General features: G+C 39.3%; 1 protein-coding gene across 2 annotated transcripts; it reads right to left on the reverse strand.

The window, feature by feature from the left end:
* Nucleotides 1-14063: 14063 nt before the first annotated feature.
* SH3GL2 (SH3 domain containing GRB2 like 2, endophilin A1) lies at nt 14064-228193 on the reverse strand. 2 transcript variants are annotated; one of them, XM_520501.8, is made up of 9 exons: nt 227972-228193; nt 62289-62357; nt 47930-48002; nt 24653-24796; nt 23665-23798; nt 21629-21787; nt 19841-19944; nt 17682-17812; nt 14064-15650 (listed from the first exon to the last, which is right to left on the reverse strand). In XM_520501.8, the coding sequence occupies exons 1-9, from the start codon at nt 228014-228016 to the stop codon at nt 15451-15453; spliced, it is 1059 nt and encodes a 352-aa protein (XP_520501.3). In that variant the 5' UTR covers nt 228017-228193; the 3' UTR covers nt 14064-15450. The 2 variants fall into 2 exon arrangements, with proteins under 2 accessions (XP_520501.3, XP_009454633.1); XM_009456358.5 differs by lacking the exons at nt 47930-48002; nt 227972-228193 and having other exon boundaries at nt 62289-62332.
* Nucleotides 228194-288334: the final 60141 nt, after the last annotated feature.

Here is a 288334-nt window from a genome sequence, read left to right on the forward strand (position 1 = left end):
AGGGCATTCTAGTCAAAGGTCACAGCGCCCTCTACTGGCCATCGATAGCTAACAAACCATGGGGAAAAAATTCACAGAGGAAGCCGCTTTATATTCAAATCCATTCACAGGATTATTAAAAAATATTTTAGTCCTTGCAAAGAAAATGAGCTGTGGCTATAAAAGAGAGAAAGAGTCAGTCCCTGTTTTCAAGGGGGTTGAAGACTAGTATGAGGAAGAAAAATTTGGAATTACAGTAGAGTAGGATAAATGATGCCATCTAGAACACCAGGTGGGCATTTCGTCCAGCATGCAGGGGTGTGGAGCAGTGCCTGAGCTGAGGATTGAAAAAGGGTAGGAGTGAGCCATGTGAACGGAGGGGTGTGTAGATGGGCAGTGACGTTCCAGGCAATGGGGCCACAGATGGAGAGGCATGGAAGTGAGAAAGAACCTCAGGAATTGAAAGTTGTGACAATTACTTTTGGTTGCCTACTCACCAACCGTCCCCTGACTTCTTTTTCCCTCTGGTCTGCCTTCCTGTTGGTGGCTGAATGTGCCAGGTACTGACTTTCCTGACTGTTTTCATGGCTAGAAATAGCCCTGTGAACAAATTCTGGACAATGAGATATAAGGGAACATTTGCCAGAGGGATGGCTGAGATAGAATTTCTTTGATGATAAAAGAGGAGACACCCATGAACACGACACATCATGTCAATCTGCCTGTCAAAGTTGTCGTGAAAAGAGGTGATCCTTGTTGCTGTTGCAGCCTTCTGGTGAACATGAATGGCAGCATCACTAACACTGTGAGGCCAGCAGTCCTTGGTGACATTACAGAGCTGCTGAACCACCCACCTCTGGGACCACCTATTTCTGTCCTTGTTGTTATGAAAGAAAAAATAACCCTTATGGCTTAAATCACTCCCAGTTATGTATTCTGTTATTTTTAGCTAAAGCATACTCATTGATATGCTCACATTCTCTGATGTGAGGAACGAGTGCAAGGTTTAAGCAAGGATGTAACACAATGAAATTTGCATTTCTGAAAGATCAGGCTGAAAACAAGCAGAGAATGAATTGAAAGAGAGCAAGACAAGAGGCAAGAAGACCAAGTAGGATATCTATAATGGTATAAGCGAGGATGGGGGAGAAAGGCAGAGATTAGGGTCTGACCTAAGAATAAAACAAAAGGGAGAGATCTAAAAAATAATTAGAAAGTTGAATGGACAGAGTTTGGTCATTCGTGTGAGAACTAGAAGATGAGATGAAGGGAGGAGTCAAGAATGAATCCAAAGTTTGGGGCTTAAATAATGAGGTAGGTAGATGGGTCACTTCTTGATATTCAGAATTGAGGAGGAGAATTAGATTTAGGACAGACTGGAAATGATGAATTCTGTTTACACACTGAATTTAAAGAAGCTGAATTTCATATATGAAAATCAGAGAATCTGGACTTAAGAGAAAGATTTTCAACATATTAATGTGTACGTGGTAATTGAAGTTATGGAAGTCGACCTGGTCACTCTTTGGGGAACATATATACAGAGAAGGAGACAAGAAAAGGGTGTGGAGAGAGGCCCTCACAATGACCAACACCCACAGACAGACAGAAAGGAAAGCTACACAGAGACAAGAGACTACAAAACAGCAGAGGGAGAAAGCAAAGAATGAAGCATCTCCAATGGCAAAGTAACAAAGTTTCCAGATGGAAACTTCCCACTTCAGTGAAACAGGGTCAGGAAACCACACTTTGGTGCCTTTAACCAGGACAGTTCTGTGGAGTGCTGAGTACAGAAGCCGAAGCCAGTTAAGTTGGAGAGATGAAATGGATATGAGCAGTAGATGCTTCGTTCAAGAAGATGGCTATGCAAGGGAAGAGAAAGATTGAGGGACAGTTAGGGAACGCATGGTGAAGGTATCATTTCAAGATGTGGGACATTTGAATGTATTTACATATTGAAGAGGAAAACCAGCAGAGGAAGTGGGTCAGAGAGAGGGGAGACAGGTGATAATTGATGACATAAGATCCCTGAGGTTTCAGGAGGGAGTTGTAGGCACAAGCCTTGCAAACAAATTCAGATCACAGTTGTTTCCAAAGCCACTTAATTCCAACTCTTGGGTGGAAAATTCGATCCCACTCAATACTGGGGTTCTCCTACGAAGGGTCATAGCATACCATCAAAACAACTGGACGAGCACTCCAGTTGTTAACCACAGTGATTACCACAGAGATGCTCACTCTTTCAGTCTACAGGGCCCATCTGCTTTGGAGATACTGGGAGCCCATAGGCCTGGGAGCAAGTATCACAGGATTTATCATGTACACAACCCAGCATCTCCCAGGGTAATGCCACTGAGTCCACAATACAGGTTAGAATTCCCCTTCCCCCTCCACCTCCAGCCTCCTCCTCATATGCAGAAAATCGTTATATTCATACTTATGGCGGCCTATCTGTGTCATTTTTTGGACCCAAATATGCTCCCTCTCCCCCATAAAAGAAAAGGTAAAAGAAGAAGGTGAGGTGAAGGTGAAAGAAAGTTTTGTGTTCCCCCAGAGATAAAATCTTATAACCAAACTCCTTAATAAAAACATCATATGGATATATTTTCTCAGGCTTGTACTAGTTAGAGGGACTTTGAAACATGGTATTGTCACCACTTAAGATTTGCATTGAACATGAGCCAGAAAATGATACATCATACTATCTCAGTTTCTGACTATCAGCTGGATTTGGTGGCTCCATATTCATAAGACCCAAATATGCAACTGTAATTTGATGTTCTCACCCGAAAGCCAATCATCTCTGTGTGTCAGATGTTCTTTCTGGAGATGCCACTGCTTATCTTCAGGTGGGAAGAATAAAGTGAATCAATTTTGGAAAGCAAAGTCAGCAAACTTCTTCAGGTGTGTGGACAAGGGCCACTCATGTCTTCATGCATTTAAACAAATGCTGGGTACAAGGCAAGCAAAAATTCCCCCAGCTAAAGACCCAGACCGTCTAGCAGACCTGCATCATAAAATGCATAAAATGCCATATTTTTAAGAGAAAAGGGGGAGGTGGTGGAGTTAAGTCATTTATAAAGAGGAGTCTTGCTCTTTATACAACTTGAACAGCCTCCAGCAATGTCCAGGGAAGGGGGAGTTTGACTAGTGGAAAGGTGCATTCCAGACCTCCTGGTAGGAATGGCCCCATGGCAGAAAACATCGCATCTGGCTATCAGCGCATGGTGAAACTGAACATTACAATTAACAACTGGCTGTAAGTACACAGACTCAAATTTAGCTTTCTGCAGAGTTCACCTGCACAAAGAACACACAGATTGGATGATACAGCCTTTCAGCCTCTGTGATAGCTTCCCCACCAGCTGGCATCTCACACTGCTTGGGTGAATGTTTAACCTTCGTTAAATAAATAGATCCTTGCTGCTAGCCCTCCTGAGGCCTATTACATAGGGCTGCCCATGTGAGAAACAGCTTGCTCACACAAATCAGTGCCTCAAATTTGAAGCATCTGGCCCAGTGATTCCAATTTTAGGCTTATATTTGAAAGCACAGTTTGATTTCTCTGTTCACTTAGCATATCTCATGTGATCAGCAGTTTCACAGGCCCATCAGTAGACCTCAGTGTCAGCTCCTCTGAAGAGGAACAGCCTATGTGTTTGAGAAGCCCCCAAGGACCTTCCAAAGATAATAGTGGAGGGGGCACGTCATAAAACTATTTAAACACACCTTGCAATTTTTCTGAAAATCTGTAGGGCCTTTTCATGGAATTAGTACCAGTCATCACTTACATATTACTTATGTTAATTGTAGTTGAATAACTTCTCGTTCTTGCTCATTCCGAAAATAAAATAACACCCTAAGGCTGTGGTCTTCAAATTCTACCTCCTACTCAACAGAAACAAGACTCCTTGAAGAAATGGCCAATTCCAGTTCTGGGGTAAGAAATCTACCAGAGGAGCCTGGTATTTCTCACCTCACCAGAAAGCAAGGAAGTTTGGACTGACACCTAGGGTTGTATTCAAAGTACTTGGAATTCAACTTGAATGGATTCACACTGGCCAAAGTAGGGACAATTTGAGTATCAAAGGATAACTCCAATGGATTAAAAGCATAGTAGATATGTTTAGATCCACGAATTCATAATACTTTAAAAATATTTATTGGTCACCACTGGAGATGGTAGTCAGTTAACTATTTTGAAAACAAAACCAGAATAAAAAAATCAAGATTTTATTCTATCTTTCCTCTATAGACTATAATGCCGAAAAAAAGTAGATGATGAAAGTTTCTTTATAAAAGTATTCTAGCAAATAAAGAAATGATAGAATGTCACAACTTTGCAACTTCTAATGAATTAATGCATCTAAGGAATGACCATCCCCAGCTGCCAAAATCACAAAAAGATAAATTATCAAAGATTAAATACCTCCTGATGGAAGCACACCCTAGTTAAGAGGTAGTCTTGGTAAAAACTCAAGGCACTTCCCTAGATCTACGTACCAAATCACTGGGAACGAAAACGATATTAGGAACAAGTAAAATAACACCACAGGGATACAATAAGCAAAATCCAGACTGCAGGAAACTCTATGGAATGAATGATCTTGTATATTCAACAAATTGCAAGGAAAGGAAACCAATGAATGGAGTCTTAAAAGTCATATCAACCCTCTCCCAAATAAAAGGAAGTCACTGATTCCCAAGGTTTCTCATTGACCACGGAGTGATCTATTCCCCTTTAACCTCAAAGCCCCACAGTTTTCCCAAGATGTGACTACACCAATGCTCTCATTATGATACATTGTTAGTCCTCAGGTCCTACCTCCTACCTTAATATTTCTCCTTCTACCTCCATGTTCTTGAAATCCCACCCCTCATTCCTGCCAATGCATTTATGTTAACTGAAGACTTACTACTTGCTATCAGCCACATGAACCCTAAATCCACTACAACTCTGATGTCACACGAGATCTCTGGTTCTGAGGATCTCGAGGGGATTGGAAAGGTGAAACTTGTGCTAAAAGCTAGGTCTTTAGAGCTGGCCACAGAAAGAAATCCTACTCAAGGTAGTTGTCGAAAGCAGAAATAGTACAGCACATCTGAGCCACAATCCTTGAGGTTCAGCAAGGGAATCAAATATAAACATTAAGTATAAGGGTAGATGAGATTATAAAACATAAATAAAACCAAGAGCCAGGAACCAGTTGGGACCTAGACTGGAGGGGAAAGGGAAAGAGATCAATTAAGACAGCCTAAGAATGGATATAAGCAACAGGGTGGACATCAATTGATTTGTGTTTGTCCAGTATTTCACTTTGATTTGAGAGCCGCTTTGACTCCATCCTAAAGCCTTGGCCCTTCTCCTCCACAAGGAGGGGCGATGACCAACACTGGGACTACTATGGGGCCCTATCCACCTCACCACAGTGCTTGGACCATTGTGACTTGTCCAAGGTTGGACACAGATCCAAGCAGGGCTAATCAGGCTTCTTCCATGCAATTTTCCTATTTAGATATTAAAAAGAAAGGGTACCTTCTACCTTTATGTATGAAGACTCACATCTATCAGCAATCATCTTCCCCATGATGTGCAAACAGTTGTCTATGGCAGGAGAGAATTAAACCAACACATCAAGAGGAATGGGAATAAGCACAGCTGAGATATAAAAACAGAAGAAAAAAAAGAGGGAGGCAAGCTCTAAGGACATTGCTTGAGGCCCTAGATCCAGTCTTGCCCAAAGTGAATTCCATTCTTGAGTTTACCTATTACATGAACCAACTCATTCCTTTTTTGTCCTTGTTTTAGTGTGTGTTAGGTTATTGTCAATTACAACCAAGATTTTCACTACTGTAATATATAGGACAGGTAAGCTCTATACCCATTCCTAAGCCTCACAGGGTATGGTGCAATCACGGCTCACTGTAGCCTCAAGCTCCTGGGCTCAGGTGATCCTCCCATCTCAGCTCCCCAAGTAGCTGGGACTATAGGCATGCACCACCATGCCCATCTAATTTTGTTTTTTTGTTTGGTTGGTTTATTTTGGTAGAAGTGGGGTTTCACCATGATGCCCAGGCTGGTCTTGAACTCCTGGCCTCAAGTGATCCGGCTGCCTCAACCTCCCAAAGTGTTTGGATTACAGGTGTGAGCCACGACACCCAGCCACTACTTTCATTCATTAAAGCTCCAGTGGCTCCAACCTTATGAGCTTCTGCTCTTTCCCTAGTGTCCTGGTGAATGAATTTGAATTATTCTATACTGGATGCAGCCTCCAAATTTTAAAAAAGCCATACATTGTCACGGTTCAATGTTACGTTTTCTGAAAAGAGGTGCACAGCGAGTATTTTGGAAAATGCAACTAATTTTCCACTGACTTAAACTACCATTACAGAAATGTTTCATAGAGGAAGACTTTATAGCTGGAGTCAGAAGAACTGATTCTAGTCCCAGAATCTGTGAACCTTGGACTGCTTTTGCTTCATTAAATCACATGGCATGCCTATTCTATGTCTTGTATTATTTTAAACACTTCACCTCAACAACCTACCGTAACACTTAAGTAGGTACTATTATATCCCCACTTTACAATTAAAGAAACTGAGGCACAGAGAGTTTAAATAATCTACCCAACATAACAGAGCTAGTAAATGGCAGGTAGTGGAAGTGATGTGTTTTGAATCTGGGGACTTGAATGCCTCATCCACAAAATGTTAGTTATTTGAAATCCTGTGTGCTAAGGTGCATGGAGAGCATGGGCTTTGGAGTCAGAAAAACTTGGCTAGAATTCTGAGCCTTAGGTTTTTTTCCTATGTAAAATTGACCACACCTTTCTCTTGGGTTTGTTGCGTAGATTAAATGAGATAAAACAGGTCTAGCAGCTATGAAAACACTTGGAAAATCCCTCCTACTGTGAAACAAATGGGCTTTGCAGATTATTGCCTGCAGCTACAGAGCAGACTATATTAGAAATCAAACTCAGAACTTGTTACAGAGGTAAAACTAGACAGAAAATGGAGGCCAGGCACGGTGGCTCTTGCTGGTAATCCCAGCACCTTAGCAGGCCAAGGAAGGAGGATCACTTGAGCCCAGGAGTTTGAGACCTGTCTGGGTAATATAGTAAGACTGCATCTCTACAAAAATTAGCTAAGCATGGTAGTGCATGCCTGTAGTCTCAGCGACTCTGGAGGCTGAGGTGGAAGGATCACTTGAACCTGGGAGTCAGAGGTTGCAGTCAGCCAAGATCGTGGCACTGCAATCCAGCCTGGATGACACAGTAAGACGCCTGTCTCAAAAAAAAAAAAAAAAAAAAAAAAAGAAGAAGAAGAAGGAAAAGAAAATAGAATGTACAATCTCAACAGTTCTCTTATGTCAGAGCAAGGAACAGTGGGACCCACAAACTGTCATGGACCTGTCTAGGTGGACAAGGCTCAGAATCTTCAACTCTTGGATTCTCCTGAATCATCCCATCTGACACAGGCAAATCCTTCCTCCACTTTGCTAGAGGACAGCAGCCTCCCCTTGCTTGAAGACCTTGCAAAGACTTCACCTAAGGGTCCTGCTTCCCAAGGTCAGCCCCTGCCGCCTCTGGGCTGATAAAGCGACATAGCTTAGTACATCCAGAGCAGAAAAACACAGTGCCTGCTCTGGGGGAAACAGTCTATGCACTGTAGGAAGAGCAGGCTCATAAGTACTGGCAGAGACTAGGGGCAGACTCGTGGGAGTGAATCTCAAGAGTGTTGAAATGGGGATGGATGAGAGAAATTTAAGGCTGAATTGGAGAATTTATTGGCATGGGAGAACTCTCCTGTGACTCAGTATTCAACACCTGGAGCTAGTCCTAATGCGTTGCTGGGACAGCCCCTTGAAACTTGGATATGGTGAGAGCCCGAAGTGAACAAAGTACAGATGCTGGAGCTACCTTATCAGAGTGGTAAGGACGTGGAGAGAGGTTTCATGGAGGTGAGCACGTTAGTTGGGATATTTTTCAAGACGGATGGCTAATGATGCCAGTGCTATTTATCAATGAAACTATAATGATTTCCACTTAACTAAAATATCTCAATTTTTGTGATTTAAAACATTACTCACAAATTAGTGGCTGCCTGAAGATGGGGGTAGAAGCAGGGTCGACTGCAAATGCGCACAACTCTTAGGGTGTGATGGAGATGTTCTAAAACTGGAGTTTGGTGCTATTTGCATGTTTCTATACACTTACCGAAAACCATTAACCTGTACATTTCAAATGGGTGAATGTTATGGTAGGTAAATTGTACCTAATAAAGCTGCTCTAAGCATTACTCATAAGAGTACTGTTGTTTATACTGTATAACTTTTACTATTGTCTTTAGATATGGCATTTTTCTAGGGCTGATGTCCAAGGTGAAATACTGTGACCTACACCTTTTCAGCTGTTTCAGAAAGCTGAGGTGAGACTGCAGATCATCAAGCAGTTCAAGGAGTTTGGGTAATTCCTATAGGGCAAACATGCAGCCCTAGTAAAACTGACAGTCACTGGGTAACTATGCCAGCTGATCCACAAGCACGCTTTTTATTAGAAGAACAAGAATTTGGTTCTTTTCCCAAAGATCACATACTATTTACTGGATATCACTTTGACACCAATACTTGCTAAAAATGACTAACTTATTAAAGGAGCAATAGTTTAAGCAGCATGCTATGTGAGAAAGAAAGATCTTAAAGGCAGCTTATGTATATGATGACTATATAACCACCAGGAAAACTGGTCAGATTGGCAACTGATTAATTTTGGGGCAGGCCAGTAGAGGGCAATCTAGGTCCCACGAAAATACTTTGGGAAAAATAAAAGAACAACAATTTAAAAAGAACATAAAAGACAATACATAATTAGATGGCACCAAAATTTTGATGATTGGGTATGTGAAGTCAGTAAGTCTATGTTTCCTCAGACTCGAACCACCTTCCTTCTTCATCCCTATTTCATACATAATTCAGATCTTTTTTCATTCCAGAAAAGAAAAATCAAGAGAAAAGTCTGTGTTACTGTTAATGTCAGGGATTAACCTGTGCATTCTGCAATACTGTTAACTTTCTCTTTTCATGGGAAGCACTTGTATTGCAATGTGAGAGGAAGCTGGTTCCTCATATCCCCTTCTTGGTTGCCAACCCATCTCTTAAATGATCTTCTTCCATTGCACTCACAAATCAAAGAATTCCCAAATTTGAAGGCGGGTTCTTCAGAGTGTGGCTTTGAACGCTGCCTCTGTAAGAACCATGGGGTGGGGCAGGATGCCTGTCACCCATGTGGATCCTGGCCCTGTTCTAGAAAATGGAATCAGAATGTCTGGTGTCAGCACCCAGAAATCTGCATTTTAGCATGTATCCCTCAGGGTTCTGGTATGAACTGCAGGGTGTCACCCACCGATCTAAATAAGAAAAGCAAGAGCTCTAAGAGTAGCCCATCTGAGGAACATGGGGCTAACTGCAGACATATCTCTCTGATTCCCTCGCAAGATGGGAAGCGGAAAGCAAAGCGTAAACGAATGACCAGGAAAAAAGTGGGAATTCCAAGTCAGCACAGACTCAAATCTAGCGCATCTTTAATGTCGTCAGCAAAGTTGGAAAAACACAGGATGTCCTGAATTTGCAAGATCACTCTGAGTGGAAACATGCATTGAAGTTACTGGATCAATCAATAAATGCAAATATCTCAGAGCAAAACCAGTAGATAAGAAAGTCAGTGAGCAGTTGGCTGCTTATTTAAAAAGGTTTTATACACACAAGTGTTCCCCAAACTTGCATGAATGGGAGAGTTGCTTGGGAAGCTTGCTAAAAAACCTGATGCTGACCCTCAAGGGCATGTTTAAGAGGCTACCGGGGCACAACTCAAGTGGGACTTCTGGGGTCTGCAAAAAATGCCTGGATTTCCCTAAGCCATCATTCTCCACAAAAGTTTTATTCAGTGTGTGAGCTCAAAGAACACTTCAGTTGAGGAAAATGACTGAATATGTCTGTTTTCTGATCATTCTCAACACCAAAGGCAGGGCCAAGAGCTGGCTCTTCCTAAGTTTATTTGGTAGAGCAGCACTACTTCAAGTGTGGTCCAGGGACTGGCAACATCTCTATGGAGCTTGTTAGAAATGCACATTCTTGGGCCCCACTCCAGACATTCTGAACGAGAACATCTGGAGATGGAGGCCAGGCATGTTTTAACAAGACCCAGATGATAAAGTGCATATCAGTTTTAGATGCCCTGTAGAGTTTTTCCTAAATCTTTCAATGGTAAATACCACTTGCTAGGGGCCCCTCTATGGGCAGTTCTGATTCTGAGCAGCTGTAATGAGAACCTGGAAATCCAATTTGTAGTTATCTCCAGGTGACTCTTATTATCAGGTAAGCTTAAGAAACTCTAGGTTCTTGATTTCTTAACTCCATGTGTCCTGGAGGCAGACGTTTTGATAAGGGATGCACATAAAAATCACTGACAGAGCTTTTTAAAAATGGATTCTTTGGCCTTTCCCCAAACTAGCAAATCATCATATTCAGTTTCCTTTTCAAGAAAGTGGTAGTGAGATGCTGTGCTCCATTCTTTTGCTCCCGAAGCTGACAGCCTGCTCCCCTGCTGTCAAGAATCACAGTTGTCTCCTGCCCTTAAGTGGAAGGCTGCCGTCACTTAGGCATACATGATAGCAGAGTAACATTGAACTGCCTGACTGTAAGCAGTTAGCATTCAATGGGTCCTTAAAAAATAGCTTTGTTCTTTTCCTTGACAGCCCCTTTAACCAAGGGGCTCATAACTAGTCCCCAAAAGCTGGGCCTAGAAATTGCTGGTATGGCCTTGCAGCACTCTAAGTCTCTTCCACGAACCACCACCCAGAGTTCTAATGGCAGCTGTCTGCCTCCTTCTTCAGTATAACGTCCCTCCTTCATCACTTCCCCATCTCCGTGGGATGGAAGGCAGTCTGCATGTTTAGCAGTAGTTCTTAACCTGGCTAATGAAACACAGGCTTTAAAAGTGCCCACATACTGTTTCCTGGGATCTCAGTGAAAGAAAATAAAAGTGCCCACATATTAACGGTTTCATCCAGAACACTAGAAGCTATCTTGAAAATGGAGTGTTGGGCTAATCTCAATTTCCTAAATAATGTATGCAGAACAGGACTTGGCACGTTCCAGAATGTATGTTGTGTACTATACACAGCCCCAGGGAAACTTCCATTCTAGGTCATATCATTCTTATTGTCTACTGATTTATGGCAAAGAGAAACTACGTGAAAATAACTATACTCCTTGAGTTTTCTCTTTAAGACCTATTAAACCTAGTAGACCTATTAGAAAAAGAAACGAAACCACTGCCCCACTGAATTTATTAATCATTTTAGTTCAGTTTAATTCTGCTTCTGTTTCCACTTTAGGGAGTTTGTTTCAATGATTTGACTTGGAAGAACAAGTGTTTTCTGGCAAGTTCAACTTCTAGTGGTGGTCCACTGAGTAATTTCCATACGTAAGGTTTTGTACTAAGGTATTAACTATACCTCAATAAAAATAAAGAATTCAAACAGTCCTGTATCTGGTGAGTGCATTAGTAATGGTCTCCAAAACTCTTCCTTAAATCAAGAGTAAGTTCTTCATGGAATCTGTGGTCATGACACTTGTTTCATGTGACATTGACTCATAGTGAGATTACTGTATTTGGCACAAAGTCTTGCTGTTTTCACCTTGGGGTTATGGAACTGATATTAAAAAGGTTCAGTTGATATGAGTGCATCACATTAAACATAATGGAATGCTTTTCCTTCAAATATGGTCGAATGCATCTATGTCTCTTTCTGGACAGGCTATTCTGTATAGACAATCTATTCTGCTATCTTTGTATCAAAACCATACTACCTTAATTACTGTAACTTTTTAATGTTTTATATCTAGAAAGAGTCCTCCAACTTTGTTCTTCTTTGAGAAAAAACATCTTTTTGCTTTTCCACAAAAATTTTATGACAGGCTTAAAAGTTGAACTTGTCAGTTTTCGAACACATGGAAACAAACTTCCTAAGATTTCTGGTTGAAATCGCACTTAATAAACAGCTAGATTTGGAGGAAAATGATACCTTTACAAGACCGAGTTTTCCAATCTAAAAACACAGAATATCTTTCAATTGCTTTCTCAAATATGTTCCATAATTTTCTATGCAGAGATCATGTACAATCTTGCTAGATTTGTATCTATGGTTTTGATTTTTTTTTTTTTTTTTTGAGACGGAGTCTCGCTCTGTCACCCAGGCTGGAGTGTAGTGGCGTGATCTTGGCTCATTGCAAGCTCCGCCTCCTGGGTTCAGGCCATTCTCCTACCTCAGCCTCCTGAGTAGCTGCAACTGCAGGCACTCGCCACCACACCCGGCTAATTTTTTGTATTTTTAGTACAGATAGGGTTTCACTGTGTTAGCGAGGATGATCTCGATCTCCTGACCTCGTGATCCACCCGCCTCGGCCTCCCAAAGTGCTGGGATTACAGGCGTGAGCCACCGGGCCCAGCTGGTTTTGATTTCTGATGCCTTTGTGAATGATATTTTTTTAAATTACATTTTTTCTGACTGCTATTGATATATAGAAATAGATTTTTGTATATTCCTCATATCTAGTGATCCTATTAAATTCACTGATTTTTCTAATAGTTTATCTTTGGATTCTTTATGATTTTCTATAGTCACAATATCATTGGTATTTCTTAAAATTGCTTTTGAGAATTGATCTGTAATACTTTAGAACTCATACAGCTAGAAAAAAATATTTTCACGTTAGACTAGTTCACATATAGAACTTTGATATCGTTTGGCTGTGTCTCCACACAAATCTCATCTTCAATTGTAGTTCCCATAATCCCCACATGTTGTGGGAGGGACCAGGTGGGAGGTAACTGGTAATTGAATCATGGGGGTGGGTTTTCCCATGCTGTTCTCGTGATAGTGAGTAAGTCTCATGAGATCTGATGGTTTCATAAAAGGCAATTTCCCTGCACATGCTCTCTTGCCTGTCACCATATAAGACGTACATTTGTTCCTCCTTCACCTTCCACCATGATTGTGAGGCCTCCCCAGCCAAGTGGAACTGCGAGTCCATTAAACCTCTTCCTTTATAAATTACCCAGTCTCGGGTATTTCTTCATAGCAGTATGAAAATGGACTAACAGAAACTTAGTATATTTAATTACAACTATTCATGTTAGATTAGAAAATCTGGACTATTGGCCTCAGCACAAAATAATAGAAATGGCCCCTAATACACAAAGAACATGTTTATTTTCCTGGGAACTCAGAAAATACACATTCTGTGTGCCTTGCTGCTCCCCTATTCCCACCCACACCCCAAACATATACATCAAGAGAAAATAATACTGGCCTTTTTTTTTTTTTTTTTTTTGGAGGCAGCGTCTTACTCTGTCACCCTAGGCTGGAGTGCTGTGGCGTGATCTCGGCTTACTGCAACCTCTGCCTCCCACGTTCAAGTGATTCTCGTGCCTCAGTCTTCTGAGTAGCTGAGACTACAGGCATGCACCACCACGCCCAGCTGATTTTTGTATTTTTAGCAGAGACGAGATTTTTCCATGTTGGCCAGGCTGGTCTCGAACTCCTGACCTCAGCTGATCCACCTGCACTGGCCTCTCAAAGTGCTGGGATTACAGGTGTGAGCCACTGCACCTGGCCTAATAGTGACTTTCGATCAAACTATTTTTCCATGTCTATTTCTTTATCATCAATTACGAAAGAAAATAAGAGGCTACTTGAAGGGATATATTTTATTTCCCCTTCCTAACATTATATTCTTCATATGATACCACTTTTAACAATATATCATTTAACATCTATGAGACCTAATTCTCCTTACTTTCTTCTCTTCCAAATTCTCCTCCTTCCTGGGGTTACCAGGAAGGTCCCAATGTCCAGGCTAGCTACTTCCTTGCTGCTGAAACTTTTCCTACGTGTAAAGAGGTAGATATGAAGTTGGAGCCAGGTCTTGTTTGGCTGCATGAGAAAGCAATGGAGACTGAAACCAGCCCCCATCCACCCATTGTTAGACCCAAAGAACTGACACAAAATGAAGGAGCAGAGCCTTTGGTTCTGTCTTCAGCAATATTTATTGGAAACAGCGATGCTTCCTGTGGTGAGAGTTTATACATTAAGCAGTAAGATTTGCCTTTCACTCCACATGATCCACTACTGCAGGTGGCACATCGGAAGCAGCACGTTAAACCTTTGAAAGAGTCTGTACAGCTAGATAAACAGAACTCTGGATACCTAACAGGACTTTCATGACTGATACAAATTAAAAAAACACACTGATAAGCTTACACACAGCACTGTACACACAAAATGAAGACGATGGATAGAAGGGGCAGAAGTAAAAGTAGCGACTGAATTGGGAAAGAGTTTTGCATATGCAGCCATATACCTTAAACTGCTAAGCACAAAAAATCATCTTTATTTGGTCCTCATTGAGGGCAGAATCTGCACAAATGATGTTCAAAGAACACAGGGTAAAAGTGGAAAGGAAAGGTATTTACTGTTTCTCAGTCTATGAACTAGTGGAAAGATGGTTACTAGTGTTTTCTTCCTTGTGTCTCTGTGCCAAATGGATTCATGAAACATGTAATTCACAAATAAAACTGAAGTGAAGATATTTGTTCCCCCTTCCCTGTGCCCTTCAGAAATAGCCTAAATACATACACAGTTTCTGTATAGCAAGAAATTTAAGCTTGGATACCAGATTTCTTCCCAATTCCTCATAATGGAGAATTTCTTTTCAGTCCCTCTCACAATAATGCTGATTAACTGTCTTACTGAAAAATAATTTGGAATTACCGCTCTGGCTTTAATAGCAAGGAGGGAAGAAAACTGGCTATACGTCAGAAATAGCCATAAGTGTGAGGAGCTGAGATGCCTATTTGCAGAGAATGCTTTGAACCCACAATTAACACTTTTCTATGGATGCATTAAGAGACAAATTCATTCAGATCAGGAGACAATTTGCTGGTGAGGGAAGGCTTACTTGACAATTCCATGACTCACATATTTGGGAAGGGACAGTGTGAAAGCAAAAGCTTTCTCCTCTTTGCATGGAGAAATGCAAAGAGACCTTCAGATGGCCCCTGGGGTGATAGACAATATCTTCGGTGGGATGGTTTTTCTGTGAAATGGCTCATGGTCATATTCTAAGAAACCACAGCCTCCTGAGAACTGTGTAAGCAGCAGTTCTGTGACTACTGGCTGGTCTCAGATGATGTTTTAAAAAGCACATGCCATGCCCACCAGGCTAAGAGGATATCATCCATCACCATGACTCCTGTGAGAGCCCACAAGTCAACCAAAGTCACTTGGTGGGGCTGGATGACGTGGACCACTGCGGCCTGCACTTGGGATGTGTTATAAGCAGCATTGCCAAAGCAGTGGTTAACCGTAACTATCTGGGTCAAGAGGAGGCGAGCCAGCCAGCATAACATCCTAATGGGGCAGGGCAACCAGAATTTCCACATAATTGATGGGGAAGAAGCCTGAATGGCCATGCAGCATCCCCTCATACCAGTTCTCATCAATTTGGTTAGTGAGTGTGATGATATCGCCCTCTTTAAATCCCAACTCCCCTTCATTTTCAGGTTCAAAGTCGTACAGAGCTCGGCAGCAGGGCTGATCCATTTGGACACCTGGGAGTAAGAGCAGGAGAGAAGAGAAGAACACAAAAGGATAAGGGGTATTTAACTCACAGAATCTGCTGCCTGCTGTACCCACCTGGCTTGCTGCTCCCCGTCTTTCCTCCCTCATTCCTCTTCCTGTTGAAGCTTCTTCTTGCTACTGGACCTTAGTGTCCACTGCACTGGGCATCTTGCCCTCTACCAATCCTCAGAAGCTTTCTCGGACCTTTGGAAGTTGCTGCATATTCCTGTTTCTGTTTCCAGTATGAAAAACAGTCACATCTATTCTTGTGATACATACAACACAGTTCATTATAGTTTGCCTTTGTGATAATGCCCAGAAATAGGAGGGACAATGACTTAAGAAGAATATAATGATGTAGGTTAATAACACAGCATGGCAAGAATTCTCTCATCTGAGCACTTTAAAACCTTTGCATATCTGAAAAAGTATGGTGAATTACATGGAGAATGCTTTTAAGTAACAGTTCGGTTATCACTCTTTAAAATGATAACCCCAGCCTCTGGAAAACTGCTGTAATGTGGTGAAAACAGAATAATATAAAACACTGAGTTCAAGTTTTTACTTTCTGTGACCTTGCACATGGTACTTCGCTCTCAGTTTCACTGTCTGAAATTGGATGTAACAGTAGGACTTACTTCACATTACTACTGTGGCTACTAAATGAGATTATGTAAAAAATTTTGTAATTTATACTTGGTAAGGTAAACTGTTGCATACATAAATATATGCAGTGCACTGGAGCTATGGCATACAAAAATAATGTACTCCACCCTGAGTAAAATAACGAAGGATGAAATCATATCTTAAGACGGATCTATTCCAAATGACCCACTGTATTAATACTACATACATACACATGTAGATACAGACTCAGACAAGTGCACACAGTTCCCATGCCATCTAGGTGGCTGGAAAGGAAACAATGTAATTTATTTTTTTATTTAGAGAAAGAAGCAAATTACTGAGTCTCCAGATGAAAAGCGAAATATATGGTTGGTTTTCAGACAGGGAGAAGCACAGCTATACACAATTTCTGTGACTAGTCCTGGTGGCCAGCTCCAGGAGCCACAGCTGCTTACGTCATGCCCTGAAGTGCTGAGCGCAAAGGACAGAGAGCACCACCTGCCGGCTCAAACCTCACTTTTTTTCTTAATAAGTCTCCTGAGAGCATCTTATAAAAAGTTTTCTACAGTAGAACATCAAGCACTGGGGATACAGGAAAAATAAAAGAAAGCTACCTATCTCTAACATCCACATCCAGTATAAGACAGTTCCCACTTCAAACAAGCAAATGTGGAGGTTGAAAATGTCTCCAGCACAGGCTGTTGTGTAATCTGCGTGTAGGAGTGGAGAGCAAGTGTGACAAGGTAAAGAATGCTCTATTTGGTATGCATCGATATTCCTGAGATAAAATGTCACCTAGCTTTTATTATATCAACCCCAGTGCCACAGCATGATAAAGTGATCAGAGGTGAGGCATGGGAAAGAAAACCCAGCAAGGGTCGAGTTTCAAAATATCTTCTTCTGCAAGTAGATTTAACCATATGCTTCTGTGACTCAAGAAATCCAGCTCATCAGCACATTTCTGGAGCCGCTTGCTGTCTGTGCATATGGGGACACACTGTCCAGGGGCATTCACTGTCATACAGGCTGGATTCAGAGCAAACAGGCAGGAGAAAAGATGACAGTCGCAGACCAAACTGACAAGGAAAGGCGATTTACGACCACAAAGGAGGGTCAAAACAAAATGTGTTCATGTGTGCTGATGATTGACAGAGAAAATGGGATATACAAAGAAAGTTTTATAGAGAAGAATGAGAAGGAAGGAAAGAAAAGGTAAATGAAAAAAAGACAAAAGGATTCCTTTAACAGAGTTTCTACCTGACAACTGACTCCATAAGAAATGTATTACTGCATATTTCCTATGCAGCCAGATTGGACTATTCCTAAAATTTCTGGAAGAGTGCCAATGGACATGCCAAGGGCTATGCAATAGGATCTGCAGTCTCAGCTCTTACCTGAAGGTTTGGGAGTGCCTGTGTGGGAGAGACCCCCATTGGGCTGAGTACTGTCTCCAGTTGGAAACTCCAGGCTCATTCGTGGTTTAGGTTGATATTCCCTTCTAGGCTGAGATGAAGCCTGTCTTATTCTGCAGTAAAAAGAAAAGTGGTGGAAAGGTTATGTAACCAGTTAAGAAGTAAAATGAAAAGCAAATATAAAGATTCAGGAAATGCTTGGGTCACCCACCATGCTACCATGATGAAGTGTGGGAAATCAAAAAAGGACCCTTAGTTTTCTTGTATGTGTATGTCTGAGATTTTGGTGATGTCCCTTTATGGGGCCATGTCCTCACTGTCTTCATTCTCTCTCTCAATCCCTCACTTCCTCTCTCATTTATTCAGAGTCCTTTATCCAAATACGCCCTGTGCTAGGTACCAGGAACACAAAAATGAATTAAAACACAGTTCTTGTACACAAAGGATAAATGCTTGAGGGGATGCATACCCCATTCTCCATGATATGATTATTATGCATTGCATGCCTCTATCAAAACACCTCATGTATCTCATAAATATATACACCTATGTACCCACAATTTTTTCAATTTTAAAAAAGACACAAACAGATTATGGTCTGTAAGGGAGACAGAACACAAACAACTGATTACCATAAATTTTAGTAAGCACTGTCAGAGATATCTACAAAGTGCCACAGGAACACAGGGGTGCGGTTGTGGGTGAAGGTGGGAAGGAGTCTATCTCTCCATAAGGAAGCTGGAGGAGGTTTAAGGAGAGAACTAAAAGATACACAGGAGTTGTTTCCAGATGAAAATGTGAAAGGGAGCTATTCTATTCAGAACATGAGGTTTGGACAGAGGGAAGGAGGAAATGTACTGTGTGCTCTTAGAAGAATGAGCAGTTTGAGATATAGGGAGGAGGAAAGGAAAGAGGGAAGACAGAAGGAAATTGGAAAGGTATGGCTAATAACTGTCTTCTACATACCCCTAAATATTTTCCACAGTTTCAGTTATTCAATAAACAAAGTATGTAAGAGATTTGCAAGGGAGGGCGAGGGTTTAGGGTATGGTAACTGTAGAACGATACTGACTTTGAACATATTTCAGAGGAAAAAAAAGAAAGGGCTCCCTTCATGCTCAAGAGACATTACAAAGACACATAGTATTTCTTTAGAATCTTTGAAGTATATGGTTTTAAAACCTTTCTGGAGGCTTCAGCATTACATAAATTTCCACAAGGCTGCGCCGAAGGAAAATGCTCAATTAAACCATGAATCAAAGAAAATACTGAGATGAGATCAGCCTGAGGGAAAACAACGAAAACAGGTGTGGAATCGTATGATTGGTGTCTTCTTCATGCCGGCAGCCATGTGATCAGCTGTGAGAGTCTAATCTGGCCATGTGGCCTAAGAAAAAAGCCTGCTGAGGTGACCCTTTGAGGTATACATGTTCAGCAAAATCATCCTGTTTAATCTGGCTAAATTAAAATAACACATATTATAACATAGGGCCACTGGTATATAGCCAAACAGGCTGTGCCCCACAACTCCACGGAGCCACATTCACACGGTAGTTTCCTACTACTACAGCCCTGCTGTGAGGTACCTCTAACGAGGTGAAAGTAGCTCTCTCTGATGGCATAGGACTTGACCACCATTCAGAGAAACACAAGATGTGAAAAGAAACAGCCTTTCAAACAGGTTATGGGGGCTGTGAACTCCACTTGTACCACTGAGTGACCCTGGGCTAGTTACTTCACCTCTCTTAGCCTCAGTTTACTCATCTGTTAGTCGAGGCTAAAAACACTTAGGTTACAGGGCTGTTATAAGATTGATGATGATATGTATCCAGTACCCACATGGAATAACTGCTCAGCAAATGGCATCCATTATCAGCAGTAGCATCCTGGTGTTCCACCTGTGGCAGCCAAAATATAATCCAAGTATCGATCTCTCATAAGCAGAAAATTAGATTCAACAGAACAACGTAAAACAAAGCACAAGAAAAAACAAAATCAAAACAATCCACAAGGCGCCTGTGTAGGATAAGCGGAATTTTGGCAGACGTTTGTCTCCAAATGTATTCTATGATTTCCATTTCTTTACACATCATTTTATAGCAATAAAATGCAAATGTGAAATGCAGGGAACTGTAGAATACCTTTCTTCCAGTCTGACCGTGACTTGCTGCAGGATCTGGACTGCCTGCTTGTGGTACTCCAGCTGAGCTTGCACAAGTGCAGAGAGCTGGCTCACTTGTTCAATCTGCAGATTGATGGGAAAATCATGCCTTAGTTTACACGTTACCATCCCTAAACAGCCACTACTGTTTCATACATACACCAGGGCTGCCCTCAACACACAGCCCCTGGTTGGTGGTGCTGATGACTGTGTGATAAGCCAACTAAGATAGATAGTTCTGTAGGTTTCAAATCCATCAAGGATAAAAGAAAGCATCCTTATGCTTAGAATCATGCGTATCAGTACCATGAGGAGAAGCAACATGGGTAACCCTCAGGAAGACCATATAGCTCTAAAGAGTCTCATGCTTAGCTACAATCTTGTATCTGGGATTTGACTTCTTTTATTCTATAGAAAAGAAGGTACACTGGCCAAAGGACTCTTTGTTCCTTATACTTTTCATGCTGTTAATATTGGTACTGTTAATAAAAATGTGACAATATCTCACATAATGTACCCGGAGAGGCGACATGGTATGACAGAAAATCTTCTGTCCTCTCTGAGCCTCATCTGTAATGTAAAAGGGTTAAATCAAGTGACATCTTGAGTTCATTCTTGCTCTAATATTCTAAGCTTGATTTCTCTTGATTTTATGTTTCACATTATGATCCAGCTGGGTAGCAGCCTCCAAGTCAACAGAAGCAGTGTTGTCCCATGAATTTGGGGATGGGGAGGGGTGCTGTGTTGCAGGGAAGGAGCACTGTGATTTGGAGCACCCCTCATGCCCACAGTATTCCTCTCGAGGAGTTAGGTGGACACAAGTTGTTTTACATAAACAAAAACCTACACTGTCTCCAGGTGGTAGGAAACTCTGGATATGTTCAACATGCTTCCCCTGCCACAGTCAGGAGTAAGGCAAGTAGGCAATGTGATGGTTAATTTTAGGTGACAACTTGACTAGATTAAGGGATCCCCAGATAGCTGGTAAAGCATTATTTCTGGGTGTGTCTGTTAGGGTTTTTCCAGAGGAGACTGGCATTCACTTAGTAGACTAAATAAAGGAAGAGCTGCCCTTCCCTATGGGGGTGGAGACCACCCACTCAGCTCAGGACCCAGATAGAATAAAAAGCAGAGGAAAGGCAAGTTTGTTCTCTCTCTCTTCTAGCGAAGGGACACCCATACGCTCCTGTCTTTGGATGTCACAGCTCCAGGCTTTCTGGCCTTTGGACTCTGGGACTTGCACCAGTACTACTGATGTCCCCTGCTCCACAACTGAGTTCTCAGGCCTCTATTGAGTTATACATAGATCCTCAGAAATATCCTTTATTTTCCCACTATTGATAAGTGAGATGGTCCCTGACTTTACGATTTGTAGGCTTTATGATGGTGCAAAATTGATATGTGCTCAGTAGAAACCATACTTCAAGTACCCTTACAACCATTCTGTTTTTTAATTTTAATGCATTATTCAATAAATTACATGATATATTCAAGACTTTAACTCCATCATAAGTTAAGGAGCATCTGTACTTTAAGATTCATTAGCAGACGAGAATCTAGTTAAATCAAACTACAGGAATGCAGAAAAAACTTTTCTATTTCTCAGTCTACTTTATGACTGACAATTATTTAAAATAAATAACTATCTACTGAAGTTCTTATCACATAGTGTAATCAGATATTAATGCTTTTAAGGGTTATGGCCTTTAACATATTAATGTTGTGCCTCGATGATAAGATTAAATTGAAAACCACAGGAGCCACTTACATCCATCTCCAAGAGATTGAACATGCTTGACTCAGCAATTTCCTTAGACTCATCAAATTTCTCTAGAGCTTGACGAAGCTCTTCATCCGGAATCTTGCCTTGTCGTTTCTTCTTATAATCAAAATCCAGGCGTCGACCCTCCAACTTCTTTAGATGATGCTGCAAAAGTCAAGGGCAGGAATAGGCTTTGAAAGGGCTTATGGAAAAGGCTTATTTGAGCTCACTTCTCCATCACGTCCATTAACTTCCAAATTAAGATAGGCTAAGTTTTAAAATACAACGCCACCAGAGAAATAAAGAAACATGCATCAATGGGGCCAATGCTTTCAAAGGCTAAATATGGGGGAATGTCTTTAAAAATAATTAAGAATAAAAGATAAATTACAGGAAATATCAGTGCCCTTTATTTTCTGGCCTTGTCAGGCCAAAGCCAAGCTGGACTAAGCCTTTGCAGCCCATGACAGAAACAGAGAAGGAATGCACATGCCCTACACACAATGAAAGGACACACTCACAGGCCCCACAGGCCCTGTCTTCAAGAGAAATGGTATCTCATGAGAAGCCAGAGGAAAAACACTTTCCTTGAAATTAAGTGAGATAGAAATGGCAGTCTTGCTTTTCAAATCATCCAGTCTGTTAGAATCACGTAAGTTGCTCATCACAATATGGATTCCTGAGCTCTTGAATCGATATCTAGGGTGGGGGCCTAGGAATCTACATCTTAACACTTGCCCCAGCTGACTGATGCAGCTGTCACCAGAGAAACTAAATCCAGTGATTTAGTTTAAGCCTCCCACTTGACATATAATTGAACTCAAGAACAAAATCTCACTTGGAAGGGACCTTCCAAGGGATTATATCTAATGCTACATGCTGAGCTTCAATCCCCTCCTTGCACCATACCTGGTAGATGGCTGCCCAGGCTCCACCCATCATCTGTAGTGACCAGGTAGCAAAGTAGTTTTCCAAAGCTAAAAAGTATTTTTTTTCCCCGATAGCTAGTCTTTCACTACTAATGGATGAAGGAAAATCCTGGATTTTCCCTTGTTACTAGTATGTATGGAGCAGAATGAAAGGAAATGAAAACAAAGTAGGGAGTAGTTAAAAAAATGAAAAGGAAAGGAGGAAGAATAATATTCTAAACCTTCCCTCACACTGCATCCCCCGCCCCTCAGTCCATGCCCTGATCCAAAAACTAAATGCTCATTTGGAAGGAACTTTCTTTTTTAAACATTTGAGCTATAGGGTACAGCATTGGAGTCAGAGTTCTATTTTGGATTTAGGGTCAGTCTGTCACTTACTAACTCTATAATCTTGAGCAAATGGTACTGCTAAAGGAGATTTAAGCTAGAATAAGGAGGAGGAGGCCCTAGTTCAAGTTATAGCAATCCATTTTACACCCAACAAAGTTACAAAAAAGCTCAACAAATATTTGTTAGATAAAAAAAAGTGAGCAAACATTCCACACTCAAAGACATATGAACTTTATTATAAATAGCTCAACTGCTCTACATGTTTTAGGAAGTGGCTAGTTGGTATTCTTCCTCAATCCTAACAACCATTATGAAAATATTAATATAAAAACACATACATGCATCTAATTTCTAGACTTGGAAAAAAATAAAAATATGTGCTTATGCAGTGATAGAATAACTATTTATTTAAGCTAACAACCAGTACAACTAACATTTTAGTGGGTGAAATCAGCCCAGCAAACCATAGAATAATTAACAAAACTGTGTATTCTCAGGAAAAGAATATTATCCTCTGGAGAAAAAGTCTGAAAAAAACTATTCAATATGAAAATCAAACATAGAGAAGCCAGAGACACCCCTCATGAGTGGCACAGTCATAACAGGCTGAAAAGTATCACATTTCTGGTTTCTCTCATTTTGTCTTACTGGGTTGTCTTGTAATTAACGTGCCCAGAGCTGACAACACACAGGGTAAGCTAAAAAAATGTTTTCTAAAGAAAAAAGGCATCTGCATCTGTATGATTTCAACTGCCCACTTTCCAGAAGACTCATTGTACATACTTGAATTTCCCTAAGATCTTTGTCATGAAGATTCTGAAGAGGGTCAATGAAGTTCTGCTTCACTTCTATGTCCAAAGAGTCTTTGACCTCCGACAGTTCCCGCATGGCCTCCCCGACCTCACCAAGTGCTGGGCCTAGGAGAGAATAAAGCTCTTTCATGTTACAGAATAAAGATGAAATGCACTCGCAATAACAGGGCCCTTCACAGATGAAAACCCAAAGGATTACCACTTGTCTTCTAAAGACAACAGACAAGAGAGAATAGGTATCTTCAGTTCACTCCAGGCAACAGACTCAATGCCCCCTAAGAGGGTAAATACCTCTCATCAAGAATGGAACAGTTACTTTTTCCTTTAAGAAGCAATTTAGGAAGCTCCCTGCCCTCTCTTGTAAGTACCAGCTTTCCCTAATGTCGGACTAGCTTAAGGCAAATCTATTAGCAGAAGCAAGTACCAGAAATAGCAGGGTTCAACCAGGAAGGAGATCCCACATCACAAGGGGGTGAAAATAGAAGATGTTGGGTGTGGTAGCTGAGTTTTGGGGGAGACAGGGTGAAGGAATAAATCATGTCTCACCTTGGGCAGTAGAACTAGGTACCATATACAAGTGAGCAAAGATCTATGAAAAAGGCCATGAGGCAGGGAGGGCTTTGAATCATGCTGACTGTGTCTGCTCACTCTGCTTCAATACTCAATGACTGCCAGAAACACCCAATAGAAAGTGCCAAGGAGGCATCTGGATATGTCAACCAAAGCTGTTGTAAAGACTGAGGTCTTATAGTGGGGGGGTGGGAAGAAAACTTGTAAGATAAATCACATTAGAGCGGATGAAATAATTCTGAAAACAAATTTTTGGCCCATGTGTATAAGATCTAAAATTGAAAACCAAAATATAAAATGATTTGACCGATTCCCTACAGAATTTCTTACCAGCACCAAAATCCCCATGGACAAATGAAAGAATTACAATGTGAGGAAGCACTTGTTACCAAAGTTGCAATCATCTCCAAGCTCTCTTCCAAATTTGAGCATGGCCTCCGCCAGCAGCGCCTCTGCCTGAGGATAGCCTGGCCCCTTCTCCTGGCCACGGATTTTTGACATGGTGTTGATCATGCTGAGCTTAGCTCTGGAAGCTGAAGGTGAAGAGAGAACAAGCTTTCAGAGTAGGCAATGTGACACTGCGGAAATAGGGCTGGATGGAGGATCAGGTCTCAGAGCAGCCTACAAAGTAGCTCAGCTACTGATAAGTGTACCTTCAGTACGCTCCAGTGTTCTCTCCGTCAGTCAGTCTAATCAACCACTGTTTTAAAGCACTAAACTCTCCCTTTCCCTTAAGATCTTATAATGAATTACAGCAACACTGTTCTGGATGAAGCAGGATTACACGCTCAAATTCTATCACTGTGTGCCCTTCCCCATCCTCCCTTCACTGTGGTGGCCCCTGCCGTGACTCTGTGGAGCTGGGTGCTTCCATGGAGAGCTTTTTACAAACTCTTGAATTATGTGATGATCTGTAAATTTTATTCTAGTTTTATAGTTCAATTCTAGGAGTCTAAGGATTAAAGTAAGGGACCAATGGTAAATTCCTGCAGAGTGGGCCTTATGCCTTGTTTCACTTATACCATGTATGAAATAGAACTATTTTCAAAATCATTTCTCAACTAAGATTCTGATGGTAAACAGACCCATGAAGAGCAAAAATACTGTGTTCATTTAAAAGACTTAATCGCTTCTCTAGCACATAACTAGAGAAAATTAGTTTTGTGCCTCAAAGAGAACATTTCAATTTCTCTTTCTTTGTTTTTGTTTTTATAAAAGAAGTTGCCTAGAAACCAATTCCAGTGTTAGCGGCAAAAACAGCTTTATTAAAAAAATTGTTAAAGCCTATGACTTAATTGATGCTAGGATACCTAGGTTCCTCAGGTTCAAAATTAGAGTTGGGATTACACATTAACCTAGGACTATACCCCAAATCCCATCTTCAATGGAAACCCCAGATAGAATCACAGCTTAAGGTACTTCCAGCATTCAGTGGCTCACAATCTTGACATTTATTTCACAAGGCTTTTATTTAAACTTTGAGTCTTAGAGGCATTGAATAGAGATGAGAAAAGTTATCAGAAGAGGACATCCTGCAACCCTGTCCCAGGGATATTACAGTGAGCACGACAATTATGGTCCCTGCTTTCACAAAGTTTATAATGAACTGAGGGTAGAGTCTATTTTAAAATTAATTAGAGTGAAGTAAATATGCCAAGTGCCTTGACGGGGGATTGAGGAGAGTCCCAGATATGCGGCACTGTCCTCGTCTGTTGGGGAGGGGCATCACAAAGGATTCCTGGAGGGAAGTATCCTTAAGTTTAGATCCAAACAGTATGTAGCAGTTAGGCTAACAGCACATGTAAAGGCTGGTGGTGACTGGAAAAAATATAAAATTCACTTCTTATTTGCTTTTTCATATAAAAGGGATCATATGTTAAGTTTGAAAAATAGAAAATGCAGGCTAAGTGTGGTGGCTTATGCCTATAATCCCAGCACCTTTGGTGCCCAAAGCAGGAGGATCATTTGAGGCCAGGAGTTTGAGACTAGCAAGGCAACATAGCAAGACCCCATTTCTACAAAAAAATTTAAAAGTTAGCAGGGTATGGTGGTGCCCACCTGTAGTCTCAATTACTAGGGAAGCTGACGTGGAAAGATTGCTCAAGGCCAGGAGTTTGAGGCGGTAGTGAGCTATGATGGTGCCACTCCACTCTGGGTGACACAGCAAGAGCCTGTCTCTTTTTTAAAAAGAGAAAATGCCACAGAATCATTTTTAAGGGAACAATATCATTATTTTCTGCAGTGAGTCATATCTGAGATCCAGGAAGGACACAGTCCCAGCCCTCAAGGTGCTCACAATATAGTGAGGAGTAAGATAAACAGTGGCAACAAGTATGATAAATATTATCATGGCTGATATCATGGTACTAGGGGGACACTGAAGAATGACAGCACGAATAAAATGAAAACAGTGCAAATAAAATAAGCAACACCTAAAACACACAGAATGAATAGAAGGAAAGGAGAAACAGAGTAATGAAACCACACACGAGTTAATCCCTACAAATCCTATTCGGGCCATTTTACATTTAAGGATGCATTCCTTTTATAAAAGCTGGATGTGGTAAGTGCTTATATCTTGGCTCTATTAAGGGCTGTCTCCAGGTGAGTAATTCTAAACAGTTTAATACATTGTGGCTGATTTTCAAATACATCATTTTGAATGTTGTTCAATTATGAAGAGCTTTATTCTTTTACTAAGAGTATCTTGGATATGTTCTATATTTTCATAAGAAGGAGGAAGAAAGCCATTTTCTACTAGCTTATCTACTTCAAATGATTTTTAAAAAGCCTATTAATTCATATATCTGAAGAGACTAGCTTTTAAGTTCATTCACAAATTTATTACATATTAAGAATCTTGGGTTAATGAAACTTCTGTGTTATTAAAAATATCATCAGACCTCCAAATTAACCATCTTTAAATGTTAACGTAATTATCTTTAAATGATTGTTTAAAGCAGTACTTTAAGAAACTGAGAGTGAGCCTGGAAAATACAAATTTAAAGCACTCAAATTCCTATTATATACTCTCAACCTGGATTGCTTTACCAAGTTGTACGTGCCCTTAGAGATCTGTGTCCCTTCTCTTCTAAACATACCTAACTCCTCTCCTTCAAACTCATGAATCTACTTCTAGGTGATTCCCAGAAGGAAATGTATTGGGTGAATTAAAACAGCAGGAAGCAAAATTAGGATGACCATAAAAGGCTGACCTATTCCCAAAAGGGCCCCACTGTTTTGTCCTCTGCTAAAATGAGTAGTCTCTTTTTTGACCTTAAAATTTATGCTGTCTTTTAAGGAAGACAAATGGGGGCAGTTGAGGCTCAGTCTTAACTCCCAACTCTAAAGCATAATCTGTAGCATCCCTGACGAGCTTTCTAATTCTGGGAACAGCCAAAGGGAGATCTAAGCTCTGCTGAGAATAAAATGGAAGCTCTGCTAGCCCTGCCTGAGTTATTTTCCTCTGACCTAAAAGCAGTGTCCATGTGAGTCACTGCCTGGTCTGTCCTACAGCTACTTATCTAGTGTGGCGACTAGCTGAGGATGCTGTAAACTCAGTACTTCTGCTAAATCTTAGTTTTTATTTCCTAATCCAAACAAACAAACAGGAAAACCACTAGGTCTTGCTTTCCATGGAAAACAGCAGAGTCCATTAAAATGAACATTAGCTTTGAGCACATACAGACATAGCTAAAAATCCAGGCTATAAATCTTGCTAGTTAGCTGTGAATCCCTGAGAAATCTCTCATTTGTAAGACTGTTATCAGTGTTCAATGATAAACAGCAAAAACCAGCACAGACAACACAACAGGCACTGGATACTGGGGAAAATATTCTTTCTTTCCCCCTTCCAGGCTCCCCTGTCTGAGTGTGTGTTCTGGAATGCTCTACTGACAACTTGGTTGCACAGAGAACTGCACTGCCTAGAGTCCCTTCCTTGGACAAAAATCAGAATTGGTCCAAAGTGAGGTTGCGCAAGATTTGGGAGGTGAAGTTGAAGCAGCAGCCCTAATACTATGAAGGCTGGCATTAGTTAGAGAGGGTGACAGAAAGATGCAGAGGTGCCTGTGGCTTCCAGTTTTTCCTTGCTCTTCCCCACTGTGTGCTGAACTACTTCATTTAAACATTTTAATTTTTTATAAAATGCTTCTGTATACATCATTTTGTCAAACCCTTAGGTAAAGCTTTCCTGTTCAGAAGTACCATGACCGCCCACTGTGCTTTGGAATGGCACTAGAGGCTGCTGATACAATCTGATCACACCACTCACTCTGTGGTCTCATAGGATGGTTTGAGAGCAGGTCTCCTTGGCACCAGGCCTGCATTTCCCTCACACTAATTAAATGTTAAGGATTCCGAGGCTACCACTGAGTCTTTTCATTTCTCCTGACTCCATTTCGTAAAGTACAGAAGAGTACAGTTCCACTTCTCAGGTAGGCTAAAAAGCTATATGGTTTGCCATCATTCACTCCAATCTTCCCTTAGGAATGTGGCTCTTTGGAAGCACTTCCTTCTTAAATTATGCCATGAAAATCTGCTCTATGTGAGGATGACAAAAAGTGATCACGTGCTCTCCCAGAATCAGAAAAAAGGCTCTTATTTTCCCCGAAAAAGAGAGTTCCCAAGCTAAATCATGAGTCCTACACCAAATCATGAGTCCCACACCAAGGAGTTTAAAAAAGATTAAATTGATTAAAATCAATAAGTAGGTTACACTGGAAACAATTATGCATTCCCTATACAGAAGAAATGTGAAGTTTCACTGCCTGGTTGAATAGTCATTTACCAAAAATCTATTTTTAAAAGATTTTCTCTGTGATAAAGTAAGCAAAAGAAATATTCATGAAGCACCTATAATGTGCAAGTGCTATGTCTAGGGAGACTCTGAAAGAAGTGAGGTGCAGCCTCTGCTCTTAAAAAGCTTATTATCCAGGTGGAGAGTCAGAGTGCTCACTCACTGCTGTGAGGCAGAGTGTGGGTGAGGCTGTAATGTATTAATATTTACACTGCAGAAGACACAGTAACAAATTCCACCTGAAAGAGTAAGGCTTGGAAGGCTAATGAACAGATGATGCTCCAGCTGGGCTTTCTGAAAGAGTGAACCGTAAAGGGAGAGACCTGGGAAAGGCCATTCTAGGTACCTGGAGAATCTGAGTAAAGTATACAAAACAGAGATAGATCAAGTGTTCAGAGTTTGGAACAACCAGAACTCTCAAATACTGCTGGTAGGAGGATAAATTGGTAGAAAATTCTGGACAACAATTTGGTAGTGTTTACTAAAGCTGAATAGACACATACCCTGCAACCCAGTAACTCCACTTCTAGGTGTATATCCATCAGAAATGTGTACATGCATAACAGACATGTACAAAACTGTGCTATTCAAAATATCTAGAAAATGCAAACACCTAAATGCTCATCAGTGGAGAAAATGGACAAGTAAACTGTGCTAAGTTCTCACAAGGGAATTCTACAGAGCAATGAGAATGAAAGAAGTAGGACAAATAGAAAGATGAACAAAATAAGCCAGATCAAAAGAATACATGTTCTATGATCATATTTCAGTTACAAGACAGATAAAAATGTATAGTATTAAAGGTAAGGGCAGCTAGCATCTGTGGAAGGAGCTTTTGGGATGTTGACAATGTTCAGTTTCTTGAACCATGTACCTTTAAACAGAAGTTTATAATAGTTCATTGAGCAATATACTTATGATATATGTGTTGTACTTTTTGTATGTTACAGATCAATAACAAATTCAGAAATTTCACTCCTAAACATTCTGATGTAATTGGTTTGGCATGTGGTCTGGACACGGCAGTTTTTAAAATCCCAAAGGCGATTCTAATGTGCAGCCAAGGTTGAGAACCACTGTGTTAGTCTCTAGACTGAAAACGTGGGAGGTGATGATACAAATGTGAGATAAAGAATGCAGGACAAAGAGAAGATTTTAGAGTGGAAGTGTGTAAGTACTTCAACTGCAGAAACACAAAGTCTAACAATATCCATGTGGTTGTATAGCAGACAACCAAGCAAATTGGTCTTGGGCTCAAAGGATGGTGGTGGGGGGTAAAGAAAACCAACTTATCTGACAACATCTGAAATCTTGAAGGCTAGGCCATTAGATAACAGAAAGAAGCAGAAGAAAACTGCCCCCAAATGAAGATGAAACAAAATTCAAGAACAGTTTTCTTCCAGTGGTTTTATATGTGGCAGGTGAGATTAGCTTTTAATTGGTGTCTACTCTAAGCCAGGAGCTTTATACAAACAATTTACCTTAATCTTCACAACTCTGTGGGTTTGGTTCAATTACTCCTATTTGCAGAAAGAGGGATGGGCTGCATCTATAAAGAAAGGATATGGAACCTCAGAGAGCCTGGAAAGCCTATCCAAGTTCTCATAGTTACTAACAGGAAAAGATTGGATTCAGGCTCAGGTCTGAGCCACTCCCAAACCCATTCTCTTTCCCATTCCGTCAAATTTCCTGTGGGACTCAAAGTTTCAGATGGAAACCCCTAAGTCTCCAAAAAACAAAATCCTTGTCTAAAGGCTTTTACTAGTGGTGGTCAACCTGATGCATATCAGAATTACTCAGAAAACATTTTAAAACCATAGATTTAAGGACCCCATCTCTATCTTGATGATTTGGACTATCCAGTGGGTTAGGCCACCAAGCATGTGTCCAAGGGGCCTTGGGGATATAAACAAGCAAGCCTGGGCCCTGAAGTCCCACCTCTTATCAGGTCTGGCCAATTGTATCACCTCCTTGAGTTGGCAAGCTGATGATTCTCATGTATCTCTGCAGGCTAGCCTTTTACACTGTATTACAGACTCAGGCATTCTAATACCTACTTGACTGCACTAGGATGTGTAGACCTCTCAAACTTAACATATTCAAACTAAACTCCAGATTTTCCATCATCATCCCAAACCTGCTCCTCCTATAGTACTCTCAATATTAATGAATACAACTCCATTCATTCTTCCACTTGCTCAGGCACTAGACTTCATAGTTATCTTTGATGTCTCTCTTGCCTAATATCCAATTAGTCAGCAAATTCGGTCAGCTCTACATTCAAAACACATCTAGGATCAGACTGTTTCTCACTCTGGTCTAAGCTACTACCATCTATAGCCTGGATTATTAAAATAAGCTCCTGCTGGCCTCCCTGCTTCCACGCTTGCCCCCTATAATCTACTCTCAATAGAAGAGTAAGGACAGTCCTATTTAGTGTAATTCAGATCACATCACTCTTCTCCCCAAAGCACTTTAATGTGTTCCCACGTCATTCAGGGTAGGAATCAAAGTCCCAACAATGGTGACAAGGTCCTATCTGCTCTTGCCTCTCTGACCTCCCCCAGCCAACATGGCACTTTATTGTTCTCATATACATGAGAACTTCCCGGACCCGGTCACACTCTCCCCCTCTTACTCTTCATTTTAATTCACTGCACTGATCACATCTGACATTAGGTATTATTCTCTATCAGTCTCATCCTTCCAGAGTATAGGCTCCATGAAGGCAGGGGCTTTGCCTGCCTCATTCACTCATACATGCCCAGGGCTCAGAACTGCCTTAGAGTAAACGTGGAAGATAACTGAAAAAAATGAACGGATTTCTTCATCTAGAGAATGGAGAAAATCAAAGCTACCTTGCTGGGTTTATTGTGAGGATTAGAAATGATGTTTTAGAGTATCCAGCACCGTGCCTGGCACTTATGGAACTATTCAATAAAATGGAGGCTATGACCAGTATGGTAAATTGTGTTATGGAAGTAGGTTAACCAAGAGGTATACTGAAATGTATAAATATGGCACTCCCAGATTGTCATGGACAAGAGGAAAGTTCTTAGAGTTGGTGGGTTTGGCTATAAATATCTAGTCTGCCTCCAGTATAAAACTAAAGATAGGGATGAGAGCCCAACCTACGCTAAAGGAATAGACTTGGTAAGTGATGAATGTAAAAAAGGTAAGAAGACTGCTATTTGTCCTCCCCAAATTCATATGCTGAAGCCCCAATACCCAATGTAATTGTATTTGGAGATAGTGCTTTTAGGAAGTAATTAAAGGAAGTCAGGAGGTCAAAGTCCTAATCCAATAGGATTGGTGACCTTATAAGAGAGGAAGAGAGAGAACAATCTCTCTCCCTCCACACACATGCACCACGAAAAGGTTACATGAGGACATAGTGAGAAGGCGTCTATCTACCAGCCAGGAAGAGAGCCCTCATCAGAAATTAAAACATGGTCAAGCAACTTGATCTTGGACTATATAACCTCCAGAACTGCAAGAAAATAAATTTCTATTATTTATGATATTTTGTTATGGCAGCCTGAGCTGACGTAGATCAAATTCTGAGGTTCCGGGGGAAAATGAAATGAATTTGGGAGGGATATCACTCAACCCATATACTTTCTTTTTAAACTTGATTATTTTAACAAACTTTAAATCAAAGTAATTTTTTAAAACTATCTGAATTACTATATTTGTGAGCAAACCAATTATTACATAATTTTCATTTCACATGGATTTCTGAAGCTTTTATCTTTATAAATATTCCACCTGGGTTTACTCTTTTTGAATAAAGTCATCTTAAAAAGTTATGTTTGAAAGAAGCCTCTAAAAATATATACAGTTTATTGACTGCATGGTTATTGAGTCCTTGGGTAACAATATTTTACTGACTAAATGCTTTATTTCCATAAGCACACAAGCATGAGATCAACCAATGAATATGTAATCTAAGATTTTCCGAAATAAAGAAGAGGCAGGTCCCTAACACTCTCCATTCTACAAAGGTCTCCCTGCCTCTGTCTACAGGTATTTACAGAGCATTTGCTTCCTCCCTATCCGTGGGAGCTACTCTTTCTTGGCAGTTCAATCCAGTGTGCTGGAGTTAGGCCAGCACTGCTCAGGGGAGCCAAGTGTGAGCCTATTTTTCCAAGTCAGAGTTCAGTGATGTCACACTGGTAGCTTGCAAATGGCCATGTGAGACAGAGAAACTGGCTCATGCTACAAATCAAGGTTTTTCTTCCAGAAAGATGGTTGTTAAGCCTGTAGCAGCACACTGCTGGTTCCTCCCAGCTTGTGGCAAGTTTTATTGCACTTCAATTCTCATCTGTGGTGGCCAGGTAGGTATTATCATACTTCTTGGCTTAAAAAAAAAAGATGGGACATTTTGAAAATGCAAAGTACAAAGAATAACATAACACACTCATATACACATTATTCAGATTTCTCACTGTTAAGTACAATGTTCCTGATAATCTCTCTAAACAAGTATTAATGCTTCCTTTATAGCATTTTTGTGTGTGTGTCTCTAAAATAGGACAGACTTGAGGTTGTGAGGTTGTTGAGGTTGTGACAGACATTTGTAGGAAAGCCCCTGAGATTCTTTTTCTGGAAAAGTGTAAAATGTCAGGGGACCAAGCCTCTGAGGGCCAGGCAAAAGCGGTGTTTTCTAAGGGGGTTTAGTCCCAAGGACAGTGATGCCAGAAGATGGAATGCTCCTTTTCCTAGGGAAAAAAACAGGGAGTTTTAATGTCTGCTTTTTTAAAAGTTTCATTTACTACAATTCAAAATCAAGGTTTATCACAAATGAGATTTCTGTCACACTGGAAACCAGCAGTCTCTGTGGAACGTACATGCCCAGCACAAACCTCAACAAAGGGTGGGGCTGCAGAGGCACAGGGGTGTGAAAATGAGTGTTCCCTGCTGGAAGAGCAAGGATAAGGGGTGATTCTGCCCTCCGCACCCTATTTTTCTCCCCACCCTAGATGATTATGATGGCAGTATTTTGGGAAAGACCTTTTGTAAATCACTTTTTAAAAATTACAACCTGATTTAAATTGCTGTATTCTCAAGAGTGGCTTCCTTCTTTCACTGTGAAATTTCACATAAAAACATAATGACAGGGCATCTGTCTATCACAACAGGGAAGAAGAGAATCCAACCCCCACCCTTGGTGTGAGTTGATGAACACAGCTGATGCACTTGGGCAGAACAGGTGGCCACAGTACTCCAAGTCACATCTTCGTGTTCTGACTGTTGGGGGAAATCTAATGGCTTTAGCATCCATCAGGGAAGACCAAAGACATGAAACATGGTTTCTGAAATCTTTCACTGCTTTTAGTGACCTAATTCCTTTGTCATCCCTATCTGTCTTATAGAAACCAAGCCTCATTACCCAAAGGAGCAGAGATCTTGAGCAGGACAAATGCCGAATAATTGGTAGTAGTATTCATTAATTGCTACTATCTGGTCCAGAAACTTAGAAAGAGCCCTGAAATACCTGAAAAACTGAAGACCATAACCAGATTTCATCCTATAACTATAATTTCAGAAGTTATCTACTACATATATAATGCGTACACATCATCCAGCCTTGCAAAACACAACAGATGGGTTTTGTTTCTCCATTTTACAGATGGAAAATGAAGTACAGAAAAATGTTAGTTTTTTTCTCTATTTTCCCACTTTTGGAGAAAATTACAGTTGACGTCTATTTCGTTGAAATGGCAACCAACAGCTAAAAATACACTTGCCCCTTCATCACCTATCAAGAGCCAAGGATGTCTTTAACTGATGGAAAAAATTAAAAGTTTGCTCTTGGAAAAGATCAACAAAATTGACAAACATTTAGCTAGCTGAACTAGAAAAAAACAGAGAGAAAAGACACAAATTACTAAAATCAGAAATAAAAAGTGGGGATATTCATTCTGATCTACACAAGTAAACAAGATTATTAAGAGAGTACTATGAACAACTGCACAACAATGAACTGTATAACCTAAATGAAATGGACAAACTCTTAGAAACACAAAACCTACCAATACTAACTCACAAAGAAATAGAAAATCTGAACAGACCTATCATTAGTAAGAAGATTGAATCAGTAATCAAAAATCTCCCAACAAAAACAAGCCTAGGATCTGATGGCTTCACCAGTGACTTCTACCAAATATTTGAAGAACTAACACCAACTCTCTTCAAACTTTTCCAAAAAATTGAAGAAGGAAAATTTCCTGCTCATTCTATGAGGACAGCATTATCTTGATAGCAAAGCCAGACAAAGACACTACAAGACAACTACAGACCAATATCTCTTATAATCATTGTTGTGAAAATTCTCAACAAAATGCTAGCAAAGCAAATTCAACAGCATATATTAAAAATTATACCCCACGACCAAGTGGTATTTGTTCCTGAAATACAAGCATACAGTTCAATATACAAAAATGGGTCCATCTAATACTTCAAATTAACAAAATAGAGTAAAAAAAAAAACACACACACGATCATCTCAATTGATGCAGGAATAAGTGTTGACTAAGTTCAACACCTTTTCATGATAAAAACAATAAGCTAGGAATAGGAAGAAATTACCTCAACATGGTAAAAGTCATATATGAAAACCTCACAATGAACATCATACTAAATGGTGAAAGACTGAAGGCTTTTACTCTAAGATCAGTAACAAGACAATGATGCCCACTGTGACCACATCTATTCAACACAGTACTGAAAGTTCTGGCCAGGGCAATTTGGTAAGAAAAAGGAATCCAAATTGGATGTAAACAAGTAAAATTATCTATTTTCAGATGACATGATCTTACATATAGAAATCTCTAAAGACTTCCCACAAAAAGCTGTCAGAACTAATAAATGAATTCAACAAAGTAGCAGGACACAAAGTCAACACACAAAAATCAGTTGCATTTCTATACACTGACAACGAACAATCTGAAAAGGAAATTAAAAGGTTAATTCCATTTACAATAGTATCAAAAAGAATAAAATACTCAGGAATTAATTTAACCAAGGAGGTAAAAGACTTCAACAATGAAAACTACCAAACACTGCTGAAAGAAATTTTAAAAGACATATATAAATGGAAATACATCCCATGTTCATGAACTCAAAGACTTAATATTATTAAGATGTCAACATTATTCAAAGCAATCTAAAGATTCAATGCAATCCCTATCAAAGTCTCAGTAACATTTTTTGTAGAAATGGAAATCCCACCCTAAAATTCATATGGAATCTCAAGGGACTCCAAATAGCAAAAAGAATCTTAAAAAAACCAAGCTAGAAGACTCACACCTCCTGATTTGAAAACTCACTACAAAGCTATGGTAATACAGTGTGGTACTGTCATAAAGACAGACATGTAGGCCAAGGGAACAGAGCAGAGGGCCCAGAAATAAACTCTTGCATACACGGTCAAATGATTTTTGACAAAGGTACCAAGACCACTCACAAGAAATAATAGTCTTTTCAACCAATGGTGCTGGGAAAAATGGATCTATATGCAAAAAAATGAATTTGGACCTTTTTCTAATACTATATACAAAAATTAACTCCAAATACATTAAAGAGCTAGCTGTAAGATCTAAAACTCTAGAACTCTTAGAAGAAAACACAGGCAAAAGCTTCATGACATTGGATGTGGCAATGAATTCCTGGATATGATACCAAAGGCATACGCAACAACAAAAAAAATTACACAATTGGACTTCACGAAAGTTAAGAAATTGTGTGCATCAAAAGACACTATAAACTGAGTAAAAAGGCAACCCACAGAATGGGGGAAAATATTTGTAAATCATATCTGATATGTACAGAACTCCTAAAACGCAACAAAAAACCCAAACAACTGGATTAATAAATGAGCGAAGGCTTGAATTGACATTTCCCCAAAGAAGACATACAAATGGCTAAAAAGCACATAAAAAGGTGGTTAACTTCACTAATCATTAGGTCATTACAAATCAAAACTATAATGAGATACCACCTCACACTCATAAGGATGGTAAACATCAAAAAACCAGAAAATAACAAGTGTTAGCAAGGATGTAGAGTAACTCGAACCCTTGTGCACTGTTGGTGAGAAAGTAAAATGCTGTGGAAGAGAGCACAGTGGTACCTCAGAAATAAAAAATAGAATTCCCTTAAGTTCCAGCAATTCCATTTCTGGATATTTACACAAAATAATTGAAAGCAGAGTTTCAGAGAGATATTTGTATACTCATGGTCATAGAAGCATTATTCACAATAGCTAAAATGTGAAAGCAACTCAGTTGTCTATCAACAGGTGAATCTATATAAAAATTGCATTATTTACACACAACGGAATATTATTCAGCCTTAAAAAGGAAGGCAATTCTTATATACACTATTACATAAGTAAACCTTGGGACATTATGCCAAGTGAAATAAAGCCGTCACAAAAAAGACAAATGCTATGTGATTCCACTTACATGAAGTAATTAGAATAATTAAAATCATAGAGCCAGAAAGTAGAATGGTGGTAGCCAGCGGCTGAAGTAGGAAAGGGGGAGTTATTACTTAATGGGGACAGAGTTTTACTTTTACAAGACAAAAAGAGTTATGGAGATGGATGGTGGTGGTGATTATGCAACATTATGAATGTATTTAATACCAGTGAAATGTATACTTAAAAATAGTTAAGATAATTTCATGTTATGCATGTTTTACTATGAAAAATAAGAAAAATTAATTCTAAATTATTTTAACTAAATTTGTGAAGTCTAATATAGAGATTACAATTGTAATATGAGTATAAATCCTCAAATCACACTAAATAAGATTTGGGGCTTAATACTTCCAAAAAATTTATGTAATAAATAGCATCTTAGCATGCATTTCATTTTGGCAACATGTGATTATTGCATATTATGGCCTAGTTTTCTTAGGTGAAGTCTCAGAGCATCTACAAGTCTGAAACGTGGCCCTCTGATGCTCCCTGCACTGATACCAATGTGCTCTGCTGTTTTGCACACTAACAATTACGAAATGACAGAAAGAGTTATATTGTAATGAGAACTTAGGTAAATATACTCACATCTATGTTGTTTCTTTTGTAGTTAACTATTAGAAGACACTGAGAAAAGGGAAGAGGAAGATTTGCCTACTGACTTACACAAATAGACAACCCTAGCACTGGATCGTGCTACTCTCAACCCAAATAATGGTATTTATATAACACCTCTCTCCAAGGTGACAAAGCTCTTTTATGCCTCAAGTAGGAACCAGCGGGGAGGGATATTAAGACCCTGTGCTGTAGTACACAGTCAGCAGCCCTAAGAACTTGTGACATGGGGCAGCAAACATCTCCCACCTCAAGATGGGGTGCTGCAAGGTGCCAACACAGGTCTCACAGAGTGCCCTGGCAAAGCAGGCAACTGTCCCCCTCAGGGGCATAAAACAGTTTGTGAAATCTGAAAAATACACAACCCTCAGTGTCCTATCATCATCAGCCTTTGCTTTCTCAGGTTTTCAGAGCAAATAGAGGGTGGTGGTAAATAATATATCCTTATTGTAAGAAGGGTCCTGCAGTGGGATTTCTAAAGACCTTGCCCAGGGAGGAACTGCTGGGTTAGCATCTGAGATGCCCTAGGTTGAGCTGCAGTACCCCAGGAAAGGAAGGTGCATAATATTTCTTGAGTCCCTACTAAGTGTCAGGCACTGTGCCAAGTGTTCTTTGCTATCATGTTTCAAAACACAAAGATATCTTCAGTCTTTGGTGGAACTGGACTGACCTATACTCCCTGGGGGGTTCAGGAGACCTCATCTTAAGCTGAAAAGACAGTGACAGGTGTTCCCAATCTACCTCCTACTTCAATGTAAGGTATCCAAGGAGCCTAAAGCCACCGGGCAAATAGCCTGATGGCCCCAGCAGACAGTTGTATGCTTGAAATAGGAGCTCTGGCTGGGAACAGCCACACTGTATTAGTTTTCTACATAGAATAACAAAGTACCACAAACTCAGTGGCTTCAAACAACACACATTACCTCACAGTTTCCGCAAGTAAGTCTGGGCATGCCTAAATTGAGTCCTATGCTCAGGGTCTCGCCAGGCTGCAAACAATGTAGAGTCAGACTGCTTTGCCATCTGGAGGCCAGAGAGGGGAGAAGTCTGCATCCAGGCTCACGTGGGTTGCTGTCTTCCTGAGTCCGGGCTGTTCACTTCTCTGTGGCAGTGTGATCGAGAGCTCTGGCTTCCCACTGGCTGCTGGCCAGGGGCCACCCTTAGGTTCTAGAGACCACCCCCAGTTCCTTGACATGTGGTCCTCTCCTTGGGCTGTCATAACATGGCAGTGTGCTTCTTCTAGACAAGGAAGGGAATGTCTCTCGTATTAGTCTGCTAAGACTGTCTCACATAATGTGACTTGATCATGGGAGTGATGCACCATCGATTTTGCCATATAATGTAATCACTATCAAGGGAGTGGTGAGTAGTTGATTCCATTACCTTTGCCATATTTATCGGTTAGCAGCAAGTCACAGGTTCCATCTACACCCAACGGGAAGGGATTATATAAGGGTGTGAATCTGTACGAGTCACCCTAGAGTATACCTGCCACACATACCAAGCCTGGAGGTATCTTTGTAGTTTAAGACTTTGTAGCATAAGACATTTTGTTTTGAAAACAGAATGTGCCTTGGAGATAGTAATATCTGAATAAAGATTCTGGCTGTTCTGTTGTATACTTCGGGCAAATTGCTAATCACCTTGCAGCTTCAGTTTTCTCATCCAAAAATAGATACAACGATTATCTATGTATATAAACATAAATGTCTATTAATAGCTTCAGCCCAGTGATTTTATACATGACAGTATGCACATCCACACTTTTCCCAAAGCAATTGTGAAATATACTAATTGTACATGACACCAAATAGATATTACACAGAGAACAGCTCTGATACTGATCCGTAAAAGTCTGCAGACCAAGACACTTACCTGAAAAGTTAGCTACTCCTGTAAGATGGAGCTTATATATGCTTCACATGATTTGATTCATTCATTAAGCAAATTAATCAATCGCTAGCACCAAACTCTGTGCTAGGAACTGGGTATACATAAAGGAGTAAAAGAGACATAGTCCTTGTCTTCAATGACTATGTTTACAATATACTGGAAGAGATGAACAGCATTTATTTACTGAGGGCACTACTTCCATTATTACGAATAGTAAATAAGACAGACAAGACTCTACCCTTCTGGAGATTACGTTCTATATGAGAAATGGGAGTGATGTGAAAACAATAAACAAAAAGATAAATTAGAAGATAATTCCAAATGTTGATAGGAAATAATATAAGGAGGTATGAGAGGGATGAGGAGAAACTATTTTCAATAGGGGTGGGGGCAGGAAAGGACTGTACAGGGAGACGGCATCTGACTGAAGGTGGAGTGATGAGGAGCAGCGGACATTAACAGGAGCTGGAGAAGAGCGTTCCAGGCAGAAGAAACACCTGTGCAAAGACCCCGAGGCAGGAACAAGGCTGAGGATAATTCTCAGTGCAATGGAAGCCAGTGGAGAGTTACAAGCAGAGGAGTGACAAGATGTGAATTACATCTTTAATGGATGGAACTGGCTGCTATGTGAAGAATGTAAAATAGGAGAGTAATAATGGAAAAAGGCAGTATACTGAACAAATCATAAGTTGCACAAAGTAAATATTATGAAAAGTGCAATAAAAGAATAGAATTGGGCTCTTAGCAGTGTACAAACAATCCTGTGCTCAAGTCACTGCGTCACTGCATTTCGGTAGCAGTGACAAGCAACACTTTAACAAGTAAATGTACATCTGAAGTGGTGCTAAATGCTCTGAAGAAAAGTAAAACAAGAAAAGGCTTAGGAAGTTAGAAGGGCTGATGTTTTAAACAAGATGGTCAGGAAAGCTGCACAAATTAGGTGACATTTGAGCAGAGACCCCAGCGAAGGTTTTGAGAAGACATGGAGAGGAAGTGATTGAGGCAAAGGGGCTGGCCAGGCCCCACGAACAACAGTGCCTGTGTGTTTGAGGAAGGCTAGCTCAGAAGGAGCGAGATGGAGACGGCCAGGAACATAAGGAATGAGCTCAGATCCTCAGGACTTTGTAACCCACATAAGTGCGTTCAATTTTATTCTAAGTGAGGAACTTCTCAAGAGATTTGTTGAGGGGAACTCATGTGATATAAAGGTAGCATGAGAATATAAAACTGGAGTAGAAATGATTTTGACTTGGCCCTCAGAAGACACCACTCAGAGTCGAGATACATAGGCTGAGACAGGAGGGATGGTGAGAAGACAGTTGTCGAAGAAGGGGCAGATAAGGGCCCATATTCTACCAGGAGAAGGGGAAACAGCCGCTACAAACTCCTGATACAGCAAAGAACTTGAGGAATTGAAGAAACTATAGGCCACAGAGTGAACAAGAGGGAGAAGGAACTAGGAGAGACAGAAAGCACAGGGGCCACCACATGCTGGATCTTAAAGGCCATGCTGAGGATGATTTAGGTATGGTATTTATTTATAGTATTTAGGGACTATTCACGTGAGGTGCCATTAACTTAATTCTCAATATACATGTACACATGCATTTTAAATGTATTTTAAATGTATACTATATTTGTTATGATTAAGAATCTGGTTGTTTTTTTTTTTTTTTTTTTTTTAGAGACAGAATCCCGCTCTGTCGCCCAGGCTGCAGTGCAGTGGCATGATCCTGGCTCACTGCAAGCTCCGCCTCCCGGGTTCACGCCATTCTCCTGCCTCAGCCTCCCAAGTAGCTGGGATTACAGGTGCCCACCACCAAGAGCAGCTAATTTTTTGTATTTTTAGTAGAGACAGAGTTTCACTGTGTTAGCCAGGATGGTCTCTATCCCCTGACCTCGTGATCCGCCCACCTCAGCCTCCCAAAGTGCTGGGATTATAGACGTGAGCTACTGTGCCCAGCCCTGATTAAGAATCTTTTAAGTAAGATCTGGCTTTAGCATTCATTGTTTAGACACACAAGTAAAGAATATCATTATTCCACCAGTTCTAGCTGACTTAAAAGTCTGACTCACTTACAGTGTCTCACATATTTCAGGAACCTATTTTCAATATTTTCCCCAAAGATGTAGAAGTAGAAACCCTCCAGTCTTTCAATACGTTAGTATATGAATTATATCACCCACCACCTGACTTAAGTTTTCTTTCTTAATATATTTATCCTTGAAATACCCTATTCCTTTGAAGCTTAACAACATTTTCCTCACAACTGCTTTTGTAATCTGTCCTTTATGCATTTTGATTATTTTTCATTGCCAGGATGTGGAAATGGAAAAGCTCTGGCTACTTGACTCAGCACACATCCCTTATTCTTTAAGTGAAGGATGGATATATTCATTCATACACCTATTCACCAGACATACTGCGAGCAAACAATGTACCAGGCATAATGCTAAGGACTCTAAAAGATGCAAAGATGAATACAAGTTATCCTGTCCTCCAGGAAAAAACAGCAAATTCAGTGTGTTGTGAGACCAAGGATTTGGCTACATGAATGCCAAGTAATACATGTATTCATTTTCAGTTCCACAGTCACCAAATATAATCACTGTATTTATTCATCTTTGGAAGGACATGATTAAGAGCACAGCCTGTGGGAAAAGAAGTACACTAATTTTAATAGAGTATCTTTCCAGGGACTAATGGTACATTTTAAACTAATACAGCTAGCTTTTATTTCCACAGGCAATATTTCACAAATGAGATTTGAAATTATTAAAAAATTCTAAATAGACATCGAATGACCCCAATTTGATACCCAAATCTCAGAAATGCTGGAAATATCTAGACCATATAGGCATTCAAGGGAAAAGCATTTCCATAGAGAAACAAACCCCTACTGTGTACAACATTTTTCACATTCAAGCTGCTTTTTATGTAAGCAGTTTGGAAATTTGTATTAGATTATCACATCAGGGTAAGAGTAACTTCTCAGTGCAAACTGAAAAGGCCTCTCTCATAACAAGGATGCTAAGTCTGGAAAGGGTCCACAGTCCAACTGTCTACAATTCCATTCAAGTGTCATGAAACAGACTTTCGAATTTTTTTTTAAAAAATCCAGAGCCTAAAGATATCCTAATTCTAAACCAAGAATCCATTTCTCTGTTGAAAAAAAACCCACTGATAAAACATAAAACCAAGGAGGTAAACATGAAACATATATCAAACAGAAAGGCAAACTATCTAGTGCTGTACTGTCTATTATGGGCACCACTGGCCACAGCGGGCTGCTGAGCACCTGAAATGTGGCTAGTCCAAATTGAAATGTGCTGTAAGTATAAGATACAGACCGAAATTCAGAGTATGAAAAAAAACAAAAAATATCTCAATAATTTTTAATAGTGGTTAATATTTTGGCTATAATGGGTTAAATAAAATATATTATTAAAGACAATTTCATCTTTCTTTTTACTTGTATAATGTGGTTTCTAGAAAATTCAAAATTACATATGTGGCTTGCATCCTATTTCTATTGGACAACATTGATTTAGTTTTTGCTCCCCCGTAAGGCATCAGAATATCTAAAGAAAACTGAGTTGTATATTCTTCAGTGATTTTTGCTCACATATATCGTAAGAATAGGCACTTACAACCAGTAGAATGGAATTTGTGCACAGTACTTTCTATATTCAAATTATTTCTTATTTAAGCAGTTTAGGAATGTGTACTGGTTTATGCTATTCCAGTTCAAGCTTGGATGACTTTACAGCTGTCTGTCCTGCGTTCTCGAAAGCCCACCCTCACAGGGCAGACCTTTAAGCCTGTGATCCCGCTCACACTTCCACATCTCATCAGTTAGCTGGATTTTCCAGGAGGAATTAGCTGTGAAGCCTTCTGGGCTCCTCTCCTCAGACTGTGTGTAACTTACACTAAGACTGTGAGGTTCCAGAGGACAAGCCTCCAGTCTTGGTCTCATTTCTGCCCCACAGCATCTAGAATTGCTCTTTGCATAAAAGTAAATGCATGTGACGAATGTTGGTTACATATGAGTATCTGATGATTTAGGGAAAAGGAAGAATTTTTCCTCCTACTTTTTGTATTAGAGAAGTTTTAGTACGTTAGACACTGACAGTCAACTGTGCTTCATAATTCATTTATTCCAATATCCAAGTGCCTGTTGGCTGCCTGGAACTGAGCTGGGGGCTGGGGATGTGGTGGTGAATAAGACAGGCACAGTGCTGAACTCACGGGGGATGAAAAACAAAACCACAAGTATGGCATGTGCCCCACTGAAAAGCAGCTGGGATTACAAGAGGGACAGTGACAGGGGAACCTAATGTGGTTGGAGCCAAGGAAGGCTAATAAGTGACCTTCACGCTGGACCCGAGGGAGCTGTTAGCCTAGCAAGGTGTTGGGGAAAGGGCAGGCTGACCATGCAGGGAGGGCCCCTTAAGCCATGTTAAAAATGAAAGTTAATCCTAAAGGCATGAAAAGCCATGGAAGGGTTTTACATAATATGACCAAATTTGCTTTTTAAAATATCATTCTGGAGATGGGTAAGAGTGGATGTAGGACTTTCACAGAGCATAGCCATGTATTCTTAAAAGCTAAACAAAATCACTTTGGTCATCACTTCAATAGGAACTGAGTTTTAGGAATAGAAAACATGTGTAAGCTCCACACCCCCAAGACGTGAAAGCCAGCAAGCACCCTGGAGCAGTAATCTAATACAGATGTACTCCCAAAGTAACCTCAAAGCATCAAATCCTACTGATTCCCCTGGCCTGTCCATGTAAATTTGTTACTTGGCATCAGGCCCTGTCCTAACCCAAGCCATATCTTGCTTATTCAGAACCAGCATTCAGTATCCACACTGGTTGGCCCAGCTCTAGGGTTCACTGAAAGGCTGAGTGGGCAAAGTATTTAGCAAACTGCACGAGTTTGGGAATATTCTTTCTGCTCTCCTGTGCCCAAGGACTGTCTCTCTGGGTGTTTGCCTAACTCTCAACTTTACCAGTTACCTGGTCTGGGCTCTATGGCCAGTGTCTACTCTCAGGGCAAGAAGCTGGTGGAGGGATGAAATTGTACCTGTTGTAAACAATTAAATGCAGGTTGTTTAAATTCTGTGGAATGATTACACAAAATTTTGTTTTGTTCTGGACTCTTCTGGGTAGTACTTACTCATATATGTATGTGGCCTGCCCATACATAACTGTTTTTCTGAAACCAACCTCGAATTGCCTGTAATGGCCTTCATTGTTCTTAGTGGCAGATGTCCATTCAACTCTCAAATAGTCACAAAACCATTATATTGGCAGCCAATTAGCACATGCAATATTGTATTAAAAATGTCATTTCTAAACATTCAGATCTTCTCAATTACCTCCTCCTTTGATGTTTTTTTATTAAAATAAAAATAAGCCTTAATCCCACAATTTCCTTTCTGAATTTCTCTGGTACTCACTCTGAAAGGGAAGGACCCTTCACACCTAAATGAAATGGAGCCTACCCTTCTCAGAGGCAGGATCGTGCAACGTGAAGTGCAGAGACTTAGGAGGTAGTCAGACCTGAGTTCCAATCTTGTCTTCATCCCTTCCTAGGTGTATGAATGGGAAAGTTCCTTAAATTCTCTGACCCTTGTTTTTTCCTGAATAAAATGAGGCTAGCGTACTGGATTAGTTTTCTAGAGCTGTCATTTCAAATGACCACAAACTGGGCAGCCTGAAAGAAAAGAACTGATTCCCTCACAGTTCAGCATACCGGAAGTCTGAAATCAAGGTGTCAGCAAAGTTGGTTCCCTCTGGAGGCTCTGAGAGAATCCTTCCTTATGTCTTCCAGCTTGTGGTGGTGGCTACTGCCATTCCTTTGCTCGTGACGTGTAACTTCAACCTCTTCTCATTCTTCACGTGGCCTTCTTTTCTGTGTTTCTCTGTGTCCTCTCCTCTTCTCATAAGGACACCCATCATTGGTTCTAGGGGCCACCCTAAATCTAGGAAGAGTTCATCTCAAGATCCTACATCACTACTTACATCTGCAAGGATTATTTCCAAATAAGGTCACATTCCTTATAAGTTTAGTTCTGGATGGACCTGAATTTGGGGAGACACACTATTCAACCCACCACACCTACCTACAACAGAGCACAGTTCCATTATACTCAGGAAAACTGATGCGCTCCCACTGATTATTTGTGTTACAATGAATTTTTAGTCTATTTTCATACTAGAAATTCTTCAACTGTTTTTACTTTATATGGAGAAAAATGGTTACTTTTAAAGATGAGACAGTGCCTCATATACCTAGCACTGCACTGAAAATGCATCAGTGCTCCATAAATACTATATTCCTCCTCCCATTGCCTTTCTCTTAGCCCTACAAACATGAGTTACAAGTACAACTCATGTGAAAATCCCAGGAAATCATGGAGTACTTCAAGGTTCTAGGCAAAGATAAAGACCAAAACTTCTTGCCCCTATATAATAATTTCTTGCGGGGAAGCAGGACGAGCAGTTCTCTTTCAGAACTTGACCTATGACAGTGGTTTAAACACTAAGGAATAAATGTGCATCCAAGAGATCTTTGCATCTCTGTGAAAAACACTGGTTACCAAGAAGGTTCTGGGTAAAAATAAGAAACCTGATTTTTGCAGTTCTTTGACAAATTTGCTAAGCATTTGAAAATGTATCTAGACCACTGTCAGTTAAATTCCTGGTTCCTATAGCTTACCACATTTTCTTCCATATTTTCCTCCCTCACATAAGCTCATTTCTAATGTGTTTTATGAACAAAAACAACAGCAACAAAAATCCAGAAAGTTATTCCTACATAGTCTGCTCATCCACAGAATAGCAGCTGGGCTGGTCATAGGTGAATAAGGATGGAAGGAAGCTGCAGCCAGCAGCAGGCGGCATAGAAAAGGAGCCAGCACTTAGTACAGCACACACCTGCTTCCTCTCATCCCATACCCGCCCTTTTTTTTTTTTAATCACTTGTTCACTATTGCTCAGTATCCAAACTCATTGGGGCTGAAGCAGTTGTCTGCACCATCCTCTCTAGGACCATAAAATACATGGAACCCCAACCTGAAACTTGCAAAGAAACTAGCCTCAAGATTAAGGGGTCTTCCAAATATTCACACATCTCACTTAAATACAACCAGCCTCGCTTCCCGTTTCCATGCCCTGTGGTTAGAAACTGACACACAGGAATGGTAATGAGGAGGTCTATCAGGTAGGCTGCTTTGCTTTGCTTTGCTTTGCTTTGCTATACCTAGTGCCTACCGAAACTGCCCCAACTCTGCCTGGTCCTCTTATCAACATATAGCTCCGTTATCTCTATTACCACTTCTTTTTCTTAGAGTATAACAAGTTAGCAGGAACCAATGCTGATCTGTGATGTGCTTGGAGAAGAATCAGAATCAAGATCAACGCTCTGAAGACTTTGGTGATGCCCTATGAAGAAACCCTCTGTGTTTCATGAAAACGATTCACCTCCCTACTTTTTCACATCTTCTGGGAATCATTATATCTTACCTTAAACTATCCCAATTTTCCTTCTTACCATCTCTTGAAAGTTCAAACTGCTAACAGTTTATAGCTACTCTGATATTATGTGTCACCTGAACTGTTTGCATACATTGTTAAATATACCACAGTCAGATAAAATACCACAGATCTTCCAGTTACTTCAATGTGAGCTTTAAAAAGCCCTTCTCCCCAGTTAAAATGTGCTATGCATGAAGTCGCTAACCTCTCAGAAAAGTGGATCGAGGAAGCAACACCAAAAGAAGAAACACACCAAACTTAAAATGTCTATCAAAGAGAAACTAAAAGTTACCTCGAGGGATCCTTTAAACATATAAGATGATGCCTTACCTGGATTGGGTTGAAGGTATTCAATTGTTTTAGTCATTATTTCCATCACAGCCCTGCTGGTGACATCCACTTTCTGAAATGAGAAAATAAGTGCTCTAAACGACAAAAATGATGAGCTTTAGAATATCGGTTTTTGGTTGAGTCTGTATACAATGGCGGGGTATGCAACAGAGCCCCGGACAAGTCCCGCAGTGGGTGAGGGAGGCTGAGACGCGGCTGGAAGTCATGCTGACACTGTACTCAGCAGTGGTCTGCCAAGATGTGGAAAGCCCGTTTATCCAAAGAAGAAGCTCGTAGTTTCCTAAAATTTGTTTCAAAATATAATTCATTACCTTCTGGTAAAAATAAGGTGAATAAAATGAAACATATTTTGTCCCAGAGGCATTTATTGGATGCCTACAGTGGGTCAGGCATGGAGGCAGATTTTGCTGCCCTCAAGAAAGAATCATGCAGCATCAACTCTGCTTATTCAAGAAGTGGGGAGCTTTTTATTTAACTTCTAAGAACATCCTAAAAATATAAAATCTTGAGCAAAGACTTCTAGTCTGTCCTTGAACTTTTGGTTAATGCTAAACAAAAATCTTGATGCTAGAGTCTATCCTCCGAATTTGTTCTATCCTCTAAATTTCTAAATTTGGAATGGTCAGTGTTTGCCTTCAGCATCTCACCGTCTTCTCTTTGTCAGGCCCCTCTCCCCACTTGAAAGAGGTCATGGAAGGTGCTCACTGCAGTGCTCTCTGTCTTTCTCCAAGAAATCCTTTTCTTACCAGCATGTATGGGCCTCCTATTAGCCCTACATGGTAAATGACTAATGAGAATAAATGCATCCTCCTATTCAAGGTACGTACATGTAATATATGACATAGGTATAAATGAAAGTGATTAAATTTTAATGTAGAAATTTAGGTATCAATTAAGTCCACTGGAGAAATTTTCTGTTTGTTAAAAGGCTCCCCCTTCAACTATGAGAAACTTTTCCATAACCTGCTGTACCTAGTGGTATATAATATATACCAGTATATAATATCAGTATATACCAGTATAGTATCAGTATATACCAATATATACCAGTATATAATATATACCGGTATATAATATCAGCCTTGCATAAAGTAAGCCTCCTCCTTTTCCATAATCCACACATTAAAAGATTTTATCTTTCAGTTCAGTTTTTCAATAATTAATAATTTTTCATTCCATGGCAGTCATATTACTGTGTGTGTTTGCTATTACTAGGATTAACAGAGGAAAACAAATTTTTTCTTGTGAGGTTATAATGATATAAAATTATCTTTAGAAGGATGCAATTTCAAATGTGCCTGTCTACATATAACTCTTGTATAAATAGCCTTTTGATTGATTCAAATTTCAAAGATCTTTAAGATTGAGTGTGTACCAGGTAATGATTAGCTTTAAAATGCTCAGTAGCCCCCTGGAGTTGTGCAGTACACAACTTGTGAAGCCATATGTGAAGGTCCTAGTATTAGCAAAATTCCAAACAACCACTATGTACTCAAGTCATAGAATGTCTTATGCCAGGGAAATGGATCAAAGGTGTGTATGGAACAAATATGCTGAAACTCCATGGTACGTGTGTGATAGGAGTACAAATGTAGATCTCCTGCTGCCTATGTGATGGGAATTAAGGAATTAGATGACAAATGTGTCTAAATATCCTGTAGTTATGATGAGAAGGAAAATCACTCAAAAAGCCAAGGTTTCTAAAAAAGAGTGCCATAAGAATTAAATTTTCCAATGGCTGTTTGATATCCTGATGTCATCTGCTGTTAAGGGGGTGACCAATTTCTAAGGTTCCCCCATCTCTGTCCTTAATAATTATAACAATCATCACCATAAGCTGTCTTCTGTTTGTCAGAAACTGTTCTAAGGACTATAAATATCTTTACACACTCAATGTTCACAAACTCTGTAATGTATATGAGAAAACAGATACAGAGGGGTTAAGAAACTTCCCCAGTTCTAGTTCCAGGGTGTGTGTTCTTAATGACCATCCTATACTTCTTGAAAGCAAAAGCTCTTCCTAAAAAGACAGGCAACAGAGGCATCTCCCAATCTGAAAGAGAGGCCAAGTCAGAGCTGGAATATGCTTTGTTCCCTCCCCAAGATGGGGCTGGGGACCTGGCAGTAGCTGGCGAAACAGGATCACAGCAGGAAGGTACCTGCCAATCCCATATTCTGTTTTTATTTTAAAACTTCTCAAAGTCTGTGGAAGCTTCATCCACAAGGCTATTCCATCCTGGGCCTCTCTGGAAGGGAAGCTCTGCAATGCTGATCTGCTAAACCACAGACCCTCAGTTTCACGGGTTTCCCTACAGAGACTGGTACCTGCAGTATCTATCCCACCTGGCCCACAGGGAGGTGAGCAAGGAAGGCTGTGAAAGCTAGTTTCTCATTTTGGCTACAGAACCCCCTTCCCTTTTAAGCTCTGTGTAGGGAGCCCAACCACTCATGTAGTGTAAACAGACGCCACTAGCTTGGCTGAAGCCAGTGGTCTCAGGGAAGACCCAGAGACCCTGGGGATACCAATATTAGATTATTACATTTGGTCCCCAGGGCAGGATTCCATCTTAAAAGAGAAGTAGGAATAAAAACTATTCCAGTGTCCCTTGTGACTTGTCTAAAGAAAGAGCTCATCCCACCCAGATGTTTACTGACTTTGTGCCCATTGAGGCGGACTCCTTCAACACTTTTGGTTACCTAGTCCAGGCATCATTACAGAGCAAGTTCTACCTAAACCCTTTTGACTACAACATAAAATAACCTTCGCTTGAAATCCACCACCTCTGAAAACAACTTTATTCAATACAGTTACATTTGTATTTAATTATCAGGAATTATACTAAAGAGGGACCCACTTTTGGCAAATCCATTCCTAGGCCCTTGCAACTGACTGCAATTTTTTTTTTTTTTTTTTTTGAGACAGGGTCTTACTCTCTCCCCCAGGCTGCAGTGCAGTAGAGCAATCTCAGCTCACTGCAACCTCCGCCTCCCAGGTTCAAGCGATTCTCCCTCCTCAGCTTCCCAAGAAGCTGGGACTAGAGGCACGCACCACCATGCCTGGCTAATTTTTGTATTTTTTGGTAGAGATGGGGTTTTGCCATGTTGGTCAGGCTGGTCTCGAACTCCTGGCCTCAAGTGATCCATTCACCTTGGCCTTCCAAAGTGCTGGGATTACAGGCATGAGTCACTGCACCAGGCATGGCTGCATTCTTACAGATAATTACTTGATAGACTTCATGGACATAAGAGGAAGAGACCAGGGGAGCATTCTGTTTAATGCTTTAATTTATTAAATTTCCACACCTGTGGCCTAGAGAAGGGAAAGGAGCTCTTTAAGTGTGTTATGAGGAGAAAAGTACTTCCCAAGGCCATTAATCAGAGGCTTTCTTTAAAAAAGCACCAGAAGAACTGAATGGTCCAATGATTAGTCACATTCTGAAGTCATCTGCCAGTAGGAGGCTGACTAATTTCTAACTTCTCTCCACCTCTGTCCTCCATAATAATGCCCAGGACTCTTTTGCTAAACGACACTGTGTCAGCCAGAGACAAGCTGAGGGCCATAACCCCATGAGACCACTGAATGTGCCTTGTTATGCACTTCCCAGAAGAGTTATTTATATACCTAAGCTGGTAATATCCAAGTACATTTTCTCTTAGTAACAGGCCTGATTAACTTAGCATAAAGAAGATTTCCACTTAAGTAATTTATTATAACTAGCAATTCCCATAAGCTCCCAGAATTGAGCTTATTGCCATTTGAGAACAGTACAGTTTAACTTTGAACTTATGACATGTAACTGTTATTTTTCTCAATGTCCAAAATTTCCAATTACTATTTGAAAGTAAGTTTTGATGCATCCTAAATTACAAGAATTTCTCATCTTATAAGCTCCTGAGCCTCCATCTTCAACTAACCTTGCCTGGGATTGGTGTGAGAAGCCATTAGGGAAGGCTGTTTAAAGAAAGTGAAACTGTTCATATCCTTCGCCCACTTTTTGATGGGGTTGTTTTTTTCTTGTAAATTTGTTTGAGTTCTTTGTAGATTCTGGATATTAGCTCTTTGTCAGATGAATAGATTGCAAAAATTTTCTCCCATTCTGTAGGTTGCCTGTTCACTCCGATGGTAGTTTCTTTTGCTGTGCAGAAGCTCTTTAGTTTAATTAGATCCCATATGTCAATTTTGGCTTTTGTTGCCATTGCTTTTGGTGTTTTAGACATGAAGTCTAATGCCTTGCCCATGCCTGTGTCCTGAATGGTATTGTCTAGGTTTTCTTCTAGGGTTTTTATGCTCTTAGGTCTAACATTTAAGTCTTCAAAAAGGGGGCAAAGGATATGAACAGACACTTCTCAAAAGAAGACATTTATGCAGCCAACAGACATATGGAAAAATGCTCATCATCACTGGCCATCAGAGAAATGCAAATTAAAACCACAATGAGATACCATCTCACACCAGTTAGAATGGCAATCATTAAGTCAGGAAACAACAGGTGCTGGAGAGGATGTGGAGAAATAGGAACACTTTTACACTGTTGGTGGGACTGTAAACTGGTTCAACCATTGTGGAAGACACTGTGGCGATTCCTCAGGGATCTAGAACTAGAAATACCATTTGACCCAGCCATCCCATTACTGGGTATATACCCAAAGGATTATAAATCATGCTGCTATAAAGACACATGCACACATATGTTTATTGCGGCACTATTCACAACAGCAAAGACTTGGAACCAACCCAAATGTCCATCAATGACAGACTGGATTAAGAAACTGTGGCACATATACACCATGGAATACTATAAAGCCATAAAAAATGATGAGTTCATGTCCTTTGTAGGGACGTGGATGAAGCTGGAAACCATCATTCTCAGCAAACTATTGCAAGGACAAAAAAACAAACACCGCAAGTTCTCACTCATAGGTGGGAATTGAACAATGAGAACACTTGAACACAGGAAGGGGAACATCACACATGGGGGCCTGTCGTGGGGTGGGGGGAGGGGGGAGGGATAGCATTAGGAGATATACCTAATGTAAATGACGAGTTAACGGGTGCAGCACACCAACACGGCACATGTATACATATGTAACAAACCTGCAAGCTGTGCACATGTACACATACTCTAGAACTTAAAGTATAATAAAAAATAAAAATAAAAAAAAGAAAGTGAAACTGTAAATATATACAGATACAGGCATATTTTTTAGGTAATAAAAACTTCCATTTCTACTTCTTTAAATGGTTGAAAAAATTTGAAAAGAGACTATTTTACTGCACAAAATAATTATTCAAATTTCAAATTCACATTTCAGCATCCTTAGATAAAGTTTTGTTGGAAAACACCCATACTCTTTCATTTAAACGCTGTCAATGGATGCTTCTGTGTTTCGACAGCATTGGCAAGGAGTTGTAACAGACCACAGAGACGTTCTGGCCCCAAAAACCTAAAGCACTTACAAAAAAAAATCTTGATCCCTGTGCTAGGTGCTAGCTTCACTAATAATAATGCCATGCTGAATCTATAGATGATACTGATTATTTCACCAGCTGTCTCAGTCTTTAGAGACAAGATACTAAAGAATAGAAGGCATGGAAATGACTAGAATGGGCTTACTCTTCCAGAGACATGGGAATATTACCTTTCTTCCCTGAAGAAAAGAAAAGTTGGTGTTTCCTGAACTTAGGTGTAAGGACTCGTGAACAGCGTGGTGTTGTTTGTGCAGCAACAAAAGGACTGAAAGATATGATTTCATACTATTAGATACCACATTATACCAGATGCTGTAGCAGAGCAAAAGTTTAAGAAAAACATAGACACCTTAAAGGGAGCACCAACACTTTGTGAGTTTAGTGATCATTAATATAAAAATAAATTCAGTCAGTCATGGTGGCCCATGTCTGTTACCCCAGTGCTTTGGGAGGCCAAGATAGGAGGATTGCTTAAGGCCAGCAGTTCAAGACTAGCCTGGGAAAAAGTGAGACCCCATCTATACAAAAGATTTTAAAATTAGCCACAAAGATACAACAAAAAAGAAAACTTCAGGCCAAGGTCCTTGATGAACACTGATGCAAATCCTCAATACAATGCTGGCAAACCAAATCCAGAGGCATGTCAAAAAGCTTATCCACCATTATCAAGTAGGCTTTATCACTGGGATGCAAGGTTGGTTCAACATATGCAAATCAATAAATATGATTCACCACATAAACAGAACTAAAGAAAAAAAACACATGATTATCTCAATAGATGCACAAAAGGTTTTCAATAAAATTCAACATTCATTCATGTTAAAAAGTCCCAATGAGCTAGGTATTAAAGGAATGCACCTCAAAATAATAAGTGCCATATATGACAAACCCATATCCAACATCATACTGAATGGGCAAAAGCTGGAAGCATTTCCCTTGAAAACCGGCACAAGACAAGGATGCCCTCTCTCACCACTCCTATTTAACGTAGTATTGGAAGTCCTGACCAGACCAATTAGGCAAGAGAAAGAAATAAAGCGCATCCAAGTAGGAAAAGAGGAAGTCAAACTATCCATGTTTGCAGACGCCATGATCCTATGTCCAGAAAACCCCACAGTCTCAGCCAAAAAGATTCTTAAGCTGATAAAGAACGTCAGCAAAGTCTCAGGATACAAAATCAATGTTCAAAAACCACTAGCATTCCTATACACCAAGAACAGTAAAGCCAAGAGCCAACTCTGGAACAATCTCCTTCACAATTGCCACAAAAATAAAAAAATACCTAGGAATACAGCTAACCAGGGAGGTGAAAGTTATTTATTTATTTTATTTTTTTGAGACAGAGTCTCACTCTGCCGCCCAGGCTGGAGTGAAGTGGCGTGATCTCGGCTCACTGCAAGCTCCACCTCCTGGGTTCAAGCCATTCTCCTGCCTCAGCCTCCCGAGTAGCTGGGACTACAGGTGCCTGCCACCATACCAGGCTAGTTTTTTGTATATTTAGTAGAGTCGGGGTTTCACCATGTTAGCCAGGATGGTCTCGATCTCCTGACCTCATGATCTGCCCACCTCAGCCTCCCAAAGTGCTGGGATTACAGGCGTGAGTCACTGCACCCAGCCAAAAGTTCTTTACAAGAAGAACTACAAACACTGCTGAAAGAAATCAGAGATGATACAAACAAATGGAAAAACATTCCATGCTCATGGATAGGAAGACTCAATATCATTAAAATGGCCATATTGCTCAAAGCAGTTTATGAATTCAATGCTATTCCTATTAGACTACCATTAAGATTCTTAGCAGAACTAGGCAAAAGTACTTTAAAATTCATATGGAAACAGAAAAGAGCCTGAATAGCCAAGGCAATCCTATGCAAAAAGAACAAAGCTGGAGTCATCATGCTATCCAACTTCAAACTATACTACAGGGCTACAATAATCAAAACAGCATGGTACTGGTACAAAAACAGACACATAAACCAACAGAATAGAATAGAGATCTCAGAAATAAAACTGCACACCTACAGTTATCTGGTCTTTGACAAATCTGACAAAATTCAAACAATGGGGAAAAGATTCCCTATTCAATAAATGGTGCTAGGATAACTGGCTAGCCATATGCAGAAGATTGAAACTGGACCCCTTCCTTACACCATATGCAAAAATTAACTCAAGATGGATTAAAGACTTAAATGTATAAACTCCAAATCATAAAAACCCTGAAAGACAACCTAGGCAAAATACCATTCAGGACATAGGCATGGGCAAAAATTTCATGAGGAAGACACCAAAAGCAATTGCAACCAAAGCGAAAATTAACAAATGGGATCTAATTATACCAAAGAGCTTTTGCACAGCAAAAGAAACTACCAACAGAGTAAACAGACCATCTATAGAATGAGAGAAAATTTTTGCAAGCTATGTATCCAACAAAGGTCTAATATCCAGCATCTATAAGGAACTTAAACAAATTTACAAGCAAAAAAGCAAACAACCCCATTAAAAAGTGGACAAAGGACAGGAATACTTTTCAAAAGAAGACATTTATGTGGTCAAGAAACATAAGAGAAAACATTCAACATCACTGATCATTACAGAAACACAAATCAAAACCACAATGAGATAAAAAGTCAAAAAACAACAGATGCTGACAAGGTTGTGGAGAAAATGGAATGCTTATACACTGTTGGTAGGAGTGTAAATTAGTTCAACCATTGTGGAAGATAGTGTGGTGATTCCTCAAAATCCTAAAGACAGAAATACCATTTGACCCAGCAATCCCATTAGTGGATATACACCCAAAGGAATATAAATTGTTCTATTATAAAGACACATGCACACATGTGTTCACTGCAGCACTATTCATAATAGCAAAGACATGGAATCAACCCAAATGCCCATCAATGAGAGACTGGATAAAGAAAATGTGCTACGTATACACCATGGAATACTATACAGCCATAAAAAAGAGAGAGCAGGTTCTTTGCAGGGACATGGATGAACCTGGAGGCCATTACCTTTAGCAAACTAATGCAGGAAGAGACAACCAAATACCACATGTTCTCACTTATAAGTGGGACAAAAATGATGAGAACACAAGGACACACAGAGGGGAACAACACACACTGGGACCCATTGGAGGGTGGAGGGTGGGAGGAGGGAGACAATCAGGAAAAATAACTAATGAGTACTAGGCTTAATACCTGGGTGATAAAATCATCTGTACAATAAACTCCCATGACATGTGTCTACCTATGTAACAAACCTGCACGTGTACCCCGGAAGTTAAGATAAAAGTTTAAAAAAAGAAATAAATTGGACCTCAAATAACAAATAATAAAAATTAGGCAGGCATGGTGGTGTGTGCTGGTAGTCCTAGCTACTTGAGAGGCTGAGGCAGGGGAATCACTTGAGCGCAGAAGTTTGAGGTGATAGTGAGCTATGACTGAGCTACTACACTCCAGCCTGGACAATAGAGTGAGACCTCAATCTCCAAATAAGTAAGTAAATAAATAAATTAGATAAATAAGTAGATGAATTACACACCCACCTGAAAATGGGTAACTCACAGTGGTAACATAAAAGAAATATTAAAAAGGCATATGAAAAACTAAAATATTTTCAAATTCTTAACTTTTCTGTCACTGAAGTTAAGAAACTACAACTATTAATAATGCATACACACCCACTTAAAGTACTGAGACTCCTGAACAAGAACAGCTAAATAAACAATCACAGAGACATGATGAAAACCGTGTCCTGGGAAGGTCTGTCCTTCCCAGGAAGCGAGATGCAGGCAGGTCCAAGAGTGATGTTTTTAATAGTCCCCTGCTGACTCAGAAGAGTTAATGCATCTGTCCCCAAGCTGCTTTGATTTAAAGCATTATCTTATGCATTCAGAAAGCCCAACTGACAAACAACGTGTTAAAAAACAAAAGTAAACAAGGTTATTAGAATGCTGTGATTGCTCCCATGTATTTTTTTTTTTTTTTTTTTTTTTTTTGCTGTTAATCTTCTTGGTCATTACCTTTAATGAATATAAGCTTGGAACTATATATAGCAAACATGTAACTCAGAGGAAGCTTGTCATCACTGAATTTCAGACTAAGGAAAAAGATGTCTTTAAAGCTCATCTTGTCTGGAGCTCTGGCCCTTCTTACATCCCCACACCGGGGGGGTGTGTCTCAGCACAATGCTCCACGCCTCCTCCTTTCCCATCACACCATGAAGGAGACATTATGGGTGCACTAGGGGATATGTGTTGCTCACAGCATTCCAGCTGAAACTCTACTCCTTTCTCTCCCCACTTGAGAGAGATCACTGGAATCCAAGTAAAAGTGACATCATTAAAAAGTGACATTATTAGTAACAAATTACCAACCACAAAACTCGCAAGAGATGACTGGTGTGCCTCACATGATGGGAGGGAACTAGCAGGTCAGTGTGTGTTCCAACATGGGCAGTGGGAACGAGGGGGTCAAACATGGGCAGTGATAGGGAATTCAGTCATTGCTGAGGCAACACACACACACACACACACACACACACACACACAAAAACACACCAAAAACCCAGCTTTGATAGCCAAAAGTTTTTCTTATATTGAGCCAGAATCTATCTCCCCATGGTTTCTACTCATTAATTCTAGCTCTACCACTTGGGCTGGATAGAAAAATTGAACCCCTCTCCACCCAATGACTCAGTGTATGAAGATAATGACCATGTACATTTTCCTATTGGACTTTCTCCACACCTGAATCTGCCAATAATCCTCTCTTACTCTCATATGAGGTGGCATTCTTTCTCAACAACTTGCTCTTCTTAAAACTCAAGGTTGCTCCTTAAAAAGAATCCCATTTTTATTAAAGGGCCTATAGACATGTTTCTATCCCTAGGACATCTTCTGGGTTCAACAGAAGGGATTTCCCAGAATAATTTTCAGGCTGCAAAACAGATACTATATTCCTCAGCTTAGAATTCTGAATTAACCATATAATCAGGGACAAGAGACATGTTCAGGATTTAGCTCAGACGCCCTCTCTCTTCTAGGAAGCCTGATATACCCAGCCTGAAGATTCCATGGGAATCCTCCCCAGGACACCAAGCACTATGTTCTGTAAGGTACTGATTTACGCACAATTTTTTAAAAATCAAAACTGGAAGCCCCTTGAAGGCAGGGATACTGCCTTAACATGGAGGCACTTTCCAAGTAAATTAATGAATGTAACTGTACACACAACAAAAAACTACACAATCATTGCAGCAACTGAGGAAAATTTGAGAAGGAACCAGAGGTTCTTCAAATTTCAGAACTTCCTCTTAACAAAAAAACCTATAGCTTTTCAAAGAACAAATCCTCCAATGTTGCACCAGAGTAAGACATTTAGCCTGTGTTTAACAAAGCTTGTAAGCAACAGTCAGCATTTAAAATGAAAACAAAAAGAATTCCATGCAAGGCACTTAGGAGAGAAATAATGATGGGCAGGGATCCTACAGAGACAGCACAGCTGCAGGATTCTATCCAATCAGCTCAGGGAGAGGAGGGCTGCAGAGCTAAGGGACACACATGATGATTTTACTGCATCTCAGCCACAGAGTGGCTGGGGCGGCTCATTAGAGAAACACCCCTAGGAAAACCCACTTCTCTCTCCCAGTAATGCTGCTTGAAGCAAACCTCTAATTTATTTCATTTTGTTATCTAATTGCACCTCCGAGAATACAGACGAGCAAAGGTCTCTCTACCCCAAATGCCTGACGAGCAGAAAACAAACTATGGAAAGGCAATTCTTCTGTCTGCTTGGGAACACTGAGCTCAAACATTTGTGTGAATAATCAATTAACAGGCGAGAAAAGATTTGAGAGTCTAAATCCAAAGCAAGTGCTTTTCAATTACCACAGAAATCTTATACTATTCATGTAAATTTAGCATGGGTGGAGGGTACAAAATTTGCAATAGAGACACAGAAACAAAAGATATACAGAATTAAAAAGAGTAAAACAATTGCCACATTGCACTGAAACCTAAATCTCTCAATTTATTCAGGTATAAACCCACGTAAAGAGCCATGAGTGTGTTCTTCAGTCAATCAGATGTTTACTTTGCTGCAGGAGTATCTATATTTTGAAATAAAAGTTTCAGAAACATTTCTATAAATTAGGAGAAATAATCCTTATACCTTCCTTTCATACTCAGAGGAAGGTCTGTTGGTATTTGCCTAAAGTAAAATGCTTGGAGGATTCTCTTTTATTTCAATTAGTCTGCAAAACTGGCATATATTTCTCACCAAAATAAATCTCCAAAGGTCTAATTAGTTGCTCAGTGATAAATTCTACTCAGTTCTCCAAATTTCCTGTTCTTTTTAGTCTCATTTAAGAAACAGAAAGTTAGTTTGTCTCAGTTTAGACAGTGAGCTGCCTAGCTTATTCCCTTTAGTCCTGGCAGATGCTAAAAGGAAGTGTCAAATTCTGATTCCTGGTACTTAGTTCCAAATTCCTAAATACCTGCCTAATCTTTCATTAATTACATGACATTGGCCACGTGGCATACTATAAATGCTCTCCAGGGGTGCTGGGAAGGAGGAGCATCAAAGCACAAGGAGGGATCAAGCAAGATTGGGTGAAGACAGAGGCGGATTAACCCATGGGCTGCTCAAATGAAGCGTGAGGAACTCCAATTTTATGGGCAGTAGAAGAGTCAAAGACAAGACATTTCTGGAAATGTGTGTCAGTTCCTGGAGTCTCAGATGCTGTAGAAGATTGATGGGTAAAATATTATTTCCAGAACTATGGATATTAGTGGCTACCAGCTTTGGTTGAGGATCAGGTGGTATTTAGAACCATCCAGAGATGAGAAATAGGAACCAATGCAGACTTTGGTCCAGTTGGAGGAAGTAGGTGCCAGGCCTCAGCTGTAAGAGTCTGGTTTTCCAGACTTCTGAAGGCTGGGACTCAGAATTCCAGTATAAAATCTCCTCACCACTGGGTATCCATCAGTGAGGTCTATCTCAAGAACTTAGCCAGAATGACCAGCTGGGTCAATACTATGCAGTCTGATTTCACAAGACCCTGCCTCTTGGCAACTTATCCTTTTTTTTTCAGGAACTCAACCATTCCCTCTTGCCTGCTTGCATGCTGTTTCCTTTACCAGGCTCTGCTAACTCTTTCCCATCTTCACTTAACTATCTGGAAGGTTCTCCTTGACAATGCAGTATGGGTGAGTTTCCTCTGTGCTGGGCTTCTGTAGCTCCATGAGTTTTCCTCCTTGCCACGCTGGTCATTACTTGCCCCAAGTTTGCCCCCGCCACTAGACTACGAACTTCATGCACTCAGGAACCTTGTCTATATCCTACCTCCTGGTTCATGGAAGACACAAAGAAAATATTTATTGAATTCATCAATAAACTCACCAAGAGAAAAACTAAAAAGACAAGGTAGAAACTACCTAAGATTTTTTTTTTTAATTTCTCACACTACACTAACGCATACCTAGGAATTTTTTGTTTGACTCTTCATGCAAACATAGCAAAAAAAGCAAAACTGAGGCAGCCTGTTGGATCTGATGTAGACTAAAACAATATCCAGTCCCTAAAAAACTTCTGGTAGAATCAAAATCAGAATATTAAAAAATTGCTTTGTTACAACAAAGTACAAAAGCAATATTCTTAACAATGTTTAAATGCGGTTTCTAGGTACCATAGTTTGCAACATCCTCTTCTGTTCAAGTACAGGATTGCTACTCTCAGATCCATTACCCACAACCCACTTAAGACCGAAAATGTTTCTGTGCACAATGTAACACACACTTTTAATCATAAGCCTAAATATCACCTGCTCTGAAGAGTGTTAAAGTAAAAGTAAAAGCGAAAATATGGCTCATGTCCCAAGAAAAATAAAATGCGATGTTTTGTTCATCACTTCTACCCTCACTTGCTGAGAACCTACCTTTTAAGCAGAAAGCTAAATAATCTACATTATTTTTAAGCCTTAACTAAAATCCCCCAAATGAGTATTAGTCTTCTCATTTTACATTCACTTAAAAAGGGGCTCTGCTGGGTGCAGTGGCTCGCGCCTGTAATCTCAGCACTTTGGGAGGCTGAGGCAGGCGGATCACCTGAGGTTAGGAGTTTGAGACCAGCCTGGCCAGCATGGTAAAACCCTATCTCTACAAAAAATACAATAATTAGCCAGACGTGGTGGTGCGTGCCTGTAATCCCAGATACTCAGGGAGCTGAGGTAGGAGACCGCTTGAACCCAGGAAACGGAGGTTGCAGTGAGCCAAGATCATGCCTCTGCACTCCAGCTTGGGCAACAGAGCAAGACTCCATCTCAAAAGAATAATAACAATAACAATAATAAAATTTTAAAAAGAGGCTCTGATCAATAGATGGACTTTGCGACACATGGTAGGAAGGGGAGTTTGGGCCAAGGTTGGACAAGCTCTAAAACTGTATTCTCTCCACTATACATGGCTGCCTCTGGCCAATCATCCAGTAAGGAAGGTCCTTAAAGCCAGAAAGTGACCTAAACTCTCCCAAAAACATTTGGGATGTCATTCTGCAGCTTCTTTTCTACGCATCTTACCCTAATTCAAACATCAGCTCAACACTGTCCTTATTTTTTTTTAAATGATGATGAAACCCACCAGAAAAACTCACCTTCACTGAGGTTTTGTCCTCAGGACAGTACAAAGGGAAGACAGAATATTTTACATTTTATGTTTTAAAATATACACGAAAAGTAGTTTTAAATAACAAAATGTAGTATTCTCAGAGACCAGTGGAAAACAGTTGCCCTCTCCCGTTCTTTCTTCTCCTCTAATTATGGTAGACATTTTTATGTCAAAGGGAACACTAGGCAGTAGTGAAGGCTTACCCTTTCCATCTCTTTGAAGTCATCATCTAGCTTGGTTCCTTCAGCTCCTCCAACCTTCTCACTCACTTTCTGTAGAAAATAACCACAAAGGAGAATTATTATAAACAGTTTCTTTAAAAAATGTGTTAGAAATTTTAAGCACTTTCACAAATGTCATCTAATGTAATCTCACAACCATTCCTTGACTTAGGTGGAGAGTCTCATTTTTATAGCAGCAAACTGTGGCTCTGAGGGTCTGAAAAACTTACTAAAGGCTATGCATCTGGTGGGTATAGAAGCAAGCATTCAAATTTGTATCTTCTGATTTCAACCTCAGTGCTCCTTCTATCAAACAAATCATTATATAACTACCTAATCCTAACATTTTCCTCTTGAAAGTTCTAAGGGACAACAGCATCATACAATAATCATTTCCCTCTGATAATGGATCTCAAATGCTACCTATGCAGAAAACTGCTGCTTCTTCAACCTAGTCCTAAATGGGCTATTGAAAAGATAATCACAAACATCTATCAAACTGTTATGAAAAGAAAAAAAGTCTCAGCCCAGCTAATCTTCAGACAAAAGTACTTGTATAGTATAGTCTGTCTCATAAAGCTGTCTACATCCTTATGTACATAAGACAAAACATATAGAAAGCTGTTGAAGGCACTTCTTTGCTACTTGATCATTTTCCATTATGATACATTTTATATTTGTCAAATAACAAATGCAAACAGTCACTAACCACATGTAAAATTCATGTTCAGAAAAAATTAGGGCCGGGCGCAGTGACTCACACCTGTAATCCCAGCACTTTGGGAGGCCGAGGCGGGCGGATCACGAGGTCAGGAGATCGAGACCATCCTGGCTAACACGGTGAAACCCCGTCTCTACCAAAAATACAAAAAAATTAGCTGGGTGTGGTGGCGGGCACCTGTAGTCCCAGCTACTAAGGAGGCTGAGGCAGGAGAATGGTGTGAACCCGGGAGGGCGGAGCCTGCAGTGAGCGGAGATCCCACCACTGCACTCCAGCCTGGGCGACAGCGAGACTCTGTCTCAAAAAATAAAAATAAAAAAATTAGATACACTTTTATATTCTGAAATAATGATTCAAATTAAATACAAACGGATCACACAAAAGATACTCTGGTTTTATCAAAGACACAAATACTAAATGTTAATGGCACGAAGACCTTTTCATTCCCTTTAAAATACCCTAATTGTAAAGATAGATGCTTTTCCCTAAGTTGTCACTGTATTACATAAAGTTATCGCACACAGATATCAAAGTATGGTTTTTCATTTCCTTCAATAGCAGCTAGGTTGAGGGTCTTTGAGAAGATTCCTACCATGACCAACCCACAGTAAGCTCAGCAACAACCTGGTTTACCTCATTCCAAAGGGCCCCTGGATATCCTGCTCCATCTCCTGGCCAGGAATGCTCTGATATCTCCTTGTTGGGGGACCTGAGCTGTGTTGCTTACCCCCTCTATCTGTCCTTCACTCCCACTTCCTGCCATCAGGAAAACACTCAGAAGAGACCACTCTTAGGACAGCCACAAGTTGGAATTCTATCATCACTCTGACCCTGCATACCAGATGTCACCCATTCCATCCCATCAGTAGAAATAGGAGAAATATGGCACAGTGGAAGAGCATGACATGGACTGACCCCTCCATTCCTTGATAGGTACACAGAGTGGTTATGAAAATTAAATGGCATAAGAATTATAAGAGCATATGTCTGAACCTACATGGTATACAATAAATCCTAGTTCCTATCTCTCACCAATAAAATGTATATCTGTTTACCATATCACAGTTTCTCCCATCAGTTCATTTAACTGTTATTTCATAATTTAAGAAGAAGCTGGCAATTTTCCTTGACATAATACAATCTTAGGTAGATAAAGGGCAATGATTCAAAGTGAAAGGTTATTAAATTTGTATCACTGACACATACTTTCAATTTATCATTTAATATGTGTACCCAGAGAACTATATAGAACATTTATTATTACTACATTGAAGATGAGGAAAGACAGGGTTGCATAAAGTCCGATACTTGTGTATAGTAGACATCTTTAGCTAGGAAGAAGTAGAAGCAGTTTTTCCAGGAAAAACCCCTAGGAGTTTTTACATCCACCCAACAGCTCTGAAGAGCTGTCCGTGGTGCTGGATGTCTCCGTCAGAAGTTCCATTAGACTCACAAGGCTAGAGGTGTACCCACTGCCTTAACTCTTAATCCTTGATATCAGCCCTCTCACTTAACTTGTGCCCTGAGTGATGCTGACTGATGATCCCCTATTTCAGCAGTCTTCACAGATTTAGGATTTTTCTGACATCAATACCACCTAACCTGAAGCCTGTACCAACTGTGATCTTGTTTGGCAAGCCAGCTTCTTGGCCTGCATTCTTAAGGGTTTTTAGCAAACTAGAAATTGGGTGCGGGGGTTAGAATTCAGTTAAGAACCTACTAGGCCAGGCACAGTGGCTCACACCTGTAATCCTAGCATTTTGGGAGCCTGAGGCAGGAGGATCGCTTGAGCCCAGGATTTCCGAGACCAGCCTGGGCAACATAGTAAGACTCTGTCTCTACGAAAATAAAAATAAATTAGTTGAACATGGTAGTGTGCACCTGTGGTCCCAGATACTCTGGAGGCTGAGGTGAAAGAATTGCTTGAGCTCAGGAGGTTGAGGCCACAGTGAGCCGTGATCGTGCCACTGCACTCCAGCCTGGGTGACAGGTGAGACTCAGACTCAAAAAAAAAAATTTTTTTTCAAGTGCCAGTGAGTTGACCAGCATATTCAGGTTTAAGTTACAGAAACTCATGAATAGAGGGGGTCTTAAAGGTTATTAATATTGTCCCTATCACCAAACCAATTTTTACTGTCACACTGATTCCCTATCTCTCATTTTGCTCAGTGACAACAGTTTTAGCTCACATGTCAGTCCCCTCTTGTCTTATTTTTCAAGTACATGGTTTACCACTAAGTTTGGGCTAGGAAACTCTAATCTAGCTGAATTCCCACACAATAAAAAATATTTTCTACAAAACCCCAAATCAATTGTTGTCTCCATTCTACATGGCTGTCTCCAATGTCAGGAAACTCACTATATTCCAAAATTCCATTTGTTGTCAAAGAGAATCATTATAGATAGACCCCTCATGTGACCTGTGACCTGTGATATTTAATTTCATTTAAAAAACAGACACACAAGGAATATATAGCTGAGAGATGCTTTCATTAATAGAGAATCCTGGTAACCCTGTGTTAATCACATTTTGACAACTCTAGTGAATAAACCATTTCCCTTATCAAAAGCACAAGGGCTTACATCACACTTTCAATCCTATACTGTTAAATATAGAGTGATTTTAATTTCCCCTCTTCTTGCATCCATCAACAGCATAGCACCACAGTAGCTGCATCACTCTATCAAATGAGATACTTGGATCCCACTGGCCATTAGTAATTCAGAACTAGTCTTGATAACACAATGGGGTCAAGTCATCAATCCATTGGCTTTAACTATTTGGGGTGCGTGTGTGTGTGTGTTCAAAAAAGAGAGAGGGAAGAAGAGAGGGAAAGGAAGAAGGAGGGAGGAGTGCCTCAATGAGAATGCGAACAAGAGAGAGCTTTTCTCTTCTCTATAAAAACTGACATTTGAGCTGCTGAGAGAGACAGTTCACCAAATATAGAGAATGATGTTAGCAGTTAGGTACTGATACACTTATACTGGCCTGAATGGTTGGTTGATATAAAAAATTTCTTACGTAATTAGATTCCTGGGGGAAAAAGTAATATTAAAAATAACATCTATATTGTTCTCTGGGCTATTTTTCCAAGTCACAAAGGAGCTAAATATATCAAGGCCCTGAATTTAACAGCGGACTATGTAACAACTGACTCATTCCTTAGGAGTATGGCAAACATTTTTTCTTCCTTTTCTTTAAATAATGTTATTAAAACTTCCTTTTGTTTTATGCAAAAGGATCAAGGTGAGGAACACAGGCTTGCTGAGTCCATCTGGCCAATAATGAAGAGCTCTGTTTCTCCTTACCTGGTACTGTTTATTTGATGCTACTATTTTTCCACTGAGGTGATATCTAAAATTGACACTTCACAGTACTGAATGTTATCTGATGCCACTAAGTATACTTTGACTAACATATTTGCCATTTGAGAAACTGTTCACCTATTTAAAAGTAAAAATATGCGAATCAAACAGAACAAGTGAACCAATATGTCCCCCTATATCATCCAAAAAACTAAAAACAACTCCTAAAAACAACTCTCCTGTACCATTTAAAAACCTAAAAACATTGATGGTTCAAAACCTTCAATGGTGCCCATTTAGTACAACATTGAGACTTTATACTTCTAATCTATTATACTTCCCATACACTCTGTATTCCAAACAAACTAAAAATCTCTTTTTCCTCTTATTCTTTATCGTCTTCCTCATAAGAGGTATTCAGTAAAGATTTGTTGAATTTCACTGCAATGTAGTTTTGTGAATACTAATGTTAAGATGACTTAGAGGTAGCACAAATCAAGGCAAATAAGACTGCTCACCTCATTCTGGGATGGCATTTCAAACAGCTCAAATTTCAAAAAAGAAAATAAATAATACAATCAACTCATGTTTTAAATTAAAAGTCTTATTTTTAAGCCTGCAGTAGTGGATGTCTTATGCTATATTTTTTCCATATACCAAATAAGAAAAATGTCAAAGAGAACCACCAGCCAGCGACAGCTTAAATAAATGGCCACTGTTCTCAGCCCAAAGGATGTTGTCCTGCTTTCCAATAATGACTCATCCTCCCCCAGTTAGCTGTCACCTCTACGCAGGAGACATTCCATCCTCTAGGGGTGGCTCTCATTCTTCCCAGCATTGCATTTCGTTTACTAAATGCTTAAGAGCCAACCACTGTGCCTCCAAACTGCCATTTAAAAAGGTCTCCTTGAAAACCGCATCATCAGTGAAATTCAATAGACTTAAGACCAAATTTATTCATACCTCCCACACTGCCAGTTTATTTACCTCTTAATTTCCCTGATTTTGTTCAGCCACTATTCATGATGCAAAGCCAGGTTTCCTTACCATCCACCAAATGTGCTGTTTGTTCCCTTTGCTTTGTACCTGAAACTATTTCCTTTTCTACTCTTCGAATTCTACCAATTGCCAAAAACGCCCACCCAGATGACACCTTCTCCATCATCTGTGACTCCCCATCTGAGCTGGAAGTTATCAGACTTCCTCTGTACTCTTAATGAGACATCATCTGTTGGATTACCTGGAACAAACTACTCGTTGAGTAAAACTGCTAAGCATATTTGCTCATATGAATTGTAAGCTGTTAATGGAAGAGATCATATATCACAGGTTCTTTTATTTGAAAATGTCTGAGACTTCAGTAATTAACATAGCGCTTGAAGAGCAGAGCAGAAAATATATATCTCAATGAATTATTCTAAAACCAAAAATTGCATGTAAATTAAATAAGGACCCTTAACTATGAGTCGGCATTGGTCTGTATCTCTTAGGAGTTTAATCTCCCCTCCAAAGTATATCTTTTACTCTATCAAAAACAGGGAAAGAGTAAGAAAATTCAACAAACTGTGATGTATTACATTTTACTTACAGCCAAGGCTAAAGAAAATTCTATCTTCATTTTAACTATTCTGCATTCATCCACTATACAACTTTCATTACAACTGCAATTAGTATTAATGACCTAATTATTTTCTTAATCTTGCTGCCATCTAAATACATGTATTTTAGTTTATATGCATATGCACATATTTGCATATATAAACACACACATATGTAGGCAAATGTGTTTTTGTGTGTATACCCACATACATTTGATAGAAAATAAACATAATACTTTTCCAAAATACTTTTTTGAAAAATCACCATAATTTTACTCATATTAAAACAGAATTACTTTAATTAACATTCTATAAATTAAGTATGCATAGGTTTTAAGAGTAGAAATCAGAATTCATAAATTATCCTGCCTAATCTGCATTATGGGGCAATCCATAAAATAATTTATTTATATGTACAAAGAAATACCGTTGACAATTCAGTAAATGAGAGCCACTTTAGGCAAGGGTTTTTAAAGATTGGATTTAGAGTCAAGACACATGAATTCCAGTCTTGGAAATGTCACCTAATAGTTGCGTGAAAAAGAAAATGCCTAAACTCTTGCTGCCTCAATTTCTTCACCTCAGGAATGAAAACCAACATCATCTAACACTAGATCTGTTTTTAGAATTAGATGACAAAATATGTGTAAAAGCACTTTGTCAACTGTCAAAAATCATAATTTAAATAAGGAATTATTATTCCTTAATAAGCAGTCTTAAATGAAAGATGGAATTTTAAACTGATTTCACACATTTAGCAAAAAAATCTAAATGTAATTTAAGTGCACTATTAAAGAACAACATTACTTAATGCACAAGCTCTTTAGAAAGACGAAATAGCTATCCCTGTAGGACACTACTGTATTCTCAATATTTATAGAAAGGCATCACCTCTGATAATAAATAAAAGACCATCCTCTGACTCTGTGCAAAAGCTCTTTGTTATTTAGTAAAGTACCAAAACATTTAAAAAATACAATACAATACTTGATGACATATCAAATACTTAGAGGGAAACAGGAGAGTAAAATTTCAGCAGTATTCTTTTGGTATTTGGCTAAATATACATAGATCTTGTTTTTCCAGATGGTGGTATCCCCATGTATAATAGACAGGGTGGATTCACTTTATGCAGTATATGTCTCACACCAGTCTTTCTCAGCTGTCATTAAGTTGGAATGCTTAAATGCCATGATGTTTTGAAAATGGATTTCAAAAAATATATATTTATTTTCCTATCCGGAAATTTAAGATTTTCTTAGAAAATGAGTAAAGGCATTTTGTCTATCTAAATTGAGATAATTTTATTTCTATCAAAAAATTGTATATTTAAGAAAATTGGAAAGTTTCCTTTTATATAATATAAAAAACAGTGATGTTCCCATGAATTCAACAGGATGAACACTGATTTTCTTTGAATATCTAGAGCTAAAAACTTTAAAATGAGTTTGAGTGAGTTAAGTACTTGGCCTTTTTCCCAGCTTCCAGCCTATTTTGTTCCTTGCCAAACAGTTTATGGAAAATGCAGAAATTGATTTGTATGATGCTGTAATTGTTTCTGGTGTGGTTCACTGGGGTTAAAAGTAATAACTTTCTCAGCCCCATTTCCCCAAGGTGAAAAATTCCCATAGACTATGGGGCAAATTACCTAACATCCTTCAAAAGGAGTTGGAAAAATTTATAATAGAGGGATCATGCAGAGCTTTCAGCTCCTTCCTGGAAAGATGGTTTATAACTACATATTACCCACAGTTTCATTTGCAAGGTTTCCTGTTTTTGCCTTACAGAAAATGTTTTGAGTATATACAATGTGCTGAATAAAAAATAACTGGCATTTCTCTATTTTTCAACTCCCCCAAATAATTTAGTTCATCATCAGATAAGGGGCAATTTAAGAGGGCAGTTCAGCAAGCAGGGATGACATTTCCATAGTTTCCCATCCCTGGCAATAGGAAAAAATTTTATACATTTTCATAGTCCACTGCAATAAGCCATTGAAGTTACAGAAAATATAAAAAGACAGTATCTGCTAATAACAGACTCTAAGACTTGAGGTCAGATTTATGACATGTAGTAGTTTTTCGAATTCTATTTAAAGCTAGTCATAAATCCCCTTGAGAAAAAAAAAAGCAACTCATAAAGAAAAGAAAAAAGTGCTAATAATTACTCTGGGATTTCTGAGCTGGTTAATAAGTGGTCTAGAACCTAATGCTTGATGACTCTGTTGATAAGGCCAAAGCAAGTCAATCAGGATTTCTCATTTGTTAAGAGAAAATTTCTGGCTAGCCCCTTTCTACTAACCAGTTTTGTGAATTGAAACTACAAACTACCCTGGGCCTGTTTCCTCATCCACAAAATGGAGCCACAACAGGGTGGACCTGGGTAATCAGAAGAGTTCTAAGATACGTTACAACTACAAATTTCATGCTTATTTCTGTGATGGTGAGTTGCATGCATCAACTTCGCAAGTCTACAGTATCCACTTATTCAATCAAACTAATGCAACAGCTGTGAAGCTGTTTTGTGAAAATGGTTAACATCTACAATCTGTTGACTTCAAGTAAAGAAGATTATCCTTCATAATGTGGGTGGGCCTCATCCAATCAATGGAAAAGCCCTAAGAACAAAGCTGAGCTGACTCTGAGGAAGAAGGAATTCTGCCTCTAGACTGAAGCATCAGCTTCTGAGCAAGAGTTTCCAAGCCTGCTGACCTGACCTGCGAAGTTCTGACTTGTCAAACATAATCACATGAGGCAATTCCTTGAAATAAAATTCTCTCTCTCTCTGTCTCTCTCTCTCTCTCTCTCTCTCTCTCTCTCTCTATATATATATATATATATATATATAAAATCACGTGAGGCAATTCCTTGAAATAAAATTCTCTCTCTCTCTGTCTCTCTCTCTCTCTATATATATATACATATAAAATCACGTGAGGCAATTCCTTGAAATAAAATTCTCTCTCTCTCTATATATATATATGTATGTATATACACACACACACGTATATATGTATGTATATGTGTGTGTGTATATATAAGTATGTATGTATGTATATCCATGTCTCACCATTCTGTTTCTCTGGAGAACCCTAACTGCTACAATTTCTACCTGCTGCAGTACTATGTATAGTACAACACAGGCAGACCATATATTAGGAAAGGGAGGTAAAGAGAAAGTACTATGCAAGGTGCTTGAAAAGAAAATGCCATGACACATTCTTTTTTTCAGATTAGGGTTATTTTGGTGCAAGTTCCATTCTTCAGAAAAAAAGAGACAAAAACATCTTAAGATTAAATCCACCAAATGGAATGAATATAGCAGCACTCAAATTGAATGCCTACTATATACCTAGGACTTTGCAAGCACTGAAGGTTTTAAATGCAAATAAAACAGGCACATGCTGTCTGGGAACCTGCAGTTTTGTTTAGATGACTGTATATATAAACAAATCATTTCAATACAATGGTGTACATACATTAACAAAAGTACAGAATACCCTCATGGACAATTAGAACATAGTTGAGAGAGAAGAGTAGGCTGGGAAAAGCTTCCTGTAGGCTGGGCTGATTCTGAAAGGAGTAAGTAAGCCAGATGAACAGACATGGGATTAGGGAAGAAGCTTTATTACACAGAAGTTCCTACAAGACAAAAAGCAAACAAGCAAAAAATGTGGCATATGCACAGGAGAGTGCATATATTTCAGAGCTGCCAGAGCTCAAAGGTGACTGCTCAGGGAGAACATGCATCTCCAGAGTACAGCTATGAGTCAAGGAAGGAACCCTGAGCATCACCAACAATTAAAGATGAGGCAGGGAAAGAACCAACGAAAACAACCAAAACCAAAAAACAGAAAGTGAAGGGATAATCAGGAAAGAAAGAGGTCATAACAGTCAAAGAAGTTTCCCTAATGAGTATAAGCAAGCTCAGAGGATGGGCAAGGAGGTAGCAGTAGGGTGCGGCTGAAACAATCATTTCAGAGTCAATATTACAGAGCCTAATAGCTTCCAGCAGTGCAAACTGCGTATATGTGATGTAGGTTAATACAATGGGCTTAGAGACAAAATAAGCATGATCCAAAGGACACTAGGAATCAGATAATAGGAACTACATCCTCATATTTTTTTCTCAGATAAATTCTATTTATTTATTCATTTACTTTTTTTCTTATTTTTTAAAATTATATTTTAAGTTCTGGGATACATGTGCAGAACATGCAGGTTTGTTACATAGGTATACATGTGCCATGGTGGTTTGCTGCACCCATCAACCTGTCATCTACATTAGGTATTTCTCCTAATGCTATCCCTCCCCTAGCCCCCCACCCCCTGACAGGCGCCAGTGTGGGATGTTCCCCTCTCTGTGTCCATGTGTTCTCATTGTTCAACTCCCACTTATGAGTGAGAACATGTGGTGTTTTGTTTTCTGTTCCTGTGTTAGTTTGCTGAGAATGATGGTTTCCAGCTTCAGCTATGTCCCCGCAAAGGACATGAACTCATCCTTTTTTATGGCTGCATAGTATTCTATGGTGTATATGTGCCACATTTTCTTTATCCAGTCTATCATTGATGGGCATTTGGGTTGGTTCCAAGTCTTTGCTGTTGTGAACAGTCCTGCTCTGTTCACATCCTCATATTTTTGTGTACAATACTGCCCTCTTCCATCTCACTTTCTGCCTATAGAAATATCATTTGGAACCACAGGCAATGCTCATGAAAAGCACAGTAACTGATGGCTACAGGGCACAAAGACTTGGACAGTTTTTTTCCATCCATTCAAGGTAGGCACTTCGGCTTCACAGAAAGCCAACATCAGGGACAAACTGCAAGCCGATGGATATCTGAATGTATTTGAGAGACTTCCTACATGTATTTCACACCTCAGTATAGTCAGTTCTCCATATAGCATTTTATGTCACCAAATGTGGCAGTGAAGCTCTATCCTGAGATAAATGTTCTTCCTTCCTAAGCCGAAGGAAGCTACTGGCACCATGCTCACAGATACAATAATAAATCATAAACTTTACCTTAGGTAACAATAAGAAAGAGATATGAAGAGACTGCAGAGGTAGTCATGAAAGTGGATGGACAACCAGGGGGCATGCAAGAAGAGACCCCAGACAGAAAAATCACTGACTTCTCTATGGAGGAAATAAAAGTCCTGTTTACTGACAAATTAGGACCAAAAATATAACTACACAAAACTCAGGAAGATGGATTCCTGTCTGAGGTATAAAATTTGAAAATTAATATCTCTAGAAATTCTATGATCTAAATCAAAAAATTTAAAAAGCCTTCCAGTGACAGGGCAGACATACATATCCATACATACATACACACACATATAAACACACAAACACATTTCATTTATAATATTGGGCTGAATGTCCTGAATGCTAAGCAGCTCATCACTGCTTAAGAAGGCTATGCACTGACAGATGCTCCACTTTGCTTCCACCCTAAGCCGTGAGGTCTGCTGCCTGTACTGCTGCTGACTTCCTGGAGATACCCCAACAATGCAGGCTTATGCTGAATCAAACGAGAAACTGTGGAGGCTCCCCTATCACACAAATTCCTGGCTTGCTTTCTTCGCACAGTCCCAGGTATCAGAACTGTACTTGTCCGCTGCCCCCACAGGGTATAAGTATGTAACAGGAAAGGCTGCTGCAATAGATGAAACATATACGCAGAGTAATGTCCCTGAATCCCACACCACCTACCTGCTAACTTACGCCCTTCTTTCCTATTATGCTTTCCATGTGTGGAAAGAGCTGCCAGCTTTATCTTCCCATTTCCTACTGCCTCAATCAACTCTGTGCCAATAGAGTTGTCCCTCAGTGTATGCAGGGCATTGGTTCTAGAACCTAGAACCCCTGTGTCTACCAAAATCTTATATGCTCAAGTCCCTCAGTTGGCCCTGTAGAACCCACATATACAAAAAGTTGGTCCTCTGCATAGGCAGGGCTCACATCCCATGAATATTCTATATTCCATCCACGTTTGGTTGAAAAAAAAAATTCATGTATAAGTGGACCCCACAGTTCAAATAAGTATTGTTCAAGGGTCAACTGTAGCTATATGTCATACTCTTACATAAATACAAATCTCACACATGCACAAACACAAATATATAGGGAGCATTTTATAAATAATGGACATTTCTGGATTTTCTATAGATTCAGGGTGCTTATACTCATACATTAAACTGAGGACAGGTGCTAAGTCCTATTGCAGGATTCCAACCTGGCACTAATGGCTTCCTTTTCTCTTAATTCTGCTTAGGCTTAGTAATGTGCTAATGTCAACATCTGCCAGTGAGTGGTAGGTAGTGAATACCAGGATTCTAGGAGGCTGCCCCTTTAGTTGTTCAAGTGAGACCTGAGAGGAAGAGATAGAGGAATATTTAGAAAGAAAAGACTTAAGAGACTGGGTACCCCTTCTCATGATGTGGCAAAAGTGAAGCAGAATAGGTACCAGGAAGGGAGCCCGGAGGCAGCACTTTTGAAGTTACTTGTCCTTTAGCTCTGGAATGTAGGGGAAAGAAGAATGCATTACTTTGTAAAGATATCATTTATATCCCATAAAGTTCACCCATTTAAAGTACACAATCCAGTGATTTTTAGTGTATTTACAGAGTTATGTAATCATCACCATACTCTAATATTACACTGCTTTCATCATACCAAAAAGAATTTTTTTACAGCCTTCACTGCCCAGGCTCCTTCCCCCAACTCCATTCCACCCTTGGTAACCACATATACACTTCTGTCTCTATGGATTTACCTACTATGGACATTTTATATAAATGAAATCATATAATTATGTGGTGTTTTGTCTCTGGCTTGTTTCACATAGCATTATGTTTTCAAGGTTCCTCATGTTGTGACATGTATCACTGCTTCATTCCTTTTATGGCTGAATAATATTTCATTGTATGGATAATCCATATTTTGTTTATTCATTCTGCTGTTAATGGACATTGTGTGCTACTTACTAGGTTGAAAACTGTGGGCAAAATGTCTTACCTCTTAACTTTTCTAATATGTGGATAACTAAAAGCTACCTCACAAGACAGTTATACATGAAATTATGTGAAGACTGTACAGTATAATTGAGTAAGTGCTTTGTCAATTGTAAAGTACTTCACCAATGCAAGAGATTAGTGTCAATCTATGAGCATCAATATTTGTCCTGTTACCTAAGAACAAGGTGACATCATATGAAAACTCATGGATGTGGTGACTGTAAACTTCCAAAATGCTTCTACCTCAGACAAACATGTGGCTGAATGAGGAAACAAAGATACTTTCCAAAAATCCAGGTAAATTAAAAGTTTGAGGGCAATTAGTCTAAATGGCATCATTCCAGATGATCTTGAAAAGCAAAATAATGTGCCTGTGGGCACCTGTTATGGAGTGATGAACTGGAGTGATGAACTTGAGATTTATATTTCAAAATGCAATTCTCTTCTGAGAGTGCATTTTCTAGAAGGGACCTATATTAAGTTTTCTTATCAAATCAACTCATGTTACCAGAGTTCTTTAGTACACTAGTTCACTAAGCTGGCAAGCAGAGGTTAAGTAAGAGAATGTGAGAGGCCATGTGTTCTCATTGTTCAATTCCCACCTAAGAGTGAGAATATGCAGTGTTTGGTTTTTTGTTCTTGCAATAGTTTACTGAGAATGATGATTTCCAATTTCATCCATGTTCCTACAAAGGACATGAACTCATCATTTTTTATAGCTGCATAGTATTCCATGGTGTATATGTGCCGCATTTTCTTAATCCAGTCTATCCTTGTTGGACATTTGGGTTGGTTCCAAGTCTTTGCTATTGTGAATAGTGCCGCAATAAACATGTGTGCATGTGTCTTTATAGCAGCACGATTTATAGTCCTTTGGGTATATACCCAGTAATGGGATGGCTGGGTCAAATGGTATTTCTAGTTCTAGATCCCTGAGGAATCGCCACACTGACTTCCACAATGGTTGAACTAGTTTACAGTCCCACCAACAGTGTAAAAGTGTTCCTATTTCTCCACATCCTCTCCAGCACCTGTTGTTTCCTGACTTTTTAATGATTGCCATTCTAACTGGTGTGAGATGGGGAGGGATAGCATTGGGACATATACCTAATGCTAGATGACAAGTTAGTGGGTGCAGCGCACCAGCATGTCACATGTATACATATGTAACTAACCTGCACATTGTGCACACATACCCTAAAACTTAAAGTATAATAATAAAAAAAATGAAAAAAATAAAAAAAATTTAAAAAAAGAGAATGTGAGAGGGAAATAAACACATTCATTAGCCTATGCAGTCTAACTTCATTTTGTTTTGGCAAAATGAAGGATGATATTTCTGACATGGGGTGAGGGTTGTAGGAAAGAGGAGGTCTGACCAACCATCAAAAAAGAATCACTGTAGAATTAAACTTATGATTTGATGGTAAGATATCATCCCACGGGTACACACTTGTGCTGAAGAGTGGGGAAGGCAGCAGCAGTAAGAACTGCCAAGGACGTGGGGAGTGAAGTGACCAGGTATGCTATGGTCAGACAGCCAGGTGTTACAGAGAGAGGACTGAAACCCAGGTCCCCTGATTCCAAACCCAGTCAAACTTCTGTTCCCAGGAAAGGATCTATTTGGGTTGGCTATAATCAATATGCAACTTCAGTGTGCAAAAATCTTTTAAATTTTTTAAAATTTGCTTTTCACAACTGTTTATATTGCTAAAAGCTGTTGGTGAACATTTTCTTGGAAATGAACAAGAACTGATTAAAATCAATTAGGTTTTACTGTCCTTCAATAATAAATCCATAATCTCCTTCCTTTGCCTATAGGCCTGTTGAATCATATTATCACTAGGCCAATTATACCATTCCCCATGAAGACTTCCAAACCCCTCTGTGCTCCCATGGCCCTTGTGCCTAACTATTCAGCACTTGTTAGACAGTATTTTAAACTATCGTTGTTTATATGAATGCCTCTACAAACTTTCTGAGTTCCTGCAAGGCAGTGATTTTGATCTTGTTCATCCCTCTTTCCCAGTGCCTAATGTAGGCCTGATATATGCTCCAGAATACATTAACAGACAAGGAGGCAGTGGAACAGTTTACCAACCTCTATACTAATTTGATCTGCTTATACTTCCTTTAACTTCCAATTTCTAATTAATTCTCTTTGATATCATTCCCCTGAACCACCGTGCATTTGTCTTTTCCTCTTTCCCACCAGATATGCCTCTTCCAGTGGCAAACCTTGAGGGCAAAAGGCAGTTACAGAAAAAAGAGTAATTAGCAACAACTCCGGTCACCATCTCCAACAGTACTATCTTAAACAGGTTATTTTTTAAAGGGTAATATTAATGTGCTGTTATGATTGTTGTTGAGAATATGATGAAGTCCAAAAAAAGAGTGAAAGTGAGTTGGCCTACTCCACACTCATGTCATTTAAAACAGTCATGATCAGACACAACAGTCAAATGTGTTGCCTTTTTTATATGCTTGTTTCCCTATCACAGTATCTCCTCCTCTGCCATCACAGGTCAGAACCTGACTACCTTCTAATTTCTACCACTTGTTCATTTAAAAATAGTCACTGAATGTCTTTTGTATGTCCGGCACTGAGGATACTGTGAGGAGGATGTCCAAAAGCCCAGGGGGTAAATAGGGAAAGCATAGCTCCTCCAAGAGACCAGCACCGATGAAAATCAGAGAGGGAGGGAGAGAGCACTTGAGATGAAGCTGAAGACATTGGCAAAAGCCAGAACCTGCAAGCCCCTTTGGACTAAACTAAGGCTTCCATCCTAACAGCGATGAGGGAGTCTATCAGTCAGCTTGGGCTGTCATAACAAAATACCAGAGACCGGGTAAGCTTAAACAACAGAATTTTACCTTCTTGTGGTTCTAGAACTAGAAGCCCAAGATAAGAGTGCCAACATGGTTGGTTTTTGGTGAACGCTCAATTCCTGGCTTGCATGTGGCTGCCTTCGCCTTCTCACTGTGTCCTCACATAAACCTTCCTCTGTGGTTGTGTGGAGAGAGAAAGATGCTCTCTCTCTCTCTCTGTCTGTCTCTCTCTCTCTCTTTCTCTCTCTCTCTCTCTTCCCTACCTCCCCCCACCTCCCTCCCTTTTCCTCTTCCTCTTCTTATAAGGGCACAAATTCCATCAGCAGGGTCCTACCCTCACGAACTCATATAACCTTAAACACCTCCCAAGGGTCCCATCTCCAAATACCATCACATTAGGGGTTAGGGCTTCAACGTATATTTGGGGGAACACAAACATTCAGTCCATAGCAGGGAGAAACATAAGATTTATAATTTTACAACATCGCTCTAGATATATTTAGTGCAAAGCCACTCAGCCAAATAACAGCTTAGCATAACCAAAGGACGCTGCTTTAGGAAAAGGTATCATTCCTGCCACAAGGACTATACAACGTTTTGCTTTCATCTGCAGAACCACAGAATCGTGACTGTCGCAAGGCTGGCATGCATAAGAACATATGGCTCTCTCTGAAAGTTTTGCATGCCTCAAGTCCCAAATCTGCTAATAAAAACATCCTGTTCTCTAAGTAAGCCTAAGTGTGCACTTATTTAAAACACTGTTTTTGTCCTTTTGTTTTGGTTCCTCTCCTTACACAGCATATTGAAATCTTCAGTGAGATTTAATTTTCTGAAGTCTAAGTGAAATTTCCCAAAGAATTATAGTTTCCTGAAAATTTTGCCACTTTGTTGAATTACCATCAATTCACGTCATATTTAGAGCAACTTAGAACATGTTTGACCTGTTATTTAAAATTTAGGAGAGTATCTTCAATAGATGCAGAAAAGGCCTTTGTAAAATTCAACACTCCTTCATGCTAAAACACTTAATAAACCAGGTATTGATTGAACGTATCTCAAAATAATAAGAGCTATTTATGACAAACCCACAGCCAATATCATATTGAATGGGCAAAAAGCTGGCAGCATTCACTTTGAAAACCGGCACAAGATAAGGATGCCCTCTCTCACCACTCCTATTCAACATAGTATTGGAAGTGCTGGCCAAGACAATCAGGCAAGAGAAAGAAATGAAGTGTATTCAAACAGGAAGAGACGAAGTCAAACTGTCTCTGCCTGCAAATGACATGACTGGATATTTAGAAAACCCCATCATCTCAGCCCAAAAACTCCTTAAGCTGATAAGCAACTTCAGCAGTCTCAGGATTAAAAAAATCAATGAGCAAAAAATCAAAAACATTCCCATACACCAATAATAGACAGAGAGCCCAATCATGAGTAAACTCCCATTCACAATTGCTACAAAGAGAATAAAAAGCCTAGGAATCCAACTTACAAGGGATGTGAAGGACCTCTTCAAAGAGAAGTACATGACACTGCTCAAGGAAATAAGAGAGGACACAAACAAATGGGAAAACATTCCATGCTCATGGATAGGAAGAATCAGTATCATGAAAAGGGCCATATTGCCCAAAGTAATTTACAGATTCAGTGCTATTCCCATCAAGCTGCCATGGACTTTCTTCACAGAATTAGAAAAAACTACTTTAAATGTCATATGGAACCAAAAAAAGAGCCCGTATAGCCAAGACAATCCTAAGCAAAAACAACAAAGCTGGAGGCATCATGCCACATGACTTCAAACTATACTACAAGGCTACCGTAACCAAAACAGCATGGTACTCATACCAAAACAGATATATAGACCAATGAACAGAACAGAGACCTCAGAAATAACACTATACATCTACAACAATCTGATCTTTGACAAACCTGACAAAAACAAGCAATGGGGAAAGAATTACCTATTTAGTCAATGGTGTTGGGAAAACTGGCTACCCATATGCAGACAACTGAAACTGGACCCCTTCCTTACACCTTATACAAAAATTAATTCAAGATGGATTAAAGATTTAAACGTCAGACCTAAAACCATAAAAATCCTAGAAGAAAACCTAGGCAATACCATTCAGGACATAGGCATGGGCAAAGACTTCATGACTAAAACACCAAAAGCAATGGCAACAAAAGCCAAAATTGACAAATGGGATCTAATTAAACTGAAGAGCTTCTGTAGAGCAAAAGAAACTATCAGAGTGAACAGGCAACCTACAGAATGGGGGAAAATTTTTGCAATCTATCCATCTGACAAAGGGCTAATATCCAGAATCTACAAGGAACTTAAACAAATTTACAAGAAAAAAAATATCCCCATCAAAAAGTGGCGAAGGATTTAAACAGACACTTTTCAAAAGATGACATTTATGCAGCCAACAAACATATGAAAAAAGCTCATCATCACCTGTCATTAGAGAAATGCAAATCAAAACCACAGTGAGATACCAGCTCATGCCAGTTACAATGATGATCATTAAAAGTCAGGAAACAACAGATGCTGGAGAGGATATGGAGAAACAAGAACACTTTTACACTGTTAGTGGGAGTATAAATTTGTCATTGTGGAAAGTGTGACAAGTGCCCAAGGATCTAGAAGAAAAAATACTATTTGACCCAGCAATCCCATTACGGAGTATATACCAAAAGTATTATAAATCATTCTACTATAAAGACACATGCACATGTATATTTATTGCCACACTATTCACAGTAACAAAGACTTGGAACCAACCCAAATGCCCATCAATGATAGACTGGATAAAGAAAATGTGGCACATATACACCATGGAATACTATGCAGCCATAAAAAATAATGAGTTCATGTCATTTGCAGAGACATGGATGAGGATGGAAACCATCATTCTCAGCAAACCAACACTAGAACAGAAAACCAAACACTGCATGTTCTCACTAATAAGTGGGAGCTGAACAGTGAGAACATGTGGGCACAGGAAGGGGAACATCACACACTGGGGCTTGTCTGGGGTCGGGAGCAAGGGGAGGGATAGCATTAGGAGAAATACCTAATGTAGATGACAGGTTGATGGGTGCAGCAGACCACCATGGCACATGTATACCTATGTAACAAACCTGCACGTTCTGCACATGTATCCCAGAACTTAAAGTATAATAAAAATAAATACATACATAAATAATTTTAAAAATTTAAAAATAAAATTCAGAAGAGTATCTGTAAGTAGAAGGTTTTAGATACCACCACCATTCTGCTGGAAGAGTAAGTTATATTATGAAGCACAAAATAATGGAGGAAAAGCCACTTTTGATTTAATTGCTGTGGTACTTCATCTTTTCTAGTAGTTAAATACATACACACCCTTCCTTTATTCTCATAGTGAATCAATTTTCCTCAGGATATGATGAATGTGCCAAGGTAGAAACCAGATTTTAAGCACCACGAGAGTCAGGTTCCTAAAGAATGAAAAGTCAAGGAGGAAGACTAGTTTCACATAGAAATCTGTTACATTATTTCAAACTCAAAAATGTAAATACCCAGCTTTTAAAAAGCAAACATTTTGCCATATTTATTGCAGATATTTTCAAATAAAGAAATAACATGTAACAAATACAATGAAAGCCCCTTTTATGCTTCCTGTCTTCCCTGAGATAACCAGTCTCCTTCCCAATGGCAGTTTTATTCTTTTACTGCCCACATGTCTGTCTTAGTCTGGAGTCCTCCAAAGCAGAGCCTAGAATGAGGATGAAGGGACAGCAGATTATCTGGGTGATGGTTCCAGCAAACAGAGGGAAGGAGCCAGAAGAGAGGGGTGGGGCAGGGAAAGGGAAGGTCAGTAAAGGGCATGTTCTGGAGCCGGTCACCAAGTTAGGCAAAATGGCTCAATTCTGCTGGGTCCCTGTGAGGGACCATGAAGAACATGCCTCAGCACTGCTCCTTGGTTGAAGAGGAAGATATGGAAATCGTCATCCACTGATTCACATTCCCAGTGGCTGTGGTTGCCTCCAGTGTGTTAATCCCTGATGTTTCAGACTGCCCCCAGGAAGAACTGAAGTTCCAAGGCATAGGAATAACTCCTGGGGCAGGAAAGTCAGAGGTGGCCTTCAGGGAGCTGTCTACCAAGCTTGGGCTGGAGGGCATGGCCCTGGGCACACAGATCATCTGTACTGCAGAAACCAGAAAACTTTTTTAGTAAAGGAGCAAATAGAAATATTTTAAAACTTGAGGGTCAGGTGGAGTCTATGTAACATGTTTTGGTTGTTTTTACACTTTTAAAAGTAAACGTCATTCTTAGCTTGTGAGCTGTTCAAAAACAGCCTACACACTTTACATAGTTGACACCTGTGCTATGGTATCCATAAACAACAAAAACTTATTTGCTGTATTTTAACTTACATAAACAGTATAAAATACCATACCGCATACAACCTTATACAACCTTCTGTAACTTGTTACCCATCAAACTTATATATGTTGCTCTCTGTAGTGGCAGACTATTCATCTTAACTGCTGCATCGTGTTCCACTGTAAGTCTATATTAACATTTACGTCTCCATTTCCCCACTGATATATATTTGGGTTGTTTTATGATTTTCACTATTACAAAAAGTGCAGCAACAAGCATCTCTATTAATGTCTCCTGCTGCTCACGAGTGACAGTTTTCCCTGGAATCTATGCCTTGTAGTATAATCACTGTGTCTAGTGTGTGACTATATAACATTCAACCTATTTTGTTACTGCTACATTCCTCCCCGAAGGAGTTATACCAACTTATAGTCCTACCTGCAGTTTACCAAAATTTGTTTCTCCACATCTTCCCCAATATTTTGTCAGACTTTTTAATTTTTGCAAATCTGATGATTATAAGTTTATGTTACATCATTGTTTTAAATGTCATATTCCTGACAGGTGGAATATCTTAAATGCTAATTGATCTTCTCTGCTTCCTATTTTATAGCCTGCCTAGGCATATCACGCATCTATTTTTTGTTGTTGCTGCTACTGTTGTTTGTTCTGCTATTGGGTTGTCTCTTCTTATTCTTGTGTTGTGTAGTAGTTCTTCATACCCCTTCTATTTTTAAATATTCGAGCTCACTATGATTATGCTGGGTCAGCAGAGTCAAAACCTACTTCCACAGCCAGCAAAGCCCTACAGTGCCCAAAGTCCACACTGTTTGCATCACTCCTTTTGAATAAAAATCAACACATCACTTTAAAAATGTAGTATCTATTCATTCATTCAGACGTTTATTGAGTACTTACTATGAAGTAGCATTCATAATACTGGAGACAGGGAACACAAAGATATAAGAGGTCACAGCCTGATGAACACATTCAATGACAATGAAGGATTAGCCCACCAGATAAGCTAAATGTCACTCTGCTGGAGAAAAGCCTTAAAAAACCACGCCAAGAAGGGGAGCCTTCTGGAACAGCAGTGTGAGATTAGCGGATCCTCTCTTGGTGCAACCACCATTTATTTAACTGGTGAAAATTACTTAAAACAAACTAAAGAAACATTTAAAGTTTCTGGAAATTCTCCTAAGGGCATAAAGCAAGTGAAGAAACATCTCTTCAAGAAAATATACTAAATCTTGGTAAGAATGGCAAGAATCTGTGGCACTGGAGCAATGACTTGCTCCCATACCCTCCCTACACGCCTAATGCCAGCTCTGTGATGGAAACTTTGCTATGGGAAGATATGGCCAAGAACACGGGGGTTCCCACTCTCCCCAGCTCCTAGTCTAGGGCTAGAGTTTCACCTGAAAGGGGCAGGCTGCCAGTGCCTCTCGCTGCCTATTCAACCCCCAGCCATGTGTTGTGGAAGCACAATTCTTGGCAGGTGCTGCTAAGAGGACTCTGTCTCCTTTCCCCATTCAGTTCCCACTTGTGCAGCAAGGCTGTGTGCCAAGAGCAAAGTCTGAGAATACTGGGGCCCTTAAAACCCCAACCCCAGCTCACTCATAGGGTAGACATTCCACACCAAGAGAGGCAGGCTACAAAGACCAGAGCCACCATCACCACAACTCTGACTCAGTGCCACAGAGATTCTGCGCAGGAGAAATGGCATGCCCTGAGGACAGAGGGAGCTCCCCTCTGCCTTGCTGACTGAGGAGACCGACTTTATTTGGAACAAAGAGGGGAGAAGTTCACGCCTAAGAGCACTGTCAAAAACAATGGAGATTTTGGTGGCACGCAGTTATGCAGGGCCTGGTAGCTTCAGGATAACAGTAACAATAAGTGAAACGGTGGACCAAGGAAACTGTGAGACACCAAAGAAGAGTGTTCTTGGAATCACACTCACCCCTAGAGGCACAGAAGGCTAAGCACATGCCCTGGAATGCACACCTCTTCTATTTCTACTCATGAGTAAATCGAGTGGAATGTGGAACAGACTTGAAAAAATTTCCCAAGTCGTACACAGATCCATCAGCAAAATGCAAAAGCCTTACTAACTTGAGGGGCTTAAGCACAACCTTAGACCAAATACTTGCTGAACATTAAGCTACTCTATCCCAGGGGTGACTCCTAGGAAGGGAGTTAAAATAAAATAAAATCTCATTCACCTATCATGGTCTGGAAGACTGTATGGATGTCCATGCTGCACCCTCTCAGGAGAGAACGGAGAAAGAACCACTTATCTACTAGAGCCTTGTGGAACTCAGGACAAAAGTATAAATTCCCTGAACCATGAAAGCCACGCATACATCCAACTGGCTAAGCCAGCTTAAGCACAAATATTGATCAATAAATGATTTAGGCAGACCCAGGGGTGACTCCTACGAACCCACACTAACAGATAAACACAAAGAAACAAATTTGAGCAGGGACATCAGGGGCCACATAGAGTGAGAAAAATATTCTTCAAATAATTAGTAAAGCCAAGTCACTAAACAAATAAACAAATGAGCAAACAACAACTTCAAGAAACTTTCCCTAGAAGAGGGAGAGGATCAATATCCAGAGTTACCATAGTATCTAAAATGTACAGGTTTCAACAAGGAATTATGAGACATTCAAACACAGACACACACATGCATGTGCATGCACACACACATCCACACACACCCCCCCAGGAAAATGTGACACATACACGGGGGGGAGGGGGGATGTGCAAAACAGGCAACAGACACTTCCTTTTCAGGGCCCAGATGTTGGAATTAGCAGATATGGCTCGGCAGTAGTCATTTTAAATATGTCCAAAGAACTAAGGGAAAACCATGCCTACGGAAGTAAAGTAAGGCATGATGACAATGTCTTATCAAATAGAGGATATAAATAAAAACACAAATTATTTTCTAAAAGAGTCAAATGGGACTCTTGAAGAGTATAAAAATTTGCATGAAAAATTCACAAGAAGGGCTAAGCACTTCATTTGCATGGGCAAAAGAATGAATCAGCAAACCTGATGATACATGAAGGCAGATGAGATGATCCAAAGAACAGAGGAAATAAAGAAGAAAAAGTAAACAGGGCTTCAGAAATGGGGGATAGCGGTTAGCAAACCAACACATAATCAAAATACAAGAAGGAGATGAGAGACAGAAAGAAGTACAAAGAATATTCAAAGAAATCATAGCTAAAAATTTTCCAAACTCATGAAAAATCCTAATCTACACTTCAAAGAAGCTCAATGAACTACAAGTACGAAAAACTCAAAGAGAACCACACCAGACACTTCAAAACGTTGAAACATAAACTCTTGAAATCAATGAGAAAAATTATGAATTTCATTATGTAATGATGGCATCACAATAAGATGAACAGATGACTTCTTATCTGTAACAGTGGAGGCCAGATGACACTAGGATGACACATTCAAAGTGCTGAAAGAAATCAGAAAAGGCATGTACCTTTTCATTTTGGGAGAGAGAAAAAAACCACAAAAATCAATGGAGGCAAGTCTTCATAGGTAGCAGAAATCCTCAGGCAAATAGACGAAGAAGATGAAAGTGGTAGCAAGGAAATTCTGAGACAGAGTCATGAAGAAAAGATGTTGTTTGTCAAAAGACTTTATCTGAAACCGACCTTTCCATTAAAGGTTAAATAGAGGCAATCCCTCCTGTTACACAGTTTGAAAGTTTAGGAGAAGTTAACAGATTTCATCTCAACAAATTATAGAGATACATTTCTCAACCACACCTGGCAGTGAACTGCTCTGTATTTAGGTTCATATATGAAAGATGTATAAAATCATTTGTTTAGAAAGAAGTTGCTAAATTATTAATAACAGCTCATAAACATGTCCATGATACTGAAGGCAAAAATAATGTGATATTAATTACATAAAACAACCAGAGAACTTATTCATTCTAATTTTTTAATTGAAAATATAATATATTGAAGTTTGGTAAAAACAGTGAACATAGAAGAAATGTTAGAAGGCTCCATGAACACTAATTTAAAAAACATAAAAAATACTTAAGGTGAGAATGTGACAGTACATTACAAAAGCTTTGTACAAATATGAAGCAAATAAAATCCACAAAGACCATTTATCTATCTACACCAATGCAATAAGCTTGCATGGCATCTGGAAAACATTTTTCTGTTTTGTTTTCTGTCACAGAAAACAAACTGTGAGTGTGTTTTAAATGTGCTTTGACTGTATAGTGCTAGTCATCTTTTACAATTTAAGTAAAATTACTAAGCAGGCACTGTGATTTAGATTCAAGGCATCTGTGAGAAAAAGGATCAGCAGTGAACCTGAGATAATGAGCTGACACAAAGAACCAGCTAATTCCATTTAGGGTGCCCTGGATACGCATCTCTCACCTGTATCTGCCACATCCTACTGGAATCCTAGTTGTTATAGTCAGATATGGACATAAATTACTGACAGAAGAAAATGGCTAATTTATGAAGAAAATAAGTGACAATGTATGCATAAGCCTTATCAGATGCTGAAGGGAAGTGATCCAGAGGTATGTAAACTCCGATGAGCTACTTGGTAAATAGAGGAATTCTTTTTTTAAAAAAATTTTACTGCAGCATGATTTTAATAGGTGCGGCACACCAGCATGGCACATGTATACATATGTAACTAACCTGCACATTGTGCACATGCACCCTAAAACTTAAAGTATAATAATAATAAAATAAAATAAATAAGAAAAAAAAATTTTACTGCACACTCATTGCCACACTCAATCACGAAAGGTTTAGAGTGCAAACATGCAGTGACTATTTCCAACAGTAAATGAATGTTCACGATTGCATGGAGAAAATATTTTCTCTTGAGTATTGAGACATTAACTACATGTCAGTATATGCAAGTTTTCTGTATGTGCAATATATTGGTACTGCATATACAGACAACTGACGTTTTGTCTAAAAGTAGAGACCAGTAAAGCTTACTAAACAGAAGATTTTCATAATCATATTTACCTTCTCTTGGCAGGCAAAGAACAGATCTGAGGTTAACTTAAAGACAGGAAGCCCAAAAAGCCACACTTCCTGGGTATCAATCCTGCCACTTTCTGGGTATGTCACTTTGGGCAGGTCTTTCACTTCCTCACCACCTTCAGATTCCTCCAAAGTAGAGTTTACAAATTGTACTTACAAGTGGATATAGCAACGTAGAGAGAGTGAATCCTTAGCTACTGTGATGAAAATCATACATGTGTCTCAGGCACCAGCGTTAACTATCAACCTCACCTCACCTCACTGCGGACACCTCCACTGAGTTCTCTCCAGAACTAACCCCCATCTCATTGTCCTAATTTTCCTATTAGTGGTTATATTAGGGTTCTCAAGAGAAACAGAACCAATAGGAGATATACACATGCAGATAAATGAGAGGGTATTTATTAGGGGAATTGGCTCATGTGTTATGGAGGCTGGGAAGGCCTCTCTTCAAGCTGGAGAACTAGAAAAGCCAGTAGTATGGCTCAGTCCAACTCTTAAGGCCTGAGAACCAGGGATTCAAAGCTACAAATATATAGTGAGGAACATGTATGGTAAGTGCATGCATAGATAGCTGCCCATAAAAATATACTTTTTTTTCTTTAGCTGGAATGGTAATGGGAAATTAAAGAGAAATATTCCAAAAAAATTACCAGAAAAACTATACTGGTTAAGTAAAATATGGTATGGTACATTCATTTAATGGAACACACAGCAACCATTTAGAATGATGGAAAATATATTTATTATATGTAGTAAAGTTAAAAGAAATCAGGCTTACATTAGTATGATCCTGTTAAAATATACATATAAAAAAGATTAACAGAAAACTAAGTCCTTATATATCAAAACTATCTCTGGTGAGAGAATATAGATTGTTTAAATTTCCTTTTGTTTGTTTATACTTTTCCCAATAAATACATATTACTTTTGTAATCCTGAAATAAACCCTGAAATGGTCAAGTTCCATAGAAACCCCTGGATGTGGCCATTTCGATGTTAATTTTCTCAATCACATTGGAGTGGGTGGGTCCACTTCTAGGAGCCAAAAACGAAATCAAAAGCCAAGCAGTCAGTTTAGCCAAGCTGCCAATCTAGAGGGCCACAAAGAGACTCAGGACCAAGCAGGCAGGAACTAGCCAGAGGAGAGTGCGAGAGTTCAGAAAGCAGAGCAGATGTGGCCTGAAACACCGACCTCGTTTTGTTAACCAGTCTATAAGGCTCCCCATGTCTTATGTGCCACAAGCCGTACCCTGCTCCACAACACACTACCACTCAATCCAATCAAAATGTTTCCTCTGGAAAGCCACTGTAGTGACCACTGCAGCAAACGCTGATTGTCCACATTCATCAAATTTTGGTGGCTCACCTATGAAGAGGTCCTGGGAAAAAAAGCACATCATGGCTCATAAGTCAAGAACCACCAGTTTAGATAGGTATGCATCTTCAATACCAAGACCATTAGGCTTTTTGAAAAGTTAAATTTAGAAAACTGCGTGGTAAGTCCTTCATTTTTCTTACGTTTCCTTGTATCTTATTTCACCTTGTTAAATTGAGCTTAGCCTAAAACTGCCTCCTTATATAATTTAGGTTCAGCCTAAAGGTTTCTTAGCAGGTAGTGAACTGTAACCTAACTAGATGTGCAAACAGACTGTAACCAACTCTTGGGCCAATCACCAGGGTTCAGCCAATAAGCGCTGCCAACTGTTCAAACCATGTCCAAATAAGGCAGATGCTGAGTTGTAACCAATCCAGCTGTCTCGGTACCTCATTTCTGTTTTCTGTACTTCACTTTCCCTTTTCTGTTCATAAATCTTCCTCAACCACAAGGCAGGCCAAAGCTCTTTCAATGTATTTTGGTTCGGGGGCTGCCTGATTCACGAATCATTCTTTGCTCAATTAAACTCTGTTAAATTTAATTTGTCTAAGGTTTTTCTTTTAACAATCTAAGTATCGAAAGCATGTTAGAAAGTAACTTTCTTCTTTTGTCCCCTCCTGTCTGTAAAGAGGCATAAGATGATGCAGTTAATTCTCTTTTGGGACAACTTCTTTGACGCATCATGTCTCCGGTACTAAATTTCTTTGGGAGAGGGGATGCTGCTAAAATTAAAATTTGAGAATCAAGCAAAATAAAGTAAACATCTTTCTTTCTATTGATAAAATTTAATACTACTTTGTCACTGATGATTTTGTGTATTTGTTTTGGTCAACTACAACTTTATAAACAGGATATTCAACACATCAAAAATAAAGAGGAGTTTTTTTAATTAGTAAACAGAAATAAAAAGAAATTCTACTTATCAAAAATAATATATAATTTATAGTTTATTATTATACATACACAGGTGATACATGAAATCAAGTGTGGAAATGATTCTTCACACAGTATTATATTTTAAATACCAATAGCACAAGGGCATTACAACTTTTTTTTTTTTTCAAGACAGGGTCTCACTTCGTTACCCAGACTAGAGTACAGTGATGCAATCATAGCTCACTGCAGCTTCTAACTTCTGGGCTCAAGGGATCCTCCCACCTCAGCCTCCCAAATAGCCAGGACCACAGGTGCATGCCACCATGCCAAGCTAAATTTTTTTTATTTTTTGGTAGAGACAGGGTCTTGTTATGTTGCCCAGGCTGGGATCAAACTGCTGGGCTCAATCAAGCTATCCTCCCACGTTGGCCTCCCAAAGTGTTGGGATTACAGGCATGAGCCATTGTGCCCAGCCAAAAACTTTCAAATGTACTGAGAAGGACATGATGTACCTGACTCCAATAGCTTAACTTTATACTCTAGACAAGATTCTGTTCCTTCTTCATATTTATAAGCTGCTCTGAATTTGGCAGATCATGAAAACATTGACTGGAATTAGGCCTGGCAGTTCCTAGAAACAGTCTATAAATAGTTAACTCACATGTATCACTTTACAATGTTTGAAGTGTTAGAGTTCAGAATCTTATTTAGATACCTGAACCGCTTTGGAAAGAAGTAATATTGGCACAATTAATGCTAAGAGAGGACTAAGTAGTATTTGCTATGACTACTGCAAGGCACTTGACATTCAATTGGTTTTCACAACAACCCTCCTGAAGATTAGGTAGACCATATTATTCCAATTATATGCAGTGAGCTTAAAAGTAACCCATTCAAGATCAGGCAGCTACCCTGACTAAACCAGACAGGTCACACTGAAGATACTTCAAGAACAGAACCATTTTAACTCATCTTTATGACACCTTAGGATTTAAATTTCTGATAAAAAGTAAACCCTCAGAAGTTATAGTGGATGGCAGAATAAATACAAGGTCACACGCAGAAGAAGAAGGAAAATTGATTCTCCTTATATCACATGGTCACTCCCTCCACCAGTGTTCCTCAAAGCAGGACCCACCTGAACCAGAATCATCCAGAAACTAATTAAAAGTACAATGCAGCCCCCACTTTCTTGAACTGCTAAATAAGAATATTTGGAGGTGGGGCCTGGGAGTTAGCATTTTCTTTTCAGACAGGGTCTCACTCTGTCACCCAGGCTGGAGTGCAGTGGCATGATCACAACTAACTTCAGCCTTGATCTCCCCCAGGCTCAGGTGAGCCTTCCATCTCAGCCCTCTGAGTCAGTGGGACTACAAGTGTGTGCCACCATGCCCAGCTAATTTTTGTGGGGTTGTTTTGGTAGAGATGGGATTTCACCATGTTGCCCAGGCTGATCTCAAACTCCTGGGCTCAAGCAATCCACCCGCCTTGGCCTCCCAAAGTGCGGCAATTACAGGAGTGAGCCACTGCACCTGGCCAGAATCTGCATTTTTAACATGGTCTCCAGGCCTTTAAGAAATGCTGCCACATTGTGTACTCTCCCAAAGCCTGACTTCAGCACCATGCCACACCAGTATACAGCAGTTCTTAATTTTGTTTTTCATATTGTTGGCAATGTAATGAAATGCTTGATAAACCACGATAAGAAGTTCTAACACTCTGTGAGGGAGGATGGCATGAACTAGTGCTACAAAACCATGATATTGGAATTTTGTCACTGCTTTCTTCAGAAAATTGTTTTCTATTTCTCTGTATGCTAAATGCTAAAGTATTACAACTGCCATCTGGAGTTGTAAAGTCCTACTCAGTAAAGCATCCGTAGAGATTTACAGTATCCCTAGCTTACAAGATTTGAATTCATGTGAGAATTCACTGGGTACAAGTTGTCTTTTACAAGAGCCAAGCCCGAATAACCTGCAACAGCAGGAAGAAAATGAACTTACTGTCATGTTTCCACCCCCTGTTGGCACACACTAAAACTTATTAATTATGTGGAACCCAGAGGATTCACACAGAACCTTAACACTGAAAAGGTCAAAGCATAACAGACTCCAGAAAAAAATAATGGGTACGGAGCAGCTGCTAGTACATCTTTGACTACTACTAATAATATCAAACATAATCAAACATACAGTCCTTTACAGCACAGAGTACATTTCACATACTTCCATTAATTTCATCTATAAAATCCTATGAATTGCCCAGCATGCCTGGCATACTTCTATTAGCAATTTTATCTGTGCGCTGTATCATTTAACTTCTCTTCCCCCGGTTTGTCTGAGTCCCTGGAAGGCAGAGAGAGCATATTCTCTTCTGCATCCTGAGCATCTGGCATGGTATCTGACTCAGTAAAGGAGGCACTCACAGATACAGGAATCCTTTTTAAAATAAATAGCACATTTTATAGATGAGACAACTGAAGCTCACAGAGATCAAAAGGTTTTTACTCTGGGAGATGACTTGGGAAGGAAGAAGGCAAAAGCCCTCAAATAAGAGTGGGGCTACTGTGTGGGAAAGAAGATTAGACTAATTTCATATGACTTTGCTAGATAAATTTGGATGGAGGTTAGTAAAAGACCGATTTCAGCTAATATGAAAAAGATGTTTCGAATGATGAGAAATACCCAAAATAGGAAATGTGTTCTTCAAAAGGGAGAGCTGCCCAACATGTGACAGCATAAAAGAGAGAATGTACAGAAAGTGATTTATGCAGCACTGGATGATCAGCCACATGACCTTCCGAATAGGAGACTCCACAAGTCTGTCCCTTGAGACAGCTGGTAATTGGTAGAAATAGGATGAGACCTTCAGCTTTATATTGCTGTTCCCACTGGACCATAATGAACGCCTTTAAAGATATAGTTGCTACCAGGTTCTGACGAAATAAAAAGCAGGCCATCAGTTCTGGGCAAAATGGAGTGAGAGGGACTAGGTTTAACCTCCCGCCTGAAACCAACCAACCAATCAACCATATGTATGTATGAATCTATCTATATAAGAAACAACCATTTTTAAGAATGAGTATCAAGAAATGAAAGACAGAGATCCCTGACTGAGAGGAAACAAATGAGGTGAGCCTACAACTGTCCCAGTTTACTGCTTTGAGAGATTTTCCAGGTCACAATGCAAAGAGAGAGAACATAGGCGAATGGAGTGAAGAGAGATCAGAATCTGAGACCACCAAGGTGACTAGCATTTTCAGGACAGCGTACCAGAGTGAATAGAGCTGCACTGAGAGAGAACCCAAGATATCTATAAAATGTTTCCCTTATTCAGTAGAGTTCTGATCAACACATGCACGTGAGGAAACTAACCAAGACTGAGAAAAGAACCATCCAAAAACAGTAGAGGGAACAGTACTCAGCACACTGCCATGGGGCCAGGAAGAGTGCCTATTCCCACTGCACATACTGGAAAACCTTATAATTGACCTGGAATTGAGTAGAGAATTCAGAGAGGTCTCATCTCAGTAGTGCAAAGCAAGGCGCTTTAGCTATAAACCAAATGATGCTCTGGTCCCTCCTAGCAAATATTAAAAGCAAGACCCAAAAGAATAAAACTGTTTCCATGTAATTTAGCTGTGTCCCAGAACAAAGACCAAGAACTGTTATAGAAAAATTAAAACATCCAGCCCCCCAAGTCAAGTAAAATTCACAATACTGTACAACTAAAGATTATTAGGCATTGCAAAGAAGCAAAAAATAAAAGATCCAAATGACAAAAAACAACCAATTAAGTCCAACTCAGAATGCCACAGATGATACAGTTGTTTGACAAGGATATTAAAATAATTATAATTACTTTCCATTTTTTCAAAACGTTAAATAGAGATGCAGAATGTATACATACACACATACAAACATAGACAGTCCCCAATTTATGATAGTTCAACTTAAGATTTTTCAAATTTACAACAGTGCAAAGGTGATACACATTCAGTACAAATAATACTTTGAACACCCACACAACCAATCTTCTTTTCACTTTCAGTACAGTATTCAATAAACTGCATGAGATATTCATCACTTTCTTATAAAATAGGCTTTGTGTTAGATGATCTTGCTCATCTACAGGCTAACGTAAGGGTTCTGAGCATGTTTAAGGTAGGCTAGGCTAAGCTATAATGTTTGGTATATTAGGTGTATGAAATGCATTATCAATTTACGATATTTTCAACTTATGATAGGTTTATCTGGACATAATGTGACGCCCATTATGAGTTGAGGAACAGCTGCTTATATATACACATAAATATGAGGTATAATTCCCAGACATAAAAAAATACAATGTCTGAGATAAATAATACGCTGGATGGTATTAACCATGGGAGGTCTTGCAGGAAAAATGATTAGTGAAATTTAAAGCCTAGCAATAAAATCAATCCAAAAATGAAACACATGGAGAAAATGAATCAAAAAAAGAAAGAAAATAATCATTGAGATATGGGACAATATCAAGTGAGTTAACAGAAGAGTAAGTGAAGTTCATGAGGGAGAGAAGAATTGGAAAGAGATAAAAAAAATTTTGAAAAATTAATGGCTGAAAATGTCCAAACTTCAGTAAAACAACAAACTGATGAATCCAAGAAGCTCAATGAATCCTAAACACAAGAAACACTGGGCAAATTACATCAAAGGAAATCATATTCATAACCAGCCTAGACAACAAAGCAAATTTGTGACCAGCCTGAGCAACAAACTGAGAACCCATCTAAAAAAAAAAAAAAAAAGAAAGAAAAGAAAGAAATCATAATCAAACACTCAAAACCAGTGATAAGGAAAAAAATCTTAAATACCAGCTAGAGGAAAAAAGACATATTATATACAAAGGATGAGAGATATGAATACTGCATATGCAATACAAAACAAAAAGACTGTTGATAACATCTTTAAAGCACTAAAAGAACAAAACATGTCTACCAAGAATTCTATATCCTGTGAAAACACCTTCCAAAAACACAGGCAACATAAAGACTTACTTTCAGACATATAAAAGCTGGAATAATTCATCACTCAACAACCACTGAGAAAGAAATATTAAAGAAAGTCCTTCAAGCAAAAAGCAAATGATACCAGATGAAAATCTGGATCTACATGAGAAATTAAAAGCATAGAAAATGTTACAGGTTACATATGTGAGTTTTTTTGTTGTTAAAATTTATTAAAAGATAACTGACTATTCAAACAAAAACAACAACTATGTACTCAGGGATTTATAATATAGCTAAAAGTAAAATATATATACGACAACAGTAACATAAAGGCCAAGAGAGACAGAAATGAAGTATACTGATCTAAGGTTTGTATGCAATAAGTGAAGTACTAAATATCACTTAAACTGTGATAAGTTAAAGATGAATGTTATAGACCATCTAGGCACTACCAACCACTAAAGTAGCAGGACAAATAGCTATGAACAATATAAGATTAAGGAAGATAAATCAGAATCATTAAAATACTCAATCTAAAAAAAGGCAGGGAAAAACAAAGGAAATGAATAAATAACAGATTAAACAAATAGAAAGCAAATAACAAGGAGATATGAATAATCATATTAAAATGTAAATATTCTAAACATCCACAAAAAAGGCAGAGATTTTCAGATTGGATAAAAGATAAAGACCCAACGATATTTGCTTACTACAAACCTACAAACACTTTAAACACAAAGACACTAATAGGTTAGGAAAAAAGGTAATAGAATGGAAAAAGACACACACAGTAACACAAGTCAACACAAGTAAAAAATACACCATAGTAAGGACTATTTCTAGGGATCAAAACCATCATTTCATACTAATAAAGGGCTCAATTAATCAAGATGATTTAACAATCCTTAGTATGTATGTCCCAATATTATTTCTTCCAATACATGAAGCAAAAACACAGAAATACAAGTAAAACAGACAAAATCCTAAATTAAAGTTGAGGATTTCAGTACCCTTTTCTCAATAATTAAAACAAATGGACAGAAAATTGTCAGATACATAGTAGACTAGAACTATCCTATCAACCACACTGACTTTATTAACATTTATAAAAGACTCCATCCAACGATGACAAAATATAAATTATTCTGAAGTGTACATGAAACGTATACAAGACAGGCAATATTCTTGACCATAAAATAATTCTCAATACATTTAAAAGGATTCAAGTTCTATAACGTATTTTCTCTAACCACAATGGAATTACATCAGAAATAAAAAAGCAGATCTCTGGAAAATACCCAGTTTCAGGCATACATTGGGGATTTTGGAACACACCCCTTGCAGATAAGAGGAGAGAGCTGTACTATTATTATCACACTTCAAAGATGAGGATTGGCTTATTTCACTTGGTATAATGTCTATAAGGTTTATCCCTATTGTAGGATATGTCAAAATTTTATCCCTTGTTAAGGTTTTAATGATATGCCATTGCACATATATATACCACATTTTGTTTATCCACATTTGGGTTTTTCCACCTTTTGACTATTATGAATAATGTTGCTGTGAACATGGATGTACAAATATCTGCTCAAGTCTGTGCTGTCAGTTCTTTTGAGTCTACATCTAGAAGTAGAATTCCTGCATCACATAGTAATTCATTGTTTTAATTTGTTGAAAAATTCCTCTAGCCTTTCATTCCTAAATTGCAGTCCACAGTATCAACTTTCTAGAAGGAATACCTGACCATATCACTCCAAGGCTTAAAATTCCTTAATGGTCCCTGTATTAGTCCGTTCTCGTGCTGTTATAAGGACATACCCAAGACTGGATAATTTATAAAGGAAAGAGGTTTAATTGACTCAGTTCTGCAGGGCTGGGGAGGCCTCAGGAAACTTACAATCATGACAGAAAGGGATGCAAACACATCCTTCTTCACATGGCAGCAGCAAGAAGAAATGCAGAGCAAAAGGGAGGAAAGCCTCTTTTTAAACCATGAGACCTTGTGAGAACTCACTCACAACTGAATGGTAACTACAATTCAAGATGAGATTTGGGTGGGGACACAGCCAACCATATCAGTTCCCTAACTGATTTTAGGGTGAAACTCAGACTCTTCAACATAGCAAGTCCTTCCCAGACAATTCCACTCCAATCATAAGGACCACTCCTTCCTCTAAGGATTCAAAGCACTTTGTACTTATAGGGCCTCTAGGAGTACTGCCCTCACTCTATTGTTAATGGTATATATTTCTATCTCCCTCACTAGGCTTCCAACTATTTAAGAAAAGGATACATATTTTTACTCCTCTTTGTGTCTTCAGCACCCTTCCACAGTGCCTGCAACATACTAGGAACTCAATATATTGAATAAATGTCAGTTCGGCTGTCCAAAATATTAAAATATTGCCATATTCTAAAATAAGCAAAGTAACAGGGGAGACAGAATACAGCTTAAACGTGTGTGTGTGTTTGTGTGTGTGTGTGTGTAATACAAATAGGTTAAACTACATATACACACACATATATAATATTTATGTTAATATAATGAGAAACGTTTTCTTTATATGTAACACGTAATTATTCACATGCTAGTTTCCATCTTCAGTTGTAAGCTCCTTTAGGATGCTCTACTAGGCACATTGGAGGAAAAGAGGCCAATGATACACAGCCCACTTGCATGTTAGAGACAGCACCAAAAACAGCCTAATATCTGGAGCATCTCTCTCTGCTGAGGGGTATCACACATATATGTATGGATCAGCCCTTTCGTTTCACGGACTTGCCACACAAGAAATATGCTCTTACATCTGCGATTAGGAATTTGGTAGGATTTCTTGATTAAAGGCTTTAATACACTCTGTTTTCTATTCATGAGTGGTCTATTCCATCCATGACAGGATATTGTAAAGGACTGACTTATCTTACAAGTAGTATACAAATAAACCAAGCTTTTTTCAGGCCAAATGGATTCTTCATGGTCCCCAAATAAGCAAGCCCTGGGAAACACTTCAACCTGCAGAATCTAGAGAATCACAGATCAGCAGAACCTCTGGCCTAAACATTTTACCCACATTAGAAACAAAAACGAATGTCTTGATAGGAGTAAGAATCATGGCAGCAGGAAATAAACTGATAAATAAAAGTATATCAAGGCAACAAAATCAATTGCTGAACAGGGAGAAAAATAACAGCTTGGTCACTTAGGTCTCAGAATGAAAGGTAATAACATTGGTGCTGGAAATGGAATTCTTAAGTGAAACCTAACAAGCCTGAAACTCAGTGGTTTCATTCCAGTAAAATCTAAGATCGATGGTAACAAAGAATCTCAAATGCACTTCAAATTTCTTTAAACCTGAATCTCATAATCAGGTTGGATTTGCATAGCCTAATTTCTTAAATGGGGCCATGCAAACAGCCTTTAAATAGAACATTTTAAACTAATCTCAGAAGTGGACTGCTTTCACATAACAAACCTGAAGCACAACAAGAGGCATTATCTTAGGCATGTGAGGGTAAATGAAGTGGTCTTTACTTAAAGCCACTAGAGAGACCTGACCAGGTGTTCATGGTTAAAGAACATTTAATTTATAAATAAAATATAACGCAATCGTATACATTTGTTAAATATATACTTGACAAATTTCTAAGAAAGTCAAGCTCTAATGGTTTCATCCTCACACTTTACATGTTTTTAAAAGCCAAAATTAGAATATTTTCAAACTGGAATTGCTCTACTCTGGGGTCCCTAAATAACGCAAAGTAGAGTTTCTCTAGAAACATTTGACATGAAAGAATGCTAAGAGTCAAAATCAAAAAATGAAACATATAAAGTGTGATAATCATTTAAGCTGAAACAAAATTCAGTCTCACTATCAAAACCAAACACAAATACGAGTGAGACTGTAGAAAAATGAAGGGAAAAATGAAAGGAGTGGGGACAGTGATGAGGATGTCCAGAAGCAGGCACAGAACCTGGGAACAGCAATGACCACGATGGGAAGAAAGAAGCCAAGACCTTGGGAACAGTCCAGAATCTGGAGACAGACGGTTTCTCTACCCACCTCAGAGGCCCTCAGGGCAACACTGAATCAAAAACTATTCATAATTGAGACACTGAGAGATAAGGACTTGCTGAATTATCTTTGTACACTCCATTTACAATAATGGGGACATCATGCATAAAATCTACATGCTTCTAAGAGGACAAGTGTGAACATGTGTCTCTCTAGGTCTCACCTTTTATTTGGATTTGGGAGACACGTGAAGAGTAAACACACAAGATGAGTGGGAAACAGAATATGCATATGAGGTTACTTTTTCACTTGTCTATGTTAGGACAGGATTTTTATTATCGGTAGCAAATGAAACAGGCTTATGTAAAGGACCGTGCTTTAAATCTTAGACGTAAGGATTTAGGTGTAAGGTCTAATAGCTGTAAAGTGTCTGGTATCAATATCAACTTTCACTCTCCTTTGCCAAACATATGTATAGTTTCATCCAGAAAAGGAAGAGTTCTTCACATCAGTTAATGACTGAAACGGAATATTTAATTTGAGCTCCTGTTCACAAATACCACAAGTTCACAAAGTGACTGTTGCATAGCACAAAGTTAGTACAGCACAGTAAAATACAGGTAGATCACAGAGAATGCTAGAAGGTGACATTGGCTTACCAATGTTCTGTCTCCATTGTCCTTTGATTGCACAGCTTTCAAACACATAAAAGATAATGGACAGCCCTAGAGAGAGTTGAGACTTGAAATTAAACACACCTAGAAGACAGCTAGTGAGATTACAACCGTGTTCTGTATGACCCCAAGAGGAAGATTTAGAAGAAAGACATGAGAGCTAGTGGAAGATATTTCAGCTCAGATGTGATAGATGAGAATAATGGTAGTTGATATGTCATTTAATTCTCTAATGAGACCACAATACGGAAATGGAGAATCAGAGAGTCAAGCGTCTTGCCCAAGGTCACAACATGTGTGTGTTGCAGTCAGGATACAGAAATTTGCCTGATTAAAAGCACAAGTTCCCCCTATTACTGTAGGCTGCTCTCCTGATTTTCTGGTCTTCAGCATGGGTTAAGCAAGGATTGGCTGACCACTGGTTAGCAGTGTAAGGGCTTTACATGTCAAGTGCATATATATATACAAATTGCCTAAAAATCCCTTTTACTCTGAAATGCTACATTTCTCTGGCCAAAGCACACTGCTTGAATTTCCTTTCAAATGCTTACTATTTTGTTGAGGCAAAACCCTACAGCAACTTTTTCTAGCCTCTCCTGACTCTCCTATGTGAGAAGAGGATTCCATTTTTTTAAGGGTCATTATTCATTTTAAAGGTATAAGATTAGTCTTAGATATCAGGAATAGAGGGACCTGCAAGGAAGATCCAAAACTCTAAGAGACTCACCTATAAGATGTCTAAAGCCAGGAGGAAAAAAATAAGATACAAATCTTTCTTCATAAACCAAAATGCCCATTTACATAAAAGAAACTAGAACAAAGACATGAACAGTATATGTCATATAATTTAAGACAGGAAAGATTACACGTACAACATTCATTTTATGACAGAGATAAATGACCATAAAAGTTTACCATGGTAAGAAAAGATAAGAGGAAAATAAAGCCAACTATGGATTTCTTTAGGAAGAGCAATTGCTCTCCCGCTGCATCTGGCAGAATCAAAAGCCTGGTACAACTGAGAGGACAGGAAAGTTCATGAAGAGGTGCTAGCATCACAGGCAATGTGGAGAAAAACAGCTTAAATTAAGAAAGCATAAAAATACATTCATGTCTATTATGCTTTATTCAAAACTTCAACACACATTCTAAGGAAGGAAGATAATCGACTTAAAGGTATGAAAGGAAGTATGATCACATGGAAAGGAAAAAGGCACTGGGATCATGACATGGGATGCAGGCCCTACTTAGTGGCCTTGGGCATGTCCCTTTGCCACTCCAGAATAAAAGGGGTAAACTCTCAAATGACACAAATCTGAGTTTTATTTAGAATATATTACTTTGATCTCTTACATTAGATATATCGACATTACTTTGATATCATCGACTAATACTTTCTATATATTACTTTGATCAGTTTTTAGCCCTATGTCTCCAAAATTTTTTTTATTAAACATTTTTTAAAACAAATTGGATGGAACTACCAAGTTCTTCATTTTTATTTTAGCACTATGGGGTACACATGCAGGTTTGTTACACGGGTAAATTGCATGTCATGAGCATTTGGTGTATTTTGTCACCCAGGTGATAGGCACAGTACATAACAGGTAGTTTTACGACCCTCACCCTCCTCCCACTCTCCACCCTCGAGTAGGCCCCAATGTCTATGGTTCCCTTCTTTGTGTCCATGTGTACTGAATGTTTAGCTCCCACTTATACCTGAACATACTGTATTTTGTTTTCTGTTCCTGTGTTAGTTCACTCAGAATAACGGCCTCCAGCTCCATGCATGTTGCTGCAAAGGACATGATTTCATTCTTTTTCACAGCTGCGTAGTACTCTGTGGTGTATATAAACCACATTTTCTTTATCCAGTCCACTTAGGTTGAATCTACATCAACTTAAGTGGCCTGAATATGGTACATATGATACATATTTTCTATATCAAGTCCATTTAGGTTGATTCTATGTCTTTACTACTGTGAATACTGCTGTGCTGAACATATGCATACATGTGCCTTTATGGTAGAATGATTTATATTCCTTTAGGAATATACCCAACATGGGATTGCTGGGTTGAGTGGTAATTCCGTTTGAAGTTCTTTAAGAAATTGCCACACTGCTTTCCACAATGGCTAAACTAATTTACATTTCCAGCAGCAGTGCATAAGCATTCTCTTTTCTCTGCAATCTCGCCAACATCTGTTATTGTTTGACTTTTTGATAACAGTCATTCTGACTGGTGTGAGACAGTAACTCATTGTCATTTTGATCTGCATTTTTCTAATGATCAGTGATGCTGAGCATGTTTTTATATGCTTGTTGGCCACATGTATGCCTTCTTTTGAAAAGTGTCTGCTTATGTCTTTTGTGCATTTTTTAATGGGGTTGTTTTTTTTGTTTGTAAATTTAAGTTCCTTATAAATTCTGGATATTAGACCTTTGTTGCATGCATAGTTTGCAAATATTTTCTCCCATTCTGTAGATTGTCTGTTTGCTGTGCAGAAGATCTCTATTTTGTCAATTTTTGTTTTTGTTGCAATTACTTTTGGCATTTTCATCATGAAATCTTTGCCAAGTCCTATGTCCACAGCAGCATGTCCTAGGTTATCCTTCCAGGATTTTTACAGTTTTAGGTTTTACATTTAAGTCTTTAATCCATCTGGTGTTAATTTTTTAGATGACGTAAGGAAGGGGTATAGTTTCAATCTTCTGCATATTGGCTAGCCAGTTATCCCAGCAACATTTATTGAATAAGGAGTACTTTCCCCCATTGCTTCTTTTTGTCAACTTCATCAAAAATCAGATGGTTGTTAAGTGTGTGGCTTTATTTCTAGGCTCTTTATTCTGTTCCATTGGTATGTGTGTCTGTTTTCTACCAGTACCATACTGTTTTGGTTACCATAGCCTGTAGCATAACTTGAAGTCAGGTAATGCGATGCCTCCAGCTTTGTCTTTTTAGCTTAGCCTTGTCTATTCAGGCTTTTTGATTCCATAGGAGTTTTAATATTTTTTTTTCTAATTCTGTGAAGAATGTCATTGGTAATTTGATAGGAATGGCATTAAATCTGTAAATTGCTTTGGAGAGTATAACTGTTTTAACAATATTGATTCCTCCTATCTGTGAGCATAAAATATTTTCCATTTCTTTGTGTTATCTCTGATTTCTTTGAGCAGTGTTTTGTAATTCTCATTGTAGATATCTTTCACCTCCCTGGTTAGCTGTTTTCCTAGTTGTTTTATTCTTTTTGTGGCTATTGTGAATGGGAGTGTGTTCTTGGTTTGGCTCTCAGCTTGGATGATGTTGGTGTACAGAAATGCCACTAATTTTTGTACATTAATTTTGTATCCTGAAATTTCACTGAAGTTATTTATCAGATCAAGGAGCTTTCTGGCAGAGACTATGGGATTTTCTAGGTATAGAACCATATGGTCTACAAAGACAGATAGTTTGACTTCCTCTCTGCCTATCTGAATGCTTTTTATATCTCTTGCTGACTGCTCTGGCTAGGACTTCCAATACTATGTAGAATAGGAGTGGTGAAAGAGGGCATCCTTGTCTTCTTCCAGTTTTCCAGGGGAATGCTTTCATCATTCAGTATGATGCTGGCTGTGGGCTTGTCATAAATGGCTCTTATTATTTTGAGGTATATTCCTTTGATGTCTAGTTTGTCAAGGGTTTTTAACATGAACGGATGCTGAATTGTATTAAAAGCCTTTTCTGCATCTATTGAGATGATCATGTGGTTTTTGTCTTTAATTCTGTTTATGTGACGAATCACATATATTGATTTGCATATGTTGAACCAACCTTGCATCCCAGGGATAACGTCTACTTGATCATAGTGGATTAGCTTTTTGATGTGCTACTGGATTTGGTTTGCTAGTATTTTCCTGAGGATTTTTGCATCTATGTTCATCATCAAGGATACTGGACTGATGTTTTTCTTTTTTCATTGTGACTCTGCCAGGTTTTGGCATCAGGATGATGCTGACCTCACAGAATGAGTTAAGGAGGAGTCCCTCCTCCTCAACTTTTGGAAATGAAACTGCCATGTTATTCTAAACACACTAATTTTAATATTCAAACTTGTGATTATTACATCAAAATTCAACATCACTCATTATTGATGTCACATGCATCTTAAATATTTTTATGAAAAGAGATTCACTCAAGCTAGTTATTTATAAAATATTTTTATTGTTTTTTTTTCCCCGAGCCATACAATCCTTAAAATCATTCCCTACCCAAATAATGCAGCTCATTTTCATTTGATAAAGGGTGGGAAATTCTGGCAACACCCAGGCTACTACTACCTCCACATTTCATCTCTGTTGAATCCTCCTTCAAGAGCTTGAGGGTCCTGACAATGTCTGATGTGTCCCCATCTTGAGGGATTTATTAGAGACTGCTGGGCCATCATCTGTCGCAGTCCTAAGCGATTTTTAAGGCAGGATAAAGTAATGGGCTTCAGTCAGGTCAGAGCAAGATCCAGGATTAACAAAAGCGTAATCAAGTGGCATAACCAGCTGACAGCAAGGCATTAACAGATTCAGGGCATTTGGAACACTGAAAGGGGGAAGCATGTCTAAATTTAGTTTAATAGAAATTTCTGCAGTATATTAATCTCCTTAAAAAAAACCATTTCTGAAATCACAGATTGTGCCTTTTAGATATTTCGGTGGACATTATTTACTTACTGGAAGACTCATTTTTCCTATGCCTTAAAAATCATCATGAATATTAGGGAATCACTAATTTCCTAATTGTAATAATGGCATTTTAATGTGTTGAGGGAAAAAAGGACTCTTTTATATTCACATGCAGATTGTTTTAGATGCAATGATATGATAAGCAAGGATTACCTTCAAAATAAAGAAATTGAGTCATGAGTTTGAAATGGTTGAAATTGGGAGATAGAAACAAGAGGGTTCACTATGTTTTGCTCCTTGCTTTTCCAACGGTTTAAATTTTTTCGTGACCCAGCGCATGGGTGTTTTTTTTTTTTTTTTGCTGTGCAACATTTCTCCTCTTTATACAGGTACATATATCCTGATTCTTTCCTTTATAGTTTCTGGGTTTGGGATCATAATTAGAAAAGCTTCCATCAGATCAAAACTACTTTCGAATTTCTTCAATGGTTTCTTCAAGTGATTTTTATGATTTCATTCATTAACATTTAAATCTTTATTTATTCCACTGGAAACTTTTCCTGGTCCTGCCAATGTGAATTATGGATCCAAGATGTGAATTATGGATCCAACCTTTTTTCCAAGCAGACTATCCATCTTTCCCAAAACCATTTATTATCTATTTTGTTTTAGTGATTTGAAATATACTTGTATCTTATGTTAAACTATTAATGTTTCTTCATGAACCAGTAATACACTATTTTAAATATCAAAGATTTTTTAATGTTTTTAAATATATATTAGGGCTAGTTTTCCTTATTATCCTTCCTTATATTTTCCTGGGCTATACTTTACTATTTTTCCATAAATTTATAATAGGCTTATCTTACTAAAAATATTATCTTTTGTATAAGTATCACATTACATTTACAGTTTAACTTAGAGAAAGCTGACTCCTTTATGATGCTAAGTCTTTTCAATCATAAAAAGAACATGGTATGCTTTTCTGTTTATTATGTCTTTTTCTAGGAAAAATTATACATGTGTTATATTTATTTTTTAAATAGAAAAATTATATCATTTATAGCTAGGAATTTTATCTTTGTTTAATGCTACTGCAAATGAGATCTTTCCTTCCACGATATCTTCTAATTGGTGGCTGTTCGCATCTATGTAGGCTATTCCCATATGCTAATATTTCTGTATGTTAAAATGAACATGCTTATTGTTCGTCATGTTGTTTCAATTGCGCCCATAAAGTTTTCTAGGTATACAATCATATTATCGAATAACGGTAATTATTTTACTACCTGTTCCCCAATTTCTATACTCATGCTTGTGAGTCACTTCCAGTCTCTCCCCACAAAGAAGCCCCAAATGATACACGATATACTCAAGTCCTACTCTCACCCCCTACCCGCTACCACCTCTCCCCTCACTACTCCTCCTGAAGCAGCTCAGGTCTTCAGTTTCCCTCTTCATTTTAGGCTCCTGATAACACTTTCTGGTTACTTTTGCTATGAATGAAAACATATTTTTGTTTTGTTTTATCCATCATTTCTAAGTATTTTGTAGCAAGAGCTTTTCAACTTTTGTAGTCAGTCTGATTCCTCTGGGAAGGTTCTGCGTATTGATTTCTTCTGTGTATACAATGTTTATTCAGAAACCAGAGGGAGGATTCTCTGCTGGGTTTGTGACTCCATTTTCACACTCTACCCTCTCTTCTTCTGTGGGCCCACTTTAAGCTGAATCTATGGAATGATGAAAGGTTATAGTTCATTTTACCAATTGGGATTAAGGTCCAATATGAAATGAGTTGCCCAAAGGCAGGCACATTCCATATTAGCATGATGAAACACAGTGCACAGGTCCATCCACCTCTCTAAGACAGGCTTTGAGATGAGTTCTTCTGCTACTCTGATATGGTTCTATTTAGGTTGGTGCAAACATAATTGCAGTTTTTGCCATTAAAATAACACAAAAAGCTATTAACTAGCATTCTTTATACCATATGTTTAAGTCCTCAGAGTTTGATTAAAATATCAGAATAAGTGTTTTCTTTAGTGTGCAGAACATCTAGGAAACCATATGGCATTATTGCTGACAGGATTTTAGCCCAGGCCCTTTGTAACTTCTAGGAGACCTTAGAAATCAATCACAAGCACAGAATAGAGAAATATTTCTAAAGAATAAGGGTAAAATACAGAAAAATCATGAAAAAGTCAGAAAGACAAATGAATCTGGCTAAAGAACAAAAGATAAGACAATAACTGGTTAACTTCAGAAAGAAACAAATATTCAGCAATTAGTTCCAGCTAACCTAACCACAGGAATCCAGGGAACCAAGAGGCCAAGGGGGAGATCTTCCTCTCCTCTAGAGTCCCATAGATTTTTCAGTTCACAACTGAGTCTTAGGGTATTGCTTTAGGAAGTTTTAGCTTGAAGACCCTGAATTTATAGTTTTGCTACTGGGTAAATCCTACATACACGATAAAACACAGTGAAAGGGTTGGAAGGCTGAGAAAAATCTGGCCATTCCTTCAAATATGGTAAGAGAACATGAGATAAATAAAATAGCTCATCCTCTGAATTTAAGTGGGTCAACATGACCAATTCAACACCAACTTAGAGAGGGGAAACAAGAAAAATAATAAATCCCTAGCAGATGGATCCTGAATACCAGAGGAACCCAAGTTCTCTAGAGATAATGTTGCCATGTGTATGACCATATGTTCTTCTTCTTGAGATTGTGGTAGCCAGAACTATTTTCTTCTTGCACAGAGATCAGCAAGCGTGACAAGGAAGTGCACTCCAATGCACTCTCAGGAATGTAAACTGGTGCATCTATTCCAGAATGCAAACTTGCAACAGGGGCCAAAACTTAACAGGTAAACCTTTTGATACAGCAACATGACTCCTGAGTGTTAGCTCTAAAAACACAGATAGGTGGCCAAAGATACATGTAAAGTGTTCATCGTGACACTTTATAAATAATGCTGATCTATGCATTCACCATGAGATGACTGGCTGAATAAATGATGGCACATGCCATCAATGATATATTATGTAACTCAGAAAATGGATGATGCACTGAACTAATAGAGCTGCCCTTGTTCAAAGAGGCACGTGGTCTTTGCTGGGAGCTCAAGCTCATGATATTTCACAGTATCAAAAGCAAGCACTACTGGACAGCCAAGAGGGGCTAGTGCTCAATAGTGGTGCCACATGGTAGTAAGGCTGAGGGCAGGCCAGGGATGGCAGCAGGAGATCGGTGGATGGTAAGGCTCCTCTCTGCTTGAAAGCAGATTTCAGCGAAATTCCTTTATAGACTGTACACACTTGTGGGGATTGGGGTTAGGGGGCTGACAAACTAGGCACAGGGGAGAATATCCCTGGAGGGTGATATTGAAATTCCTGTCAGTCTGGCAAGTATACATTTCAGTTGGATTTAATTTAGTTTGGAAAAATATAAGCTGTGACTGCTTGTTTCCTTCACCTTGAATGTTATGCAACAGTTCATGCTGCTTGCACAGAAGTCTAATAGTATCTTTACCAAATGACTGACAGTGACTCAATCATGGTTTTATATAGAGAGGAATATTTCACCGAATTTTGGCTTTTCCTCCCCCATGTCTTTCTGTATTTGATTTTTTTTTTTTTTTTTTTTTTTTTTTTTTTTGAGACGGAGTCTCACTCTGTCACCTAGCTGGAGCGCAGTGGCATGATCTCGGCTCACTGCAACCTCTGCCTCTGAGGTTCAAGTGATTCCCCTGCCTCAGCCTCCCAAGTAGCTGAGACTGCAGGCACGCACCACCATGCCTGGCTGGTTTTTTGTATTTTAGTAGAGACGGGGTTTCACCATGTTGGCCAGGATGGTCTCCGTCTCCTGACTTCATGAGCCACCCGCCCTGGCCTCCCAAAGAGCTGGGATTACAGGCGTGAGCCATCGCGCCTGGCCTGTATTTGATTTTTTAATAATTTGCATATTCTCTATCTTTAGGGAAAGAACAAAAACTAAAAGAAAAAAATGAATAAACATCTTACTTCCCTTCAAGGTTAGAAACATCTGTACTTGTGAACTTCACAGAACAGAGGAGTTCAGGTATAATTTAGTCCAACTCTTCTGCATAAGCAGAAACAAAGTCAGAGAATTTATTAAATGGCCTGCCCAACATTATTTTTCTCTATCTCATTTAATCTCTTATTTCCTTTTCTCCTCTCTTAGTTGTATATTACTCATCAACTTCAGCTCATGGAATTTTATCTCTTGATATTACATCCAATTTTCTTAGTTTATCTAAAGTCTAGAATTCAGAACTATCCCAATATAAACATATTCACACAGATTTTAAAAAATACTTTCCAAGGATTTTCTTCTGGCTGTCTCCCACTCACCATAACATGCCAGATATCGAGATATCCATCCATCAGGCACTCTATCTCTGTTATGTAATCCAAAAGTTAGAGCAGCCTGGAAAGCTACCTCTGTATGAAGCTGATATTAAAAGCACTCATCACTGACAATATGGCTTGGACCATTTTATGAGTCAGAAATTCAGAGGCAGAAGGTGCCTTGTTTTAGACAAGATAACTGAAGCCTGGAGGCCTTAAGATGTTGACCAAAGTGACAGGTGACTGCCTGCATCTGGACTTGAAGCCAGGACTGCAAAGTCTTCCTATCCAGGACTCCTACTACCATATGTAATATTCCCTTTCAGTTCTTCTAAAATCAGCAGGATCACCTCAGGAAGTACCCAGGCAATTATATGTAAGGTTGACACCAAAATCCTAAAAGACTAGCTACAGGAAAAAATTAGGAATGAATAAGAACAAGCACACAGACAAACGGAATGCAGAAAGTGAATATGCCATCTAAATCTTAGCCCATTTTCTAGTTCCCAGAGATTCAATGCCAGTCTGATTTACTAATTCCCTTCAACCAATATCATGACAATAGAGCAAACGAGAAGACAAGAAGAATTTAGTAGGCGCAACACAGGCCAAGTCATCAGGGAGAACTTGGTTACAATCCTAGCATTTTCTGCTTCTGCAAAACTATGAGACAGTTTAAATAGTCCTTGGTGCATTCCAAGGTTAGGAGTCTAGAAGGGTATTCGGGAGGCAATGATATGGTTTCAGTGACAAAGTTATGTACTAGGGGATGTCTAATGAAGTTGCTAATAGAGGAATTATTAAGACAAAAGACTAAACATGTTGCTTTGCATTCCTCAGGTTATATTTTGAACACATGAGTGGGACTGGCCACTACTCTGATTGGACCTGTATAGAAATGCATTTGAGGCCAGGCACGGTGGCTCACACCTGTAATACCAGCACTTTGGGAGGCAAAGGTGGGCGGATCATGAGGTCAGGAGTTGGAGATCAGCCTGACCAACATGGTGAAACCCTGTCTCTACTAAAAATACAAAAATTAGCCAGGCATGGTGGTGTGCACCTGTAATCCCAGCTACTCAGGTGGCTGAGGCAGAAGAATCCCTTGAACCCGGGAGGCGGAGTTTGCAGTGAGCCGAGATCATGTCACTGCACTCCAGCCTGGGTGAAAAAGTGAGACTCCACCTTAAAAAAATAAAATAAAAAAAGAAATGCATTTGAGCTCATGCTCAAGTTGAAGGTGCAAAGCCAGCTACTAATTCTGAAGAAAGCAGACTATCTATATGTTTGTTAGCAATCAATCTATCCAGCCCTGAGTGCCCGGTTTTCACAGCCCATGTGGCCTCTCTAATACCCTGTGGTGTGAGGGAGCTGATTCTTAAAGAGGAAATGTCAGCCCATGACAGTATCAAGGTTCCAACACTGGACTTAGTACATCCCCCCAGAAGTGCATCCTTTATCTGTAAGAGGCAATGAGGCTTCTGCATGTTCAGTCTTTAAAAGTCACTCTAAAATAAGAACAAGTCCCAGAAAGTGATGGAAGGTAAGAGGGTTATGGATATGCTATGCATGTGGAGAGCAATTTTGGTTTTAGCATCCACAAAAAATGGGCTATGAAAAATCAAAAAAAATAAGGGATAATCCAAAGCTATGTGATATGGTTTGGCTGTGTCCCCACCCAAATCTCATCTTGAATTGTAGTTCCCATAATCCCCATGTGTCATGGGAGGGACCCAGTAGGAGGTAATGGAATCATGTGGGCAGTTCCCCCATGCTGTTTTCATTATAGTGAGTGAGTTTTCATGAGATCTGATGGTTTTTTAAGGGGCTTTTCCCCCTTTGCTCGGCACTTCTCCTTCCTACCGCCCTGTGAAGAAGGTGCCTTTCTTCCCCTTCACCTTTTGCCAGGCCTGTAAGTTTCCTGAGACCTCCCCAGCCATGTGGAACTGTGAGTCAATTAAACCTCTTCTATTCATAAATTACTCCATCTCAGGTATTTCTTCATAGAAGTGTGAGAATGGACTAATATACCATAATAGTAAAGTGATTATTTGTCTGCTGTAATACATCCAGGAATACTTTATCTTTGGCTTTGTTTACAAAACCGTTTTCTTCACAGTCAATTAGCTTCAAGGCACAAACATAAATCTGAAATATTCATTACAAAATACAAATGTAATAGTTATCTGTATTTAAAATATCCTTGAGTTATAAAGCCAGATTTTAAAAATGTTCTCTTTAAAAAAGGAAAAAAAAAGTCCTCTTTAGTGTGGACCTCCCTGAGTCCTCCAGCTGCCCCCACTTTGAACAGACTTCAGAACTGGAAAGGACTTGGGTATGACAGAGGGCCTTCACTGAGGGGATGAGAAAAGAGAGGCTCGGGGAAGTTGTGATTTGTATCAGCTTGCAGGACAACTCAGACAACAACACAGCCTGAACTAGAACTATCAGGTCTGCCTTCTTTTGGTCTACTGTTTTTCTCCCATCATGTCAAGATGCCTTTTAAAAATGCAACATCAGTATAAAAAGGCCTCTATGACTTACTAAGGTCAGAGCTAAGAAATGACCCCAACATTCCCTACCCATGTTCCTCAGATAAAATACCATCCTCCAATTTCAGAGACATCAAGATTTTTTTCACAATGTTTCCATTTTTTAAAAAATCTGGATAGATTTTTCTGTGCTTATTCCTGCCAAGAGGTAATCCACTCCTAGCTCTCTGCATAATAGCTACCCTGACTGAAAAAAAGAGGTTGTGATTATGTAATGGCCATCCAACCCACTACCACCCAGGAGCATCGATACAGAAAGGGCTTTTTACAGAGAAAGTCAGAAGGCCCCAGGTGAGCACAGAGGGAGTGCAGATACCTCCTGGTTACCTCCTCAAAGTTGCCATCTGAGGAGTATATTGAGATCTAAGCAATTGCATTTGTTCCCCTGAGATTATGTGACACCGAAAACCTTACTGACTCAGGGAAAATAATCCAATTACTCCTTATGTGTGCAGAGCAGAGAAGCTACGTGAAGTTTCTAACCCCCTGGAAATAAAAATCTTCAATATTTGCTGACACCTCAGGCATCTACTCCACTGTGTATGAAGCAGAGGCTAGCTCGTGGGATCCCAAGTTCCTCTCTGATGCTTCCACATGTACCTGTCATCCTAAGAAGTTAAAGCGATCGCATTTCACTTTGAGAAAATGAAAATATCTTGATAAGATATTTCATCTTATGCTACAAGACACCAATAAACACTCCAGAATTTTCACCCACTGAACAAAGCCACAAAAAGCAGCCAGGGGAGAGAATGGGATGACATTTCTTACTGACTGTTTTCTAATTATTTTCTTCTCTTGTATTCCCTCCAGTAACTTTTGCAGTGCCTCTTTCCCCTCTAGTGATCTCTGGCTATTTTTTTATTCTTTCCTAATGATTTATTCATGTCTAGTGAAAATTTTATAATTTTCACTAGATTTCTTCAAATTTCAACATTGTGACTGCTGTGCAAGGTATCACCTAAGTGTGCTACTGCCTCCCCTACTCCATTCCCTACAGAAAAAATAAAAATAAAAATAAAACTCTAGTCTGTAAGCCCCCACTTGTGAAGGTTTTAGTAGGCTCTATAAATGTGAAGTTTGACATTTAACTCAATTATTTAAATTCTCCAGAGCAATACCTTAAGGAAATCACCATTCCCATTTTACTGGCACATGGAAAATTTAGAAAGAATAGTGGTTTCTCTCACTTTATTTAGAGGTGAATATGTTCATTTCCAACATTCACACCCTCAACTTCTACCATTCACACTCTCAAATATTTGCTTGCTTTTCCCTGCCTGTCTTCAGCTCTAGTATTGCAGTGGAAGGGGAAAAATAATGACATTTTATAAATTGAATTCTGAAAGCTAAATGACAGTCAATCCTGTTAGCAGCTTCAGGTACATCAAGTCTAGTATATAGCAAATCCAGCGATCTGGGTATTATCAAAGGCAATTATAGTAGTTGCTTTTACAATAGAACAGTTAAGAAATCCCCCAGAGAAAAAGAACTAACACTTACTTATTAGCATTAAAAAATAGGCAATCAACACCAGACTCTTGGTATATTCCAAGCTTTGCTCTCTCTTTCCCTCTCTCCTGCTCCGCCATTGTGAAGATGTGCTTGCTTCCGGTTCACCTTCCGCCATGGTTTTAAGTTTCCTAAGGCCCCCCCAGACAAGCTTCCTGGACAGCCTGTGGAACCGTGAGTCAATTAAGCCTCTTTTCTTCATAAATTACCAGTCTCAGGTACTTCTTCATAGCAGTATAAGAACAGACTAATACAGAAAATTGGTCTCCAATTTCCTTATCAGGATTTTTTCTTTCTGAATAATATGAAAGTTTCCAACTAGCAAAACAAGAGAAGCACTGCCACTAAAAATCTTGAAAAATATTATTAGGCATGGAAGAAAGTAGGAAAATAAAATATAGCGTACACTTCACATAAATTCAGATCATTAATAAGCTTCCTCTTCTCCACTATACATTCAGTAATAAATTCTTTTATCAGTAGAAATTAAATTATTACCATGAAAGCTCTAACCAAGACAGGGGTGGTTACCAGGATTACAAATGTACTGATGTTCAGTGTCTATCCTGAAAGCAAAATGAGACTCCTCTCCCATCAAAAGCCTTGCCAGGCATTTCGTTCACTGCTCGCTTGATTCATCCAGCAGAGAACTGGAGTTCTCAGCAACTTTGGTTCTTGAAAAATATCATCTAGGAAAAGAATTACAAATTTTCAGGTAGCAATTTTGCTGTCCAGTTTTATGTGTAGAAAGATTCTTGTATAAAATGACAGAATAAAGGCAGCCTTTCTTTTTATATGTGTGTGTGTGTGTGTGTCCATATTTGAAGAAGCTTTACACCATTCACATTTCTGCAAACAAAATAAAACAAAAACATTCTATCCCTATTTTACACAGAAGTAAACAAAATAAAACAAAAACTTGCTATCCCTATTTTACACAGAAGTAATGGCAACTCCTAGAAAGTAGAAGTTAGATATTTAGTTCATCTTTGTTTCTTCATCCATCTAATGCAACCAAAAGAGCATCCATTAAGCCTCCTAATGGTAGGGTTTCCGTTGCAGAAGAAATGCTCAAGTACTTGCCAATGGGGAAAAAATCACCAGCAACCAAAAGTCTCAAAAGGAGGACCCTGATCCATGTGTCCAAACATAACGTTTTCTGCTCAGAAACAGACACTCAGTAAATTTCCAAAACCCACTATCAATATTAGTATACATGCAAGTTCCCAATACTTAAAAAAAAAGTCTTATTTTCAATGGACAATACAGTGGCATGGCTCAAAAAACCAAAACACTATTTGATATGGTTTGGCTGTGTCCCCATCCAAATCTCAACTTGAATTTATCTCTCAGAATTCCCATGTGTTGTAGGAGGGACCCAGCGGGAGGTAACTGAATAGCTGGTCTCTCCCCTTGCTATTCTCATGATGGTGAATAAGTCTCATGAGATCTGGTGGGTTTATCAGGGGTTTCCACTTTTGCTTCTTCCTCATCTTTCTCTTGCCACCACCATGTTAGAAGTGCCTTTTACCTCCCACCATGATTCTGGGGCCTCCCCAGCCAAGTGGAACCATAAGTCCAATTAAACCTCTTTTTGTTCCTAGTTTCAAGCATGTCTTTATCAGCAGTGTGAAAACGAACTAATACAGTAATAAAAAGTATACAGTGAAAAATATTTCTTTTCCACCTCTGCCCCTCCTAGCTGCCCTACTTTCTCCAAGTAATTTTTTTTTTTTGAGATGGAGTCTCCTCTGTTGCCCAGGCTAGAGGTCGGTGGCACAATCTCAGCTCACTGTAACCTCCGTCTCTTGTCTTTAAGCTATTCTCCTGCCTCAGCCTCCCAGTAGCTGGGACTACAAGCATGCACCACCAGACCCAGCTAATTTTTGTATTTTTAGTAGAGATGGGGTTTTACCATATTGGCCAGGATGGTCTCGAACTCTTGACCTCAAATGATCCACCCACCTTGGCCTCTCAAAAGTGCTGAAATTACAGGTGTGAGTCACCACACCTGGCTTCTCCAAGTAATATTTACAAGCAAGCACATTTAATAGTTTCTTGAATATGTTTATAGGGTTTCTTTAGGCAAAAAAAAAGCAAATAAGAATACCATTATATACCACTCCTTCTTACTCAAAAGCTCAGATAAGCATATTCTGCACCTTGCTGTCCCCCATATCCATACATAGCAAGCACCCTCTACTTTTTTAACATCTGCATATTCCACTATATAGATGGACCATCGCTTAGTCTATCTTCTATTAATATATACTTATTTGGTCTCTTTCCAACACTTTACGATTTCAAAAATGTTGTATTTAATAAATGTGCACATAGGTCATGTCACACATAAGAAAGAATACTTCAGAAATGAATTCTGAGAAACAGATTGCATTTGTAATTTTTATAGATATTGTCAAATTAGGTCCTCCTCTTCCATTTCTTCTGTTGGCTGAAAAAAACTTTTCAGTATGTACTCTCAAAGAACATCAGGCAGTTTATGTGAAATATATAGTACTTTGTAATAACTGTCAAAAGTGTACAAAACCACTAATTTTAAAGTCCAAATCAAATACTGACAAGATGAAGAGCAAAGTTCCAGGAAAAATAAGGAAATCTATAATCTATATTGTTACTGAATAGTACAAATTTGCTTTTAATAAAATACCAACTATGTTAGTGTAAAATCTTCTCTAACTGCAAATCCCATCAATTTTTTGAGAGCTAGAAGAAAGCAACTCAATTTGCAGATTTTTAAAAATCCAGTCTTATTTCATATGTTCAATAAACTGAGTGTTTTGGTTTCAACATATGGGAGTCATATGCAAATCAACTGAAAATCAGGCTTAGAACGTTATAAACCCTGCCAAAAATCAATTAGATAGGGATTTGTTCGTAGGCCGCCCAAAAAATTAAGCTTAGCAAGAAATGTCCTAAGTACATTTTTCTAAGCAATATATTACTATCTAATTTTCTATTATCTGTCCAACAAATTTAAAAAGAGACAAACAAAACACACCTTTCCAATGTTTTTATTGATCACTGTGGCAATATTTTCTGATAGGTAAAATAAAAGTAGAATTAGGGTCAGTAGGAATTAAAAGACCAATTTATGTCTCAAAGAGAAAGAAGAAAACTGGAAAAAGCTATAAAGCAACAACTGGAACAGGAAATAAACAATGAAAAATATTTAGTCACCCCTTGGCAAGTGAGAAACACAAAAATTAAATGGCAGAAAATCTAGCCTGTGGCACCTGCCGAGACCAATTCATCATTAACTTTACCCTAGCATGCTAAGGCTCTTATTGGTAATAAGAGGTTTCAGAAGTCTCTGTTTCACAAAGCATGCCCTTTTCTCCACTGGAAGAAATTATTTAAAAGTATAATATTTGCCACCACTTCGGTAGTAAGGTTTTTGAAGGCTAGGTTGCAGAAGTCTGTTTACTTCCAGCTAATCACTATGTCTGTAACCCATTCTGGCAAGATCTTCTAAGGACTCTGGGTTAAGCTTCATGAACAAATTCCCTGGCTTTCTAGAGGATAAATAATGATTCTCATGATATGGGGACCATGTGTTTCCATTATGAGTTCTTCAGCCTTTGTATTTTATTCACATAGGTGCCCCTAGTACCCGGCACTTTTCATGTTATTCTTAATAAATGTGAGGGGCTAGGAAAGAATGGAGAGAGAGTAATTCTCCCATTAGGCAGATTGCCACATGAAAGCCACAGTGTACATTTCCACCACTGGGCTTCCACCCACAGGTCCTAACACCTGTCTTGGGCTTAGCTGGCCAAAGGAGCTTGGTGGGCCTCATCAACATATTTTTTGAGCAGAATGAGGCGAGATCCTATGGGATTTCTAGGTCAGGGCCTTGTTTTTAAAAATGGGAGTGATGTTGTCAAGTCTAAAGAGGACATGTGATGTGGGGGAAACCAAGACCAAAGCCAAAGAGATCAAAATCAAGGGAGCTGCAGCACAAAGTTCAGATAGTGGATAGGGAGGTAAAGCTTGGAGGAGTCCATAAAAACAAAGTCAGACATATTCAACTTTTTATGCAGTGCCTGAGGCCTCGCCCGGGGGAATGCTGAATGCAGTAAAAGGACAGGTCCAAAGCAGAAACACATGTTTATCCCATAAACGCTACTGAGCAGTCACTTCTTTTTGCCAGGCACCCAGCTAGATACTGTGGGGGTGTAGACATAAATCAGAGGTATACAACTGCTGCAGTTTTGGCAATCCAGAAGGGAAACAAAGTCTCATACATGCACAAAAAGATAACACACAGCAGAGAACAATCTTTCCAAGAGTCACACAGAATGTGCGGTTAAGCATTCAGAGGAAACTAAGGGGCAGAATTTGAGAATTCTTTCATTCCCATGATATTTACTCAGTGCTACCTACCACTTGCCTGGAGTTGTTCTAGTTGCTACAGACAGAGGAACAAACAGAATTAACAAAGTCCCCGAATTCATGTGCCTAATTCTAGTGGGATAAGAAGTTAAAATAAATAAATAATTTCAGTAACTAAGTATTATGAAGACAAAGAACACAAGTTTTGTGGTTATAGACTGCAGGAGATACTATTATAATCAGGAAGGTCAGAGGAGGCTTTTCTAATGAGGTGGTATTTGCCCAAAGACCTAAATGAAATAAACAATATACATGAAGATTCAGGCAGAGGAAATGGCAAATGAAAGGCAGGAATAACCTTGCATATTCAAGGGACAGCAACCAGGCCAGAGTAGCAGGGACAGTGCTAAGGAGGAGGGGCTAAGACATGCAATTAAAGAGAGATGAAGGCGCCAAATCACATGGGGCCTTGTAGGCTATGGTGAGGACACTCAAAAGGAGGGGTCATGTGCCCTGGGCTTTAAAATGTGTATGTCCCCTCTTATTAGCACTGTACATGAATATGGCATATTTGTTACAATCGACGAGTCAATATTGATATATTATTATGTACTAAAGTGCATAGTTTATTCAGATTTGCTTCTTTATTACCTAGTGGCCTTTTTTTTTCTGTTACAGGAACTCATTCAGGGTGCCACATATTTAGTTTTCGTATCTCATTAGACTCCTCTTGGTTTGACAGTTTCTCAGACTTTTCTTTGTTTTTGATGACCCTGAAAGTTTTGAGGAGTACTGATCAGGTATATTATAGGATGACCCTCTATTGGGGGTTTTCTGGTGTTTCTTTCTCATGATGAGACTAGAGGTGGGAGTTTAAGGGAGGAAGACCACAGAGGTGAAGTGCCATTTTCATCACATCATGTTAAGGGAACACACTATCAACATGATTTATCACTGTTGATGACGTGCACCTTGATCACCTGGCTGGGGTAGTGTGTGTGGGTTTCTCCACTGTAAAGTGACTCTCCCACTGCACCCCCTCTCCATTCTGTATGCTTCAAGAGGAAGTCTCTATGAGCATGTCACACTTAAAGAGTGGGCAGGTATGCTAGAACAGAGTGCATAATTTGCAATTCCTCTGCACAGGAAATATGTGTCTTCTCCCCCATTTATTAATTTATCCTATCATTTACTTCCATCAGTATGAACTCATAGATATTTATTTGATACGTCAGGTTATGATCCAATACTACGTTATTTTTCTGTTCAAATTTTTCTATCTTTGGCCATTAGGAGCTCTTTGAGCTGGCTTCTGTATCCCTTTGACACACTCCCATCAACATGTTCTCTGGAGTTTTTATTCTTTAGCACCTCTTTCCTTTCTCACACTACAAAATGCTCCAGGCTCATCTTGCATGCTTCCTGCCCCCATACTAGAATCAGCCATTTCTCCGAGGTGCCCTGGTTCCTTTTACTGAAGGATGGTATTGGAAACCAGAGCTGAGCACTAGGTGTGCTCACGATCTCTGTTATTTTTTTCACACTGGGTCTTATTTTCCTTTGTCTTCTCTTGCTTATAAATAATGTATCCAGAGTTTCACCTGTTAAACAGTATGTTACTTCTCTTATATCTAATATTCTCCTTTCACCCATTTTCCATCCCAAACTACATTTTTTTTCACTGTTGATCAAAGCAAGCTACAGAAAATACTACGTAAACAGAAAATGACTCCCCAAAAGGCAATTCTACTGGTTGAAAATCTGGCCAAAAAGGCTGCCACATTGTGATGCTGAGTCTCCCATAAAATTGAACTCAATGGTTAGAACCAGATAATCTTGGTACACCTCGACATGAGGCACCCACTGCTAAGTAGCATAACAAATTCAAAACAAGTTCAGAGGTATTTTAATTTTATAAGTAGACAGAGACTGTAAAAGATGAACTTAGGTGAAAGCAGGGAGCAGAAGGCTAAATTGTATACTAGAAAAAGAGCTACTATCATACTAAACTATGCAACACAATCTTTGCCCTTACTTTTTAAATACTACAGCATTACAGAAACATACTGTGAGGCATCTCTTAAATGAATTTTGTTACATAACAGAACTGGCTGTAGGCAGCAATCCTTGCCATGGTAACAAATATGAAAATTACTTTCTTTTTTTTTTTTTTTTTAATTACACTTTAAGTTTTAGGGTACATGTGCACATTGTGCAGGTTAGTTACATATGTATACCTGTGCCATGCTGGTGCGCTGCACCCACTAACTCGTCATCTAGCATTAGGTATATCTCCCAATGCTATCCCTCCCCCCTCCCCCCTCCCCACCACAGTCCCCAGAGTATGATATTCCCCTTCCTGTGTCCATGTGATCTCATTGTTCAATTCCCACCTATGAGTGAGAATATGCGGTGTTTGGTTTTTTGTTCTTGCGATAGTTTACTGAGAATGATGATTTCCAATTTCATCCATGTCCCTACAAAGGATATGAACTCATCATTTTTTATGGCTGCATAGTATTCCATGGTATATATGTGCCACGTTTTCTTAATCCAGTCTATCATTGTTGGACATTTGGGTTGGTTCCAAGTCTTTGCTATTGTAAATAATGCCGCAATAAACATACGTGTGCATGTGTCTTTATAGCAGCATGATTTATAGTCATTTGGGTATATACCCAGTAATGGGATGGCTGGGTCAAATGGTATTTCTAGTTCTAGATCCCTGAGGAATCGCCACACTGACTTCCACAATGGTTGAACTAGTTTACAGTCCCACCAACAGTGTAAAAGTGTTCCTATTTCTCCACATCCTCTCCAGCACCTGTTGTTTCCTGACTTTTGAAATTATATGCCTCAGATAATAAGTGGTCTTTGAGACCCTTTCCCCATACTGTCTTGAGAGTCACATCCATCATTGTTTCTCTCTGGTTTAACAAGTATGATTATTAGAGTTAGCAAAATAATGTTTTCGGGGGGCAAAGACAAATCCTTGATTTAAACTTTATCACCAGGACAAAGAAATACCATTATTTTCTATAGGGAACATGATTTTCAATTCAACTATATGTATGTTACAGTTTGTTTTTAACATTCTGATTTTTATCATTAGAACTTCAGGACTATACTATGAAGAACATGCTTTTTAACTCCACTATGCTGTATGTCTACAATTGTATTTACAATTGAAATTTTTTTTGCTGCACTTAAAAAAGTTTGTATTGAACCTATGTACCCTGTTACAGAGTCAAAAACAGTCTCAGTGTTACCATTCAGCATACTCCTCCTCCAATATCTGCAACAATACTGTACTTCAATGACTTTTAAGGCTCTCCTGTTCTCACAAAATCCCAAAATAATACTTGTTCACTTGCAGATGAAGTCACAGTGAACTGTAAACTTTCAACACCTTGTACCAATTCTGTTAATCCAATGACTTCAATGAAAAGGTAACCGCTTAAGTGAAATTGGATTGAAAAAAACTCAAAATAAATTTAAATGGTTCTAGATGATGAAATGATTATAAGAAAAATCAAAGCATATACTTAATGTGAGAGAGCATATTTAAAGGCTTAGAATTTTTTAATGCTAGTTTACATCTTAAATTCTTACTATTACCAGCTTATTTAATGTGCATCTTCAGTCTGGGATCATTCTTATCACCCTGCTAAAAATACAAACAATCAAAATGTAGTTCACAGTTGCAATTCCATTGTTTTGCAAAGATTCCACTGTCGATCTTCCCACAATTCTAATAATGGATCCTGTGATGGTTAGTTTTATATGTCAACCTGGCTAGGCAATAGTATCAAGTTATTCAATTAAGCATTAATCTGGGTACTGTTGTGAAGGTATTTTGTAGATATGCTTAAAATCTACATTTAGCAACTTTAAGAAGATTATTGTCAGTAATGTGGGGGGACCTCATCCAATCAACCGAAAGTCCTCAAAAGCAAGAATTAATATTTTCCCTGAAGAAGTAGAAACTGCCTCAAGAATGCAGCACCAATTCCTGCCTGAGGGGTTTTCATGCAAACATGTCCTATGAATTTTGCACTTGTCAGTTCCCAAGATCACAGGATCCAATTCCTTGAAATAAATCTCTTGATTCCATCCACTCATAAATATACATATACCCACAGACATAAACACACACAAACACCTGTCCATTCCACTGGTTCTGTTTCTCTAGAAAACCTTGGCTGATATAAGTACCAAGTACACCACCCTTAAAAACCATCAAAGCTACACCATGTACTAGGATTAAACAAAACTCAAACATCACAGACAAATTCATAAATCAAGACACACCACTTATTTATCGCAGTTGTCAGTTCAGATCAATGTGGTTGAGACCAGAGCCTTATCTTCATTTCCACTGATATTTAAATGTTGGCAGTGAAATGAAGAGTAATAAAATCACTTATATTTGCTTTCTTTCATTTTGAAGGCTATTTTGCAGGACATAGGAATCTGGGTTGACAGTTTATTCTGTTAACACTATAACCTTACCTAATTCAACCTTACCTAATTCTGATGAGAAGTCTGCTTTGACTCATCTTTCTTCTTCTGTATATAATGTGTCTTTTTCTCTGGTTGACTTTGAAATTTTGTTTTTTCTCAGTGTGAATACAATATGTCTGACTGTATGTGTGTTGGAGGGTATTCATTGTGCTTATTGAGCTTCTTGGATTTCTTATGTGGTATGTGTCATTAGTTTGGGAAAACTGTACTATCATCTCTTCAAATATTTTTTGTATTGCACTATTTTATACCACACTATTCACTCACTTCTCATTCTGGGATTCTAATTACATATACACTGGAACTTTTGATATTGTACTAAAGCTCTTAGGGGCTCTAATATTTTTGGGTCTTTTGTCACACCCTCTTTTTTCTTTGTGTTTCAGATTTCCCTAAATCTCTTCTGACCAATCTTCAAATATACTGATTATTTCTTCAACTGCATCAATTCTACCAAGGAGGTATCAAAAGCATCGTTCATCTCTGTTACTAAGTTTTTCATTTCTAGCATTTTCATTTCATTCTTTTTTGTAATCTCACCTTTTCTACTGAAATTCCCCATCTGTACATGCATATTACCCACTTCTCCCACTTAGAACCTTTAATATATTGATTGTAGTTATTTAAAATTCTCTGATAGTTCTAACAACTGGTTCATATCTGAGTCTGGTTCTATTGATTGCTTTGTTTCTTTTATGTGTGTTGTTTTACCTCACTTTTTGTGCATCTCAGTAATTTTTGGTTAAAAGCCAGCCATCTTGTGCAGAACTACAGAGACTGAGGTATGTAGTATTTATGCCTGGAAATGAACATGTCTCGCATCCTGCTAATCTTAAGTGTGGGGAGTTGATTCAATTTAGTCAGGAGTCAGGAGTTGAGAGCTGAATTTAGGCTTATTAGCCTCTGCACATCACAGGTTTCATGTGTCCTTGGCGTCACCCTATTCTTCAGTTGGGGCTGGTTTGCCACAGTGTTTTTCTCAATGCCTGCTTCACCCTCAGCTTTAGGTCTTCCCTTTGTGCCTGTACCTTAGGGAGGTCTTTCTCCATGTTCTCCCCACTCCCCTAGCAGTAGACCATCAGCATTTCTTACTCTGAGCTTAGCATCCTGGTTTGTGTAGAGAGGAAGTATTCTCTTGTTCTGGTTCAACCTCAGTCTTAGGCAGGATCCGTTTGACTGGGTATAGGGGTAGGATGTTCCAAGTGATCTACCTCCTCCCACAATGTTAGGAGATCTCTAGTAGTCCCAGTGGATAATATTTCTTTGACCCTCCTCCAAACATAGAGCAATTTTCCTGTTCCTTTCCCCTAGCTGAAATAGGTCTCCACCTGTCCCCTGAGCCTAGAGTTTGCCACCCTTCCCCCAGGAGCTTAAGGCTTTTGTTCCATAAGAGAAACAGGGTTAGAGAAGGATCCAGAGGGCTTCATGCCTTTCTTGCAGTGGTTGCTGCTTGCCTCCATAAGAATGCCATTCTTCCATCACTTGCCTTGCCCCCAGTCTTCCCCATGAGCACAAGGTGAGGTCTGCAGAGAACTGCCTGCATGTAACTGAACTCTCCTTGCAGCTGCAGGTCCCATGCTGAGATACATTCAGCTTTTAGTACTTAAAACATAACTCAGTTTTTTTCTTACTAGCTTATGTGACATCAGCAACAGCATTTACTCCAGTTAAGCAAATGTCTTGTCCTGTCTACCTGGAAACTCATACCTTTTCCTTAGATTTCAGGCTAGTTAGTTGCTCTATGACCGAAATTCTCTGATGAGACCAAGAAAAGTCATTTTGTATACTATCTGGATTTTTTACTATTGTAAGCATGAAGGCAACACTCTATGAGCTTTCTACACCCCAGCAGAAGCATGTTCACAGAAGGTTTCTTGTCAGTTTTGGTTTCAATAACACAAAAGCTTCCGCAGTTTAAAATACACAAATACACATACATCATGTTAACTTGCAAACTATGAGAATGTGAGGAAGTGCTTAGGATGCTAGTTAAAATGCTACCTCTTAGAATTTATCCAAACTTAATGGGTTTTTCAAAGGAGGAATAGATCTTGTGTCCTATTTAAGCACGTTTTCCTTTTTTTATTTTTTTTAATTTTGCTTTAACTTCCAGGATACATACGCAGAATATGCAGGTTTGTTACATAGGTATATGTGTACCATGGTGGTCTGCTGCACCTACTGACCCATCCTCTAAGTTCCCTCCCCTTGTCTCCCTCCACAACAGGCCCTGGTGCATGTTGTTCCCCTCCCTGTGTCCAGGTGTTCTCTATGTTCAACTCGCACTTACGAGAACACATAGTGTTTGATTTTCTGTTCCTGTATGAGTTTGCTGAGGATGATGGCTTCTGGCTTCATCCATGCCCCTGCAAAGGATCTGATCTCATTCCTTCATATAGCTGCATGGTATTCCATGGTGTACATGTACGACATTTTCTTTATCCAGTCTACCACTGATGGGCATTTTGGTTGGTTCCATGACTTTGCTATTGAAAATATACTGCAAAAAACATATGCATGCATGTGTCTTTAGGTTAGAATGATTTATAATCCTTCGGGTATATATCCAGCAATGGGATTGCTGGGTCAAACGGTAGTTCTGGTTGCAGATCCTTGAGGAATCGCAATACTGTCTTCCAAAATGGTTGAATTAATTTACATTCCCACCAACAGTGTAAAAGTGTTCCTATTTCTCCACAGGCTCACATCTATTGTTTCTTGACTTTTTAATAATCGCCATTCTGACTGGCGTGAGATGGTATCTCATTGTAGTTTTGATTTGCATTTCTCTAATGATCAGTGATGTTGAGCTGTTTTTCAGTGATGTTGAGCTTTTTTTCATATGTTTGTTGGCCACGTGTCTTCTTTTGAGAAGTGTCTGTTCATATCCATTGCCTACTTTTTGATGGGGTTTTTTCTTGTAAATTTGTTTAAATTTCTTGTAAATTCTGGATATTATACCTTTGGCAGATGGGTAGATTAAAAAAATTTTCTCCTATTCTTTGGTTGCCTGTTCACTCTGACTGTAGTTTCTTTTGCTGTGCAAGAGCTCTTTAGTTTAATTAGATCCTCCATTTGCCAATTTTGACTTTGCAACTGCTTTTGGCATTTTTGTCATGAAGTCTTTTCCCATGCCTATGTCTTGAATGGTACTGCCTAGGTTTTCTTCTAGGGTTTTTATGATTTGGGGTTTTACATTTAAGTCTTTAACCCATCTTGAGTTAACTTTTGTATAAGGTGTAAGGAAGGGGTCCAGTTTCAGTGTTCTGCATATTAAGCCCATGTTTTCTTAATTCAGAGTCGGAGGACTCACTGGTGACATATGACCATGCTACAGGAAACCCTAACACAAATTCAGAAATGTGCCTGTATTTTTGTCAATAAATCAAGAGACAGCGGAAAATACAATGACAACAAAGAAAAAGAGAACAAAAAAGGACAAGCATTAATTGGTAACACTGTAAAGTACTACTCACTGTAGTACAGTCTTCCACCACATACTGATTAGACTCTTTTGTTGTTGTTGTTATTGTTGTTTTGCCACTTACCTCTTCCTCCTTAGTTCTATGCTTAAAGGTAATACCTTCCCTAAAATTATTTCTAAGCTTCTTCCTATTTTTTCCCATTTTAATATAGCCCCTTTTTGATTCCTTGAAAGCTTCTACAAGCATGGGTAGTTAAAAGATTTGGTGTGAGTTCCATACTTATTCCAAAATTGACCACATAGTTCGAAGTACAGCTCTCCTCAGCAAATGTAAAATAACAGAAATTACAGCAAACTGTCTCTCAGACCACAGTAAAATCAAACTAGAACTCAGGATTAAGAAACTCACTCAAAACTGCTCAACTACATGGAAACTGAACAACCTGCTCCTGAATGACTACTGGGTACATAACGAAATGAAGGCAGAAAGAAAGATGTTCTTTGAAACCAACGAGAACAAAGACACAACATACCAGAATCTCTGGGACACATTTAAAGCAGTGTGTAGAGGGAAATTTATAGCACTAAATGCCCACAAGAGAAAGCAGGAAAGATCTAAAATTCCAACCCGAACATCACAATTAAAAGAACTAGAGAACCAACAGCAAACACATTCAAAAGCTAGCAGAAGGCAAGAAATAACTAAGATCAGAGAAGAACTGAAGGAGATAGAGACACAAAAAACCCTTCAAAAAATCAATGAATCCAGGAGCTGGTTTTTTGAAAGGATCAACAAAATTGATAGACCACTAGCAAGACTAATAAAGAAGAAAAGAGAGAAGAATCAAATAGACTCAATAAAAACTGATAAAGGGGATATCACCACTGATCGCACAGAAATACAAACTACCATCAGAGAATACTATAAACACCTCTACACAACAAACTAGAAAATCTAGAAGAAATGAATAAATTCCTGGACACATACACCCTCCCAAGACTAAACCAGGAAGAAGTTGAATCCCTGAATAGACCAACAGCAGGCTCTGAAATTGAGGCAATAATTAATAGCTTGCCAACCAAAAAAATCCCAGGACCAGACGGATTCACAGCCGAATTCTACCAGAGGTACAAAGAGGAGCTGGTACCATTCCATCTGAAACTATTCCAATCAATAGAAAAAGAGGGAATCCTCCCTAACTCATTTTATGAGGCCAGCATCATCCTGATACCAAAGCCGGGCAGAGACACAACAAAAAAAGAGAATTTTAGACCAATATCCCTGATGAACATTGATGCAAAAATCCTCAATAAAATACTGGCAAACCGAATCCAGCAGCACATCAAAAAGCTTATCCACCATGATCAAGTGGGCTTCATCCCTGGGATGCAAGGCTGGTTCAACATATGCAAATCAATAAACATAATCCAGCATATAAACAGAACCAAAGACAAAAACCACATGATTATCTCAATAGATGCAGAAAAGGCCTTTGACAAAATTCAACAGCCCTTCATGCTAAAAACTCTCAATAAATTAGGTATTGATGGGACGTATCTCAAAATAATAAGAACTATTTATCACAAACCCACAGCCAATATCATACTGAATGGGCAAAAACTGGAAGCATTCCCTTTGAAAACTGGCACAAGACAGGGATGCCCTCTCTCACCACTCCTATTCAACATAGTGTTGGAAGTTCTGGCCAGGGCAATCAGGCAGGAGAAGGAAATAAAGGGTATTCAATTAGGAAAAGAGGAAGTCAAATTGTCCCTGTTTGCAGACGACATGATTGTTTATATAGAAAACCCCATCGTCTCAGCCCAAAATCTCCTTAACCTGATAAGCAACTTCAGTAAAGTCTCAGGATACAAAATCAATGTACAAAAATCACAAGCATTCCTATACACCAACAACAGACAAACAGAGAGCCAAATCATGAGTGAACTCCCATTCACAATTGCTTCAAAGAGAATAAAATACCTAGGAATCCAACTTACAAGGGACGTGAAGGACCTCTTCAAGGAGAACTACAAACCACTGCTCAAGGAAATAAAAGAGGATACAAACAAATGGAAGAACATTCCATGCTCATGGGTAGGAAGAATCAATATCGTGAAAATGGCCATACTGCCCAAGGTAATTTACAGATTCAATGCCATCCCCATCAAGCTACCAATGACTTTCTTCACAGAATTGGAAAAAACTACTTTAAAGTTCATATGGAAACAAAAAAGAGCCCGCATCGCCAAGTCAATCCTAAGCCAAAAGAACAAAGCTGGAGGCATCACACTACCTGACTTCAAACTATACTACAAGGCTACAGTAACCAAAACACCATGGTACTGATACCAAAACAGAGATATAGATCAATGGAACAGAACAGAGCCCTCAGAAATAACGCCACTTACCTACAACTATCTGATCTTTGACAAACCTGAGAAAAACAAGCAATGGGGAAAGGATTCCCTATTTAATAAATGGTGCTGGGAAAACTGGCTAGCCATATGTAGAAAGCTGACACTGGATCCCTTCCTTACACCTTATACAAAAATCAATTCAAGATGGATTAAAGATTTAAACATTAGACCTAAAACCATAAAAACCCTAGAAGAAAACCTAGGCATTACCATTCAGGACATAGGCGTGGGCAAGGACTTCATGTCCAAAACACCAAAAGCAATGGCAACAAAAGCCAAAATTGACAAATGAGATCTAATTAAACTAAAGAGCTTCTGCACAGCAAAAGAAACTACCATCAGAGTGAACAGGCGACCTACAACATGGGAGAATATTTTCGCAACCTACTCATCTGACAAAGGGCTAATATCCAGAATCTACAATGAACTCAAACAAATTTACAAGAAAAAAACAAACAACCCCATCAAAAAGTGGGCGAGGGACATGAACAGACACTTCTCAAAAGAAGACATTTATGCAGCCAAAAAACACATGAAAAAATGCTCATCATCACTGGCCATCAGAGAAATGCAAATCAAAACCACTATGAGATACCATCTCACACCAGTTAGAATGGCAATCATTAAAAAGTCAGGAAACAACAGGTGCTGGAGAGGATGTGGAGAAATAGAAACACTTTTACACTGTTGGTGGGACTGTAAACTAGTTCAACCATTGTGGAAGTCAGTGTGGCAATTCCTCAGGGATCTAGAACTAGAAATACCATTTGACCCAGCCATCCCATTACTGGGTATATACCCAAAGGATTATAAATCATGCTGCTATAAAGACACATGCACACATATGTTTATTGTGGCATTATTCACAATAGCAAAGACTTGGAACCAACCCAAATGTCCAACAACGATAGACTGGATTAAGAAAATGTGGCACATATACACCATGGAATACTATGCAGCCATAAAAAATGACGAGTTCATGTCCTTTGTAGGGCCATGGATGAAACTGGAAACCATCATTCTCAGTAAACTATTGCAAGAACAAAAAACCAAACACCGCATATTCTCACTCATAGGTGGGAATTGAACAATGAGATCACATGGACACAGGAAGGGGAATATCACACTCTGGGGACTGTGGTGGGGAGGGGGGAGGGGGGAGGGATAGCATTGGGAGATATACCTAATGCAAGATGACGAGTTAGTGGGTGCAGCGCACCAGCATGGCACATGTATACATATGTAACTAACCTGCACAATGTGCACATGTACCCTAAAACTTAAAGTATAATAAAAAAATAAAAATAAAAGAAAATGTGGCATGTACACACCATGGAATACTATGCAGCCATAAAAAAAGGATGAGTTCATGTCCTTTGTAGGGACATGGATGAAGCTGGAAACCATCATTCTCAGCAAACTATCGCAAGGACAAAAACCAAACACCACATGTTCTCACTCAAAGGTGGGAATTGAACAATGAGAACACTTGGACACAGGAAGGGGAACATCACACACGGGGGCCTGTTGTGGGGTGGGGAGAGGTGGGAGGGATAGCATTAGGAGATATACCTAATGCAAATGACGAGTTAATGGGTGCAGCACACCAACATGGCACATGTATACATATGTAACAAACCTGCACGTTGTGCACATGTACCCTAAAACTTAAAGTATAAATATATATATATATATATATATATAAACCATACAATTTAAACAGTAGGTAATGGTAGATCAAGAATAGCATTCTTTTCCAAGTAATCAAAAAATAAAAGTGAAAACACGAGTTTAAAAAAAAAAGATTTGGTGTGAGTTGTATAAAATAATCATTCATTCATTTAATGCATAAGGGGAATGTTGCAGACCCCCAAATAAGTGCTTGGTTGAAGGTTATAAAATGCTAAAATCTTGTCATCGATAATATTTCAAAGCATCCACTCTAAAATTAATATTGAGCCATCCCTTCACAATGTCAGAGTACCGTAGCACCAGGAAAATTGTCCAATCTATGTAGTATGTATAAAAGTCAAAGATAAGCCAAAAACAAGATTATACAGTGAATGTGAACATGAGAATGAATAAAAAGGAGAAAATAATGAACAGAGCTCCATGTTTGCTTCAATGGGTACAGCTGTATCTTTTCAGGAAAAAAAATGTTTTTCAAGTCTTCACAAAGACCAAGTCAGAATATGAACGTGGGTTTTCTCAGGACAGAAAATCTTGCTCAACCCCTAAGTCCACAGCAGTGACTGCAGGCGTGATGGAGGAAGACATCGCCAAATGGTCCCATGAGGGCAGGCCATGATCTCCTCTGAGCAGACCTAGTTCTGCAGTGTCTTCTCTTAGTCTCTCCCGAGGGGAGCCAAGATGAAGGAATTTAAGGCATATTTGGCACATAGAGCAGACACCCCAATAAGAGGGTAGAAGGCAGAATTACGGAGAAGAGAAAAATAATATAAAAAGATAAAAAGGACAAAAAGAAACTAGAGAAAGATGAGAAAGCAAGATGGAGAAGCATCTGTTATGACTCAGACCTTCTTAGACACAAGTCTTTCATCAGTGAAGATGGTGCCAGCAGTCTTGTTTTAAGAGGGCAAAACTGAGTTGTGAAAACTATATTGAGGCTATGTAGCAAAATGCCACTTTCAGGGATGCATAATTATGTATTAAAGAAGAATATGTAACGATATTTGTGATATACTTTTTGTTTGTTTCTTTGTTTGAGACAGAGTCTTGCTCTGTCACCCAGGCTGGAGTGCAGTGGTGCAATCTCAGCTCATTGCAACCTCCACCTCCTGGGTTCAAGCGATTCTCCTGCCTCAGCCTCCAGAGTAGCTGGGATTACAGGTGCCCACTACCATGCCCAGCTAATTTTAGTATTTTTAGTAGAGACAGGGTTTCACCCTGTTGGCTAGGCTGGTCTTGAACTCCTAACCTCAAATGATCTACCCACATTGGCCTCCCAAAGTGCTGGGATTACAGGCGTGAGCCACCGTGCCCAGCCTGTGATATACTTTTTACAGTTTGAGCAAAAATAATTCTTCCCATTTTAGATGCATAAATATTTTTATAGCAAAGTTGAGGAGAAGGGAAGGAAAAAAGAAAAGGAAGAGACACTAAAGACTAAGATTAGATATTAAGATTAACAGCAGGGATTTATGTTTTTCAGATACAATGCAGGGTGAAAACTTAGGTCTACCCATAGCCCCTAAACCAGAATGTATTTCTCTCCCTTCTTCTAGCCAAATCTTTCGCTTTCTCTCACTCTCCAGCCCCCTTTGGTTACACACAGCTTCTAAGAACTCCAGGAAAAAAAAAGTCATAAGTAGAACAAATCCAATATGCAAGAAAGGCATTAGCATTTTTTTTTTTTTTTTTTTTTTTTGAGACGGAGTCTCACTCTGTCACCCAGGCTGGAGTGCAGTGGTGCGATCTCAGCTCACTGCAACCTCCGCCTCCCGGGTTCACGTGATTCTCCTGCCTCAGCCTCCCCAGTAGCTGGGATTACAGGCACCCGCCACCACACCCAGCTAATTTTTGTATTTTTAGTAGACACAGGGTTTCACCATGTGAGCCAGGATGGTCTTAAACTCCTGACCTCGTTATCCGCCCGCCTCAGTCTCTCAAAGTGCTGAGATTACAGGCGTGAGCCACTGCACCGGGCCTGGCATTAGCATTTTTATCAGTATATTTCTGACAACAAATAACAGTGCTAGATACAGCATGTCTACATCCTTAAGGCACCTTTTTTACTCTCCCCTCTCTTGCAGAGCAAAGACTTTTGAAGTTCTAGGGAAAAATAACTTCTGTACAACTTAAAGAGTTCTGTAATCAATGCATTCTTTTCAGACAGATACTGATATTACACAAATGCCTGTAATATTAATATATAAAGGAATTTCTTTAGCTTTAAAGGCAACCCCCAAATTATGACTCAACTAAATTTGGTAATGTTATTTTAGCTATCAGTTCACAGCACTACTTTATCTCAAGAAAGATGTTCAGAGCATTAGGTAAATGACTGTCTTTCACTTCCCTGTATACTTGAATTATTTATTTAATACGATAATTCACCCCTTAAGTCCTGATTTAAAACTCGCCAAATTTTAAAAATCTGGTATGTGCTATGAGAGATATAAATGTTTATTGCACTGTCTCCTAAGTGAAGGGGAAGATGAGCTCCCAATGTGACCTACTAAGGAAGGAAATAAGACATACGAAGTTTAAAGCATGTGAGATGACTACCACAGAGAAATAACACAACAATGTACAAAAAATGCTCAAAAAGTAGAGACGTCAATCCAGTTCTAGTAAGGTATACTGTGCTGACAGCAACAAACAATCACATTCCTCCCATCCCTGTATGCACACCCCTTGGCAATGTAACTTGGTGGCTCCTCCTATCTAGATGAAGTCTACTCCCCACCCCTTGAATCTGGGCTGGTCTGGTGGCTTGCGCTGGCCAAGACAATGTTAATGAACTGCCACTGTACACTTTCTGGGCCTGGGCCTCTAAAGACCTTGCAACTTTCACCCTTAGTCTCTTGCTGCTCTGAGACTGCCATGGAAAGAAATCCTGGCCAGTCCCCTTAAGGATGAGAGAGGGAGGCAGAGCTGACAGCCACCAACAAATTGCCAGAGATGTGAGTAAGGTCATTCTAGACCTTCTACCTTCAGCTGGGCGACCAGATGAATGAAGACCCATGAGTGACCCCTAAAAAGACAAAATGAAGAAACATCCAGCTGAGCCCAACTCAATCATGAGTCCATGATTTTCCAACAAAATCATGAACAAATAAAATGTTCATTGTTTTGGGCAGGCTCACACCTGTAATCCCAGCACTTTGGGAGGCCAAGGTGGGCAGATTGTTTGAGGTCAGGAATTTGACACAGCCTGGGCAATATGGTGAAACCCTGTCCCTACTAAAAAAACAAAAATTAGCCAGGCATGGTGGGCCACACCTGTAGTCCCAGCTACTAAGGAGGCTCAGGCAAAAGAATCGCTTGAACTCGTGAGGCGGAGGTTTCAGTGAGCTGAGATCACACCACTGCACTCCATCCTGGGCAACAGAGAGAGACTCCATCTTAAAAAAATAAATAAATAAATAAAATCACACACATACACACAAAATGTTTATTGTTTTAAGCTGCTTAGTTTTGGGGTGATCTGGTAGTCAGCAATGGATACCCAAGATAAATACAAAGAACATGTTACTAACTCTCATTTGCATTAAAAAGAAAAGGCAAAGGCATTTCTTGCCACAATTATGCTGTTAATTCTGCATACCTCCATAAGGAAGTGCTTAGATCAACTCATAATGATTTCAAGAGCCACACAAGGAAAGAGGGAAACAAAGAGAATTAAAACACAGACCCTCCATTCAAGGAGCTTAAAGATGAATTCAATAAAGTGGGCAAGGATCTACCACAGAGATAGACACAGGATGCCCTATGGAGACCTTAGGGTAGAGTCAACTGACATAATCTGGGATGGCAGTAGATGGGTGAGCAAAAGAAATCAAGGGAGGCACCCTAGAAAAGCCAGAGCAAAGTCTTGAAAGCAAAAGAATTAAAAAAGACTCAAGGGTGAGTAAGAAAGAACAGCACAATCACAGGTGAGGGTGTGTGAAGCATTATGGTGGTTTCAGGGAACTAAAAGCAGTTCTGAATTGCTGTATTCTAAAGTTAGGTTTGGGGAATGGCAAGACATCAAGATGGAGAAGGAGATCATGGCTGGCTAGTAGGTCAAGTCAAAGAGCTTAGACTTTATCCTGCTGGTGACCAAGCATCATCCAAGTGTTTAAAGGGGAACAATGTGGTCAGAAATGTGTTTCTAAAGAAAATCATGGTTGCGTATAGAAGATGGATTTGAGCAGGCAAAGATCAGGGACAGGGAGATGAGTCAAGATCAAAGTGAAGGTGAGGTGGGGTGGCTCATGCCTATAATCCCAGCACTTTGGGAGGCAGGCGGATCGCTTGAGCCTGCATTCGGGACCAGCCTCGGCAACATGGTGAAACCCCGCCTCTACAAAAAAAAAAAAAAAAAAAAATTAAAAACTAGGCATGGTGGTGCGTGCCTGTAGTCCCAGCTACTTGGAAGGTTGAAGTGGGAGGATTACTTGAGCCCAGGAGGTCAAGGCTGCAGTGAGCCATAATCGCACCACTGCATTCCAGCCTGGGTGACAAAGTGAGACTGTCTCAAAAACAAACAAACAAAAAGTCAAGGTGAGAGACTCTAAGAGTAGAAGAGAGGGAAGATTTACTGGGGAGGACTATTGAAGCAGAATTGACAGACCATGGCAAACAGCCACATGTAAGGGTAACAGGGCAAGAAATGAAAGAGCCGAGTGATACTGCCAAATACTACCCAAGACAGGACAGAGCAGAGCAGGCAGTATAGTCTTCTCTGGAGGAGAAGACAGCTAAGAGATTAATTCACTTTCGACATTTTGAGTTGGGCCTATGAATGTATGAAAATCTAATTCTGAAACAGAATGAGGCTGGAAGTATGCATTTGGAAGTCATTCATATAAGCACACGAGTTAAAACCACAAACATGGATGAAACCACCCATGGAAAGCTTCTGAAGTAAAAAGAGATGTATTTATATCTGAGAGGTCTAGAAGTGAGTTATTTACACGGTCTGATGAATATACAGAGTGTGTTACTCTGTATCTTTTATAAAATCAATCACTCCTTAGGTCCTCTGTATTGGGTGAAGGGGGTGGGTGGCTCCCAGAAAGAGGGAGAGAAACCATGGCTCTGTTGCAGCTCATTTGCCTCCTGAAGGATTACAGATCAGGATCCCCACATTCACTAAACTAAAGCTTGAAAACTAAATGCTTACTTAAGTCCAGCTAATTTTCGAGATCTATGTACATGCCAGATATTATCTGGGCTCTTTTTCTAAGAAAATTCAGCCACCCTATTCTCTAACCTGAGCATAATGAGCTCAGGTCAAGGACCTTGGAATTCAGCTGACTATAATGGTTCTTTTAGTCTCTGCTCAATCAATTATTTACATTTAGGGCATCTTAACATGAAGCAAGTGGTACACAGATCTGATATTGTGTGTTCGGTTGCTTGGAAACCAAGATTTCTAAAATTTTCCTTCCCTGCTCCCAATTTTAACTATTGCCAAACCACACTACATACATATCTGTATGCACCTTTTTAATTAAATACAAAATAAGCAAATTCAACATCGACAGCTTAAGAATCTTTAAACAATTGTATTTACCTCACATTGCAGAGTAGATTTAGGTCAAAACAAAACATTGAGTTCTAGAGGTCGGTTTCCAATTTAGTTTCATGTAACACACTGGGCTCTGATATTAGTCAGTGGGTAACCGCTAGTTGATTCTACTCTGACTTAAATAGAATTAATTTACTGGTATGGTTTCATTTGTCAAGGTATAAGTACAATCTTTGTTGAGGTAACTCAATTATTATGAGACAAGATTAAATACTTAAAGACATACTGATTCAACCGAAGTCCTTATCTCAAGGAAATCAAGTCCTTGGTTGTTGTCTCAAGGCAATGAAGATGTCATTATCAGTTATAAAGGCCATTTATTAAGTTTGTGAAATTACATTTCAGCTTTAATTCTCAGTTTCAACACAGTTAATTATGTGTAGAGCAGAGGCACAATACTGCAAAGGTTAGTCAGAGGCTTCTGAAAGTCAAGGGCTTTTTTCGTTTTTGTTTTTTGCTTTTACAATTTTTTTTAGTTTTGTAGGTACATAATAGATGGGTATATGTATGGGGTACATGAGATGTTTTGATACAAGCATGCAATGAGTGATAATCATACCATGGAAAATAGAATATCCATCCACTCAAGCATTTATCCTCTGTGATAAAATCAATCTAATTATACTGTTTTAGTTATTTTTAAATGTACAATTAAGTTATTATTGACTACAGTCACCTTGTTGTGTTATCGCCTCATAACCTTCCCCTCACCCTGCCACACACTACCCTGCCTAATCTCCAGTAACTTTCTGATTCTTAAATATACAATTTTAGAAAATATATTTAACTCTTCTTAAAAAAAAAACTCCTCACTGTGTAAAACAGAAACCATTTCACTGCCTAGCAAATGTAGCTGGAAGCAATAAAATCTGATGAATAAACGAAAGATTCAATAAATGAATGACTTAAAAGCTGAACTTTTCTATCTCCTTTCAGTACTAAGATTTAAAAGTCTGTTAGATACCAGCATCATATATCTTGTTTCTTTAGCAGTACAGATATAATGACATCTGTCCTACACAATCATTCAAATATAATGTCAATCATAAGACCCAGCAATCTTCCCAGAGACACTCCATAAGCCATTCTACTAATATAGCCTAGTAGTCCTCAAAATGTGGTCCCAGGCCAGCAGCCTCAGCATCACCTGGTGCTTCAGAAATGCAAATAGTCAGGCCCCACCCCATACTCAGTGAATTAAAGTCTCTGGGGCAAGGCCTAGCAATCTGTGCTTTAATAAGCCTTCCAGGTGAATCTGTTACCCACTAACATTTGAGAATCACTGATGTATATGTAAGTCCCATTATTTCAAGTAGATAAGAAATGAATAAAAAGAGGAAAAAAATTTTCATAATTTTAGTTTCTTAAAAAGAATAATTGAGAAATTCAGAAAAGGTGCAAGCAAATGCGACATACTTAAATGACAATTTGCCAGCCAAGTTAGACTAAAGATAGTCAAGAGCTAAAGTTGGGAAAACAAAGAAAATGCTACTTGTTCCATCTGCAATCCTATAAGTAGGATAAATTAGACAAAGACATATCATTGGCATAATACAACTGTTTTGTGTAAAAGCTTGGAAAATACTTGAAAAGCTATTAGGAGCTATTGGCCCTACCAGATATTAAAACATGCTGAAAAGCCCCTATAATTAAAACACTTTCGCAGTCTTTTATATAACTAAACATGCCATTATCATGATACAGGAGGTAGAAAAAACTATTTAGGCAGATAGTGAGGGCACAGCATCCTTCGCAGAACTTCCCTTCTAACAGAAAGCAGCCCAAGAAATTACTTATTTTCTAACAAAGAGTAGCCTGGAAGATCAGGCTGCAAACATAGATAAGGAACCTGGAAGCTTGCACTGGGGGATGCCAGCAGTTGCATGGACAGAAAGGGCTAGCTGGGGCCTGGCATGTCCACCATGGGGATTCTACCTCCCCTTTTTGAGCACATGTACAGTAAAAAAGAAATAAGCAACATGGAGTAGCTCAGGCTGAGGAGCTGCCTGTATGATAAAAGATTGGGGTAGGGGCTTCCAGAGATTTGCACCCTATGCAGATGACACACCTGATCCTAACCGGTTTTTCACACCCTATGTTCAGATACCACCTCCCCAATAGCTTGTCTGTAAAAATTCCTGTATTTCACTACAGGATGGCAACCCTTTTTCTGGGACCCCTCTCTGCAGCAGAGAGCTGTTCTTTTTCTTTCTCCTATTAAATTTCTGCTCTAAACTTCACCCTTGGTGTATCCATGTCCTTGATTTCCTTGGCTATGAGACCAAGAATTCTGAGCGTCACCCCAGAAAACAAGGCCACTTCAATACAATCACCCTCATAAGCATTTATCTCAGAGGAATGTGGAAGACTTATGTTCACACAAAAACCTGTGATCATAGCAGCTTTATTTATGAGTATAAACCCAGAACCAACCCCGGTGTCCTTCAAAAACTAAACAATTATACAAACTGGTCCATCCATACCATACACTACTACTCAACAATAAACATGCAATAATTTGAGTAAATCTCCAAGAAACTGCACTGAGAAAAGATTTTTTAAGCCAATCCCTAAGGATTGCATACTGTATAATTCTGCTTTTCTAATGTCACTAAAATGACAAAATTACAGAAATGGAGAACATTTCTGTGGTTGCCAGAGGCTAGGGAAGATGGAAGAGGAAGTGGGTACGGTTATAAAAGAGCAACATAAGTGATCCTTGCAGTGATGAAACTGCTCTATGTTTTGACTGCGGTGGTGAACACTTGAACCTATATATGTGACAGAATGGCACCGAAGTAAATACACACATATATACATAAATGAGTTCAAGTAAACTGCAAAAAACCTGTAGACTGTTATCAATGTCAATATCCTGGTTTTGATACCATACTACAGTTTTTCAAGATGTTACCACTGGGGAAAACTGGATACAGACTACAGAAAATCTCTGTATTATTTCTTACAACTGCATATGAATCTAAAACTAACACAAAATAAAATTTTTAATTAAAAAAATCATGGTATTACATAAACAGAGAAACGGACTTGAAAGTCCAAAAATAGACTCATATACATATGCAAATTTAGTATATGCTACAGGTGGCACCTGAAATCACTGAGTGAAATGGATTTGTAATAAATGATTCTGGCCAGGCATGGTGACTCACCTGTGTAATCCCAGCCCTCTCGGATGCCAAGGCAGGGGTACTGCTTGAGCCCAGGAGTTTGAGACCAGCCTAGGCAACACAGCAAAACCTCATCTCTATTAAAAATTTTAAAAACTACTTGGGCATTGTGGCATGCACCTGTAGTCCTGGCTACTCAGGAGGCTGAGGCAGGAGGATCACCAGAGTCCGGGACTCTGAGGTTGCAGTGAGCTACAATTGTGCCACTGCACTCCAGCCTGGGCAACAAAATGAGACCCTGCTTCTAAAGTAATAAAATAAAATAAATGGTTCTGAGACAAAAGAACAGCCGTTTTGAAAATGACAGAATTATAAGGGGAAAACATGGGTGAATTCCCCCATAACTTATGTGTAGGAAAAAACTTTCTTTGGCTCAAAATTAAGATAAGCAAAATGTTGATAAATTCAGCTACACGAATATTCAAACTTGAGCATGGCCAAAAAAAATCATAAGCAATCTCAAAAGACAAATGACAAATCCATAAATTTTTGGGCATCTGACTGTTGACAGACAAGGATGCCAAGATTATTCAATGAGGAAAGAACAGTCGTTTCAAAAACTGGTGATGGGACTCTGGATATCCACATGCAAAAGAATGAAGCTGGACACCTACCACACACTTTACACAAAATTAACTCAAAGTAAATTTAAAACCTAAATGTAAAAGCTAAAACTATAAAGCTCTTAAAAGAAAACATCATCATTAGTCTTTGTAAACTTGGATTAAGCAGTGGCTTCTCAGATATGAAGAAAAGCAAAAACAAAAACCCTGGTAAGCTGGACCTCATCAAAACTTTGTGTTTCAAAGAACATCATCAAGAACATGAAAAGACAACCCATAGAATGGGAGAAAATATTTGCAGCTCATATATCTGACAAGAGTCTAGTGTCCAGAATATATAAACAATAAAAACAACTCAATATTTAAAATGGGCAAAGGATTCAAAGAAGACGTTTCTCTAAATAAAACATACAAATGACCAATATGCACATGAAGAGATGCTCAACATTCTTAGTCTTAAGAGAAACACAAATCAAATCACAGTAAGATACCATTTCACACCCAAAAAGATGGTTATAGTCAAAAGGACAGACAACAGCAAGTGTTGGTAGAGATGTGGAGAAATGGAAACTCTCAAGCACTGCCAAAATTGTAAAACGGTACAACTGCTTTGGAAAACAGTCTGGCAGTACCTCAAAAGGTTAAACATAAATTTATCATATGACTCGATAGTTCCACCTCAAGGTATATGCAAAAAAAAGAAAACTTTTGTCCCACAAAAACGTGCACACAAGGGTTCATGACAGCATCATTCTTAATAGCCAAAAAGTGGAAACATTATAAATGTCCAACAACTGATGAGAAAATGTTTTATATCCATACAATATTATTCTGCCATAAAAACAAATGTTGTACTGATGCATCTGTAACATATATGAACCTTGAAAACACTATGCTAAGAGAAAGCCAGACATAAAAAACAGTAGTCAAATCCCTAGAGACTGAAAGTATGGTGACTGTCAGGGGATTTGTGGGTTGAGGAGAGTGGGTGCCAGTGGGCATGGGGTTTCTTTTTAGGAAGATGAAAATGCTCTAGAATTAGAACATTTTCTAGTGGTGATGCTGTACAATCTTGTGAATACGCTAAATATCACTGAATTGTACACTTTTAAAGGATTAATGTTATGGCATGTGAATTATATCCTAATCAAAAAAGAACACACGACAAGCTAGAAAAAAGTATTTGCTGCAACATGTATCACAGTTAAAAAGCCAATAACACTAATAATATATACCAAACATGTTTAAAAGAAAAAAAAGATAAACACCATGTAAAAAACAGCCAAAAGACCCAGACAATTCACAAAAGAAGATCTAAAAATTGTATTTATCACATGAAAACTCTTCAACTTAACACATAATAAAAGCAAATGACAACTACGCTGCAATACCATTTCTCATGTTTCAGATCAGCAAAAATTAAAACATTTGACAACACATTCTGTTGACAAAACTGTGGAGAAATAGGTCCTCTCACAACTTGGCTTGTGCAAATGAAAACTGGTACAGCCTTTATGGATGGGAATTTGACAAATCTAACAAAAGTACTTACATTTACCTTTTGACCTAGCAATATTACTTCCAGGAATTTACCCAAAATATTCACCTCCAATATTATAAACATATATATGCACTAGGTTATCCACTACAGTGTTTCCGAATCGCAAACTACTGGAAACAAGTGAAATGCCAATATTTAGAAAACTGGCTGAATAAGCTGTTAGGATGAATGAGAATGCTCTCTATGAACTGATGAAAAAAGCAAACTTAATGTATATACACACACACACACACACGTTACCTTTGTGTATGAAAGAGTGGGAAAAGAAAACACATCAATCTGCTTGTTTTTGCAAAAGAAATACAAGAAGGATAAACCAAAAACTAATGATGCCAGTTACCTATATGTAACAGGAACTAGGGTGGGAGGTGCATAAACAGAGCAGAGAAACTGAAAGAATTAGAGTCATAATGTTTCTGGGGACATCTTTCATTTTTGAAACCATACTGTTTCATATATCCAAATAAATAAAATCAACAAGCATGGGTGAAGGAATGGTAAAAGGAATACAACAGAAACATATGAACTTTACTGTATTTCAAATAAAGAACACAGTAACATTGAAGAGAGGAAAAAAGGAACTAACCCAAGTAACTTCTGAATGCAGTACTTTGACTACATACCCCCAGCCTAAGACACAAAGAACCATAAGCAAACACTAAACTCTAGTCATTAGGTTACTTTTTCATGGTGCTATAGGGTAGAAATTTTAAATATTTTTTGTTAAAAGTGAGCAAATAAGTAGGTATATTAACAATAATAAAGCCATGTTTCTTAGGTGGTGGAGTTACAAATATGGAAAGGAGGACTACTGCAATGAACCCTGTGGTACTAGACTGAAATTGAACATATCAGTATAAAGTCATGGTTTTTCATGGATAGATGGACAACTAGATGGATGGATGGATGGATGGATGAACAGACAGATGCATATTTATTTGTGTGTATTTTTCCCCTCACTTTGATCTCCAAGAAGACCTAAAAGTTATGACATTCTGGTAGCAATAAGCACATCTAGCACCAAGACCTGAACACCACTCTCCACTAAAAAGAACCAGGGTTCCTTAGAGTACTGGCTGATTCCAAGGATGCAGCAGAAAAAGTACAAGATGATGTATGATGCAAAGAACGATGATGACATCATTAAGCTGACGGGGCTCCTACTGGCCAGATTTGTAACAATTTGAGCATCAGAATAAATGTTGACAGTAATAGTTTATAACACTGTATGAGAATCCAAGAGGACATAATAAATGTTAATGAATAAATAAGCAAATAAACACCTGAATACTATTATGAAGAAACAGCAGACAAATCTGTTAAGACACTTCCTACAAAATAATTCACCTGTACTCATCAAAAACATCAAGGTCATAAAAGAAAAAAGGATTAAGAATGATTCAAGATTAAAAGAAACTTCAGACATAATAATTAAACACAATACATGTGGATGGATCCTGGACCCAGTGGAGGAGAGAAATGCTACAAAAGTTATTATTGGGACAACTGATAAAATTTAAGTTCAGATTGTGGACTGGATATAAAAAGTTTTGTTTCTCATCACTGTACTATGGTTATATAAGAAAATGTCCTTATTCTTAGGAGGTATGCATTGAAACAGTTAAGGGTTAGTCTACACAAACTCTTAAATGGTTCAGAGAAAAATAGTTTGTGTACAAGGGAGACAGAACTAATGATAAAGTCAATGAAGCAAACAGATGAACACTGGTGAATTAAGGTAAAGAGTACACTTGGAAGTATCTCACGCTGTGGAACTTTTACGTAAGTTTGATATCATTTTAAAATTAAAAGTAACTTTAAAAGTATCAATTTCTTTAAAGTATCAAAGCAAATAAATAATTTTTTTTCAAGCAAAGAAACGCTTCTTAAATATTCCCTTGTGGTTTGAATAAATTTCCCCTAAAATGTCACTGTCCTCTAGGACAGTTGAGTGAATTAAAAGGGGAAAAAAGAAGGGCTAGGAAAGAAAGATTATACATGAAAGTGGCTGAAAAATATCCCCAGACTCCCTCCAAAATGTACTTCTGAATTTTCTATATGATTATATATTTCTATATTATAGAATATTTCTATATACTTCTATATATTATAGAAATACATCATATAGAAAGTTCAGAAGTACATTTTGTAGAGCCAATATCACTTGCTTTTTTGTCAAACTTGTTTTTCAAAAGTTTGATATGAATTTCTTAATATGTAATGTACTTAAATGAAAAACTTGCCTTTTTCAAAATTCTTCACTGTCTGACAACCATGTGAGCTCAAGATCATTATACTTTTCATTTTTAAAGTGCAAAAAACTAAGGCAAAGAGGTATAAAGTTGTGAGTGCATCTCCAAGTGAGAAATGCAAAGCAACCCACAAACTGAACATTCCAGAATCCTGATCCAATGTCCACATGATAATCACGTTGATTTGATTTTATTTCACATCAACACATTTCTGGATATTGTATCTGTGGTATGAGAAATAATAAAAGGAAGTTTGCTTTGCTAACATGTATTCACGGGGATTCATTTTTACCCAAATGAAATTAGAAAAACAATTTCCATGTTTTAGTTCAAGATTTTTAGCCTCACAGCACTCCAACTATTTCTTTAGCAGCTAGCAACTTCATTTAGGCATACTGAATTAATGCTAGGAGGGTGGATACAGTGAAGCTAAAACTGAAAACTATTTCCACAGGATATATATTTTTAAAAAATATAACTACCACCACCACATTTTTACGTTTCAGTATTCTTCTCCCTTGACATTATTTTATCTAAAACTGCCACTGTTGGTGACAGTAACCAAGAAATGGAGACTAGAGAAGTGTCTCTCTCCATAACAAAAAAGAAAAAAAGTACAATAAGTTCATGAAGTGACAAGTCTTTAATTCATATGATTCCAATAGATATTTTTCAATTTCATCTGAAAAGAGATTTATTTTTGCTTCTTTTCCTGTGGCTTATTGCAGTTTCTAACTCAAGTTCAACAACTGGCAGCAGCTTCACTTTAATTGTGGATCTGTTAACAAAAAGTCTGCGGTGCTGAAGCATGGATTAAATTGTTCCTCAGTAAATTTATACCAGCCTTGACATCTCTATGATGGATCATTCTCCAGAACCATTAATAAAAATGCAATTAGCAGGTAGCTACGAAACGGACTAGAGTCACAGAACAACAATAAATCCGTATTTCAGAACCCTGAGTGGTCACGTTTTTTGATATGATAATAAATTCCCAGTTCTTTGATTCACAAAATTACTAAAACCCTGATACATCTTTTGTAAAATTAATCAGAGTATGTGTGTTAAAATTTCAGTCTAACAGAATGCATAATGGCCAAACCAGTAGAGGGAAAATAATTTTAAAAAATTTTAATAGGAGGAAAGCGGACAAAAGGAAAGCATTAATAAACAGTAAAAAAGCAAATCTAATACAAAAAAACTGAAGAATATAAATCCCAACATAACAATCATCACAGTCAATGTAACTGTTTTATACTAAAATCAACAACTAAAAGATCAATTCTTAGCTGGGGTATTTTTCCAGCCATCTGTTATTTAAAACAGACACATTTATTTAAAAGAACTTGATGAGTTACTCTAGAAAATGAGGAACGGAGAAATAAAAAGTGGCTTTTCAAGAATGACTGCTTTGTTAAGACCCAAAGCCTGAGGATATTTTTTGTCACTTAACGTCCTTCCTTTTCCACTAGAATATATCTTCCCCAAGAGGTTTATTTAAAAAGGACTTAGCCAGCTGGGCACGGTGGCTCACGCCTCTAATCCCAGCACTTTGGGACGCGGGCGGATCACGAGGTCAGGAGTTGGAGACCAGCCTGGCCAACATGGCAAAACCCTGTCTCTACTAAAAAATACAAAAATTAGCTGGGCATGGTGGCGGATGCCTGTAATCCCAGCTACTCGGGAGGCTGAGGCAGCAGAATTGCTTGAACCCGGGAGGCGGAGGTTGCAGTGAGCTGAGGTTGTGCCACTGCACTCCAGCCTGGGTGACAAGAGCAAGACTCTGTCTCAAAAAAAAAAAAAAAAAAAAAAGGACTTGGCCAAAAAACTGAAAGCATGTATTTTTACATGTGCTGCTGCAAAATGTGAAAACAGGTTAACTCTGCATGCTAACATGCCAAAAGAGGGGGTCAAACATGAGTCTGTATCTGACTGAAAGAGTCACTAAATACTAGAAAACTAACCTAATCCAGCTCATTGTATACAGAAGGCACTGGAGCTTCCAGTATGCAAGGTTGCTCAATAATAACAATGAGGCCAAAGGCATGACAGTATTTCTACAAACCCCGGAAAGCTAATGATGACAGACTCTGCTACTGAATTCATGGGAAATCACAGCATGAGAACATTTTCTCCTGTTATGAAGCTGGCTATTCTCTCACTACAGCTTCTTTGCATTCCTTCTATACTATGCTGACCACTCTGGGTCACACAAGGCCAGACACAGATGTACATTTTTAAAAATTAATGGTAAAAACTCATCTCATCATGGGGACCAAACATCCCATTCTCAGCAACTGACAGAACTACTAAATAGAAAATTAGCAAAGATACAGAAGAACTGAATAAGACAACAACCAACAGGATCTAACTGACATTTACAGAACACAAAGAATGCACATTCTTATCAAGCACTCATGGAATATTCAGCAAGATACACTTTGTATTGGACAGTTAAGGGTCATTTTTAAAACCCAACAAATTCAAAAGAGTAAAATTATACTGGGTATATTCTCCAGCCCTAAAGAATCAAACATGAAAGACAAAAAAACAGAGAAATTAACCAAAAGACAGCAGTAAAATCATCCCATTGCAACCATCCAACATACCTATGAGAGAAGTATTATAACACACATTTTACATTCAGTGAAAGTGAGGCTCATTAAGTTATGTTACATAAGTATTACGTGTTAAAGTTAAAGTTTATATTCAGGACTATCTGATTTTAAAGCCTGCAGTTTCCACCATACTATGCTACCTTTCAACAAACAGAACTTCCAACCCAGCAGCCTGCAAACTTTTGATCACACTCTCCTATTAGTTACAAAAAAGATTACATCGATACCCCAAGGGCATGTTTCGTTTTATTTATGTAGTACCATCCTGCTATGTAATTCAACACACACACAAATTGAAAAGTTGCTTATTTAAATAAACATAAATGGAAATCCTAATATTCTCTTTAATAGACACATTGATGGCCATGTATATATATCACTTGAGATTGAACATTTCATCTAAAACCCTAGCTCTGTTTTACCTGTTATTTCTTTCTTCATCTTTACTTTTTCGGTTGGTTTTATTGAAACCAAATTACACCATTGGGTACATATCTTTTTTCAATTTTGTGTCCACTGCTCCATGCTATCAAGATGTCTCTCCATCCTGGGCCTGTCATCCATCATATGACTGTCACACCCAGCGTCACAACAGCTCCTATATTGATATCCCTGCCCTCCATAGCTTTATCCAAATCAACAGCACAGGGCTAAAAGATTAAATTCTTCAGTTTTCTAGATTGGTACTAACCAACAACGCTGAACATTAATTTTGCTTTTGTTTTTGTTTTTTGAGACGGAGTCTTACTCTGTTGCCCAGGCTGGAGTGCAGTGGTACAATCTCAGCTCACTGCAACCTCTGCCTCCCAGGTTCAAGCGATTCTCCTGCCTCAGCCTCCCGAGTAACTGGAATTACAGGTGCCTGCCATCATGCCAAGCTAATTTTTGTATTTTTAGTAGAGACAGGGTTTCACCATGTTGGTCAGGCTGGTCTCGAACTCCTGGCCTCAAGTGATCCGCCCACCTCAGCCGCCCAAAGTGCTGGGATTACAGGCGTGAGCCACTGTGCCCAGCCTGAACATTAATTTTAAGCCACTTTGTAATTAACCTAATTGTTCTTACAATCCATACTTCACTATTTTATTTTTAGGATATAAGTTTTTATTCAAACACCCCATGGAAGTTTGCGTGTGGTTATGTATCACTTTTCAGGCAAGTTCAGTACTGGAAGAAACCCTGAGAATCAGCTAGTCCAAATTCTCTAGCGTCCCTAGAAAAACACTGAGCATTGGAGAAATTAAGTGATTTTCTGAGATCATACAGCCCACTGAGACAGAACTTTCTAGTTCAGGGCTGAAATCATTTGGATTTAAACCTCCTCTTCACTACATCATCAGCAGCCTAATAGAGAAAAAGGGAAATATTTAATGACCATCTATTGTGTACCAAATATCACACCTAGTGCAACATACTTTTCAACCAAAACATTCATTTACTGGCAGAACAATAAATGTCTACGGGCTCAGCTACAGAACATATGGGAATGAACAGTCAGGGTAGAAGGCTGTATAGGCAGCAGCAGTTCTGTGGAAAACCGGAGAACACATCCCACCCAAAGAGGTCCACAGACACACAGCTTGAGGAGTCAGGCAGCCAGAGGGACAGACACAAGGCGGCCAGATCTTCTGATTTCTGAAATCCAGATTATTATACTGGAATCATCTGATGCTTAAGTGTTAGAAACTATTTCAAATTTAACACAGCCCTGGCCAAAGAAAGCACACGTGAATGGCCAACCAACTTAATGCACGCCAGGCATTTAGCATACATCTTATTAAATTCTTACCCTGCCAGGGTTTTACTGGATGAGGCAACTCTAACTCAAAGACACTAAATAAAGTTGTCCACATAGCCAATAGGTGGTAGAGTCATAATCCAAGCCTGTTTACTTAATACTTCCACTATACTTACAACTACTCTTACAGGCAGTTACCATTATCCATGTTTACAGACTGGGGAAAGTAATCTCAGATATTAGTAAATTCCAGCCAAAAGTCATATCAAGAACCCAGTTTTATGAAAAATTGAAATATTTTTGTCTTCCCATTTTAATGGTGATGAAGCGCTCTCAAGCAGTGAGTCTTAAACTAGAAGATACTTCCTAACTTCCCAATTATTTTTTGTTCAGCTTGAAAGTCAAGATTCTTTTGCCTCTAAAGTGAACCAATTTCAACTTTTATGGAACAACACTAATTCTGAGCCACATCTGATGAAATAATCAGTAAACTCTGAGAGTAAACGCATTTCTGGATTATACCACCAGTTTCTAACTCAAATTCCAGAGAGCGTGTAAGTACAACACTGTGTTACAAGGATGAAGACTTCTCTCCCTGAACCTAAATGAGACAATCTAGAGGTTAACTATTTTCCTAGTCTCCACAAATTCATTAATATCTCTCCAACCCAGGAATACAAGACACAATGGCGTGAGAAAACACACACACACACACACACCACTTACTTCAATGGCTGACATTCCAAGGACAATTCTATGACACTGGCTCATAGAATGAGCCATTCTCAGGAATGGCTCTGCCAGCCATCATCCTATAGCAACAGCATCTACTGCTGAGCCAATAAATGGAACTGAAGAGTTCTCCCAGGAACACAGACAATGCTTCAGACCAAAGGGAACCAAAGCTTTGTCTCAGATGGGGAAGAGAGCCAAATGGACTTTCTCTATAATATGGGATCCCAGTGTAAATACAGGAAGGGACCTTAGTGGCCGCTTAGCTCACTCCCATCTGCCCTTTCCCGTTCTTTTTCTGCACTCTATATTCTCTCCCTGGCTTCCCAGTTCTATCTCCAGTTAATTCCCTAGGAAGTACCACTAGCAAGAAATCTTCCATCACCATTTTCTTCTCCCATTAAAAGTTACTTGAGCCTTCAGCTCCTTTCTTTCTCAGAAGATAATTTCATAACTGAATCCCTATTTAAGTGTTAAATGATTTAATTAGTTCCCTCTCCAGGGACACCTGCACTTCAAGCAGGTCCTAAAGATGGAAAGATTTAATCCAAAGGACTCATTTCCAGGGCAGATTTTCTGGTACCTTGGTAGAGCAAGCAGTGGTGATTTCCAGGGGCATCTTGGGGGAGTCAGTGCACACTAATTTCCAACAGCTTTTCAGACAAGTTCAAAACTGGAAGAAACCCCGAGAATTAGCTAGGGTTTATTTCCAACAGCTCTGTAATTTCCAACAGCTCTCCTCCCAATAAATACACAGCAAAAAGCCTGCTATGCAAATGCAGCTTAAAGCTGCCCTCGAATAAACATCTAGTTTAAGTTTAAAATTGCTAGGGGAAATCTCACAATGTTATTTTATGATTTAAATTGAGCTTTTGTATTAAAATGCTTAGCACTGTGGCTGGCACATATAGTACACATTTACTATTAAGCAATATTATTTGTTACTATTTTTTATTAATTGCTATTATAAATCCATTTTCTTCCACAAGTCCAATGTGATGACCCAGCAGAATTCAGATGAAATAAAGCTTTTTGCCAGACATTCTAAGGAGGAAGGAAAATAAAATATGTCCCTGGAAGAAATCAAATGAACAGGAATCACTATAATTTGCTACTAAAACAGGTATCAGAAATGGCTACTAAGCTTGCTGTAGTTCTCTAAACAAAACAGATCTGAAATAGTAGGTACCCATCTGAGGGGACAACGGCAGATGCTCTAGACTGGGGTTTTTAATTAACATTTATTAATGACTGTCCAAAAGGCAGCATCTTAATCACTGTTCATTAAACTGACTTTCTGCAACTAAAGAAGAGTATATTATTTGAATGCCAGAAAGAGGCATTTCCAAACTATTCAGCAAATAGTGTGAGCTAATGGGGAGCACCTGCTCACCTCATAAGTTCCTATCTGCAGTGGATCAGTTAATCCAGTTCTGGATGCTCATCTACAACTGTCCAACAACAGAAAGTTTTCATTATGCCATCAAAATTACATGGAATCTTAATGTCCAGGGCACCACAAAATGAGTATCTTGAAAACCTTCTGCCAGGGTAACAGAGAGGTAGGGTCAACTTCTTCTGCTATAAGAATATTAAAATAAGAGCTAATATTTACTGTATGCCAGAAACTGTTTTAAGGGCTTCACATATTTTAACTCATTTAATCCTCACAATTACCATTTGTAAGAACAACCATTATTGTTCCCCTCTTACAGATAATAAATCCAGAGCATAGGGAGGTGAAATAGGCCAAATCACAGAGTGAGTGCCACAAATACTAACGATTAACTTGTATACATTTTCCCTATATACAAAGCTCATTCAAGCACATTACCCCAGCTAGTCCTCATAACTGCCTTGGGAGGCAGGGTAGTTTTACTACTTTCCTTAATTCACAGAGAGGAAACAGACTTAGAAATGTAAACGACTTGCTTAAAGGAATAATTAGATCTAACACCAAAATCCGTCAACCTCATCAGCCTGTCCGTTTGTGGTACAACCACACAACTGCCAAGACCAGAGAGGTCACATCTACATGGTATTGAGTGAAGGGTGACCTAGGAGACAACCTGCCCCCAAATCTCTCTCTCTCCTATCAAGCTCCAGATTTTACAACAGGTCATGTGCATGTACATCTATGACAGCATTCACTACAGTATATTCAAAATTGTCTGTTCATGCATCTCTTTCTCATACTACAGAAGCAGCCCTTGAAAAGCAGGTGTCTGTTATTCACTACTCAATGTAAAGTGCCTGGCAACTAACTAGTAGGCAAAAAAAAAGTTAAACTGAAGTGGTAAATCAGTGTGTATGAGCTTTTCAGACTACTTTTCTCTATCAGGTGAGTGACTAAAAAGTACTTCACAACCATTCCCTAGGAACAGCATATTTCACGGGTAATTTAAGAATTTTTATGTCTATAGTATCAGAGAGCACTTTTGTTCAACAATACTTCAAACATTTATGTTCCACCCAGTGATTTTTTTTTCTGAAAGTCATTAAATGAAATCACTTTTTTAATCTTCACTATAAGAACTTTTTAAGTGTTTCTGGATTTTTAATCCCATTTTCCTAAATTGTGTACACTTTAATGTGTCAAGTAATCACATGTATAATTTAAACAAATGAGAATCCCATAGAAAAGACTTTTTTTTTTCTTTTTTTTTTTTTTTGAGATGGAGTCTCACTCTGTCACCCAGGCTTGCAGTGCCAGTGGCACTATCTCGGCTTACTACAAGCTCCGCCTCTTTTTAAATAAGCATAAAAGATGTTCAAAACATGCTCCTCAATAGATCTGAATATAATTTCAACAGCTACTACTGGCAGTTATTTCTTCTTTGCATGACTAAGAGAATAAGTAGAATTAAGATAAAACATACCAATCACAGGCATATACTTTAATAATTAATTACTTGTGATATTGTAAATGCAACAGATCATTTTCATCAAGGAACTACAGGCAAGATTATCTACGTTACTTGCAATCTACAAAGCACTGGCATGGGATATTTTTTCAATTATGGAACTCTCATCTCCAGTAAAAAAAAAAAATCAATTTTCAACAAACTTACAATTTCATAAAGCTAGTCAGTTACTCTACCGATTTTATGATACATTAGTCAGTTAATCTTCTGAAGAATATTATATATTAAAGAATATTAAAACATCCTCTAATATACCTATCCATGGGTAACTTTCTTAGTGCAAATCAGTCTACCAAAGTAATTAAAATAAAAACATTCCAGTAGAAATGATAAATGATACAATATTGTGTACTGATCCATCAACACAATTTACATAGAAAATAAAGAAATTAGAGTATTGCCTAAGTAGACGATAAATCAATTATAGAAAGCCAATCTAAGCCAGTCTAAGGGATTGAGTTTTAATTTTTTCAGTTCTTTCACTCCAAATATGATTTCAGGGGACTAAAAAATAGAGAATTTAAGAGATGTGCCAACTGCCACAAACCTAATTTTGACTTAAAATGCGCCAAGTTGGGCTTTAAAAGCACTTTTCTTCTGGATCACGAAGTGCAGATCCCTGTGCAAAGTGACCTGGACCCACCTCTATCCTCCTCTTGGAATGCATCAGGCTGGTTCCAGGTGAAGGCAAGCATGCAGGGATGAGTAGGGTAACCCTCAGAGAGCAACAGGTTCAGACTACATGGATCGGACATGTTCAAATGTGCTCAAAAACGACGCAAGGGGCTAGAAGGCCAGAGGGCATGAAACCAGAAGATGAGAACAGCAAGTACATCAGAAAATGTGAAAAATAAAGAAAAGGTTCTTCAACCACCATTTCAAAACATTTATTTTTAAATTATATGTTTAAATAAATATGCTTGGGGTTTTAAAATGCTTATTGATAAGATGCAATGTAACAAAAATTTATTCTTAATTCACTTCGAAAACTGACTATTCAGACTCAGCTTATATAGGTGCATAAATCAATCCATCTTATAAAACATATCATGAAGCAGTAAGTCATGTTGTGTGTTTTATTAGAATGGACTCAGCGCATATCATCACTTCCCAAGCTATATGAGCAGGGGGCAGGGGTGGGGAGCCAGAGATTGTAGTAAAACATCCAATTTCCTTACCAGTTGGGCATAGGAAGAGGGAGGGACAAAACACAGCACGTACGCCCCTTGCCATCCTTCTGGGGTTATTTGAGATAGGAAGTACTACATGAATTCAAAAAGACAAGACAATGAAACACCTAGGTATTTATTTGATCAGAAATTACAGTCTTCTCACCTGTTGGATTGTGAAGTTTCTTTTTTCCCTTACAGCTTTCCACTTATGGACCCTGGCTTAAGGCCCTTAGGTGTCTGAAGCATTTCTAGAGGAAAAGGAAAATTCATGCTGATCTAATTCATCCTCCTCATCTCTCGCTGCTGAGGGATTTTTCACACAAAGCAAAGAACTATTTGATCTATGAACAACTGCAAAACACCAAACTATGGTTTCTTCCAGTACCTATTTAATCTCACTGCACAGCTCCCATCACATCCTCCAGGAGGAGCATGAGTTTGTCATTAAAAGCAACAATTTAGATGGAAAATGTCTACATGTTACCAGATGTTGGTTATTTTTATTTTGTACTATTACCTAATTTCCTCTATGCATTTTGATCCTATAGCACCTTTGCAGTTGGGTATTACACTTCTGTCACGTGATAATGTGTTCTCATTCCTGCCAGCATCCTATTTCTTGTTCACACTAGCTACTGGTTCATACAGTCAGTGATAATTAAACTCATTTTTATCTACAAATTTATTTTCATAATTTTTTATAAGCATTGATTTTCTAAGACTCCTAGATATGATATAGATAGATGATAAAGATTAACTTTCATCTTTAAATTCTATTCATTCCAAGCCCTAATCTATGCTTTCACAGACTAGTCTTACTGACAGGCATATTGGCTCAGAACAGAGTTCTCCTATAAATAAATCAAAACTCTCAATGGTCTAGCCAACAGGCAGGATTCATATCTATGGCTACATTTTCAATGACTGCTAATTCATTTATTTCATTAACAAATCTTCAGTGAACATAGAAAACAATACAACAATTCCCCTTCCCTCGAGGAGTCCATTTGTTCAGGGGAAGCAGCACAGAAAACCACAGGGTAATATGTTATAATCACCACAGTAAAGCGATATTATGAATGATATATGAGCAAAGACAGAGAAAGGATGATTCAGTCTTTGGCAGTACAGGAGTGGTCAGTGGAGAGAACAAGGAGCAGCCAAAGTATTAGTTTTTCCAATCTGGTTTTCTTCTAACTGGGAAAGATGATCATTTGACTCCAGATTTCTTGCCCTCCCCCAGTCTGCAGCTCTCTCCGTGTCTTGACACCTTCTAGAAGCTAGCTGCTAATGACAGAGGGGGGTAAAGTCAAAGCTTAAAATGCTGAAGGAATAATGACAGGATAGCTGCTGTGTGAATACAGCACATAACTGCCCTTCCCAGAGTTTAAAAGAAGATCTGCCTAGTCATTTCTTTTGTTACAGATGTGATGTCTTCTACCTGTTTGAAGATAGGTCATCACATACCTTCTGCATCAGCCCCTTGTTAATGTCTCCATGAATGTTCACCAAGGCAGTATCTGTCTTCTTCTTTGATAAGACTAGCCCAATTCAGCCACCCTCAAATTGAACTGCTTTCACCCTTCAGGCTTCCATGTAAAAGTTAAGTTCCTCTGAGCAATAAATCATTTAAGTACACAAGGGAATGGTCTCATTCACAAGGCGAGGAGCTCTCATGGCCTAATCACCTTTTAAAGGCCCTACCTCTTTGTACTATCACATTGGCAGCACTTGGACTTGGGAAGTGACGCATTCCAACCACAGAAGCAGGTAATAACTCCAGGGGAATTAAAGATGAGTCCAGAGAAAATTATGAGGCAAATGAGGAGCACAAGCACCATCAAAAAAAGACAACAGCTCAAACAACCTACACAGTATCTTAGAAAACCTGGCCAAAAATCACTCCAGACGGCATCTAAAAGGGAAAAAGAATGAGATATAAGATAAAAAATCTGGAGGCTAGAAGTATTAGGAATCTCAAAATAATAGAGGAAAGTAAACAGATGGGAGAAAGCATTGAAGAAATAACAGTCAAATATTTCCCAGAACTGAGGGAAAAAAATAAGACATCTGATTTAAAGAGTTTCCACTGGAAGGTAGAAAAGAAAATAGCAATGCGAGCAAGACACAAAACAGTTATGATAAATAGAAGACAGAAAACAAGACAGTGAAAATAAGCCTGATAGAAAAGTAATCATGATGAAAATATTATAAATGGATGAAACTAAATATCAAAAGAAAGACTTTTCAGATTGGATTTTTGAGAAAACCATGATTCAACCAGTCAATGTTAAGTGTATGGAAAGTATTATGTCAGAGAGGGATAAAATGGAAGAAACCCCATGAAGCAATTTTATTATCAGACAGAATAGAATTGCAGCCAAAAACATCATAAAGGACCAAGAGGAAATTTACCTACAGGAAATGCTGTAGAACAAAAATACAACAATCACAGAGGTATATGTACCTGAAAATATGACCACAAAATATAGAAGTAAGTAAGTAACAGATCTACTAGAATAACAAATTCAACTATTTTCATTGGATAATTCAGTATGTTTCCCATAGCAACTGATAGAAAATTTAAATCAATTAATAATACAGGTTGAGCATCTGTAATCTGAAAATCTGAACTCTAAAATGCTCCAATGAGCATTTCCTTTGAGTGTCATGTTGGTGCTCAAAAAGGTTCAGATTTCAGAGCATTCTGGATTTTATATTTTTGGATTAGGGATACTCACTCTATATAATATATAGTATTAAGACACCCATCTCAGAAATGGCAGAGAAAATGTAAATACACTAATTAATAGTGTTGTGACATGGACTAGCTGCTCTTCTGAAGCACTCATGGAGCAGTCACAGAACTTGATCACCTCATAGACCAAAACTGAAGCCTCAAAAAATTACAAAAACTCCACCAGATTATATTCTTACCTCAATATAATAAAGGTAGAAACAATAAAAAAGATGACTAGAAGAGACTGCACATACCTGAAATATAAAATAAAAACACATATATGTAAAAATAATAATGAATAATAATGATTTAAAGAAGAAATGAGGGAAACTATAAAATCCTTAAAGTATAATGAGAAGGGAAGAACTCACGCCAAAATTTACGGCATGCACCTAAAACAGTAACAACAGTAAATTATGAGCTTTAAATGCCTTCAATAGAAAATAATAATGATTTACAATTAGCTGATAACTAAATCCACCAAAGGGGACAAATCCAAGAGAATAAAGCCAGAAATGTGAAAGCAGAAAATAAAGATGTAAGCAGAAATCAATGAACTTAAAAAAATCCAGTCAATCAATTCATCACTCAGACTGATTAATGAACCACTAAGTGGTATTTTGAAAAGGCTAATAATTTGGAAGAGTCTCAGGCAGGACTGACAAGAGAGAGGAGGCAATGATTTGGCAAAGATCCCCGACTCACACCATAAGTAAAAGTAAACCCTGGGCAGTTTAAAGATAGAATAAAAATAGAGGAAAAATAACTACTGAAGTAATGAGTGAGAAAACAGACAAAATAAGAATTTAAAACAAGTTAAGCAATATCAATACTAAAGATGAGGAAATATTGGAAATATGAAAACAACATCTTTAAAGTGCTAAAAGGAAAAAAATGTCATCCTAGAATTCTTTAGCCAACACAAATCTCTTTCAAAATAAAAAGCAAAATAAAGACTTCCTTAAACAGACAAAAGCAGAAAGAATTTATCACCCACAAACTGCTAAAACAAAGATATACAGCAAATAAGGTAATGGAGAACTAACTACACAATTCTGCAAAGCTGTCAAATATAAAACCAATATACACAAAGTGAAGAGTATTCCTCTGCAATAACCAGAAAAAAGGCAAACACAGCATTAATTATAAGAGCAACAAAAACAATACATCTTGGAATTAATCTAACAAAGATCACACAAGATTCTCAAGGAGAAAATGTCAAAACTTTAAAGGACATTTAAAATTCACTAAATAAATGCAGAAAGAAGATGCTCGTGGATGAGATGAGTCAACATTTTAAAGATGTCAAATCCCTGTAAAATTAATTTATAGTCTCAGAGGATTTCCTATTACATCCCATCAGGAATTTGAGGAAGCTTAACAAAGTAAATCTAAAAATATACATGGAGAAAAAAAGAAAATTAATGGCTTAGACATTTTTTTCAAGAAAATAAAGCAAAAGCTGAAAGTTAACCCTGCCAGATATTAAAATTAATTATGTCTTAGGAATTAAGAACAGTAAAAACTAATGAAAAAACAATAAAAAGCAAAGCCAAGAAACAAAATAGGTGTTCTATGTCTCTCTCTCACACACACACACCACACATACATGTGTGCACACGTGCAAACACACACACACAAGGAAAAGGGGAGAAACAGAGAAAAGGTCTAGTATGAAATGGTGCCAGAATTCAGCCCTGGGAAAATTCTTATTGTTCTAGCATTAAGGACATAAGATGACCAGTGATGGGCAGAAAACATGTATTTCATAAAACAATAAACTCTCCTAATGTAGCAGAAGGCAGTCTCAAGATGCCCTAAAAAGAATTATCATGAGCAATCTCACAAGTTAATTAATATGTTCACAACAGGAAAGACTGTATAATGTATTCAGGTCGGCTTTAGCCATCATATCACCAATAACATGATTTACAAAAATATGCTTCAGCCATAAAAACCTCAAGTGAAGGCCGAGCGTGGTGGCTCACGCCTGTAATCCCAGCACTTTGGGAGGCTGAAGCGGGCGGATCAGGAGGTCAGCAGTGGCCAACATGGTGAAACCCTGTCTCTACTAAAAATACAAAAATTAGCCAGCTGTGGTGGCACACGCCTGTAATCCCAGCTACTCAAGAGGCTGAGGCAGGAGAATCGCTTGAACCCGGAAGGCAGAGGTCTCCATGAGCCAAGATTGCGCCACTGCACTCCAGCCTGGGTGACAGAGCGAGACTCCGTCTTAAAAAAACAAACAAACAAAAAAACTTCAAGTGGATATCACCTCAAATAATCTTCAACCAATCCATACCATGATTATTAAGGCTTGAGAAAGAGGATATATCACGTTCTTTTGTGTACTTCAAACTGTTACAAGGATATCATTTATTTCTAGTTTAAGTAAAATCCTGACAATACTCATATTTCACTTACTTTTTATTATATCAAACACAGCATGTGCAATATTTTATTCCATAACTAAGTTGAGAATCTGAATGTAGATAACATCATCTCAACTGCTGTTCTTAAGTGAAAATTCTAATCAGAGTTGATATGATCTCAACTCTACTCTCTCCAGGGAAGATATCCTTGTTGGAATATTAGAAATGTGTGGAACACTAAATAAAAACTGGTGGTTATTAAGGCTTTTCTTTTTAGATTAATCAATTTAAAGTTGAGCCATTCTATACTTTTTTTCTAGATAGAATACCTAGATATACTAAACACCATTTCAGTACAAACCTGTCAAATCTCTGAACTGTGATTTTTCTTTGTCACTTCTGTTACAACAGGTGTATAACAAATTGGTTTGACACGTTTACCTGCCAAAATTCAGGCATAGCAAGAAAAACTACTTAGACTTCTCAGAAAAAGAATATTACATATTTGTATTCAAAATAACTAAAAACATTCACTATTTTCCTCAAACCTGAAATGAGACCTAATACGTGTATTTGCCAAAAGAAAAATTTTGTTGCCTCATTTGCAGTTACTCTAATAAAGCAAACTCCCTTGTGTAAGTTAAATAGGCACATAGTAAACTATTTTTTTCCATTTAAAACAGAAAATAAGTTTTGTGGTATTTCCCAATGCCCTTTTAAATATACTTTGGTAACATCGATTTATCTTTATCATACAATTATGATTTTTTTCACTTAAATTATACTGAAAACAGAGATCCAACCAAACAGAATGTAGTATTTGCAAGCTAATGTGAGTGGTTTAAGTCAGAACACTGGTTTCAATTGTGCCTTTAAAAATGTACGCGATAGGGCAGGTATGGTGGCTCACGCCTGTAATCCCAGCACTTTGGGAGGCCAAGGCAGGTGGTTCGCTTAAGGTCACAAGTTCGAGACCAGCCTAGCCAACATGGCAAAACCCTGCCTCTACTAAAAATACAAAAAATTAGCCGGGTGTTGTGGCACATGCCTGTAATTCCGGCTACTCAGGAGGCGCAGGCTGCAGTGAGCTGAGATCATGTCACTGTCCACTGTGGGTGACAGGGTAAGTCTCTTTCTCAAAACAATAATGAAAAATGTACACTAGAGAACCTTATGATTAATCCTTGAGTTAAGAGAAAAAGGAAAAAAAGCCCACATTGACAGACTTATTTTTATACACATGCACTCACACACAACATCATACAGGAAACACAGTTCTATTCAGAGATAGATAAGATCCCTGATGGAACAGTGCTCTTTGTATCTAGGTTTCACCATAATAATTTGGGAAAAAATGATTGATATGATGAGTAGTCTACAGAACTTTGTTTCTGGGTTGCCAGATGTAACTTACACTGTCATCTCTTTCTAGAAGTTGTTTTCATCATTTTCAACCTGAATGAACCAAACATTATCATAGGAAACTCTTTTGAACATTTCACACAGACTTAAGAAAATTATGTGAGATCTGCCAACACAAACATTTAGAATCCTAAGCAGCTATTAGAAAGAAGCCAATGACTCATTTTCTGAGATGCTTTGATTCTGTCAAGTCACTACCTCAGTACATTTTAGAAAATAAATTTATTATAATAATAATGACAACAAGAAAATATTCAAAGGCAACCCTCCTTTTTCAGTGTCTAAATAATTCATTTACCAATGATAAGAAATAAACCCTGGATGTTTTTGAGTGAGTTAACTCAGCACACTGGCTTTCCAAAAGATAGACAAAGCCAAACTTCTTTGCCACGCCTTGAAGATCTGTAAGATTTGGCCCCAAATTACTTTCCAACCCAACATTTTACTCTTCCTATGTACCTTTGTGTAGATATAAACTGGCTACCTAACAGCGTTAACCTCATCTTTGTACAGCACCTTTGTACATGCATTCCCCTAATCTTGATCATGTTCTTTTCCCTCAAGCACAGATCTCTCTATATACAAGTGGAATCCTTGAACAACATGGAGATTAGGGACATCAATCCCCTTGTGTAGTTGAAAATCCACATATAACTTTTGACCTCTCCAAAGCTTAACTACTAATAGCCTACTGTTAACTGGAAGACTTGCCAATAACACAAACAGTTATGAACACATTTTGTATGTTATATGTATTATATACTGTATTCTTACAATAAAGTAAGCTACAGAAAGAAAATATTAATAAATCACAAGGAAGAGAATATATATTTACTGTCCATTAAACAGAAGTGCATCATCACAAAGGTCTTCATCTTCATCTTCATGTTGAGTAGGCTGAGGTGGAAGAGGAAGGTGGGGGGACTGGCCTCACTGTCTCAAGGGTGGCAGAGGTGGAAGAAAATCTGCATATAAGTGGACCCACACAGTTCAAACGTGTGTTGTTCAAAGTTCAACTGTAAAAATGCTGTCAACTTTCACAGTCCAATTTAAAGGATGCCTCTTTGAGTTGGTGAGTGCTTACATGCCATGCTCCATGCTAAATCCTTTATGTGTATCATTTATTTTAATCTTTATAATCCCTCCTCTACGGTGGCCATAATAATTACTACCATTAACAAGTAATAGTAGTATTCTGTGGTACCAAGTGTTTTACAGTATTACTTTATTTAACCTTTGCAACAAGCTAGCTTGTTATCCTCACTTTCAGATGAGAAAGGTGAGGCTTTGTATGTTACAGACTTAAGAACAACAGCTTTGTGGTCTCAATTTGAATCCCAGTTCCACCATTTGTATCTTTATGTCTTCCTAAAGCATCAGTTTCCTCAAATGGTAGAGAGAGAGACAGAGAGAGAGAGAGAGAGAAACTAACAAGAGCTCTGTCACAGGGCTGTTTCAGCACTAAATGAAATCACCCACATCTAGCATTTAGCATAGCATCTGACATACAATGTGACCTTGCCTAGTGTTAGCTATTATTCATTTTAGTCTTCCCCACAATATCTAGCACAGTGTTTTGCACATTGAAGCAACAGAAATATATTAGTGATGAGAGAATATACTATCATTTCCTAAAATAAATGTTTACAAGTCAATTTAGATATGTGATCTGCATCCTGTTAACTTCAGATCATTAGAACACAAGAATTTTGAGCGCCACAAAGCCACTGTAGCCATACTGCCTCGCTGGATTCCTCCTCTCTGGGCAGGGCATCTCTGAAGAAAGGCAACAGCCCCGGTCAGGGGCTTATAGATAAAACTCCCATCTCCCTGGGACAGAACAACTGGGGGAAGGGGTGGCTGTGGGCACAGCTTCAGCAGTCTTAAACGTTTCTGCCTGCCGGCTCTGAAGAGAGCAGTGGATCACCCAGCACAGTGCTCGACCTCTGATAACGGACAGACTGCCTCCTCAAGTGGGGTCCCTGACCCCTGTGCCTCCTGATGGGGAGACATCTCCCAGCAGGGGTCGACATACATCTCATAAAGGAGAGCTGTGGCTGGCATCTGGCAGCTGCCCCTGTGGGATGAAGCTTCCACAGGTAGGAGCAGGCATCAATCTTTGCTGTTCTGCAGACTCCGCTGGTGATACCCAGGCAAACAGGGCCTGGAGTGGCCCCCCAGCAAACTCCATCAGGCCTGCAGAAGACAGGTCTGTTAGAAGGAAAACTGACAAACAGAAAGCAATAGTATCAACATCAACAAAAAGCATGACCACCCAAAAATTCCATCCAAAGGTCACTGACACCAAAGACCAAAGGTAGATAAATCCACAAAGATGAGGGAAAACCAGCGCAACAAGGCTGAAAAGTCCAAAAACCAGAACGCCTCTTCTCCTCCAAAGGATCACAACTCCTTGCCAGCAAAGGAGCAAAACTGGACAGAGAAGGAGTTTCATGAATTGACAGAAGTAGGCTTCAGAAGGTGGGTTATAACAAACTCCTCTGAGCTAAAGAAGCATGTCCTAACCCAATGCAAGGAAGCTAAGAACTTTGATAAAAGGTTAGAGGAACTGCTAACTAGAATAATCACTTTAGAGAGAACATAAATGACCTGATGGAGCGGAAAAACATAGCACAAGAACTTGGTGAAGCATACACAAGCATCAATAGCCAAATCGATCAAGCAGAAGAAAGGATATCAGAGATGGAAGATCAGCTTAATAAAATAAAGCATGAAGACAAGAATAGAGAAAAAAGAAGGAAAAGGAATGAATGAAGCCTCCAAGAAATATGGGACTATGTGAAAAGACCAAACCTATGGTTGACTGGTGTATCTGAAAGTGATGGGGAAAATGGAACCAAGTTGGAAGACATATTTCAGGATATTATCCAGGAGAACTTCCCCAACCTAGCAAGACAGGCCAACATTCAAATTCAGGAAATACAGAGAACACCACAAAGATACTCCTCAAGAAGAGAAACCCCAAGACACATAATCGTCAGATTCACCAAGGTTGAAATGAAGGAAAAAATGTTAAGGGCAAGCAGTGAGAAAGGTCAGGTTACCCACAAAGGGAAGCCCATCAGACTAACAGCGGATCTCTCAGCAGAAACCCTAGGAGCCAGAAGACAGTGGGGGCCAATATTCAACATTCTTAAAGACAAGAATTTTCAACCCAGAATTTCATATCCAGCCAAACTAAACTTCATAAATGAAGGAGAAATAAAATCCTTTACAGACAAGCAAATGCTGAGAGATTATGTCACCATCAGGCCTGCCTTACAAGAACTCCTGAAGGAAGCACTAAATATGGAAAGGAAAAACCGGTACCAGCCACTGCAAAAACAAACAAAATTGTAAAGAACGTCAACATTATGAACAAACTTCATCCACTAATGGGCAAAATAACCAGCTAGCATCATAATGAAAGGATCAAATTCACACATAAGAATACTAACCTTAAATGTAAATGGGATAAATGCCCCAATTAAAAGGCACAGACTGGCAAATAGCATAAAGATTCAAGACCCATCGGTGTGTTGTATTCAGGAGACCCATCAGTGTGTTGTATTCAGGAGACCCATCTCATGTGCAAAAGCACACATAGGCTCAAAATAAAGGGATGGAGGAAGATTTACCAAGCAATGGAAAGCAAAAAAAAAAAAAAAAAAAAAAAAAAGGAAGGGTTTGCAATCCTAGTCTCTGATAAAACAGACTTTAAACCAACAAAGATCAAAAAAGACAAAGAAGGACATTACATAATGGTAAAGGAATCAATGCAATGAGAAGAGCTAACTATCCTAAACATAGATGCACCCAATACAGGAGCACCCAGATTAATAAAGCAACTTCTTAGAGACCTACAAAGAAACTTAGGCTCCCACACAATAATAGTGGGAGACTTTAACACCCCACTGTCAATATTAGACAGATCAATGAGACAGAAAATTAACAAGGATATTCAGGACTTGAACTCAGCTCTGGACCAAGCAGACCTAACAGACATCTACAGAACTCTCCACCCCAAACAAACAGAAGATACATTCTTCTCAGCACCACATCGCACTTATTCTAAAACTGACCACATAATTGGAAGTAAAGCACTCCTCAGCAAATGCAAAAGAATGGAAATCATAACAAACAGTTTCTCAAGCCACAGTGTAATCAAATTAGAACTCAGGATGAAGAAACTCACTCAAAACCGCACGACTACATGAAAACTGAACAACCTGCTCCTGAATGACTACAAGGTAAATATCAAAATTAAGGCAGAAACAAATAAGTTATTTGAAACCAATGAGAACATACAGTGTACCAGAATCTCTGGGACACAGCCAAAGCGTGTTTACAGGTAAATTTATAGCACTAAATGCCCACGGGAGAAAGAGGGAAAGATCTAAAATCAACACCCTAACATCACAATTAGAAGAACTAGAGAAGCAAGAGCAAACAAATTCAAAAGCTAGCAGAAAACAAGAAATAACTAAGATCAGAGCAGAACTGAAGGAGATAAAAAACCCTTCGAAAAATCAATGAATCTAGGAGCTGGTTTTTTGAAAGAGTTGACAAACTAGATAGATGGCCAGCCGGACTAATAAAGAAGAAAAGAGAGAAGAATCAAATAGGCACAATAAAAAATGATATAAAGGGGATACCACCACTGACCCCACAGAAATATAAACTACCATCAGAGAATACTATAAACATCTCTATGCAAATAAACTAGAAAATCCAGAAGAAATGGATAAATTCCTGGACACATACACCCTCCCAAGACTAAACCAGGAAGAAGTCAAATCCCTGAACAGACCAATAACAAGTTCTGAAATTGAGGCAGTAATTAATAGCCTACCAACCAAAGAAAAGCCCAGGACCAGACGAATTCACAGCTGAATTCTACCAGAGGTACAAAGAGGAGCTGGTGCCATTCCTTCTGAAACTATTCCAAACAACAGAAAAAGAGGGACTCCTCTCTTACTCATTTTATGAGGCCAGCATCATCCTGATACCAAAACCTGGCAGAAACACAACAAAAAAGAGAATTTCAGGCCAACATCCCTGATGAACACCAATGTGAAAATCCTCAATAAAATACTGACAAACCGAATACAGCAGCACATCAAAAAGCTTATCCACCACGATCAAGTCGGCTTCACCCGTGGGATGCAAGGCTGCTTCAACATATACAAATCAATAAGCGTAATCCATCACATAAACAGAACCAATGACAAAAACCACATAAACAGAACCAATGACTAAAACACTCCATAAGGTCGGTATTGATGGAACATATCTCAAAATAATAAGAACTTTTTATGACAAACCCACAGCCAATATCATACTGAATGGGCAAAAGCTGGAAGCATTCCCTTTGAAAACTCCTATTCAACATCTCACCACTCCTATTCAACATAGTATTGGAAGTTCTGGCCAGGGCAATAAGGCAAGAGAAAGAAATAAAGGTATTCAAATAGGAAGAGAAGAACTCAAACTATCTGTCTGCAGATGACATGACTGTATATTTAGAAAACCCCATCGTCTCAGTCCAAAAACTCCTTAAGCTGATAAGCAACTTCAGCAAAGTCTCAGGGTACAAAATCAATGTGCAAAAATCACAAGCATTCCTATACACCAAAAATAGACAAATACAGAGCCAAATCATGAGCAAACTCCCATTCACAATTGCTACAAAGAGAATAAAATACCTAGGAACCCAACTTACGAGGGATGTGAAGGACCTCTTCAAGGAGAACTACAAACCACTGCTCAAGGAAATAACAGAGGACACAAACAAATGGAAAAACATTCCATGCTCGTGGACAGGAAGAATCAATATCATGAAAATGGCCATACTGCCCAAAGTAATTTATAGATTCAATGCTATTTCCATCAAACTACCATTGACTTTCTTCACAAAATTAGAAAATCCTACTTCACAGAATTAGAAAATTCACAGAATTAGAAAAAACTACTTTAAATGTCATATGGAACCAAAAAAGTCCATATGGCCAAGACAATCCTAAGCAAAAACAACAAAGCTGGAGGTATCACGCTACCTGACTTCAAACTATACAAGGCTACAGTAACCAAAACAGTATGGTACTCATACCAAAACAGATATATGGACCAGTGGAACAGAACAGAGCCCTCAGAAATAGCACCACACATCTACAACAATCTGATCTTTGACAAACCTGACAAAAACAAGTAATGGGAAAAAGATTCCCTATTTAATCAATGGTGTTGGGAAAACTGGCTGGCCATATGCAGAAAACTGAAACTGGACCCCTTCCTTACAACTTATACAAAAATTAACTCAAGATGGATTAAATATTTAAACGTCAGACCTAAAACCATAAAAACCCTAGAAGAAAACGTAGGTAATACCATTCAGGACATAGGCATGGGCAGACTTCATGACTAAAACACCAAAAGCAATGGCAACACAAGCCAAAATTGACAAATGGGATCTAATTAAAGAGCTTCTGCACAGCAAAAGAAACTATCATCAGAGTGAACAGGCAACCTACAGAATGGGAGAAAATTTTTGCAACCTATCCATCTGACAAAGGGCTAATATCCATAATCAACAAGGAACTTAAACAAATTTACAAGAAAAAAACAAACAGCCCCATCGAAACATGGGCAAAGGATATGAACAGACACTTTTCAAGAGAAGCCATTTATGCAGCCAATAAACATATGAAAAAAGCTCATCATCAGGAAATGACAGATGCTGGCGAGGATGTGGAGAAACAGGAATGCTTTTACACTGTTGGTGGGAGTGTAAATTAGTTCAACTATTGGGCAAGACAGTGTGGTGATTCCTCAAGGATCTAGAACTAGAAATACCATTTGACCCAGCAATCCCATTAGTGGGTATATACCCAAAGGATTATAAAACATTCTACTCTAAAGACACATGCACACGTATGTTTATTGCGGCATTATTCACAATAGCAAAGACTTGGAACCAACCCAAATGCCCATCAGCGATAGACTGGATAAAGAAAATGTGGCATAAATAAACCATGCAATACTATGCAGCCACAAAAAAGGATAAGTTCATATCCTTTGTAGGGACATGGATGAAGCTGGAAACCATCATTCTCAGCAAACTCACAGAGGAACAGAAAACCAAACACCACATGTTCTCACTCATAAATGGGTGTTGAACAATGAGAACACATGGACACAGGGAGGGGAACATCACACACTGGGGCCTGTCAGGGAGTGTGGGGCAAGGGAAGGGATAGCATTAGAATAAATACCTAATGTAGATGACGGGTTGATGGGTGCAGCAAACTACCATGGCACATGTATATCAATGTAACAAACCTGCACATTCTCCACATGTATCCCAGAACTTAAAGTATAATAAAAATAAATAAGTGAAGTTTTCAAGGTTTCTCCATGTTTTAGCATGGACAAATATTTCATTTCTTTTTATAGCAGAATTTATTTTAAAAAAACTATAATTTGAATTCAAACATTTATGGATTGCTCTCATTCATACATCTGTCCCTTGAGCTGCTACCATAAGCAACATACACTCCAGGAACAGTGAGGAGATGGTAACTGAAATGAACATCTGAGAGACTGGAAAAACTGTTTGCTTGGAAACACTACTAGGAGATAGAAGCCTAAACTATAATATTCAACTCAAGCACAGAGTTTATAATATTGGAAACTTGGTAATAATTAGGAGCCACCCCAAAAAAGGCTCCTTTATAAATGCTTAATAACTTTTTAAAATAAACTCATCTAGGTAAAAAACAATTTTTTTCAACTTGCTTATAATCAAAGGGATTCTACAATTACATACCTAAATTCAGAGTTTTACTTATTATTTATGCCTAAGTTTAGATAATCTCTATCAGGAAGCTTTCCTATATTTACATTCTTCCCTAGAAATCAATTTTAAAAGTCAAACTACTATGCTATTAACTATTATGCTACATTAGGCATGTTGAAAGAAAAAAGTGATTAGGCCTAAAGGATATGTTAAAGCTGACCTGAATATCTGTATAATACAGTCTCCATTTCAAGGACATAGTAAGTAAATGAATAAATAATATATGCACAATAAATACTTTTCAAATAAACATTACAAAACATTCCCTGACCTTGTCTCCGAGAAATGAGAAGTGTTATGGAGAAACACAGTAAAGCTACCAGCCTTCTGAGGACATATGCTGTCTGCTACATCTGACATAGGTGGTCTCAGTTCATCTTCACAACAGCCTTCCAGGTGGGCATTACTGGGCCTGTCTTACCAGAGACAGCCGGTTGAGAGAGCTCCTTTTGAATCATACCAACGTTGTTGGTTTTCTTTAATATTATGACAAGCTCTTTGATTCAAAACAAAAAAATGTGTCCCATAAACCTGTCCAGTCTTTTCATAGTAGAAATAATGCCCTTGGAAAAAGAAATAAAAGGTCCGCAAATTGGATTAATATGGTTTAAAAAAAAGAAAAAAGGAAGCTTTTTCCAAATTCTCTAGTCATATAATGACTACTAAAAGAATAAGAATATAAAATGCTTAGAAAAATAATCCTTTATTATTATATTTAATGATGAAACACTGCAGAATGCTTCATTAGTAGAAGCAAATAAGATAAACTGGCAGAGACTATATATTTTTTAAATGTTTTTACTTTACTGGGGTACAAGTTATAATTTTACAAATTAATGACAAAATAATAAATTGTAAGAAAAGTCACTCATTTTAATTTTATATTTTGATGAGTGTTCATAATTGCACACAACCTTATAACTCCCGCCACATTCAAGATATATTAATAATAATACTATCACCCTAAAAAGTTTCCTGGTACTTTCTGTAGTCAAATGCCATCTCTCAACTACCAGCCCAGGCAATCACTAATCTGCTTTATATCACCAGTTTTGCCAATTTTCAATTTTCATATAATGAAATTGAACAGTATTTATTCTTTTGAGTTTGACATCTTTCACTTAGCATAACTTTTAAAAGTTTCATTAAGATTCAACATGTTTTTTCATGTATTAACATTTTATTCTTTTTGTTGTTACATAATATTCAATAGTACAGACATACCATAATTAGGTTGCGTCCAGTTTTTAAGACTATTATGAATAGCACTGCCATGAATATTCACATAAAGTCTGTATGAACATGTTCTCCTTTCTCTTCGACTAACACCAAGGAGTTGAACTGCTGAATTATACGGCAATTTTATGTTATCTTATACAACCATAATGTTTTCCAACTTGCATTCCCATCAAAAATGTATAAAGGTGCCGGTTGCTCCACATCGTCACCAGCACTTGGTATTCTCTTTTTAACTTTGGCCATTCCAGTGGGTATACAGTTGTATCACATTGTGGCTTTAATATGCATTTCCTTGAAATTTCACATACTTTTGATCATTTATGCATCTTCTTTTAAAACAGGTCTATACAAACCATTTGTCCATATTTTTATTGGGTTGTCTGTTTTGTATGGTGTAAGAGTTCTTCACATATTCTAAGCACACACATTTCATTAGATTTTTGCTTTACAATATTTTCTCCCAGTTTATGACTTGCCTTGTTCCCCCAGGTCTATCTTTCAAAGAACAAAAGTTTTACATTTTGATTAAAATTTACCACTTTTTTCTTTTGCAGTTCATGCCTTCCATGTCTTTTAAAATAAATCTTCCCATAATCTAATGTCATGAGAGAAAATGGCAATGGTTTCATTTCAAATCTTACAATTTAGAATTCATACATTCATTCGACATACCTTTATAAAGTAAGTGTTACATACATTACACTTGGCTAGTAGCCTCTCCTGCCAAAAATCGTTTCTTAATCAGAATTTTAAAGTACAACCAGGGTTAATAATTGATAGATTAGCCTCCATTTTTACATATAGCATAATGATAAGGGAAGGAAACCCCAAAAAAAAGGAAAACAAAAAAAAACACCTCTCAGCCTACTATCTAGATTATCTAACATAATCAGCATTTTAAAATCATAGGCAGTAGATACTATCACTACTTCTGTTTTAGCCTAATGATTAAGAACACAAACTCTGGAGCTAAACTGCCCCTGTTCAAATCCCAGCTCTACCATTTCCTGGCTAAGTGTCCTCGAAGACTTGCAATCTCTCTGTGCCTCAATTTCATCAGTAACACAGAGAAAAATATTAATAACTCACTCACCTCAAAGGATCCCACAAACATTAGTGACCTAACATGCGCAAAGCACTTAGGACAGTGCCTGTCGTAAAGTTAGCACTAGGTAATTTTGACCTCCCCCAGTATTTACTTTATAGATAGATAAAATGGACGACAGACATAATTTACTTGAGAGTAAAAAGCCACTAGTAGCTCTCAAAGTGTGGTCCCTACACCGTGGGCATCAACCTAACCTGTGGACTTACTAGTCATGAAAATTCTCAGGCCTACTTAAACCAGAAACTCTGGAGGTGGGATCCAACAATGTAATTCTCACAAAACCCCTGTAATTCAGATGTCCATTAAAAGTTCCAGAACCAGGGAAATGGAGAGAAGTCACACACCACCACCCCCTCCCCCAGTCTGAAGGGATCAGCTTATAAGACATCAAGGAGGGGTGGGTGGTAAGGACCCTCTGTTGAGGAGAGGTTGGCAGCTTAGCTGAGGGGAGACCCACCTACCTGTTGATATTAGCTCCAAGGGCAGGGTAACCACAGTAGAGGCTGGTGGTATGGCCTTAGCCCACAAGGCAAGAAGTCCTTGTTCTGCACATCCCCCAAGCCCACAAAGAGGAGAGTACTGGTGGCAGTGTCCCATTCTTTAAGCCTCAGCTTATACATCATTTCTCAAAGGGGAATTCTCTCACCACTCTATCCAAAATAATTTTCTATCACTCCCAACCAGTCTTCACCTCATCATTTGATTTTCCTCATGATACTTTCACAACAATGTTTTCATTTACTTGTTGACTTTTTTGTCTCTCTCTACTGTAAGTAAGATACAGGTAGATCAAGCCAAAACGTTACCTGTTTTGCTGGTTTATATACCTCTAGCACTCAGCAGAGGGCCTGGAATACAGCAGGAACCCAATAAATATCTGGATAATAGATACATAAATGAATGTCTAATGAAATAGGACTTTTTTGATACTGACTTGAAAATGAGAAATGATAAATTTTTAAGGGCCTCTCTAGGATATCTTGCAAAACATCAGTGCTATGAAATCAGTGGTTTTTTTGTTTTTTTTTTTTTTTTTTTTTGAGAGGGAGTCTCGCTCTGTCGCCCAGGCTGGAGTGCAGTGGCGCGATCTCGGCTCACTGCAAGCTCCGCCTCCCGGGTTCATGCCATTCTCCTGCCTCAGCCTCCCGAATAGCTGGGACTACAGGCGCCTGCCACCGTGCCCGGCTAATTTTTTTGTATTTTTAGTAGAGACTGGGGTTCACCATGTTAGCCAGGATGGTCTCGATCTCCTGACCTCGTGATCCGCCCGCCTCGGCCTCCCAAAGTGCTGGGATTACAGGCTTGAGCCAGCGCGCCCGGCTGAAATCAGTGTTTTAAGATCAAAAGGTAAGCTGCATGGAGGAATAGATATTAAGTGTCTGACTGAGTTTATCAGTAATCATGACATTATGCTAGGCACTTCATTACGTGCTGCGACTCCATAAAGCACCCACTTAGGTTGTTCTGAATATGTTAATAACTTCTGAGGTTATTATCCCACTCTTACTGGTGAGGAGGCTAAGGCTCAGAAAGGACAAGACATTTGCCTAAAGGCACATGGCTAGTAAACAAAAGAAACAGGATTCAAACCACACTTGTGTGTCCAAAGATAATGTTGTTGCCACTATTTCCTTGTCCTGAGGAAGGCCAGGGTGGAATTCTGTCTTTTATATGAATTTATTCATTCAAAGATGTTATGACACAGTTCCTAGCTATAGGAGTTCCCGACTAAGTAAAGAACACAGACATAAAAGCAATAATAAACAGCACAAGTGCTACAAGGGAGCTATAACCAGACGTTTATGGGAATTCAATGTCCCCAGAGTTCCAAAACAGCCTCTTATGTAAGACTGGGAATTTAAGAATACTCTCGTTGGGCCTGAATCTGATGGTCATATTCCAACCATTTCCATTTTCATTCCTTTACTCACTTAATAAGCTTCATTAATAAGATATATGTGGCTAAAGTTGTGCTTTGGTCTTAACTTTGGGCTGAAATATATCATACCGTGAATTCACCATTAAATGTTTGTGCTCCTGTCCCAAAGCTATCAAACCAAGATACCACCATTTACTGCTAACTCCACTCAACAACTTCAGTTCTTCTCAGACCAGAAGAGACCATCTGAGTCATAAATACTTCATGCACTAGGTTCACCTTTGATATTCCTTTCCCTTCCAGGCAACTGGCAGGTTAGAGCAAGTAACCTACTACAAGCAAATTGTAAGAAAATTTAGCAATAACAACACATCACACATGAAGGGACTTCTTTTTATGCTAGTATCCAACACACTAGGATCACTGTAATGAATTTTAAACAATAAAGAAAACCACATAGGAAACACAGGGCAGGCAATTGTTATAACAATAAGTAGAGAACTGGCCTTAACTTTGGTTTGGGCATTAAAGATTAAACCAAGGATTAGGTAAGTAGTACGTTCAGTGGACACAAGAGTAACAAGATTTGAATTAAATATCCACTTAAAATCATTTCCAAGAATAATATAAAAATTCCAGTTGATATAAGGGTGATGAGGGTTATTAACTCTATGGCTAGTAAACTTGCACAATGGGAAAATAATCTTCCTGAGTCAAAAGAAAATGATACCTAATTTCCCTTATCATTATCAAAACAGAAACACTGCTGGAAGTTGTACTGTGGCATGACTCCAGTAGTGAAAAAGGTCATTTCGTAAAGCTATGATCAACGTGGAGAATGGAATGATGGATCAGATTATGCCATGCTGTTATACATCATAAGGTTACCGTACACAAACAGTTTAGCAGGAAGGGCAATATAATATTGTTTGGAAAGATGGGAGTTTTGGGTGTGGGATAAATGTTGGAAATTCCAGATAGGTCAGGCAGGTTATTAGAACACAGACCATTCATCCATTACCTAACATTCCCATGCTGCCCACAGTGGCAAGTTCTGTGCTAGGACCTAGAAATGCATTCATAAGATGCACTTGGTGCTTCTCAATCCAAGGTTATCCCATGCTAGATACTTCTTCTTAAGTAACTCTTTTTAAACTCCATCATTAATATTCCATACATAAGCACCTGCATATTTGTCCACAGACTGAGAAACCCCAACATCTAACTCCAGTTATATTAAAAAGCATGGCAAGCAGATATAAGATAATCAAACTTTGTGCCTAGAAAGCAAAGCTTCAGTGTGGCTGTACTTGAATACCTTGGCAGGTCTTGGGCCCACATACAGTTTGGACACTGCATTTAGGACCTCTTGGTTACTTGCTGCTGTGACCAGGCTGATAAATGGAGGTTAGAGAAAATAGAAACTGCCATTTTTGAGGCTTTTATCCTTCCAAACCTTCCTGTAATACTCAACTTGAGTTGGAAGCAACCAGGAAATCCTCAGAGAGCCTTAGGATGTCCACTCATTTTTCTCCCTTGTGCCTGAACCCCTGGGGGCATCACAGCTGACTCCAAGAGACATTCCAAGGAGATAACATAGACCAGCCAGATTTCCTCTGTTGTGTACACTCAGAGCACCCAATCTCACAGCAGGCACATGCCTTTCAGCTTAAATAAGTGCTCTGTGAGGTCAAGAACAGTGCATCCCGAACCCCAGGAGGCACGTGCTGGATACCTTTTAGGCACTTAACTCTGAATTAAATTGAGCTCTTACAGATAAAGCAGTTCAAACCCAGGACTCTTCAATGAGTCAGCCACGTGCTCAACTCACCACACCTTTCTTTTTCACTTCCTTCCAGTTAGAAATGCTCAAATATTCTTTGAAGGTCTCTAAGAACTTGCACGGAATCAATCTAAATGTCCATCAATGACAGACCGGATAAAGAAAATGTGGTACATATACAACATGGAATACTATGCAGCCATAAAAAATGAGACCATGTCCTTTGCAGGGACATGGATGAAGCTAGAGACCATTATCCTTAGCAAACTAATGCAGTAACAGAAAACCATACACTATATGTTCTTACTTGTAAGTGGGTGCTAAATGATGAGAACACATGGACACACAGAGGGAACGACATGCACTGGGGCCTATAGGAGGGTGGTAGGTGTGGGCAGGGAGAAGATCCAGGAAAAATAACTAATGGGTACTAGGCTTAATACCTGGGTGATGAAATCATCTGTACAACAAACTCCCATGACACACATTTACCTACATAACAAACCTGCACATCTTGCCCATGTATCCCTGAACTTTAAAATTAAAAACAAACAAAAGGAATGCTCAAATAACTACTTGCATCACAAGTACTGGCACTGAATCCTATGCTTCCCCACAGAAGTTTCCATCACACTATAGCATCAGAATGCTTACCCTTCCCCATCCAGGGCCCTGCCACAGGCTCCAAAAGCCACAGATCATGTGTGTATTGTGTGGTTCTGTAATTCCCAGGGCCAGAAGAGTGTCTGCTCAAAAGCTGTTGGCTGACTGACGTGGCCAAAGTCATTTTCTGTGCTGCTTTCACTGAAGACATATAAAGGAAATGAACAAACCATAAATAAACCAAGTCACAGGTTAAGAGAAGAAAGAACGACAAAGCTAAACTAACCTTGGTTTTTAAGCCTTAAAGAACACCTAGAAATATTTAAATGATTTGCCCAAGTCAAAAAATTTAGTAGTAGAACCAAGAACAAGAAGCTAAGTCTCTAGTGGTTGACAATGAGTGAGGTATTATCCTAGGCATAGCAAGAAAAGAGGCATATATTTCAGGGGGTCTGGAAACACCCCACTTACAAACATCTTTACTTTTCCAAATGGCCAACATCTTTTACTTCATCATCAGAGAAGACAAAAAGCAAAACCTGTTGTGGAGTTTGGGTTATTTCTAGTCTCTTCTTTGTGATTTTCTGTATTTTTCTGATTTCTCATAGTTAAAAGGAATACTCTGGTAACAAGAAGAAAATATGTAACTACGCAAGAAGATGTATCATATGTATCATCACCACTGCAGTTTTGAGTTAGTATGGACCAAGCATTGCACTCAGGACTTCACTAGTGTTAACCGATGCAACCTCCACAGCCACCTGAGGGTACCTGTGGTCTCCACCGTACAGATGAGGATACTCCCTTCAAGAGCCCAAAGTTCCAAAACCAGCCAGGACTCCACATCAAGAGTCTGAGTCCAGAACCGGCATTCTTTACTTCTGCACTCTATTGCTTTATGCAAGGTATACACAACTAAGCTCAAGGCTTTCATGAGCAGGAAGAGGGACATGGTCATTCAAGAAACATACCACAGCAGTGGAGAAAGTGCAGAAAGGGGTTGCCAAAGGACACTGAAGGCACACTTGCATAACTTAAAACTTTTAGCTTCCTTAAGGACTTGGATACTTAGAAATATTCTTTCAGCTGAAGATACACCTACTCCCCAAAAAGGTTTTAGAAAATACTCAAATGGACATATAGCAAAATGGGCACAGTGTTCATTTCAGCTTCAGAAGATACACAGATGAAAGCCTGCTGTTTTCAGCCTTTATTTCCCAGAAGTTTAAGAAGACTGTCAAATCCTCTTCATTCAATTTCATTTCACAGACCTAGAATCCTACATATCTGATTTGTAAAAATAACTTCAAAACTCTACTACAAATGTGCTAAAACACTAAAGAACACGTTGGTGCAAAAAAGAAAAAGAAATGGCTTTTAATCTCACCATAACTTATTACAGCTATTTACACTTTCTTATATTAATATTATTTTGACGATATGCAAAAAATTTAGGACACTTGTGCAGTACCTAGATCATTTCGTATTTTGCTTTTTCATTTAATACATGTTAAGCAGTTACCCATGCTTTTACATGGATGACTTTTTAACGTCACTGGCAGCAGTGCAGCCATTGAGAGTAGTATCCTCCCACAATGGATGTGCACATCAATGGACTGGGCTTGCAGTAACACCAAGTGATTTCTAGTCCACTCCTGCCAAGAAGGGCAGGTACCCACACTCATCATGGCGTCTCATTCTACTGGCATTCCCATATGGTTGTGAAATCAAAGCTCCCTTCCCAGATTGCCCAGTTCCCTTCCTGAGGGCACACTCACTTGAGAAACAAGACCTATATCAGAAGCCACTGAAAAGCCTTAGCTGGCAAAGTGAAAAGCAATGTGGAAGACCAATGATGGCTGACCCAGGAGAGGAAAAGTCAAGGCTGACAGGTTGCAGGCTCCAAGTGATAGTTCATTAATACTGGCAGCTCCTCTACAGAACTCCAAACTACTTTTGTCCTCAGGCTAATACTCTCCTTTTTTCATAAAACTTGTTTCAGCAGTAAGTATCAAGTAATAAAACACCACAATCCGTTACCTGTTTACAACAAAGCTGGACCAATTCAATTTAATTAGCAGAAGCTCCTGACAGAATCTTTTTCAGGGAAGCTCCAAATAGCAGGGACACACTGAGAGCACAAAATCTTCAGGATGTGTCAAGAACATCCATGCACTAAAGCTAAAAGCTTGCCTGTCACTTGTGCTCTGGTTGGTTAGAAGAACAAAAACTATTTCTACAAGTATAAAACAGAATGTTATTTCAGGGCCATAAAAACAACTGTGACCCAGAAATTCCAAATTTAAAGTCCAAATTTAATTAAAGGATGTAATCATTAAAAGAAAAACATAAGCAAAAATATGTTCCCTATAACATCATCTACAATTTCAAATAGCTGGATGGAATCTAAATTCTAAGAATATGGGCATGCTCACAGTAAATCACCCGGACAGCCCAATATGTAGCTTTGACAGTGACGTTTGTATAGTATATGGGAAAATGAAAACAGTGATTAGATACATAATAAAAATCAAAAATCAAAATAATTACTGTAGTTCCAATAATTGTGCTTTGTAGCTATGTCGGCCAAGATGGAAAGAAAATGCAAAACTAAAAATAGCTGTGTTAGAGATTGTGCGTTTTTTAATTATTTTTCTCTACTGCCATGGATAGGTTGTTATGACAAAAGACCAACTTCTTTGTAGTATTTCACTTTCTTTTTTTGGTACTAAGATTTAACTAATTTTTAAATTCAAGGACAATTTTAACCCAGCATTAAAGCAAATGGCATTCACTAATTACTGTTACACTAACACTAATTATTGATTTTTCCCCCAAAATGTATTGAGGAAATTATGTTTTATGTGGTTAAGAAAGCCCTTAAGCTCTCTTAAAATCTTTCCAGAAATAACCCTGAAAAGCAGATACTGAACCCTAAAAGGAAAATTCTGTTACCAAGAAAATTAAGACTTTTAACATGCCCAGAAAGGAATTATCAGATACATTTCAAAACCATAACAAAGTACTGACATTTTTTAGGTCGATTTCAAAAAGTAAACATCAGCATGTAAGCAAGGAGCAGGCCTGAAGTTATCAATAAGCCAACCTCTTTACTTTTCAAAGTGAGCCTCCTCCAGCTATGGATTGGGAGATTAAAAGGCTCATTTTCAGAAAAAGTATAGGAAATTGTTAAGTTTGCAGAAGATGATGGGATGTGGGGAGAATAAAGGATGTTTTAAAGCCCCACTGAACCCAAAATACTATGCATGGGGGTGGTATTCAAAACATTTAACCTTAGGGCCTTCAAAGCACTGACTCACCAACACTGTCATACAGCCCAGCTGATGTGAACATCCAGTATGATGGGCTTTGCTTTCTCCAGGATAGAAATCACTTACCTACAAATTGAGTCCTTATATTTTCCATGTACAGAACTGCCAGAAATCTTGTTTGGTGGGTTTACATTACAATAAAGCCCAGAAAAGAATGACACAAGAAACAGCTGCCGGAACAGTTGTTAGAATGGCCAAGGTTCACCAAATATGCCCTATGCCTGAGCAAGAGGGGATGTCAGAACACTACACTGTGGTTTTTATTTTAACTACATGCTATGAAAGCAAGAACTGCACCTTCAAAACCGACTCTCCTCTCAACATCCCTCCATAGGGGGATGGATGAGAGAAAACATAGAACAATGTTTCCTTGAAGCCTTGGAAACTGCTCTGTTGATGAAACAAGCCTACAAATGTGAAATATAAAACTTAATATTAGGTTGGTGCAAAAGTAATTGCGGGTTTTCTCCTCTATAGCATCACCATCTCTACGCTATAACTCAAATTAAAACTACAGTATCAAGCAATCACTGCATGCATAGGCTCGGGACATTTTTAATGCTATCAAACATCACATATTAAATATATTGCTACTTATCTCTCTTCCCCATCGTCCTAATTGGATCCTTATGCTGAACACTCACATTCCTAAACAGTTAAAGGGTTCTAATTTTCTACAGTCATTGTAGGAGAAAAGGGCCACGGGTGAAGGAATTTTTACAGGTCCTGCCCCACCTTGCCCATAAAACAGCAGGCAAGAGACTAAGCCTCAGATCCAACCTACTACCTCCAACTCCCCCACCCTCTTCTGCCAAATGGCATTTGGAGACTCGAAAGGCTACATTATTGCATAATGAACAGGAAATATTTGAGCTCCAGAGTAACTGTTAGGTAGCAGTAATCTCCTAAATCAGTGCATCTTTGGCCTGCCCTAGTCTCTGGTCCCACTGGTGTTATGTAACCGTCACAAAAGTCTTAAGACAACAAGAAAAGGCAAAAAGTCATATAGCATGTGCCTTTTGGTTTTTAACCGCCTACCACATTCTGCCCTTCCCAGCCAGTCTACTTGACGTCACTCCTAGCATTGATACGTGTGATCACTTGCAGGCTTCCAACAAATGGAGTGGGGTGTGTGTTCGTGTGTAACACAAGGTGAAAAACACTTATGTACAACCAGAGCCGTATCCAGAAGTATCCAGTTTATACTGAGTAACAGTCACAAGAATACTGTTTTTTGGAAGACTGTTATGAAACGAAAGGCAGTATGTTAGCAATTTGTGAATGAAAAATTATTTCCATCACCTTATTATTAGCACCATTCATTCATTCAATAAATATTTCAGAGCTTTCATTACAAAAAGACTGGTAAAGGTATTGTATAGCTTTCTAACTACCACAAACCCAGCAACTCATGTGCTCACTTATTGCTCAAAAATATTCATTGAATTCTAATTATATGTTAGATTCTAAGAACATGAACAAAGCTATAACCCTGATTTCCAAAAGCAGTGATTCTGAGGCCAGCTTAAATTTGAGAGTCACTTGCAAAACATGAGGCTTTTTATGTCTGTCCCCAAGATATTCTGCTCCAGTAAGAACGGCACATTAACCAAAAACGTGCCACTTTTTCAAGCATCTCCATGTGATTCCATTACAGGTGGCCTGGGAACCACATTTTAAACAGTGGTGTAAGAGACCCCTAAATATATACAGAAAAAAATAGTTGCTGAATATTTGAAAGTCCAAATCCATGGCATAAACAGGACTACAGAACTTCCTGGACTGAGACACCCGGACACAGGTATATGCAAAAGTTAGGCCTTGTAGTAGCCCATCAGCGAAAAGTGAAACCTGGATAAACAGGAAACAAACAGGCTTAAGGCAATCTGAAAATGTTCTCTGAATATAAGACAAGGGAATCCATGAAAAATGGCAAGGATATAGTGCTAAATAACCAAAAATCAGTATCTTGGTTCTTTAAATCTCATTTTCCCCAAACAATCCTTTAGTTAGGAAAACACTTATGTACAACCAGAGCTGTATCCAGAAGTATCCAGTTTATACTCAATAATAGTCACAAGAATATTGTTTTTTGGAAGAATGTTATGAAATGAAAGGCACTATGTTAGCAATTTGTGAATGAAAAATTATTTCCATCACCTTAATAGCACCATTCATTCATTCAATAAGTATTTCAGAGCCTTCATTATAAAAAAAGACTGGTGGATCCACCCAAGCTGCATGGATCTCACAGACATGATCTCGCAATTTTAGGAAAAATACTTGCACGCTATATTTCATTTCTATCATGAAATTATAATAATTTATCAAAATTAAAACACAATGGGAATTTCATACAACCCCTTTGTTTAATAACTACACAATATGAGGGCCACAAAGGCCTTGTGACTAGTCCAGATCACACACTTCATGGAAGGCAGAACTGGGGCTAGAACCCAGGTCTCCTGCCTCCCAGCCAACCAAACTCCACGCAATCCTCCTACTATAAAGGTCAACATCCCAATTCATCTAAGTCCTCTTCAAAGGCCACATCTTGAACTCTAATGCAATTTCCTTCTGTTTGACAGACAGAAAGCATCAGCAAAAAAAAAAAAGGTAATTTAATTTTCTAGAAATTAACTAAAACATGGATCTTTATAAACAGTTGGTATTATGTATCACCGCATGCTGTGCTAGAGTGAGTGTTACTTCTAAAAATACTAAAGCTTCTCTGATGGAATTGGATCCAATATCAATTTTTGGCTGGCAACCTATGCAAAGTCTTGCTTCACACTGAAGATCTATAAAAGGGCAGCTGGCAGGATTTTACCCGTTAATACTTAGTGCCCAATATACAATTCTCCCTTGAGCTAGAAAAAAATCTACCCAGAACTTTTTGGTTGAAATTAAAGCTATCCATTAAAAAAAAGAATAAATAAAAAGCTACCCATTAAAAAGAAGGAAAAAAAGCCTCCAAGCCAGCTGCTAAGGCATCTAGCTCTAAATGTATGCTGTTAACTCTACTTCTCTTACCTTAAGATCTTTAAATCAAAATGTCTGAAGTCAGCAAGGCAAGCCACATTTCATCTGGTAGACCCAGTTATGCATACTTACACAAATAGATAAATGTGCATGCACATACACACACACACACACACCCCCAAGATATAGTTATCTGGGCATCCCCAGAACTAGAGATGCATTTTTAAGCTTGGCACTGCATTTGAGAAATAGATTAATGTTCCCAATCTACTTCCAGCCAATCAAAACATTGTATTTAGATAGAAGGCATGTATACAGAAGTGAGGGGGTACGGAGAAGAGTTAGATACTTCGTGAATGCCCACGTGCCAGTAACAATGCTAAACGTCTGATCCATTCTGGCTCATTTAAGATACAGTCTATTATTTTGAATGATATAATCGTGTTTTAAAGAAGAAACTGAGACTCCGGGTAACTTCACCAGAGTCTCACAGTCACGTCTCAGATATTTAATGTTTTGTACCTTACACTGCAAAAAAAGAGAAATCACTCCTCTGACCCAAAAGAACTTAAGAGCTCTTAAATCTCTGTGAACTCATCATCACAACCACTCTACACTCAACAACACCAGGAGAAAAGTAAGAAGCCTGAGACATGAAGAGGTTAAAACACAACAGAGAGGAGGCTAAAGCCCAATCTTCCCAGACCACTGTTATGAGTCACTAGAGCAGTAAAAATAAACAATCTCCATGGTTTGTGTACAAAAAGCCACACGGCCTCTCTGGATGCCAGGTGTCTTTTCAGCTAGTGCCATCTGGAACCTCTATCTCAGGAGGTTCACCTGGGTTTTATCCTTTGTCTACACAGTTATCACAGAGGGATGAAGGGGCAGGGTAGGATGACAAACACCTTTCTGAAATGCCATCAGAGCACCGCCACAGCAGTTTATTTTTTAATTTACTATATTCATAGCAATTCATAGAAATTATACTCTCAGAATTAAAATTTTTCATGCCAATGTGACTACATTAAAAATACCTTGTAATAATGATTACTTTATTGTTTGTGATTTTAAAAGTCAAATAACAGATAGGGTCTGCTTGCTAACACTTGATGTCTGTTACTTTTCACCATAGCCAAGAAGGTCACAGTTTCAGGCCTTTACTTCCAGAAGAACTCTCGGGTGGGACAGGAATGAAGAACCCAGCAAAGCGGTTAGGGATCCAGCACCTTCTGAGAGCTCTGCCATTATTCCCCAAAGATCAAGCTGGCTCTCTGCCTCATAGGAAGATGAGCTGTACGTGGGGTCCGGGCACTATCTAAGCTTTGGAGCAATATATGGCGCTGCAGGATGAAAAGAGGGAACAGGACAGGATGGTGTCTCATTGGTGAGTGCTAATAAAAACAGCAGCTGACGTTTTATTCCTTGAGTGTATTGAAAGAACTCTGGCTTTGGAATCTGGCAGTTTTTACCGGCAGTCCCAATTCTTCTATTTAGTAAGTTAAACATGTTATTCAGTCTTTGGCACCTCCAATACAGGGTAGTTGTGACAATTACATGAGGAGAGGTACATCCAGCACACGACCAGGGCCTGACAGAAAGTGGAGGTTAAAGAAGATTATCCTGGCTCAGACCTGCTCAGGGAACCAGTAATGGGGGAGGGGAAGCTGGACCAGCCCCCAAATTTTGTACTTAGAAAGGAGACTATTTTCAAGGCCTCCTCTCCCTCGACTCTTCCACAAATTAAAGTGCTCAGATATCTGTAAGAGACACAGGAGGTAAAGGCAGTTCTCCAAAGGAATGTGAAGAAGACATATTGGAGGCCATGCTTTGGAGAGGGACTGTCCAATGTCCACAAGAATCTGCAGAAAGCTATGGGAGCCATTCCTCCGAAAAATGCATTCATACAACCATACAACATTTTGCATCTAATTTCAGGGAGTCCACAGATCCTTACACATTCCTTTTTCAATGGCCTTCGATTTACTGGTAAAGGTTACCTGATATGCCTTAAAATAACTGCACTAGACTGCCATTGTTTTACTCTTTAAAAAAATAAAAATCATTACTGCCATTTAAAAAATCCATGAGCATGAAGATTTTAACAAAATAAAATCAAAAACAGAGCAGGAAATAAGAGAGAGATGAGGACACAGTCCAACTAGGACGTTAATGAAGCCACACCTCTGGCCCAGCGAGGCTTCTAGAAGGGGCAGCTGTGTGGTCCTCTAACCTCAGACTGGCTCAACTGTCCCTCACAAAGGTCCCTGTCCCCCGCAACATGCTCCTGCCATTCCCAACCATGGCCTCAGGCCAGAGCAATCAGAAAGCACTCACATGGGCTCATATCCCCTTGACATATGGAGGCAATAAAAGAAGCAGATGCCAGGTGGAGGTCAGACCCGTCCCGGACCCACACCTGCCGAGGCACAAACATGGGCTCCCACAGGCTCCATCTGCTGTGTCCTGCGGCCAGAGCCTCCCTCTGGGAACCAAAACCAAAGAGCCAAGTGGACACCTCCCTAGCCTCACAAGACAGTCCATCAGCTCAGGTAGGGAAGATGAGATGAGGAAGACTGAAGTAAAGGACAAGGAGAAGAAAACAGCTTTTCTGCTCTGCTTCATCAACCACAGTCAGTGAGACCGATGCTGTCACATGGTTTTCTCTAATTGCCTTGAGATAAGCCTGGGGTTTAGGACATACCTCCTGGGACAGGTTTCCCATGAAGACACAAAGTGACCTCAGCCTCCCTTTCACACTGAAAAACGATACCCCCAATATGTGAAGCTTCAGACAGGAAACTGATTAAGAAGGAAGAAATCTACCCCACCTCCTACCCTGTCAATTCCTGTACCTAAGCTGCTTCCACAGGGCTTACTTTTCTTGTTCAGTTTTTGACTAAGACAAGAAGAAAGCACAAAGAGGCAGAAGTGCCAAGTTGAAGTTCTGGTTCTGCCACTTACTAGCTCCTTGCTACTAAGGAAAAGAGACTAACTTTCCCCATTGGAAATGTACTCTCTTTGCCTTGTTTCCCTGTCTGTAAAATAGAATTGATCTCTGCCTAATTATCACACAAGGTATTGTCCAGAGGATCCCATGAGATGAGAAAAGTAGGAATGCGTTTTAAATAGCTCCATACTGGTAAGAAAGTGTCAGAAATTATCAGGTGACTTGCAAGTTAGGAGGCAATGAAAGGAGGTGGACTGTAAAAAACGAACTGTGTGTTGCCACAGTAGTAATTCTGCTCATTCCACACAGCAATATAAAGTGGGGCTTCTGGACCAGGACTCAGTCAACAACAGATGTGGACTATCTGGCCTCTGCAGGCTGCTCCCACCAAGGGAACCAGAATACCATCCACTCACCGCCTCCCCCTGCCCATTCACACAGGATGAACCAATGTTAAAGGGGCACCTACAGAGCAAGGTGAGATGAGAACACAACTAAAAATGCAAGCATGAGAGAGTGCCAAAATGTGCGTGTTCATTAAAATGCAGGCCAGCCCCCTCCCAAAAAAAGTATGGCCAGAGGGAAAGGGACACAATCTGTCAGGCCAACTCTAGCCAAGGTTTACAAACAAATTAAATAGAAGAACAATTTTCATCTCACTCACACTCTGAACAGATATTCCTCATTTACCAATTGCAAATCAAAACTGTTCTTCCTCAGTACCCCAACATTTCCACTTGACCCAACATCTACCAAGAAATGGATAGTTCCCAAAGCCTGGGCCTAACACTTCACACAGCACAGAGGCAAATGGAAAACACAGACCATACTGCCTATACCCTTTCTCCACTAAAAGGAATCTGGGATCCTCAAAGGAATGGATGGCTCCAGGGCTAGAGTATATACAAGATGAGCCTGATCACATTGTTATGCCAGAAAGTGAAAAATTTGTCAAAAATAAGTGATGGGAACATGCCACATGGACACAGGAGCCATCTTAAAGGGGCCCCCACTAGCCAACTCAAATTTGATTGAGGGCTCAAATTGAGTACAGTGGTAAATCATGAACCAACGGAAAATGGAAACTCATGAGTGCACACAAAAAATAAATAAATAGAAATGATATGAGACTCTTGCTTAGAGCAGAATGTCAAAGTCTAAACGGTAAACATGGAAAGAGCATGGAGATGGAAAATCATGTTTGCGCACCTATCACTGTAAAGACTGGACCCAGTAATAATCATCAATGGATGCTAAATCTTGCACTGACTTTGAGGAGAAGGAGGATATCTATATGACCTTACAGTAGCTCCCCACAGACCACTTATTGCAAGGGAAGAAAGAGAAAACAATAATTATATAATCAGGAAACTAGACAACACTGTGAAAGGATGTTCAAAATCATCACCACCAATGGGCATAAGGTGCCTGCAGGTTGGACATCCTGGCAAGGACACATCACTATGCAATATTCCAACTGAGATTGCATCACCCTGAATCTAATCATGAGGCAGTAACAACCTCAAACTGACAGCCACTGCATTTTTGATGGGCAGGATGCAGTCCTAAAAACGAGATAAACCAAGGCTGTGCAAATGTTTCAGATTAAAAGAAACGAACGAATGAAATAAAATGAAGTATTTGACCCCAGACTAGAACCTGCATGAGACAGAAAAATATTATTCAAAATGTAATTGGGTTAACTTGTTAATGGGAATATAAATATTAGATCTGATTTTTTAAATTGTATCAATGTTAAATTTACTCAAGTTGATAATAGTGCTGTGGTTATAGTATAAGAGAATATCCCAATTCTTAGGAAATAAATACATAGGTAATTAGAAGTAAAGGGCCATGATATAGTAACATATCCTCAAAATGGTTCAGAAAAATATATGGTGGGTGGTGTGTGTGTGTGTGTGTGTGTGTGTGTGTGTGTGTGTGTAGGAAATTATAAAGTAAATAGGGTTAAATATAAGAAAAGGTGAATTAGATAAATAAATGAACAGGTATTCTTTGTAATTTTTTTCTGTAAATTTGAAATGATTTCCAAACAAAAAGAAAACGCAAACAAAAAACACACTGAACCTTCATTCTCCGATTACATTTTTCTTGAAACATTGTCCAGTCTTAACTTTCAGAACATCAATCTCTTCTGGATTTCCTACTTTCTCTCTAACTTGTCCTTCACAGGCAACCTTCTTCTTAATTCATTCCCTAAGATTGATAGGTCATTTTGTTCTCATTCTACACACTACCCTATATAGAATCTAATTCCATTTGAACTACATAGGTATACAACACCTAAGGCCACATATCCCACAACTCTACTTTCTGAACCTCGCCAGCTAGCTTCCCACAAGCTCCTCCTATGGACAGGACACATCTTCTACCTGGCAACATTCAGACGTATCGTAGGCACCCTAAACACCAGAGACTAACTTCTCATCCCTCACCCTTAACCACTAAAGGGCCCACTCAGATGGAAGGACAAGGGGAAAGAACAGAACCAGGGCTTTATTTCACCCTTCCAAACAGTGAACTAAAGGAGGACGAATGCAAAGAAAGGAAAGGGGAAGGGGAAGAGGAAGGGGAAGCGTAAGGGGAAGGGGAAGGAAAGGAAAGGAAAGGAAAGGAAAGGAAAGGAAAGGAAAGGAAAGGAAAGGAAAGGAAAAGGGAGGGAGGAAGGGAGGGAAGAAGGAAGGAAGGAACAGGTATAATTTCATTCTGCCATATTACAGCAAGCATAGTTCTTACTCTCAAAAACTGCGGCAGAGGATTGGCAGTCTTTGAGTCTTGGTTTTCATGCCCCAAGCACATACCCTGCCAACGGAGTGACCAAAAGGTCAGGCTCAGGATCCATTATTCTTTACTTACCGTGCCTGCTCTGACTTCCTCATTTTGAAATTAAGGACATCAAGAGCACCTACGTACCAGCCCACTTTCTCAGAGAATAAGACAAACCCAGGGTCACATGAGAAAAACCACAGGTACTGTTCAATCCCAATTAATATTCTTCCACATTTTTTAATTGGTATCACTTTTTTTTTGGTCTTTGTAGAGGTATTAAAAGAATAAAGTTGTGGACACCTATGATGAAACATGAGTATCCCACAGGTGGCGCCGAATCTGGAAATAGGAGGTTTTTTGCTCACAAGTGGCCTGGACACCCAATTCTAGTGTCCTTATTTACTATGGAAGCATTTTTAATCATGCTGCCTCTTAAGAGATCCTCCCCCTTGGAAGAATGCTACTGAAATTATTCCCCTGCCCCTGGCAGGTTTCTGACTAAAAACTGGAAGCTATCCTCCCATTTAGACACTGCAGATGGCTTATTTGCATATTACGATTCTCCTAGTTGATGACTGTTTGGGGGGATTACAGGATGAAGCAGATGGGTGGACAAACTTTTTTTTAATGTACCACTCTAGCAAGTAACCAGGCTAATAAATAATCCCTAAATAATAAATTTTCAAAACAACTCCTAATGCATATTCATTAAAAGGTTACAAGCAACTATTTATGAATGCAGAAATTTCCAAATGAAAAATAGGGAAATAGCCTGATTCTAGTTTTCCCAAAATTTACCTTTGGGAATAATCAAAAGAAGACAGATCTCCTGGCTCTGGAGGCAGAAATTAGCAACCTAAAGAACATTACACAAACTAGGAACATTCACTGTGGAAAACTGAGGCCAGAACAGTTATAAAAATTAAGGGTTGTAGAGCAACATTTTTATTGGGCAAAGTAGAAAAAGTCAAAAACTGCGGCACTTATGGCATACTGCAAGTGCAAAAGAGTTATCCTAGTTTTGCTCCCAAATCACCAGAAATTTTACAGTAAAATTTGTTTTTGTCCTGAGTGATCCATGTAACGGCTTTAACTCTCCACCACTTACCACATGAAGGCAGGTAATGTGCACACTGAAGAACACGCATCTTTTAGTGAGTCCTAGGTGCCCTCACAGCCATGAGCCAGGCTTTGGCACAAAAACTTCATCTCAAACTTGAAGTATCATCCTGACATCAATACTTTAAACAGAGTTAAAGAACATGATCTTGATCTCTCCTCTCTTATCAGATTATATCTGTAAAACTTCTTGGCTATATTCTGTATGAATCAGGCATTGATTCCAATAAAATAAAGACACAGGATACAAAGTCATCATATGATTGTGATCATGGGATATGTTACAAAAAGCAGGAAGTGAATGAAGGTGCCACAAAAATCATCAGGACAATTCAACCCAATGGCTGATTAAGAGGCAGGTGTTGCACGTAGTTGCGGACATAAATTAGCACAGTCTTTCTAGAAGTTAATTTTGTGATATGTATGATTTGGAAATTGTAGTTCAGCTATACTTCCAAAGAAATAATCCTGCATATCAAAACTGTTTTATGCATAAAGACATTCATTGTAAAATTATCTACAATGAAGGAAAATGGCAACAATCTATACATTCACAGATTATTGATAACCCAAATCATGATACAACTACATTAGAAAGCTGTCTACAGGCATTGAAATTAGTCTTCAAAAGGGCATTAATATGACACAAATTTTACATGTTTTTCATACACGAAAACCACAGCAATCAACTGAAACTTTGTCAACATCTTTAAACGCTGGAAAACTTTCTCATGAACTACACATTGTAAGTATTTTTTAAAAACTCATTTTCTGATAAGTAAACTACCAGGGTATATTTGGTGAGCTTCAAAGCTACTGACTCCAAATATTTTGAAGATAATGCCCCTCTGCTTACCTCCCCCTTTCAGACCCCTCTGACATCACCAATCTAAACCATGCTCCTCATTCTTTCCTACTGTTCCTGGACTCACTGAAGGGCTCCATCATCTAGCAGGTCACTCATACCAAGATACCTAGGCTTTGCCCTTGACTTCTCCCTCTCCCACCACATTCAACCACCATGTCTGATAAATTCTATCTTGAAAAAATCTTTCTGATGCCTCCATTTCTCTCCAATCCCATTGCTGGACTGCTTGACCAATTTGCTGGTGGCAAAAGCCACCAGCTTCTCATGCCCAGAGTACTGCACCAACCCTCTTCTGTCTGCCCTTCCGAACTAGCACAGTCAGTGGTTTGCCTTGGTTAGTAGTTGCATGTCTGCGAGCCCATTACTTATCTTCTCTGTGCTTCAGTCTCATCAGTTAAATGGATACAATAATAGTATCTACCTCATAGGGTTGTTGGGAGTAATAAATTAAGTAACATGCGTAAGCTGTTAAAATAGTGTCTGACACCTAAAAAGCACTGTGTAAGTATTTGCTATTTTTCCTTTTATAAACTTGTTCCTCACTGGATACCCAGTGCAAAATGCAGTGTATGGTGCTTAGCAGATCCTCCATAAATGTTTACTGAATGGTTGTTTCAGGCATATACTGATCACATACCAGTAAGATTCAGGTCAGAGTATCTCTTAATGCTGCACTATCCTTATTTCTACCAGCTCTTCATAACAATGTGAAATGGAGCCTTGATTTAACTTCATGGGTTAATCTGAAAATAAAATGGCTCTAAAACTGAATTTTTTGAAATATAAAATTTTATAAAATCAGTTATTCCAACTACTTGTTTCCTGACCAATTTAAAAAAACATACTAAATTTCCAATCATCTGTCTGATTTTCTCAGAAAACTTCAAGATACCACATCACAGAATCAGAAATCAAAGGGAAAAGCATTTAACACTCCAGGCTGATGACAATGAATTCTAATGAGAGAATAAACTGCTACATTTCACAGTATATATGAAGAGTCTATTAAAAAGCCCCATTAAAACATTCTCTAAAGAAATAATTAGATATGGATAAGTATTTATACATAAATGTGTTCATGTCAATTTTCTATTGTGAAAAAATGGACAGAGCCTAAATGCCCAACAACAAAAGAATGTTTAAATAATTTATGGTTCACTCACTTATTTTATTTTATTTTTTTTTTTTTGAGATGGAGTTTCACTCTTGTTGGCCAGGCTAGAGTGCAATGGTGACTCTCGGCTCACTGCAACCTCTGCCTCCAGGGTTCAAATGAATCTCCTGCCTCAGCCTCCCGAGTAGCTGGGATTACAGGTGCATGCCACCAAGCCCAGCTAATTTTTGTATTTTTAGTAGAGACGGGGTGTCATCATATTGGTCAGGCTGGTCTTGAACTCCTGACCTCAGGTAATCTGCCTGGCTCAGCCTCCCAAAGTGCTGGGATTACAGGCGTGAGCCACCATGCCCCACCTCACCTATTCTTTTAAATAGGTAGTCAGCCATTCAACAATCAGGTTTTTTGAAAATATTTAAGACAACAGGGGAAATTCTCAAATATAGATGAATAGGGAAGGCTGAAAGAAGGCTATAAGGAAATACATTCACGTACACACAGCAGCCCACTCCAGCTGTAGAGATGATGAATCACTTCCTTCTCTGTGCCAGAGTTCAAAGCCCAGCTCCACCATCAACTAGGGGATCTTGAGCAAGTTACTATGCCATGGCTTCTGCACTTGTAAAGTAGGTATAATGTGATTCGTAAGATTAAATTAGTTACTGCACATAAAGTGCTGAGAATAGTATCTAGCGCACAGTTAAGTACCACACAGTTGGTTGATAATATTACTACTTTTTTGTACTTAAACTCTTCACAATGATCTTATGTCATTTTTGGAATTTAAAAAAATCAATAAACATTAATAAAAGCACTGAATTTTTAAAAATAAGCCAACTTTGGACTTTTTCAGACGTTTCTCCCTCTCTCTCTCGCAAGGAGATGCTCTCTTCTCTCCTTTCTTCTATTAAACTTTCAACTCCTTAAACCACACACACACAAAAAAAAATAAGCCAAATTTGGCAAAAATTTAGTTCAATATATAAGTTCACAATCTCTTCTCTGAAACCTTTGGGGACCAAAGTGTTTCCAAGTATAGAATGTTACATACTTTAGAAGAGTGATACAGCATATTTACTATATAAAGCCCCAAGCCAGGTCTAGGCCAGCACCCTACAGTCAAGCGCATTAACATTCACACAAAACCAGGTAAATAAAGACTACAAATACCTTTACATCAACACAGGCAAGGTTTTACTGCTAACTGAATTATGAAGAAACATCACATTTTCCAGCGTTTTTCTAAATTTCCAAACTATGAATAAGGGGTCATGAGTTTACTATTATCAAATGCTGGCATCATGGTGGCACCTCAGTCCAGAATGGCACATGGCTCACTTATGCTCCTCTCCATGTATGCAGAAAGTAACAATTTCCTAACTCTCCAACCCTGGTAGAATCCCATTAGAGAAGGGTATATCAATGGAGGTACTACTGACATTTTGGACTAGATAATTCTTTACTGAGGTATTTTTTTGTCCTGTGAATTGCAAGATGTTTACCAGCATCCTTGATCTCTACTTGCCAGATGCTGATACCACCTTTCCAGTCATGGTAACCAAAAATGTCTCCAGACATTGCCAAACATCCCCTTTAGCAGGAAAGCAAAATCATCCCCGGTTGAGAACCAATGCAAACTGGAGGGAAAAAAATCTATTGCTTTCCTCTCCATTTTCTACAACAGAACTCCAAACTGCAACTTCTGCTGTAGTGTGGCTTATTTTAGAAAGCCTTATGACTCTCCTCCACCCATTTCTATCCCCTAAACCCTAGCCAAAATGAACTTCTTGATTTTTTTTTTTATTATACTTTAAGTTTTAGGGTACATGTGCACATTGTGCAGGTTAGTTACATATGTATACATGTGCCATGCTGGTGCGCTGCACCCACTAACTCGTCATCTAGCATTAGGTATATCTCCCAATGCTATCCCTCCCCCCTCCCCCCTCCCCACCACAGTCCCCAGAGTGTGATATTCCCCTTCCTGTGTCCATGTGATCTCATTGTTCAATTCCCACCTATGAGTGAGAATATGCGGTGTTTGGTTTTTTGTTCTTGCGATAGTTTACTGAGAATGATGATTTCCAATTTCATCCATGTCCCTACAAAGGACATGAACTCATCATTTTTTAGAACTTCTTGATTTTTGTCCCAAAATACAACACGATTTTTACAACTCAAGTCTTGAGCTGGAGACTGGGCTCCACCCAAGATATCTGATCCTACCTTCTCTCACACTCACAAACAGAAGATGGTCCTGACATACAACCTTCCAAATACGCTATTTCTCACTTTAAGCAATAGGACCAGAGAGGTGAACAAGCTACAGATGTCAAGAAACTTGACTCCAAAAGCAAGCAATTTGTCAGCTGAAAACTCAGTTAGCTAGTTTCCAGTATCTATGGAATTGGTGAGCCAGGTAGTAATCACATAGATCAACATTTCCCAAACTATTTTTTCCCAGAAACTGTCTCGAAAGATGTTAACAGGCATCTTCAAATATGTGATACTCAAGTGAGCCTGAAAATTTATCTTTGGCAGTTTTTTTGTTGTTGTTAAAACCACATGAGCACGTTAAGCCTTTAACATGCTAGTTATTTTAGGAAGCTCCAAGGAATAATAAAGGACACTGCATTTTCCAAATTTATTTGGCCATGAAATCCCATTTGCCTTCTACTCCAATGATGCCTATTTCCCTGAGGAGAGTTCCAAGGAGCACTGGGAAACAATGACAGAGACCTAACTCCCAGGGACAATCCTAAAACCATCTTTCAGCTATGGGTTTCCACTTATTTCTTAACAAACCTACATATGTGTACAACTTTATATACTGCAGCATTGTTCAAAGGAGCAAACTGGAAACATTTTAAATGTCCACCAATAGCATATTCCTTAAATACATCATGGCATAATAATACAACAGAATACTACCCAACTATGAAACAATGGGGAAGCTCTTGGTGTACTGAAATAATCTACAGAGTACATGAAGTAAAAACAACCAGACAGACCCAGAATATTATAGTATGTATGCTAGCATTCCTAAAAGAAAGGAAGGGAGAGAGACAAGGAAAGAGAACACACACAAATTTGCCAACATTTGCAGGAACTGTCTTTAGAAAAACATGGTAACAGTAACAATGGTTGCCTCTGGGAAGGAAACTAGCTAGGGGAAGGAGTAGAATTCAGACATCACTGTCTAACCTTTTATACTATGCTGACTGTATTATCTATTCAGAAATAAAAGTAACAAGTAAGTGCATAAACTAATTTTTATCAGTCTGTATGGTATAAAAATCAGACAATAAGATGCGAAAATGTACTAAACCAACAGGCTATATTAACAAAAAAATAAGGGACTTACTATATTCAATGACACGATTTTTAAGGTTGACACCTTCTTGATTTTTTAAATTATACAGGAGAAAATACTTTTTGATAACGCAGTAACAATATTTTGTTCCCCTGCATGATTTCCAAAGATTCATAATCTAGTTATTTGCTTTGCTATATCATTTGTAGCCTCCTCTGACTCTCAGACCCCCAGATCTCTCCCCTTCTTTCTCTACCACTTCAACATAATCAAAATAAAAATACCACCCCACAAAAAGTACATCACCTTCTTTCATTAGCTCAGTGTATATTGGATCAGTTTGGGTAGATTTCTCCTTGTTGATTTTAATTTTTTTTAAGTACCAATAGAAGTAATTAGCTAGTACTAAAGTTATACCCATATATTATGTTTTGCCCTCAATGGAAAAAAATGCAGCTGCTAACTTCTGGAAAATGGGTTGCTGACTCACTGTGTGTATCACAAAAGTCATCATGCCTCCTTCCTAGCCTTGTATTTCTTTTATAAACAAATCTGAAAGCTTCCTAATTTATCTCTTTTTTTCCAGGAACATAAGTGCTTCATCTACTGTGTGATACTCCTGTACACAAACAGCTTAGTAAATATATTTTCCTTAAAACATTAAGGCTGATGTAGAATAAGTGTAATGGGTAAAGTAATCCACCTTACTGATCAAGGGCATCATTAATAAAGGTAACCTGAAGAAAGCTGAATGCAGGCTGCCTCTGAATCTCAATTCCCAGAAACATCTCTCTGGGGTCCTGCCATTGAGCACAAATTTTAACTTTCTCATTCACAGAACAACAATTTTTCTATCATGCAGTAGAAAAAGTAAAATGGAGCAAAAACATTTTAAGCTGCTAGAGCAAATTAATCAGCTGATTAAAATGATTACAGTAGTTTTTGACTGAGTTCTAGAAAGTTAGCATTAAAAATTTTCCTATAGAAAATAAATACAGAATTATGTTAATGAAGATCTCTGTAATTAAGTAGTGTGGGTTTTTTTTTTTTTTTAACTTTCGTCCTAAGTTTTTAACAATAAACACATATTAACGAGGGGATTTTTTTTTTTTTTTTTTTTTTTTGAGACGGAGTCTCGCTCTGTCGGTCACCCGGGCTAGAGTGCAGTGGCGCAATCTCAGCTCACTGCAACCTCTGCCTCCTGGGTTCAAGAAATTCTCCTGCCTCAGCCTCCCGAGTAGCTGGGATTACAGGCGCCCGCCGCCACGCCTGGCTAATTTTTGTATTTTTAGTAGAGACGGGGTTTCACTGTGTTAGCAAGGATAGTCTCAATCTCCCGGCCTCGTGATCCACCCACCTCGGCCTCTCAAAGTGCTGGGATTATAGGCATGAGCCACCGCACCCAGCCAATGAAGGGAAATTTTAAAATCAAGGGAAAATGACAAATGAAAAGAATATACATCTTAAATACCCAATCTATTCATAGGAAATACGGGTAGGCTATCATATGGATTTATCTGAGAATTCCTAAAATATCCCAGTAAACACTTCTTGTAAAACAGACTCCAGAAAGGTCCATATCTCACCCTGCTAGGGGGTGCTCACCAGGAAGTCAGCCTTTGATTCACCAAATTGTGCAATAAACACACAGCCATGGGTCCTACCAGTAACTTAACACCTGGGAGTAGGCAGCACACAGCCCAAGTGTCCACAGCAGTTGGGAGGGGCCCAATGACAGAGGACTCTGAGAGCAGAGAGGACATGCTCACTCTAGTCAGGGTGTCACTGGCATCTGGGCACCTCTGTGGTTGCTGGAGGCTACAGAAGCTTGCCCTTGTACCTGGAAATGCTGTCGTAGAGCCTTTTGGGTGGGGGAAAACTTGAGTCTGTGAAGGGATTTTGTATTTTTGTCCTATGCTAGTGTTTCCATCAGCCGCATCAACCTTGTAACATCTGCCCCTTTAAAGAATATGGCAGAGAAAGAGCAAAGACAAACTTCACTTGGTAGAAAAGGACAGCAGCCTCCGGAACCCACCTCTCAGCTGTAGAACTTTAGGAAATACGACCTCCCTGGGCCTCAGTTTCTCCATTCGTGAAGCAGTGATGGTAATAATAACAACAGTAGTAATATACAGCTCACAAGGTTGTCATACTACACAAGAATATACATAGCATTTACATAACACTCTCTGACACATGGAAGTTCTCATAGAATGTTGGGTGCCTGCCCTTTTCCCCCTGAGTTTGCCCTATGACAGAAAATAGCTACGCTGTCCCAATTCCAGTGCCACTAAAGATACTGACACAGATCTTTAGTGGGCCAGTCCACCCAGCTCCCTGAAATCCAGCCAAGTCAATTTCCTTGACACAAGGGCGCAATCCAATCTTTCCCATTTCCTCCAAAAGAGGGATCTGGTTAGCCTAGCTGTGCTAATTTCCAAATCTAAAAGGGGCAAGGATTTTTTTTTTTTTCAGAAACCATGCATGTTCCCTGTCACACACACACAAATACACATATGCACAACGGCAACTTTGTCAAGACTGAGAAAGAACAGAATGCTGGTGATTTACTGAGAATGATCAGCAATTTACAGCTCCTAGAAACAGTAATCAGGTTAAAGAAAGAACTTTCCATCCCAAAGAAATCTGTGAAGAAAGCATGTCCCCTCAAGTTGAAAAGATAGATAAATGGCATTTTTCCCAGAGCCTTCCCAAACACAGCCAAATAACTGAGTCGACCCGCCAAAGAGGGAGAAGGAGACAAGAGTATAAAGGAGGCACAAAACCCTTTAGAAAGTGACCACAGAAGATCTCCAGTATTGTCGTCATTCATTTGATTTACCAGGCAGCTTGCCAAATAAGGCACTGGTAATTTAGTGGCATTAAGATGAGCTTAGTCAGCCAGGAGTGAAGGGGAAAAAGGAAAGCTTTTTGTGTTGCTAAAACCAGAATAAGAATTTCCAAATGTCCGTGTGCCATAGTCAAAGCAGGGAAATGCTAAAGTGACTTTTCTGCAGGCTAGAGCATCTTGCTGGCCATTCTTCCCGTCACCTCCCATGATGAGCATTATAAAATGATCACCAGAGAGCCCAAGAGCCAAACCAAGATTTTCTCCAAACAGTAAGGCATTCCACACAAGGTCTTTACATAACTAGAGGAAAACACATTTGTGCTTTATCTGACAAATAACAATCTCAGAGCTTAGCACTGACACCAAGGGAAGAATGCTATCTTCCTCTAGGGTGCTTAAAATTACCAAACATTCAGAATTGCAGGGAACAGACTGCTTGGGGGAGGGACAATATGTGATTTCTTGCCAAAAATACTGCCATTGTTGTTATTTATCTAAACACAATATTTTGTCATTTTAATTTTCAGCAACATCAGCTCCATATTTTATAAAGGCACGCATAGTTTTCAGCAGAGCATGGATGGCATACCACTGCTTTTTACAGAGAAAGTGGTTGAAAATTAACAACCAAAACTTTACAAATGAAAAATACTAATGTTTTGCTTCTTTAATTGAATGCATTTAACAATACTTCTACTATCTCACTGTCACTTTTCAGATTCTAGAGTATGTGGCATCAGAAAAGCAATGGTCACACTAAGAAATTACTCTTACTGAATATTATTGTACAACAAAAGACTGTCTTTAGACAGCCTAAGGTCATCAAAGTCTTAGCTTCATCAAAGCTTAGGATAAAGGTGAATCTCTGTATTCTTGCTCAAAATAAACTTGACAACAAAATGACAGCAGTAAAAAAGGAATGAAGCATTGATACATGCTACAAGATGGATAAACTGTGAAAAAAATTCAGACACTAAAGACCATATATTGTATTATTTCAGTCATACAAGAAATGACCAGAATAGACAAATCTGAAAGACAGAGGCAGAAGTACATTAGTGATAATCAGGGGCTTCTCGGAAGCAAGGTAGGCATTGTGGAAAAATGGTGAGTGACTGCTTATAGGTATGGGGTTTCTTTCCAGGTGTAAAAACGTTCCAAAATTGATTGCGGTTATGGGTGCACAAGGCTGTGAACACACTTAAAACCAATAAGTGGTTTAAACAGTACACTTTCAATAGGTGAACTGCATGGTATGTGAATTATATCTCAGTGAGCTGCTTTTTCAAGTAAAATGAGAACACACTCCCACAATTACATACACAAGTGAAATGCATCCTCCCAGTCTCTCACACATACACACAAGCACCCCTTCCTCTCCTCACCTTATTCTCAATTATACAATTTCTGGTCCTCTGTATTTCAATAGAGCTGCATTTTGCAAACTTAATGTACATAAGAATCACCCGACAACCTTGATTAAGAGCAATTACGACTCTTAGGTCTGAGATAGGGTCTGAGATTCAGCAGTTCAAGCAAGTTCCCAGATGTGGTAAGGTTAAGGTAAGGTAAGATGTGTCAGTCCCACACAAAAAGAGTGTACCACATATATGGATTCAAAACATATTCTAAGTTGTAAAATCTGACCAGAGCTACTACCACAAATTCACCACAAGCCACACTCAGGCACACTCCTGGAAGGGCTTTTCCTCCCTGTTCCTCTATGCCTTCTATTCCTGTTCCTGTTCCTTCTGTGAACAGAACTAGAGAGAGAGGACAGACAGGCAATGCCACCCTTGAAGAGCCGGACTTTCCCCCATACAGACAGGTCACGGGCTTGCCTTCTATGCCAGCTCTGCTGCTAGGCAACCTTCCCCCAGGCACCTCCTCTCTCTGAGAATTTCCTCATATGTACAACTAGTCCCAATATTATTAGCTACTGACTTCACAAAGTCATTTTCAGGATGAAAGAAGATGATGCACACAAAAAGAGCTTACAAAACCATAAAGCATTCTATTACTTTATGGTGGGAAAGAGTGTTGAGATAGGCAAGTTGTCATTACGATTCCCATAATGGGCACCAAAGACAAGAGGAGTTGGGCAGACCTGGGGCCAGCAAGTCCTGATGTCTCCTTCTGTTGGCACTGAAGACAGAGCCCAAGGCAATGATCACCTCTAATCTCCTCCTAACGGGGTGTAGCAAGGGCAAGGCCAGTCCCCAGAGTAAGAAGACTGCAGTGACCAAAGTTAACCAGACATATTCTGAGAGGCATTAAAAGCTTTAGTCCATGTCTCAGGGATCCACTGGCTTCTCATGAAAACAGTAATGTGATATCATGAACTCAGTAACAGGGAGCCTCAGTTACCAGTCACAGAGTCTCAGATACGTCCCATATACAAGTCACACACATCTCAAACACACCAATGCGATGACATGGAAAGTCAAGGTCTCTGATCATGCTGTAGCCAGAAGGAACTGAAGCCAATAAAGTTCTAACTGAGCTTCTCTTTCTATTAAATTGTAATGCCCCAAGGATAAGTGAAAATTTATTTCACCCTAGAATGCATTTTAGCTTCCATGAACAATTTCAACCAAAAGCAAAAATGAAAAAAAAAGAAACCAAAATGTCCTATATGTCTATCACGTACCCACATTTACCCTATGAAATAACTTGGGAGTTACTTCATGATCATGAAAACTATAAAGTTATTCAACCTGTATATTTCCCTATAGTAAAATAATTGTTAGGCTTTATGAAATAAAAAAGACCAATGATGGATACTTCCTATTTTTGCAAGGTTATTATTGTATGACGTCTACTCTATGAACATCAAAACTTAAAGAAGTTCTTTACATCTGTCATGAAACAAAATCTGTCACAATGAATAACTCTCAGAGAAATATAGAAAAATCCAGTTAATTGTCAATTGAAAGAAAGAACCTTCACTAAGAAGAAATAAGGGTTTTATTTAACACTTTGGCACTCACATCTTCTCTATATTCAGACTGTAATTTTTCACTGTATTAATTTTACCATACAGAGCCTACAACCTTAAAAACGAGATTACTAAATATAAAGTATTCACCAAAAAAGCGTCCCATAACATAAGACAACTCTCATTTTGAGGGGGCACTGCCCTATTTTTTAATCACAGTTCAATTTCTGGGTCAGCAAACTAGTTTATAGGAGAAGATATTAGCTTTTATTTTAAAAAAAAAACTTTAGAAAACTTGCTGTACTTCTTGAATGGCTTTGCTTAATAATTTTGTGTTAAACTTCTTCGTCAAAAAAAGGAAAATGAAAAAAATTCAACATTATTCAGCCAGGGATCCTTACACCCTGATTTTTTAAGTATATGTTTAACAGTTGAGGGTTTCTCCAACATTACAAAGTTCCCATTGCAGTGTGCACTCACCAATGTGAAACAATGATCTTAGTCATTCCACCAAGTATGTATCAACCACTTAAACCAACCTAACAATCGAACATCAGTTTTTTCTGTGTCGCTTACTAAATTGTATACTCTTTGAGAATATAACATGCCTTTAATGGCCCTAATGCCCTAGAGCAGGTGCCTGTTAGACAGAACATAGTGTTCACTGAATACATAAAGAGGATCTGAGCCCTACACTAACACACAGCTCTGATCTTCAGGAAGTTCGTTTGTTATCACATCCACAAACTGGGTAATTGATTAAAATGAGGAAAAGAAAGGAAGCTATCACTTACTCTACGCCAGACGCTTATGTGCATTTTGCTATTTAATTCTTGCAATACCCTGAGGAAGCTAACTTTGGAGAAGATGGAACTTGCCCACAGTTGCACAGCTAGAATAAAGCTGGGCCTCCATTCAAATCCAGACTCACAGAGTTAAAACTGCACACAGGGGATATGACAGTACATTGACCAATTTAGGAAAAATAGGATTTGGTGGTACCAAGGAGTCTGCCCCTAACTTAGCAAATGAGTCCTTGAGCAGTACAAACTTGTATTAAAATGTTCCTCTGTTAGAGGGCCAATCGTGTGTCTGGAGCTCTGAAGGGTGGCAAAACGATTACGAGAGCCCAGGTGTGGTGTGTCTTGCTGTGGCTTCCAAGAATCTTCCAACCTACCCCCCATTATCAATGAGAGCCCAGATGCCATGAGCTGAGGAGCACAAGCCCTTCTCAAGGGGGAGCCTTTGCTCAGCTGTCACTTTGCAGTATGATCTGCAACTTTCTTTTAGAGAACAAATGTTTTCCCATATTCTCAATAAATTCCCCAAAGCCGTATCAAGTACATATCTAAATGTTTCACGTTGTATACTCACAAACCTGATGTGATGTAAAGATCAATTTTTATGACCCAGAGATGTTTTGTTAAACCTTTCATTAGCTTCCCTTCTAGAGATCAGCCATACTGGGCTCACTTTCTCACTGGCTACAGCTGCAGGGAGGTGGCCCCATGGAGAGCTCCCCTGCTCACCACAGACCATCTGGCCAACTTCATGCCTCTATTCTACCTGCTTGGCTTATGCACGCATATGATTTGCAACCCCTGTACTTTTCAGAGTTTTATGGGTACAGAGACCATGACCCAAAAAGTGCTCAATGGATCTGCTTAAACACAAGAGCATCTTTGCTCTTTCCTTAAGTCTCAAACTTTCTTTGCAAAATATCCAGAAAAAAAAAATTCTATCTTAACTATTTATTTGGTGCCTGGGCTGTAAAACTCTGACTACCTGGCTTCAAACTCTAATTATACCTCTTACAGACTGATGTTGGGCAAGCTATCACATCTCTGCATTTCTATTTCCTCATCTAAAAATGAGGATGCCATAAAAAAATTACTTTATCAGGCTGTGAGAATTATTGTTTATTAAGTGCTCAATAATGCGGGTTACTAACATTGTCACTAGCTGGACAAAGCAGAGCCAGGACCATGCCTTCATCAGCTCTGGATCCCCCATCCCCCCAGAGATGTGACACAGAAGCAGCAGATGCTGGGATCAGTGAAAGAGCGGATCACCTGTAAGTGAAAGTGGGTGTCCTGGATCTCTGTCCACCAAAACAGAGCTGTTTTACTCAAACATTTCTTAATTATTGTAAATGAAATGCAATGCAGCCACCTCCATTGAATTTTCTGTCTACATTCAATAAAAATAAAAAGGATTGATTAAATTGTTTCCACTTGTACGTTACAGAAAATAATTCATGTTCCCCCTACCTAATTTCAACCTCAAATCCAGTTCATAACTTCCTTGTTTTTAACCTTCAGGAATAATTTTATTAGCTTTCTGGAAACACTTATGTAAGGAGAGACAGACAGTGAAGAATCATGAAAGCATCTGCAACTCTCAAATCTCAGGGCTCTGTTCCTGATAATACTTTGCCTAGAGAATGTCAAAGCAGCTTAAAAATAACTGTGTTTAATCCATCAACACATTGTCACTTCACTTGAGAAAGTATGAGTCAACAATCAAAATACTTGTTGCTTCCAACCTGTGTGGATGAGGAAGAACCAAATCTGTTCATTGTATTTATCAAAGTTTCCATTAATAGATTTCTTCAGTAAGATTTGACCGTTAAGAGGAATGTTTACACTTTGGGAGGCCAAGGCGGGCGGATCACGAGGTCAGGAGATCGAGACCATCCTGGCTAACACGGTGAAACCCCGTCTCTACTAAAAATACAAAAAAATTAGCCAGGTGTGGTGGTGGGCACCTGTAGTCCCAGATACTCGGGAGGCTGAGGCAGGAGAATGGCATGAACCTGGGAGGCAGAGCTTGCAGTGAGCTGAGATTGTGCCACTGCACTCCAGCCTGGGCAACAGAGCAAGACTCTGTCTCAAAAAAAAAAAAAAAAAAAAAAGAGGAAAGCTTACAAATTCTAAATTCAAAAAGAGATTTTATTCCTAAATATCCAGCTTCCTCAGTTGTTTATATATACAAGTGCAAAACAGCCCCCCAAACACAAAGATCCCATTTTCATTTGAACAGATGAGGTAAGGTGAAGGAAAATCTTGAATTTCTTCACCATAATAAACATTTCATATAATTCTATGCCTAGCACCAAGCACAAGTATTTGGGACAGGAAAGCATTCCATAAATCATGACAAGAACAGTATTTAACCTATTCATTTGAATGATCAGTTTGTGATGATACCAAGTGTCATACCATTCATTATTTTCATTTCATTTCAATCTAGGCAATTCTGCTATGGATGAAACAAAACACAATCAAAAAGGACAAGCTCTTGAACCCTGCTGGAATTTTTAGCCATTCAAAATTTGAAGAAAAAGTCAAAAATACAATTGCAGACCATACAGTATGATGTAAATATATACAGAATGTGAACAATGAACCCTGTAAAAAATACTTTGGAAAAAGGTCTTAATAGTTTTTTTCTACTTAATTGTTCAGCTAAATACAGCCACGTGCCGCATAGACATTTTGGTCAACGATGGCCCAAATACATGATGGTAGTCCTGTAAGATTATAAGACCTGAAAAACTCAGTTATGTCATAACTGATTAGATGATTTCATCACCACTCACTCACCAATTCACCCAGAAGCAACTTCCAGTCCTACAAGCCCCATTCATGGAAAGTGCCCTGTACAGTTATACTATTTTTAATCGTTTATACCATATTTTTACTGTATCTTTTCTACATTTAAATATGTTTAGATACACAAATGCTATGATGGTGTTATAATTACCTACAACATTCAGTATGGTAATATGCTGTACAGGTTCATTACCTTGGAGCAATAGACTACATCATATAGCCTAGGTTTGCAGCAGGCTACACCATCTACGTCTGTGTGATTACACTCTAGGATGTTCACACAATTATGAAATCACCTAATGATACATTTCTCAGAATATACCCCATTGTTACCTGATGCATGACTGTATGTCATAATTTTAAGGAACTATCATAAAGTAGTCCTTTCCCCAGACACACAAACTCCCTCGATAACCGGCCTTATGAGAAGAGGAGAAAAAAAGGGCTTCAGCTAGTAAACATGCTCCTCTGAATCACTGCGTGTTTACAGGAGGGCTTGCATCTTTCCGAAGAACTCGGGTAAATCACAAGTGGGGTCTTACTTTCTACTGCTGACTCTCTATTTCTAAATTGCCACTTCACTGAAGCTGCCTGGACAAAGAGTGAAGCTAGCCAAAATACATCTTGAATTTTGTAATTTTATTTCTTGGTTGTGGTAGTTTTCAGCATTGCAGGATATGGAACAACTAACATTAAGTTTCACCTTTACTCTAATTTAGCAAAGAGAAAGAAAACAGAAGGTGGCAGGCAGCTCAGGTAGTTAAAGGATATCTAGCTTCACTTCATCAGAGAACACCAAGTAAATCTGTAAAAACTTTTAAAATTGATTTTAGCCTTGTTTCCTATATCAGATCTCTCATGATGGCTACAAAGAAGAAACTGAACTGGTACAGTCACAGACCATCGAAGCAAGATTAGCATCATTCATATCAATCAAAAGGGAAGGGAGATACTAGTCAAACTTTTGGATAGGCTAATGATTCCCAAGCCAGGCTGCATCTTGGTAACACTTGGGAAGCTTCTGGTTTAATTGGCCTTGGGAGTTGTGGGGTCTGAGCAGGCATGGTGGCTTACGCCTGTAATCCCAGCACTTTAGGAGGCCAAGGCGGGTGGATCATGAGGTCAGGAGTTCAAGACCAGCCTGACCGAGATGGTGAAACCTCGTCTCTACTAAAATTCCAAAAATTAGCTGGGTGTGGTGGTGGGTGCCTCTAATCCCAGCTACTCAGGAGGCTAAGGCAGGAGAATCGCTTGAACCCAGGCGGCAGAGGTTGCAGTGAGCTGAGATCACACCATTGCACTCCAGCCTGGGCAACAGAGTGAGACTCCATCTCAAAAACAAACAAACAAACAAACCTCACACAAGTGAAGCTAACCCCGCCGTGAAGGTGGAGAAGGGTAGAATGAGACTACTTGAAAAAAATAAGCCATTAATGAAAGGGATCATGTGCTCAAGCATACCAAGCATAGAGTGTCAGAGTTCAAAAAATAATGCGTTGACTTTGATGAAACTATCAGTTCAGTTACTGCCTGGGCCCCATACAGGTGAATATGGCCACACCCATACAGGAAAGCATCCCTACTGCCTGCTCTGACACTAGCATTTTAAAGTCATTCTGGAATCATTTAGTTTGAATGTCCACAATATTTAGAGTCTTTAGGAATGTAATAGACTGACAAATCTCACACCATGAATTTTATGACATGCAGTTTATTATGTATTTTTCACAAATCTGAAAACATATGTACACTGAACACAAACATACAAACACATTTAAATAATACACAATACAGTTGCAATGTTGGCACCAGACCCCCACACTGAGGAGCTGCCTGGGCTAAGAGAAACATCTCTGCTTGTTTTTTGCTAGCTCTCAGGTACTAGGACTATATACTGAAAGTGCTGAGCCCCTGCATGTCAGGAGCATTTCATTACCCTTCATATTTCTAGCCTCTTACCCCCATCATATACTGGTTCTCAATACATGCCTGCTAGATGAATTTTTCTTGAGCACAAATGACCTCCCTGGTCATCTCAATTTCGGATGAAGTCTTCCTCTGGAAGTAGGTAAGGCTAAGCTAGTAAAAAACAGTCAGGAAGAGGATGAGTCAGTAGTGAGGGTATGTTTATTACCTGGGATTGGAAACAAAAGTAACTGTAGCCTACTGCAGTAGATCTTGTCTGTAATCCCAGTAGTTTGGGAGGCCAAGACAAGAGGATCATTTGAGGCCAGGTGTTCAAGACAAGCCTGGGCAACACAGAAAGACCCCATCTCTACAAAAAATTTTTCTAAAAAAGTTAGCTGTGCATGGTGGTGAATGCCTGTATTCCCAGCTACTTGGGAGGCTAAGGTGAGAGGATCACTTGAGCCCAGGAAGTTGAGGTTGCAGTGAGCCATGACTGTCCCCCTGCACTCCAGTCAGGAACACAAAGACCCCATCTCAAAAAAAAAAAAAAAAGTGACTTGTGAAAGAACACTAATACCTCTGTCCCTGACTCAGACTATACCAGGCTCTACCTGCAGGTCCTCGACCTACTTTTAGGGACAACTGACCTAGAGAAGTCCAGTGACCCCTTTCTCAGGAGGCCCTAGAAAGCGGGCCTAGAAGAACACACCTCCACCCTAACCCAAGGTCAGAGCTGGGCATGCCTGTTCTCAGCACCGCCCTTGAAGACCACGCCTTGGTAGATGCCAGCCCTCCAGGCTGCAGTGACATCGTCTTACCCACTAAAACTGACCTGGATCATTACCATTCACCAAGTGCTCTGTCAGGTACTCCACTCTCTCTCTTCACAAGCACCACACCAAGACAAGTGCTTCACCCATCCTTACTTCATGCACTGGGTAACAAGGAGAAATTAAGCAGCATGGCTAAGGACAGAGAACTAACAAGTAATTGCCACTGAGCCTCAATTCCAAACCTCTGTCCCTAAAGGCTCTTTGCAGCACATGCCAGTAACAACAGCAATAACAAAGCAATAACAAACGGCTAAGATTCATGTGTTACTTATAGTGTGAAAATACTATGCTAAGCACCTAAAATGCATTCACTCAGTTAATCCCCATAACAACCTCATAGGATACTGACATTATTCCCATTTTATACATTCAGAAACAGGTTTAGAAAAGTTAACGGTCTGTGTGGACTTGGCGAGTAAGCAGCAGAGCAGAGTGGAGCCCAGGCAGCAGAGTCCAGTGTCCAGCTCTTGCTGCACTTTGCACAGCCTCTCCAGGAAACTGAAGGAAGAAGCCCACGCAGGAGGGGGTAAATACCTCACTTCTGAGACCCAGTTTTCTCACGTATGAAGTGAAAGTGTTGGAGCAGATGACAGGTCTAAGGACCCTTCCCACCAGCAGTTTTGCAACAAGCGTAGGACCAGGGTAGCCAAACCCCACGACGACCAGAAACTAAAAACAACACATCGGAGACTGACTCACCCTTTTTTTTATTTTTTAACTTTTATTTGTAGTAAAATATATGTAACATAAAATTTACCATCTTAACTTGTAAGTGTATAATTCAGTGGCATAAGTTTATTCATGGTTGCTTTTGTTTCTTTGTTTCTTTTTTGACACGGAGTTTCGCTCTTGTTGCCCAGGCTGGAGTGCAATGGCACGATCTCAGCTCACCACAACCTCCGCCTCCCGGGTTCAAATGATTCTCCTGTCTCAGCCTCCCGAGTAGCTGGGATTACAGGCATGCACCACCACACTCGGCTAATTTTGTATTTCTAGTAGAGATGCGATTTCTCCATGTTGGCCAGGCTGGTCTCGAACCCCTGACCTCAGATGACCCATGGGCCTTGACCTCCCAAAGTGCTGGGATTACAGGAGTGAGCCACCGCGCCCAGCCGTGTATTCATGTTTTATGCAACCATCACCACCGTCCATCTCTAGAACTCTTTCCATCTCTCCCATCTGAAACTCTGTACCCGTTACACAACTCCCCAGTTGCCCTCCCCTCTCAACCACTGTTCTACTTTCTGTCTATGAATTTGACTACTCTAGGTACCTTATAAGTGGGATCACAGAGTCTTTGTCTTTTTATTTCTGTGTTATTTAACTTATCTTAATGTCCTTACAGCTCATCCATGGTGTAGCATGTGGCAGGATCTACCATATTTTGTTTATCTATTTGTCTCTCCACAGACACTTGGGTTGCTCCCACCTCTTGACTATGGTCAATAATGCTGCAATGAACATTGGCGTACAAATAATGCTGGCTTTTTAATAAGACAAATTGATCCAAAATATGTTCAAAAACATATTTTAACATATCAGGATATTTCTCATAAATAAAACTCTTTGCTGCTCTGGAATTAAGGTGACCTCTCCAACACAGACCAAAAGACTCAGTGGCATGTCCTCAGAATCAGTCCCACAGAATGTGCACACACAGCACTGTTCCATGACGGGGCCCAAGCTCCTGTTGTAAATGTGGCTCTTTGCTACGACTAAAGTAAAAACATGCTACCTAAAGAAATTAATCTCAAGTAAAGTACCACAATGAGGAAGATTTTATTGAACTTTGCAGGGGATTTAAGATGGATTTTTCTTGATAGCACATCAATGCCTACAATAATTGTAGGATTTCTTTAAGCATCCTGCAGTTAAACATTAAAAAGAGAATGTTTCAGTGATAGAAGTCCTTGTTATTCTCACCTACAAGAAATGTTTTCATTTTGGTGCATGTGTTTCCTACCTTATTCCCACTCCATCTTCCCCAAAAATGGAGAAATAAAGAGGAAAATTTGACAATCAACTGTCTTGTTAGCGTTTTCTTTATAATCCTTCTTTTGCAAATCAGTAATATTAAAGTTTTTTTATACTGCCAGGTCTACATGGGATCAGGTTACTCCTCATTTGAGGGGTCAAGAGTCACCTGGAACGTCTGTTCTACAGTGACAGCCATTAGACCTGCCAATCTCCTGGAGATGGGGGTGAAAGAGGCAAGGTGGCTGGTGGCCTCTGCATTGGGGTATGATACAAAACACTTAGAAAGAGGAAAGCAAAAGTCTTTTTTAAAAATGTTCAAAACAGAAGAGCTCAGAAAACAACAATTAAACTGACAGTGAACTGACTGGGTTTCCATGGAGGATGGGAGCCCAGCAGCTATCATTACTTTCGCCTTTTGGACAGAATCAAATCCAATACAGCCCAGCAGCCCCATTTCAAGCTATGGTCCCAAAAATAAAGATCATTTCTGTCTCTCCCTACTCTGATCCTGAGGAAGGTGTTGAAATGCCACGAGCATCCTGCCTTGGGTCCAAAAGAGAACTTTAAAGACGTCTGATTGTCACTCTTCAGTCTTTTCTTCTTTTAAGTCATAGAACCCAATAAATAGAGCTGTTTCTGTGGTTTTCAGAAGGTGGGAGAGACAGTCGGGAAGGAAGAGTTAAGTTTCATGAAGTTCAACCAGAAGGCTTTCTGCAATGCCCTTAAAATGCTTTCCATATATGAACAATCTATAAGATTCCCAGCCCCAAAGTACAATCCATGACTCCCAAGCTTGACCACTTCTCTTTCATAACTACCAGAATTGTAATTACTTTTAACTATTTGGCAGCATCAAACCCACCACAGACAGATGAAGATTTCCCACCAATAGGATTCTCTTTCCCAGGGACCATACCCCAAGTTTTTGGGACACAACAAGTCACCAAAAAAAGTGTACCAACTCAAAATTACCTAAAACGTACTTCAGCTCTATTTAAGCATTCCAGAGAACTTGAAAATTAACAATGTTATTGAACCACTCACTGGCTTCCTCTGCTATCCCTACAAAAAATTTAACTACTGTCATGGTTTGTTTCAATATATAACTTCACCTTTTCTGAAGCTTACATGGGAAGATGATTTGATTTTTATGACTAAAAAGATATTTTACAAAGGACAAAAGGAAATTATGCACATAGTTACTAAATAAAAGAAACCCACTCCTATGAATCCAGAGAACCAAACTGCAGAGGCACGCACAAACACACAGTTAATCCAGCCTTCATCCTTTAAAGAAAAACCATCAAAAACGGAAACATGAGTCATGAATTACACTCAACTACTTCATGGAAAGCAGCAAGCTGCTTCTAAGTCTAAAAATACCCTCTCAACATTAAGCCCTGTGTTTATTTTTCCCACCTTTCACCCATCTTGCTGTATGTCCTTTAGCAAAAAAAAACTGTTTCCAAAAAAAGAAAAAAAAACAATGGTATCTCTTAAGACAACCTGGGCTTCAGCAACCAAAAAGAAATGACCATGTGCAGGTCAGGCACAGCCACCACATGACCTATTAGGTGAAGACGTTGAGCACTGCAAAAGAGCTGTAGAAACACCACCACACATGAGGCACCCAGGGAAAAAAGCTCGGTAGTGCACATACACAATGGTTAAGAATGCTGAGGGACACACTGACTAAGGGAGGGGATCACAGTGATTGTCACTGAGCTAATGGATAACAACAAAAATTGCAGAAAAAAATTTAGAGATCCATTACCTACTGCAGCTCCAAAATTCATTAAGGTTGCCATATCCTAAACTCTAAACTCTAAATTCACATGGTATTTTTCACCTACGTAAATTAACATATCTCTTTCTCCCCTCTGCTCTGTCTTCCAACAGTTTCTCACCTCAGACAATGAGTAAAGAGTTTTTAAAAATACCAAACATGTTTCCACACTGTGGATCAGCATGAAACTAATCTTTAAAGTCCATTCCCCACAAAAACTAAAGTAGTACAACATATACATTGAACCAGTTAGCATGTTGAATATTAAAAGCTGTTTGTAGTTCTGAAATCAGCATAGCTCCAGTAACTAAGAGCACCAGATACCTTAAACTAGGATGGAAATAGCATTCCATAAATATATCATTAGCAACATTATGCAGCTGAATGATCCCTGTCTACAGTGTGTGTAGGGATGCTCCATAATTAAAGCTTTATTAAAACTGTTCTCTGAAGATCTAACCGAGAAAACATCAGAATCGGAGCCAGCTGTGCTGTTTAACCGTCTCCCTGAGAAAGGCGTGTGTGGAGGTGGGTTATTTGAAATTCTCCCTTCGACATTACATTCCTGTCTTTGACATCTTGATTTTTTTCTCCTTTGTCTTAGTTTCTCCTACCTTTTAAGGCTGAAGAACATAGGACATTTAATTAATAATCAAACAGTTTAAGAACATTGATGCTTAAGAGGCTGTGTTTCTATCAAACATTAATCCAGTTCACCCAGGAAGGCTTTGTGCTGTAGAATAAACTCCAGCGTTCACGTAATTTTAATGAAAATGCTTCTGCACCCAGGTACTTTTTTGTGTCTAAACTGCTGTTCAGTACCCTGAATATTTCAAACATCCCAACTACAGTGGCTAGGAAAGCCAAACGCAGGAAGAGCATGTATAGGAGCCCAAAATAAGTGTTATAAGAATTTAAATACAAAATGACAAAGTGTCCTAATTTTATATTTCATAAGCAAAATAACTGTTCAGATTAGAAAAAAAAAAGATAGGCAGTCTTAGATATTTATTCCCGTTTCCTGGATAGGTTTATTATCAATAGGTATATATTCACCGTTTATATTTTTTAAAGGAAACATCAAAAAAAATTTTAAGAAAACGTTTGAAAGCCCACATTTAGAGATAATTAACATTGTGACCCTAGTTCCAAGTCACCACCCATCCAAAAGAACATACACAGGCCACACCCACAATTTTACATATGGGTTCATGCTACAAATGCCTGGCTAGAATCTGTCCCCCAACCGTAAGCACGTCAAAGAAAGGTTTCCACGTGAATGTAGATCACATCATTTGCCTCATAAAACTCCATCATATGACTGGACCAATATTTCACTACCATTAACACAGCAATAAATATTGAACATATATCTTGGCACATCCCCAATTATCCTACTTGTGATAAATTCCAAGAAGTACCTTAATCAAAGGGAATCTGCATATTGACACATATTGCCTAACTGGATCCCAGAAAGAAGAACCTGCTGGAAATACAGTGCCATTTGGCACCGTACTCTTGCCAAGGCTGGGTTTTGTAAATTTTATTTTTAATTGTATGCTGCAAATCTTAATCCCATTAGTCACTTCAACCATCTTTAGGATCCTTTGCTACTCAGCAGTTCTTCATTTTTACAAGTAGCAAAAATTCACCAGCCTTCATCCATAGTGCATAGTCTCTGCATGATATGTTATGTTTAGAAAGTATGCCCCAGTTCAAAAGAAACCATATTTTCTTTTTACACTCTTTTACCTTCATATTTTCCAACTAGTTAAAATTTATTTTAAGATGTGACAAAAAGGATTAAATTTTATTTCTCAAATGAATAGCTAATTGTCCAAATGCCATTTACTAAATAATCTATTCTTTTTTGATGATTTTAAATACTGCCTTTATTGTATACCAAATCACCACAATGTACTACTTATTGCTGGACTTTCTATTTTGTTCCATTGACCGATTAAATAATTAAATGATTGATTTAAAGTCTATTCCAACTTCGAAAGGATGGACTGCCAGTGTCAAACTCTGCCTCCACCATTAATACCGTGTATTATTTTGGATGAGTCACTACACTTCTCTGTGCCTTAGTTTCCTCATCAGTAAAATTGGCATAATGGTAACTACCCCAAGAGATCAGCAGAGACTTGATCCCTCCCTTCAGGAATTTAGAGACCAACTGAAGGAGACAGGCATTTAATCGAATGGCCATAAAATTAATGCACAATCACAAACCACGGTGAATGTAATAACAGGAACCTGATCCAACCTGCTAGGTCAGAGAAAGGGATTCCAATAAGTATCATCTGGATTAAGGCCTAAAGGATGAGTGGGAGTGGACTAGCTCCCAGATGACATGAAGTGGGCAGGTCGGGGGGTGGGCTCAAACCCCTTGGCCAGCAACTCTGCAAAGGCCTGGTTTCTTCTCAGCCTCAATTTCTCAGTTTAAAGACGCATCCTCAGGGAAACACTGCATGACCACACATTTCTGTGAGACAGAGTTATGATCTTTGGTAAGAAAGATAATGATGTAAAATCATATCATACAATCTTATTTAACAGAAACTATTCCAGCTGGAGATGTTCCATGACCCTAGCTTCAGTAAGACATGAGAAGTAGTTCTTTACCCTCAAAGCTATCCTCTCTGAATAAGAATCTAAAGTGTCTGTGAAACCATAACCTGCTCTTTTTTATGTGCAAATAGTAGTACCCTGTTCACTTTTTGAATGATGTCAGCTGGTGAGAGCTTCCCCAGCTGCACCTCATAGACAACCTTAACCTTTCTACATACTGAAAAGAACATGGCCTCTCTCCACAACAGAATGTCAGGTATGACCTCCATGTGAGAGTGCCCTAGCATTGTTCTTTGCTGCACCTGTGACAAATTCTAATTATATATTTGCATAATCATTGGTCTGTCTCCCACACTGCACTGCCAGTTCCACGGGGGCAGGGAATGAGTATTTTATCCATCTCTCTATACCTAAAACTCAGCACAGAGCCTGGCGGTTAATGGACGAATGCCTACTGTTTGTAAGAAAGATGGATGACCAGAGCATAAAGAGGGGAAAAACTGGCCCTCAATCAGGGTGGAGAGGCCATGGTCAGATCAGGCAGGCCCTTGCAACTCTCCAAAGAGAGTTTTTAAATCCAAATAATTTCTAGAGTAGCTTATTAATGGATAGTTCCATAATCTGATAAGAAAAACATACAAATCAAACAAACTCACACCTCACTTTCTACAAGTTGTGTCCAATTATGAAAGAAGCATCTTGCAAAACCCTTACTCTTAAGAGAACCACCTAACAAGCACATAATACAGAATACATAAGTAACAAAGTTCAATTATGCTACATCTACCTTCATTCAAAAAATCATTGTTATATAGTAATTTTTTTTTTGAGACTGAGTATCACTCTGTCGCCCAGGCTGGAGTGCAGTGGCATGATCTTGGCTCACTACAACCTCCACCTCCTGGGTTTAAGCGATTCTCCTGCCTCGGCCTCCCGAGTAGCTGGAATTACAGGCGTGTGCCACCACACCCAGCTAATTTTTTTGTATTTTAGCACAGACAGGGCATGTTGGTCAGGCTGGCTTTGAACTCCTGAACTCAAGTGATCTGCCCGCCTCGGCCTCCCAAAGTGCTGGGATTACAGGCGTGAGCCACTGTGCCAGGACAATTATTTTTAAATGCTGAAATCTGAAACTACTTTAAAAGGACCAAAACCCAAAGTTTTGCAGCAAATAGAAACATCAATTTGGTATATGCTTCAGCAGATTACTACACAAGAAAACAAATCTCTTGAAGCAGTCTCAACTGTTTCTCAACTTACAAGTTAGTATTATCCCCAGAAACATCACAAGATGCTGCAGAGGCTGGAAAAGTTAGCTTCACTCTAGAAATGATTTCACAGAAATTATTTATCTCAGAGGTCGAAGCACTTGCCATTGAAGCCATCAATGAGTGGCAGGCCCCAGAGAAAGCCAGACCATCCATAAAGGCATGCTTGTGCCCAGCAATCCACCACCGTCAGCAGTCCAGTGGATCTTGCTAGACGTGTCCTCTTTGGGAGAAAGGCAGAAGTGGCCTGCCCATCTCATTACTGAGGCTATGTTTCACGGTAGTGTTTTTTCCATTTTTATCTATTTTGTTTGGGTTGGTGAGAAGAATATATTATTTTACCACTTATGGCTACCTAAACTTTGTATTTTCTGTCTTCAAAATAGAAGCCTGCCAGAGACTATTAACAATGTTCCGCATTCAAGTTCAACAGGGATCACTGGGAATGTCTCCTATCTTCTCAGGTATCTCTCCCTCACTTCATTCTTTTTTTGCTAGAATGGCACTGCCTACAGGCTTTTTGCTGAGAAGCTAAGAAGTGACAGATGCCCAGGAGACTCGTGGCCTAAGGGCTGGAGAATGAGGCTGAACAGCTCACACCAAATTACCAAGAACATCTTACAGGAGCACTCCAATACCCTATACATGTCTTAGCTGCCCTCTTTCCCTTTACGAAAAAACAGTGTCAATGCTATGACACTAGGGATAAGACTACGGAACTGAAAAAAAAAAATCTTCATTTAAAAGAAATGCCAGCAAAAGTCATTAGCAGCTGCTTACTTATAATGTTTGTACACATCTTCTTGGTGAAACCAGAAAAGTAGCCATGCATTCAGAAGAAACCCAAGCAGCACAATTTAATTCAGGGCTCTATGGAGGGCAGGGCAGGTGTTCCAATAGTTTTAAGCTAAATGCCTAATGAAGCAAACTGACATATATTTATAGTTCTAGAACTTGGCTAGAAACTGGGTTTGTTCCTAGTCCCCGTGATGGCTCCTAAAATTATTCGATTCCTTGTTTTCAACTTATCCTGAGAAAGTGGGGTTACAAGTAAAGATGATGAAGTGGAAAGAAAATTTTGTAATAGATCAAATTACCAAAGAAAAGAAAGAAAATGTAGAAACACTACTCACCCATAAACCCACTGACCAGGAATAATCACTGTTCAAATGCTCATTTAAAAAATAATCTTACTGTAACAATATAGCATAACACCTGGTCTATAAATTCTCAGTGCGTTTTAGCTACCATCATAGCTATATTTTTACAATATCAGGCTTACTACATATTACATATCTGCTTTATGGCTGGCTTTTTTCATTTTGGCAATAATCATGAATGTTTCCCTACTGCAATAAATATTGCCCTATAGATAAAATAGCTGTAGAGATTTCATAATATTGACATACAGATTTACTTCCTTATCCCTTATTTAGGTTGTTTACAATTTTTCACCACAATTACTACAGTGAACAATCTTGTACCTAAGTTGTACATACTTATACATTTATTTTCTGTGAATAGTTTCCTAAAACAGAATTACAGGGAAGAGAACTACTGATCTCCAGAAGTGTTTCAACAGTTTACACTCCCACCATAAACGGGGACCCATGTTCTTACACTCTTGCTAACCCAGAATGTTATTATCCTTTTCATCTCTGCCAATCTAAACAATGAAAAATGTCAGATATTGCTGTTTGATTTCCTTGATTTTTGCATTCGTATCTTGGCCACTTGCTCTTTCAAATACTGCCTTTCATATTTTTGTCTAATTTTTCTACTAAAGTGTTCACGTCTTCTTCTTGGTGACTGCTAAGAGCTTTTAGGTATGTCTTGGTTTGATATATAAGGTGACAATAGGACTCATGGTTAAAAACTACTGGCAGTTACTGGCTCTGAAACCAGGTGGTGTGGTTTCAATCCTGACTCTGCCACTGAGGCTGTGTAACCACCTCTGTGTTTCAGCTTCCTCATCTGTAAAATGGGGATAATAATGTTCATAGGGTTGCTGTGAGTAATAAATGAGTTAAAATAGTACCTAGGCTAGCCATTTGTACAATGAAGGAAGTTTATTTTAAACTTACCATCTTACAATTTTATGAGGGTGTGCTTTAAATTCTACATTAACTTTAGAAATCGGTGATGTATTTTAAGCAGAAATGAATACATCAAAAATATATGCATAGGACCCCCTATTAAATATACATAAGGATCAACAGAAACAGGAGCTACGTATTCATTCAACAATTATCAATTAAATGCCCACTACAGGCTAGAACTGGCAACAGAATGAAGTATAGAATGGCAGGGTCCTTCTCTTTATACCTACCCTAGAGGATACCATCAAGGAGACTGGTGCTTGTATAGCAGTGAGCCAAGCACTACACTTCACAGAGGTACAACACACCATTTTTTTTAAATTTTTATTTTACTTTAAGTTCCAGGATACATGTGCAGAACGTGCAGGTTTGTTACATAGGTATACATGTGCCATGGTGGTTCGGTGCACCTATCAACCTGTCACCTAGATTTTAAGCCCCACATGCATTAGCCATTTGTCCTGATGCTCTCCCACCCCCGCCCCATAGACCCTGGTGTGTGTTGTTTCTCTCCCACAACATGCAATTTTCATTGCACATGGAAGGACATTTAACCCACACTAAATGAGGGAAGGGTAACCTGTCTGAGAAAATATGAAGCTGATAAAGTGGTGATTAATCAAATACCAAGTGGAAAGAAGGGAATTTCCACAGAGAGGGAAGAGCATGGTGCGAAGGCTTGAAAGGCAAGAAACACTGTATGGCATAATTGCGGGGTGTCAGGATAACTAGCACAGCTACAACTCAGAGCACATTTAGAGTGTGAGAGTGAAAGCAGATCACTGAGCAGGACACAGATGACACTTCAGACTCCTGAACAGGACTTCAGAGGGACCTATCCTGGGAGCCATAAGGAGCCACTGAAGAGTTTTAAGAAGAAGAACAATGCTAGATTTGCTCTTTAGAAAAGTCACTATAGCCACAGTAGATAATGAACCAGAGGGGAACGGGACCAGAAGCATACAACATCAGAACCTAAAATCATGCCCAGGACCATATTACCTTAGCTGTGCAACTGAGAAAATGTGGGTGTGAGGAGGAAGAAGTTGAGATCAAGTGACTAGTGACTGGTCTGGGGTCTCACAAGTGCTCAGAATGGGAAAACTAGGAGATCTGAAGTCTCTGGGCTCCTACTGATCTTGTGCCACACAGCCTGATGACGGATGGTGTTGCACCATTTTCTAAATTATTTCAAAAGCTTCTCTTAAAGAACATGTCTACCTCCTTTCCGAACATCGGGCACAGAACAGATGACTCAGTGCTGCTCTAAACAAATGACCTTCCTTTTTCTAAAATATAATTAAATACCCCATTACGGGCAGAAAACTCCTTGGTACTCAGAAAAAGGTCAACCATTTCCATAGTCGAATTATGTATGGGAAGGGCCATGTTTTGAACAAGACAGTTGGTACATTCTTGTGTCCTTGTAAGGATGTAGGAAAAAAACAAACACAGTTTCTCCTATTATATATATACCTCAAAATACCCAGCACAGACTATTTCTGTGGCCTCTGGTTACCAAAATGTGTGGGGATTTCTCCCTACCAGCAACCCATTCTGCAGATGATTCTCCACTGGACACCAGCTGGGTGTCCTCTAATTCATTTCAATTCTGACACTACCTGGAGATCGCGTCAGATCCCACAGGTTGAGGGCTCAGTCCCACAACTGGCTTCAGATGCCAGTCACAAGCACACTCCTGTGCTTCTAACCTACCAGCTATAAATCAGGGTTCCCACAACCCCCTCCTGTGATTCAACTCATTTGCCAGAGCAGCACACGGAACTCAGGGAAACACTTACTTATGTTTAGCCATTTATTAGAAAGGTATTAAAAGGATACAGATGAACAGCCAGATGGAAGAGACACATAGGTCGAGGTATGGGAGAAGCAGCCTGGAGCTTCCATACCCTCTCCAGGCACACCCTCTTTCAGGAACCACCACATGTTCAGCTGTCCGAAAATCCTCCCAAACCCTGTGATGTTGGGTTTTTATGGAGGCTTCATTACATAGGCATGACTGATTAAATCACTGGCCTTTGGTGATCCACTTAACCTTCACCCCCTTTCCCCTCTAAGGAGGCTGGAGCTGAAAGTCCCAACCCTCTAAGCATACATTGGTCTTTCTGGTGAACAGTCCCCAACCTGAAGCTATAGGAGTCCCCAGCCACTGGTCATCTCGTAGCAGAGAAAACAGTTACCACCCTGATGATCCCATGGGTTTTAGAGGTTTTTTTCTTCTGTGAGGAAACAGGGAGACGAAATACATATTTCACAATATCATGGTCCTTAAGAACACTGAATCCCCAAATTAAAATATCCATTTTATTCTTCTTCCATTCTAATTTAGTGAAGGAGGAAATCTCAGGGTATTGTTAGAATATCTACTACTTGTTTATCTGTTAATCTCCTGTTTTAACAAAGGCAGAATAAACCTCAAGCTCACAGATTTACTCAGGCAAGAGTATCCAGGACTTAATTTTGTTTTGCATGACAATTAACAGTGATTTTTCCATTTAAGAAAATGGTACACTGATTCAGTTTTAAATTAAGTCAGTGTGATGATTAATTTTATGTGTCAACTTAACTGGGTTAAGGGATACCCGGATAGCTGGTAAAATATTTCTGTGTGTGTCTGCCAGGGTGTTTCCAGAAGACATTAGCATCTGAATCAGTAGACTGAGCAAAGAAGATCTGAGGGCAGCAGACATCCAATCGCTTGAGGGCCTGGGAAGAGCAAAAAGCAAATATGCTCTCTTTTCTTAAGCAAGACTTCCATCTTCTGCCCTTGGACACCAGAATTCCAAATTCTTGAGCCTTTGGGGTTGGGGCTTACACCAGCAGCTCCCCGGGACCTCAGGCCTTTGGACTTGGACTGTATTACACCACCGGGTTTCCTGATTCTCCAGCTTGCAGAAAGCATATTGCAGGATTTAGTCTCCATAATCACGTGAGCCAATTCCCATAATAAATCCCTCTCATGTATCTATATATCATGTTGGTTCTGTTTTGCTGGTGAACCCTTATATAGTCAGTAAACATGAATACAGATTGACAAAATGTCATGAAGATACAACTGAATGATACGCTTAGGAAACAATCAAATTATTCTACCATAATCATGTGGAAAGCGCCTACAGAAAATGCCTACGTTCACCTGAATCATTCACAGCAGCAACCAGTAGACACAGTTTTACTGGACACTATGAGCTTAGCAATGTTCCAGGCTTTATATCAGTAACTCCATCTTGGGCTGCTACTCCATGTTAAACTGCTGATGAACTTTGAGACCCGAAAAGGAACTGTGAAAAACATTCCTTCACAAACAACCGTGCTCTCAGCACTACACAATACAAGTAAAACTGGTCCTAATCTTTACAAGCACTCTGTATATAGGTTTTTCCTGAATAACTGATACAAATGTACCCTTCTACTACTGATTAAAGACTTGTTTAATACACCAACGAAATAATGTGACAAGCAATTTATGTAATCTAAATAAGTTCTCTTAAATAGCCCCCTTGCCCTTCTCGGGTGGTACAATCTCTGACTGCTAGCCAGGTTGCAATCCCCATTCCTGAGTAAATGCTAATTTAACTCTGACCTGTTGACCTTTTTTGGGGGGCACTGGAGGGGTGACAACACTAAGAATTTAGGTAATTTAGATATTATAAAGGGAAAGCCAGTACATATCACAAAATATCAGTATAACTCACTGTTTCACAAAAGGGGAAGACGTAACAGTCATCAATTTAGGAAAACAATTGATATAGAGATTTTATGATAAGCTTTCTGTTTAAGACACGTCCTTTTATGTAAGGTGATTTTTTTGGTGAAAATGTATCAAAATGCTTTAAATGTCTGTGTCTTCAGACACAGAAAGTAGCTGAAAGAGCTTGTAAAAAGTGAATTAAATGTTAGCCAGGCGCGGCGGCTCATGCCTGTAATCCCAGCACTTTGGGAAGCCAAGGAAGGCATATCACTTGAGTAGGAGTGCAAGACCAGCCTGGGCAATGTAGCAAGACCCTGTCTCTACCAAAAATACAAAAAAATTAGCCAGGAGTGGTGACGCGAGCCTGTAGTCCCAGCTACCTGGAAGGCTGAGGAGGGAGGCTTGGGCCTGGGAGGAGGAGGTTGCAGTGATTCGTGGTCATGCCACTGCGACAGAGTGAGACCCTGTCTCAAAAACAAAATAAAACAAAAATGAATTAAATACACCTTTGTGATCACAAAAATATCTTCTGAACAATTTAAGTTGTGTAAAGAATGACATTCTTCCAGCTTTTCTTGGAGCTAGGGAAAAGGAGCTTTCCGTGTCTAGAACATAGGGACGATGAGCACTATAAACATATCTGCAAAATTTGGACTGGGTTTAAGGTGAATATAATGACCAAAAGGTGAAAAATCCAAAGATTTTAGGTTTATCAGCTTCAAATGGCCCAAAATACATAGAGCATAATGGATGAGATGAATGGAAAAGAGAATAATGGAAAACAGTTTTACTGTTTGTTAAACTTAACTAAAAAGTGAAATGGGAGACAGAACTTAAGTGCAAGGTTCATCATAAGAAGTAGAAGAACTCTGGATAACAGGCTATTCATATTAATCAGTAAACTCTTAACTACAGTACTGATGAACACCTCCAGAAAACACTTCCTTTAGCCAGTGTATTATACGATGATGATGTGCAATGGCCATGGCAAAGGGTTTGTAGGTCCTTCTTGCCCAGATGCAGCCACGTAAGCAGTAAAATAATGAATGGTATAAATTCAGCCATCAAGCCACTGTACACACATTAACTCAATAGAAAGAAGCACATTACGGTCACCTCAGTAACCAGTATATGCAGAAAATAACAGAAGTGAGAGGTGTGTCCACCCTGTAATCAATTTCTACAGGACACCTCTCCTTCAGGTTACTTACCACTCAGATACAAAATCAGGCCTCACTATTCTCTCCCTGGCCAAGCTGCTCAACTGACACCAAGTCCCTAAAATATATCTCAGGGTGCCAGACCGCATGCCTTCCAAATTATGTCTGGCACCGTCTACCAGATGTACCTAGAAAACCATTCAGGGCTAAGGATCCATGAATCACATCAAAGAGCATGGGGCTAACGGATCACAGACAATGGCCCACATGTTACGGGGCCCACAACCACCCTCAACCCTGCTGCTTACACCACAACACACTTCAAATGTGCTACACAAATCTGCAATCCTCAACAACTTAATGAACAACTTCAAAGTACCATGTAGCCATCCGATGTGCCTGCACTAAGTAAGGCATTTCACTGCCTGTGTTGGCCTCAGCCTTCCCCCAAGCACAAAAACAGATGCAGGGTTAACAGTCAACTCCTCTACTCTAACTGAAATCCCTGCCACACTGTCAGAGACTAAGAATTCAGAAACTTCTTTGCAGATCTGTAGTCTCTCTAGTCCAAGGTTAGAGAAGTTGTCACTGTTCCACCAGCCCACCAGGCTAAGGTACTGCTCAGCAAGTACTTAACGGTGCCACTGTTTAAAAAAAAACTGATCAGGAGCCACAGAAATAAACTTGTGCCTCATCAGAGAAAAACATCTAAATATCAAAAAGCCAAAGCTCTGTAGAAAAAAATCTATAAAATAAAAAATATATTAAAAAGGCATATGGGCCAGGCATAGCGGCACACGCCTATAGTCCCACTACTCTGGAGGCTGAGGTGGTAGGATTGCTTGGGCCTAGGGGATTGAGGCTGTAGTGAGCTGTGATCGCCCCATTATACTCCAGCCTGGGCGACAGTTTCAAAAGGCACATGGAACATACTGAGCCTTACGTATTAAGAAAAGACTTATTCAGCAAACTAGACTTAAAATTCATATGTGCATATGTATGTTGTGTACGTACATATAGACATATGCACATATACATACACTTACAAGCTCACAAATAGATTAATATACAGACACACAATTAATTAATTATAGGCACCAGTAATAGCAAAACTGCTAGCTTTTTAACCAAAAACCCACTTTTACATCCTGGGCACATAGCTAGGCTACACTTGCCTTCTTCCATTTCTCTTAGGTGTACCACAGAGGGGCCATGTTACAAGTTCCAGCCAACCAAACATAAACAGAAGGAACTATTCCTTCTCTTCATTTTCAGCTGTTGTATAACAAATTACCACAAATTTAGCAGCTTAAAACAATACCCATTTATTATCCTACAATTCTATAAATTAGAAGTCTGGGCCTGCTTAAGTGAGCTCCCTGTTGAGGGCCTCACAAGGCCAAAATGAAGGTGTTGGCTAGACTGGGCTCTTATCTGGAAGCTTGGGGGAACAATTCCCTTCCTCTCAGATTCTTTAAGGCTGTGGGTCTAAGATCCCTATTTTCCCTGCTGATGGTCACCAAAGAGCTGATTTCTGCTCCTAGAGGCTGCCTGCATTACTACTCACATGGCCCCTCCCTCTTTAAACCAACAACAGCATGTCCAGTCCTGCTCATACTTCCAATCTCTCTGATTTTTCCTTCCACCACCAGCCAGAGAAAATATCCTGCTTTTAAAGGGCTCATGAGATTAGATTAAGTCCAATCATATAATCTCCCTGTTGTCTTACAAAGTTAGAAGTCTCAGGAATAACATCTTTTCAAATTGAACATTGCACCCACACTCAAAGGGGAGGAGAGTACACAACAGCAAGAGTCACCAACAATCGTAGCATTCTGTCTACCATATTCCTCTTCCAGGCCTGGCTTATAAACATCTCCCATGCTTGTTCAAACATATTCTTTCCCTTTGGCAACCTTGAAAACCATATGTTACAGATGGCAGAACCGATCCAGGGTCACCCTGAGTCCCTGAAGCAAATAACGGGAAATATAAATGAAAAAGACTTTGAGCAACAAAGTACCATTAAGACTTCTTGGTTAAGCCAAAGTATTAGGCCCTCTTGTTCAGTTCAGAGTAACACAACCAAGTCTACTGGTTGAAAATTAGGTCTAAAAAAGAATTTCCATCATAGAAATTGGCAAATGAAACTCACAAGAAAACAGATCAGAAGCCTATTAAGTTGAAGTTTTTCTGTTTTTTTTTTTTTTTTTTGGTTTTTGGTTTTTTGATACAGTGACTTGCTCTATTGCTCAGGCTGGAGTGCAGCGGTACAATCTGGCTCACTGCAACCTCTGCCTCCCAGGTTCAAGCAACTCTCCCAGGTTCAAGTCTCAGCCTCCCGAGTAGCTGGGACTACAGGCGTAGGCCACCATGCCTGGCTAATTTTTGTAGTTTTAGTAGAGAAGGGGCTTCACCATGTTGGCCAGGCTGGTCTTGAACCCCTGGCCTCAAGTGACCCGCCCACCTCGGCCTCCCAAAGTGCTGGGACTACAGGCATGAGCTACCACACTTGGCCAGAAGCCTACTAAGTTTCTGAAGAAATTTCATTACTCAAATCAACCATGGATAGTGAAAAGCCTATGACTGTAAAACAATCCCCAAATTTAAATAAACAGGAAGTTGACTGAAAAGTTATGCCGTTCCCAAAGAGGGTACATTTCCCCTAACCCTCCTTAGACCTGGCCAAATATATATAAGAAAGAACAAAAGAGTTCTTCCCAGATTGCAGAGGCAGACTGTAAAACCAAGGAACTTCCTCTACCGGCAGGCAGGGGATTTCACAATGCTCCCTGCAGGATGCCATCACTGCTATGGACAATAACTGTCCTGACTCCCCTTCTCTCCTTTCCTCACTGGTATCATTCACTGTGGACATTATTTCCTGTATTTTTGTTTGTTTGTTTGTTTGTTTTTTGAGACAGTCTCGCTCTGTCGCCCAGGCTGGAGTGCAACGGTGTGATCTTGGCTCACTGTAGCCTCCGCCTCCCAGGTGCAAGCAATTCTCCTGCCTCAGCCTCCTGAGTAGCCAGAAATACAGCTGTGCATCACCAAGCCTGGCTAATTTTTGCATTTTTAGTAGAGATGAGGTTTTGCCATGTTGGCCAAGCTGGTCTCAAACTCCTCAAGTGATCTGCCTGCCTCGACCTCCCAAAGTGCTGGGATTGCAGGCATGAGCCACCGCACCCAGCCGATTTCCTGTACATTTAAAAGCATAGGCTATCTGCTTTATGTTTCTTTCAAGCATTATTCTGTGATACGGTTTGGCGGTGTCCCCACCCAAATCTCATCTTCAACTGTAGTTCCCACAATCCCCATGTGTCATGGGAGGGACCTGGTGGGAGGTAACTGAATCATGGGGGTGGTTACCGCCACACTGTTCTCGGGATAGTGAGTGAATTCTCACGAGATCTGACGGTTTTATAAGGGGCTTTTACCCCACTTTGCTCTGTACTTCTCCTTGCTGCTGTCATGTGAAGGACATTTTTGATCCCCCTTCTGCCATGACTGTAAGTTTCCTGAGCCCTCCCTAGCCATGCAGAACTGTGAGTCAATTACACCTCTTTCCTTTATAAATTACCCGGTCTCGGGTATGTCTTTATTAGCAACATGAGAACAGACTAATACATAGCTTGATATTGAGATATTTCTCAGCATTATAAAACTGCTTCCATTAGTATCTATGGGGAAAGGTTAGTTTGAATTATAAAAAAGATATTTCTATTTTATATATATATCATAATTCAAAAAAAGGCAGAAAACACTGCCTAGAGGTCCTTCAGTGTCCTAAGTATCCAAGTAAACCTCCATGGAGCTGTGGGTTCTTCACAAGTATTACAGACAGCTTCTCCATATTCATTACTACCATATACAATTTGACCCAGGGGACGGCGGAGGGAGATTAGGGTAGAGCAACTACAACATCATATTTGGCATTTAGAAGTTGTACTAAATGTAAAACCTTTATAAATAGTGAAATTATTTCCTGAAGCATTTGTCATCAGCTAATGATTTAGTATAGCATGAAAATATTTTGTTGGTAGAATGCAAAAGACTTGGCAGGGTCTCACAATCATGGCATTTTAATAAGTATAGTTAAAGCTCTCTTTAGTCTTTATTATCCATTGGATACCATGTACATCATTCTTAAGCTTTTAGGCTCCTTAAGTGATTATGGAAACAATAAATTCTAAACCAAAAACACTGAGAAGGGTTGTATTACAAAGTTTCAAAACTTCACATGTTGTCTCTTGCTGCCTCAACATTCATTCCCACATACGCTAACTGCGAACACCCCACCCAGGTAACCAGGTGCACAAGTTTGATAAGGTTGGCCCCTACCACAAGTTCACCTCTCTGTCTTCTTCTGACCACGACCTACCAATGCACCAATGCAACGCACTGTGAACTGCACTGAGCTGTGAACTGCACTGAGATCACTAGTAAAGGCACTTGCCCACAGTCCTTGCTCTCTCTGCTCCCACCTGTTTCCCACCTGCTTAGCTGATCCTGCTCTCAGAGCTGTCACCTCCACCCCACATGTCCCCCCTCCTATCCTCCTGTACAGTGATTGTCATTCTAAGACATGTGAGTATAATAAACTCTGTTTTCTTGAGCCTCTCCTATGTCCCCTCTTGTGGCTACACCTCACTGAACATCACCTGAAAGAACACAGGACAAGGGTACAAAGGATTAAAAGAACGAAAAGAGAAAAAAGGAGGCCAAAAAATCCACTGACTTCTTACCCACTTAGCATCTCCCCTATCTGGCCTTAAATTGAGAAGAACTGCTCATCCCTAGAAAGTCCCACCAGGTATCCACCTTAAAGTTTGAAGCAGTTCTTAAACTCCATCTCCTCACCTAATTCTCATTATTCATTTATCAGTGTGTCCTGCCCTTCTCTCGCCGGTGCCTCAAGCTACTCCTCTGAAGAAAGCCCTCGGGTTGCTTGATGCCCTGAGACTCTGTATGCAGCACAAGAGGCTTGGCAGAATGGAATCTGCTCTGCAAGCTTCAGCTCCCTTCCCCTGAATATTAAACCTCTCCCTTCCACAATGACATCTGTCTCAAAACAGTCACCATTTGCCCCAACCAAGTCTTGCCATTTTCTAGGGTACTTCTAATTAATTTGCAGGTTACTTTAAAATTTTCTAAGTAGACTGAAACCAAAATTCATATAAACTCAATTTAAAATATTAAAGAATCACTATGGGGAAAAAAGCTTGCAAAAATATAGCTGTTTCAACAACACAAACTTCAATCAAGAGGACTCTCAGTCTACAGAGAAATCATTTTCAGTCACCACTTTCTTTTCATATACCCCACAGGCCCGTATCGTTGACTTCAAGCTCATTAACAACATTTTGTTTTACATGGTTCAAGTGATCCTTATTATGCAAGCATGGCACTCTCACAAGCATTATCTCATTCAATCCTGACACCTCCGGAAAGGTTTTTTACATTTGATTGCTGCTAAAATTAATGCAGAGACGGCTACATTTTGATCAGGCATCCTAAAGCCCAGTAACAGAACTGTTGGAGTGATTATTGTAAGAAACATCCACTTTCTCCTGATGACATAATGAATTTATTTATTTATTTATTTATTTGAAACAGAATCTCACTCTGTTGCCCAGGCTGGAGTGCAGTGGCGCCATCTTGACTCACTGCAACCTCCGCCTCCTGGGTTCAGGCAATTCTCCTGCCTCAGCCTCCTGGGTAGGTGGGATTACAGGCACCTGCCACCTCGCCCAGCTAATCTTTTTGTATTTTTAGTAGAGACGAGGTTTCACTGCACTGGCAAAGCCGGTTTTGAACTCCTGACCTCAAGTGATCTGCCCGCCTTGGCCTCCCAAAGTGTTGGGATTACAGGAGTGAGCCACCACGCCCCACCCTATTTTTACTTTTCGAGGGGAGGAAGGGGCAGCAATTAGGAATTTACTTAAGAATCTGGTAACAGGCTAAGGGCATTCTCCCTCAGAAAAATGCATGTATAAAATGTGACTTATAATTTTATAAAATATATAGGCCCCTTGCAGCCTATTAGAGACTACTGGCTAAGAATGTGAAAGGGTACAGGTGTAGAAATCCTGGGTCAAGCAACAAGCCACAGCCAAGATTTTAAAGTCAGCAGAGAGTTGACTGCTTAGAGGCAATTAAGAAACTGAAAATCTCACTGAGATAAAGTCATAACTAATTAGATATTTAATCCAATACTTAGTAAGTTTAACATCTCACCAAATCAACAAATGCATGAAAAGATTTATGTAATGGTCTCCTGAGCAAAGCATCCACATAAAATACAGCATTCTGAAAGAGGAAATTAGGTAAAACAAAAAGACACAGAACACAAACATGATGAAATTTTCCCAGTTAAGGAATCTGAGTGTGACAAATAAACATATACCAGACTGTATCATAAAACCCAGCCTACCCAAATTAATTTTATCATTTAAAAAAATCAGAAAACACAATTTATAATAGGTATATTTCTGACTTAGTCTGTTCAGGCTACTAACAAAATATCTTAGACGGGGTAATTTATAAATAATAGAATTTATTTCTCACAGTTTGGGAGGCTAGGAGTCCAAGATGAAGGCACTAACAGATTTGTGTCTGGCTAGGGCCCACCCTTTGCTTCAAAGATGGTGCCTTGTTGCTGAACCCTCACACGGTGGAAGGGGACAGGGTGACCCCTTCAACTTCTTTTAAGAGAGCACTAATCCCATTCATGACTTAATCATGAGTGCCCTCATGACTTAGTCACCTCCTAAACGCCCCATTTCTTAATACTGTCACATTGGCAGTCAAGCTTCAACATACATATTTTAGAGGGACACATTCAGACCTTAGCAATATACTAACCAACTCATTAAAAAAGGAGAAAGTATATCTTTTTGATGCAATAGAAAGTTATATGTTATTTATAGGCTGAACTGTCCTCTTAGATGTTGAATCAAATATAGAATACTGTGGTTAATCCTTTTATGCAAATAACGACTGTTATGGATTGAACTGTGCCCCTCCCAAAATTCATATTAAAGTCCTAATTACAACAGCTCAGAATGCAACCTTATTTGGAAATAGGGGCATTACAGATGGTAATTATTTAAGATAAAATCATACTGGAGTAGGATTGGCTTGCCCAATCCTATACGACTGGGGTCCTTACAAAATGGGGAAATTTGGACACTGAGACACACACAGGGAGAATGTCATGTGAGCATGAAGGCAGAGACCAAGGTGATGTATCTACAAGCCAAGGAAGCCCAAAGATTCCCAACAAAGCACAAGAGCTAAGAAGGCAGCCTCGAATAGATCCTGTCTCATACCTTCAGAGAGCTCATGGCCCTACTGGCACCTTGGTCTCAGACTTCAAGTGTGCTTGTCTCAAGAAGTGGGAAACAATGTATTTCTGTTGTTGAAACGACTCAGTTTGTAGTACTTTGTTACAGCAGCTCCAGCAAACTCATAAAATGACCTAATATATTTTACTTTATAATAGACTTTTACATATTGTAAAGCAAAATGTGTCCACATCATATGCATGATAGAGTGAATTTTTAAAAACACAGATTTTGTAGGAGCTTCATGTTCACTGGAAACAGCTATTTTTAACTAAGCTGCTGCCAGTTTAAAACAAGTGTAAAAAAATTGACATGACTTTTGTAAAATGAAATCTCAATATGAATAAAACTCACTAAAAGAGCAACACAAGATCATCTGCCCTTTATTACAGTAAAAAAAGAATACTTTATTCTAATTACACAGTAAATTATATCTTTATGAGCAATTAAGTAATGAAGTACATGAAAATAAGATGATCAATTTTTGGTATCATTATATATTTTCATGCTGAAAGGATTTTCTTCTCTAATAAATTTTACTTGGCAAAAGCATTTTTTTTACCTCCAAATTGTAAATATATTGAAAATAACTGTCAGCAACAAGGTAGAAATAACCAATTCTAATACAAGACAACAGTTGTGACACATTTAATCAGAAATTCCAAGTACAAACAATATACTGTTTTATTTATCATCGCTTACTAACACAAGCAAAAAAGCTCAATTCCATAGAAAGAAACGTTTGCGTGAACAGACTCCTTCCACTTATAAACCCAGGCTACAGGCCAGATGCGGGGGCTCAGCCTGTAATCGAGGCGGGCAGATCACCTGAGGTCAGGAGTTCAAGACCAGCCTGGTTAACATGGCTAAACCCTGTCTCTACTAAAAATACAAAAATTAGCTGGGCGTGGTAGTGCATGCCTATAATCCCAGCTACTCAGGAGGCTGAGGCAGGAGAATCGCCTGAACACAGGAGGCAGAGGTTGCAGTATGCTGAGATCACGCCATTGCACTCCAGCCTGGGCGACAAGAGTCAAACTTTGTCTCAAATGAATAAATAAATAAACAAACAAACCCAGGCTATATTACCCAGCACATCAGTTCTCAACAGGAAGTAATTCTAGGTCTAAAGCTTCTCTGTAGGTAACATCAGGTTCACAGACCTGATGGAAAAAAATGGCTACAAAAGTAGGACAGGACTATTTCTCTAATTTTTTTGTCACATGCAAACATTAACATGGGCTTTACATACTCTCCTAAATATACATATGCACAGAACAGTCACCTGTGCCTTAGACTTTCTAACAGTGTGCTACATACACTAAATTATGGATAAGAGACTACGTGCTGCTTCACCTTTCAAATAAAAGGCTTTTCAGTAAAAGGAAGACAATGACGCAGTGATTCTGCATTTGGATTCGGTGTGATAAACAGTAACCGTATCGCATCACATGCCGACCTTCTCCAACCTTTTAAGTTCTTTCCTAACACAGTTTAAATTATTTTTTCTACACTTTAGAGCTACATAGAACTTCAAGATTTAGCGGAAATGGAGCGCTCTATTTTTTAAGTTGGAAAAACTAAAAAGTCTAGCTTGGGTAACTTCTTCATAGCATAAGGGATAGTATTTTATACTAATAAAAATATCCTTTATGTCAATAACTATAATTTATTGAACACTTTTTACGTGTGTTCTACACACTCGTTTCTCTTCACCTCAACCCTAAGAAACGGAAATTATCATCACTTCAGCAAGGACAGATTCAGAAGTTAAATACTCTCTCAAGGTCAGAAGCAGCAGAGGCAGGATTCAAATCTTAGCCTTTCCCACTCCAAAGCCAAGACTCTTAATTGCCTTTGAGGGCACTAAGCTTTGCAAAAGAAATCTTTAGAATCTAAGTGGAAAAAAGATGTCGTGTTGGTAAACGCAGTGCTGAGATATGCTGTAGAGAAGTAACCAGTAGAGCAATCAAAAAGGTTAGTAATATCGAAGAAGTCCTGCCAGAGAATTCCTGGGCAGCACATATGCTTGGTTCTGTAAACCTGAAAGAACTTGCAGTATAAAGTTATTAGAAGCCTTCCAAACTACATCAACAAACAAATCACTTACTTTCATAAACATGTCTGGCAGAGAGGTCACAGATAACTCCAATTATAATAGAAAAGCAAAAATAATTACATTAAGAAACATTTTTACAGAAATAGTCTTACTTTTCTTGATTTCCTAAGTTGACAGGTATAACTGATTCTATAAAGGCAAGTCTGTGTGATGAAGATGATGCAGATGTGTGCAAACACACACACGACGGGAATTACATGCTGCATCTGTCGCCCTAAGTTAACCAAGGTTCTGTAAAACACAACCCTCACCTTTTCTGGATGTGGTTCATAACAAGGCTGCCACTGTGGTAGCCTAGGAAAAACCTCACTACTTCCGAGAAATTATGAGAAAGCTCATTAATTAAGGCTAACCTATGAAAAACTATTTAACACCAAATCATGAAAAACATTTCGCGGTAAGTCATCAAAATCCTTAAAGATCCCATAAATTTGAACCTATTTCAGAAGGATTAAAAAGTAGTAATCACACACATTATGTAAGAAATAGGTCACAGCGTAAGTATTCGCTTATTTGCCCCTATGTAAAATTCTTTGAGTCCAATGATTTTAATTAGTAGAATCTAATCAGTTTTATTACAGTCACAGCTTATTAATCCCATAAAGAAAAATGGGCACATCCAAGATGCCAAAGATTTATTAAAAACAATTTAAAATACATGATGATTTTAAGTCTTCAACAATTTGGTTGCTGAAGGGAAATATTTAAGACCCGCAGACTGCTTGTCATGCCCTGGCCTCAAAGGAGTTTCACGACCGAGTTCTCCAGGTAAAAGTTAATGTATGCGGGTCCCTAAAGGAAGACCCCAGCCTTCCATTCCCCTGGAGCCTGCGGGCGGCGGGGAAGGAGGGTTCTGACAACAGGGTAAGGGAGAGGAGCGCAAACCGCCGGCCTCCGCGCCGCCACCCCCAGTGCGGCCACCGCTCATGCCAACACATCCCGGGACAGCCGGGTGCACCGACTCCGCAAGGTCACCCGTGAAGAGGCGACTTTACATAATCTCCCACCGCGCCGCCCGGGCACCTGCGCGCCGCGGCAGCAGTGCAGCCGCGGTCCCCTTCCTGCAGCACGGGCGCGAGATGATGCGGGGGCGGCGAGCAGCGCTACCAGGCAGGACGCCGGGGACCCGCGGGCAGGCAGCGCGCACCAAGCCGGGGGCGGGGGACCGAGGATGGACGCCCAGACCGGGGATGCCCCGAGCCGCCGCCTAGGCTTGCGAGGCGGGGCGCGGCCGGCGCGGGCGAGGCTCGCTGCCGAACTCCCCAAGCTGCCGCCGGACGGCCAGCGCCGAGCGCGCCCCTCGCAGCTTCGCCCCGGACTGCCCCGGGACGCACCTGCCGCGCGCCTTACCTGAGTGGCTTTATGGAACTGCTTCTTGAGGCCGGCCACCGACATGGTGCAGGAGGCCGCGCTGGCGGCTGCTGTGCGGGAGAGAGGCGGCGGAGCGGGACGGGAGGGCCGAGCGGGGCGGCGCGCTCGCTTGGCCGCCGCTGGTCGTGCCGCCGCCGGGGCTACGGGCGCGAGGGCGCGGAGCCTAGCGGGACACGGGCTCTTGCGGAGAAACACTCTGACGTCAAGGGCGGGTGATGCGGCCTCTTAAAGGGGACGCGGGAAGCCCCGCCCCAAGCGCGGGAACGCCCAGGCAGGTGCTGTGGCGCGCGGTACCTGGATGCGGGCGCCGACTGCGGGGTTGTGGCTCAGCGGCACCCGCTGGCGGATCCCTAGTCAGCAGGCCGAGGACGTCCTCCTGTCCCGGGGTTGGTGTTCCTGCCCCCGGGGGCTGCGGACGGGTCGCTGCAGATTGGCAGCCCAGGCATCCGCAGGACTCAGGTGACTTGCTGGGCTTCCAGGTAGCCGCGGCGGCGCTGCCTGCAGACGGCCCTCCTGCCCTTTGAGCCTGGCCTCTCTGCGCCGCAGCCTGAAAAAGAGTGGCCTTCTATCTGGGCTAATGAATAAGTCATTGCTCCTTCTATGCCTTGCCCTGACTGCTTGGTCACAGAAAACATTTCTCTGCCCTGGTTTCAATATCCCTTAAGCCCATCTTACCTTAGGGAAAGTCACACACGCCTTTTCCCCCTTGTCTGATACAATTTAATGACTTAAAAAGAAGAACAGGAACCCTTAAGCCTGGACAGATAAATAGAATTGAAGTCTTACTACAAAACTAGCGTTTAATCCTCTGGTTACAGAAATGAAAAAGCCCAAATGTGATCTTGTTGTTATGCTTGTGGATTTAGGGTTTCCGGTCTGATAAAAATCAAAATATAATGTGAAAAAGCATGATACTAAGTTATATACAGATACTTCATATGTAACCAAGGAGGTATGGCTGGCTAAAGTGAAACTAATAGATGACTTGGGAGCAGAGCAGCACTAAATGCCTTCTGTGCTCTGGTACTTAACCAAGTCTGGCTTTTCTAGGACTGAGGAGGTGGTCAGAAAGAACTTAGACGCTGTCCCCGTATGTGGACCAAAGTGATAAGAAGGAGAAGCCAAGATGGGAGAAATTGCCAAGGATGTGTAGAGACTGCAAGGCCAAATGGGAGTCCTAGAAATACTTTTTCTGTCTCCGCAACTCCTGCAGCCTGATAGGAGCCACAGACCCATCCCCACTCTTCTAGGCACTGCAGCTTGGGCACAGGGTGAACACCTGCTACAAAAGGGTCCTCCATCCGTAGAGCTACCAGTCATGGTCCTTCTTGATAATGTGAACTGACACACACAAAGGCAGAGTCAAGCAGTGGTGGGCACTGGAGCAGTAGAGCGCATGGACTAGGGGTGCAGGCTGCAAAGGGAGGCAGATGAAAGGAGCTATTCTCCAGTGTGGTAGCCCTTACCACTGTTCATATACCTTTCCCTACATGGCAGAATTGCACTTTCCAAACCTCTTGTTAAGTGGAGGCATGGTTACAAGTTTTGACTAGAGGTTTAAGAGGAAAAGTGACTGTCACTTCTGCAGAAGCAATATGAGATGCCGCAAAGCTTTCTTTTCCTCTGCCACAATATTCTAGAAAGCTGTGGTCTGTCAGCCAGTATCCAGAGTGAGACTAAAGCAGTGCAGAGTCCCCACCTGACGTTCAATGGGCATGTAGCATCAGTGAGAAACCTGAGTAATTTTAATCCACTGAGGCTCTGGTTGTTAGGAATAAACTTTTTTCTCTATGTTTCCAATTTTTAAAAGGCTACCCATTACTTGCATAATAGAAAAAAAAGTATTTTATAGTTAATTTTTACTACCAGGTCCCTGATCTGAACAATAAAGCATTTTCATAAGACAGGCCTTTTTGAAGCTGCCAAAAGATAGAGCAATTGATCTACAAAGTGGAAGGGCCTGGGATGGATAGGAGCTCTGCTCTCTAACAGTGAAAGGTGTGAAATGGGGGCCTGAATTGCCTCCTTGGAACTTTGAATACTTAACTGAGCCCTACATTATACAAAAGGCAGTTTCTATCTTTCCCTGGTTCTTCATCCACCAACTTGGAAGTCTCATGCTGCTTAACTTCAAAGAAACTACCTTGGGAGAAAAAAACTACTTAAGGGCATTACATTAAATCCTTTGGAAACCATTGATTCAGTCGCCCAGGCATCCTCTGCACCTCATCTGATAGGTTTGGCTGTGTCCCCACCCAAATCTCATCTTGAATTGTAACTCTCACAATTCCCACGTGTCGTGGGAGGAACCCAGTGGGAGTGATTGAATTATGGGGGTGGGTCTTTCCTACACTGTTCTCGTGGTAGTGAATGAGTCTCACAAGATCTGATGGTTTTAAAAACAGGAGTTTCTAGTTCAACCATTGTGGAAGTCAGTGTGGCGATTCCTCAGGGATCTAGATCTAGAAATACCATTTGACCCAGCCATCCCATTACTGGGTATATACCCAAAGGACTATAAATCATGCTGCTATAAAGACACATGCACACGTATGTTTATTGCGGCATTATTCACAATAGCAAAGACTTGGAACCAACCCAAATGTCCAACAATGATAGACTGGATTAAGAAAATGTGACACATATACACCATGGAACACTATGCAGCCATAAAAAATGATGAGTTCATGTCCTTTGTAGGGACATGGATGAAATTGGAAATCATCATTCTCAGTAAACTATTGCAGGAACAAAAAACCAAACACCGCATATTCTCACTCATAGGTGGGAATTGAACAATGAGATCACATGGACACAGGGAGGGGAACATCACACTCTGGGGAGTGTTGTGGGGTGGGGGGAGGGGGGAGGGATAGCACTGGGAGATATACCTAATGCTACATGACGAGTTAGTGGGTGCAGCACACCAGCATGGCACATGTATACATATGTAACTAACCTGCACAATGTGCACATGTACCCTAAAACTTAAAATATAATAATAAAAGAAAAAAAAACAGGAGTTTCCCTGCACAAGCTCTCTTCTCTTGTCTGCTGCCATGTGAGAGATGCCTTTCACCTTCTGCCATGATTGTCAGGCCTCCCCAGCCAGGTGGAACTGTGAATCCAATTAAACTTCTTTCTTTTATAAATTGCCCAGTCTCAGGTATGTCTTTGTCAGCAGCGTAAAAACAGACTGATACATCATCTAAACCCAGCATTTGTATTGAAGCCACAATTTATGCCTGTAAAGACCTTTGAGATGTCACCTTTGAAGAAATTTGTTAAGCTCCTCCTACTAGCAAGCATCATGGTAGGAGATGCTGGGATTGAGAAGGGGAAGTATCGAGGCATGTGTGGGCTGGACCTTGAATCCCAAGGGGTTTCCAGACGAGTAATTTGAAAAAAATCTTCCTAGGGACATATATTGTTACTTGAATACAGAGGAACAAATACCCCAGACACTGAACAATTCTAAGCATGGATGCCATCTTTGGTTGCAAAGAATCTTCAACAGAGGCTTTGGAGAGAAATGCAGAAGCACAATGCAGGGAAAGGGGAATCAAAAGTCAATGAGGAAGAGCTTTGTTTGGTAAAAGGTTGTGGTAATTCAGCATGCTGCCCTAGTCTCCCGAGATAAAAATCAATGTAAACTGTTAAATAAACCTAGATCTGCTCAGGAAAGTCCCAATTAAATGAAACCCCCACACAATACCACCTCACTAATTGGGCAGTAGATTCATGGTCAGCAATAATCCCATCACATCATTTATGCACTATTTCTCCTTGCATTATGGTAAAGCTTCTGGCAAATACCAGACCTCTCATTTGCACAGAGCTGCTGCATCCCTGGCACCTTTCAGAGGGTCCCCAGCTTCAAGGAGGCAGAGGAAAAGCAGCAGCATTCATCTTTCTGAGCTTCAACCCCTGTCACTGTGCCTCTGGCTCATACTGGGGCAAACTACTCCTGACTTCATGTGTAAGCTCATTAAGCATAAGAAACATTGCAAAGCAAAGGCATTAAACTCCAACTTCTTATTTTAGAGATAGGAAAACAGAGGCAATGAAAGGAAGTGACTTATCCTTACTTTTTCTACTCTAGCCTTTAGCCTCAATTCAGGGTAGAGCCTCTAGTCAGTGTTAATAAATAGAAGAGGTTTGAATGAATAAATGAATGAATAAAAGAATGAACAATGTATCTTTGACACTGATGCTTTCTTCTGACCACATTGGATGTGATGTTCAAAAGCCTTCACCAGATATTAAAACCTAGATTGCGCAGGACCCAGACAGTTTTTCCAGGGTGAGTGGCACTTAACATAAGATTTTGTGCCTTTGGATGCGACCAGTAGCATTGAACACCCACCTAGCTCAGGCAGGGCTAACACGCCCTTTCCTGGAGATGAGAAATCAAGGGAAAGACCATCTTTGTTTCCTTGCTTCCAGTTTTGTCACCTACCACCGACTCTCCAACAGATACACAGAGAGAAGCATTTTTTTTTAACCTCTTTTGAAGTGGATGTGTGGGTCTTTCTGCCGGGGATGGCCACCTTTCCCACCTTTCCTTCTCTCCCATATAGCCCTCCTCCCCGCAAAGTACAGGGGCCTCTCCCTGCAAAAACTTCCTTTTCACTTAGATAAACCCTTTTAACCCAATCACAGAGGAGAAGAAAGGGCTTAACCAAGTGGGTGACTCATGTTAGACTCTTCATCTGTACCATCATCACTATTTCCATTGCAGTTTGAAATAGTTCTGACTTCCCCATAAAATCCTGCCACCTCCAGTGCCCATTTGCAGTGTTTTTCCTTTGAAGTCTTTCCCCATCCTTTTACCCTCATGTCCTCTCTTTATTTTTGAAGCCTCAGCCCTGATTGTGTTGTATTTGGCCTAATATGTACCATAGACATGCTTACCTCTTTGAGTGCAGGGTCTTTATAACTCTTGACAGATAATACAGATACTTGCTAGATATAGGCTAATTGCAATTGTGAAAGCCTGATTAAATTTTGAAAGCTAGGCCCAGCAGAGGGTCAAAAAAACTGGGAAACTGGCTGAGCAGATTGTTCAATGGTTATGGTTACTACTCCCTCGACGTGTCCAAGCCCGGTTCTCCAGGGTCCTGACAATTCAGCTCCCATTACCTTTCCCATAAATTCCCCTTTGTTCACTCAGCCAACACTGCTTTTTCTAGGTTGCAATCAGAAACACTTGGCGCTACATCCCCTCTCCCCTTCCTGCAATAATATTCTAATCTCAGGTCCATTTCTTGTTTGGCTACCAACTCAGAGATTTAGGCAACTATAGTTCCTGCTAAGCACTGCATTAGGCTTCCTTCTCAGAAAAGGGTGGGCAGATTGAGTGACAAGGAATATAGTCTTTTAGCAAACTGTCAATTCTCCTGCTAAGACATTGACATTCTGATTTACAAATCAAACCTTTTGTTTATGTGATTGGTAGGTATGGTTCAGGCTGCCAGGGTCTGAACCTCCCAATCCCCTGGGAATTGGTGTCTAAGTGCTTGTAAATAAATGCCAAGCAACTGGACTCAGAGCAGTGCACTTCTGGAATGAGAATCATCTTAATTAAGGGCAAATTGTTAGGGCATCTTTACCATTGGCTTATTTATTCTATTCTTGTCTGGATATTATCACTAGAGATGTTGAAGGCATATTGTTAACCCTGAACATAGGATTTGGCTAGTCAGCCTCTTAAAGTACTGTGCTAAAGAGGCCAAGTTCTCACCTGGCTCGGTGGCTCATGCCTGTAATCCCAGCACTTTGAGAGGCTGAGGTGGGTGGATCACTACTTCAAGACCAGCCTGGCCAACATGGTGAAACCCCACCTCCACTAAAAAATACAAAAATTAGCCAGGTGCAGTGGCATGTGCCTGTAATTCCAGCTACTTGGGAGGCTAAGGCAGGAGAATCACTTGAATCTGGGAGGAGGAGGTTGCGTTGAGCTGAGATCATGCCACTGTACTCCAGCCTGGGCAACAGAGTGAGACTCTGTCTCAATAAAAAAAAAAGAGGCCAAGTTCTGTTGCTATTTTGGTAGCTAGTTAGCCTTTCAGAGAAAAGCTTTTCCTTAGTCACAGTGTGCATGTTACCCCATCATCTAAATGATGCATTCTCTTGATTATAGAAAATCCAAGTGTGAAAGGAGAAATAATTTAATTTAGCATAAACCTGTCAATGATACTAAGAACTCTGAGTACAAGCTTCCAATATTCTGTATCAGCTTTATATGTGAAAATAATACTGATAATATATTTATTCTACTTTACTTTTTTTTTTTTTTGAAATGGAATCTCGCTCTGTCGCCCAGGCTGGAGTGCAGTGGCATGATCTCAGCTCACTGCAACCTCTGCCTCCTGGGTTCAAGCGATTCTACCACCTCAGCCTCCCGAATAGCTGGGACTACAGGCGCCCGCCACCACGCCCGGCTGATTTTTGTATTTTGACTAGAGGTAGGGTTTCACCATATTGGCCAGGCTGCTCTCAAACTCCTGACCTTGTGATCCACCTGCCTCAGCCTCCCAAAGTGCTGGGATTACAGGTGTGAGCCACCACGCCTGGCCCTACTTTACTGTGTTTTTAAAAGAAAATTACACTTTAAGAAGGGATAAAACAATCAACAATTTACAACTATTTAAATAGATTATTCATCTTTATTTGGCTCAGGCTTTTCTTTTTCCCCTTGAAAAACAATTTTTTTGGTTGGTTGTTTTATTAAACACGCTCAGCTTGTATTTTTCTCTGGGCCACACATATAAAGCCGAATTCAATGAGAACAAATCAAATATAAAGCACCACTTAAAAACTACATTTCAAACATTTAACATTAAAACGCTGTCCTTTCAGGAAGATTAATTTTCTCTGAGGTCCAGTTACAGCAAGTTTGCCAAGTAGGAAATTCCTTAGATCAAAGATCTAGAAAATACTTTTAGTTTTCTGTGAATAGAATTCAGTTGAATTGGCGAATGTTGACAGCAACTCTTAAGATGCCCTTAACTTGGAAGGTGTATTACAGAGGGGAGGAAATTCCATCCGAGGCTCAAGCTTAAGACCAGTGAACACACTGAGCAATGAAGAATTCTCTATTAAGGCAGAACTGACTAAGGAGTCAGGGGAAGAGAGGAAGTGAAGAAGCAAAGGCAGTTTTCCCCCTACCCCGTTACTACCAATGAAAAGGGAGAAGCCAGTCATTAGGTCATGGATAACAAAGGAACTGATAGGAAGTTTTCTGTTTGTTTGTTTCTTAAGCTGGGCCACCTGGGTGTGTTAATGAACAAAGGGAAGGAGCCAGTTAAATTGCAGATAAAAGTCACCCTGGAGACTTAGAGGCTCACTGAGCGCGGTCACTGGAGAATGCGGTAGGGAAGGAAGAAAGGCCAAATGGAGAAGTCACCTGGGAAAGGAGAAGGGATGCCTATTTCCCTGGGGTACCTATTCCCCTGAGACAGAGCACTGGTGAGAAGGTGGAGAGGGATGAAGTCTGCATCTTGAGTAGAGGAAGTCTGATGACAGGCGTGAGGGCAGCCAGTGGAAACAAGTGAGATGACCAATGACTCATATTTGGTCAGAATGAGAACACAGCCTTAAGAACGTTACATGCTCTGGCACTTCCCCACTTGTTCAGCCACACAGCACCAGCAGCTTTCATGTACCCTGATGCCCATACTAAAGGTTGGTCTCTGGTACACTCCTTCACCTGCCCAAGCTTTGCACACACTATTCTCTCTGCCTGATCGTTTTCTACTTTATACCTGGCTAATTCCCTGAATACCCTTCAGATCTCCATTCAAAAGACTTCTCTAAGCTTCCTAACAGGGTCAGATTTACCAGTATAGTCCTGTAGAGCTAAGTACTACTCTCCTTTGATGCACTTGTCACAGCTATGATTTTGCATGTATTAATGTGATTTTTTAAATGTGTATCTCCCCCTTCTCTCACTATTCTGCAAACTCAAGGGCATGCACTGTTGGGTTTTGTTCACCACTGCATGCCGAGCATACACTGAGAGCACACAGGAGGTGTTCCAAATTTCATGAATGAATGAATGGAGGGAAAAGCTTTGGGAAATTTAGCAAAACTTAAAAGAAATTAAAGTGTTTTGGAGGATCAATGATGGCCTAGTTTCCTAAGTCTAGCTGAACATGATCAGAGTGAGGCAGGGGTTGGCGGCAGGGAGGGTGGGGGTGGTTTACAAATCAACGGAAAAGTCTCTGAGTGACCACCACGTGAAAACTGGTTCCACAGGTGAATGTATGATGATTAAGCACCTAATAAGTCATATACAAAGGAGGTGGCAGTAAGCGGAGATCGTAAGCAGTAAGCGGCACTCCTGCCTGGGTGACAGAGTGAGACTCCGTCTCAAAAAAAAAAAAAAAAAAGAAAAAAAAGCCAAAACTGACAAATGGGATCTAATTAAAGTAAAGAACTTCTTCACTGCAAAGGAAACTAGCATCAGAGTGAACAGGCAACCTACAGAATGGGAAAAAAAATTTTTTCAATCTGTCCATCTGACAAAGGGCTGATATCCATAATCTACAAAGAACTTAAACAAATTTACCAGAAAAAAAAACAAACAATGCCATCAGAAAGTGGGTAAAGGATGTGAACAGACACTTCTCAAAAGAAGACATTTATGCAGCCAAAAAACATATGGAAAAAAAGCTCATCATCACTGGTCATCAGAGAAATACAAATCAAAACCACAATGAGATAACATCTCATGCCAGTTACAATGGTGATCATTAAAAAGTTGGGAAATAACAGATGCTAGAGAGGATGTGGAGAAATAGGAACACTTTTACACTGTTGGTGGGACTGTAAATTAGTTCAACCATTGTGGAAGACAGCGTGGCTATTTCTCAAGGATCTAGAACCAGAAATACCATTTGACCCAGCAATCCCATTACTGGGTATATACCCAAAGGATTATAAATCATTCTACTATAAAGACATACGCACATGTATGTTTATTGTGGCACTGTTCACAATAGCAAAGACTTGGAACCAACCCAAATGCCCATCAATGATAGACTGGATAAAGAAAATGTGGCACATATACACCACAGAATACTATGAAGCCATAAAAAAGGATGAGTTCATGTCCTTCACAGGGACATGGATGAAGCTGGAAACCATCATTCTCAGCAAACTAACACAAGATCAGAAAACCAAACACTGCATGTTCTCACTCATTAGTGGGAGTGGAACAATGAAAACACATGGACACAGGGAAGGGAACACCACACACCGGGGCCTGTTGTGGGGTGGGGGGCTGGGGGAGGAATAACATTAGGAGAACTACCTACTATAGATGACCAGTTGATGGGTGTAGCAAATCACCATGGCACGTGTATACCTGTGTAACAAGCCTGCAGGTTCTGCACATGTATCCCACAACTTAAAGTATAATAAATTATATATATATATATATATATATATATATAAGAAATTTTTAAAAATAAAGTATGTGTTGGGAAGGAAGAGGTCATGGAGAAAAGGGTTCATGGGGCAGGTCAAACAAAGGGATGCTGAAATTAACTTTAGATCAGATCTCAAATCTCATCACTCAGGGAAGCTCAAAATGGAACAATAGGTAGACATTCAAGTCCAAGCCCAGAATGTGCAAGAAAATAACTTTCAAGTTCAGAATGAAGATTGGAAAAGAACCTGTAGCCAATAAGATAGCATAAATGTCCGTGTGTTACAGCATAGGAGACAGGCAGAGTAGCTGAGACCCATTGTGATGACAAGAATAAGGCTTATCTGCACGTGATGCAAAGCCTCCCGCCCTTTCAGAACTCCCTCTAAGGCTGGCCTTGCTACTTTGTTCCCCATAAATCTTCCCCAAGTGTCTAATTCCATAGTACTCGAAATGTGGTCTCCGGACCTGCAGCATCAGTATCGCCTGAGAACGTGTTAGACTCGCAAGTTATCAAGGCCCAGCTTCAGACCTCCTGGATGAGCAACTCTGGAGGTGGGGTCAGTCCTCCTGTGTTTTAACAAGCCCTCCAGGTGATTCTGATGTGTACTGCAGTTTAACAGCCACTGGTCTCTAAACTGCAGCAGTATTGCTGACAGGGAAGGGTGCAAGTCTTAAGGCCAGAAGCCCCAGGTGGCCAAACATAGAAGCTTTCCCCTTATAAAGAAGTCCATTGGATCCTCACACTGGGCTGCTATTATGATTTCTATCCCACAGATAAAGAAATTGAGCCAAAATTATCAAGCAGTTTGGCTAGAGATTTGGAGCCTGTGTTGGTTTGCAAGGGCAGCTGTAACAGAGGACCACAAACTGGGTTGCTTGAAACAACAGAACCCTACTCTCTCACAGCTCTGGAGGCCAGAAGTCTGAACTCAAGGTGTCAGCAGGGTTAGTTCCTCCTGAGGACTTGGAGGAAAAACTTCTTCCATGGCTTTCCTGTAGCTTCTGGTGATGACTGGTGTTCTTTGGCATTCTTCAGCTAATAGATGCATCACTTAAATTTCTGCTTCTGCCTTCTGGCCTTCTACTCTCTGTGTGTATCTGTGTCTAAATTTCACTCTTATAAGGAAACCAGCCTTATTGGATTAAGGGCCCAACCAATTCTAGTGTAACCTCATCCCAGTTTAGTTAATTGCATCTGCAATGACGCTATTTCCAAATAAGGTCACATTCTGGGGTACTGGAGGTTTAGGACTTCCATGTATCTTTCTGGAGGACTCAATTCAACCCATAATAGGGGCCCAACACAGGACTCCTATTAAGAGCACATGTTCTCACTCATAGGTGGGAATTGAACAATGAGAACACTTGGACACAGGGTAGGGAACATCACACACTGGAGCCTGTCGTGCGGTGGGAGGCAGGGGGGGTATAGCATTAAGAGATATACCTAATGTAAATGATGAGTTAATGGGTACAGCACACCAATGTGACATATGTATACATATGTAACAAACCTTCACGTTGTGCACATGTACCCTAGAACTTAAAGTATATATACATATATTAAAAAAAAGAGTGCATCTTACTCCTTAGCATTTTGTTACAATACCCTCCCAATGACAGCAGCACTGGGACACTTGGCACATTTCCTTATTTAATGCCACTGCTGAGAAAAAGTAACAAGAAGGGATAAATTACTCCCATCACACAATGTGTGTCCCCAGACCAATGATGTTTACATACATCAACACAGGACATTTTCCCATACCTTTCTTCTCCATTCCTTATCTGGTACATTTAAGCATAATACAGGCAGTTTCCTCCTATTGAATGGATCAAAATTCAGCCACTGAAGCACATAGTTTAGAGAGAAGAACATGGTATCTGTCAGCCATCCCACATTATGCTGTGCCGCCTCTGGCTTCAGCCATAGTAACCAGGCAGCTCTGCGTAGAAGGGGAGACTCATTAGGCCTAAAAAGACGGTGCTTAAATTCAAAAGACTATAAACTCAGAACTACTCAAAAGTAAGCATTTGGGGTTCACAGATCTTCATAAAAGAAAACTAGAGCTGTTTGTAATCCACTTATGAGAAATTCTGACTTTTAAGCAGAACTGGGGGAAAGGTGTTCAGTGTTCACACAACTCACCTCTCACACTTAACCTTCTGGAAGCACAATTAGCCGGAGAATGCGTGTTATACTTTGGCGATTTCTGTTTAAGAATTTCGCAAACCAAAAAGTGATAGGCTGCTCAGCTCTCAATTTTATCATGACAGTTTTTTAAATATAAGTAAACATTGAGAAATTGACACTAAACAACATATTTTTTAAAACTCCAGTTATTTCCATAAATATAATTAAAGTGCCAAAGAAACTAAATGAAAAGGATCAACCGCCAAATAATTACCATTTCTGATTTCCTATATTTCATTGAACATAACTATATTTTAATTTTCAATTAGATTCAGGGAGAAGCATGGATGTGTCTCATGTAATCAAAGTGCTGTGTCTCAGTTAGTCTCCATTTGCCTAATGTGTTGTATTGTATAAACAAATATGAATTTTTAAATTTTCTAAATCTTTTTTAATTCTTTGGAAATGATTGGTCTGATTGGTTATCACAAAGACTCTGAAATATTTACTTTTTCAGATGTTTTATAGTGATAATTTACTTTAAAACTTTCCTTATTTAGGCTGGGCGCGGTGGCTCATGCCTGTAATCCCAGCACTTTGGGAGGCCGAGGCGGGCGGATCACGAGGTCAGGAGATTGAGACCATCCTGGCTAACACGGTGAAACCCCGTCTCTACTAAATATACAAAAAATTAGCCAGACTTGGTGGCAGGCGCCTATAGTCCCAGCTACTTGGGAGGCTGAGGCAGAAGAATGGCGTGAACCCGGGAGGCAGAGCTTGCAGTGAGCCAAGATCGTGCCACTGCACTCCAGCCTGGGTCTCAAAAACAAAAAACAAAAAAAAACTTCCTTTATTTAACAAAAATTATTCAAGATGAATGTAGGCTATTTTAAGAAAAATTTCCAAAACAAATGTACACTAAAATACTTCATGAAAAATATGACTAATAGAAGAAACGTACATAACTCAATAAAAAGTAAAAACTAAGACCCCATAGGAAAATGGACAAACAATATGGGTAGCTCACTGGAGTTACATAAATAATTATTATGCATATGAAAAGACCCAGGGTCATAAGAAAGGGTGTTAAAGTGATACCCATTTAAATATTTATTTTGATGAAAATCTTATGGAACTAGTGACCTACATACTTCCAGGCAGAGTAAAATTCACACAATTAGTGAAAAGCAGTTTGGCACTATATATTAACTTTTTAAAAATTGTGCTCTTAATTCAGTAACTTTATATCCAAAAAGTATCTTAATTAAATAGAAATTCAGGCAATTAGCCATTAGGACAATGTAAATCAACACCACAAGATGATACTTCATACCCAAATGGATGGTTATAATTTTAAAAAATGGATAATAACAAATGTTGGTGAGGACGTAGAGAAATTGAAACCTTTATACATTTCTAGCAGGAATGTAAAATGGCACAGACACTTTGAAAAACAGTCTGGCAATTCCTAAAATGATTAAACATGGAGTTACCACAGGACCAAGCATTTCCACTCCTAGTTATATATCCAAGAGAAATAAAAACATATGTCCACACTGACTTGTAAATGAATGTTCATAGAAACATTATTTCATAATAGCTGAAAAGCAGAAACAACCCAAATATCCACCAACTGATGAATGGATACGTAACATGTGGTATAGCCATGCAGGTCATATACTATCTGGCAATAAAAGAATGAAGTGTACTGATAAATGCTACCACATGTATCACCCTTGAAATTATGCGAAATGAAAGATGACTGTCATGAAGCACTACGTATCATATGAGTTCATTTATTTAAAATGTCCAAAGTAGGCAAATCTTTAGAGAGAGAAAATAGATTCGTGGTTGTCTACAGTGCAGGTGGGGCATATGGAAGAACTGGGGGTTGATGACTAAAGGGGGTGTAGTTTCTTTTGGGGATAATGAAAATGTTCTAAAATGGATGTTGGTGAAAGATGCCCCAGGCTGTGGATATGCTAATAAACATTGAATTGTATACATTAAATGGGTGAGTTGTATGATGTGTGAATTAGACCTCAGTCAAGTTGTTATAAAAGCAAAAGTTCAGGCAAATATTAGTACTGTATCAAGATAGTTATCACAACATTATATAATAGGAAAATAATGAAAACAACCTAAAACTCCAACATTAAGGAAGGTTCAAATAAATTATGATGTATCCACATGTGGGGAATAGAGCATAGCCATAATAAATTAAATCTCTGAAGAACATTTCTTTGTATCTTAAAATTATCAGAATTTAGTATTAATTAACAACAGCAGTATATAAAAGTAAAAAGCCACAATAATTTCAATTATATAATAATAACTGTCTGCATAGGCATTAAAAAAAAGAGTAGCTGAAAATATTTTAAAATATGAATAATGATTATCTCTGAGTGGTAAGATTTATGGGTGATTTTTATCTTGTTTATATTTATGGTACTATCTAAATTCCCTCCTGTGGGAATCTATATAATCAAAACAATTATCATATAAAAGATAATGTATGACTGTGGTTATGGTTATATCTTAAGCTTAAGGTAATATCCCAGCAAAATTATTTGTATATCTGTGACTTTTAGGTATATTGCATTAAGCTAATTCCAGATCTATTGCTGGCTTATATGTAACAAAGATTTGGTACACAGAGGAAATTTTGTAGAACAAATCCTCAGAGATAAAGACTTGTGTTCAGATAATTCTATAATTCAAATGTTCGATAATTCAACATGTAAGAGTAAATCAAGAAGTCTTGAAACAAAGACAAAGTTAATACATACTAAATATTTCATGGAACACTAGTCAACATATTCATTAGTCACCCATGTAAAGTGGACCAAAGGCAATGTTGATGATAAATGCAATTCTAGTTGCTTCCTTCCCCCTTGTTCCTTTTCAGCTACAGTCATGCCTGGATTTGTGTGTCTAAAAATGCCCTCCATGCAGATCTGTGACCTATAACCCTGGTCATCTCTTTGAAAAGCTCCTGGCTCTCTCTTGCTGTCACAGGAGGGCATGAAGGTTGGTAGCATGAACTCCAGGTCCAACGGAACTGGTTCCAAATTAAATTCCAAGGCAGATTTGCCACTTTGTGGTTATTTGATTGTCTCTGCCACCTACATTGTTCTCCAAAGTGGTCATCAGTTTCTTCCCCCAAATTCCTTCCCTTCTCCAATTCTCAGTGCCATATAAAATTCTCCCCGAGTGTCCAGCCTGTTGTCTCCCTTTACTGTCCTTTTCCATCTGCTCCTATTCTTTTGCCTTTCCCAGAATCCAGTTTGTGTTTCTGTGCACATTGCCTGATTCTGCATCACAGAGGCCTCATAACTGAGCTAGCGAAAATAGAGCTTCCCTTTTAGAGGATGGAAGAAAGAAGATAATGAAAATTTTGGCTCGCTAGCAAGGTACAGAAAGGCTATCAACACTCACATAATAGTATTTTCTGGCCCCAATATCAGAGTCCAATTTTCAAAAGATAATCCAGAGGTTCATCTCATTCTCTTTACCTGGATATCCTCCCTGCCCTCTTTGTTCCTCCCTCTTTGTCCCTCTGGCTGCCGTCCATGGAAATCAGCCTTCATTCAGGTGACACACAAATGCCTTTCCCGAGCAGTCAGCTGAGTATGTGCGCAACTCCTCTGGTGCAGTTATGCTTAGTTTGAACCAGTTGATTCACTCTTGGGGTTCTTAGCCATTGTAGTGAGGAGAAAAGACAAGGTCTGAGTAAATGTCAAAACACATTGTCTTAGTCCATTCCTGCTGCTATAACAAAATACTATAGACTGGGTAATTTATATGTAGTAGAAATTTATTTCTCACATATCTGGAGGCTGCCAGGTCCAAGATCAAGGTGCTAGCAGATTTGGAGTCTGGTGAGGGTTTGCTCTCTGTTTCCAAGATGGTGACTGTTGCTGCATCTTCTACAGGTGACAAATGCTATGTTCTCACATGGTGGAAGAGCAGAAGGGCAAAAGGGGTGAGCACTATGCAAAACCTCTTTTATAAGGGAACTAATCCTATACATGAGTGAAGCCCCTCATGAGCTAATCACCTCTTAAAGGCCTCATTACTCAACACTATTGCATTGGGGAATAAGTTTCAACATGAATTTTGGAGACACATAAGCATTCAAATCATTGTATGCTGAAATGGAAGCTAGTCAGAATCAACATAAGCTACGAATAGCTACCATTGCAGCACCTTTCTTTGCATGAAATTTTATAGACATTACTTGATCTTCATATAACTGTATGCTATATATGTATGTTATTATACCCATTTTATGGATAAGGACATTGAAATTTGGACAGATAAGTAATTTTTCCCATGGTTACAATTTGGTAAGAGATGCAGCTGGAATTCAAACTTTGCTCTTTGTGTTTCTAAGGTCTCTTCGCCCACCTCAGAGCTGGGTGCCAGGACAGAGGCTTGTCCTCTTGGAGAGAGAAAAGCAATAAATGCAAGCTAGAAAAGAAAATTCTGCCAGGGGCTAAATTGATGAAATACAAGAATGAAGCTTTCTGGTGGTCCTGCATGATCAAGAATAGGAGTTGAGGTGGTCCTGTTGGGGTGGATCACATGTGCTTTAGAGATTTTCCCTAGATGGCTCTTGTGAAGAGCAGTTGCTGTTGTGGATCATCTCCGTATTGATGTGATTTCTATCCACCCAAGCTCGTCTACAGCATGGAATGAATGACTTTGAAATTTTTATTATTATTATTATTTGGTTTTTTTTGTTTTTTTTTTTTTTTTTGAGACAGAGTCTAGCTCTGTCGACCAGGCTGGAGTGCAGTGGCGCTATCTCGGCTCACTGCAAGCTCCGCCTCCCAGGTTCACGCCATTCTCCTGCCTCAGCCTCCCGAGTAGCTGGGACTACAGGCACCCGCCACCACGCCCGGCTAATTTTTTTGTATTTTTAGCAGAGACGGGGTTTCACCGTGTTAGCCAGGATGGTCTCGATATGCTGAACTCGTGATCCGCCCGCCTCGGCCTCCCAAAGTGCTGGGATTACAGGCGTGAGCCACCGCGACCGGCCGACTTTGAGATTTATTATTTTACCAGCCCAAATTCCATGGCCCCTGCTATACAGAGGATTCCTCTGTAGGAATTTATTTTTCTACTCTATCATTGATGAACACTTGTGCTGCTTTGGGTTTGGGACTGTTATGATAATTCTGCTGAAACTTTCTTGTATGCAACACTTTCGGCATACATGTGCAAGCACACCTGTTGGGTATTTACCCAGGAGTAGAATTTCTCAGTCACAGGATAGTGTACGTTCAACTTCAGGATAAAATGCCAAGTGCCAGGATATAATGTCAGTTTTACAAAATGGCTGCCCTTATTTACACTTTCATCAACCAGTGTTTGACTCTTCCATATCCTCACTGGAACTTGGTATTGTCAGTCTTTTTGATTGGCCATGCTAGCAGGTGTGTAGTCGTATCTCATTATGATTTAATTTTGTATTCCTCTGCTTGTTGATGAATGTGTAGGTATCTTTTCATACTTTTACTGACCATTTGAAAATCCTCTATTGCGAAGTAGCCATTCAAATCTATTGCCTATATTCCTATTGGGTTGTCTTTTCCTGTTGATTTGCAGACAATCTAGATACAGTCCAGAATCAACTCCTTTATCAGTTACATATGTCACAGGGAATTTTTCTCTGCTCCATTAGTCTATTTGTCTTTGTTGAAGGATGAGACTGGCCTAGGCTGGGCATGACAACTCCCAGCAATTTGGGAGGCTGAGGCAGGAACAGTGCTTGAAGCTAGGAGTTTGAGACCATCCTGGGCAACAAAGCAAGTCCCTGTCTCTACAAAAAATTGTAGAGACAATTTTTTGTACAGGCATGGTGGCATGTGCCTGTATCCCAGGTACTGAGAAGGTTGAGGCGGGAGGATTGCTTAAGCCCAGGAGTTTGAGGTTGCAGTGAGTGGGAATAGACCACACCGCTCCAGCCTGAGTGACAGAATGAGACCATGTCTCTAAAACAAATTAAAATGTAAAAATTGAGACTGACCTATAATTTTCCTTTTTCATTGTGTCTTTATAGGTTTTGGTATCTAAATTATACTGGATTCATAAATTATGTTGGATGTGTTTTTTCTTGTCTTGTTCCCTGTAAGAGTTCACATAATATCAGTGTTAGTTCTTCCTAAAATGAATGGTAGAATTCAGTACTAATGGCATCAAGGCCCAAAATTTTCTTTGAGGTACACTTTGTTTTTGTCTTTGTTTTTTTGAGATGGAGTCTTACTCTGTCACCTAGGCTGGAGTGTGGTGGTGCAATCTCAGCTCACTGCAATGAGGTAGATTTTTAATTTATAGATTTACTATCTTCACTAGTTGCAGAACTATTTTATTTCCCCTTATATCATATCTGTTCTATTTTCAAGGAATTTCTAAATTTTGTCTAAATTTTCAAATATATTGGCTTAAGTTAATTATATTTTCATATTTTTAATGTCTATAATGATGTTGCTCTCTTCATTCCTGACATTGATTTTTTTTACTTCTCTTTCCTTTTCTTGCTCAGTTTCAGCAGGTGTTTCTCAGATTTATTAGTTTCTTCAGATAGGCAATATTTGGCTTATTGATTTTCTCTATTTTTTTATTTGTTTTCTATATCATTAATTTCTCTTATCTTTATTATTTCCTTCCTTTTACTTTAAATTTGACTTGATATTATTTACTAACTTCTTGAAATAAATGGTTAGCAAATTGATATTTCAGACTTCCATCACATCCAAAGTTATAAACTTCTTTCTAAGCATAGTTTGAGCAATATCCCACAGGTTTTAAGAAGAAATAATTTTTCTGTTCAAAGTATTTTCTAATTTCTTTTATGATTTCTGCTTTGACCTGTGAGTTACGTAAAAGAATATTGCTTAATTTCCATGTATATGAAACTTTTGTAGATATCTCTTTGTAATTGATTTCTAGCTTAATTGCATTGTGGATCTAGAAAATACTCTGTTTAATTTGAATCTTTTGATACTAGAGATTTACTTCAGGGACCAGCATATGGTGAACTTCTGTAAATGTTCTGTGTGTTTAGCTTTATTTTGTTTAATTTTTGCATTTCCACCTTTCTATGATTCTTATATTTTCAGTATGTCTTTTACAAACCTCATAAAATCTCTTCAATCCATTCTGAAATGCTTTTTCTTTAATTGAAGCATTTAGTCTATTTATATTTATTTAATTACTAATGTACTCGTGTCTAAGACTATAATCTTACTGTGTATTTTTTTTGCTCTACCTGATTTATGTTTCTTTTCCTCGATTTTCTTAACCTGTTTTAGATGGACTCAATGTTTATTATTTCATTTTTTCTAATATTAGGTTCAAAGTTACAAATAAATCCTTTTCTATTCTTTTAATAATTACCCTTGATATTGCAAAATATATTTTTAACTGATTAGAATGTCATGTTTATTGATATTGTTCTCTTGGACAATGCAAGGACTCTAGCATAATTTAACTCCATTTACCCAACTTCTGACTTATGTCTATAAGACGCTTTTATTATTGTTTCATACAGCCAATATTCATGCAGATTTATTCATAAATTTCCCCTTCTATTGCTCTTCATTTTTCCTAGGTCTCCTACCTTCCATCTGTGAACATTTTTATTCTGCCTAAACAATATCCTTTGGTGTTTTCGTAAGAATAGGTTTGCTGGTGATAAATCCACCGTTTTTGCTCATCTGAAAATGTCTTCATTTCAGTTGCTTTTTTTGAGGATGAAAACAGAATTTTAGATTGGCAGTTTTTTAAAGTGCTTTAAAGATATTTTCTCATTATCTTCAGGCTGCCATTATTTTTCATACAAAGTCAGCTCACTCTAATTTTCGTAATTTGTCTTCATTCCTCCTTCACTCCGCCTCCTGGCTGCTTTTAAGGTTTTTCTCTTTGTTGTTTGTTTACAGCCATTTAATTGTGATGCATACGTATGGATTTCTTTTTATTTATCTTATTTATAGTTTGTAGGACTTTTTAGTCTGTGTCTTGATTTCTTTCCCCAGTGTTGGAAATTTCTTAGCCATGATCTGTTCAATTAGAACTGTTTCTGTCACGTTCTCTCTAGGACTAAAATTACTCATAGCTTAGATCTTTTTCACTCTATTCTGTAGGTATTTTATCTTCCCCTTTGTATTTTTCACCCTTTTATCTCTCCATGCTGCATTCTGGTTTATCTTTTGTTAGCTCTGCTTTTAGGTACGTTCAAATTTTTGTTTGAGCTAGTATATAAAAACATATTTTATATACTGAGCTTTTATGCAATGGCCTTGATAAATCCATTTGCTAATTGTAATAGTTGATCTAAAGATTCTTTTGGATTTCTATGAATGCAAACATTTAGTATGCAAATGGGGTGCATGAATGGCAGTTACTGTTCCCTTTCCAATGTTTTCTTTCTTTTTCTTGACTTACAGCACTATAACAGTGGAAATAGCAAGCATCCTTTATTTTTTTAATCTCAGAAAGATGTTTTCAATATTTTCTCATTAAGTACTCTGTTTATTATCCTGTTTTCTTGGTAGCTTTTATTCTATTTAAGAAATTTCTATCTACTACTAGTTTGCTAAGAGTTTATTATTAACATGGTGGAATTTCATCAAATATTTTCGCTGCATCTATTGATATAGTCAAATTTTTTTCTCCTTTATTGTGTGGTTGAGTGATTTTCAAATATCTGAATAACATTGCATTCCTGGGAAAACTACAACTTGGTTGTATTGTATATTTACATTTTATGTATTGATGGATTAGATTTGCTAATATTTTGCTTAGGATTTTTGCATCTAAGTTCCTAAGAGTAATTGGCCTATCATTTTCCTTTCTTGTAATATGATTTTCAGGATTTCTGTTTGATTCTTTCAGATATCTGAAGGCACAAGTCTGGAATCATCTTAATATGATCTTAGGACTAGAAATGATTCGAAACTGGGCTACAGTCACAGAAAGGGCCAGAATAAATAGAAAAAAAATTCAATTGACATTTAAGTAGGCAAAATATAACTAGATGGAAAACTACTGAAAAATTAGGCTTATATTATTAATGATATCTTTAAAATAATCAACCTCTTCCTAGTTCTATAGCCATGACCCATAAACCACACTGGCCTGGTGGACACTGGCTTTCACCCAATTATTTTGTAGAAAAAGTAGCTAATCGGTCTGATCCAGAGTAATAAATCACATCCCCCAGCCCACTTCCACGCAGGAAAAATTAGAAAGTATATACGGCAAATGCCATATTCACCAAAAACTCCTTTTGTTTAGATTTAGTCTTATTTTTACATGTTTAAACAGGTGTTTCCTTTTAATAAGACGTTATCTAGAAACAAGAGAAGACTAACAGTCTGTACAAATGGAGAATGTTAAAATAAGCTTCAAATAAATCATTCGGGAAGACTCCCTGCCAGATGATCTATAATGTATGCCACTTTTCCTCCTTTCCAGGGGAGAAGCAGAGACATGGCGCCTGAGTAATAAATATATTCACAGAAAACATCACCGAGTCCTTAACGATCTTGAGAGTGAAAAATGAGGCTTTAAAACAGCATTGTGAACAACACAAGAAATATCAAAGTAAAGCAAAAAGTATCTTGGGAGGGAAAAGGCAATGACTGAATTCCCAATATTACAGCATGTTGTTACAACAAAAATATTTGTATTTCCACAGAGCTCTAATATGGTGGAATAGAAGGATCTGTTCAAGCAGTGACCAATACAAAAAAACACCCTAGAAGGTAACTGAAGAACATATGCTGTAATCTGTTTTATACATGTCTTATCATCAGTGAATATCTATTGAGCTCTCAGAGAGCATTTATGCCTGCAAACAGTTGCATTAAAAATTACAGAAATGATCCAGTCCTTTCCCACAGGACATCCCATTCCAAAAGAGCAAGATGTACAACTCATTCTCTTTCTATGGGCAGATTCTACTTTTTCTTTTTCTTCACCATGGTGATTCCCAGCCTCACTTTACCAAATGAGGATTAAATGGATGGGATTCAAATCTGTCTTTTAAGAAATGGAGAAGAAAGCAAGCAGGACTATGCACAAAAAGGTTGTTCCAACTCCATAGAATTTAAGGAATCATGAATTGTAGATGGAGACCTCGATGCAGCCAGGGATCATGAAATCAAAGGCCAGGGATGCAGGCCAGATCACATCCACAAAGAGATAGGATCTCTCCCCTTATTCATGAAATCTGAGGCCTTCTTTTGTTTGTTTCTGTAGACCCACGAGTTCAGAGAAATGTTTCTCTACTTAAAGAAAATCCACTGGCAAGTCTTATGATAAATGGCAGCCACCCTTGACCTCAGTGTGGGGAGTCCATAGAGCAGAGCTGCAGGAGAAGATCCAGGTTTCCTGGAGTCAGAAATGTATACAATTGTGGAGGCCTCTTTAAGAAAACAACACAGAATTGCAAATACAAAATTGGGTCAAGGGCCTTGAAAGATCAGGTCTTAACATGTTAGCTTTCTTATCTTCAGAAAATATGTACCTCTGCTTGGGGAGGCTGGTACAGCGTCTCAAGAGGGCAGCCTCTCCTCAACCCAGCTGACTGTTGCCCTTAGGGAAACTGGCCAAACTAGCCAGATCTGATATTCTAAGAACACCCAGAAATCTGGATGTCTATGAGAAATTCCCCCAATTTAAAAACATTGGCAAAACATTCAAGGTTTAAAGAAACAAAACAGGAAGACCTGTGTAAGACTCAACCTTTGGTCTTCACGTTGGCACCTCTGGCAAATTGAATTCTGCAGTAACTGAGGCCCGAGTTAGGTTGTTGCCCTAATCCCTCAGGTGCACCTCTCTGCTGGACACCCTCGTGGAGGCTGGTTTAACTTAAGCAGTCCAACCACAGAAGCTCTCGTGTGAAATGCATCCAGCTTAGACAGTGCTTTTCGGTGAGGAGCTTGAGGAGAGGGCCCAAACTTAAGGGAAATGTTAGAACACAGTGGCAGAAGGAGATGACAGATTGAATGTGGGAGGAGAAAAACGACTTCCAGACCCCTTTCTTTGAAAATAGATTAAATCATGGACCCTTATACAGTAATTAGACAGCTGGGACACGTGGAAGCCTTTAAGGCAGCATTTCTGAAAACGTGCTCCACAGACCATCTTATTCTGGAATACCTGGTGTGCCTGTGAAAATGCTGATCTCTGGGCCCAACCCTGACAGGAGCGTGTAACTGCCTGTGAGTAGGGCTCAGGAATATGCACTTTGACAAGCACCATGTGATTCTTAGGCACAGTTAAAGTTAAGAAACACAAGTGGGAAGCTCTTTTCTTTTTTTTCTTTCTTTTTTTTTTTTTTTTTTTAATCTTGCCAAGAGCTGCTTATGGGACTGGCTGCGTATAAGAGAGCTTCCAGACTTCCAGTTATCTGAACCGGTGCCCCTGGGAGACACTGGCATGTTGGTCCCAGTCATTCACTGCCCTTTTCCTGGCCCACACATTTTTAGTTCTGAACCTCAACAGCTCTTTAAGCTGCCAAGCAGAATGAACCACTGAGTCTTTAAGAACACCACCTAGGGTAAATGGGCCAAGCCCCAGCTGATTTGACCCTCTGACTTCCTCCTTGACATTCTTGCTGACACATTGCAACCTCAGCTGTATTTTGTTGACAATTAGCAGATGAAGTGTCCTGAAAACCCAAGGTATGCTTTATATAAGTTACAAAATGCTTACCAATGACAGTATTAATACCAGGACTTCTTAACAACATATTCTTGATTACAGTAACTTTGCCTCTGAGTCTTATGTGAAAGAAAAATCTGCAGGTGTTTCTGTGCCACAGTGAGCACGTATGTCCATGCGGCAATATCCTAAGGAAACTCCCTTCTCCGGAATATCTCAGTTGACCTTGCTCTGTATTTCCTTTAATTAACATAAATAGTCGTGACATTATTTCTGTGTATACATTCTTCCCCCATCAGAATTTTAACTCAAGAGTAAAGACCACATTTTTATTTAATAAGAATTCAATATCAACCAACTGGGAGGTAAAAAAGTAAGACATGATTAAGGCCTAGGAGGAAGAGGAGATAATGTGAGATATTAGGGAACTGAAAAGCCAAGTTACAACCTGACAAAACCAGACACTAAGGAGGGGACCATCTGGCTCACTAGGCTGCTTAAACAACCTGAACCTGAGACACAACACAGTCCACATACAAAGATTATCCCACACTGGTGGAGTTCAATCTTCAATATCTTTCCCTCACCCCTACCATGGCTTACCATGCTCTCCTTGCCTCCTTTGTTATCTTTTCTCTGGACTCATCTATTAGCCCTTACTGGTTAATGGTTATCTCTCTGTTCTAAGCTTTACTTCTGGTCTCCTGTTTTCCTCTTTTTCTGTCTTCCCTGGATAATCAGAGGAGGAACTGCCAGGCACCACCTCCTAAATCAACTTGCTCATGAGCAGGGGCCAAATGAGGATGTGTGGAAAGTGTCCAGAGGAAACCTACAGAATGGAAAGGAGAGACAGGAAGGATACAGCATGGGTGTAAGATCCACCCTCACAACATCTATATGCCAATCAAGAAATAATAATAATAATACCATATTACCTTGGGGTATTCATTTCCATGAGGTGAAGGATGACTAGTTTTGATGTCCTGTTTTTGGATTAGCATTTTGAGTAAATGATGCTCCAAGGTCATAGTTTTCAGGCAGGCCACGAACCTACTGAAATGGTACCAGCTCTCTGATTCTGTTTATAAAAGTAAAGAAAATACACAGTAAACTCAGACTTTTAAAATAAACCATCCTTGCCTTACTACTGTCTTTTCTAAGTCATTTCTTTAAAAAATATATAAGTATTTACTTTCACCTGTTCCCGCTTCTTCAGCTCTCTGCCATTGCTTAGTACTGATGTCAACGAGTAACTATTGTCAGTTTCCTGACTGGCCTCTGTCCATTATTGTCTGCCTTCAATCTATCCTCTGCAATGAGGCCAGAGTGAATTTCTAAACTCTGACCTGATGAAGTCATTACATCCCACATTTCACCATTGACTAATGATATGAAGAGTACTATATCTTTTAAGGAAATTGAATCTTTGGTTAAAATCTTCTCTCTGAGAAAACTTCAAGTTTCTATAGTATCACTGGTAAGCTATTCCAAAAGATCTTACACAAATTTTTCTGAATTTTAATTTTTTTTTTAATCAAGAGGCCTGGCTGCACTAACTCATGACTGTAATGCCAGCACTTTGAGAGACCAAGGCGGGAAGATCACTTGAGCTCAGGAGTTCCAGACCAGCCTGGGTAACATAGTGAGACCCTGTATCTACAGAAAGAAAGAAAGAAAGAAAGAGAGAGAAAGGAAGGAAGGAAGGAAGGAAAGAGAGAGAGAGAAAGAAAGAGGAAGAGAGAAAGAAAGAGAAAGAAAAAAGAAAGAAAGAGGAAGAGAGAAAGAAAGAAAGAGAGAGAGAAGAAAAAGAGAAAGAGAGAGAGAAACAGAGAGAGAGGAGAGAGAGAAGGGGAGGGGAGAGGGAAGGGAGGGGAAGTGAGGGGAGGGGAGGGGAGGAGAAGGGAGGGGAGGGGAGGGGAGGGGAATGGAAGGGAGGGGAGGGGAAGGGAGGGGAGGGGAAGGGAGTAAATTAGGAGGGAAGGGAAGGGAAGGGAAATTAAATTAGCCAGGCATGGTGGCATGTGCCTGTGGTCCCAGCTACTCAGGAGGCTAATGGGGGATGATCACTTGGGCCAGGGAGATTGAGGCTGCAGTGAGCCATGATCGCGCCCACTACACTCCAGTCTGCATGACAGAGTGAGACTCTGTCTCTAAATGAACAAATAAATACATGCATAAAAACAATTAGGGGGTTGGGGAGACATTTCCCAACAAGTGTTATGAGACTGGGATGACCTGAATGTCAAAACCTGGTAAGAAGGGGAAATTACAGTTTCATTTCTCTCATGAACATAGATGCAAAAAGTCCTAAACAATATATTAACAAATAAAATCTAGCAATAAATAAAAAGAATAATATATGACCACCAAATTGGGTTTGTTCTAGGAAACGAGGTTGGTTTAACATTTAAAAAAATCAATTAACCATATTAAGAGACAAAAAGGTGAAAAAATAATTGTTTTAATGAATACAGAAAAATAGGGTTTAACATTTATGATGGAAAATTATTAGAAACAAGAAATTATTAGCTAACTATGAATAGGAGACAACTTTTAAATCTGATAAACTATATCAACAGAAATTACAAAGCAAATATCAGTTATTAAAAATGTTTTCCTTGAGAATGAGAATAAGACAAGAATTTCTGCTGTTACAACATTTATTTAAAATTTTATTGGAGGTACTGCTGGCCAATACAAAAGGCAAGATAGAAATATAAAGGGTAATAAAGATTGGAAAATATGAAATGAAACTTTAATTTTTTACATATAAAATTATTGTATACCTAGGAAACAAAAAATAACCTTCAGATAAATTAATGTTCGTTGGAATTAATAAGTAAATTTAGGAATACGGGTGATGAAAAGTTAATAGATAAAAATAATCTTAGTTTTATACACCAGCAATAAACAGCAAAATTCTAAAAGAAAAAAAGATGTTGTGTTTACTATCATCAACAACCATCAAATGCACAGGAATAAATCTAATAAAAGATGTGCAAAAAAACTCCAAAATAAAGCTATCAATACTGCTGAGAAAAATTGAAGATTTAAACAGAGAGACATAACATATACATTAAAAGAGATTATTAACAGAAAAGACAGCCACAAAGTTGAAGATTTTGAAATTCATATACTAAGGAAGGCCATATTCAGAAAATGTAAAATATCTTAAAAATAAATGAGAAAAGCATGTAAATCCCAATTTCAAAAAATAGACAAAATATAAAATATGCAAGATAATAAGTTCTCTAGAACTTATTATCTGCTGTACAATATAATACCTACAGTTAACAGTACAGTATTGCACACTTTAAAATACGTTAAAAGAATAGATGTCATGTTATGTGTTCTTAATACACACACACACACACACACGAACACACAGAAATTTTTAGAGGTGATGGATATATCTAGTACCTTGATTGTGGTGATATCATAGATATACGGTCTAGTACCTTGTTGTGGTGATATCATGGATATATGCATTTGTCCAAACTAATTGAAAAGTATATATTAAATACATACAAATTTTGTATATCAATTATATCTCAATAAAGCTTTTAAAAATGGGCGAAAGACTTGAATGGGCACATCAATTATGAACATATACAAATGGTTCATAAGTTTTTGAAAGGTTGCTCAACCTTAGTATTTATTAGAGGAATAAAAATACAATTAGATACCACTAAAAATTACAGAATGGCAAAATTAAAAAGTGTAAAAATAACATGTTCATGAGAATCTGTAGCAATTGGAACTCTTTTTTTTTTTTTTTTTTTTTTTTTGAGACGGAGTCTTGCTTTATTGCCCAGGCTGAAGTGCAGTGGCGCGATCTCGGCTCACTGCAAGCTCCGCCTCCCGGGTTCACGCCATTCTCCTGCCTCAGCCTCCCGAGTAGCTGGGACTACAGGCGCCCGCCACCACGCCTGGCTGATTTTTTTGTATTTTTAGTAGAGCCGGGGTTTCACCGTGTTAGCCAGAATGGTCTCTGTCTCCTGACCTCGTGATCCGCCCACCTCGGCCTCCCAAAGTGCAGGGATTACACGCGTGAGCCACCACGCCTGGCCAGCAATTGGAACTCTTACATATTGCTGGTAAGAGTGTAAACTGGTACAATCACTTTGAAAACTAGCATCCTCCATCTACATTCTTTAAGACCCAGCAATTCTACTCACTGTTATATAACCAACAGAAATGCATATATATGTACATAAAAAGCATGCATAAGGATGTTCATTGCAACAATATTCATAATAGCCAAAAACAGAAAACAATCAAATTTGTCAAGAGTAAATTTGTATTAATAAATCGCGGTATATTTGTATATTCATAGTTTATAAGACTAAATCCTGAATATCCCAAATATAATGCTGAGTGTAAAAAGCCAAACACACTAAAAAGCACATACTATAAATTCTCATTTCTATAAAGTTCAAAAACAGGAAATAAGGATATGTTGATAGGTCAGAATAGCAGTGACCTTAGGGAGGGGCATATGGATGTTTATAAGGTGCTGAAAATGTCCTACTTCTTGCCCTTAGTGATGGTCCAATGGATGTGATCACTTTCAAAAACATCATCAAGCTGTATGCTTATGCTTTTTGTACTGTCCTATGCGTTCATTATATTTCATTAAAAAGAAAAATACCAAATGACCTTATTTGATTACCTGAAGGTAATTTATGGCTTCAGCAAATGTCGTGGGTGGAGCTGAGGGAGTAGAAGCCAGGTTGGAGGAGGTTGAAGGGTGAATGAGTCATGCAAAACTGAAGACAGGGTATGCAGACAACTCCTGAGAATTTTGATTGTGGATGAAAATAGAGAAATAAGGCAGAAATGCAGAGGGTCAAGGAGGGTTTCTTGCCATGATTATCTGGTTTTGTTTTTTAAAGTGAAAGAGTAAATTAGAATATGCTCATTTGCTGACACTTCATCCTACCTGCATCAACATATTTGATGAAGAAAAGGCAGTCTTGAGTAATAGGATTCTCCAAAGAAACCATCATATACACACACATACACATGCGCACGCGTACAAACACACACACACACGTTTATTATTTATAGGAATTTTCCTATGTGATTATGGAGGCTAAGTATCATGATCTGCTCTCTGCAAGATGGAGAACTAGAAAAGCCAGTGCTATAATTCAGTTCAGGTCCAAAGGTCTGAGAACCAGGGGTTCTGATATCTGAGGGCAGGAGAAGATGGATGTCCCAGCTCCAACAGAGAAAGTGAATTCGCCCCTCCTTTGCCTTTTTCTTCTATTAGTATTTAGGCCCTCAATGGATTGCAGGATGCCCACTCCCACTGGTGGGGGTGATCTGCTTTACTCAGTCTACTGAGTTAAACGCTAATTTCTTCCAGAAACACCCTCACAGACACACCCAGAATTAATGTTTTATCAGCTATCTGTGCATCCTTTAATCCAGTCAAATGGACACCTAAAATTAACCGTCACAGGTAGTCAGGGACAGTAGGGCAGTTGGCAATGAGCCAGGGAAGAAATTGCCAAGAATGTGGGGAACGAAGGATGTTATGATCCGAATGTTTATGTTCCTCCAAAATTCCTGAGTTGAAACCTGATCCCCAATGTGACAGTATTACAAGATGAGAGCTTTTGGGAGGGGTTTAGGTCATGAGGCTCCACCCTCGTGAATGAGATGATTGCCTTTATAAGAGAACCCAAAAAGTTAGCCCCTTCCACCGTGAGGACATTGTTAGAAGGTGCGATCTATGAAGCAGAAAGCATGCCCTCACATGCCCTCACAGACACAGCAACTTCAGGTGCCTTAATTTTGGACTTCCCAGCCTCCAGAACTGTGAGCAATAAATTTCTATTGTTTATAAGCCACGCAGTGTATGCCATTCCTGTTATAGCAGCCCAAGTGGACTAAGACAAAGGGCTAGCAGAGAACACAGGATTGATGGGATTCAGTTTAGGCAGCTCCAGTGATTTATCAGAAAGGAAAGTCTGGTTGAAACAACCTCTTCTGAGGGTTTTCGCTTCAACAGCCTATTAACATTCCTTATCTTTCATTCCATGATCCAAGTGTATTTAAAAGTAAACTAAAGACAAAACCAGAGAGTTGGGGCATATTTTTGTAAAAAGATCATTTCCCTGGAGGTAAAAAGTTATTTTAAAGGGAGGAGGATAGGAAACTCTCACGGCTCTTGCTTAACTTGAAGTTTCCCAAGGATGGACCCCTAGACTGTGAGCTCCATGAAGACTGGGCCCAGGGGTTTGAGCTAACTATCATATCCCCACTGGAAAATAGTAAGTGCTCATTAAATACTTGTTGAGAGAATGATTTAAAGCCCTACAGTTGCTCAGTTTACAGGCAGGGAATCTGGCTGTAGTCATGATGGGTAAACTGCTGTGACTCTTGGGTCCAGGTGTTAAACCCTCTACCCTGGTGGGGATCCATCCTCTCTTTCTGAGTATAGGATCTCCCCACCTGTCTTGTAAGTACCCTAGGCCTCCAGCCTTTAGAGGTGGTTCTTAGCCATCATTACAGATCACTGGGGAGAATGATTCACCATCTCAACTCCCAGCTAACTCATGTTCAAATGTTTTAGCTAATGCTCTTCTGTGTGAATATTTAGGTAGATTACAGAGGTGAACTTCTGCTCTATTTTATAGGTCGTATGTTAAATAACATCAGCTCATTCTTATAAAAAATTTTCACAGCACTCCTGAACTAGAATGAAGTTATTATAAAGCATTTTGCATACTAATTATAAAAATAATAATATTTATCAAGCATTTCTAACATGCCAAGCACTGTGCTAAGCATTTTACTCACATTAATCTGTATTTTATTTTAAGTTCCAGGATACATGTGTAGGATGTGCAGGTTTGTCGCATAGGTAAATGTGTGCAATGGTGGTTTGCTGCACTTAGCAGCCCATCACCTAAGTATTAAGTCCAGCATACATTAGCTATTCTTCCTGATGCTCTCCCTTCCCCCTGACCCCTCCCCTAACAGACCCTACTGTGTGTTGTTCACCTCCCTGTGTCCATGTGTTCTCATTGTTTAGCTCCCACTTACAAGTGAGAACATTTGGTGTTTGGTTTTCTGTTCTTGTGTTAGTTTGTTGAGGATAATGGCTCCATCCATGTCCCTGCAAAGGACATGATCTCATTTCTTTTTATGGCCGCATAGTATTCCATGATGTAGACGTACCATATTTTATTTATCCCGTCTATCACTGATGGGCATTTGGGTTGATTCCATGTCTTTGCTATTGTGAATAGTGCTGCAATAAATGTAAGCATGCATGAATCTTTATAATAGACTGGTTTCTATTCCTTTGGGCATATATCCAATGATGAGATTGCTGGGTCAAACGGTATTTCAGGTTCTAGGCCTTAGAGGAATCACCACAGTATCTTCCATAATGGTTAAACTAATTTACATTCCCACCAACAGTGTAAAAGCATTTCTATTTCTCCACAGCCTCACCAACATCTGTTGTTTCTTGACTTTTTAATAATCTCCATTCTGACTGGTCTGATGGTACCTCACTGTGGTTTTGATTTGCATTTCTCTAATGATCAGTGATGTTGAGTTTTTCTTCATATGTTTGTTGGCCACATAAATGTATTCTTTTGAGAAGTGTCTGTTTATGTCCTTTGCCTACTTTTTGATGGGGTTGTTTGCTTTTTTTTCTTGTAAATTGGTTTAGTGCCTTGTAGATTCTGGATATTAGACCTTTATCAGATGGATAGATTGCAAAAATTTTCTCCCATTCTGTAGGTTTTCTGTTCACTCTGATGATAGTTTCTTTGCTGTGTAGAAGCTCTTTAGTTTAGTTAGGTCCCATTTGTCAATTTTGCTTTTGTTGCAATTGCTTTTGATGTTTTAGTCATGTTTAGCCCATGGCTATGTCCTGAATGGTATTGCCTAGATTTTCTTCTAGGTTTCTTCTAAGGTTTTCATAGTTTTGGGTTTTACAATTAAGGTTTTAATCTAGCTTGGGTTAATTTTTGTACAATGTATAAGGAAGGGGCCCAGTTTCAATTTTCTGCATATGACCAGCCAGCTCTCCCAGCACCATTTATTAAGTAGGGAATCCTTTCCCCATTGCTTGGTTTTGTCAGCTTTGTCAAAGATCAGGTTGTAGATGTGTGGTGTTATTTCTGAGGCCTCTGTTCTGTTTCATTGGTCTATATATCTGTTTTGGTACTAGTACCATGCTGCTTTGATTACTATAGCTTTGTAGTATAGTTTGAAGTCAGGTAGCATGGTGCCTCCAGCTTTTTTCTTTTTGCTTAGGGTTGTCTTGGCTATACAGGTTCTTTTTTGGTTCCACATGTGGCTCTTATTATTTTTAGGTATGTTCTATCAATACCTAGTTTATTGAGAGCTTTTAACATAAAGGGATGTTGAATTTTATTGAAGGCCTTTTCTGCATCTATTGAGATAATCATGCGGGTTTTGTCTTTAGTTCTGTTTACATGAAGAATTACATTTATTGATTTGTGTATGTTAAACCGGCCTTGCATCACGGGGATGAAGCCAGCTTGATCGTGGTGGATACACTTTTTGATGTGCTGCTGGATTCGGTTTGCCCGTATTTTACTGAGGATATTTGTATTGATATTCATCAAAAATATTGGCCTGAAATTTTCTTTTATTGTTGTATCTCTACCAGGTTTTGGTATCAGGATGATGCTAGCTTCATAAAATGAGTTAGGGAGGAGTCCCTCCTTTTAAGTTGTTTGGAATAGTTTCAGAAGAAATGGTAACAGCTCCTCTTTGAACCTCTGGTAGAATTCAGCCATAAATCCATCTGATCCTGGGCTTTTTTTGTTGGCAGGCTATTTATTACTGCCGTGGTTTCAGAACTTGTTATTGGTCTATTCAGGGATTCAACTTCTTCATGGTTCAGTCTTGAGAGGGTGTATGTGTCCACGAATTTATCCACTTCTTCTAGATTTTCTAGTTTATTTGCATAGAGGTGTTTATAGTATTCTCTGATGATTGTTTGTATTTCTGTTTACTCACATTAATCTTATGAAATATTATGATTATCCTCAAAACAATTCTATGAGGCAGTACTATTGTCTAAATTTTACATATGAGGAAACCGAAGCATACAGGTATTAATGCAAGTTTCCTGAGGCCATACAGAGAGTAAGAGGCAGGGCCAGGTTTTGTTCCCTGATAGTTTGATTCTGGACTCCGAAGGGGTGGGGCATCCTCAAGTTTAGTCCTGACACCTAAACCCCTCTACCACAACTCATCTTATATTTCCAATGTCATATCAGTTGCTTGAAGCTTAAGCCCCCTACTGGTCCTGGCAATAGGCTCTCTCTATAGACCCAAGAACTCACAATGGACCCTGTCTCATGGTGACCAGGTGAGTCCTACTAGTAGTATATTCTCTTGTTATTACTTCCTAGAATTCATCTAAGAATGGCAGTTCAGTGGGCATGATGCCTCTAACTCTAAACTTTGCCATGATCAAAAGCGCGTACTGCAAACATTAGGTTCTGGTCTTAGTGTTTGAATGAACTTATTCGCTCTCATACCAAAAACAAGCGTTGACTTTTCCTCTTAATCATTTGCCAAAACAAAAGTTAAAAACACCAACCACCAAAACATTTTAAAACGGACATGTAGTAATACTTTTAAAATGAAAGAATACTTACTTCTCCCAAAAGAAATCTTAGGTTCCTCAAAGAATACAAGAGCTTGTTAGACTTTAATGGTCTCCCTGAGCACATAACTTTTTTTTTTTATATACTTTAAGTTTTAGGGTACATGTGCACATTGTGCAGGTTAGTTACATATGTATACATGTGCCATGCTGGTGCACTGCACCCACTAACTCATCATCTAGCATTAGGTATATCTCCCAATGCTATTCCTCCCCCTCCCCCAACCCCACAACAGTCCCCAGAGTGTGATGTTCCCCTTCCTGTGTCCATGTGTTCTCATTGTTCAATTCCCACCTATGAGTGAGAATATGCGGTGTTTGGTTTTTTGTTCTTGCGATAGTTTACTGAGAATGATTTCCAGTTTCATCCATGGCCCTACAAAGGACATGAACTCATCATTTTTTATGGCTGCATAGTATTCCATGGTGTATATGTGCCACATTTTCTTAATCCAGTCTATCATTGGAAATTTGGGTTGGTTCCAAGTCTTTGCTATTGTGAATAATGCCGCAATAAACATACATGTGCATGTGTCTTTATAGCAGCATGATTTATAGTCCTTTGGGTATATATACCCAGTAATGGGATGGCTGGGTCAAATGGTATTTCTAGTTCTAGATCCCTGAGGAATCGCCACACTGACTTCCACAATGGTTGAACTAGTTTACAGTCCCACCAACAGTGTAAAAGTGTTCCTATTTCTCCACATCCTCTCCAGCACCTGTTGTTTCCTGACTTTTTAATGATTGCCATTCTAACTGGTGTGAGATGGTATCTCATTGTGGTTTTGATTTGCATTTCTCTGATGGCCAGTGATGGTGAGCATTTTTTCATGTGTTTTTTGGCTGCATAAATGTCTTCTTTTGAGAAGTGTCTGTTCATGTCCTTCACCCACTTTTTGATGGGGTTGTTTTTTTCTTGTAAATTTGTTGGAGTTCATTGTAGATTCTGGATATTAGCCCTTTGTCAGATGAGTAGGTTGTGAAAATTTTCTCCCATTTTGTAGGTTGCCTGTTCACTCTTATGGTAGTTTCTTTTGCTGCACAGAAGCTCTTTAGTTTAATTAGATCCCATTTGTCAATTTTGGCTTTTGTTGCCATTGCTTTTGGTGTTTTAGACATGAAGTCCTTGCCCATGCCTATGTCCTGAATGGTAATGCCTAGGTTTTCTTCTAGGGTTTTTACGGTTTTAGGTCTAACGTTTAAGTCTTTAATCCATCTTGAATTGATTTTTGTATAAGGTGTAAGGAAGGGATCCAGTTTCAGCTTTCTACATATGGCTAGCCAGTTTTCCCAGCACCATTTATTAAATAGGGAATCCTTTCCCCATTGCTTGTTTTTCTCAGGTTTGACAAAGATCAGATAGTTGTAGATATGCAGCGTTATTTCTGAGGGCTCTGTTCTGTTCCATTGATCTATATCTCTGTTTTGGTACCAGTACCATGCTGTTTTGGTTACTGTAGCCTTGTAGTATAGTCTGAAGTCAGGAAGCGTGATGCCTCCAGCTTTGTTCTTTTGGCTTAGGATTGATGTGGCGATGCAGGCTCTTTTTTGGTTCCATATGAAGTTTAAAGTAGTTTTTTCCAATTCTGTGAAGAAAGTCATTGGTAGCTTGATGGGGATGGCATTGAATCTATAAATTACCTTGGGCAGTATGGCCATTTTCACGATATTGATTCTTCCTACCCATGAGCAGGGAATGTTCTTCCATTTGTTTGTATCCTCTTTTATTTCATTGAGCAGTGGTTTGTAGTTCTCCTTGAAGAGGTCCTTCACATCCCTAGTAAGTTGGATTTCTAGGTATTTTATTCTCTTTGAAGCAATTGTGAATGGGAGTTCACTCATGATTTGGCTCTCTGTTTGTCTGTTGTTGGTGTATAAGAATGCTTGTGATTTTTGTACATTGATTTTCTATCCTGAGACTTTGCTGAAGTTGCTTATCAGCTTAAGGAGATTTTGGGCTGAGACAATGGGGTTTTCTAGATATACAATCATGTCGTCTGCAAACAGGGACAATTTGACTTCCTATTTTCCTAATTGAATACCGTTTATTTCCTTCTCCTGCCTAATTGCCCTGGCCAGAATTTCCAACACTATGTTGAATAGGAGTAGTGAGAGAGGGCATCCCTGTCTTGTGCCAGTTTTCAAAGGGAATGCTTCCAGTTTTTGCCCATTCAATATGATATTGGCTGTGGGTTTGTCATAGATAGCTCTTATTATTTTGAGATACGTCCCATGAATACCTGATTTATTGAGAGTTTTTAGCATGAAGCATTGTTGAATTTTGTCAAAGGACTTTTCTGCATCTATTGAGATAATCATGTGGTTTTTGTCTTTGGTTCTGTTTATATGCTGGATTACATTTATTGATTTACGTACATTGAACCAGCCTTGCATCTCAGGGATGAAGCCCACTTGATCATGGTGGGTAAGCTTTTTGATGTGCTGCTGGATTCGGTTTGCCAGTATTTTATTGAGGATTTTTGCATCAATGTTCATCAAGGATATTGGTCTAAAATTATCTTTTTCGGTTGTGTCTCTGCCTGGCTTTGGTATCAAGATGATGCTGGACTCATAAAATGAGTTAGGGAGGATTCCCTCTTTTTCTATTGATTGGAATAGTTTCAGAAGGAATGGTACCGGTTCCTCCTTGTACCTCTGGTAGAATTCGGCTGTGAATTCATCTGGTCCTGGACTCTTTTTGGTTGGTAAGCTATTGATTATTGACACAATTTCAGCTCCTGTTATTGGTCTATTCAGAGATTCAACTTCTTCCTGGTTTAGTCTTGGAAGAGTGTATGTGTCGAGGAATTTATCCATTTCTTCTAGATTTTCTAGTTTATTTGTGTAGAGGTGTTTGTAGTATTCTCTGATGGTAGTTTGTATTTCTGTGGGATCGGTGGTGATATCCCCTTTATCATTTTTTATTGCGTCTATTTGATTCTTCTCTCTTTTTTTCTTTATTAGTCTTGCTAGTGGTCTATCAATTTTGTTGATCCTTTCAAAAAACCAGCTCCTGGATTCGTTAATTTTTCGAAGGGTTTTTTATGTCTCTGTTTCCTTGAGTTCTGCTCCGATTTTAGTTATTTCTTGCCTTCTGCTAGCTTTTGAATGTGTTTGCTCTTGCTTTTCTAGTTCTTTTAATTCTGATGTTAGGGTGTCAATTTTGGATCTTTCCTGCTTTCTCTTGTCGTCATTTAGTGCTATAAATTTCCCTCTACACACTGCTTTGAATGTGTCCCAGAGATTCTGGTATGTTGTGTCTTTGTTCTCGTTGGTTTCAAAGAACATCTTTATTTCTGCCTTCATTTCGTTATGTACCCAGTAGTCATTCAGGAGCAGGTTGTTCAGTTTCCATGTAGTTGAGAGGTTTTTAGTGAGATTCTTAATCCTGAGTTCTAGTTTGATTGCACTGTGGTCTGAGAGATAGTTTGTTATAATTTCTGTTCTTTTACATTTGCTGAGGAGAGCTTTACTTCCAAGTATGTGGTCAATTTTGGTATAGGTGTGGTGTGGTGCTGAAAAAAAATGTATATTCTGTTGATTTGGGGTGGAGAGTTCTGTAGATGTCTATTAGGTCTGCTTGGTGCAGAGCTGAGTTCAATTCCTGGGTATCCTTGTTGACTTTCTGTCTCATTGATCTGTCTAATGTTGACAGTGGGGTGTTAAAGTCTCCCATTATTAATGTGTGGGAGTCTAAGTCTCTTTGTAGGTCACTCAGGACTTGCTATATGAATCTGGGTGCTCCTGTATTGGGTGCATATATATTTAGGATAGTTAGCTCTTCTTGCTGAATTGATCCCTTTACCGTTAAGTAATGGCCTTCGTCTCTTTTGATCTTTGTTGGTTTAAAGTCTGTTTTATCAGAGACTAGGATTGCAACCCCTGCTTTTTTTTGTTTTCCATTTGCTTGGTAGATCTTCCTCCATCCTTTTATTTTGAGCCTATGTGTGTCTCTGCACGTGAGATGGGTTTCCTGAATACAGCACACTGATGGGTCTTGACTCTTTATCCAATTTGCCAGTCTGTGTCTTTTAATTGGAGAATTTAGTCCATTTACATTTAAAGTTAATATTGTTATGTGTGAATTTGATCCTGTCATTATGATGTTAGCTGGTTATTTTGCTCGTTAGTTGATGCAGTTTCTTCCTAGTCTCGATGGTCTTTACATTTTGGCATGATTTTGCAGCGGCTGGTACCGGTTGTTCCTTTCCATGTTTAGCACTTCCTTCAGGAGCTCTTTTAGAGCAGGCCTGGTGGTGACAAAATCTCTCAGCATTTGCTTGTCTGTATTTTATTTCTCCTTCACTTATGAAGCTTAGTTTGGCTGGATATGAAATTCTGGGTTGAAAATTCTTTTCTTTAAGAATGTTGAAGATTGGCCCCCACTCTCTTCTGGCTTGTAGAATTTCTGCCGAGAGATCTGCTGTTAGTCTGATGGGCTTCCCTTTGAGGGTAACCCAAGCTTTCTCTCTTTCGGCCCTTAACATTTTTTCCTTCATTTCAACTTTTGTGAATCTGACAATTATGTGTCTTGGAGTTGCTCTTCTCGAGGAGTATCTTTGTAGCATTCTCTGTATTTCCTGAATCTGAATGTTGGCCTGCCTTGCTAGATTGGGGAAGTTCTCCTGGATAATATCCTGCAGAGTGTTTTCCAACTTGGTTCCATTCTCCCCATCACTTTCAGGTACACCAGTCAGACGTAGATTTGGTCTTTTCACATAGTCCCATATTTCTTGGAGGCTTTGTTCTTTCTCTTTATTCTTTTTTCTCTAAACTTCCCTTCTCACTTCATTTCATTCATTTTATCTTCCATCGCTGATACCCTTTCTTCCAGTTGATGGCATCGGCTCCTGAGGCTTCTGCATTCTTCAGGTAGTTCTCGAGCCTTGGTTTTCAGCTCCATCAGCTCCTTTAAGCACTTCTCTGTATTGGTTATTCTAGTTATACGTTCTTCTAAATTTTTTTCAAAATTTTCAACTTCTTTGCCTTTGGTTTGAATTTCCTCCCATAGCTCGGAGTAATTTGATCATCTGAAGCCTTCTTCTCTCAGCTCCTCAAAGTCATTCTCCGTCCAGCTTTGTTCCGTTGCTGGTGAAGAACTGTGTTCCTTTGGAGGGGGAGAGGCGCTCTGCTTTTTAGAGTTTCCAGTTTTTCTGCTCTGTTTTTTCCCCATCTTTGTGGTTTTGTCTACTTTTGGTCTTTGATGATGGTGATGTACAGATGGGTTTTCGGTGTGGATGTCCTTTCTGTTTGTTAGTTTTCCTTCTAACAGACAGGACCCTCAGCTGCAGGTCTGTTGGAGTACCCGGCCGTGTGAGGTGTCAGTCTGCCCCTGCTGGGGGATGCCTCCCAGTTAGGCTGCTTGGGGGTCAGGGGTCAGGGACCCACTTGAGGAGGCAGTCTGCCCATTCTCAGATCTCCAGCTGCGTGCTGGGAGAACCACTGCTCTCTTCAAAGCTGTCAGACAGGGACATTTAAGTCTGCAGAGGTTACTGCTGTCTTTTTGTTTGTCTGTGCCCTGCCCCCAGAGGTGGAGCCTACAGAGGCAGGCAGGCCTCCTTGAGCTGTGGTGGGCTTCACCCAGTTCGAGCTTCCTGGCTGCTTTGTTTACCTAAGTAAGCCTGGGCAATGGCGGGCGCCCCTCCCCCAGCCTCACTGCCGCCTTGCAGTTTGATCTCAGACTGCTGTGCTAGCAATCAGCGAGATTCCGTGGGTGTAGGACCCTCCGAGCCAGGTGCTGGATATAATCTCCTGGTGCACCGTTTTTTAAGCCCGTCGGAAAAGTGCAGTATTCAGGTGGGAGTGACCTGATTTTCCAGGTGCTATCGGTTGCCCCTTTCTTTGACTAGGAAAGGGAACTCCCTGACCCCTTGTGCTTCCCGAGTGAGGCAATGCCTTGCCTTGCTTTGGCTCACGCACGGTGCGCGCACCCACTGACCTGCGCCCACTGTCTGGCACTCCCTAGTGAGATGAACCCAGTACCTCAGATGGAAATGCAGAAATCACCCGTCTTCTGCATTGCTCACGCTGGGAGCTGTAGACCGGAGCTGTTCCTATTCGGCCATCTTGGCTCCTCCCCGAGCACATAACTTTTTTTGATCCCAGCCCTGGATGTAACTGCAGGGGGCCAACATGGGGTTCCCTTGTCCCAGATACACCATCAGTTTCTTTATTGAGGCCACTGTTACGTGCTAAATGTTTCCCCATCAAATTCATATACTGAAGTCCTAACCTCCAGTATCTTAGCATGTGACTGTAAGTTAATTAATTAACTTAATTACCCTTGAAGAGGTAATTAAGTTAAAATTAGGCTGTTTGGTGGTATTGTTATAGGAAGAGAAAATTTGGGCTGGATGTGGTGGCTCATGCCTGTAATCCCAGCACTTTCAGAAGCCAGGGTGGGTGGATCACTTGAGGCCAGGAGTTCGAGACCAGCCTGGGCAACATGGTGAAACCCTGTCTCTACTAAAAATACAAATATTAGCTTGGCTTGGTGGTGCACATGTAGTCCCAGCTACTCAGGAGGCTGAGGCAGGAGAATCACTTGAGCCTGGGAGGCAGATGTTGCAGTGAGCTGAGATCACATGACTGCACTCCAGCCTGGGCTACAGAGCAAGACCTCGTCTCAAAAAAAAAAAAAAGAAAGCAAGAAAATTTGGACATAGAAAAAGAGATGCCTAGGGTGTGCGAGCCCAGAGGGCTGACCATGTGAAGAAGCAGCAAGAGGGTAGCCATCTGCAAGGCAAGGAGAGGGGCCTCAGAAGAAACCTGATCTTGGACATTCAGCCTCCAGAACTGTGGGAAGATAAGTTTCTGTGGTTTAAGCCACTCAGTCTGTCGGATTTTGTTATGGCAGCCCTAGCAAACGAATACAGTCACTTCAACGATCTCTTTAGATATGGATGGTTAGGATCCAAAGTGGCCCCTGGCTCCTTATTTGATTGTGGGTCTAAGTTTGTCAGATCAGGCCACTGGGCTTCCAGCAACATCAGAGGACACCTGAGCTTGACCGTCGATTGCAACATTGTCTGGCCTCACAAAGCCTGGGAAGGAACTAGGAAGGAAGATGATTAAGGGACGGTGGTATAAAATCGTTTCTCTCCATGCTGGATGTGCATTACTGTCACCTAGGAGCTTAAAACTATAAATGGTTGCCGCTCCCCACTCCCTAAATCTACCAAATAAATGAATCAGAATTTCTGGGGTAAGACCTGGGCGCTCTTAAAATTCTCCAAGCTATTCTAATATGCAGCCAAGTTTGAGAAACGCTAGCTCAGGGAATACCCTTCATTTTGTTCTTTATGTTTTGCTAAGATGTCTGCTGAGATTCTCTCTGGTACCAAGAATCAAGGGCATTTTCACTGGTTACGAAGGCCCATTTACTAGGTTAAAGGACTTGAAAAACTTTTCTAAGTATTTAAAAATGATAAAAGCCATGTGTTTGTGTGTGTGTGTACATGCGTGCCTGTGTGTGTGCCTCCACAAACATTTATGACAATTATCTTTTGGTGGTCTTTTCTGATTTACAGAGCACTTTTACCGACATGGTCTCATTCAATCATCACAAATCCTTACTAGAGGAGTCTTATTATTCATGTGGTTGATGTGATTGGTCATTTTGTGGATGAGGAAAGTGATCTGCTTTGAAGAGTAATGGGATAATCCTACAAGATTGTGTGGGTTAGGCCCTGCAGGAGACCTCCCAGGTAAAGGTACAAGTGGGGCTGAGCTGGTGCCTATGGGCCACTCTCAAGCCCTCGTGAGGGGCTTAACCATGCTCAGGAATGTTGGGTTGTTATAATTCACACAATGGCATTGTTTGTGACAGTAGTGGCCAAGATCGAGGATCAGATATGAGAGCTAGGACTTCTTACCCCACCTCCGTGTACTATTAATGGCTGCCACTGAGTCCCAGCACGTGTGGGCACAGGAGCTCAGGTGTGCCCGGCTAGCAGGCTCCTTCCTTGCTGCCCTCCATGTGCAGGAAAGCCAGGGCAGACTGAGGCAGTGTGTACAGGTAAGGAGCCCCAGCCTGAGGGTCAATGCTCTGGCTGTGGTTCCAGAGCTGCAGCTGACCAGGAGACTTTGAGCACCATGTTTAATTTATCTGGGCTTCAATTTCCTTAGCTATCTCTCCTCTACTTCTAACATTCTGTATGTTTTAAAACTTACTAGTTTCCTAAAACTGTGTCCATTGAATCCTAACTCTTTTAAAGAAGAAATAGATAGGGAGTGACTACCAGTACTATTTTAAAGAGACATTTAAATCTGCTAGAAAAACACTTTCTCTCCTCTTTGCTAAAATAAGAAATTCATGTAATTTCAGTATATCAGAGGTGAGATATATAGTCTAAAAAAGGTTACACTCAGCTGACAATGATATATTTTTCTGTCTTATCTTTCCATATTATTTTCTTAAATTATGAAGGCAAGCCAACAGAATTAAACCCAGAGTTATAGCATTTACATTTTATGTATTCAGAATTCTAGAACATACCATCTAAAATCTTAAAGTCATGAAAACAGATTTTTCTTCTCCTCCACCCTCCTTAACTACTGTGGGGATAAGGCCCTATTCCTAGCAACGCTCTTTCTCTTCCTCTCTCTCTTTCTCTGTCGCATTCTACTGGCAGATCACGATGTTGCCTCTGTAATATAATTCTCTACCATAGTCACCCACTATAGAAAAAGATCCATGGGCAAACGATTTTGCTGAGCATGGACTCCAGGAATGGAATGATACACAAGGACCGCACCAGCCGCTAGGCTGAGGCTGAACATACCTGACAAGGGGCACAAGGGGTGGCAGAGAAAGACTCTGGTTCAAGACCACATTCCAGTGAAGGTGACTTTAAAGGCAAGAATATTTAACCAGGTATGTTACCTCTGCCATGGACAAGCTAGATGGCACAATGCAATCCTGTCTCCTGGAAGATTTGCTAATAGAGACTTGGACACAAATTATAAATGCACAGTACTTTAAAGTAAAATAACATTGTGTTTCTTTTGACATGTTAAAATCTTAGCCACTTATCACTCTCACTTTAAATGCCCTTCTCTATTCTGATGCTAAAACTGTCCCTGAGTTAAAAAACAGTTACACTATGGTACATCTGCATAGGAAAACAGTCTGACCATTCATCAAAAGGTTGAACATAGAATTACTATATGATCCAGCAGTTCTACTCATAGATATCTACCCAAGAGAAATAAAAACTTATCCACATGAAATTTATACACCAATGGTTAAAGCAGCATTATTATTCATCATTGACGCAAAACAGAAACAACACAAATATCCATCAATGATGAATGGATAAAATAAAATGTGACATGTCCATACAATGGAATATTATTCAGCATCAAAAGGAATGAATTAGTAATACACGCCACAACAAGGACGAACCTTGAAAACATCATGCCAGGTGAAAGAAGCCAGTCACAAAAAAACACATAGGATAAAATTCCATTTATATTACATGTCCAGAGAAGATGAATACACAGAGACCGAAAGTAGATTAGTGGTTTCCTAGGGCTAGGGGCAGGGGTGCTGGGGAACAGGAAGAGAAAGGGGGAATGCCTGATAATGGGTAAGGAATTTTTTTTTTCGGTGGGAGGGGCTAAAGTGATTTAAGTGTTCTAAAATTTATTGTAGTGACGGTTGTACAATATTGTGAACATGCTAAAAGTCTGAATTATCCATTTTAAATGAGTGGATTCAATGGTATGTGAATTAAATCTTAATAAAGATGATTATTTGACAAACGGTGAAGGTGAAAAGGAATCCCCAATCCAAACTGAGCATATAATTCTTCAGTGCCTTATCTGAACACATGGTATCATTGTCTAACCCATGGCTCTTTAGTTGAGAAAATGTAGACTCAAGTCTGCTGCTGGCAATGCCTGATCATGAAGGATCACATCCACACAGGCAGGGTCCCTAAGACAGGCTAGGACTGTCCGAGAGCATCCAGCCCAGTCTCTGCCTCAGAGCAAGGGCCCGACGAAGCCATCCCTGTAACCAAAGTCAGACTTTGCCACAGCTGCATCAATTCCTTATGAAAGAAGAGAGGGTCTCACAATCAGGAGCAGCTCTTTGCAATACTGCGTGGTGGCTGAAGTCTGTCTCACACCTGAATATTGCAGAAGTACAATACTGTTCAGAGGCTTGCCAAATGATAGGATGTTGAGAATGAGAGGAAACAAAGAGACAAATATAAATCTGGAACTGCATGCCCAGGGACTGGAGAAGAGAGATGCTGGTGGCAGGAATAGGAAGTCCTACAGCTTTGAGCAGAAGATAAGAGCTACCGTAACTTGGAGGTAAAATCACGTTTGGATGCTGTGCGAAGGCCATTCAGGCAGTACTCCAGCAGGCAGATAGACATGCAAGAGCACAGGCAGAGCCAAAGGGCCAGAATTCAGTTGTCATAGGATTGGGCTTCATTCATTTTTAAAAATGCATACAGTCATTCACCTACTCACTCCCTCATTGAATAAGCATTTAATAAGTTGCCACTAAGTGCAGGCATTGTGCTAGTTTTCAGGAAATGGAAATAAGGATGACAGAGGCTCCAGACTTTTAGATCTTACAGCCTCAAGATCCAAGATAGTCACTGCAATGCTTGGATCCAGAGGGCCCCTTTGGACCTAATAACGGTAATGACACGTTCATTTATATAAGACCTCGGTGATTTCAGAGTGCTTACTAGTACATTCTGCAACCCTGACAAACAGCCAAGAATATTATCACCACCCTGTGAAGATGAAAAAGATAAAAGTCCATGGGGCTTAAGGGATTTATTCCAGGTCACTTCATGGGTAACAAAGCTGGACTCGAATCCGAGCCTTCTGACTCCTTGTCTGATGCTCTTTCTATTTGAAACCCAAAAATCAGAAGGTAGAAAAACCCAGTGCCCCAGTTTTACAGCACAGAGCTACAGACATGGTACTTGTAGGAAGTACATGAAAAGTGGCAGCACTTAACAGCATGTCCTCTCTCTGACACTGGACAAGACTATGTTGGCAGAAGCAAAAGTGACCAGATACCCCAGATGCACTTGAAAACTCAGTTCTTCTGACCCAGAATGTACCCGCTGGAGATGAGCTCAGAGGAACTGCTTGATCATTTAACAATTACCCTACAGAGACAACATCAAAAGAATCTACTATCAAACATCACAACCTGATTGTGTAGACCCTGATCATTGGCTTGTCCAACTCTTAATCATCCTCTTCCTTGACTCTGTTATGGACAATGGGATATAAATGAAATCTGCTGTGAGGTTCCTAAGAAAGTTTTTGGATTTGAGGGCCTACTTCCCCTTCTCATCTTCCTCCCTTGAGTCTTGCAACCATGAGGAAAGGCTGAGAACATCACAGTATCATTGCCCTGACATCACCCAGCCATTGCCAGACATCACTGGGCCATTGCCAACGCCCAGGTGTCTCCACACTACCTTTCATGTGAGAAAATAAATCCCACAGTTTTAAACCACCATCAACAAATTCTATTGCTATAGAATGAATTCTTGATTGATATAATGTATAATAGAAAGGGTGTGGATTTTGAAACCAGACATATTCAAATCCTGACTAGTTGGAAAGGAAGTTACTTCCCTAACTCTCAGCTTCCTCATCTGGAAAATGGGAACAATATAATAGCCTTTTAGCATTTCTGAGAAGCTAAAAAAAGTAATTATAAAAATGCCTAGCCTATTGTCTATCATATAATCTTAGCCGTCTTCTCTTAAGAATCCTGAATTTGTTATTTTCATAATTTCATCATTTCTCCCTTTCCTCTTGGGTGCATTAACAATTTAAGAAACTATCAATGATTCTTAAAAATACATTAGTGATTAAGATATATTTTAGCTCATAAATTTTTCCATCTTTTAGAAACTCATAAATTTATTTTCCTATTATGATATATAGTAAAACAAGAGCTCCTGGTAGATGTACTTTTCACCCATAATGAATATTTATTGAAGCAACAATAGTTATTAAAGCTGTACAAGCAGCTAATAAATATTTATGGAATACCTTCTCTGAGTTAGACCCCATGATAAATATGCCAAGTGCTAAAAAAGGTCATGAAAAAGATGCGATTTCTCTCTAGGGATGCTTGATTTCTAGTAGACGGGTATAAAAGCTTTTTTTTTTTTTTTTTTTTTTAAGTATCTGTAACCAGGAAGTGGAATTAGAATAACTAAAGGCAAAAATCCCATTATAAGTTTTAAATGAGTTAGGTATCCATGTAAAACAGCATTTTTCATTCAGACAATTTATCATATATGTATTCAAGTAACTTAACTCCAAATCCAGTTACAGAAATTCAGAGTAAGGGTTTGCTTTGCTTTCATTTACAGGAGGAAACTTTGCATTTCTCATTTTGCCAGCATCAGAGCATAATTGTTCAGAGTGTAGCCTCCGGTACCAGATTGCCTGAGTTCAAATCCCACCTCCAATTCTTAAAAGCTCAAGCGTCCTTAGCTGAGTCATTTAGCCTCTGTGCACCACAGATTCCCCAACTGGGATAATTATGGCACATGCTCTATGGGGTCTTTATAAGAATTAAATGACTTTAGAACTATGGCCAACCCCCTTCAGCACTATATACAGTCAGCTGTTATTATTTAGCTATTTTTAAGGATGAACTGCAGTTTATACTTATTTCTAAACAGCATCAGATACTTGAGGATTTGTTTTTCTTCTATGCTCCATAAAAGTATGGCCAGTAGCTTTCCAAAAGTTTGAAGCCTTAGTATTTTCCTTTCCTGGTTGGTCCAGTGATCTTCTTGCCATAGGTCCCTAGAGTCTGACAAGTTAAGCAGGAGCAGCTGGCAGAGTGATGAGGCTGGAGGTGGTACTTGAGAAAAGCTGAAACTCCTAGGGTGTGGATGCCTTTGTGTGTCCCACGGGAGCTGGCTCTGCACAGGGGCACATGTGGCCTTCCTCTTGTCCCAGCCCCGAGGAAGGTGAGCTCCAGGGTCACCTGCTCTCCATCTGTTCTCAAACCCCTGGCGCCTCCAGGTCTCTTCACCTCTCCTCTCCAGGGTGCCTTTGCCACACCTGCCTCAAGATGACCGCGGCCCTAAAACCATTGTTAAGCAGAAGCTCCATCCCCCGGCCCCTGCACTCCAGCCCATCACCATGGCCAGGGAAAGACCGCACACAACCCCAGGGCCTAGTCTGTCCTCTCAAACTATGAATGGCTGACTTACAAACCTGAATATAGGAAATTATATGTGACACCAGCCTGGACCACATGGTGAAACCTCGTCTCTACTAAAAATACAAAAATTAGCTGGGTGTGGTGGTGTGTGCCTGTAATCCCAGCTACTTAGGAGGCTGAGCAGGAGAATCACTTGAGCCCAGGAGGCGGAGGTTGCAGTGAGCCGAGATCCCACCGTTGCACTCCAGCCTGGGCGACATGAGTGAGACTCCATCTCAAATAAAGAAACAAAACAAGAAAAAAAATTATATATAGCTTTTGGTCATTCTGCCATGAGATGAGAGAAAATAGTAAAAGCCAATTTAAAAAGATAGTCTGTCCTAATTTCAAGTCAAAGATGTAAAATGGCAATATTACTGGATTCACAAACAGAATCAGATCTTCTGATTAAGATCCAAAAGACAACCTTTTGAGTCATGTATCTCTGCGTGGTACCTCCTGACCAGCAGACACTATTGGGGAAATTCTTTTTTCAAAGTGGAAACTTGGAAAACCATTATTTAATTTATGCAATTTAATTATAAAATTTAAAGAAAAAAAAATGGCTGCCTATGTTGTGTGTTACTGCCCCCCGGTGTCCACTGCTGTTATTGACACGTGTATTTTATTTGAAAAGAACAGCACCCTGGTGGTGCCTTCTTGACTTCTCCTTCACTTTTAGTAAAAATTGCTTGCGTTGCTCACTGTTCAGTGAATTCTCACTGTCTTCCTGGGTAGAAAATGTGGTATTCAGAATAGTGAGCCTAAAAATTAAGGCAACAGCGAAACACCTGGAACACAACAAACTTGAGAGTAAGGATTGGGTAATCCGAGGGGTTGCTTTGAGTATTCAGCCCTGTGTTGAGCATTTCAAAATGGATACTATTTGGAAAAGAGAAAGTCCCCCTAATTCCCAGTGAAAACTACTCAGGCAAATTTCTAAAACAAAGGCTTAATTGTCCTCCTCTGGCTACATTGCTCTTGGCTATTTCTTAGCATTTTCTGCTCTGGGGGTTGACAGAGGCAATTAACCACCAGTCCATCAGTTGGTCACTAGTTAACATGTCTGGTGAGAGATCTGATGGGGTAGAGAATGTATTCTATTCACCAAAAGCACGTACTTCAAGTAAAAAATAACAGGTAGATCTCAATGGTATTTAGGTATTTCCTTAGATTCCTGTAAATCCTGTGTCAATTTTTGTCACCAGTTGCTGCCCAAAGGTCCAGGTTAGGTTTAGAAGTATCTTCCTCACTTTTCAGCACATGTCACATCAGCTAAGCTGAGTCACCAAGTACACTCAACAAACCAATATCTTTCTTTACTCCTGTAAGGCCTCAAGGCTCTATAATGAATATAAGAGAAATCTGTGGCCGGGTGCAGTGCCTCACACCTGTAATCCCAGTACTTTGGGAGGCTGAGGCAGGTGGATCACGATGTCAGGAGTTCGAGACCAACCTGGCCAACACAGTGAAACCCCCTCTCTACTAAAAATACAAAAAAATTGGCCCGGCGTGGTGGCGGGTGCCTGTAATCCCAGCTGCTTGGGAGGCTGAGGCAGGAGAATCACTTGAACCCGGGAGGTGGAGCTTGCAGTGAACCAAGATGGCGCCACTGCACTCCTGCCCAGGAGACAGCGCAAGACTCCGTCTCAAAATAAAAAAAACTGTGTCTGTGTTTATGAATGAGTGCAAATTTGTTATCATTAGATGTGTAAACACTCTATTTGTTCTAAATTAAATTGAAGCTTTTCTGAACCCCAGTCCTGTGGGGCTGGTGAGGCTTTCAATCAGGCTTACTATTGGGGTTTCCAATGACCCAACCCTCACCCTAATCTCAGAACTGACTGAGGGTCTGAGGGGTCTTATAAAGAACAGAACGTTCAGGAAATTCCTTCTGGCCTTTGACCCACATCTGTGGTCATGGACATGCTGTGAAAATAGATAAGGAAACTGAGTCCTAAAGTCATTAGATAATTTGCTTTGAATTTCACAGCAAATCCTTAGTGGGATCATTATGGAAAGGTGGGTCTTCTGAGCTTTCATGGATTATCACAGGTTAAAAATCCATATAATTTTATTAATCTCCTTGGAGCTGTAATTCACAATTTACAGTATTGTTTGGTGATACTCCTCACTTCACCCTTCCTTCTTTTCCCCCAAATAATAATAATGCCTGTCATTTATTCAACTGTGCTAAGTGCTTTCCATTCATAAACCCTATGAGAAATATTATACCCACTTTTCAGAGGAGATTCAGAGAGGTTAAGTAGCATCCTGGCCAAGAAGAAAGCAGCAGCCAATAAGAGGCTGAATTAGACCTGAACTTGAGTTTGTCTGGCTCTAAAGCCTATGTACTTAACTACCATACTATATTGCTTTTTCTAATAAAATTAGGAGAAAGAAGGAAGGAATATGTGACATGCTTTTTAAAGACCAAATCGAATCAAAATATTGTTTTACTTACTATGGGAGAATTTTAGACACGACGATGTTATAGAACCACTGGTTAGAGTTCCCACATTAGCTTGTTTTTTTCAACAACTTGCTGATATAGTACATAAAATTCATCCCCCAAAACTCCAGGATAAAATTATCGTAGATGCATGATGGTAACTTAGATTATTGCAAGGCTTTTTGCAATTAAAGTGTAATAATAATTTAGCCTTCTCTGAGTTCATGTCCTTTGCTGGGACATGGATGAAGCTGGAAACCATCACTCTCAGCAAACTTACATAGGAACAGAAAACCAAACACCACATATTCTCACTCCTAAGTGGGAGGTGAACAATGAGAACACAAGGACACAGGGAGGGAAACATCACACGCCGGGGCCTGTAGGGGGGTGGGGGGCAAGGGGAGGGATAGCATTAGGATAAATACCTGATACATGCGGGGCTTAAAACCTAGATGATGATGAGTTGATAGGTGCAGCAAACCACCACGGCACATATATATGTGTTTGTTACACATAGGTAACAAACCTGTATATTCTGCACATGTATCCCAGAACTTAAAATAAAATTTTTAAAAAAAGAAAAAATAATAGTAATTTAGCATTCTCCTGAGGCAGTATAGGAGTGTGTATCACTGATCTCATCCTAGGACAACATTTGCCTAAATGTACCTCTTCCATTTATCATCATTTTTTTAAAGAATGAAGGTAATCTCCAGATTCTTATGACTGTCTTTGATATTCTAAGAAAAAAAAAATTGAATAAAATGTCATAACCCTTTAGGAGACAATTAAGAAAACAAATATAAAAGAAACAGATACTTAAAAAAAGTCTACAAAGAGTGAGGAAAACAGCATTCATTTGTAATTCCAAATTCAAAGAGAATTTTTGAGAAGCCCAGAACTTTAAAATGGAAATATCTTTTATTCAAGCCTGCCATCTTGAGGTCAATTAGAGAAATACTTAGTCTTGTTGAGAATCTATACTATTAAAAAAGAGCATGATATTTGGAATAAAAGTTTAAAAAATAAAAATAAGAACAACAACACTAAGCCAAAAACAGGATTTCTTCTCAGAAAACATAAATCTAAAACTCCCCACTGTCAGCCTGTTAAGGGTCATCATGGATTTGATTGAATCATGGCTTTGCCAATGCCAAAGAGCACTATAAATACACCAGGAGTTGTGTTATTACACGTGGCATTGAGAGAGAACACACTTCATGGGACATCTCACTAAGAATGTGTCAGAAAGTACTTACTACAGCATTCAAGGCTTAAGGAAGTAGGGCTTTGCTCTGGATTTTTTAATGTACAGAGCATTTGTTACCATGAATGAACCAATGCTGATGTATTTTTATTAACCAACATCCCTAGTTTATTCAGATTTCCTTATTTTTACCGAATATCCTTCTTCTGTTGCAGAATCTTACCCAGTTACCATATTACATGTAGTTGTCATATCTCCTCAGTGTCCTTTCGGGTGGGACAGTTTCTCAGACGTTTTTGATGAGCATAACAGTTTTGAGGAGCTCTGGTCGAGTATTTTGTAGGATGCTTCTTCACTGGCGTTTGTCTAATGTCCTCTTCATAATCAAGCTGGGATTATGGATTAGGGGGAAGAAAGACCACAGAGGTAAAGCTCCATTTTCATCACAGCATGTGAAGGTACACACAGTATTACCAATGAGACTTATCACCATTGTTAACCTTGATCAGCTGGCTGAGGTAGTGTTTGTCAGGTTTCTCCACTGTACAGCTGCTATTTCCCCCCTGCTTCCTATAATGTGTTCTTCAGGAAAAAGTCACTACATGCAGCCCACACATAAAGAGTAGGGGGTTTTCCCCAGCCCTTTTGAGGGCAGAGTTTCTACATAAATTACTTGGAAACATATCTATGTTTCTTCTATCTTTATTTTCTCCTGCTTGGGAGACTTGTCTATTCTTCTCCATATATTCAGGTATTTATTCAATCTATTATTTGTGTCAGTATGGACTCATTAATCTTTATTTTGTAATGTGTGCTACAAAATATTTATTTTGTTGATCAGATTGTTCCAGTTTTAGCCACTGGGGACTCTTTTCCCCTGGCTCCTGTATCTCTTTGACACACCCCCATCAATGCAGGATTTTCTGTTGTGTTTTGTTTTTCCTTGAGCACTGTCTTACCTTCTGGCACTACACAACACTCCAGGCTCATCTTGTATATTTCCTGCCCCAATTCCAGAATCAGCCATTTCTCCCAAGAGCCCTGGTTCCTCTTATTGGAAACCAAAATCTGAGTGCTAGGTGTGCTTGTTGCTACTCCAGTGCCTTTACCTCCAGGCTCTCTCAGCTGAGTTCATGCTGATATTGCCAACTCTAATTCTTTACCACACACATCACTCTCCTCTCCTCCCCTTGCTTATCTGTAAGTACCCACTCCACCAGTAAGAATCCTAGCTCCCACCACCTGCCATCAATGTACTGAATTCTTCCATCCCAGTATACACGCATCGCAGAATCAGAATTGTCAGTGTGTACTCCATGGGAAACAACTTTATCAACTAGAGCACAGTGAGAGCTTCTATCTATTTAAGGATAAATTTAATTCTCTGATAGTATAGCCTGCTTGAAAAGTTTTAGTTTTTCTTTTTAAATATGGAGAATTAACAAAGATAATCAAATCAGTAGAAAGGCTGTGCAGGGTATGAACAATGGGATTTCTTTCTTTTTCAGGTAAAGGAGGGTGGGTGGCTGAATTTGGAGTGTCACAGTAATGGACAGTGATGTGTCAAGGGAAAGCTTTTTATAAGAAGTTAGGTGGCCGGGCATGGTGGCTCATACCTGTAATCCCAGGACTTTGGGAGGCTGAGGTAGATGGATCACTTGAGGTCAGGAGTTGAAGACCAGCCCGGCCAACATGGTGAAACCCCATCTCTACTAAAAATACAGAAAATAGCTTAGCTGAGCATGGTGATGCACGCCTATAATCCCAGCTACTTGGGAAGCTGAGGCAGGAAAATCACTTGGACCCAGGAGGCGGAGGTTGCAGTGAGCTGAGACTGCACCACAGAACTCCAGCCTGGGCAACAGCGAGACTCCGCCTCAAAATCCATCCTGGGTGACACAGCAAGACTCCGCCTCAAAAAAAAAAAGAGACATTAGGTGACTTAACTGAAAAATTGTAAGCATTTTTGTTAAAGAGTTTGTAAAGCATGATAATCATTATTTAGTGGAAACTCTAGAGCTAAATTAATTAATTTTTTTACATGTTTTACTATTGTTCTTAAAGCTCTTGGAGAATATATGTATGACTTGGCTATTGGGGCTAATGAAAGAGTGAAAGAAGCAATAGGTTTCAAATGATTCCCATTACAGTATGTCCAGACCCTTTATGAGTAAAAGAGAAAAATATTTGTGAATTTAGAATTCTGGAAAATATTTTGGTGCACATTTATTGTATCAGTCTTATCAGTCTTTGTGCCCTGAGATGTTTAGCATGAGATGTTCCTTTTAACTTGGAAGTATTCAGTAATTGAAAGATATTTATGTTAGCATATTCAACTTATGTTATTTACCAAAAGAAGTTAAACTTTATAATTTGTCAGTTTTTTTGTACTAAGTCTGGTAGACAAAGTCTCTTATAGTAATTTACTTAATTACAGTTTAGAGAATTTTAGACATACCTAATTAATTTTATTTATTGCTCTATGAGCACTTATTTCAAATCATTTTGGCTATTTTGAGTAGGGAAATGATGTATACAAAAATGTCCAGGCCGGGCACGGTGGCTCACGCCTGTAATCCCAGCACTTTGGGAGGCCGAGGTGGGTGGATCACGAGGTCAGGAGATCGAGACCATCCTGGATAACACGGTGAAACCCCGTCTCTACTAAAAATACAGAAAATTAGCTGGGTGTGGTGCTGGGCACCTGTAGTCTCAGCTACTCAGGAGGCTGAGGCAGGAGAATGGCGTGAACCCGGGAGGCGGAGCTTGCAGTGAGCCGAGATTGCGCCACTGCACTCCAGCCTGGGGGACAGAGCAAGACTCCGTCTCAAAAAAAATAAAAATAAAAATAGAAAAATAAATAAAAATAAAAATGTCCAAAGACATTTGTATGCTTTGTTAATGTATTGTTATTTTAAGAAATGAGTCAAATTATGTTTCATAACCAGTGTTTTGTATGTCTTTAAAAAGTTGTTTAATAATTGTTTAGGCCTTCAAAGATCTTTCCATAATGAATTCAGTCATTTCTCTATGACCTTAAATTTAGTGAAGGATCTGGTAATTTCAATTTAGCTAACATATTTTTTATTTACAGTATTATACATTTTCATAAAATTAGGTATTTTAAAAGGATATTTATTATCATTCTATTTAGTTGAATACAATTACATATGTAATTTTTAATTTTAAACAAGCTACAGAAACATACGTAGATCATTTAACTCGCAAACCAATGTAGGCAAGTTTGAATTATAAGAAATAACACTGGTCTTGAACAAATCAAAATGTTATGCTAGCAACATTTTTATATGGTAAACCAGTTTTTAAAAACTCTGAATCATGCCAATATTCCCTTTTATTTTGAAGTTAAAATCTTGTCTATCTCATAGCTATAAAAACAAGTTATTATATAAAAACTCTTTCCAGTACCCATAAAAAGAAACATAATTTAGTGACTTTACCTTTCTTTTAGAAAATATTTACTGTTTATATGTACTTAATATTCCTGCAGTACCTCAAAAATGACTGAAAGGGTTTTTTTTTTTATCAGTTAAGTTTTAAAGTTTACAATAGTCACGCATATTAATCAGGATGGAGGGATATTTTGGTCATTTTTATGGTTTGGGTAATGCTTTGGCTGAGGGATGTTGGATAAGTTAGCAGCTGAGCCTCATTTTCCATATAGGGTTCTTTATGAAATGAAACAAATTAGTAAAATGTCCAACAATGTCTATGTTATTGTGTATGTTCAAACCTGATTTGAGAGTGGTCTTGTTTTTGTCTTTATTTCTGATGGTCACAGAGCGGTCTTAACTGATTTTGATATTCTGTGAAATTGTTTAAGAGGAAAATACCAAGGCTAGCTCCTAGCAACAACAGGACAAGTGGACAGTAAGAAGCCGTCTCCCAGGTGTCAGGGGCTGCTTTTCTTTTTCTTTGTAACTCTCTAGAGCCTAAACTTGGAAATATATGTATTATACAAGCCAAGGTTTTATTCTTAAAAACATGCCTAAAGCACACATAAAATGTGTTTTGATAGAGCTACTGAATCATAATTAACAAAGAGCAGGATTTAAAGTTTACAACAAATAGTCAAGTTCTTAACAGCCTTAATATAAGCTGAGAATGAAACTTTAAGCTGCATTCAATGTTATGAGCAATGGAATATTGTAATTGTTAAGTTTATGTGTCAACTTGAATGGGACATCCTGTACCTAGACACTTGGTCAAACATTATTCTGGGTGTGTCTATGAGAATGTTTCTGGATGAGATTAACATTTGAACATTTGAAAAGGTAGACTGAATAAAGCAGATTGCCCTCTCTAATTATGGGAAGGCCTTATTCAATTGATGGAAGCCCTAATACAACAAAAAGGCTAAGAGGAAACTCCCACTGACTGACAGCCTTGAGCTGGGACATCAGTCTTCTCCTGCCTTCAGACTCAAACTGAAATATAGCCTTTTAGACTGGTAGTACATCATCAGTTATCCTGGGTCTCTATTACCAATGGCAGATCTTAGAAATTCTCAGCCTCCATAATCCCATGAGCCAATCCCTTATAATAACTAAATAACAAAACAAACAAATAAATAAAATACATATGTATGCACATACATATAAACACATACAGAATATTAGTTCTGCTTCTCTGGAAAACTCTGATTAAATATCAAATTACCATTAACTGGTATATACTGAAAGCTGACATACAGGTTGTCAATTTACAAATAGTCACTTTTGAACCTTTCTCATTTTAGAAAACATTTCACACATTTGACATAAGAGTAAAGGGACGTTTCTAAGAGGAAAAAGCAAGGGATTTATTAGTGAAAACTGCCCTTAATGTTTTTTCACCAAAGAAATTTCTACAGATCCACAGGGGTCAACCCTGTAATGGAGGAATATGTTCAACTGATGAGTGCTCCTTAATGCAAAAGCTTTAATTGATTCCTCTGTTATAGGACCAAGCTTCTTTACGGGGTCCCTCTTAAAAGTTTCAAAAGATACCAGCTATTCTACTTCCTGAGATATTAGTGTAAAAGTTCTAGAAGTCTCAGAGATACTAAGCAAATGATTAAAAAAGGATTGTACATGGCAGAAGTTCATACAGTTCTACCGTTAAATAAAAACAAAGCAAATAATCCATAAGATAATCTTCCAATTCATTTTTCCACTGTGAAAAATCAAGGTAGAATTATATCTATATTTATTTTCACTAGGTAAGGCACCTTGAAGAAATATACATGGGCTGGGCATGGTGGCTCACACCTGTAATCCCAGTACTTTGGGAGGCTGAGGCAGGAGGATCACTTGAGGTCAGGAGCTCGAGATGAGCCTGGCCAACATGATGAAACCCCGTCTCTACTAAAAATACAAAAATTAGACAGGTGTGGTGGTGGACACCTGTAATCCCAGCTACTCAGGGGGCTAAGGCAGCAGAATCGCTTGAACCAGGACGCGGAGGTTGCAGTGAGCTGAGATCGCACCACTGCACTCCAGCCTGGGCCACAGAGTGAGACTCCATCTCAAAAACAAAAAACATATGTATAAGTCCATCAGAAGTTACCTAAAACCCCTGTTCAAGTTCTAGGACCAATATCATGGTTATAAGGCTTTTTTAGATGAGGCATTATCCAGATAGTGGAGTGTCAACATTGGTCATAAAGGTGTTCTCTGGTGGTGATGAAACTGGCGGCCTCTTAACATACTCTAGGCATCTGCTTTCTAAAGGTTTCCAACCTATCCACATACCCAGAGGGACATTCGTACCTTTTACTCAGTGATTTTGGAAATGGAGTTTTTTGGAGCCCAAAAAGCTGGGCACCAAATTAGAAGACAGTGACTCTCTGGAAATCACAGGAACCAGGAAGAGAGAACCAGAATTTAATGGCACTTGGAGAAGTAGACAGGAATCAAGAGAATTTTGTCAGCGGGCATCATGTAGATTAATGGAAAATCAAGGTGGACAGGGGCAACGTTGGATACACGTTTGTGCATCAAGCCTTGGAATAAAAGTATTTTTTAAATTTTAAAAAAGTGGGTTTTTTTTAGTTTAGTCTCATGTGTGTCATACAAAAAGCTAGATAGCCTGAATATCCTTGTACCTTGGAGGGAAGGCAGGCCGACTTTTGGTTGTGTGCCAGCCAAGTCTGCTTCTCTGTGTCAATCTCAAGCATTAGGGATTGGCAAGGCTGTACTGTAGTTTCAAAAACTAAATGTTGTAAAACCACAAGAATCTTTCTCCCATAGGAGCCCAGCCCCCGAAGTGATGAAAAGGCTGCCTGAGGTATGATGGGATTTCATATTTGGTGTGAAGAATCAAGGTCAGGATGGCATAGCAGTAAAGGGTTTGAAAGTCCTGAGGTTTAATTTCCAGGTCGGCCAGGTATTTGCTGTGGAATCTTGGGCAAGTTAGCGGCTGAGCCTCCTTTTCCTTATAGGGCTGTTTGAGGAATGAAACCGGTTAGCACAATGCCTGATACACAGCTTTACAATCGGTAGTCATCCCATTACGCACCTAAATTGTAGGGATGGAGGGAAGGCAACTGACATTTATTTAGCATTTACTATGTGGCAGGCACTATACTAGCCATGTCCATGTATTATTACCTCCTTAATCCTTAAAAAATCCCTGGGAGCTAGGTAGTCCTATGTCATAGGAGACAGGAGACTGGAAACTGAGACTATCATAGCAAAGTATAGCAGAAAATGCATACAGGTGGGGTGGGGGTATCTCATTGTAAACAGTAGTTGCTAATGCCTATTTGAGCTAACAGGTCATGATTCTACAACCCAATACGATAGAAAATAATATAGGCCGAATTATACTCAGGTTATCCCAATATTGACAGCAATTTTAAGGGAAAAAATTAAATCTTTGAAATGCTATAGCTATAAATAAATCAGCATTTGCAATTTTTTAGAGCAACTCTGAAGGAAACTGTTAGTAATTAATTTTTCAGGACTTGTTGAAGCAGCCCAAACTCTGAAATGCATTTTGTCCTGGCAATTATGGCTTGTAATGTCAAAAATGATCATAATTGCAATGCTGTTAGCACTTGAAAGGAACAGTTTCCTTTCACCTTTGTCTCTCACCTGCAAAGTTGTGAATTGCCACCTGGTGATAGTAGAGTTCCACACCATCTAGGAGAAAAGGGAGATCCTAAATATGAAATAAGCTGAAAAAATGCAGTCTTGCTTTTGTTCAAGGAATAGGTTTCTCTATGTAAAAATGGCTAAAAGCTAGGCTATTAAATTAAACAAGTGTTATCCACACCAGACATACTCAAGAGTGAATTCGGGGGAAAAAAAGAATTATTCAATTGAGCAAGTCTCTTGCTAGTCGTCCTTTTCTAGAACAAGCTAAATCACATTTCTGTTCAGCTTGTTACAGAACCTGATCACAGGAGTGATCTCTTTTCTTACTTACACCTAAGATTGCTCTATTAGTGCCTTTGTAGCTGCCTTTACCATTCTACCATTCTTTATGTTCCATTTCCTCTCTCTCTCTCTCTCTCTCTCTCTTTTTCTCCCTTTCTCTCTCTCTAGCTTTTCTAAACCACAAGGGGCCTCTTTTCTGTCTTCTGGGAACCCTGAAGGTTTGGGAATCAAATCCTAAATAATGCAGAATCTTTAACCAAAGCCTGTGGATTTTCTTCTTCATTTTAAAACATCACCTTGATAATTATCTCGTGCCTTCTCTAGTTAGATTACTTACAGATAAACGTTTAAATGCTCATTTATTCATTTATAGACTCCTATTACAAGCCAGTTTTCAATTCTAGTGCAAGTAACAGTCCACAGAATTTTTCATGCTTCAGACCTGAATTACGTTTCAGAACCAGAAGAAGAGGCAGCTTCGATTATTTTCTTGATGAAGACAAAATAGGCTACTCAAAATATTGCCATTGTCTAGCCTCCATCGCCAAGGCATCAAGGCAGGGTGGGGGATGCTGCCCTGACCACTAGCATTAGAGCTTTTCTTTGTTGCAAACACACATCTCAAATGTGATGAAAATCATTTCATGAAAAATTAAAAATACATCAGCTGATATTTTGCTCTTAACAGAGCAACTTACTGAACTGAATTCATAATTTTAGCTTGCAACCCAATTATCAGTTAAAATAAACAGACTCAACTTCAATAAATAGAGTTCCCTTTTCATGTGTAATTAACTATGCTGGATTGCATTTGGTCATCTGAGCAGTACCACCTCTCACCTCCAAGCGGGGAGCCATGTTTTTCGGAATGCCCTTTCCATACAATTCAGGGTTGGATTTTGCCACTGAGAGGAACTTGCATGAGATTTGAAAAGCTAAGCTGCTATTCTCAGGAGGACGTGGTGGCCAGAACAGCTTCCCTTCCTGCTCCAGCTCTTTAGGCAGAAGTTATTAAGGGACTTTTCTCTGATCCTCTACCTGCTGTTCAGCCCCACGCTCCCAGTAGCTCTCCCACATATGTATAACCCTAATTCCTTTATTAAATCCTTTGGCCCCTGTAACACTTGCAGTGGCTCTGTTTTCTGGGCTGAATCCACTTCCAGTATCAAAAACTATAGGTGGCTATTACAGAAGATCAGACAAAGAAAACACTTCATAAAATCTTGCAAAATTTGTTCAGTGAAAGGAGGCAAACAGTAATTAACGAAGCAAATGGAAAAGAGAGTTTTCTACCTTTACAAATGACTGAATTTACACAAGCAAAATAAATATTTGAATGAGGGTAAGGCTCCAGTGTGAGGCATCTTTCCTGATAAAAATCCTAGCTTTCGGTTCTAAAAACATTGCCTTTTACTTCTTCCTCTCCTGTACTCTCTGAGAAGGCTGGCTGCACTGCCCAATTCCTGAGGGTTATTTAGCACATTTCCCGGCATGCCTCTTGCTTCACCCCAGCTATACTGTAGCTTTATGTCCTGTTTGTTAATATTTGAAATAGAAACTCTACTGACACCTAATGCATTCCGCTGACATTGGCTAGCAGACTTCTTGTAACTGTTTGACCTTCTCATCCTCTCTGCATGTTAAAATTACTTAGGGAGTGGATGTGCTAAAAGTTTGGTTTCCTGAGATTGTTGGAAGAAAAGGTCACACAAATCCAATAAACACATAATTTTATTTTTCACTGGTGATGGAGTCCATGATCCAGCACCATATATCTTGCAAAGAAAGTGTAAAAAATGCTTTGAGCCCTCAGTCCTGGCAAGTCTCCCTGCATCCCATGTATTTACAACAGGTCAATCTATACTTGAATTGAAGTTCTAACATAGAGTTCTAGAGCAGTGAACCTTTGTTTTATTTATGTTTCAGAATTTAATATATAGTAAGCGAGTGAGAAGTTAAGTTTTAAACAAGAAGCTCAGAAATGTTCTATTTAATTACATTTTAAAACATTATTGGAGTTTTTATTTTCCCTTGTGAGTACCATGTTAAATTAAAAGTAGGGAGAAAAGAACAGTTAATTTTATGCATCTGACTTTTTCCCTCATGCAATACTGTGTTTGTGAGGAAGGGATACGTTTTTCTTTGATTTAAAAAAAAAAAAAAAAAAAACACTCAAATCTCAGTGGTGGCTGGGGCAGTGGTTCACGCTGGTAATCCCAGCACTTTGGGAGGCTGAGGTGGGCAGAATGCCTCAGCCCAAGAGTTTGAGAACAGTCTGGGAAACATAATGAAGCCCTCTCTTTAAAAAATAAATAAATAAATAAATAAATAAATAAATAAATAAATAAATAACTAGGCCTGGTAGCACACACCTGTAGTCCCAGCTACTCAGGGGGCTGAGGTAGGAGGATCACTTGAGCCCGGGAGGCAGAGGTTCAGTGAGCCATGATCGTACCACTGTACTCAAGCCTGGGTGACAGAGACCCTGTCTCAAAAACTAAACAAACAAGTCTCAGTGGCTTTTCACAGCAGAAGCTTATTTCTCATTCATAGATGTGGTGCACAGGGAGCCATCAGGGAAGCTCTGTTCATCACTCTCACTTGGGGTCCCAGCTCCCAGAGGCTCCATCATACCCTGTGTTTCCATAATTACAGGGGCAGGAAGGAGAAGGTAGGGAATTATACAACGTCTCAAAGCTTCTACTGGAAGGTGATACATGGTAGTTACACTCACATTTCATTGCCTAAAACAAGTCACAGGGCCTCACTCCACTTCTGAGCAGGTATAGAAGTATAATCCCATCATAGGACAGAGGGAGAGCTGACATAAATATTCATGAGCTGTACCTACATTTCTTTTCCTGATAACAGAAAAATAAATATTTCATTTATGGCCATTATCAGATAATATTTCAGTTGAAAGCATGCATTATCAATGCCACACTTCCCTCTGCCAGGAGGTAAAAATTCGGAATTCTTGGGAGGAGGGGCAAAATCTTAAAACTTAGATATTCTAATGGTCTATGGCCCTTCAAAGGGCCACAGCACATAAACAGTATACTGCATATCTGTGGTATTAAAACTTTATGGAGGCCAGGCACGGTGGCTCATGCCTGTAATCCCAGCACTTTGGGAGGGCGAGGTAGGCAGATCACGAGGTCAGGAG

Source organism: Pan troglodytes, chromosome 11 (assembly GCF_028858775.2).
Source record: "Pan troglodytes isolate AG18354 chromosome 11, NHGRI_mPanTro3-v2.0_pri, whole genome shotgun sequence".
Lineage (NCBI taxonomy): Eukaryota > Metazoa > Chordata > Mammalia > Primates > Hominidae > Pan > Pan troglodytes.

Excerpts from the sequence above, each read along its gene's own strand:
- SH3GL2 (XM_520501.8), bottom strand. The coding sequence starts at position 228,016 with ATGTCGGTGGCCGGCCTCAAGAAGCAGTTCCATAAAGCCACTCAG. Across the intron at positions 48,003-62,288 it reads ACTTCAAAGAGATGGAAAGG|AAAGTGGATGTCACCAGCAG; the intron begins GTAAGCCTTCAC and ends TTCTCATTTCAG. Across the intron at positions 23,799-24,652 it reads TGGAGATGATTGCAACTTTG|GCCCAGCACTTGGTGAGGTC; the intron begins GTAACAAGTGCT and ends ATTCTCTCCTAG.